The sequence below is a fragment of the Vanellus vanellus genome, assembly GCF_965231255.1.
Source record: "Vanellus vanellus genome assembly, chromosome: 1".
NCBI classification, from domain to species: Eukaryota; Metazoa; Chordata; class Aves; order Charadriiformes; family Charadriidae; genus Vanellus; species Vanellus vanellus.
In genome coordinates this window covers 59,949,058-60,237,415 of record NC_138905.1, presented here as the reverse complement: position 1 = coordinate 60,237,415, position 288,358 = coordinate 59,949,058, and the positions used below count along the sequence as shown (strand labels likewise).

At 40.5% G+C, this 288,358-nt stretch overlaps 1 protein-coding gene across 3 annotated transcripts; it reads right to left on the bottom strand.

The window, feature by feature from the left end:
- Window positions 1–49,436: 49,436 nt before the first annotated feature.
- Window positions 49,437–250,729, bottom strand: LARGE1 (LARGE xylosyl- and glucuronyltransferase 1; the record flags this gene model as incomplete). Of its 3 annotated transcripts, XM_082495721.1 has the most annotated exons (14): window positions 49,437–49,851; window positions 54,130–54,325; window positions 59,495–59,641; window positions 66,748–67,026; window positions 71,477–71,640; window positions 82,938–83,093; window positions 92,958–93,083; window positions 94,599–94,711; window positions 111,879–111,983; window positions 155,832–156,003; window positions 178,099–178,222; window positions 189,033–189,115; window positions 195,261–195,562; window positions 250,624–250,729. In XM_082495721.1, the coding sequence occupies 14 exons, from the start codon at window positions 250,727–250,729 to the stop codon at window positions 49,654–49,656; spliced, it is 2,271 nt and encodes a 756-aa protein (XP_082351847.1). In that variant the 3' UTR covers window positions 49,437–49,653. The 3 variants fall into 3 exon arrangements, with proteins under 3 accessions (XP_082351847.1, XP_082351849.1, XP_082351848.1); XM_082495723.1 differs by lacking the exon at window positions 59,495–59,641; XM_082495722.1 differs by lacking the exon at window positions 82,938–83,093.
- Window positions 250,730–288,358: the final 37,629 nt, after the last annotated feature.

Below are 288,358 nucleotides of genomic sequence, written 5' to 3'. Positions count from 1 at the left end.
TAGCCCTGAAGGAAGCTCATGTTACAGAAAACTGCAATTTTCCCAAGATCTTTGATATTATTCTTTCAACACCTTAAATACCCATGGATAATGATAAGCCAGAGTAAAGCAGAGGACTCCCAGACCCAAAGGAAACAGAATGAGGATTTGGCTTCATTTCAGGTAACGACCCATAAAGCAGCTCCTGACTCAGCACCTTGGACAGGGGAACAAAGGTGAGTCCGTGGTCCTCGGAGAGCAGCCTCCTTCCCAGGTATGAGCACACACATGAAGCGAATGGTGCTTCTTCCCAAGAGTGAGCAACCCACGAGGCTTGTCTTGGTCAAGAAGACTCCAAGAAGTCCAAGAGTCTCGACGCTAGCAATAGGGACGGCAGGGAATAAGTATAGAGGGAAAAAAGTGGATGAAATATGAACACGATCTCCAAATTATCTACATTACTGACAGGTTTAGTAAGACCCTGCAGTAGCTGCAATGTAAAGGCAGTGAGGTGAGGAATGCTTCTTAACCACCAAAGCTGTGTACTGTTCACAGCATTCCAAGTCCACTCAAAGATATGCAATATGAAAAAAAAAAAAAAAGGAAATAGAAAATTAAGGCATGTATAATCATAGAGTTACTACTTCTGCAACTCATGATAGCACAGCGTAATAGGACATGGTGACAACATGTGAGTTTTTAAAAAAAAGAAAGGAAAGCAACTAATATGATAAATTCAGTGGATAGGAGATATCTAAGTCATAAAAGGGCTTAAGACTCAGTGAATTCTCAGGAGAACAGAAAGAACACACTAAATGCTCTAGAATTTCCTTAGGCTCTCAATCTCTTTCTTTTTTGACAACGTCCTTCAAGAAAACCAAAGCCCCAGTTGTTTGGACAGTCTTGCCTTTATTTATAAACCTCAGCTTATTCACTAGAGAGGAACAATTAACCTTCCAGCAAATGTACTAATTTATTTACTTAAGAAATGGCATGGAATGAGTGATGTGCAGCCTGAAATTAAACCACACAAATGTTTTAAGCTTTTGAACAGACTAATGAAGATAACTATTAAAACAGAAAGATATATTTATTGAGGATGCCTGCTGAACTGATCACACCAGTCTAGCCACAAGAATAGCCTCCTCATCATGCGTTGCAACATATCACAATAAGCTGCCATCTACTGAAGCACAGAACTTCAGTCCAAAATACTTTTAAAAGATGTAACTTTTCTGAAGAACTACTTTCAGACTACATACATTTCTATTAACCTGTAAAGCAATATGGTCAAATAATGTAGTTAAGCAAATGGGAATCGGAGATCTGACAAATGCCTTCAGTGCCATGGCAGTTTACTGTAACTTAATTGGCAAGAAATACTGACAGCTTAGCTAATATCTAGAGTGCAGGTTTGAGTTTCATCAGCACAGCTAATCTGGGCATTCTCCAAAAGGACTTCACCACACTTGAGAAGAGCTATATTGACTGCAGGGACCACCATCAGTGAAGGCATTTATGTTGTTCAGGAAATCAGTCCATGTTGCTGATGTACATGTCTTTAAGGAGGCCCAGAATGTTGAGGTATTTTATCTAGTCTTGGAGCAGCATTTGCCAACAGTGTTATGCCACAATCAGGGGGAGTTTGAAAAAAATTTCCATATTTGTTTATTTGCAAGACCTTTACAGAAGATTAACAACAGCTGCATATAAAACCTTGAGGAATTTTGTGTCAGAAGGAGATCCAATAAAATACACATTGAATTTTTAATTCAGGCAAATGCATTTTTACCTTCCCTAGGAGCAGAATGTGTTAGTGTTTCGTTTCAGAGCTCTAAACAGAGAGACTAATATTATCTTTGCAGAAACGTCAATAGTAAGCTGTCCAGAAGACAGAAAAATAGAGCTCATGTGGGGGCGCACACACAGAGACATATATATAAATTTAAATTGCAAAGACCCAGAAGGAAGTTGGCTACATTTCAATTTTAGGTAGAAAAACCAGTTCCACAGACTAGACAATTATTCCCGCTGGGTGAAGGCCGGAATATTTTCTGTATTTTCACTAAACATTTTCTAAACTTCTGTTATCATTCTGAAATACGATACAGGGCAGAAATGTTTCAGCATATGTTTGATATTGTTACTAATGAGGAAGAAAGTGAAGAAAATACTGTATTAGTTCATTCTGAGGGACTCAGTGGGCATGGATTGGGTACCAGTTTGATTAAAAGACTGAATCCCGGCTTAATTCAATTTCTATGAGGAATTTAATTACTTTCTCTTGTTAAAGGGGGTGTGCAAAAGTGTTCAACAGACAGATCTGCTTACTCAACTCCCATGGCTAGGTGAGGAAATATCACCTAAAGCATGCTCTCTCTGAAATAATGTGTATTAATCAAAAATTAAAAATCTAGAGCAAGGACTAACAAAGAGATCTTCAAATGAATGCCCGAAGGTTTAGATCAGTCAGATCATCTAGATCATCCACATCAGTTTAACTTTAAGGTACAACAGCTAGGTGTGAACTATACCCAGATTAATTAACATGAGTGAAAAATTTGCTGTAATGAAACAAAGTAGAATATTTTTGAGGGCAGTAGAAGGTTTTAAGACTATGGTTAACTTTTCTCTACTGCTATTTCTATGACTCTCAATAATGCGCTATACTTTTTCCTGAAACTAAAGCTCCTCCAGAAGATGTGGTTTAGTAACTCCCTTTTCAGAGGGAGCTACAGACCTTATCAGCTCCAGGTACCTCCTCTGCTTTGAGCTTTACAAACTTCTTATAAAGCTGCTGATCAAGTACAGAGTAACAGACTCTGGGATACAACTTTGGCTTTGGGAAATTGGCTTCTGGAGCCATGTAAGCTTCACCCTTAGAGGCAGAAGCACATCAACTTCTCTCCTCAGCTTTCACTGTCCTGTCGCATTGACTGCATGTTTACAGTTCTGGGTGGTGTTTGGTACTACAAGATGACAGGGATGAACATTCCATGTCACACAATACCACAGTTTTCTAAACACTATTTGCAGGATATGTGCATTTTGTTTACTTCTGGTGGGACAGCTGAGGACGGGACAGGCCAGCAAATATGCCAGGGTAGCAGAATGGACGCAGAGCTGCTGCCCACTTCACGTATACCAGAGCCAAGATAGCCAGGGAGGAGTTGGGTACGTGAAGCACTAGGTCTTGCTGGGAAGGGGAAGAAAAGAGCATGCCTACATCCAGGGATGCTCTAGACCAAAGAGAGTGGAAGAGATTACTGTTCTACAGATGCACCCAGACAGAGCAGCTACAAATGGACAACCTACACACTTTAACCAAAGCAACTGTTTAAATATCACTATCAGGATGAATTCTAATCTTCTTCCCTACCTGACTTTTTTTTTAAAAAAAAAAAAAAAAAAGACAAGAAGGAAATCAATAACTCCTCTCTTCCCACCCTGGACAAGCTACTTTGGCACCACTAAGTACTGTCAGACAGGAAAACGGGAGCAAGGTGGAAGACAGGTTTCTAGCCTTTCTCTCATTGGGTTTGCAATGGAAATCACAACTATTGATAAATGTGTTGTCAACCAGGCAATATATGTTTACTCATTTTGGTTCATTTGTCTCCATGGAACCCATCAGAGAAAATTAATCTCCTAGCTGGAAGTAAGCCGTTGTCAGAGCCAAACTCTTCCAGCTTGCCTGCAGGGTATTCCTCGCCTTTCACTATGATTGAAGGCCTGTACCACACTACTGAGCTACACCTCATTAAATTAGCGCTGAGCAGACTTCACAGAGCTGCTTCCTTCCTACCAACGCCATGACAGTCAGAGCTTGCTGCTGCCAACAGGAATGAGCTGCTGCGTGTCACAAAAAGACAGACGTTTTCTGCAGCCAGATGTAGCTGTCATTAGGAGCCACACAGGTTAATAATAATTTCAGTACCAAATTTCTCTGCCTCCCCTGCTTATGAATAAGAAACAGATAACATGTTATATTTTGGTTTCAGCCGCCTGATTTGCTTCTGCTGTTTTTAGACGACTTCCATCAACTTTGAGAAAAATTGTGCATATGGCAAACTCTTTGACTCAGACTTGGGTCAGTGCGAAAGACTTCATTAGCAAAGCCTCTGATTTTGCCACACAGTGCTCATGCACTTTATTAAAGTGTTTAAACACAACTGCAGACTTTGTTCCACCAATTTGCAGAGGAGGGTGGGAGGGGAAAAATGAAAGACTGGAGGCACAGCCTTCAAAAAGATGCTCCTCTTTGCAGGCCAGCCTGTCCAGATAAAAGGAAAACAGCCTCATGGAACGGCTACTGAGAGCAAGGATAAGGCAAAGCAGTTCCCTGGTAATCCTGTCCCCAAATCAAAAATAAAACCTATGCTTTATGCAGCTGAGTAGCTCAAAGTGACTAAAAAGTGGTTTCAGTAGTTACCATGATCATTCAATAGGTAGTCTGAGATTAGAGTGGCAAAGCTGGACAGCCTGTAAGGAATAGTATTTCAGACTAAGTGATGCGAGAATTCTGTCTGGCCTTAAGAGCTTAAGCTGAGCTCTTATCAAACCCTTCCTGGACAAGTGTCCACACTTCAAGTGGTGGTCCAGGCAGGATCAGGGTAGAGGGGCTGATTAGCATCATCATCCACATGGACAGCCTGCCATGGGAAAGCGTTGTCAGATCAGTATGTGGGAGCTCTGCAGATGATATCAAGCAGCTCATTGCAGCTCTCAGTGCAGCAGATCTGGAGGCCCTGCTGTTCACTTTGTGTCCCCTTTCAAGTATACCAGAAAGTGCTTTAAGAGGCAGCTCTGCAGATAGAAAGCCTGTTCATGCCATATCCCATGTTAGTGGCCAATTTGCTTTCTACTTTGCCTCTCAGAGCCCCCCATGTGTCTGAGAGGCCTGTGAAGTTATAGACTCTGTTACTGCACTCATGAGTCTTGATAGGGCTTTCTTTTGAAGGAATAAACTCAGCTGCAAACATATGATTTCACTTGGCTAACAAGCATAGCATTAGTGTGTTTCACTGCACACTGCCACCTCCCTGCTGGAGCACAGCTCAACCTAGGAGGATGCAAAAGAAAAGAACCAAGGCTTGCCATAAGAAATACTGACGTTTTCTTGCTGTTAAACATTGTTCTCATCCAATTAGAAAGATTAGAGGAGACTCGAACACCTTCAGAATATCACTGGAGGTTTATCCTTACAAGTTGTGACCTCTCCTTCCAGCAATTGTAGCTACCACACATTGGCATTGGTCACATCTTCCAATGTGTATGGCCAAGGACAGGCAACCAAACACTAAGGCACATGCAGGCTGTGCAAAATGAACGTGCCATTTTTACTACTACTTTGTCTGAAAGACCACATTCAAAACTCAAGAATTTATGTCCCTGAACAGCCTCACTGTTACCTCTGATCCTTTAATCAGATCAGACCTTCTAAGATTTCACCATCTACTGGAAAAGAGCACTGAACTGTGAAGGGAATCCAAAGTTATCCAACCTGCAGCAACAGCAATGCCTTCAGATGGCTTCCCCCCAGCTGAACTGAATTTAGTCTGTTAAACACAAACCAAAGCTGAAGAGTAGAAACAGATATGAGACATCAAAAACAGCGTAACCTCGTATTAAAGAGAGAGCAAGGAAACAGCCATGGGAAGAACTCTCCTCATATCCTGCCTTGTAGCAATTACTGCATCTCTTGTGCTTTGGGAGTCCACATTTTATATTTTGAAAGGACTTCTGCTGCTTCTTTCACTTCCAACTTACTGAGTAGAAAGTAACAACATGAGCAGTTCCTGAAGGCCAGAAAAAAATGCATTTCCACATTGCTAACTACCACTTTAAAAAAAAAAAAAAAAAAAAAAAGAAGAGGGACCTTTCAGCAAGAGTTGAAGAGACAGCTCAGCCTGTGTGGGCTGCAAATCACTTTTGGACCTGCAACATGCCCAGCTAAATTACACTTATCTCTCCGCATCACTGGCATGGCTGCTGAAGAGACAGATTGCCCTGGTCTCTTCGGGGTTGTTTACTATTCAGAGGTTAGGACCAAAGTGCTTATGTTTAAGTTTTATTTCTCTCACTAACTTCCTAAGTGTGTTTTGCTCAGCTGGTTTACTGCTTCCAGTAAATGGGCTGCTTGAAACCAGCTGAAATTTCTAAGTCAGGATAAGGCTAAGACAGAAAAGGCTTTGGGCAGATGTCTTAAAAAAAAAAAAGTTTTAAACCAGTATGTTTAATTAATGTTTCAATCAGATTTCAAGGTTTGTGCAATGTTTCCTCATTGGGGGTGTGTGTGCGTGCGTGGGGGAATAAATAATTTCTGCGGCAAGAGTGCTGGGAAAGCGAGTCTTTTCCAGATTCCTCTCAAAAATGTTATGGTAGGAGCCCCAGTCCTTTGGAGCCTCCTGAGAAGGAAGCTGTGAGCTTGGCCCTTCTCACCAGAGCCCTGCTCAGCATAAAGTGAACAGACCATGCAGGGTTTTTCCTGCATGGTTGTAGCCAACCTCAGCAACTCAACCACGTAACTCAGCAGTACCCCTCCCCCATTCACCCTGGCCAGGCCACCAGCAAGACACAGGTCAAATGCCAAATATTCAATCCACAGCTATTTTGGTGCAGTAACAGTGACTGGGTCTCAGATCATCCCAGGTCCCCTGCTCCTGTCTCCTAGTTCTTATCCTGAAGTACATTTGTTCAGCAGCTCACTTAAAAAAACCAAACAAACAGAAATCTCATGCTATACTACTAATTTCACAGGGTCAAAGCCCTGACACCACTAAAACACATCCAATCCAATCTGTAAGTTGGAAGGTGACAGCCAACTTTACAGCTGCAGGGAAAGGAAGTTTTGGCAAAAGACTCCGCAATTCTGAAGAGTACCATAATACACATGGATCACGCAGGTTGTGAGTCACATTACAGCTTTCCTCCAACAGCCACCATACAGCCAGTTGCACAGAACTCTGTTTTTCTGCTTCCAATAACACCGCGAACAGTCTACCCCCCACCATGACATAAGCCAGCACTTTCACAGAATCCATGCAATTTCATCATGGTACCAAAAATACGAAACATGTTATTTCTGTATATTTCTGAAAGGATGAAGACCCTCCCACACCCAGCTTCCCTTGCTCCCTCAAGAAAACTATTTTCAGAGACGGCGTAAATATCTGTAATAACTACTTAAGTATCAAACTCCATTGCTTTAAGCATGTGAAAAATAAAGTATAATTCAGTCAGCACATACAACATGCAGAACAGCTCCATCGCTAACACGAAGCACAACTTCTATTGTTCAAATCGTACTTGTTTTATGAAGTTACTTACCCACTCGCTAACAATGTAGTGCATTTCTTGCTGGACAAAGCCTCTACCATGGAGGGAAATGTCCTGGAAGTAGGAAACATCAGTGCTGGCAACTTAAAAAAAACTGAGAGAATGTCCTGAGTAATGTGCTCTAGGCAATCCTGCTTTAGCAGGGGAGTTGGACTAGATGATCTCTAGAGGTCCCTTCCAACTCTGAAAATTCTGTGATTCTGTAATTTACGCTCACATGCTTCAAAAACAGCATGTAAAGAAGGACTTACTAACCAAGAAGGAACAAGATTTCTGAGGAAACACCTATGAACACAACTTAAGATATGCTCATTATAATGCGTAGTACACTCCCAAGGTTACAGACACTTGTAATATATAATGACTGCAAGTATATAGATGGAATGACTATATCAAAAGGAATATAATTGGGCAATTACAAGTAAGAGCATTTTGAAGAAGTCAAGTTTATTATACAGTCACTGTAAATGGTCTGACGCTGTTCTTAGAATGAACATTCTACAGGAGCTTTCCATGATTTCCTAACACTCCTGTATCAGGCTTCAGAAAAAAAAATAAATCCTTCCTCCCTTCAGTTTTCCCCATCATGGACCTCACATCTAATTAGTGTATCTGCTACGCATGCTCTCCCTGCATAACCAATTTCATTTAAGGATAGATAATTATAAACACTGAATTTCTCAATGAACAGACAAGTTCAGTTTGGCAGGCCAGCTCCCATGATTTCAAAGCGATGTGTTCCACTAAAAAAAAACCCCACAGGAAATTGAAATCACACGTTTCCTTCCCTCACTTAATGGGACTAATGGTGCCCACGCTCCATGGGGAAGTCAGTTATAGCTTTGAAGGCTTAACTGACAGGCTATTAATTCCATAGTTTCCACACCAACTGCTTAAATAGTTAATCTTTTGACATGTCTTAATGATATTCCTCACTGCTGAAGGTTTAGCTTTGTGAAGGCACTTACGAGCTGCCCAGCACCCTGCTGTTGAAGTCCCACCAGAGTCCTGCAGGGAACCAGCAACCAAAGAGTTAAAGCTGGAGACAAATGGTGTACACACAATAATTGTAACTAGCCCTCGTTTAGACCTGCTTAATGAGCATAGTAGATTATTTGTGACACAACCTGGAGCAAGTGAAAAACCCTAAATCAATTTGATGCATTCCTGTATGGCATGGCTGAGAATAGGGGCTTTAGCAAGTTTAAGGAGAAATGTGAGAAGGCAAATGGGGTTAAACAGCTTAGATGGCAGCTGTTCTTGTCCCTGAAAAGAAAATGTGTTCAATTATTCATGTTCAGCTTAAACTGACAATGAAGCCAGCTCCAACAGAGCAATTCTTCTGCATTATTCATACCATGGAGCAAGCAGAGTCTCCGCAATGAGATGTTTTTGCAGATGGATGAAGCCTACAAATGGTTCAGAAGCTGGGCTTCTTCATAAACTCAATGAAGAGAGAGTGTGTGTGAGAGAGATTCAAATATGAAAATCCATTGAGTGTTCCTGTGAGCGAATAGATAAGGCTTACAGCATCTAAAAACTACAGAGGCTTGGAAACATCATTGAGGTACATCTTCAATCATCAGCAGAAGGAAGCAGTGAAGTTTCCATCTCAGGTGTCTGGTCATTGTATCTGTTATCCTGCAGGACACAGCAGTACCGAGAAAATGCATTTAACATAGTGTTACTGCATCACAACAGGCCTTTTGTGCCCACTTCTGCTTAACCGGAGGGCCAGGGAATCTCAGTTTCTCTGAAGACCCCAGCTAGTCTTCAGAGCAACTTCAGCAGACAGCTGCATCTCTTCGCCCTGTCTCTCGAGGAACACTAACAGCTGTGCTCCTCTGGCCATCAACAGCTGGAGGAGCTGCTCAGGTTTCTGAAAAATCACACAGAGGGCAACCAAGGTAGTACACCTGCAAATGAAATATCTCAGAGGCTATTTTGTGAGTACAAGTTTTAAAGCAGTCAGGAAGCACGCTTTGGCATTATGTCTCTCGCTTATGACCACAGAGCAGAGCTCTCCTGCAAGAATTATAGGGCCCTGTTCAGTGGAAGCACCATGCAATCACAAGTTCACCGAAAGTAGGATCTGCACCTTTCAAAGCCACCCCTTCCATTCTTCTCTGAACTTGGCGTTCTTCAGAGAAACATCCTACATGGATGCATTCACAGACCCCAAATTTTCCTACAACAGTTGTCTGGTTTAGTCACAGAGAGTGCAACAGAGATGGGCTGGAGAGACAGAGTAAGTCTCTCTGAGCAAGCCAGACTGAGCCCCGTTCTGCAGGCAGAGAAGAGATGCCCTGAAGTGCTATCAGCACAGCTGAAGAGTCACTTGTTCAGGGAGCCTCAGAAGATGTCCCTCAAAGTGGCATAGACTGAGATGGTTGCCTCTCGCTCCGGCTGATTTTTCCAGTCACCACAACAGCTCTGCATGAGAAACACTGCCTCCATCTCTAATCTGAGGGAAGCAGCTATACAACAGAGACCAATCAGTAAATCCCACCATTATTTGCAAGCCAATACTGCCTCTCTGAGCTATGCCACTACATTTATTTATAGCCACAGGTACGCAAACTCAGCTACAAATATGTACCCGAGGCAAGCAAGGGGGTCTGAACTCCAAAAAGGAAGGAAATGTAGAAGAAAAGAAACCACCGACTACAGTCATATAGGACTGAGCATCAACACAGCCCTCGAGGTGCAGGGAGAAAGGTGTTCTACCATAGAGAGGTATCCAAACCAGTGAGCTTACAAGATCACATTTGCCATCACAATGGAGAGAGAATAGTACCAAGCTGTACGTTAAGACCACAGACGACAGCAGCTCCTTTTAGTACTTCATGTTTCACGAAAGACCAGAGCCAGAGGTGGCGCAGCCGTGTAACCCACACTGGGGATCTCAGGCTGACCTCTCGCAGCAAGTGCACGCTAGTGTAAAACCAACACGGCACAGCAGAAACCTCACGCTCCCTCCTCTGCAGTACTGACCTCCAGTGAACACCCACGTGCACATGCTTTCTGGTGACTGGTGTCTCTGTGCAAATCTCATTTATCTAATCTCAGCCTCACCCGTGTTACATTACAAAATCCCTTATTCCTACTAAGTGGTCTACACAACCATAATTCTTACCGACTCAGTTGTTCTTCTATAATTGTTTTATTTCAGAGACTGGAGTTCACCCTCTACAGAGCAGACCTAAAACTTCTGTTGAAATTTCTGCATCAAGCCCAGAACCCATCTTTGGGATATAAAGCATTTTGAGAATGAGCACCAGGTTTTAAATCAAGATTTAAGTCACAGAGTCCTCATGTCCTCCCTGCAATTAGTCATCCCATTAACCAATTATCCTCACTGTTGGGAGCTGGAACTCAATTTTTAGTGAGACTTTGTCTCACTTCATGTGCCAACCACGGCGTATGAGAATTTTCTCCTAGGTTAGAGAGCCATCTAGCAGTAGACTCAGCACTTTGTAGACTCCCATAGCACATTAGTCATCTTTCACATAAGCAAACTAGGCATGAATTTTGCTACATGCATTTTCCTGAATTAGCCTCATAAACATTTTCTAAACTTTTCCAGACCTCTCCCACCACCAATTATCCTTTTTGAAGTGTAGGCACCATAGACTGATGAAATAAAAGTACTCAGAGACTTAATAATGGGTGACAGCATTACTATTTTACAGGTTATCATTTTACTGACTTGTTAATTGCAGGGTTGCCTCTTACAATCCAAACCAATTAATTTTCAGAGCTTTATGTATTTTCACATCATATGTTCTTAATGTGCTACACAGCATCTTGATTTTTCACTGTGCTTTTTTATTGAAATCATATTATTCTGGATAGGATTTCAAAGACCCACCTGGAGTTTATGGAAGATATTTTATGGAAAATGCTTTATTGCCAAGAGGAACCTAAGCTAAACATAGCAACATCCTGTCTTTGCACATGTACCACAGGAAAGCGCACACCCTTCCCTCGAGGACCTCTAGACCTGGCTTCTCCTCCCCACCAGCCTTGGCATAAACCACAGCACTGAAACACGGTGGCAGAGAATGACATGCCTTGGAACAGAGGCTTTCATTCCCGAGCAGAAAGCACGCTTATTTTAGCGGTATGATTACAATAGCAGAAGAATAAGCACTGGAGTAAGAGGAAAAGGTGGAGGAAAAAATAAGTCAAGATCAAGAATAAAGCTGAACCCTGGTGCAGTGAGAACATAGTCGAATATTTATCTGTTTTGCAGATGTATTCGTCATTCAGACAAGTGACGGACACCGGTCTGACTTTATTCATAGTCCTTGAATAAACTCATTGATGTAGGTAGCCCCTGACTGACACAAGCCAGAATCTGGCCCTGAGCATTTCAGCAGAACCCTCTCCGAGAGAGGGATTTCTGACAATACACCAATCCTCAGGCAGACACAGACCTGATGTGAACGGCAGAGCAGAGGGCAATGCAGCTCTTCCCCTCCCGTGCCCTCATCCACCCCCTGGTTCCTCCACTACCAAATACAACATGAGCTGGCAATGCTGCAACAAAGGAGAACCAGGGGACAGGGACAGTAGAAAAGTGAACTCACGATGGCCCTTCTAGTAAATCTACGTGTGAGTCAGTCTCCTGGCTCTGTATCATTCAATATTGTTGCCTTCGGTAGTACCCACTCTGCATACTCGAAAGCAGCCAGGCGGCCAGACTCATAACAGGCACCTAAGCCACAAGTCTGGGCTACTCTGACCTCTTTTTTATTATTTATTTTAACAAAGGAAGATTCTAGGCCTTATTTTTTTTTTAAGGAAAAACTAAAAATATGACAGAAGTGAATTTCTGGGTGCAGGAAATAAAAATATTATTTTAAAATTTAAACATATGTATGATGATGTTTAAGATGCTCAGAAGTAAAAAACTATTTTTTTTCCTTTTTAGGAAGTAGTCCTAATTTTTTACTTGCTTCATTTTAGCTAATATTGCTACTTTAAACGCATTTGAACCCCAGCCCCTTTGGATATTTTTCTTCCACACTTGGCTTACTAATTGAAGTCCTTCGGATCACTAACAGGCTGCAGGATCACGGGATCGCTTCCCCCACCTGCGATTCATCTAATTACGTGGACTTACTGCAAGTATAAGCTACTGAATTGCCTCCTATGCTGAAAGAAAACAAACAAACAAACCCAACTCTCAATCTATGCAGAGTCAAGAGTTATGTGTTCCCTCCTTGGGGAAGGGATGGGGGGGTGTCACATGTAATAAGTAATTTGGCAAAAATTTTGTTTCAGCTAAAATGAATGTGTGCTCGGTATGGCTTCAGCTAAGATGGGTGTGTGCTTGCTATACGTTTGGAAAAGGGATAGTGTTAAATAAGATGTCAGACAAAAGCAACAGTTAGAGCTACCGAAACTTGCAGAACAAAGGGTGGTGTCGTTAGCTAAGGTAACCACAGGAGTGTAAAGAATGAAGAAGCCACAAGAAGGACATGGTGATAAAGACTTCAAGCCTCCCTCCAACAACTACCAGGAAGACCCCTGAAGAAGCATATCGCCTGCGCCGCTAGAAGGGAGGGGGTATGCTCGGGGGTGGGTTGCATTCCAAGAACTTATTGATTATGTAAATTGGGGGGGGTGGGGGGTGGGTTGCATTCCAAGAACTCATTGACTATGTAATTGAGAGTGGGTTGTGTTCGAAAACTCATTGATTATGCAAATTATGTTCCAAGAAGAAACATGAATAAGTATAAGGAATACAAAATAAAAACAAGCGTTTGTAAAGGAAAAATGAACCACAGGAGGAGAAATCCCCTGTGTAACTCCCAGCGCTGTAATAAATATTCTTTGCTCCACCGAATTTGCCCCGAACTAAAATTCAATACCGTGAGCGCGTTTCTCACACACATAACACAGACGTTAACGCTTCCATAGCTTTGTGTCTTTTTTTTTTTTTTTAAAAAAAAAAAAAAAAGAAAACTAACCGCCTTTCACTTGCCGACTCGGTGCTGGTGTGCTTGCAGAGGTTTTCTGTCAGGGATTTCGGGGGACAGCCCTTGCCCGCCCCCGCGTCCCCCCCCAGGCGGGGCCGGGGCTGTGCCGCTCCGCCGGCGGCTGCGCCATCCATCCCCCGCGCCCCCCTCTCCCCCCCCCCCTTCCCTGCGCTTTGTTTTCCTGGATGAGCATCGCTATTTTCCCAGCAAGAGCGATCAGGAGGCACCATCTAGCGGTGCATAGAAACCCCACTTTTTTCCATTTAGCTACAGTTTCTGAGACTTACAGGAACAGTTTTTATTATTCCCTTCTAGGGAACAGGATAGGGAAGGAAGGAAACCTAATATAGGGAAGACAAGACAGCCCTGCAGAAACAGGTATGACAAGCAATTGCTCACTGGAGTCCTGGACAGGCTCCAGACTCAATTAAGCTTCGTAAAAAGACTGAACACCCTGTTAGTGCACAATACCCACTGAGGAGAGGAGAGCAGAGCAGAGGGGTGTTACCCCTGGACCCTGACCCGGAACATTTAGGCTTCCAGACCCACAAAGTGGTGCTCCCAGACCTAAGATTTCCCTTGTCAAAACAAGGGCTTGCAAAAAAAAAAATTAGGGTCCTTATACCAAAGCCTGACCCTGAAAAACCAAATAGCTTTTTCAAAGGGAGCAACTCCATTGTGGTGATGTGGCTGTCTAATGCAAAACTCAGTACGAGGACAATAAGACTCCTAGAGTTTTATAAAGCCTACCCTTCCCTCAGCTTTCCCCTTTGAGAGCTACCTGTATTCCTTTTTCTGTCCTTCTTCAGGAAAGCCAAAAAAGCAGACACTGATACCAGCTAAGAAACAGACCTTGCCTAGGACTTAGCATTTGCAGTCTTTGTCTTCTGTTACATGCACAAACCCAAGTTATTAGGAGATAAGTATGCTGTGAACTTAATGACCTTCAATTATTCCACGATAACACACATAGATTCTTGTCCCATGGTGAATACAGGATTTTTTGATTTTCAGGAAAAGGCTAATGAGGTACCTTCCTATGTTTTTGGCTAGCAGTCCATGCACAGCGTTTGCTATAGTTATATGGCACAGCGTAAGTTTTCAGCTTAAGTTTTCAGCCTTTCTTACCTTCCAGAAGCATATCATGGTGTCCATCCTTTATGTTCACTTCAGCTCTCCCATCTCCAAGAGGACACCCAACAAGGCAGCTTCCCTAGAAACTTCTGTTAGGTCAAAGCCCCTCAGTAGGCACTTGCTCAGTTTTTGACATACCTCTCCAAACACCAAGTCAGCCCTCTCCTAACAGCCTCATAACTTCTCACAACATCGTAAGCTCCTTCAACGCTTTTGCTAAACCAACATAACCTCTAACCAAAGAGAGGTAGGAGGTCCCTCCTGAACTTTTAGAGACATCCACCACACCCACCAGTGTGAGCCAGCTGATTGATTGCCCAGGTGATACAACACAGGCAAGGCTGGGCTCAATGCCCATCAGGGAAGCTGGGCAGCAATTGGTTTTCAAGTGGAGAAAATCCCATTGTGAGAACTACATTGAGGGCTGGTTCTCCCGGGGTGTGTTTCAAAAGCAAAGGAATCAGTAGCTCAGAATTTGGACATGAATGAGGTTAATTCTTTGGTCACAGGCCTGTAATCACTCACCCTATTGCGAAAAAAAAAAAATATTGCAGGTTCCAATATTTTAAATAAAAAAAACATATTTCAGATTTGCAGAATCCAAATAGTTTTATATCCTTCAAGCGCTTTGCAATACAAATTACTTCTCACCCGGCCTAAGCAATATGGCTAATCAAGTGAGGACTTGCGACACAACAGGTAGCTCTTGCCCATGAACTCAGAAGGCTTTTTAAAGGAGTAGGAAACCCTCAGCTTTTGGAAATAGAGTATTTCAAGGTGCATTACCAAACCCTAACTGAAAACAGATCTGCTGCTGGGCTGCAGCTGCCAACAGGTCAGCCAAGGGGGGCATGAAGTTGTGGGTAGTCTCCAAAGCAGGAATGTTTTTATAACTTGACTGTTCTCTCTCACATAGTTGCCCTCACCCTCTATCCAAACATCGTAACAGCTATAAATGAAAAAGCCTATGAGAGAGCTGTGAATAACAGTAGCGGCAACATTATTAACTGGTGCTTTCTCTGGGGTCTGGTTATGACATAGATGGAGTATCTCTTAGAATTAATAAAAGGCAAACACCACAAAGGGCCTCAGTGCAAAATGATGGAATAAGGGTTCATTAACTGCTTTTCTTGTATTTCACTTTTGTGGTGGTTTTTGGTTTAGTTTAGTTTTTTTTTGAAGAAAGCTCAGAGATCAAACAGGACTATGCATTGAAGTAAAATGTTTAGATGTACATAGGTCTTTGCATTCCCAAACAATAAACCCATTCCTCAGATGATGAAATCACTTTGTTTTTTCCTGATACCCTTTTGTTTCACCTTCCACGTACCAAAGCTTATTAAACAATGGTTGCTGGCAGAGCCATGAAGGAAAAGGAACAAATGCACCTGCAATTAATTTCAATACAAGTTTGCCAGGGCTGCATTTGGACTAGTATCCGTATACAGCAATTCCAGCAAGCTTTTTGTCGGAGCCATTATTAGATAAAGAGTGTTATTATCCTTAAGAGGCAGGGCAAGCAATGGAGAGAAAAAAAGATGTTTTGGGACAATCCACTGGGCTGTAATGAGACGGTAGGGAGCTGGCAAACTGGTTTGTTGGTTAGAGAAAGGTGGTGGATCCTGGGAAAGGCAGGATTGCGTTAGTCAGCTTGGCAAGAAGCACTGATTAGCAAAGGCCACTCAGCCACCTCTGTGGCCGTGGGGCTCCTGCAGTGTGGCAGAGCAGTGGGGAGAAGCCATGGCACCGGCAGAGAGGTTGCTGAAGGGGCTTCTTCCTGCCTCCTGGGACAGCAGGAGAAAGCCGGAAAACTCATCCTGTGTCACATCACTGTTAGTGAGCCGGGGCGCTCCGACCTGGTTGGGGGTCCCCACTCACACTGGAAATCTGGAGCAAACTTGTGTTGTCAGCAGAATCCCACTGCTGTAAAACTAGCAAAAGAGGAGTATCGGCCCTGAAAACAGGTGGCACAGTGGACTTAACTTTTTGTACCCCCAGATGAAACCATGACATGTGGAAGGGTCTCTCTGTGCCCAGTACTGGGGGATGGGTAATCCAAAAGTGCTTTGAATGTATATATTAAGATAATTCAGCCCTGGCCAGAAAAATAGGCCCTCCAGGAAAACAGGTTTCAACAGTAAAGAGGGATTATTAAATCCTCCAGGATGAAAAGGGAACCCAGGTGAAATTTTATCCTGTCAGAAGTTTGCATTTGTGGGGAAACCAGTAAAAAAATTTTGCCTCTTTTTCTATATGTGCCAGAGAATGATATCTGTGCTTTGAAGCTCTGCAATGCAGCCTTAAGCTCCATAGCCAGAAAAAAAAAATCCACCCCAAACCAAACTGAAACCCAAACACTGCATCCTCATGGATGAAAACTCAGCACCCAAACAAATAGACCTTTATGATCAGAAATTGCCTGTGCCTCAGTTTCCTGTGGAAGAGCCGGGCCGATGCCACCCTCTCACCTTGCAGGACTTGGTGGGTACCAGGTAGTGCCAGCTGAAGTCTCAGGTGCTTTGGTCAAAAGATGCCATTGTCATGTCACCACAGCCAGTTTTGTGTGTGTAAAACATTGGCCGCACACTGACTGCTCAGGATTGAACAGCTTACTCAGGAGTGAGCCGCTTGTGCTCAGTTAGACAAAGATCACGGGCATTTTGTGAGGCTCTGGTTATTGTAAGGGGAAAACCAGCTCCATCAGGCTGTTATCCAGCCAAGATAAAGCGGACCGTATCCTAAATTTTACCAGGGAAAAGAAAATGCTTTAAAAATGGCAGTTATTTTTCTCTCTTTCTTCACTAAGTTTTTTTTTTTTTTCTACTGTTCAGAGCACTCCACACAACAGTCTTGTTAGTTCCCCTTGCATTTGCCCTTATAGCTTGGGTTATTTTACATATACGCCTTCTTAAACAGAAGAAAACATATTGCTCTATAACTACGTAACCCCGCACAATGCTGGAAACAATAAAGTTTTCACACTATTTGTTCACCTGTGGTGTTTTCACATCATCCGAGGACAGTAATGTCCAGCTTCTTTCAGCAATGCTTGAGCCTGAAAAAGGGCCAAGAGTTTTCTTATAGGTGTTGGCCTCACTTTGCCTCCCAGCACAGGGCTGAGCTGGTTTTGCGTATGTCTCTGAGTGTTCTCTGTCACTTTTCCCTTATTCAGGGGTTTACCCTTTTGTGGCACTGCTATTTTTGTTTATTTAGCTACCAAGCACGGTTACTCTGGCCCTTACTCTCCTCACAAAGAAGAAAGCAGCTCTTTTACTCTTTATACTGTCTCTCCAAAGACCGTTTTCATCCTGTAGACATATTTATTTAAGGAATATGAAAATAAATGGAATTTCCTCACCTGTAACTATGAATATAACTTCTTTTCTTTTCAGCGTCCTCTCCAGAAGGACTAGCGCGCTCTCTCAGGTTAATCAGGTTTTTGCCGAGAAACCTTCCAAAACCAATAAAATCTCAGACTAACACTGCAGCTCCACTTTGCTGCGCTCCGAGTCAGACTGGCCCCCATACTACAGCCTGTAAAGGAGCACTGCGGCGAAAGCCATTTTGGTCAGCAAGCGCGGGATCCCAGTGCGGTCAGAGCGGGAGGAGGACGGAGATGCCGGGTGGTGCCAGGGTGAGAGCTGATCCCAGTGACTGGGTCCAGCCTCAAGACAGGAGGAAGCCCAACTGTGGGGTGGGAGCCTACGGCTCTGTCCCTGCCTTGTTGGCAGGCACTAATACGGGTTAGCGCCGAGGTGAGACCCATATTAGTGGACCCACTATCAAGTGTCTGAACCACGGTTATGCTGGGAGCTCTCTTCTAGTATTAAACTGTGGTCAAAATCAGGGCAGTTTCAGTAACTGTGGGTGTCAACAATAATATAAAGCTTTACAGGGGTATATCTTTAAATGTGGATTGCGAGAAAAAAAAAAAAAAAAAAAAAAGAGAAAAAAGCTGCAAATGTTTCTTGAGGATGGGTAAAGTTCCAGGATTGCCTCCCCTACTCTTTTCCTGCCAAACGGTTGAAATATTTGGGCTGATCCTGTCTGGAGTATGTTCAGCCAGAGGCAGATACCCACCATGGAAATCAGCAGCTTAAACGATTTGTTGCCATTGAAAGCAACAGAAGACATGCAGATAATGGCAAGAAACCTTAACTATAGCTGCTACTTCCTGTGCAGCCTATAATTAGATACCAGGGTAGTACCTTACACGTACTTAAGATACAAGCCAGAATACTTTTTGCTTATTTTTTCCGTCTCTGCATTCCCATCTGCACTCTTTGTGCTGTCGCTTACCAGCTTTCTGATAAAGCAGTATATCTGTGGCTGATATTTGCTAGGAACCATTGTGAAAAATGTTTGCTACAAAACAAAATGCTATTAATTTTTTTTCTCTGAATAAGTGCTGAGAACGGTAAGGTTTAATTTCCTGCCTCTCCACTATCCTGACTTCTCTTGTTAACCTCAATTTATTTTTTCACCTCAGCCTGTAAGAGAGCTTTACAAACCACGGTGTCATTTCAACACTTATTTTTCATTCTGATGCCTGGTTTGTGAAAACATCAAGTTAGATATTCTACTTTTTTTTTTTTTTTTTTTTAAATACACTTTTTTAGATCCCTAAGCACACTCTGAGAAACTTGACTTGAGGCAGCCATTTTTGCACACCGTGGCCCCAGCAAAGTGCTCTTCAAACTCGTGTGTCTGAGTGATGCTCGTGGTCTTTTTGCAAGTCAAGAAACACAACCAGTGTTTCAGGGCATGTTTTCAGCCCCGCTCTTTAAACCCTCAATAGGGAAGACCCAGAAAGTGTGTGCTGGCAAAGGTGGCTCCCGTGCGCACCCCACGTTGCCCTTGGCGCTGCATTTACAGGTGAGGGCAACGGGAGAGTCGGGCTGAAACATCCTCGTACCTGCCTCTCCCCCGCTGGGATGCTGGCCTGAAAGTGCTTTGAGGAGTTGAGACACGAAGCGACACGTTACCAAGCTGGTGAGAGTAAAACGGCATCGAGACTCACCGAGCATCGCTGTGGTGGCCAGGTGGCCTTGGGCACATTTCAGTCTTTGCTCTACACCTACACCAGCTTGGCCAAGTCCACTCCTGGGACTTATTTAATGTAATCTGAGGCACAGAGTTATGGTGCCATTCCCAAATGCAAAGTTTTGCCCAGCTCCAGCGCTAAACCGGCTTTTGGTACCATGATCAAGGACACTCGAATTGCAGCACAAGCATGTGCCTCCTGCTACGCCTGGTGACAGGGCGCTAAGCCACACTCCTTGACTTTTCTTGTGTGTGTGAAGTACTGGGTCCACACTACCAAATAAACCAGGGATGGATTTGATCTGTCATTCAAAGACTCTGATAAAAGATGAGTTCATCAGCCCCAGGTACACTTAACAGAGAGCAGACAAGAGGCAAAGTCTGGAGCTATTTATTTCATCTCCCTGTTAAACTCCCTAGCAAAAACTGTGTTGTTCATCTAGATGACTTAAGTTTCTAGAGACACCAAAAAAAATCCCTTCTGTGAATTACCAGAAGTTCCCTACCAGCCACATACATCTAACAAATTACTGAGTGTGACCATATACGTAACTTTAATTTCTCTAACTACTGGCCAAAGCTAAAATAAGCGTGCAATTTAACGCAGGTTCTCATGAAGTATCTCGGAAAGGAAAAATACTGGAGTTCATACTCATTTGAAAGAAAAAAAGAACTTCTCTCAGTGTCTACTACAGGTTTTGGTTGAACAGGGAACAATAGCGTTAGAAAAGCCTGAAACATTGGCCCGTTATTTCCTGCTGTCTCATGTTATTGAACTTTTTGTATGTGTTAATAAAAGTTACTCATTTCTCCTCACATAAAATCCTTAATGTATTTGCAATTGTGTTTTCTCTAGCCATTTCTTTATTATATCAGTTTCTCTTTCCCAGGATTAGGTTGGGTGAAGGATGTGAAATATTGTTAATTATCAGCTTTTAGTGCTGCGACTGTAGTGAGCCCCTTCTTGGGAACATTTCCAACTGAAGGCCAACATCCTGCGTGCGTTAATGCTGAGGAGAGATTATAGGCATGTAAGTAAGTAACTGCGTTGCCCTCTTTGGTCGTAACTGAGGGCTACCCCCGTGCAAGCGCCTAAGGCACATCCACCAGGCACAGGGTGACCCTGGGCTGCCCACCTGCCCCTGCAGCAATCCCACAAAGATGCTCTAGAGCTTGTCCTGTGTCTCACCGCTCTGCCACATTCACAGCCCCAGTTACTACCCCGCTGTCTTGCGTTAGGAAACCTACCCACGTTTTGCCATACACACAGCTCGCTCTGCTTCAGCATACCACCCCAGGCAACTATTCACCAGGGCAGAAGGCAAGGCTCATACCCACGAAGGGAGCCCATCTTTAGCTGTAACTGGTAAGAGTGTTGCTTCATGGGATGCTCTGGTGATGTGCAGGGTTCTTACCTCCTTAAGACATCTACTGTAAACTCCATGCAGGACAAGAGAGTTTTGTCTTCTTGCCATATGACACTGGGGCCAAGGGTGCCTACTTACATCCCATGCTGTCTACCTTCCATTGCCAAACACAAGATCTTTCCTCTTTCAGGTAATTTTCCCTTTGTGTCCCCACTTTCCCACTCTCTGCAGATAGGTAACTGCTCCATATTGCCATAACAACAAGCAGCAGTTTAGCCATGCTGAACAGCCTGTGCTGGAGGTCACCATCCTCCATTTGAGAGGGGAAAAAACCAAACCCAAACACTTGCTTTTTTATGGGCGCTTCATTATCTTCTACAATAGGAGAGAAGATCAGTGTTAGCAAACTTCCTCCACACCGCTACCATCACTTGGAAAACTCGTTATCAAATACAGCTTCCAAGGACACATGCATGCCCTTAGCTGTATGGTGATGGGACAAATAAGGGTCTCTGCTAGGAGGAACAGGATCCTCTGCAAGTTCCTGCCATAGATCTGCATACACATTGGCTTGCCATCCCTGCCTAGGCTTCTTCCAGTCATCATGCTGCAGCCATCTTTTACAACCAGAAGGGGGTAGATTAGGAGGTAGTAGAAAATTGCAGGTGTGTCAAGTACCTTGCAGAAAGTGAAGCAGGGAGATGGGTAGGGAAACATCTCAAAACCCAAGATTTGCCCTAAGAATGACTTCCCAGCTGACCTCTTCTTTCTGTTCATCACAACCCTGACCAAGGAACCACGTCCCATTACCTTGCTCTCTGTTCTGCCTGTGTCCCCGACCAGAAAGCTGATAGGGTTGCTCGTATGCTCTCTTTCTGTCTTTCATAAAAGATTGGTCCAAACTGAGTAGAAGTGCACCCACCCAAAGAAAGGGCACGGGTAAATGGTACTGTGCCTTCTAAGATGTCCATAATACAATAAAGAATTCTCACCCCATATATGCCAAAACTGGAAAAGGAAAAAATATCCAAAAAGAGAACTCTGCGATGCCCAACTGTCCTGCAAAGGGTGAGCCTTTTGCTGGCTTGCCCTCCTCCTCCTCAGGGCTGCAGGAACCAGCAGTGATGAGTCTGCAGAGTAAGCGTGGGACAGGGTTGATCCTGAGATGGGCTGTGGGTGGTGGCCAGGCTGAGGGGAAAGGCCACCACCAACCTCAATACACAGGCATCAAACTCTTTCTTCTGAAAGGCTTTGGTCTTTTAACAACTCACTTTGGGTAGTGTAGGCTTGGTAAAGAGCATTTAACCAGCTGATCAAGTGGTACTACTTGTCGGCTGAAGGCTATCAGATGAGCCAATATGATACAGTCCTATGGTAATGTGAGCGCTTCTTTTTCAGTGTCAGAGTCATAAAGCCATTTCACCTCTGTGTCAGGTCTCTCGGAGAGCTGGTACAGGGGAAAAATGCTAAAAGGCATCTGAAAAAGTCATTGAACCTAGTAAAGACTGTGATGGTGTTTCGGGATGATAGCAGAGAGCACAGCAGGAACTAGCTTAATATTCAGTTCACAACCTGCTAAAAAGACAGTGAACATGTAGGAGACCTGACTGAGCATTCTCCCTCTTTGTGTGACCTAGTGTCATGCACAAAGCTCACAGAAGTGCCAGTGATGATGGGTATTTCCCCACCAGCCATAACAGTACAGAAAAACCCACCAGCAACCTTACTAAAAATCACTAGATGTGTGCATACACTGGGCCATAAGCTTTCATCTAACACTAAACCCAAAAAATATCTAAAGCAAGCAAAGTCCGTGCTGAGGGACAACACTGCTGCCTCCCATTTCTAAGAAAATGAAAGCGGGTTTAAGGCTACTTCACCACTAACACCTGGTGGTAGAAATGTGCAGCCAGGCCCCAGCCCAAGAGCTCTGCATGACCCACAAAGACACAGAATGGCAGAGCCATTGAGTTTGGAAGGCGCCTCTGGAGACTTCTCTGCTCGGACTGGGGTCGCCTAGAGCAGAAAAGTTGCTCAGGGCCGTGCTTGGTTGGATTTCAACTATCTCAAAGGGTAGTGACTCTACAACTTCTCTGGGCAATATGTTTCAGTAGTCAACCACCTTCACAATGAAAAAATAGAATAGAATAGAATAGAATAGAATAGAATAGAATAGAATAGAATAGAATAGAATAGAATAGAATAGAATAGAATAGGTTTCAGTTGCAAGGGACCTACAATGGTCATCTATGCCAACTGCCTGATCACTTCAGGGTTGATCAAAAGTTAAAGTATGTTATTAAGGGCATTGTCAAAATGTATCTTAAACACTGACAGGCATGGGGCATCGGTCACCCCTCCAGGAAGCTTGTTTCGATGTTTGCCTACTCTCTTGGTAAAGAAATGTTTCCTAATATCACTATTGCCACAGTCATCCAACTCAGAGGACCAGGAAGCCAAAGATCTATCAGTATTATCAAAGACTGAGGCAACAAATAAAAGCATTGAATACCTCCACTTTTCCTTCATCCTTATTTGTTAGGTGGATCCCTTCACTTCCTCATTAGCCTTAATCCTCAAAATGAGCCCCCTGGTAAGTGAATTAGCCTGGTGGTATCCCAGTTCTCCCACCACAAAATACAGGTGGGAATGTTTTTCTTCTTCCCAGTGTGGCTATAAGGGAAGTGGCATGCTGTGAAGCACCTAGACACAGGGGCAATGGCAGGGTGCGGGCCATTCGTCTAACACGACAGAGGCTGATGTGTCTGATGTGGCGAAGCAGTCACAGTGCTGTCCTTCAGCAGCCACTGGGTACAACCAGAATAAGTTCTGATGCCACCTCCTGGGATGCTGTATCTGTGATATGGCTTGTGTTGGAGCACCAATCATCAGGCTCTGGGCATGATTATTTTGATGAAATACATTCATATATCACCTCCCGGCTGGAATTTAATTGACATAAGGAAACAGAACAGAACACGGAAGAAATCTGTGCTGCAGAGTGAGCCAAAGATATACGGAGCCTACTTACAAGCTGAGGTGAAAAATGGGAGAATAATGGCACCCGTTCTGCAAGGTATTTGACTTATGGGCCTCTAACTCTTAAAATCTTGGTAAACGTGTTCCAGAAAGAGTTGGAAATATGAGGAATTTACTGCATGCTAAGCATTCTCCCCCTAACGAAAGCAGGGGGGCTTCTCACATCTCCTTTCCCCCCTTCCTGCCACTCATAACCAAGTGGAGAAAAGTCAGAAGCTCCAAAGCACACAGGTAGAAATATGATCCTGACACCAGGTTTTACACCTCAATCTGCCTCTTATTTCAGCAAAGGCTGCTTTACACTATCGGCCTATCCATCAGTCCAATTCGCATGATGGAGGAGGCAAAGAGGAGGCAAGAGACGGGATGTCAAGAAAGGTCTGTTTCAGACGAGGTGTCAGGGAGGAGTGATTTTTATAAAGTCATTTGTAACTGTGGAGCAGGGCTACTGCTGGTTGAGGACTGAGGTGACAAACACTCCTATTATTCATGCTAGACAAAACCATAGGATATGCAGCCCTGCTCCTTTTGCTGCGGCTGCTACTGTCACTGGCTCCTCAGAGTGGCTTCAAACACTGTCCTGTGTTCCAGGCCAACCAAGCTGGCTGTGTCTAGAGAGGAGAGAGATCTGTTCTGGGAGACAGCCAAGGAAAACGGTCTGGAAAAGCTCTGTGAAGGCATTTAGAGATGGCAACACTATAGATACCTCTTAGGAAATGGGAACCAGTAAAAGTAAGTTGTGAGGCGATAGGGAGAGGAACGGAATGAAAAGGTGAGCGAGCGCAGGCAGAGTGAAGATTTGTTTGCTCTGAATTAATGAAGAGTTTTGCCAGTACAGAGCCAAAGGACTATAAAGTTTCAGTCTGGACCTGTTTTTAACGCTTATTATTTCTTGCCTTGGAAGAAGAGGCCTTTATAGCTTGACAGAAGAAATAAAGCAGTCTACCAGAAAACAAGTGAGGTGTGAACTGCGAAAAGAACAAGGGGAGATCTGTTTACCAGGCGGAATGAAAACATAAATAATTAGCTTACCAACAGGCAGAGATTGCTCTGTCAAAAGGCAACATGATGCACATAAGACCTTTGCTGATGGACACATAAGAAACTGTTTCCAGGAGATCAAATTTAAACTCAGCTAACAACAACTTAATGGCGCTCTGTCATTAGTAATTCAGATAGCTCTTACAGAAGACCTCACCTACATTATCCAAACTTTTCCAGTCCATTTTAGTATTCATAAAATATTCATGTGGCCCTTTGCAGTGAACCCCAGGCTGACTGGGGGATGCTACTGGTTAATGAGCATCCCATTCAGACTTACTGTGGATGAGAGGTGGCCTTAGGCAGAGTCACAAATGCAATTCTGTGATCTTAAAAAGGACTTTTTTATCTGAAAAAGAAGTGTGGATGAAGGTCAAAACACAGGTCAGGATGTAGAAGTTAGAGACTGCCACTTCTGATCCACCGACATCCTGTGTGACTCTCAGGAAAGCGTGATCTCTGCATGTGTTCATTTCAAAAGCTGAAATAATGGTAATAGTTACTTACTTCAAAAGGCCGCTGTCATGACTAATCGCAACAATGTTTATAGAACACTATCAAAGTCTCGGGCAGAATACATCAGAGAAATGCAAAATATTGTTTATAATTGCAGAGAAAAAAAATGTTAAAAACATCAAGGTTGCAAACTCAAGCATTTCAAAGCTGGGAAATGCCAAAATTAAGGTTGTCAGTGAAATCTTTGTTTGGCTTCTCTGTTTGCATGCATTACAAGGTACATTGCAATTACGACATGTCATATTAGGAGATTATATTGCAGCTGCAGAGCAAATGCTCTTCCTCTGTCAACATATACATAGAAGGCAACATATACATACAAAGGCAACAGACTCCCTTGTGGGGATGTGAGTGGAGTCAGCCAAAAGCCTAAATAGCCATGTATCCAAAGGTTTCCTATTGACAAAGAATTAAGTATTTAAAGGTGTATGATAAAACATGATGCTGGAAGTATCCATCATGTATGTTATGCTAATGAAAATCAACACAACATACAGCAGTGTTATTGACAGCGTTTGGTAGCTCTTTGTCATTCAACTTCTTGTTAGAATTTGTATTTAATTAACTCATTCTGGTGTTGCTTTTCCTTCTATTCCATCGCCTTTTTTGTCATGTCTGTGGCATCCCATACTGCTGCTTTTCAGTTATATCTTCTTTTGTTCCTCTCCCTTCATCCCTTCTGAATGCCCTTCCTCCTTTTCCTCTTTGCTTTTTCCTTACACGCACTTCCAGTTCTTCCTCAAATCCCAATCTTTCTCCTCCCTTTTCCTCACTTGCATTTAATCTTACTACATTATCTTGCTGTCCGCTCTGCTAGAGCCCCATTTATGCCCTTCCTCTTCCCCAATGCCTTCAGATAAAAAAACAATTTCTCTGGCAAGAGCTGTGGCAACAGATTAGCATCACTTTGATTACAAATTGCACTGTGGAATTGAGAAGAGAACCAAAGCAAGAGAGAGAAAAATCCCCAAACAGGTAGCAGAGGGCAGGAGAGTTTGCAAATGCCACAGAGCTCCATGAAGCATCTCCCTTCAACCCTGGCGGTTGTGCAGCCTGAATGGCTGGGTGGCAGCCTGTGCAGACTGGAAGGAGACTGCCCAAAGCTCTGCCTTTTCTTCCTCCTCAGTAGGATTTCCGTATGGAATCACCCAGGAGAAAGTTAGGTTCTTAGAGAAGAAATACAATTCAAAGTCAAATGTCTAGTGAGCAAACTTGCTAAGAAATATTGCAGGGGAAATGAAATCTCAAACAGAGAAATGGGTTGGTGATAAGCCTGTCACACCTGGGCAAGTTTTTCATGTCAATTAAGCCTGGGATAGGTCTATTAGGTTTCACTGGAGTTAAAACACTGTACATGACACCAGAATTGTCCTATGGTATTTTAAATATTTTCCTCCCTTCCCTGCGCCAGTCACCCTACAGCCTGAAAGTGTCTGTCTAAAGGACAGGAGCCACATTTGCACGACCCAAATAACAGAATTCAAAGTGTGTTAATGATCCAAGCTGTTGCATTTGGCATTTTGAAAGGGCAATGCTGGGATCTGAGATTATCGGCACAAAGACAGATTTAAGCAAATCAAATTCTCAGAAATATTCCCATCTAGCTCACTAACTTGAATTACAATGTTTCTAGAGGTGACATTTAGCTAACTATAGAATTTGGAGCAAAAGGACATGGCTTCCTAAGACAGCTTTTTCTTCGGCTTTGTGAAATGACATGCATTCCAAGGACAGAGGGGTAGGGCCCAGTGTGATAAATGAAGTGGAAGCCTGAGTTAAAGACATCCGGTTGTTTCACATAGGATTAAACATTAATTTTATTTGTCTCATTCAAGAGTATTGGGGGGGTTTTTTGTAGGCTGAGAAGTCAGACTGGGTCTGAGATAAAACATCGATTACATTGGGTCACCCACAGAATTATCCAGGAACAACAACTGCAGTTTAGATTCACATCCTGTCTTACATCAACTCACTCAGGGCATGCAAGTCACTAGAGAGCATCACAAAACTTACTTGCACTTGCCAGCTTATATGCCCTTCAGCCAGGCCCATTGCAGAACTCTTCTCTTTTATTCCAAAAACGAGTGAAATGTCTGTCAAATTGTACCAGATAACCCAGCTGTGCTACAATACTGTTTTCTTTAGGTTGGCTGTACAGACAGGAATTAGTTCATTTGGCTCATTGAGAATCCCGACTGAGTCAGACCTCCCCGGAGCGTTACCACAATAACCTGCGTAAAAGGTCTCGCAGTCACTGCTTAAAGTATCTGCGGCTTTATGGTGTCTGCGGATAATCCGGTCACCCTAGATGTAAATGATATAAAGCGCTTGGGTCACCCTGATGTGAAGAGGTGTGCTGTCCCTGTGCCACAATGCATGTAAGAGAGACCGACGGGCAGAGGGACTGAGCCTGATCCCCTTTTCTTTCATAGAGGGAGGAAACCGAGACAAGGCCCAACAAAGACTTCTCTGGAATTTGTATCTTGACACATGTCAGCACATCCTGAACCCCGTTTGTCCCTAAGTGCTCCCTTATTCCCACAAAAAAAGGCTCCGGGCTAGCTGTTCTCAAAGGACTTGGCTGACAAAACTTGGCCTTCTCTCTTTGCTTCCACCACAAGCAGCAGCAGTGCGAACTCCCCTGGGCACCTTGTCCCAGAAACATCCTCCTCATCCTGGCGCAGAACTCTCCAAAGGTGACAGGTATGGGACTGCCATCCCGTAGCGGGCACAACTCTCAGAAAGGGCTTAACATCAGTAGAACTTGTATCCTCCGGCCTGAGTATAAAGGAAGTGGATGAAATATTATTCTCTATGTACTGTGGGGCATAAGCATACAAGTTCTGAAGTTCATTTGGCCATCTCCATGCTCCAGACTGGGCTTCCTAATTTACCAGTCACTTGAGAGAAAGCAGGCCCACGCTCCCAGGGGAACAGCTGTTCAGTCCTTGGGTCCTTTGCTAAGAATGCCTCCTGCTTAACCTTATCCCAGACCATAATGTCAGTCTGACATATTACTTGCCCTCCTTCAAGTGTTTCCAATGCATCCTCAGAGATTTCTCTCTACCCAATACAGACTTTCACCTTGTTTGGATTGTTAAACTTGTCGTAGCTGCTATGAGGTACTCAGGAAGGTGACTGATATTTTCCAGGAGTCTCTAGTGGCAGAACGGTTGCTATAATTAACCATAACTCATTTTTCCTCCTTCTCCCCCTCACTGTCACTCACAGAGTGCAGGCAACAATGCACATCGTAAGTGGGTGGCCCTCTGCATGAAACTGTTGTCTTTGCTGAAACCAAAACCAAAAAAAACCAACCCAAAATGCAGCAAGAGACAGGCAGATAAAGTTTCAGATAAAACCAAAAAATCATTATATTCATGATTTCCCCAGCTGAATTACTTTCTGCTCCCCAAGGAACAGCTGTTTTCAGACTAGATTAGCATCACTCTACTGCTGACCCTTCAGAGTAAAGTTTCAGGGCAGCAGCTTCTCAAGTTCTACATGATTTACCATCTGTATTTTCGTTGTTGTTGCCAATCATCTAGAGTGCAAAATAACACTGAGCAAACCACTGACTCCTGTTCAATGTTAGTCATGAGAGGGTTCTTCCACCTGATTCTCCAGGCATCCATGGCACGCAGGGAACCATCAGAGAGAGATGCTGAGCTGAGAGCAGTGCATCTTGGGAAATTCGAGACTATGGGCCATGATCTTTGTTGCTGCTATGTCTCCAAAGACCATCTGCTTATCAGCAGGGGATGATGTCCCAAATACTTGGGGAAAGAGATCAACTGATCCTGTCTCTCCTGCTCAGCTGGCAGGAGCAGGATCCGAGCCACTGAGAAGAAATATTGTGTGAAAAATTGTGTGAAAAATTGTGTGAAATAAAGGCCCAGTGTAGGTTCTACTCCATTACACTAGTTTGGAAGTTTGCTCCACCACAGGAATACCATCATCATTCACAACAAGAATATATCACTGTAACAGAGAACTTGTTATCAGATTATAAAACAATCATCTCAAGTGTCTTGATTTTCTGTATAGCTAAGCACAGACACAAAGGGATGTAGGAGATTATCTAAGGTTACTGCAATGCCCTATATGGAAGCCGGGTGGTTTCATGCCCAGGTTAGGGGTTTCTGCCTCCCTTTGCAGGATTTTCCTTACAACTGGAGAATGCAGGGGGCATCTCCTCCCAGCTCATTTAAGGTGACTGACCTGTGGCTCACTTCAGTGCTTCATGATAAGCCTCTGAGCATGAGGTACTTAACAGTGACTTTGTCCCCATATCTGTCCAACTCCATTATCCTGGACTGTGCTGATACAGCTCACCTGTCAGTGGCCTCCATCTGCATTAGATCTTGGTCCTCAGCCCCAGACAGCAAGGACCTTCACCTACAGTGGTTATTTTCCTGTTGAGCATCCTTCACAGTCTTTTGCCAGTAGTGTTTTGAGACCTTTTTCAGCTGCTTCTTCTAGGTTTTTGCTTCTTGGCCCTGTTTTGCAGGCTGCCACCACTGAGTGAGTTTAATTTGGTGCTAATTGCTACACCTATTACACCAGTGCCACTGGGAGCTGAGCACTGTTAAGTATCAACAATGTCTATTAGTTGCATTTGATGAGAGATGCCCACTCTGTTTTCATGGCTGCTCTTGCCTTCTGCCAATGGTTGTTCTACCAGCCAGAGGTGTCCACAATGTTTCACTGGGGAGACTCCAGAAGTCAAATTGAAGAAGGAACACCGTAGCCAGTAATGCTATCTGGCTCTGAGCGTGAGTTGCTTGTATGACAGGAAATAATTTACAACCAGCCTTTCCTCCATGCTCTTTCTTAACTTCATTAGTGAAGCAATGTAGGGAAAAAATCAGAAGGGCCAAAGCTCAGCTAGAACTAAACCTGGCTTCTGTTGTCAAGGACAACAAAAAAAGTTTATATAAATATATTAGCCTGGAGAAGAGGAGGCTGAGGGGAGACCTTATCACCCTCTACAACTACCTGAAAGGAGGTTTTAGAGAGATGGGAGCTGACCTCTTCTCCCTGGTGACAAGTGATAGGGCAAGAGGAAACGGGTTCAAGTTATGTCAGGGCAGGTTTAGATTGGATGTTAGGAAGCATTTTTTCACTGAAAGGGTTATTAAACATTGGAATAGGCTGCCCAGAGAGGTGGTGGATTCACCATCCCTGGAGGTGTTTAAGAAAAGGGTAGATGAGGTGCCTAGGGACATGGTTTAGAAGTGGTGGTGTTTTTATCAGGGTAGGTTAATGGTTGGACTTGATGATCTTAAAGGCCCCTTCCAACCTCACTAATTCTATGATTCTATGATTCTATGATTCATTAGCTCCAGAGAAAAATCTTGTGCAACCCATCAGCCAGCAGCATAAGCCCTTCTGGTGGAGGGACACAGTGCCGGGTGAGGGTAAAAGAAAAACTGGGATTAGTTTGGCTGCTGTTGCTCTGTGAGATGGGAACAACTCATAAAAAAGCCTCTCCATTTCCATTCTCCACCCCTGAAATTTGGCTTACACTTCCCTTCTCTCCTGTATCTTGTTTGAGAGATCCATATTCTCCTGGGAAGATACCAGCTCTCCAAGGGCAACATTGCGGAACGCAATGTATGTAATGCAGTATGGGGAGAGCAGTAAAATATCTTCTTAGGGCTGTTTGGGCTGTGAGCTTTGTTCTTTTTTAATGCAACACCACTACATGCAATGGGTCTGTGCCCATCAGGGAATAGTGCCCCAGAAACGTAGGCATTAACCAGTACGCTGAAAGAAAATGAAATGGAGAGAATGTTCTTTCAGCTTCCTGACTCCCTCCAAAGGGATCCTGCCCTGTTTATTCAGCATTTTACAATGCAGTAGTTAAAATTTGCTAGCTGACGTGTTAAAAACGCTAGCTAGCATCTCCACACAGTGGGCAACGACATCCCTTATGCAGAGGGGCAATAACTTTTGTACTGAGACAGAGAAGAGGAAGACACGGCCAAAACTACACTCATAGGAGAAAAATCAGTGGAACCAAGTGTCGAATACAGAAGGGTGAAGTAGTTGGACCCTGCCCAGCCGCCACCGAAGAAGCAGGAGAGCAGACCCACCATCAGGCTACGTGTCGTATGGAGGGAGGGAAGGAGAAACTGCGATGAGTGCAGCAAGAAACCCGGCCAAGTCCCGAAAAGTGTGCCCAGCATCCCCACCCGTGGCGCCAGCCAGCAGAGGGCAATGCCAATCCACGTACACACCGCTTGGCTCGCAAAAGCAATCGGAGGTGACCCTGCTTGCCAGCCGGGGGTCCCCACACGGTCTGAAAACTGTGAATTAAATAGGATGTTTCCCATTTGCAGACTTGCGAGACTCTAGTCCTGATTGTTCTCTTTCTTTCACTGGTACAGCCCTGAACAGCTCTATGTGCCGTGGGGTGGAGAGACTGGGACCTGTAAGGCGCCTTTCCGACCCATTCAATACAGACGCTTTTTTTTCTTATCAGTCTTGCAGCTCGTGCAATTGACTTTCCTGAATCACTTGCTATGCAAAATGGCCTGAGATATTATCCCCCGGCTTTCAGCTGTGAGGCAGGTAAACGATAAGCAGTTCTGTGCTGCATGATTTCCCAGTATTTTTAGAGTATGCCTGGTTAAGCCTTTGGCACTGGGCTGTGCAGCTTGACATCATTAGTGCCTTCAGAGAGATGCCAAGCAGAACTGCAGTCTAGACTAACAGGGTGCAGGACAGAGGTGGATGCTAACTTATCCACCTGCCAGCTACAGTCCTGGGTCGTTCTTTCAGGCTATTGCCTCTCCCATCGCTTGTTTCCAAGAGTAAATCAGTCAAGTTGAACTGTTGCAAGAGTTTTCATTCATTCAATGATAATAAAAAAAAATGCCTGCCTATGACCATGAACCTCAGGTCATGGAAATACAGACTGGTTTATGTAGTGACAGGAGCAGAGCACAGCTACGAGAGACGAGGGCAGGAGGGCTGGTGTGCAGGGAGAGCACATGGAAGAGCAGGAGAGTGCCTGGGCCTGCTGGGCTCCTAGAAATGATTGGGACTGAGGTGCCAGTAGGGAAGCAATTCGGGCAGGTGCTTGGGCAGAGCAGTGCTGTGCCAGGTGGGTGGTTGCAGGAATTTCTCTATGGGTTGGATGAGTTTGCACAGCCTTGGTAGAGGCTATGCACTACTGGGAAGAGCCTGGCTCTACCTTCTTTATAACCTCCTCCGAAGCCCAGCTTCCTCATCTGCTCCTCACAGAGCATGAGCTCCAGTCCCTAATCAGTTTGAAGGCCCTTCCCTGAACTTAATCTATTTTATCAATGTCTGGGCCCAAAACTGGATGCAGTTGTGGCTTCGTAAGTCCTGTGCAGACTGGGATGATCCCCTCCCTTGACCTTGTTGGCTGTGCGGCTGTTGATTCAGCCTAGGAAGCTGGTGGCCCTCCCTGCTGCCAGGGTCACTGCTGGTTCATGCTCAGCTCACTGCTCACCAGGGCTCCCAGGGTCTTTTCGGCAGAACTGCCCCCCCCCCCCCCAGGCAGTCCCATCCTGGGTTGTTGCACCAGGCTGTTCCTTCCCAGCTGCAGCACTTGTTCTTGATGGATTTCATAAGGTTCCTGTTAGCCCATGCCCTCAGGCTATCCAGGTCCTGCTGGACAGCCACCCTACCCACCATTGTATTGACCAGCACCAGCTTTGTGTCACCTGTGAACATGACGAATGTGCACCTTGTCACCCCCTCCAAGTCACTGCTAAAGGTGTTAAACAGGGAAGTGCCAGGAAAGACCCCTGCATTACTCCACTTGTTTCTGGCCTCCAGGTGAAGGAGGCCATTAACCAATCCATTAACCACTGCATTGCAGCAGCCTCTCAGCACCAGCCTCTCAGTAGAGGCTGGTACACAGGAACAGGGACTTCCCACCCCCAGGTGTCTGGTGAGGATGTGGTACAAGCCCCTTACCAGTCTCCTTCCTGCCATTTCCTTACCTTTCTCCCCAGTCTCTCCTGTACAGCAAAGAGAAAGCAACCAGGCTGCAGGAACTTAATAATCAATTGGTAAAGCCTGTTGTTTTTTTTTTTTCTGTAGAACAGCCTGGAGATTATAACGTTTAGGAACCCTTCACCCATGTCAAATATGGATTTTAGTATAACTGAGACATTTCAGCTAGCTGTTTTTTCTTGGTTGGTTTTTCTTTGGCTTTTGTTTTTGGTTGTTTTTTTGGGTTTTTGGTTTGTTTTTTTTTTTTTTTTTTTGAGTTACTGACATATTTACAAGCCAGTTAACCTCAACCTACTTCAGATAACTCAGTTCCAAAATGGGCTAAGCCTCCTTTCCTACATCACAGGGCTTGATGCACATGGAGGATGGATGTTCAGGGGAAACTAAGTATTACAGTCTTTGGTGTAGGGCTTCAGTATTTGCTTCTCATCTCAATCCCATCTCCTCAACTCCACAGTCAGGATAGATACAGGGATGAAAGTACCAACAATGGCCTCATAGTACTGCCATGGTGGCAGCCAGCAGACCACTGGCTTCCTCATTTGCCCTCAGTCAAAGAGAACCAGAAAATTTGGCATGTCCCAAAAGGAGGGATCCAGTCACACATTCCTCACCTGGTCCCAATACGTGCACACATATAGCCCTGCACCTTTCTCTTCTAGTCAAAGTCAAGCAGAGGTGCGGCACATGCTGAAATATTTTCCTCTTCAATAACCAAATGCTCTAGCTTCTGTGCCTTCAGCTTTGCAGCAGCTTGTAAAGAGAACTGCAGAGTGCTGGAATCAGCAGTAAAATCCCATCTGATATATATATTTTTTTTTCCACAGGAACAGCTGGGTTAAAAATCTTTGACTAACAAGTTTTCACTGCCATACTAATCACTTTTCTTAATCAAATCAATGAACCATCCAATTTAAATCTGTTTCTCATGAAACAAACATTTCACAAAGCTTCAGGTGCGATAAATAACCTCCAAACTCGAGACACCGAGCGGCAAGGGTCCCCCCGGTTCATGGTTCCTGCCTGTGCTGGCAGCCAGAGAGGTGAAAGGAGCTGTGACCCAGCTCAGGGCTGGGGCTGTGACTGCCCCTCACCGTGTCGGAAAGGGCAGATGAACTGCCAGGTCCCTCATGTGTTTTTTTGTAGCTGAGGGGAGTAGGTGTAGCACTGCGGCAGAAGGACTTTTACAGGCTCCAGCTGAAAATTAAACATCCTGTTGTTATTTTAAGGGACATTTAAAGTTAAGGTCCTACGCCTCACATTTAACTGGAATGAGTAGAGCTGGTGGATTGTTTCTGTTGCTCAGAACAAACTTATCCTCTCTGCATGGGGAGCACGACAAAATTAAGCCAGACCATGCATAGGCAGCTGTTCCCCCAACAAGGTGATTTCCCATCAGAGAAGAAAACTGATCCATGAACTGCTTCAACGTACGGTACCAAACACCCCTGCTGTACTGGAAAGCAAAAGCATGATGATGCCGTGTTAATGGGTTCACCGCATGGGGACACAGTGACACAGATTTGTGCCTCTGCTCCCTCCCTCCCGAGTAACCCTAAGGAAACCACCGAGCCTCACTGAAACAGCCCGAGATTCCCCACGCTCTCTGCCAGCCTGCAGCTCCTCAGAGGGACATTGTGCAAAAAATCATCTCTGTGAGGGCAGTAGCACATAGAGAACATGAAGGAATTTGCCATGGCAGTTCTTCCCACCCTTGAAGCGTCCTGTGGTTTGCAGGCTTCCAGCCTGCCCGTATGACAGCACACAGCCTCGCTACCTGAAGAGCCACTGCATAGTGGAAAAATACAAAGAGAAGTGAAGAAAGGCTGAAGACAGTGTGACTAAACCAGGAACTGAGCTCCAAGGGGGAATGTTACTTAAGGCTTGAAAATGGGCGGTGTTGTTTTGGGTTTGGTTTTTTTTTTTGTTTTTTTTTTTTAAATCTTAATAGATAAATAAATAAATGCTGTTATTATGAAGTGACATTTCTGGTCCTTGAAAGCTGTCTCTGCTGTTTGATGGAGGAGTGTGGCAGCCTTCTGAGCCGAGATGTTTATTCCCCTATTAAAGTCATTTTGGAACTGAGCTGAGTGATATATGTTAGTGGAGCATCTCATGTTTGCTTTCCTTTAGCTGAGCCTTTGAGGATTGAGTTTCCTTGCAGAAGCCTCTGAAGACATCTATATAGGACCATCTGGGTAATGCCCAAACAGACAAAAAAAGAAAAACTTCTTGAGCTGCATAGGATTTCTCAGCAGGAGATTGCTGGCAAGACTGAAGCATAAAGGATCCCCCTGAGCCTCGGGCCAAAAGAAAACAAGCATGTAATTTCTGGGTATCTTGCGACCCAGCTAACATACAACATGCTGTGACTGTGTGCTCTTACAGGAGACCACCACACATCCCCATCCGCACTCCCCAAGATACAGCAACGCTGAGCAACCTGCCAAGTGCTGCTAAAAATCCCTAATTGCCTTAACACGGACAACTCTTAAAAGTCCCTGCAACTATTGTTTCATCATGCCAGGAGTCAAGTACCCTATTTGGGGAAACAGGACATTAATCAAAGAATTAGTTACAGGATATTAAACTTGCCAAGGTGCCGTTATCAAATATGTAAGACAAACAACATCCCGGGTAATTAGCAGACACGTATGATCAGCCTGCAATCTGAATAAGGGGTGTGCCTGTGAGTGTCTGGATGTTGCTTTGTTCCTTAAAGCTTCCTAATGGTTTGTCCAGGTAACCATGATGGACAAGCCTGTCTTTACAAACTTCCCCTGGATTATTCCAAAACAACACATCAGGAAGATGTAGCAGCAGTACAGACGTCCTGATTTCTTTACCACAAACCTAAGTAAAGGTTTCCCTCTTGCCGCAAACTTTACTCAAGCTGAGCTGGTAATGAACAGGTATGTGGGTGTGCACTTGTTTAATCAGCTGAAGAAGGGACAAGGACTTGGGTGTCTCTAGGAGCGGTGCTGAGACTGGCAGGGTGGTAATGGGTGGGCTGCTCCCTGAAAACAACATGCAAGAGCTACTCTCAGCAAGAAATACATGGAAGTCCTCAAGTGAAAGAAAAATCCAAGGGCATGATAAAAGAAAGGCAACTGTATATGGACGCCTCACACTTGCCTGTGCAGTTCAGGAAAGAGGAACAATTGCTTGTAAGAACTGTTGTTATGCCCTGAAGCAGAGGATAAATTGAACCTATTAGAGTTGTTCATCCTTATCCCTGGTGGCCACTTCAAAATACTGGCTTTTGTTTTTTAAAAAAAAATGTGCACAGCACTTATAATTGCAAAATTAACCTTCAAAATCAGAACCCAACATTAATGAAGATGCTGTATCAGCAAAAGGCTGAAACGAGAGCTCTGAGAGGTTGCTGCCATTTACCATCTGAAATTGCCAACTCTGGAGCCAAACTGGGGGGTGAATGTCAGCAAAATGCTATTTGTCTCCCAGTATACAAAGGCTGTTTAGCCACCAGCTGATGCTACAGGTTTCACCACAGGCAGTATTTGGGTTAGTACAACTGCCACCCCCTTTTTGGCTTTGCTATGAATATGCTATGCTTTTATTTATGTTCAAATACAACAATACAAAGACTAAAGTTTTCAGAATCTCCCAGTGCCTGGGCTATGAAATCCAAATTTTGACATGCAAATTAGATTTTGATTTTTCTTTTCCCCACAGACACTGGATATCTTACAGCTACATTGACCATACAGGGCATGTGATTCATAGTACCGTCACGCAAGAGGTATTCTTGAGGTATAATTTGGGCGGGGGGAGAAGGGAGGGAAATTGTAGGCTGTGCTTTTGTGTGTCACATAGGGAAGAGAAGAAACGGTAGCCAGATTTGGTCTGTGGAAACCTGAGACAGAAACTCAAGTGGCAAACTAGGGAGATAGGTAACCCTCTTCTATGTCATTTTAATGGCTAAATCTGTGTCAGAACTCTCATCAACATCCCCAGCCTGACTAACACCTGGCCCTTGAGCTGCATAACATACCCCGAGGCAGCAAACACACAAATATCTGTCCCTACAAGCTGGTCACTAACTCTTAAAGCAGCTGGAAGGTGAATGTGGTTACACAAAGACCACTGGGAATCACTCAGAGAGCCTGGAGGAGAGTTGGTACAGAACTGGGTAATGCCCCATCACTACTTCAGTCTTGGGAACTCAACTTGCCCCCTTTTGATGAAACGTAACTTCTGATCCCAGGGTAAACATATTGTAATCTGCCCTACTGCATCTGTCCTGGAGCGTTAATATTTGACATAAATCCTAAAGGAAGCTCTGTTCTTTATTACTCATTTGTCAGAGGTGGATGGATAGGAAAGGTTGTGGGCAATATGGCAATGGGATAGGCAAAGGGTCCCTTCTGGGAGCCTGATTATTGGAAATCAGCTGCTATTTACACAGTTAATGCCATTCAATCTTGCACCTGCTCAATCATTCATTTCCCAGTGCAAGCCAGCTTTGCCCTGCTGCAAAGTCCGGGAATTTAAGGGAGTTACACCTGGTTTTTTTTTTGTTTTTTTTTTTTTTTTTTTTTTTTTATCTCCAATGATTGCAAAGTTCAGCTTACAAAACTCCCACTTGTACGTTTCCAGCCCTTCATCTTCCTTTTCTGTGAATCCTTTTTCTACGTATTTATATGTATATATACTTTTCCAAGAATTTATGTTTTGGATAATGAATCCAAAGCTCTCTTTTGCTAACTCTTGTTGGACTCCCAGCCTGTTCCTGCACGGCACAAAATCCATTTGATTCTCTAATTATCTGAAAAACAAGAAATTCTGCTAGCATCCCAACTAACACTAGCTTTTGTTCATATTCTAGTCAATCTTTGAGAGAGGCTCCATACCCTACGTCCCGGGACATTTTATTCTTTATGATGTCCCTACAAATGTAAATTCTGTGCTGTCATCACCAGCAAACACACTTTTATTGTAGGCTCAACTTTAAATTTTGGTTAAAAAAAAAACCACAAGAAACCCCAAAAGATTATGCAGCTGATCTGTCTTCCCACTCGTGCCCCCATCTCCTTTCTCGATAATGAAGTTCTGCATAGAAGCCTGAGGCCACCATGTAGGAAGGAAGGAGGAAGGGAGAGAGCTGTAGTCCTATGGTTCTCCTTACAAGTGCTAAGGGATGTACCAGCTGTAAGTGAGATTATGGGAGGTGCAACTGCAGCTCTGAGCACCAGAAAAACTCATCAACAAGGGTTAATTAATGCAAAAGCGAAGGCTTCTGGGTTTTGCCTATGCCTTTTTTTCTATTATCAAGAGAAGGACTCCTGTACAATGGAAACTCCGTGCTTCTGCCTAGCAGATAAAGCATTTGCAATACTAACCTGTGAGCTGGGTTTGCTTCCATGGTGGTGTTGAGATGTCATTCATTGTAGAGTATCCATCTGCTTCTTGTCTTACTTAAATATGAACTGAATGAACTCCCCCCATCTGCTGAAGTCTTGTCTTTGATTATGGAAAGACAACAGCAGGAAGAAGGTCAAGGTCAAGTAAAGCAGATTAACTCTGAGCAGATAAGGACTCACCTGTCTTAAGTGGGAAGAGCCTTGTACTAATGTGTCTGATTGAACCAGGGTTGGAGGAATAAACCACATTAAAGGGAACGACAATGTAAAATTAAAAAGTAATAAAAAGCTTAAAGATGAAAACAAAACAGCCCATGACCTCTCTTTTTTTTTGTTTCCACCTGAAGAAACAACAGCTGGCATGCTCCCCAAACCAGCACGTCAAGTCAGACCCTGGAAAGGAACTGAGAGGATTATTTCACAATTTTACTGCACAACTGAAAATTAACTTTTTTTTTTTAAAGTATTTCCAAGCCATTTACTTTGCACACACAATCTAAACAGCATTTTCCCTGATAAAATTGTCACCCAGAAAACTTATACACGGACTGAAGCATACAAGTAAACTAAATGGTTTGTGTTAAATGCAAGTTGCCTCAGTCTAACCCTAGAGGGGGAGACGCTTGGGAGATGGGGCAGCAGAAGGAAAGAAGACGCGTATTTATTTTTTCTTTCCTGAAATGTTACTTAAGGATCTTTCCCCAACCTGGGGAGAAAAACAAGAGTTCAGTATTAGTTCCAGCCAGTCGGGTAATGTACTGACAGGGGGGTTAGTCAAAGATTCAAAACCCTTCAGCGTCACAAGCCTTGCAAGAAGCTTTGTTTCATGCGTGGTTCACCCTAAAGGTCGCGATATCCCAATTTTCCCCTGGAGAATGTAGAATCACCTTGGTCATGACAGAAAAGGAATGAGGTTTGACTCAAAAGAAGAAAGACACATGAAAGGCTGCTGTTGTTTGGTGGTTTGGTTTTTTTTTTTTCCTTCTTTCTCACAGATTTCTTACTTGCACTTCTGGAAAAGTGGTGGCTGACACACTTCAAATGCCACCACTGCTCTCGGCAGAACTGCACAGTGATAATACAGTGCAACAAACGTTGCACATCCTGACCAGCAATGCCGGGGTAATATTTTAACCTACATTATGAAGCTCACAGTTTTGTGCTGCAAACGAGTCCTTTCCTGCCTGCTAGCACAAGCTGTCTGTCACAACATGTATCACGGTCTCTGGAGTCCACAAATCACTCCCCTCCCATGGCTGATCCGCCCACGCGTTTTCCATCATATAGATTGTTGTTTTCAAGTTTGTCAGCTAATCTTGAGTATATGGCCTTGTAGCACTTACTGCTTAGTTTCCAGGGGATTTTGACACCTGCAATCTTAAATGAGTAGGTGGTAGCTCTAAAACTGGTGTTCAGTGGCCCAGATTTGTCCCATGTTACTTTGGACAGGTGTACACCTGAAGCACCTGTGTGGGGACCATTAGCACTGTAACCTTTCCTGCCAGTCAGAGAGGAAAGGGTGATGTAGGCCTTCGGTGAACAGAAATGCTCTCTGCAGAAGTCCCGCTTACTCCATTGACTATTAAAGGAAACTAAAGGGAGCAGCTCCACCATAAAGGGTCTCAGACAGCTGCCAGGTTGCATGGGATGAATCTAGGCCTGAATGCTTCCAGCTGGGCACCTGAAACCCCAGGGATTCTGGCACTGCAAGGTACCTTTGGTATTTAGGTCAGTTTGGCGCCATCTTTCTTCAGGTTTTGGACCCTCTGCTGTACGGTAGAGAAACAGAGTAAGTGATGCCAACATGATCTCCAGTGAGTTTGAAAGGAAAGGGACTTGTTACATTAGTTAGTGCTTGTCCATTGGGAACCATGCTACTGGGAGATGGCTTTGTGAAAGACAATTCAAATGCATAGGAAAAATGAAACCTACGTCTTCAAACCAAATGATCTTTGTCAAGTCTTCTAAAGTAACTGTGTCTTCCAGAGCTGCACAGAGTCACCATCACCATCTTACGCATGGCTACCAACTTGTAGTAATGTGTCAGGTCCTAAGCAACCTCCTCTTGTTTTGGCATTAACAGTGTTAAAGGCTGAAGTCTCTCACTCTCCTCTCCCCCAGCAGCCCAAGTATTTGTTTTTCTCTTATTTTTTTAAATGAGTTTTGGTTGGTTTAAGGGAGCCAGCAATTAAGTTTTCTATGTAATAGTTATAACCAGGCCTCAACACTGCAGAAACTGTCTATGCTGCCTTTAAAATACCTGCCAACACCTACCTAAGGCTGGTATAAACATGGATTTAGGAGTGCAGCAGATTAGGAATGTGGAGAAAAAGTGGGAAAAAATGGGCTGGCTGAGGAAGGATCCTGAAATTGAGCCCTACAGAAATAGTAGCTAATTTGTAAATTGTAGAAGCTTGTGCTAAAACTTATGGCTTGAATAGGATACTCCTCTTCATAAATGCTGCTGATTTCAGCCCCATTGGATTACTTGCAATGACTCGCTTCCTATCAAAATAGTTTTTTTTTCTGGAAGATATATGGGTGTAGTGGACAGAGAAGTTTGAACAATATGAATATGTTAAAAATAAAACAAAGCATACCGATCCCATTCTTACAGCTTCAAATTGCTGAATTTTCTCTCAGGTGTAGGCTTGAAGATTAAAATTGGAAAAAAAACCCTGCAGAATAAATTTGTGTGGAGCCCCAGGTGCCATGCCAGAAACAGTGTGTTGATATTGCTTTAGTAATGAACTCATGCAGTGGTATAGCATAAGCCAATGATCTTTCATACTTACTGGAACAGACATTGCTAAGATAGAAACAAAACCTGTGATAGCACAAAGCAAAGAAAATCCCCCAGGCTCTGTACTGAAGGGGTGCTGAGGACACCTCAACGACCTCCCAGTTCTGTTCTTCACCCCAGACAATGCTGCAAGATTTGCAAGTCTGACTGACGCAGAAGAAAGCTGTATCAGCTTAAGAAAATAAAAAGTTTTGCAAACTGTTAGTTTCACATATGAAAATGGAAATGAAAGCAACAAAAATTATAACATATTTGGGTCAGAGAGTTGTTCACATTACACACATTTGTTTTGCTCTGTGAAGTGTAATCAGAAAAAAGATGACAGTGCCTGTATTCTCTGCGTTCATGATGAAAGCTGGCAGGTTAACCTGGTGGATGTTTTGCATTGGATTGCCTTTGCTGTTCTTTGAATATACTCTAACAGTGAAAAGTAAAAGATGTAAACTCTCCATGAGCCATGTAAACCAGTATGGCAATATTCACTGATGTTACGGACAGAAAGCATCACTGTGTTCATCTGCCTGTTCTCTTATCAACACAGACAGAAGTTTACTGCCCAGCCAGAACACCGAGTCTCAAGCCAGCTGGATTAATTGCTGCCAGTAAAATTAGTAAACACTGGGCAAGATGTTGAGGGAAAATACACACATCTCTTGTTCTCATTCTGAACCAGCGAACTGCTGATTCCCATCTCTTCCTACCCCCGAGAGGCCTCTGTCACTCGCGGTGAATATACATCTGAAATGCAGAAAAGCTCAGCAAAGTCTATCATCAAAATAATAGATTTCATACTGAACTCACTATTGCCATCTAAAAAACCTCAAAGCAGACAGTGGTGCAGCTTCCTTCCTGCTGCTGGTGGTTGGTTCCGACTGGACGAAGAATTCATGGATCAATCAGCACTGGATGGCTTTTCCTTTCCTTAAAGCATTGCTGCAGAGCACCGCTGGAACAACAGATCCACAGGCAGATCAAAAGAAGAAATTCTGTAAAGCTCGCTAACTCCAGCTTTCCCCAACCATTGACCCCAGTGCCAGCAATTTAAAAAGGCTGGATAGTCAGACTCCTACTATTATCAAGCTCCTATTACCTTTTTTTTTTTTCTTTTCTTTTTCTAATGAGCACCAAAGGAACAATGTGGGAATCCAAAGAATTTAAACAAATTAAACATCTTTGAGCTGAGAATGGTTTCATGCCAGTGCTGACTTTCAGGAATTTTACAACCCATAGAGCTTACTATAGGTGGGCCACATTGGCCAGTATTGGATAAGAAAGGACACAGATCCAGAATGAGCTTAGTCCAACCCACATATCCTACAAACAGATCTTCTGAGGGACCTCAGAATGCCTTTGCCTTCCTCATTCCTCTGGAAATTTGGCTACTTAGAACAAACCCCTCACGCCCCCCAATTATTTACTCCATCTTTTCACTGCTTACCTGACAAGCTGTGCCGGTAGCCTTTAGAGTGCTCCCAAAGGGGGAGAAGACATGCTTGGACAGAGCTGGGATTCATCACTCTTGCATGTTCAGCTGTTAGCATTCACAGGTTGGGGGTGAGTGCTACAAGGCCTCCGAGTGTGTAATTTCCATCAGCTCCATAGGATCCCTCCATGCTAGAAAAGCCTGTAGAAGAGAACTGCAGGCATTCTGCTTGGAAAGCCTGAGAGCACAGGGGATAATTGATTTTCCTAAACCACAGTTTAAACCTATCCTTTGGAAAAAAAAGAAAAAAAAAAAAAAGTCTGGTTTTGCTTAGAATCAAGGCAGCTATCACATTATGAAAAGCTCAGCGAGAGCAAAAGTAAAAAGCAGCATCACCCACCTGCTTCATTCCCTGAGTACCATCCACTCTGCGCATAGAGTGAAAGAGGAGTTCTCTAAAAAAATCCCAGCAAATGATTGTGTAGAGACTATGTCCCATTACACATGTGCCAGGGGACAGACAGAAGTTGCATGAGCAACTCCACCAGCAACTTGAAATTTCAGATCCTGTAACTTTCACATGACTGATTTTGCAGCCTTAGCAGGAGTCTTGAGATATAATGGTTAATGTTGAAAATTCACACGTCCATTGTCTGAGAATTATGTTGCCATAATACTGAGGAATAGGCTTAGCTTGGCTTGAATTACTTGGCCTCGTGTGTTCTCGAATACATTTGGTGAGAGTGGTGTTTACACGCCTGATCGGAGAATTACCCCCAGGTCAGAACTATTTCGCTTGGATTGAAAACTTGTATCTCACGGCAATGGACCATGGAGCTCAAATGCAGCCTTTGTCACCTGCACAGCGGCATCCTGTGAATCCATATTGCAGGGGTTTAGGACATTTTAACCCTACAGAAACAGTAATTAGCTGAGCGACAGGAAGCGGTTCTCATCTTATGAGGGGAAACTGTAGCACAGAATGACTGAAAAGATACTAAGCTCTTAGCCCGGCTTTCAGATCTGTTGCATCCTGACAGCCTCAATGAACTAACACTTCCATTGCAGTACCCATTAACATGTCTGAGACAAAAACATTCATACGATCCATCACACAAATAAACATTTGGCTGGCTTTCTAATTCCCAGATTATTTTTTCGACTGACCGTGACAATTCTACTCTGCAGAGCAAACAATCTCCAAATCCCAAGTACTCGTAAGAGGAAAATGTCCCAGCCAACTGACATGTACAAAGCTCCTTTTGAAATTCTGAAGGACTCTGTGTCTTGTTTTGGGAATACTGATGAAAACAAATTCCTATAAAAGCGAGGCCTTTCTAAATCCAGGTTTGTAAGCATTTCCCGAGCCATAATTTGCTGTGCACAGCCAGACGCTTTTCCAAACTTAATTTTACTTTGTGAACCAAAGTAACAATCTTCAAACAATCCCCTATTCACTTAAGTGCCTGGATATAAACACACCATCTAAATACACATGATGAATTGCTACTGTAAAAATGACTTCATTTAGCTATCAATGCTTCTGCATATTCAGTACTAGAGTGGAAATACCAGGTTATTAGCTGTCATTGTCTGCTAGTGACCTATTTGTTCTAGTCTCACTTACTGGAGTTGCAAAAGCTTAGCTGCTTTCTTTTCCTAAAACTGAAATATTTTTTCGAGCTAACAACGATACATCCTTTTGTTTGCACTCCCACCATCTAATGTATTAGACCTTGTTGAAGTCCATAAATAATGATGCTCACCCCACTTGCTGAGCTTGCTGCGTTCTTCTGTTGCTGCACCGAAACCTGAGGAACAGGTATCCGGCAGAGCAGGAAGGAATGTCCTGTGCAATGCCTAAGAGTAATATCTCTGCTGATTTGCCAGGACTCCCAGTGCCGCTGGTCATTAATCTTTCTCAGCCAAAAACAGATGGGGCTATTAGGCAGGCTGGAGTAATGGGGGAAACTGGCACGATACAGAAGGAAATGCATTATCTCCCGGATAGAATTGCATGTAAAAATGAGAACATTAAAAATGTATTTTTCATATTTAATTGGACGATATACGATTATACCTACCAGAAAATAATGTGCAATGTGTTTTGCGCAGGGCATTTATAAAACTGTTCAGCTGTGCTAGGGCCTTATTTTCCCCTGTGGAGAGGAACGGCAGCTACAATTCTGACAAGGTTTTTTGCTTTTCCCTCCAACACAGGGCTTACTCTGCTACTGCAAATAACACTACAAAGTGCCTCCACTTGTCACAGTAAAAGGAAAATGCAGTTTATGATTTACATACAAACCACATGAAGCCTAGCAGGTAAAAAAAATCAGTACTTTAGGAATAATGTGAGCATATCTGATATTTAGTCTAACAAAAAAAATAGAACTGCAGGTACAGCTGCTAATTCCTTTATGTCACTGAGTCCAAGATAGTGATTACAAACAGAATAAAAATTGCAAATTACGAAGTGGAAACAGGAAACTGACACAGGAAACTAGCAAGGCTGGAAGGAATTACTGAAAGTAGGACTCGGAAAAAAATCTCATAGATACTAAGGACTATTCAAGATAAACAAAGACGTTTTCTAGGTCTGCCAGGTAGGCAAATGGTAGATGACTCTTAGCCAGAAAATGATAGGATGGAAACTACAGCCAAACATTTGAAGGTATATACTATGACAACAGAGAGAAATCATGGAAACATATTAGAGGGTTACAATAAGGCATTAAATAAAGGCAAGTGCTTTGCCCAAAACTTAAACTTGCAAAGCCTGTTATATCAAAGGGAGACGCATGAAAACAAAAATAGGACCGGGTGCCAGCCAGCAGATTATCATTTGGAATAATAATTATGTCTGTAATGTGGTGGGATGCCAGAAAGTGCTGGGAAATACAGTGGGATGTCAGAAGGTGCCGGGAAATACACGGTTCAGGCTCTGGTGCTGGAAGGGGCTTATGGGGCTGAAAAGTTTGTAGTGACTCCCATGTGTCAATGTTTTGGAATGGAGGGGAAAATGGAGACACAGAACAAAATGTGTGAAGATAAGAGCCTGAATTAGAAGAACAAAAGAACTTGGTAGGATTTTATTTCTGATTCCTTGACTGGGGAAAGGTTAGCATTTAAAAATGTTAAAGAGGAAACCACAAACTCCTGAAACCTAACAGGGTGATAATTGATATAAAAAATCAAAAACAACAAAACCCTTTTTGCTTTTAAAGAAAGAATCAGAGGCCCTAAATAAAAAGAAAAGAAAACCTGAAATCCTCAGATTAAAAATGAAAAGAGCTTATAAATAGCCATGAAGTATGGTATCCCCTTAGATAAATGGAAGATGAGGACAAGGAAATGCTGGTATGACTAAATTGGAAATTTTAGAAGTTATTCAGGCCCAATAGAAAACCATCAGAGAATGGAAAACAAAACTTTGTAAAGCTGAAAGGAAGGTATGTAATGGTTAAGATGAAGTTTGAGCAAGCTAAGAGGGAATTTGAAGAGCAAATAGTAGGAAGTTAAAACTGAAAATACACATTTGCTCAGTACACCAAAAGCAGAAAACCGGAGATAACTGGTAGGCCACCCCAAACAGTAAGTAGAAGAAACAATTAAAGACAATAAGGACATTGCCAAGAATCTAAATGATTTATTTGCATCAGTCTTCACCAGAGAGGGTGCTGGAGTGGTATCTAAATGAGAGACTCACACTTTCCAAATATCAAAGATAAGGAGAGGTCATAGACTGAAGACTCAAGAGAGAAGTTGGTGGAACAAATCAATAAATCAAAGGCATTAAGTCACCAGGTTTATCTGATATTTCTTGAAGACTTCAGGAGAGAACTGAGAATTAAGTAACAAAGTTGCTAGAAAATAGCTACTACAGCAGAGGACTGGAAGACAGTGTTATAACTGAGTTGGGGATTTTTGTCGTTGTCGGTGGTGGTTTTTTCACGGTGTTGGAAGAGCCCTGGCGGTTACAGGCAGATATGTAATCCTAATTTGCTATCACGTAAATTGGCTGAAATGTGTTAAAAAAACCCAAGCCCCACACCTCCCAAATTATGAAGCACATAGACAAACATGACATGACAGATACAAGTCAGTAGTGTCTATAAGGGAAAAAAAAGGGGCTCTTTGAACCTACTACCATCTTTGAGCTGGTTAGACCAGCCAGCACACCTACACCTACCCAGGAGGTCCCACGACTCCCTGTACAGACAGGCAAGTAGCAAATGATTACCCCCCTTCTCCCCCATCCGCATCTCACGACCAGCGAGGAGAGAACAATGTTCATGTCGATAATGGCACATCCAAACAATGTACAGGTCCGTGCTTCAGGTTATGCTGCTGCCGGGCAATCCACTCCATCCTTGGGCAGCAACGTGAGGCCCAAGGAGAAATTTACATCTGGAAATAAAAGTTTTTAATATATATGAAACGTAACGGTGGCCACACTGAAGATCTGACTGGAGATTTTATGTAGGTACAACCAGTGTTAGCCTCTCTTAGGATCAGCTTTTGATATCTTTCTGCACATTACCTAATCAACAGGACTTGTGCTGCAGGGTTTTTCTCATTCTCAATACGCACAGTGACCTGGGCCCTGAACGGTGAGTAATATGGGACTTGGGGAGTTCAGATTTGGTTGTGGTTTGTTACTTTTTTTTAATATATCTCAGCTAGGACTGAGCACTCATTTCACTTCTTCCCAGCTCTTCCTTTTATGTAAATCTTTACATAAAACCATCAAGAACAGAAGAAAAAGCACTTTGGAAAATTATGCAGTGATGTATTCTTATGCAGCAAACACTCCCAGGGGAAAAAGTAGAAATTACACATAGCCTCCCACCCCTTTTTATTTCTTGTCAAAGATGTTGCCTTTTTTGGCTTTTCTTATATATACACAGCACAATGAACTGATATTTGTAGTTTAAATGTCTGGTTTAACCGCGTGGTTTCCACCGTAACAGAAAGCTCTCACGAAATGTCAGGTTAGAAATAAAACCAAGCTCTAGAGGGATGAGGTGGGGAGAAAAGTAGAAGGTCCAGTGGCTGAAAAACAAGATGGAAAAAAAGTGAGCAGAACACAATGGGGATCCATTTTCCAACTCAGGCAGTGGTATTGGTACGTGTGGTTGTACGGAGATTTGGGGTAGGGAGACAGACGCATTTCTCACTGAGTTTTTTCTGCTTTCTCTATTAACATTGCAACAGAAATTACAAATAGCCCTGCAAGGGGTAGTGCATTAAATCTCATCTCTTCATCCCATGTAAACACAACATTAATACTGAAGAATAAAGAAAATGGTAAAAAGTCCAGTGTCTTGTTTTCTGCATTTTGCTTGTTAGGTTTCCTGTCCGCCCTCCAGCATACTCCCGTGTGTACCGAAGCTGTGAACTTGACCAGCCCACGTTCAAGCAAACACTCACACTCAGATTCCCAAGACATTCTTTTCTCCCCCTCGAATGAGGAGTTTATTCCTAACAGTTCTGCTCCTTTTAATTATAAACTCCTTTAACGAAGTAGTTCTGAGACCTTGCAGCAGGCAGCAGGAGAGCACCAAGGCTACTAGTTGCCATGTTTATATTCCCTGTTCAGCAAAGAAGTCCACTTAACGCCCAAGGCCCAATGCCTTCACAGATGGGCATGCACTAAAATGAGCCTACAGATCAATATCCCCCCGCACAACGTGCCTTATAGGCCAAATCCAATTCTTGCCTGAAAAAGATACAGTTACAGCCAGGCCCTTTATTTTACGAGACACACACGAACAAGTTGCTCTGGTGAAAACAGACCTTACACTGACAAGTTTTGTTCACTTTCTGGCAGAGCTACTGATCTTCTTTACTGGACCACCAGAACTGAAGATGGGAAAGAAACACAAGGGAGACATTTCCTTACCAAGGAAAGGAGCAGCATTTAGGACTGGGGAAAAGGCAGGGTGGGGTATAGGGGATTTTCCTGATAAAACAACTATTTTGAGAATAAAAGACCAACCGATATCATGTATACACCTAAACCAGTAACACACCTTCTCTGGAGTGCAGTATTGTATAAGCGTCCCCTTCATTTTCAAGGCTAATTCAGACCTTTGGCTCATCCTGCATTAACAAGGTCATCCATGTTAACAGGGCCCCTGTGAAAGTTCACAGGCAAAAGTTCCCTCTTAGAGTAGTGCAGATTTGAAATTCACAGGACAGCGACCCGAAGATCTTCCTTTACAGATAAAAAGCATGTCAAATTATTAAATAGCAACATGAAATCCTATATTCTGAAGGTCTGTCTTTGCTCTGCAGTTAGGAGAGCAGAGTGCATTCCCAGCCCCTGCCCAGTCCCCCCCCTCCGGCGGCTCAGCGGGCGCGCGGCCGACCCCTTCTCCCTGGCACCTCACGAACGCTAAAGCTGAAAGGCCGGGGATAATCAGGGAAGGGGTGAATGAGCACAGTCCGAAGACATGTCACTTCAAATTTCTACTGTTAGAACTGCCGGGTATGATATAAAAACCGAAAGTGTTTCTCAGTTTGAAGTCTGAAGACCGGGCCCCAAACGCTGAGTGGCTCCTCCCTCCGGTGTCCCTGTTTCCCGCACACGGGCTCCGTTGTGCTAGCTGTTGTTCTCTGCCGTGAGATATTTGAGGGCTGCAAAGCCATAGTGGCGCGACATATCCTGCTGGAACTCCTCCTTCAGGGTCTTGAGACAGATGCGGTATTGCTTGTTGGAGCGAAACTTGGTGATGTCGAAGCTGGGGGCGTGCGGCATGTGGATCATGTAGGCGTTGGGCAGCACCGTGAACTCATACTCCTGAGGGAGAGAGACACCGGCTGTGAGGGTGATCCTGAGCCCTCTTGCAATGCACCTCTCCCGTACCTCCACAATCAAACATGCTCCATCATGTGACAGTGCAGTGGGGGTCTCACAAAAAACAAACCCACAGAGATATGCCAAATAAGCCTTCTTTTTTTTTTAAAGTTGCTTTTTCTTGGTTTTATGACAGATCGACTTTCCCTTTTGAAATGTTTTACTCCATATAAGCCAAATGATGGGGCAAGAGTACAAAAGGCACGCCTGAAGCCATGTCTGCAGCACAGATTTGGTAGCAGTGTGCTTGCAACCAACTCATGCACACAGCATGAGTCTCAAGTGTCCATGCAAAAGCATGCTTTTGCCCCTACAATTTATCTTGCTTGGGATGCTATATTTACAAAGGCATCCACTGCACTACATATGTTGCTTTGCCTGTATGCGAAGATACTTACAGCAACAAAACTGTCCAAAAGTATTTATAAAGCCGAAATGAGGTGAGAATATATCTTTTATAGGCGAAGTGTGAAAATGGACCTGCTAGTTCCATATGTTTTGAGAAGGTTTTAAGCAAATTAAGTTCTCCTTCTCAAAGTATGATAGCGTGCTAATTCCCCCTCTTCTCTAAAACTACTTCACTCATTCTCTTTATTTATATCTGACCAAATTCTTTGACAATTTTTGTTGTTATAAAGTGATGGTTCATTTAAGTCCCAATTATTCTTTTTAGATTTGTTCCATTTTTATAATTAAATATATGATCATGAGAGCAAAGCTCAGCAAATTCCGATTCTCTGACTAGCTGGAAGGTCACTAGTACAAGATGTGCAAGAACCAGATATCTGCTCCTGCAAGGAAATGGGCAGAAAAGGGAGGTGAACCTCAGTATTCTATGGCCAGGTGAAGTACCCTAACTACTAGAACACTAAGTACCCCAACTACTAGAACACTACTTCTGTTTTCATATGAAATTTCAAAAAAACATGACTCGTAAGGGAAGCAAATGACAAAGAAACTTCAAAGACTCCCCAGGCAAATTTCCTACTGTCCTCACACAGTTTCTGTTTACAGCTGTTGCTGTACTGACTCATTGACCATCTCTGCAGAAGACAGTGGGCAGAGAAGTGATAGCCACAGAGCGTGCTGGCTTTAAAAGAAACAGTGCACAACTTTCCCTGGTTTGCAAAGTCCTGTCACTTGTAGATGTAGTAGTCTGTGCAGAGACACAGAGTTATCTGCAGCACAGAGCCAGGGTATTCCAAAAACATTCTGTTAGGGAAAGAGATTTATGGGAGAGAACGCACTTGTGCTAATAAACATCAGGGTTGCGCTTATAAAAAAAATCTTTCCTCACCTAGCAAAATTTGATCAGCCTGGAAAAGACTGAAAACTGCTGGGTTATGATATTACCAGAAACTAAGTGTTTGAGCAACACAGCCCAAAATGATGCCCAAATAAAATGGAAAGAAGTGAGCAGAACGTGATGTGGATCCATTTCCCAACTCAGGCAGTGGTATCAGTCAGCCCAAAGCGTTGCCCAAGAGACACCTATGAAACAGTAGTATGTGTTGGGCAGCTAGGGGCAGATGCTACGGCTGCTCTTTTCTCATTATGGGAATGCCTGTTCCCTGCCAGTGTTAAAGTGGTAAATCTTTTTGCCAAATTACAGTGCTGTCATATATGGGAATGGGCCCCTCTGAGCTTCTGTTTGGGGTGAAAAACGTACAGCCAGAACAAAGTAATCTGATACTCACAGGCAGAACTCATTTAGCTGGAAGAGACTTAGAACTAATGGGGAACCAAATGCAAAAACAAAGGCTGGCACGATGGAGTGAGGAGAGCTGATAAACTACAAACTACAAAATATGTCTCTGTGGGACCCTAAAACTAAAGGCTGAAGCTGCAGAGGAAGATACATCCCCCTCATACAATCTTTTCTTTGTTCTCTGTTTGCATCTCAAGTCTGTAATCCTGCAGGTCAGGGACCGTCTATGCTCTGCAGTGTAAACTGTTCAACACAGCGGTGCTCCCAGCCCTCTGAAAGGCCTTCAGGCACATAAAGCCTTCCAAAAACTTACTAGGCTGCTGCTAATAAGCCCCTTTGAAAGATGCTGGGCTGGGGTCCTGGAAAACGGATTGCTGACAGTCTAGTTCCACAGTCACTGGAAGAGCAGGGAAAGGCTTCTTAATGGCCCGGCTCTACTACAAGGAAACGTCTGTTGAGAAAGCAACGCGCTTGCAGGAACCTCTGTCCCTGCCTCACAGGTTATAAATTCTTTAGACGGAGACTGTCATTATCTATGTATTTGTACAGCATCCAGCTCAGTGGACATCTGCATGCCCCCAGAATAACAATGACGATTATCTCCACACAGTGTGCTGCTCTGAAGGACGGTAGTGGCAGAGGCCCTGGGTAAGGGGTCTGAAACAGTTCTCTTGACAGACACCGCAGTTGTGAGGAGCAGTGAAATAATTCAATTGAGAAGCTCTTCTGCCTGCTGGTAATGAAGCCAGACAAGCAGCTGGCAGCAACCTGATCTGTGGACACCCCAAAGCAGAGGAATGCCACGGTGGGAGGATGATTTTGTGGGAACACAGGCCAATACCCATGTTGCTACAGATGAAAATGAAACTTCTTTTCAATGTGAGAATGTTTTTAAGGGTGGAAGCGTGATAAAAACAATTCCCCAGAGTTATCTCCAACACAATGGCCATTTAAAATATCTGCACTATTATCAAATTTGAAAAATGTTCCCATTTCCCATGTGTGAATCTCTATGCTGGACAAATGTCTCTCAACAGAAGAGTTAAATCGTGAGTGCTAGATGAGAGCTGCCAGTGGGAACATAAGCCTTGTTACCCAGATTAACAAATAATAAATCATTACACTGGCACTCTCCGCAACTGATGGTTAATTGATTAGTGTCTGGAAAGTGCACTGGAAAATTAAAGTGCTATAGCAGAGCCAAGTGTTATTATTAACAATAATATAAGGGACAATTTTTTTTTTCTAGTCTGTAATAATTTTTTCTCAATGTAAGAAGGTGCCAATTTGTTGGGAATGCCCTTTTGCAAACAGAGGGCAAGCGGCTGTCAGCCCACGGTGACCATGTGGTTTTGTAAGCAGAAGGTAGAATATATCCCTCCCCAATATGTGCCTCCATACAAATACACTGTAGCCGACACAATCTCCCAATAACTTGCTGCATGCCCTGTACCACTCTGTTTCACATAAACTGGTAAGACGTGGGCAGAGAAGGATCAGCTATATTCCAGATCCACAGCAGAAGCTAGCATAGGAGGATACAGATGGCCAAAAAGCATGGGTTTTGGTCAGCATGAAATGCTACTAGATCAGAAACTGGGACTGAAACCAAACTAAAAAAAAAAAAAAACAAACAAACCCAAACTAAAAAGAAATGCCATGACCCAGACCCTGCTGATTAGCACAGTGGTTAGCTTGACATCCAAAAACAGCAGGGAGATACAAACCCTGCCATTTCAGTAAGCAGAAGCACCGGGCTCCCACAGAGCCATAGTCACTGCCAGTCTCTAAGATCTAGGTCGGTGGCAGGGATCTTGGCAGCTCTGAGAGCTCTAGTGCCAGTCTGGGACTCTCGAGCTTTCTCTGCACCCCTATTCTTATATGTTCTGCTCAGAAGCTCCATCCCAAGTCACAGATCCAAGGGGCAGGTAGCCCAAGGATCCTCTAGAGTCTGCTCCTGGTAACCTGGATCCTCTAGAGTCTGCTCCACAGCCAGAGACCTTGGAAAGCTCTACAGCCAGAGACCTTGGAAATGCAAAGTCCTTGGCTTTGCAGAGGTGCACTGTAAATCCAGGCCAGAAATTGAAGATGCTTGCCTTGGATTCAACTTAAGATTGCTTTTTGAATTCTAAATTAGCATTTGGGACTCACCAACCTCTGTTTAACTGAAAAACTTCCAGCTAGGTCTACAGATCCCCTAGTAGGTGATGAGACTGGCAACAAATGCTGCAACGCTCAGGCGCGCTGTTGGGCAGGAGGTGGGCACCGTGGGGACTGTGTCACTGCGAGGCAACAACTGACAAATAAACTAACTCAGACTCAGTTCTCCTTTTAATTCCCGACAAGGACTAAACTGAGTGTTCCTAACTCAAGAAGCACTCATTTGGGAGCCCAGTAAGGCCAAATGAGCACTTCGGTGATGCAAAGCCTGAAGCCTTTCTACAGAACCCAGGTTTCATTTAACAACTCCGCTGCCCAGCCCTGGGTGAGATATGCAGGTGTCGTCTCCTCACCTGTGCATCCAGTTCCATGATGTGAGCTACTTTGTTCCAGCCAAATCCAACAAACCGCCTGTCATACTCCGGGCAGTCCTTCCTCACAACAACGTATGGCTCAAAGTCTGCTTCCCACTCAACGCGGTAAGGGGTGGTGGCTGTTCGCCACTTGGCAAAGTTCGTTGGCGCATGCCCTTTCGTCCAGACGTGATACCTTAAACAGACATAAATGGCAGGGACGTGGGGAGGCAATTAGATAGAACGCGTCTTGGCGAGGCAACAAAATGTTACTTGTTAGATGAAATGCTCAAAAATGAGGCCATTAGCTTACAGTTCACATCACCATTTTCAGGACATATCGGAGGCAATTTCTAGGACTATTTCCAGCATGCTTCCCAAAGCCTCTATGTGCTCAGTGCTTAAACACATCGAGCTGGTGAAGGATAGTGTGAAAACACTACCTAATGCTAATGTGAGAAACAATTACAAAGCACACAGACAGTTCATCTGCACTACAAAGTGCTGTGTCTCGTTCCTAGCAACCGAGCGGCTGTATCAGTGCTCTAAAATCGGTGTGAAATTCTGTAGCTCAGATAAGGTCCCTAAAATTAGCTATTTCTACACCACGGTGACATTCACGATCTGTTTTATATGCAATTTTATAATTTGTGTGAGAGACACCTGCAGCTCTGGATAGATGTTCCGTTTTATTAATTACTGTTATTACTATGGTAGGAGCCAAAGTGCATAATTAAATTATTAAGTAAAATATTACATAAAGGCTTTCTGCTGTACTCTCTACATTGTGGGGAGCACCCATGTGATCCTCAGTAAGGTAATCAATTTGATTTACAGGAAAAGATCCTTTTATACTTCGTTAATCTTGTTTAGGTCACAGCAGGTCTCTTCCAAGCACAGCTTGAATCCACCCCATTAGTGCCAGGGTCAATGACTTTCTCGCCCCCTTATTCTTCTTACACCTTTCCAAAAATCAATGAGACAGGCTCCTTCTGCAGACTCATAGATTAAATAATGAAACAAAGGCATAGCAGGCCATCTGTATTACAGCGCTCTGAGATGTGTAACAGAAGGGACAAAACAAACATCCTGCCAGTCTGTAATGTAAGGTACATTGAATTCACGGGGATGACTCACGTGCTAAAAGTGAAGGGGTTTGAGCATTCAATATTTGCAGAATTAGGACCTGAGGTAATGTTTCAAACCCAGAACTTCTCATAACATTGCGAGCCATTGCTAAAAACAGGGACGTAAAATCACAACCTAGGCGTTTTCACTTGGACTGTATATTTGCATGGCTTGTAACAGGAACAAGGGAGAGGTGTTCAGCTTCGCTGACTCTCCTTGTTCAGGGGTGGTGCAGGAGGACAGAATTATTAGGATAGCACTGGGGTCCCAAGTAATGCACGGTCCTTTGAAGGCTGCATTTCTAAACTGCAAACAGGTTGCATCATTTTCAGATATCTGGCTTGGGGACGTGCAAAGACAAAGCCCTTCTGAATTAAAAAAGCTGACAGTCAATTAATTCTCTAGAGATTATGGGAAACCAGTGCCAGATTCACAAAGATGCTTACAACCCTCAATGCCCTTTGGAATCATCTCCAAAAAGCCTATCCCTTTCCTTGGTGTCTTTGGGAAATGAGCGGGTAACCTACCCAGTCACTAATGGGCAGCTATCTATGGTGAAAAAAAATACAATCACAACGTGGAGTTTAAAATGATATGAGATTGTGGAGGATGCTGTATCTTCTAAAATCCTACCTCCGGCATTTTGAAATTAATTACGATAATAATAATAATAATAATGACTACTAAACACTTATGAAGTGATTTGTATCTTCAAAGCCCCATACAAACTTTGGTTAATTGAGAGATTCCTGCAGAGAAGCAGTCAAATGGTGCTGCTGTTCTAGTTACACTCTCCCACTGCTTTAAACAGGGGGGGAACAGGCCACTAACCATAAAACCCACCAATACCTTTCCACCCTTTTGGGGGATATCTGTGTAAGCAGTTACAGCAGCTCAAGCAACTCAACCTCTGTGAGTCAAGAGAGCGGACCAGCGGGGGAAAAATAATAATTGGGAAGAGAAAACGAAGGGAAAATATGGAAGTGAGACTGGAGAGGCAAAACAAAGCAGAAAGGAAGGAACAGACCTGAATGTACCACACAAAATAATACCAGAGATGATCTACTTGCCTCTTCAGAGTGACTGATGTGAGTGGAGGTAAAGAGGAAGACAAAAGGATGGTTAAGGTCAGGACAAAGAGGAAAAGATCAGGACAAAGAGGAAAATGAGTACAGGATGCTCAAATGAGGTGTCCACATACTAATTATAAAGGAATAATTAGACTGCAAACAAGAATTGTGAGAGTTCAGGATTACATACATATCTGTACATACAATATGTATGGTTCTACATATATATATACATACGCACATATAATCTGCTGGAGCTAGGTCGTGGCCAATGGCTGATAACTGCATGAAATGTATTGCCAAGTAAGATATGCAGACACCATTACATGGACGTCCATATAGAGGAAGCTACCATAAAAGAGTGAGTCATTTCCAACAGACTTTACTCTTGGTGGCGCAGTTGTGAGAAGTGATTCACAGTCTGTATTGGTTTTGCATCTCACAGGACAAATGAATAAATCTAATTTTCCTGCTCAGGCCCTTCTTGCTCAAGATTTAAATACACACTGAATTTTAAGGCCACACTCAATCTCACTGACTCCCCAGGAGAACTTTGTGAAACCTGTGAACAACATATTTTTCACTGCGCTAGCAATTTTGACAAATCCAAACCAACTCATTCAATCTCCGTAAAATGATGATGAGTTTCCCACGGTTCATGGAAAACAACTGGAAAACACCCTCCCCCCGGCTCCTGCTTTGTATCAAATGGTTTGTCTTACTTTCATTATTGATTGATTTTACTGAAAATAAAATTTCAAAACTATAGTAAACTTTGCTAAAGTTAGCAAAATGAAAGCATTATTCTTGTCAGAATGTTCTTCCTCCCTGCCTTGTCCCTCAAAGCTTCCTGTTTCAGTGAGAAAGAAAAACTTTCCCAGCTCTGTGCTCAGATGCTTAAACATTTTGCCGGATTGTGGATGCAATCAGTTAATTAGTTAATCAGTTGTTGCTGGTTATGTTTTCTCAATACGATGCGTCTTCTACCAGCTGTGGTATTTCTTGTGCCTGAAAGCTGTGTTGGCAGCACATTTGCGGTTCATCAGCTCTTACCCAGGCACTGAGGGGACACATCCTCGCGAGGCACAGTCGCAGGCACAGTCGCAGGCACAGCCGGCACCTGCAAACAAAGCCAGCAAGCTGGCACAGAGCAACCCACTGCTGCGGAGGGTTTCCACGCAGCACACCTTGCCAGCCGTTGATGCTCACACGTCTTCCCTTTTCTTCTGGTGGTGACTGGGGGATGTAATTGAGAGCTGTTTTGTACTTCTTAGCTGCCCAGAGGTAGAAAAGGTCACCATTTGGAAAAGAGGTGACAAAAGCAATTTCAGTGAGGGAAAAGATTGTAATCTACCATGTGGTGTGAGGGACTGGGATGCTGCAGGCACTCTCAGCAATCACTGTCACAGCAGTCCTCCCCAGCTCACTCCCACCTGCTCAGCCTCGAATTGCAGCGTTATTAAAGCACCTTGAAGGTGGAGGTGGAAACTCTCAGCCCAGATCACAACTGCTTTGTGCTGTTGATAGATTTGAGCAACGAAATGAGCCAAAGCAAACTAAGGAAGCATTTGTAAAATGTGTCCTACATTAATATGTACACCCGTGACAGACCGCATGTCCTTCAATTCTTATTTAACCTTGCTCTGGCAAAACTCTCACTGATGTTAAAGAGATTTTTGCCTGAGCGAGACTTGAGAAAGGATCTGCAAATCTAGCTGTGTACGTAACAAGCCAACATGCTGTACAGCTTGAAGATGAAATCTGTAGTGGAAGGCCACTGCTGTGCAAGCTGAAAATTTGATTGTTGGTGGAATATAACATCTGAAAACTCTGAGGGTGTTATTTTCCACTGGAAGGATTTTTTCTTTCAACTATGGGACGAACCATTATTTTCTCTCAACAAATCTCTTGTTAATTTGTATGTCTTTGTTAAAGAATGAAGGCAGAGTGAAAGGCACTTGCTCCATCCGAATCCTTAAGTAATTTTCCAGAGAGGCACACCTCTCTCAGTTGCCTCAAGTTTCTATTTCAAGGGAGTCACTACTAGAGGTAGTGTCACAATTATATTTTCCAGGCTCACACAGGCTGTCTGCTATGACACGTGCACGCAGCCAGATGAGGGAAGGGTGGCTGCTGCAACGAGAAAGGTGTGTAATACAGGTAATGGGAGAAGTGTGAGGAAAGCTCTAAAGGAAGGGTAGGATGGGAGAGGTGATACAGAGCTCCACCGGCCACAGATAATACCCAGCTTTTTCATAGTTTTTATCTCTAGATCTCAAAATACCGTAAAAAGGAGAGGTGAACATTGTTACCTGCATTTCAGAGATGGAGAACAGAGATGTAAGAAAGCGAACTGATTCACGTACCACCTCCCAGCAGGGCAGTGGTGGAGCTCAGAAGAGATCGCAGGTCTCCTAAGCCCCCTCTCTGTGCAATATCATAAGGACATATTGTGCTCTTCCCATCACTGCTATGCTTCACAAATGTCTGCAAATCAGACCTTGCCACACACACCCAAGAGACAGTTAACCCCTGGTAGTTGCATTTTAAAACCGAAAAGTCTGGCAGATAATAGAAGTAACTCGTTCACAGCCACAAAAGGAGTCTGCTTCAGAGAGGAGCTCCAAATTTAGGTGTTCGCTTCTCAGCTTCTAGTCAGAGTACACTATTACCTCTGCATTGAGAAACTCTAGCTATTTAAGAAGCTTTTTCACACTTTAAAAGAGCACATGACAAGCCTGCATTTGTTTTTCCAGTAAGTCAGTAAGGAAGCGAAGCAATGAGCAGAGAGAAATTATTTTTGGTCACATGAGGGACACAGCTATCTGGATAGTATTTGGCAGCCAAAAAGCAAATTACACGCACATGAGTGTAATGGTTGCGCTTGATTTTGTAGCGCAATAAAAAAATGATGAAAATAAACCAAATTCAATTTAACAACCGAAGTCCTTCGGTAGAGGACTATAATACTAGATAAAATGCTGAGCTTACAGATGGAATATATCCACATATGATTCTGTTCACTATGAAAAGGGAAAAAAATTCCAATAGGTTTCTTAATGGAGCTAGCTAGCTGACAGCGAGAGAGAAAAATCAAATATTCACAGAACATCAAAAAAGTCTTCAGCGATAATGACCACAGGTTCAACAAAAGTACTTTCCATTACCTGAATGTGAAGAGGGTTCCCATGTCCAACATAGATAGCAGCTCTGCTTTTGACTTGGGGAAGGAGAGGCGGTAGCGTAGGGTCTCAAAAGCAGGTACAATCAGAGCTTTCTTGGTGTTAGCCAGGTCTAGCTGGATGACGGACTTCCTGGCAAAGAGGAACAACAAATACAAGCAGGAAAACTTTAAACTGAGCGAATCACTTGGCTTTTCAAAGTGAAGAGCAGAGAATGGACAGTTTGATACTGTAAATGTAACTATGGCCCACATTTTTTCCCAGGGGTGTTTCATATTTTCCTATCCTTTTGAAGCTGCTGCTCTAAGAGCAGGGAGAACAACCACAGTTCAAAAAGAGCTTGCATGTTTGATGGATCAATGCTGCCCTGCATGTCCAGGGGTGCACAGAGCTGAACTAGCACTCTGAGCACGGCAAATTGACCACCTCTCTACAAGAAACGTAGTTGAATGTTACTACATATGTGGTAAAGAGCTGCCCAGTCAATGGCAATTCTAAAAAAATGGGATTTATCCAGGACTCAATGGGACTTTAGAAGGTGAGGAGTCAGAAAGTTTGGTTGCATTTTAGGCTAGCTATTCTCTGTGCTATGCTGCGCCATCATACTTGCTTTCTGCCTCTGCTTTAGAGCTCTGTGTGTCCTGCAAGGTGCGCGTTACCTTAACACCACTATGGGCCAGATATTTGCCCTCGAGAACAGTTGCCACAATGGTCGGTCTTTGTTCAAGTCAAGGCACAGATCTACCACAACAGGACATGGTGCAAATCAGCAAAACTGTAAATGAGCAGTATTTTTTTGACTATTGTTAGTCACATGCATGGTAGTTCCCTGAGATCAAAGCTCATTTGGGGTTGGCTGTATACGTAGGGCAAAGAGGCTGTTTCTGACAGAGAAGAGCTGTGCACTGGATGCACTGAGATACCTCGTTTTCCCCCTTCTTTCACTGCAAGTTGTTCAGTGCAAAGGCTGTTTGGGGGTGTGAGAGTGTGTGTGTGCACATACCGCATTTTGCACAGCAGGACCCACCTCCAGAGAGGGGCCTTAGGACAGTGTGCAGCAGGAAAGCACCAGCTTGGCAACCTTACGCCCTGCCTGCCAGAGGTATTCAGTCTATTCTTTCCTAACAAACTAAAACCTGAAGAAAAAGAAAAAGAAGTTACTTTTCCATCCCCAAACTGAATCTCACTATGCTTGTCATTAGAAATAACTCTGTCTCTATTTTCCTTTCATTATTTTCATATCTCGTATGAGAAATATGCCTCTCTCTCCCTGTCAAAGTCAGTTCCCCTTAACAGGATTCACTGTCCTGACTTTTACGTTACTGCAACAAGCAATCAAGGACAATGTTGACAAGCAGCAAAGTCTACAGTCTTATAAGATGAAGGAATTGGGATCACTGTCATAATAACAGAAGGACCAAACAAACCACTTTTCTAGGCCCAGAATACCTAGAATTCATTTATATTGCCACCAGAGAAAAAGAAGAAGAGCTGGACTATTTAATAAAATCTGAATTTTAGAGAATTCACACCACCCTATAGGCCTGTTCTATAAAAAGAAATCTGTTCTCAGCGCCTTACTGCAAAGTTTGCATTGTTTAAAGAACCCCTGCCACATTCCGGTGAACTTTACACAACTGAAGGATTTTAACAGCATCTTAGTATAACTTTTTTGTACTTTCTTCACTAGCTTCTCCCTCACCATCACTAATGGCCAAGATATCTGCATGTAAATAGATGACTCCTTCACAATCAGCCACCACAACCTTCCAGAATCATTGAGCAGTGCCAGCATCCAGTCTTTATGGCATTCTTAATGTTTCTTCCCCTTCACACCTCCTCTGAGAGCAGGGAACACTAACACAGCCTCTCTTCCAGCTTCCCAGACTTTCTGGACTCTATGCAATCTATCAGCCTTGAGCGGTACTGCTTTGGGTATTCAGTTCTAGGAAGGAGCAGGTAACGTTTGCAGTGATGCTCACCCTTTGGGCTCTGCAAGGAAACAGCAGCTCCCATTTATGGCTGTTACCATCTCTTTCTTTGATGAAGAGCTCAAAAGTCCCAGGCAAAAACGAAGGCCTTGCTGTGCTTGGCGCTATCAAAGAGTGGGGGACGATCCTGCCCACCAAAGTTCACAGTTTGAAGCTGTACAAAGCTGAAGTAGGGATAGGTATCAAGCAAGGGTAACAGCAGAGACTGTCAGACAGAGCAAGTTGTGTTGAAACTAGTGTTGAACGTGACCTGTTTTGTAGGGTACGGGATACAGGCACAAAAATGATGTGGATATCAGTAATCCTTTCTGCACACTCCCTCCTCTTGTCATCATAGAATCATAGAATCATAGAATTAGTGAGGTTGGAAGGGACCTTTAAGATCATCAAGTCCAACCATTAACCTACCCTGATAAAAACACCACCACTTCTAAACCATGTCCCTAAGCACCTCATCTACCCTTTTCTTAAACACCTCCAGGGATGGTGAATCCACCACCTCTCTGGGCAGCCTATTCCAATGTTTAATAACCCTTTCAGTGAAAAAATGCTTCCTAACATCCAATCTAAACCTGCCCTGACATAACTTGAACCCGTTTCCTCTTGTCCTATCACTTGTCACCAGGGAGAAGAGGTCAGCTCCCATCTCTCTAAAACCTCCTTTCAGGTAGTTGTAGAGGGTGATAAGGTCTCCCCTCAGCCTCCTCTTCTCCAGGCTAAACAACCCCAGATCCCTCAGTCGTTCCTCATAAGGTTTGTCCTCCAGACCCTTCACCAGCTTTGTAGCCCTTCTCTGGACACGCTCCAACACCTCAATGTCCTTCTTGTAGTGAGGGGCCCAAAACTGAACACAGTACTCGAGGTGAGGCCTCACCAGTGCCAAGTACAGGGGGGTGATTACTTCCCTAGTCCGGCTCACCACACTATTCCTGATGCAGGCCAGGATGGTGTTGGCCTTCTTGGCTGCCTGGGCACACTGCTGGCTCATGCTCAGCCAGCTGTCCACCAACACCCCCAGGTCCTTTTCTGCCAGGCAGCTTTCGAGCCACTCCGCCCCCAGTCTGTAGCGCTGCATGGGGTTGTTGTGACCCAAGTGCAGGACCCGACACTTGGCCTTGTTGAACCTCATACCATTGGCCTCAGCCCATCTGTCCAGCCTGTCCAGATCCCTCTGCAAATTTAATATAGGTATCAATGGCAGAACTGTTAGAAAGGATAGATGACAGTACCTTCATGAAGACAACCAAAAGGCAGAGGGAACAAACTGATACAAGAGGCTGAAATCACTTGCACTGTCAAAGGTCAACATGAAAAGTTAGGTAAATTGAGAGAAGCAGAAGTCTGAAAAGAAGACGCTTGTAGTGGATACAGTCAAACACAGAGAACTGGTGGGAAGTACTTCAAGAGCAAAATAAAACAGTGGGATAATCTCTGCAGAAATATTTTCAAGAGATAGGTGAGCATCTGAGGTGCACGTTGGTAAGGTCAAAGTGGAGGGGTTCACCAACACTGAGCTGGGAGTTGAAACATGCTCAGTCAAGAAGTCCAGCAGCAGTGACCTCTGAGTAGAATAGCTTGCCTTTGATGTGGACTAGATCACATAAAGGACTAATCTAAGGGAAGAAGGAATCAGTGCTGACATCCAGGTGGTGAACCTGAAGGACAAAAGACAACAAAGGCTATGTAAATTGTGATAAAAACAGGGAGGATTCAGTAGAGGAAAAAACTCCTTCCATTTTCTTCTGATAACGTGGCTGGTGGTCTGCTCCTTGGACAACCAACTGAAAATCTAATCTCTTCCTGTTAGAAGCAAACCTACGTTTCCTTTCTGTGGGGTGACTTTTTTTTCCTGTTTTTAGTGGAGGTGCCATTTGCTGGTTGACTGGTTCTGTGATACTTGGATACAAAATTTCCACTGTTGGTCTTGCAAGATGTGGAATATAATGTAGGGAATACATTTCATTATTTTGCAAACTAGCACTGGGTAAATTGTTTAATTCCTTCATTATCCTTATGAAGGCTGTTGTTTGGATTTGGTAATATCGATTCAGTATCCATTTTCCTTTATCTGTCCTTTTCCCCCAAGCCCCCAAATAAGGATTTTTTGAAGAGCTTTCTCTTTCCTAGTGTTGTCCAGGAAACCGTTTCCCAGGCATCTTTGTGTTCAGACCTGATGTATGTCATTCTGACACAGTGAAGGTTGGGTTAAATTTCTAAATCTACTAATCAACCCTATTTTTAGCAAAGCACGGAAGAAATGAATCTTAAATCACAAGAGTCTCCTCACAGGTTGAATGAACTCCAGCATGTTGATATCAAAATTTTCCTCTCCATAGTCCTTTCCAAAAATTAACACAGAATTCTCATCTTCATGGAGGCATATAGTAGAATCATTCCCATTTCTGAAGGACAGAGCAGCTCAGACACAGAAAGGTTAGCAACCTAATCCTAAAGCACTAAATTCAGAAAAAAGAAGAAAAGAGTCCATTAATTCAAATTAATTTCCACCATCAGGACTTGGTAAGTGGTTGTTTCGAGATCCACAAATAAATCAGTCATAGAGTTTGTGCTAAGAACTGGAGAGTTGTCAGTCCACTGTTAAATTCATTTGAATGTTCTTCCTCTCTGCAAAAGCAATGAAAGCATAGCCTACAAAGGCATCCAACAAATAAAAAACAACAGGCACAACATGAAGTGTGTCTCTTACCGAGATGCTGAAGAACAACCAGAACTACTTCACAACTCATGTCGCAGGGGACAGGTATAAAACCTGCGGATAGAGCTTGGATGCCAGCTCCCAATTCATGCTAAATGTGTCACCAGAAGCGAAGGGCTTATTTTACGCAAATGTGTCAGGAAAGAACTTTAATGCTAGCTGTGACAACTGTAGATACCCTGTCTAGTTATTTTATGTTAGAAGAACTTTTAGGATGACCCACACACCTTCCTTGTAGCAACCAGAAAGAGCCTTTACCTCTGGGGCAATGACAAGATGACCTCAGTAACTAATGAAGGAAGGTGACTTTGACTCAGCACAGACTGTGAAAGTGTCTGAGTTTTGTAAACAGGAAATCTTTAAATGACACATTTCTTTTCCTTTGTACTTCACAGAACAGTAAGATAGGACAAAAAGGGGGTTTGATGGAGATTAAAAGCATTGAAATGGTCTTACGTGGCAGCTGTGAAAAAGCTCAATTAGCACAAATTTAAGTGCTAGCAACAGATACCTAGAGGGACAGGTAACCATCAGCTTCTCATTCAAAACTGGCCATAAACTTTCATATACAACGCTATCCAAACATGTTGAAAATGTTTTTCAAAACTCATTTCTTTCTGAGCATATATTGTCTGTAGAGAGACAATATACAATATATGTAAATCAGCAAGCTCGCAGTGAGAGGGACTTGCCTGGCTCATCCTGTACAAAGGGATGCCTGAAACACCACACTATTTCATTTGCTTATGGTTGCTGTATCTGAGGAAATGAAGATGAAAATGTTTGTAACGTCTCTCTAACAAACAATCGCTGCCATTCAGATAGATAGCACTAATCAGCTACTGGCAGAGGCTGTGGGAACAGTCAATGCAGAAAGATACAGGGTATCCGTATTTAAAATAATCTCACTGCACCTCCTGCTATTTGCTTAGAAAAGTCATTATTGAAAAAGCAACAAAAGCCTCTAGTCCACAGGCAAAAGAATCCAATCCCTTTTTAAAGGGCTGGTATTAGCAGATTAGCAATTTCGTTATTCCCAGGCAATGGCTGGCCGCGCTGCGCATTTAGTCCTATAATATGTTATCACCATTCGAGAATTATTTCTATGGTTGCAATATCTTAAGTATATGGTAGTACATCATTCTGTCTTCTCTCCTCTCTTCTTCCTTTCAGTGCCGGCTCCCATCAATGCACTGCGAAGCAGCATGGAGGAACAAGTTGCTTTTTTAGTACTACATGCCAGTATCAACAGCTGCTATCCTTACTGTGTCCAGCATCAATCTGAAGAAATGTAACAGTGTGCAACACTAACATCAAAGAACAGAAAAGCTAACAACAACTGTCCCTGCATGTATCTTGAGATAGTTCATGTGTGCAAGGGACAGAAGTATTTTGGAATCCTCGTAGCACAAGTCAAAAAGAAATATCCCTAAAATAGGTGGGAAACAAGCTGACACAGTGCGATAAAACTTCCACGATATTGAAATCCAGCGTCTTAAAAGCCATAGGGAATTTGACCCCATACATGCGTGCAGAAATTGAAAAAGGCAATTAATTCTCCACATGAGGGAGAAGTGAGAACATGCTTACTGAGTTGTTAAACCTGAAACAAAGGAATTCTTCTGTAAGTTTACGATACTGGAAGGTGTATTTCCCTTTACACTCCAAAACCCCGGGCCTATGGACTGAAAGGAATCACCTACAGGCGGACCCTCACTAGTATACTTTGATCAACTTTTGCCAAATTAGAAGGGAGATGAAAACCAAAACTGGTCAGGACTAAGGAATTGAAATCCTCCTGTCTGGCCACAGGGTGTCCTCCTTGCTCTATGCTTTGGTCTCAGATGACCAGCCTCTGTAAGGGAAAAAGGTCTTAATTAAAAAAAGCTCAGTTAATGGATCAGAGGTCTGTAGTTTGCTCAGCCCAACCTGCTCGTATTCATTATGATACAATACACACTGAGGTTACTCTTCCCAGTTTCCCTATACTAATTATTTCGTCTTGACAGGTGCTGGCGTTGCAGTCATATTTTTGAGCTGGTCAGACTATCACCCTCTTTTCAAGATGGGGATCCAGATTAAGAGTGTGTCGCAGGGACAACAAGTTCAGTAATGCTTTGCGTGTTTTTTCTGTCACTGACATTAAGAACCAGGAATGTTTAAGGAAATCGCCCGGTTCACATCTCTGCTAATACAGGATGCTCTTGCACGTTTAATAATACTTAGTCCAGTTCACTTTTCAAGTTGATTCTTCTGCTGCTCTGAGGGAATTATTCTGATGGCTAACAGGGCTCACATTTAGACCTGAGTTTTTTCTTTCATAACCGTATTGTTTTACTTCCAGTTACATTCCCTTTCTCTACCCTAAAAATTCTTGTGCCTTGCTGGGCACTGTCACACTTTAAGCACCTCTTAAGCTGCCTCTTTCAGATCTGCTCAAACTGCATTGTTTTGGGAATATGTGAGAAGGGTGAGGTGTGGAGGGGCTGAAAACAGGAGTGACAGTGGGAATCCCTCCACTGTCCACTTACCTGAGGTACTCGTAGAGTCCATACATGGGCAAGAAGTCAATGTCGGACAGAAACATGTATGGTGTGCTGATATGCTTCATGGCCACATTCCTTAGCAGATTCACAGGGTAGAACTGGCCCTCCTTGTACACGATATGGTAGCCGACATTGTGGCGGCTCATAAGTACTTCTGAGCCCTGGGCGTAGCGCAGAAATTGCTGGGCTTCTGCATCCGAAAGATAGAGTGCCAGGCTGATCGGACCTTCCCAGTGTTTGCAGATGGCTTCAAGCATCTGGAGCCTGAAAGAGGAAGGGTGAGAATAAGAAAAGACTGTTTCTCCATGTGGGACTCTTTGTCTGGGTTCATCTCATCAAATGCAGATATCTATCTCTAAGTGAGACAGACTGGGGTCACTTCATATGCTGTAGAAAGCAATAAATATTTCTACAGCACAATTCATCTCATCTAAGTTGATGTCTCCTTCTGGACAGATGGACTGCCCCCCAGACATGCCTACTTCTCTCCACTGAATACAAGGGAGCCTAAAATGGTCCTAGCTCAGATACACGCATCCACAACTGAGACAGGTAAAGCCACGTGAAATCAACGCCATCCTTTCTGCCTAACGCATTGATGCTGCAGGAAAACCCACGTGGACGATGGGACTTCATCTGATGGGAGCTCTGAGCAGTTGCAGGGATCTGTCCATGTGGATCTACTTACAGGGTAGGGGTCTTGTAACCTTAAATAGCATCTACTGCCCAGTTCGCACTTCAGGTCAAGCTGTTCTCACACACTAACATACTACGGTGCTCTTCAACAGGCTTGGGGAGGAGAACAGTGTACAGACCAACAGATCATTTTACCTCCTGTTTAGAAAAACCTTCCCCAATTTTTTGCAAGGCAGTTAGTCAGATCTTAAAAGCTGTTAAAAGTGATAGGTCCAGGGAATACTGACTTATATGAACATTTGCATTGACTAGAAGAAGACGCGGTGTCAGAGAAAGGGCAAAAGGATGCCAAATCGATAGAAATGGGATTTACTATGTGTAGGGAGTAAGGAGAGAAGGAGGGAGAGACATAGCATTGCTGTGGAATATCAAAATAACATTTCAGACAAAACCATCATTTAAAGCACTTATTTGTGTATGTTTTAGCAGTATTTCAAATTTCATTAAATCATTTTTAAAACGGGTTATATCAATGTGTATTTTTTAAAACTTCCAGCAGTTATCAACACTGCAGATGAAAATGACAACAGAAGATCTCACACACAAACATAAATCAAACCGAGCCTGGTCAAAATCATTTAAGCACTTTGGGTAATTTATAGATTAGAGATTAAGATATGCCACCCAAAAATACATCAAGGACTGATTACAAAGCCTCTTGAGTTAATACAAAAGGAAATGAACCTATGCAGCCTAGCCAGATATTCTATTAAAAATTAAGAAGAGTAGACTATGCAACATGATTATCTTCTCTCCCTTCCAAATCCACATTACTAGATTTTCCCTATTAATATTTATACAGAAGAAAAGTTTTCTGCATCGTCGTAATCAGAGAAAATAATTTCCCCCTCCTACCATCTCCCTAAGCTTTGCAGCAGAAAGGAATGACATACTCATACCAGCAAACACACATTCTGATTTAACATTAATAGCTTTTCCCTGCATTTCTGAATGATCGTGATGACATCCAAGACGATATAATCATTTTTTCTTAGGTATGAGATATTACCTTTACTCATCTACACCTGGTACATTATTTTCTTTTTATCTATTATTGAAACAAAGGTTATTATCAGCCTGAAACATACAGCTGAATTAGAAACACAAATCGATAAAAAGGATCGAAAAAGTATGTGACGGCTTTAGGTTTTTGATTTAACAAATAATAAACAAAGAAAAATACTTTTTTTTTTGCTTTTTTCCAACATAGTGAAAACCTACTAATCAGGAGACTCCAATTCATCAGCACTCAGATTTAGTTCGGCCTTTTAAAAATGGAGTACTTGCCTAGCAAGAAATGAAGCAAAATGCCTTTCAAGGACTCAAAGCAGCGGACAAACAACATACATAACTTATTTAAATTGCACACCTGATAACGCCTGCAAAGCTTTTCACTATAGTGAAGTGAGAACTAGGTTCTGTTGGTATAAATTTCCAGCTGGACAGCTTAGAGCCCTTCAGAATACTCCATTTTGCTGCATCGTTCTCATTGACAGGTTCCACTTCCACGAGTTTGATACAGGGACTGCTGTATCCTACTCTCTGTAGGTTGTTACAATGGCCTTGTTTGACCTTACAACTTAGAATTACGAGTTTCTAAGCACAACATGACGAAGTGATTTTGGTTTTGTTAGCGGTCTTGAGGAATGCATTCTCTTAAAGACTCTAAAGAAAATAAATATACTCCTGTACTGCATAATAATGAGGTCATCACAGCATTTTTTTTTTTAAAGGTCAAGAGAATTCTGCTGGAATTCAATAGTTTTGTGAGATTATTTGTTTTCACTTTTCTTCTTAAGACTACTCAACCAATTTACAACTCATTCTCACCCAGATTTTAGTCAGTGTAATGCCTATCCTGTCTTTCCTTGTCCACATCCTGATCTCACATTTTTGAACTCCCACTCTGATTTCTGAGCCCCAGGAACATACTATGGCTGGGGACATATGGCTACGGAACATAAAGGCTGCCTAGCCAAAACATGCATGAAAACCAGAGTGATGCAACCAAACCATTACCCAAGAAAATTTCACATCGCTATAAAAGGTGACAATTAACCAATAATGAAGAACACCGAACAAAGTCTGTCTCAAAGCTTCTATCTAAAGACGTTAATGTTAGCTCCTAAACTGCATCCCTCTCTTCCATTCCCCAAGCCTACAGCACAGGCAAACATAAGCCTGTCACGACAGTCATGTCGGTCTCACTTTTAATAGGACTATAAGTGGAGACACCGGGAGTTTCTTTTTTGCCTTTCCTCATCTAGGATGATCACTTGAAAGAACGATGCAGGAATATAGTGCATAACACATTGTTTATGTACATGTCATCTTACATCTGAGATGCTATTCTTAAATGTCTCCAGCTACGCTAGAGGAGTTTAATAAAAGTGGTTTAAAGAAGATACAAAAAAAATAAGGCAGTAACTGAAAGATGTGCAAGAAAACAAAGCAGCTAAACAGTTCTTTGGTATGATATTATTTATTGATTTTAGCTGAAAGAAAGTATTTCCAACTTAAATCAATAATTTATAGCAACACACCAACGAAGTAGGGAAGATTTTTCCTGCACAGTATCAGGAGGGCTTTTCTTCCTGAATAAAAATGTGTGGTTCTGTCTATCAATAAAAACATGTGCCCCAGTGAGGATCCAGAAAGGGAAACAGCTGCTCAGACTTTGCATCAGTGCCAGTGAATCAGCACTGAGCATCAGCTCATTCTTTTGAATTAAATTCTGGGGGGAAAATACCATGTGCTTTACACCAGCTTTACTAATTTACTGTGGCACTCGCTCAGGGTCTGGCTTAATTTATTTCTTTAGTTTTTGACTCAAAGGTTTGTGAACACTTAAGAAATGTTTCCTCAATTAAAAATCAATAGAACAGACACTGATGTGCACAGCAAATCATAACACAACGTGCAGGATGCAGTGCTGAGGCACTGGCGAAACAGAATAGACCTCCTTCGTTAGTGTTTATTTTTAAAGCAGGCTGTAAATGTTTTGTTCATCTGAATTCCTCTGACCCTCCTGGAACACTGCTGACCTTCCACTGGTGTAGCAGTGGTGGTATTCACAGGTCACGTTGTATTATGTATGGGCTCCACTAAATGAAATACCAGTTTCTGGCTAATATTCAAGGAGTTCTGACCTGTTTTGTAACCCACTCTGACAACAGTAACTACAAAGTCTGGACTAGATTCGAACTGAGAAACAGGAGGAAAAAGGAGACTGACAACTCAAAATTTCACAAAGGTGGCTGATCCGCACTGCACTTTCAGAGCTTCTGAAAAATGACAACTAATTGCAATGGTGGGAATCAGAAAGGTGCAGGTGGAACTTGTCACAAAATGGATTTTTCTTCCCAATTGAAATACCAGTTAAATTCCACTTTATATCAGAACTGAAAGTTGAAAAGAGTTAAACTAGAAATGGTATTCTGAAAATCAACATTTGTATGAAAATGCAACGAATCCTCTCAAAAAGATTTTTTGTTTCACACTAGCACATTACAAAAAGTTTTATTTTCAACTTCCCAATTTGAAACTAAAATGTTTAGTTTTGATTTTTACTACAAGAAAAATCACTAATTGAAATTTTCTGCAAGGAAAATGCCAATGAAAGCAAAACTAACGCTGTCTAATGAGGAAATACTGTGTGTAAAGACTTGGTCAGCTTGCCTAAGTCTATTACAAACACCTTCTGTTTTTTCCAAGGTTCCGCAAAACTCCATGAACTAACAATGCCCGACAATCCTGACAAGTAACAACCCCTGCACTTCCAGTATTCAGCCTCTCATGAACCATACCCACACTTGTGTGTGCACTGCAGAGCTGAAGTCCGGACGCATGTGAGTTATCTATATGTGCTACTCCTAAGTCAAGAAAGGTCTTACAGTATGACACCCAAGTTTCTAGGAAAGTGAGTTTTTTCTCTCCTCGAAGTATTACCTAGTTGGATTTCTCTGTAAGAAAATATTCATTGTCCCACACTTCCAGATGAACAAGAGATTTTCCCTACCTGTCCATTGAAAGCTGAGCCACCAGCGTTACATCGGTATTGTCTGAAGCAGGCTCGTATTCGTAATGTAGAAAATACAAATGAGTGCGATGGACGGTGAAACGTTCTCGTCGAAATTCATAGCATAAGTCATCCTCGTCCAGCTCAGACAGCTGTTTCTGGAGCTGTAAAGAAACAGTGGACATAAAGATAAGTTCTTTTTAATTATTTTAGCAAATCAGGAAGAACGAGGAGGTTGGGACCTTGCAGCACGATGCGATGGGGAGTAGAAGTGGAACACACAGAGTAGCAGGATTTTCCCAAGCCTCACTCCTCAAAGTCACTGGACAAGAGATTGGAAGAAAGCCCTTGTAAGCAAATTGATAAGTCAGACAGACCATTGTATTATGGTCTCTCTATATTGTATATATTATCTGTATTACATACTTTCGTCATCCAGACTAGCAATGAAACGTGAACAATCACAATTTTAATAATTGCCAAGTTTCAGAGTTAATGCTCCAGCATGATGCATAATGTCATTCCTTATTAGCAGCTGTATTTCAAACTACTCGTAGACATACAGCTTCAGCAGACAAGACTCAGCAGCAGATTAAGCTCGTGCGCTGGGCTGAGCAATTCCCGTTCTGTGGCTTCTATTGGAGAATAATAACTGCTGCTAGCAGCATGGACAGACAGCTGCAAAAGTAACATCTCTAACTGATCATTACTCTGTCTCTTGAGACTTATGTATCTGAACCAGTTCAATTTTGCAATGAAAACAGTCTTTCAACTGCAGTGGTGCCAGAACTAAGCCTACACTTTTAGCGGGATTTGTGCTCCTGGATACCTAGTTTGAGAAAGCCAAAGGATGGCAGATTAGCAAAGAACAGGTATTTTTTTGGCTCCCTTGGAAACCAAGCCCCATCAAAGTCAAAATGGGCACCTCAAAGCAATCCAATCCCGAGTCACTTAGACATGTAGCTTTAAGAGAGTAAAAGTTTGGCTCTGGGGAAAGGAGGAAGAGAAAAATTGACCAAACGTCTGTGCAGCTGACCCAATTCCAACCCCGAACTATATTATTTTAAAGCCAAACATCTGGCTAGGTTATTTAAGATGCGTTCATTTAAAAGGAAGAATCAGTCATACATGCTGTAAAACGTACTACAAAATGTAACAAATACGAAGTTATATGTAGCCTTAACATGTCAAGTAGAGTTCTGTCTGTGTTGCTCTAAAACGTAGGTTATTAATAAAGGTATTGTTTTTATATTTTATTTCTTAAAAGCATCCTATAAGAAGAATACAATTGTATATTTATCAGTAAATAAGAAAAATATTCACTTCATAGGAATTTTGCAAGTTTTGATAAAAACCACAGTGCACAGTTTCACGCAACAAACAGATTATTGAATTATAGACATTTATTTAGATTTAACAACCTCTTTTTTTTGTCCTGTTTGGAATGATTTAAAGTAATAGTTTATAATACCATCTCTAAGAAAAAAAAAAAAGGAAAATGTAGGTGTTTCTTGTTCTAATACTGTGTTAAGAAGAAGAGCTGTTGTTCTTGGAACTATAAGCATAATGGTTGCCATCAACAATAATGCTTACAGCTGAATGTTTTCCTGTGAAGGCTGATGGAATAATTCCTGATATTTTCCTGTACATCACTCTATAATCTTCTTTTGAATAATGGAAATACCTCCTTTGATTTCAGTGAGTTTTGGATCAGGCACTCATTCTTCTGTGCTATTGTTCTGCACAGATCTCAAAACATCTCTTAAGAGAGACTGCTTTTAGAAAGATGAGAGTCCGAATCTTGACAAATCTTTACTCAGGCAAAACTTCTATTGAAATCAACATCTCTTTTGGTGGAATAGAAATCAGGCGTTCTTTTACGTATTCTTGGAGTTTCATTTATTCTGCCTTACAAATCATCATTCAGCTGAGCCTGTACATTATTTTCCAAATCACAAACAATATTTGAATAAACCCAATATTTACAACAATGACTAGAAAGAATATTGTATCTTTCTGTTTCTTCCTTGAAAAGAGACATTAGTATGCCTTTAACAGAATTATCAAGCAGATGATTGAAATTTAAATGGTTAAAACAATAGCAAAGCACATTTCAGGAATACCTTACTATCCTGCTGGATGTACAAATGACCAGGCTAGAAGTTGATAATTGCACAGCAGCTATTAACCATGCAGTCAACAAATGATTATCAGATTACATTCGAGTTGCAAGCTAAGAGGATATACTTAATTATGAGTTACAGAGTAACGTTTTGGGCTAAATTATGGCTTTATGTACTATTTTTATGTACTACTTTATGTACTACAGAGGCCTGGGTGAGGGAAGAGGAGAAGTCACAGCTTCTTACAGGCCCCAGTATTTTGATGATGAAACTCACCGAGTCACGAAGTTGGTGACGGAGGTGAAGGAGAGCAGCAAACAGCAGAAGATTCCTTCTGCTACAGGGAAAGGGCAACCTTGTTCTTTCCACTGTATTTCTTAGGGTCAGAATTTTCTCTGTCCTGTCAGACTTTTTCTAAGCCTGAAGCTATGCTGATAGTCCGTGAGGTTCTCCCTGGCACTTCCCACGACTCGCGCTCAGTACTGTACGTGGTGTTGGGACCCAAGAGAAGAGATGAGATGGCTGTGTGCACCCCAGCACCCTCCACCCGAGCGCAGGCAGGCTGCCAGGGGGAAGCCCAAGCACAGGCTGTCCGAGAGCCCGGGCTAATGTGTGGGCATCACTTGACAGGATCAGACACGCGGCTCCATCAGCGCTTTGCAGGAATACTTGCCCAGTCCTTGCCTGCTCATACCGTGAGCCCGAACTGCTAGGCAGCCTTAGGAGCCATGCTCTAGAGGCTGGGCAAACACAGGTTACTTAAGGTGTGCTCCTTCGGGTAGCACAAGCAGCACAGGACAGGCTGCGATTTGGCCTGTAGTATTGTCAGTGTGTATGTGGGCAAGCCGTCTGCATTAAGGATGGGCCTATCCTGCAATGGCGAGGCAACAGGCACTGGAAAGCAATAGCACGTGATTATCCATACGAAAACTCCTCTCTACTGGAAACAGTGCCAGACACACCAGGCACTCTGGATTTGGTCCAGCAAACCCCATCAGCTCACACACTGTGTCACTGAAGTCTAGTGTGGACAAATTATCAGGATCAAGAGCTGGGTGATGCATAGCTTTGTGCAGTTTAAGAGCCCTTTTCCGCTCTCACATTCTTTGTTCCCCCCATTCATATATACATTCAGATACCCCAGATACCCATGCCCCAGTATCACATACACATACAAAGGCTGCTTCCTCTTTACTATGAAAAGCCACAGAATCTACAAATGCATATTGCATGCAGTCATATGCCATTTTTACACACATATTTAAAATGAAGGTTAAGGATGCACAACATTCAAAAGACAGGGAACTGACTAAGACAGACCTACATATATCCTTAAATTTATCTCTTTCTGAGTTACCTCATATTATTTTTCACTGACATGATCACATGAAATTTCTCCAATCCAATTATCTACAGCATGCATATTGCGTGGATCCAATATTACAGACAAAGAACATATATCTTCGTTTAAGGTTTGCTCCCACATGATGTCTTCTTGAAAAGATGGGTTTATAATGGCAATCCTGACATATCTATGCAAACAGATGCTTCCTTAAACACAGTACACCATCCAAATGAGGACCTTAATATCAGCTGGATTTGATAAAAAGATGGCATCCCCATTATGGACTCCTCCATTACACTTATAACAGTATGCCCAATACAGCAAAGACTTCTCAGCCTTAGAGTAACAGCATGTATTCTGGTAAGCGAGTACCTGCTTAGCATAAGATTCACTGTTTCTACAAGATTTTCAATGCTAAGGCTACTTGCCACTGAGCATGTGGGAAATGTCACCTCTAGGAAACACTCTCACAGCTGAAAAATGTATTCTTTTCAGACTATGTATGGTAATGTTCTCTTAGGAAACACTGTAGTGGGAAACAAATGCTTTCATTAGTATCATGATGTTACTTGTTTCAGGAGTAAAAATGGCAGCCATGACATGCATAATGCCAAAACAAAGAGAAAAATACATAAAAAAATATATGCTAACTTACTTCTCTGGACAACCCGCTGTGGCAAGTGATCAGACTTCATCTCAGGAAAAGCAATCTTTGAAGCTAGGCTGGCCAGAGAGGCACAGGCAGGGCAGAAGGTATTCAACTCTATCATAAATCGTCATGATTTACCAGGTCTACTTGTCTGACTAATACATTTGTATGAGATGAGGTGGTGTTTTCTACCCATGTGATAGATGGCAGACCCATATGATACACGGCACACAACGTGTACCTTTCACCAGCGAACTGGTTAGTCTGCTCATAAATCTCAGCCTTCCTAAGGCTGTTCCTAGTGTAAGCAAATTTGTGATTGGCTTTTTTTTTTTTTTTTAACTGCTGTGTGAGACAAAACCAATTTTCTTCCCACCAAAATCTACAGGATTTCATCTCAGATGAGATCAATCCAAAATCCAGGATCAGAAGTATTTTCTTAGGGATTAGCAATATTTAAAAAAAACACCAACCAACAGTGTTTTGTGTCTAGAGACTATTTAGATCCTGGGGAAGGGGATGAAAACCCTAATGCAGGCATTTGTCTCTCATCAAGTGTTTAAGGAGAGATGAGATGACACTAGGCTTAAGTCACTCACTGACTACCATGCTAACACAAGAGGAACTGAGCAGCTCAGATGAAAACATTTAACTTTCAGATCATCTTTCCTTCTCCCAAGTGTGCACAGTTAAGATTCATAGCACACAATCAACTCAGCTTAGCCACTGAGATGAAAACCAACACCAGCCCAGGATGAAACTATAATCTGGTTATAAACTGCAGCAGTTTCATTTCCTCCTGCGTAGCTGTCCCAGTTCCCACCAGTAGGCAATTTGGATTGCAACATTTAGCACTTTCAAAGTGCGTGAATCAACTGTTGCCTTTAGCATGGCATAAACAAAGCAGATGATGATGTAGGGAGGAAAAAGCATTCACTAAGTCTTGTTTGGGATGACCTACATAAAGCACTTCTGGCTTCTCCAATGATTAGTAATAAAAGCCAGACTAATCCCACGTCAATTAAACCTTTATTCCTCCCACGCCATAAAATTTTGTACATTTGCTATGGGTCAAATTGAGCCTTCTGTGAAACAAAGCTGTGCTAAGGACAAAGAGGATGATAGTGTCTAAGCAAGCCTACCTAGCAAGAGGCATTTTGCTGCTAGTAGCTAAAAGTAGCCAATACTCTTGCTAAATGGAAGTAATGGCTTATCTTGACTGCAAATAATCAACACAATTAAGAACCGAATTTTTAGGCATGCATAACAGATAGTTCTGTCTGGACATATGGAGTACAACTTCCTTTGATCTCAGCTGCGGATGTCAGACCTTGGTAGTCCTCTGCATCTCCTTTCCCCAGGTCCCTGCCACACCTTCTTGGCTGAGCTGTTCCCAGACCTCTCTTGCAGCACAGTGCCTTGACAGGTTGGTCTCCTTGCTCTTGTTTCCCCAGATTGTTTCTAGCCCTGTTCCTTCTTATGTGGCAAATTCCACAGTCTAAGTCAGTCCCAGCCTTGTTTCTACTCCCATGGTCCCTATTCAAATAGTCTGCCAACTCCCTATACCTACAGGCACCCATCAGTCCTTTCCTCTTCCTGCTCCAAACACTCTCTCCAAAACCTATGTCTCAATTAACACTTTCCTTTCTGCCTTTGATCTATCTTTCATCCCTTTTATATGTGAATCTAGATTTTTTTTCCTTCTCCATACTGTCTGGACATCAGTGAGGGCAATGGATGTCGCCCAGAACAGACACCAAATTGGTTCCTGCTTGCAGCTCTACTGTCCAGTCAGAACCTGGCACGGAGCATTCAGAAGAAAGAGTCACAGAAAATGCCAGTCTTTGTCCAGGTCCCCCGCCTGCAGCATGCTCAACTCTGCTGTGTCACCGGGATACAGATAATCTGGTCAAACGTATCCATGCACGCTCCTAAGAAAGAGTCTCCAGAGATCTAAGCCTCTTTAAAATCAAAGAAAATACCACTGACAATGTGTAAACCGTGATCTTTCAGCATTAAAATTTGCCTAGGTTTTCACTAGGTAGGCAAAAGACATGTTCCTGGCCCAAGAGTCAGTTCTTTCTCTGAGGTATGGAGTATTGCCACAAAGAGACCATCAGGACTTGTGGTGTGGGAAACCCCCCCAAGCTTTTCCCCGTGTTTCACTTCAAAAAATGAGAGAAAAGAAAAAAAAAAGAGGCATATCAGCACGACAAAAAAAATATCCAGTCCACACGATCCCCCATCTAGCAATATTATAAGCAATTGAAAGCAGTATAACGGCAACTTTCAGGCAACTAACAGGATGGGCTACCAGCTCAGCATTTAATAACAATAACAGTTATAATAATAGAAACAACACAGCTGGGGAAGTCAGGATTTCACCTCAAAACTGCCATATACCATCTGTTATTACTAGAGAAAGACTACGTCACGACAAAACAGTAACTTTAAATCCCAGTTCTACAAATGATGCAGTATTCTGAAATTCTGCAGGAGAAAGGGTACTCAAAGCATCAGTCTGACTGCAAGTTCAGCGCCTTGATACTGACTTGAAAGCTTCCTTTGCATGCTATTTTCAAACATTCAAGAATTGCTAAATTTGTTAGTAGAGTTTATACTATGTGGTACATTGCTAAAATCTCCTGCTTTTCTGGTGGACGTTACAAGATGGCATGCACAGCTATTTGCTAGTATTAAGAATCTCTGGGTTTGCACAAAACAGTAAATAAGTAAAAACACGTTTAGTAAGTCAGTATACACCTAAGCAAATGTTTTCAGGGAGAACTAGATTTTTTACGCTGTTTCGTTGTATTGTTGATTTGAAAATCTGAAAATAAAAATCTGCAGGTAATTTTTTCCTGTGTTTTCTGTCAGTCTTCTCTAATGGGAATCTACCGTCCTTTTCTTAAACTGAGTGAAATCGGTGATAAACTTCGCACTGATCTTGCTCTGGGCTTTGGATCAGGACGCAGGCTTCGCTAATAGGGGACACCCCATTCAACCTTCAGATTTAGTGCTTTGGCAGAAGCAGCTGGTGAGAAGCTGTCTGCAGGAAAGAAGTTTTTATGAGAATGCTGAAAGGTTGAGTGTGTGCCTGTGTGCTAAAATCAGGCTTAAAAAATCTATCTCATAGCATAACTATAGAGGTAGACTGGTACACAGAAGATCCTGTTGAAATATTTTAGGCTTTACCGTAGGTCCTTTAGAATGAAACTCGGGACATTAGCATTAAAAGCCAAGAGGAAACGTTAAAATTCAAGATTCTTGTGAACTTCACCTTTGTGGGTTTCCCTAAAATCTTCTGCATGGCATCAAAATAAGAAAGGAGAGATACGGGAGAAACAGCACGGAATAAGTAGGACGGAGTGACTAAGGACGTGCTCCAAAGGCCACTTGGCTGTGTTTACCAGAGGATTTGGTTCATATTCTGAATTTCGTATCCAGTATCTGCAGAAAAGGCAAAGGGGTGATTGTAATACCAATTTGCAGAGAAGAGTCTGCTCTGTGTAATCTCATTTTAGTACATATGGAGTGAAGGGGACTTACAGGACTGCTCTAAGGCAAGGAGCATGTGGCAGGACCCTGTCCACAGCCCATCCCTGCAACACACAGGGTCTTTCAGCTTGAATATTTCAAGGAAAGGATGAAACATATGGGTACACACAGACATACCATACATATAAGCATTTTTACATAAACAGAAAAATTACCTCAGCCTGTATTTCTTTGCCTCCAGTATTTCAGTTTCAGAGTCCTATCTGTTCTGTTCATCCCCATTTGTAAAGTTTTGGAACCTAGTAAAAGTGCTGTTTGGTGCAGCTGAAGACCAACAAATGACTAGCCCAGGACTAGGCAGTGTGAGATCCAAAGAGCGCCTCTAGACCTCTTACAATTCAGTCTGTGGTATTATACTTCCTTAGCAAACATTAAAAAAGCAAAGCACTAATCCTTCCACATGCGGATAGACATACATATTTAAGCACACGTGCATGTGCACACACACAGGGGAAGAGTGAGACAGATCAATGTAAGGTCTGGTTACCTTTTAACCTAATGCCCCTTTACATCTCTCTGGCACTGTAAAGAGTCCTTAAAAAGGGAAGATACACAATTCACATTCATTTTACGGCCATCTCAGTACTGATGAGAAGCGTATAGGGGCCCTAGAGTAACAGAACCAGCCCAACGGTACACACTGCCACGCTTCCCTGTCACTTTTTACAGATATCTGCATTACAAATGAGATTCCTTAATTACAGGTTGCATTCTAAATAAAACCTCGTTACAAATATTAAACTGTAGGGAAGCAATGGCTGGCATATTGGAAGAAGAGCTTGTAGGCAGATTCTGATACAGCCAGACTGTGAGTGACAGACTCACACTAAGCCGCTGCTTCTTCCACAACAGGTCTCAGGGCCTTCAGCGCTTAAGTAATTCTCTCTGATTATAAAACCAGCGGAGCTATTCTAACATTTTGTCCACTGATGCACAGTGCAGAGAAGCACAGGCAGCTGAAGAAGCACTTTTTACGCGTCTACAATACCCAGCGTAAAAAGAGCCCAAATGTGTTTTGGGGCTGCTAGTCTCAATTCAGAGAAGAAAGGAAAAATAATAGCTATTAAGATAAATCAAACAGCAATTCCTACATTATACATACTTGACTTTGCAGAAATTATAGCCTTTTACGTAACATATATGCTTAGGCATCCTAACGGAAATGTGCAGCTGCATCTTGTCAGACTAAAGGTCCATCCAGCATCCCGTTCCAGCCGTGAGCCGGCTGCCTAGAGAGGAGTGTAAAAGCAGGGCCAGTGTACAGCAACGCTTCCTCAGAATGCTCATCTAGTCCTCAACTTGTGGTCCAAGGACTTTCTGCACCAAAGCTTATCAGCTCCTGATTGATCTTCTTTCCACAAAGAGTCAGTTTTTTGAGCATATGTATATTTTTAGCAACATTACCTCCTGCTCAAAGCTTCATTACATCGTGGGTGAAATGTCTATCTTTGTTTTGAACCTGCTACTTGCCATTTCCACTTCACGCTGCTTAGTTCTTTTACTGGGAAGAATGACAAACAGTGGCTCCCCGCTCACCTTACAAGATGCTCTGCTTCTGAAGATTATCCTGCGATAGATCATGGGAATGTACTGTATTTTAATAGGACACCTGTGACACTGTATGTACTACAGCAGACAGAGTGACAGAAAGAGTGGTTTTCATGATAATCCTATTCTTAGGGTCTCATAACTTCAAAGTAGAAACTTGCTTTTCGTATTTTACAATAAAAAGGACATAGTAAAGTTTAGAGTGGGGCTTACATCATGGGTAACTAATAATGTCTTCTCCTAAGTGGCTACTCTTAAGATATCTAAAGTTAGATATTTTTCCTATATCTGATTGTTCTGATAAAAGGCTGTTAACTTTTTGGTGTCTCTTGGCAAGTTAGGACTCATGTATTTTTGTATGTCTAGCTCATTCTTTTCCAGTATCTCTTTTTTTTTTTTTTTTTTAATTTATAAATGGAAGAATGAGTTACATTTCTTTTTCAGACACAAGCCATACCATATACCATATTGCGTTCTACTTGTCTTGAATAAGAAACAGGCTTGAGCAGTTAGTCATTTCCAGTGTCTGTCAACTAGATACAAGTTCAGTAAAATGAACCATTTTAAACTTTCAGGGCTGCCATTTTCGGCAGCAAGAACTTGCATTCACTGTGCACTGCTCCCCAGCAACTTGTCATCTAGAATAAATCTGTTTATTAAGGATTTATAGAGCTCTGGAAAATATAGCAACAAGTCTGTTACTGCATTCATGCTCTTCGAACCCACACAACATACTGTGAATTCAGTATAATTTTAACCTGCATTCCTAAAGTGTGATGAAGGTGTGTTTTGTTCTGTTACCTTTTTTTTTTAATGTCTCACTCCCCTTTTCTCTTCCTATCCTATCCTCTACTCCACCTATTGTACCTTAATCTCTCTGACTGTCAGACTCTTAGTGGTCTTTTATCACATTCAGTTCACTTGATTATCTAAGAGTCTCTCTCTTGCAGAGGATTTTCTTTCTCCATGTGCTTTTGCTCTCACTGTGCACTCGCTTTCTCTCTCTCTCATTCCTGCTTCAGTATCCCCCAGTTAATGTTTACCTCCAGTTTCTCATTGTTCCCCACTCCTTTCAGAAGACAGTGAGATGGTCAAATAAGTACCTGGAAAGCCATGCCTTGGGCTAAAATATATCTATCCAATCTCTGAGTGCTATAGTTAAAAAATTGGGAATGGCATCTCCTGTGGTCATTTTACCTGCAGACTAAATGAAAACACTACAAGCCTCAACCATGCTATTGATTGCCAATTACCTCTTAACTGCTAATGTGTACATGATACTGGCTTTGCTTTATTGATTTTTATATAGAGAATGTTGTATATTTCAGAATTACTGTTTTTGTCTTGAAGATAACATAAAATGTTACAGATTCGTTTTTATTCCTTTTGGATGAAGTAGCCAAAATTCATACTTGGTCTAGAAATCTCCAGAGACCATATTATACACAAGGAGTTCATATACATCTGTGTATAAATGTTTCAGTTAACAGTTTTTTACATTGGAACTATATGTACTAAGGCACACACACACATAAGAACTTCTGTATGTAAACATCCTTGATTTCAACCATTTTCAAAGGATTTGCTTTGTCTGAAAGGTTCTGATTGCAAATTTTATGCAGATACACATAAATGCTGCTGTGTTTGTGTAGGGGCGGTGCAGAAAAAAAAAAATTTGCACAGTCTCACAGCCTATGCATACCGTGAAGTATTAACTCATTCAATAGTTTGCAGCCTGGCAAAAACTCATAGACTCAAATCCATCAGTCCTGATATTCTCATTTCTTCTTCGTTATTTGAACACTAGTATCTACTAGTCAAAATTGACATCAGTGTATGCTGAACAAACACACAGTAAGAAACAAGCCCTTCCCCCCGAAAGTTTCAGGAGTAAGGGTGATATTTGCAAAATTGCCTAATGGAATTAAGAGCCTAAATCCCCATTTTCAGCTTGTGAGCTCATCTTTATTGGGGATTTTGAAAAGCCAAGGCAGCGAAAACAAAAGCAACAAAGCAGGGGAAAGGCAGGATTAATACGAATTTTACAGGCAAGGAACTGAGGCACAGAGAGATTAAATGATTTCCACAGCGTCACTCTTGGAATCCGAGCGCTGACCTCAATTCTCCTGCGTCCTTCTGCACCGCACTACCCACACCACCAACTCTCCAAGTCTTCATGTAGCCTGTGCCTTGTATGAAGCACCCTTTAAATCTTCAAGCCCCAGACATCCCACTTACATTTTCACTGTTAACATCTGCCTCGCTGGGGCAACCGAAGAGTTCCCGCCTCAGCAAATTCCCATCATATTCCAGGAATGTCAGGTAGAGGTTGCGGAAAAACTCCACGTGCTTGTTTTTCACTCGCAGCTTCTTTGGTGAGTTCCAGTGAATCACCTCAGAGGGGAAAAAAGAGAAAACACATCCTGCTGTTAGAATAGAGATTTGCTTTATTTGCTGTTTTTATGTGTGTTCATTTTGCTGCCCTCTTAAAAAACCAAAAAATAGAAACCCAAACATCCCAAAACTACACAGACTTCCTTCTGTCTTTTTATCAGGAAGACTTCGCCGTGTCTTTCACAAGTAACTCCATACTCTACAGGCAATGTGCTTTGAAACTCCTCCATAGGATAACCTGCACATTTGAGTTGGTGTGCTGTTCTAGTTTGTGATGCAGCACCTCATAAATGCTGCCACAACTCTAATCCCAAACCTGACAGGTGACGGACTCTGTTGAAGAAGGTGGCAGGACAAGAGAAACAGGGATGTAGGTATTAAACATTAATGTCAGATTTCCACATGACTGTTTCAGCTAATGAAATTGATTCACTGTTTCAGGCCAGACAGACTCTTCTCTGGTTGGGTATTGAGAAGAAAGAGCTGGAAATTAATTCCTATACCCATTTACACCCTTCAAAAAGGACTGAATTTAATCTGACTTCTTTTTCGCCATCGCTTCATTTAAACAAGACTGATCTCAGTTGCATTACACAACGCTGAGATGCAGCACAATGCTTCACACTTTGAATTCCAATTTCTAGCAGGTATTTAGCCTCTGCTAATGGGAGATGACTCTCACGCTGGCCTAGATTTAAATGTAATGCTGACATAAAGGGCCTGATTCTCGTTTACATCAAGGTAACTTTGCACTGCTGCCAGTGTGAACGAGAACGGGGCCCTAAGGAAAAACTAAGAGGGAGCCAAAAGTGGCTTGCAGGAACGATTTCATTTTATAGAGGCTATATTTTAGGCATAAGGAAAACAAAACCACCAAATGCTTTGTATTCAGTTTTATTCCCGTGGCTTCTAAAGAGATTAAAAAAAAAAAAAAAAGTCTCCCTCGGGAATATTTCCAAGCTAGGAGTTCTGGAGGTTCTCTGAATCCATTAAGTTAATTGCGTGAAGGCACCGTGTCACTCACACACAGCCAGAGAGCTGCAACGCCAGCTGCCGAGCCAGTCGCACGGCAAGCTTTGCTCCGAACATTGCATTTGCGGGAGGGAACGCCCAGAGCTGAAGCGCAGCACGTGGAACAGAAGCAGCCCAGAGCGGATGAACGAGGTTCCCTTGGTGTCAGCGACACAACTCCGCAGGAACAGGGAGCCCCCTGAAATCACGCTAACTGCTGCCGTATGAGTGGACTGGCGGAGGAAAGAGGAGGACGCAGCCTGAATTCTTCCTGTACTAACTTCAGCGAACAACGCAGTCTCTCCACTGAGTACTTATACTGCCATAAAAACTATGGCAGTCTCTTCTACATACCCAAACACCTACGAAAATATCTCCTGATAGGGAAAGCTTTATCCTTCCCTGGGATCACTGCTGAGGCAACTAGGTTGTCAGAAAACCATACGTGTAGTTACAGAAAAGCAACTATAGGGAAAAAGGATCATTTCAGAAATTGGTAAATCACTTTTTCCCGTTATAGGAACACTTTAAATCAAGATCATGATGCATCTACACACTGTATGAATCTGGGAAATTATTTGGACAAAAATACTTGGTGTAGAGATTTTTCCCAGGTAATGCTGCATTCTTTGCTGGTTTTACATTTGTCCATATGTTTGGAAGTGTAGATTAACTGTACAATAACACGTTGCTGCAACGCGTGCTGAAAATATAGAATGTGTGCTCAAAATACCATACATCACATAAACAAAAGGAGCTTTAGGTAGTTTAGGACATAAACTTCAGATGACAGATTTCCTCCACCGAAAAACGGATCTTCAGAATCTCCTTTCTTTGAAAAGAACCTGACATATTTCATGAAGCAAAAGGCATTAAATGCATGCAAAAAAATCTCGATGATTGAATTCTACCTCAGGGAAACAGGCACATGTAACAGAAGCATAGGGCTGAAGGAACCTAAAGGGCTGCTTAACAGTTTTACAGGGTACTAGTATGCACTTTTACAAGCTGGCATAGAATGGCAACTGTCTGCTGGTAACTTGCACACACTTAAGAGTGGATCAAAGGAAGCCGAGAAGCTGGCAAACGGGACAAAAAATACACGCTGAGAAAAATCTTCTGTGTGTTCTCCCTGCTACTCCTACACTTCATGGGAGTTTCCTTCTGGATGTCTTCACGAGCATCCTATCCCCTGGCTGAGCAGTCCAACCACTCACCCTGGGGACCATAAGCACAGAAATGGCTAATGATGATAACCTCAGAACCTGTTACGGGACAGGCTCCCCGGTGCTGCAGGAATTTCCCGTCAGCACACACTACGTCACATCACAGCCAAGTATGGGTGTCGATGCCTCTACCCAGTTTTGTGGGGGACGATGTCAAAGCCAGACAACTGCAGTTGTCACTGTAGAGGCTCTTTGCTGCTGTGCTTCAAAATCTGGTGTGTGGGTAAAAGCTGGTAAGTGTCAAGGGCTTAGCTGGTGGTTCAGATCTGATCAGATTTGAAACGTGTCAGGATGCTGCATGTGTACAGATGTCAGGGGAGCCTGGAGTGAACTGAAGAAAGCTGAATGGAGCTGATGACTGTACAGAAAAGCTCTTTTTTTAATCAAGAAAGACAGCACATGCCAATGCAGCTAAAGAACATCAAGGAACCATGCAAACATCTGGATGACCTGAGGTAGGAAAACTACTAAACGGGTCTAGTGAAAAAGCAGGCTGCTTTTCAAACGTAACATGATTAGATAAGTATTATGTGATATATGAAAGCATAAAAAAGAAAAGATTTCCCAAACCAGCAAAACCCTTTACCATTGACATACATCACTACATCCACAGACTGTATTCTTTTTTTACTGTCAGCCCACAAATTCACCTTCAGTTCTGACTGTAGCTGCCTGATTTGGTCTACTGCACCATCAGTCACAGCAGAAGTTGTAGAGGCCAAGGCATCCTTGCATAGGCTGTCACAGGCATCAGTGAGGTACACAATGAAGACAATGGGCTGCACAGATAAAGCTATGGCCATTACGTTAGAAACTTTATTGTGGGTAACAGTGAACTGATTGGAGAACAAAAAAATCAGTTGGAAAGAGACTACAGGGAAATCAGAAGGAAAACAAAGTCAAACTCAGATTCCACTCTATTTGCAGACTAAGCAAGTGTTATCTCAACATTAAGGAGAGAAAGTGAATCTAGAAACTAAAAGTCTCATTACTACAACATCCCCTTTCCAAGACTGAATAGCACCATAATACTGTGTTTATTTCTTCTTCTATTTTCTCTCCTAGTTTCTAAGCTATTCCAAAGCTCTGTTGGCATCGAGAGGAAACTGCAGCTACAACATATAAAATTCCTTTGCCATTATCTGGGTGGACACCTGAGGAACAGTGCTAGCCTTCAGGCTGTCCCACGGATCCTTCCCAATCTTGATCAAGGCCTCCTGAGAACTAAGAAAAATACGCTCCTTAATCTTCATTTAGCAATTTAGGTACTAAAAGATCAGAACTTAAAATTCCACATCTATTTAACACTTGGTTAGTCGTCATTAAGCAACTTGGCGCTATCTACATTTCTGTTAATACCTTCCTAGTTAATCAGCAACCGTTACCACTCACTGATTACGCTCAGCCAGCCTCCTGGAATACTTCCATACACTTTTGACCTAGTGAAACACGTTAAATGCACCGAGAGTTCCCATTTATTCACCAGGTTCTGACCCAAAGCACTCAAACGATGGCACAGTTGGAGCCTCGTTAGACTGGCAATAGGATCTGAGACGGAAGGTAACAGAGGATGTTATATGCTAGTGGAGTGTAGGAGAGGGCTCTAAGGTCAGTTACCTGCACGGAAACACACTGAAAACAAAAATCCCAGCAAACCTCCTTACATTTCCAGCTGCATTGTTCTTTCTGGGGAGATGAATATTTTGAATCTGATGTTCAAACGGCTGAACAATAAACTTATTTCTATAGGTGCCTTTAGCCATTTTTTCCCTGAAGCATCTTCTCTCTCCAAAAGAAGTATTTGGCCAAATGTTTCCTTAGCCATAATCCCTTCCTTTTTTACCCAAAGACACGATGATTTGACTTTTTTTTTTCCTTTTTTTTTTTGACTTTTTACCCAAAGACTTGATGATTTGCCACTCTGCTTCAGCCCTTATAACATCACACAATACAGGGTATCCTGTATACCTATATACCTACTTTTCAGGCTGAAGGGGTAAAAAGGCAAGAATAAATTAAGCCCAGATTTAAGCCTAAAGAAGTTTAATTCCACAAAGCACTGAACAGATATTCTTAATTAAGCCCATAAGCACTTCACAATTTAGGTAAATAAGTAAAAGTGGTATTTTGTAGATGGGGAGCTTTCCTGCTTAAAAACTAGACTCCTTGTTTAGGCAACCAGATAGTTCCCACTAAAATCAACAGGAGTTAAATGTTCAGCAAATCTGCATAGTAAAGCCAGCTATATATGCCACTTTAATGCCATCTCAATAGACTTTTTGTCAGGCACAGGTTATTGAAAAGTTTAAATATGCCCCAAGTCACACTGCAAGCAAGCACCGCATGTGTAACTTATGCCTTGATTAGAGATGTCTGGAAACTTTATTTTTAAACTGTGTTTCATCAGAAACAAATGGTTTAATAAAAGAACCAATTTCACCAGAAAGGATCAAATACTTCACAGAAATGTCACCAGGCAGGTTTCAGAGTGGTATTTCTGAACTACATAAGTGGAAGAGACTCACTTTGGAGTTCCCAGCAGCCCAGAGGTCCAGGCACTGCTTCTGGATGTGGGATTCAAATCTTTGCCCAGCCTAATCCGATGCCCATGGTCCCAGGGATTACTTTACCCCTGAGCTTACTGCTTACGCTGTAAGGCATTAAGCTGACAGATTGTCCCTGTCTTGTATTTTTCACCAAAGTTCTCAGTTTTTCCGCCAAAGGATTTGCAGCTTTTCCTTCAAACCCTGTTTAACGAGAGGCCTCCTGACTGAAAAAAACCACCCCTAAAACCACCTCTGTAATACCACAGTGCTCCCTTTTGGAGAGAGTGGAAGCACCTTACTGACAGCCATGTTCATCCAAGGGAGGGGTCTCTGTTTAACTCTTTTGAGCCCTTACTCCTCTCAGTGTAGCTCTTGCTTGGGTGGCATCAAAAGGTGCAAGGCAGCAGTATGCCAGAGCTGCTGCAGATCAGCGCTGAGGCGCTTGGAGAGCATGGGGTGGCTCAGGGACAGAAATAGAAAGAGGTGCAACAGGTCATGTTCGAGGCAGATCTGAAATGATGTATTCGGGTTATGGACAAGAAGCCGTTTAGACTTCTGTAAGCAATGTCACAAAGTCATTCTAGTGTGGAGGACATTCCCAAGGAGGACACAGTGAATCACAAAACACAATTTCAGAATGGGGAATTTATGAGGTTAATTATTTATCTACTTGCTAATTTAGTATCAGCTGTGTTCAAAACCAGTTTGAAAAGCCATCAACAGGATTGGAAGCATTTTCCTATTTTGGGGTGGGGGGGAAATTCTAATAATTTGATACATTCCCATTGAAGAGTCCAGTATCTGATTTTTGTGATTGTGAGTTACCAGATTCTCTGTGTGTAAATAGGATCTGTATCCTTGACAACCAGACTTCTCTTCATGACTGACTCATTCAGTGAGGTCATGATTCATTGTCAGAGGCATCACAATTCATTACCTTCCTTCATAGGATTTTTCTTGCCATTTGGTTTGTGCCAAATCATAGTAATTGAGATTTCCTTACAGACAGGAACAAACCATTAACCAAAAAGGAAAGCAAACACGGGGCCCAACCTAGCAGAAGCAATGCATAAATGAACCTCAGTTCCAGGCAGACCCCCATAGGCTTCGAAGCTCACCAAGGCACAGTCCTACAGCACACATTCTTGCCCACTGACATTACAGGCTACTGGGGACCGTGTGAGGAGTTGAGATACGCAAGATAGACAGTGGATGCCTACACAGAATGACTATTAGCACTTCCACATCTTTTGCCCAGTCTTCAATAACAAGTCCTGAGAGTTTCTCCAAGGTGTAACAAATGCCATGCGAAAATAAACACCTCTGGCCTTTAGAGACGGCAAGTTGGCTCACTTGGCAAAAAGAATTAAAGGGCATCTGCTTCCTCTTAGCTCACTCTTGTTTTCTATTAAAACAAGTACCCTCGGGGTGGGGAAAGGAAGATTTCTGTAAGTGTAATTGTTTACGTAAGTTTTGGTTCCATACGCCACGGACAGCAGAACAAAGCCTATAGATGTCAGTCTGGTTGCGTACAGTGTGGCCTCTAGCACTATGTAGTATGACACAGGAGGTTAAGTAAGCATTTAGACAAATAAAAGTAATAAAGTAGTCTTATTTTGATGTTGCTTTAGATGGATATAAAATTAGTGGTCTCTAAGAATGCAGACTTTGGTTATAAATATTTCTGTTCTTCTTATGCTTTTTCTGAAAGATTCCCATATCCAAGTCCTTCCCAATTTGTACATGCTGCTCAGCTGTAGCAAGAAAGGAGTCAAATATCTGACCTTCTCTAATATAAGACAGTAGCAAAAAATTTTTTTCAATGAAATGGATAGAGATGCAACTTAACGAGGACTATAAAGAGAAAAAAGTGATTAGAATCCTCTTCAGGCAATACAAAAATATTCAAGCACTCCACAGGCCTGCAAAAAGTATGCTGGTCATCCTATGTTTGCATGAATGTGAACAAAGCAGCAAAGAGGTGCGTATATATATACATACACACACACTCACACCTGAACAGCAGCCAGCCCTGGGGTCTAAGTTTATTTAACACGATGTTGTGTGTAAGAGATGACAAATCCTGAAGTCCCACGGACTTTGAGGCCAGATGGAATTAAATCAGTGCCTTTTCAGCCTGACATGAGGAATGTAGTTTGATTTGACTGAGGAATACTTGACTGGGCCACCTTTAACCTGGAATTTAGATCTCCCCCTGCACTTCCTTCTTTCCTATGCTATCCTTCTTAATCCTCCAGTACAAACTTCACAGTCTGTCTTTCTTTCCCTCTTACCCTGGCGGTTTCTCTTGCCTCGTTTCTTATTCCAGTCTTACCATGAAATACAGGATGTGCCAAATATGTTGTGTCATACCATTTATATTAAATGCCACGGAATTGACTAACTTTGGTGATTTTAAGAGCATATTTTCTAACTTGAGCTAATGACATTTGTTGCTTTTGTGAGAGGACCACATACCAAACCAGCTGGTTTCTTTTCAGAACAAGAATTTTGCTAATTTTCATAATGCAAATTCACAACTTTAATTGGTTTATGCTTTTTTTTTAAATTGTTTGAAGAATTTTAAACAGTGCTGCCTGAGGGCCAGTTCTTTAACTGCTGAATATGGGAAGAGCTTTATTGAAACCCGGGGGCTTATGTGCACTAGATAAGGCTCTGGCTTCTCTTTCAAAGCTAAGAATTTCAGCCCCGATTCAGTATTTAGGGGATAATTTTAGCAGTGTGAATAAGTCCAGTTCAGCTGAAGAAATTACTTATCTGTCTGCACCCCTTGTTGAATGAAATACCTCAGACCAGAAAGCCAGTGGAGGATACTATGGATCGTAGACTTCATTGCCTACGCTGTAATGGAGGTGACTGTGATACAATATACAGTAACGAACAACCAAGCCTAAGCTATCCTTGTAAACATAAAGCTGTTAATCGACAATGACGAAAGGATTCAATTTATTTTTAAGTTTCTTCTACTAAATGCTTACTTGTAGGTGTTACATATGAGCTAGATGTCCCACACCTGATGGGGATTAGCCAATACAGTCACTGGAGCCTAAAGAGTGATTTGCCTGATTAGTTGTCAGATGACGACTCTGAGGTGAGCTTAACCAGTCTCCAAAGCCACTCCTGGGGAGCACAATTCAGTTGCCTAAATACAGATGTGTAGTAACACTTAAAGCACCTTAGGGTTACCCTGTCTGCCCATCAGCTGCCTTATCAAAAGAGTATTGTCTCCTGTAGGTCTGTGTTGTATCTGCCAGTCCAATCCGGATATCTATCTGTGGTGACTCAAACTGTGTTTAGGCAATTGAACCAAGCCCTAGATCCTCAGATATCCTTCAGGATCCTTTTCTCACGCAAATGTTAACCAATCTGACTGTCTCAGTGGATTCTATCATCAGCCTCTAATTCACAGAAAAATACTGTGATATATCCCAGGTAGGAGGTGTATTTTTTAAAAATTCATCTTTTAGAAAATATTTTCCCTTCTATGACATCTCTCCTTTTGTCTCAGGCCTTGCAATTGCTGTCATACATGAGTCTCAACATGAGCACAGAACTAAAATCTCTACCAGCACTTTGTTATAAGGCATAAAACCACGATGGTTTTGAATTCTTGCGTTGATCCTGCCCTACAAACTTCTATCATAAAACATTTAGCGATCAGTGTACTGACCAGTATACTGATCTAATTTTAAAAGCTGTCGTCTACGGACCATACCTGAACAGTTGCTTGTGAATACTTTATGTATGAAATTCAAGCAATACTGGCCAGCTTTGACAGGTCAGGTAACCCATGTGGTAGATCTGTCTTTTGGGAAGTGCAGCTTCTGAAATCAGCGTGTCGAGGATAATTTATTTTCTATATTCATCCAGTATCTAGTGTTCATATTGAACACTCTTGCTGTTACTCTACAAATTGTTACAAGGGAAAATTTGGTTAGATTTAGGAAATATATTGCACCACGAAGGCGGTCAAACTCTGGAACAGGAGGCCAGGGAGGTTGTGGAATCTCAGTCTTTGGAAACTTGACACTCAACTGTGCAAGGCGCTGAGCAACCCAATCTAAGTTGGTCCTGCTTTGAGTGGGGTTTGGATGGTCTCGAGAGGTCCCTTACAACCTCTTCTATGGTTCTGTGTTTTTCTTTTTTTTTTTTTCTAAACCTCATTTACTAAAGCATTCTCAAAACATAAATTATGTATATGAAACAACTGAATTTTAAAATGAGTTGCCAAAACCTACCTAATATTTACTGTGTTCTGATGCCACTAGTTTGCTCTGACGGAATATACTGCCAGCCAGTTTTATTCTACATTGGGTAGTAGCTCAATCAGCTTCAATGCTGAATTCTCTGCATGCTACAATTGAGTCTGGCCTTTCAAAATGACCACAGCACAATTGATGTTAATTTACCCATATCTGTTCAAATCCATCCTGCTTTTATATTCTACTTGACAATAGAGAAAAATGTGCTATTAAACTGATACTATAGCTTTATTTTATTAAATTAATAGGTTTCTACTCGGCCTTTTTTTCCAGGGCAAATCCTGGAAAAATGAGTGGCAGTGTGGCTGGGTTAAGTGTATGCAAAGGCTAAATATGAAGTGTGCAAGGTCTTTAAATTTTGGCTAATGTATTTCGAGCAAGAGTCCACAAAACCCTCTTTGTGAATTTCACTCCATTAAATGATGTCGACTAAAGAGTTTCAAACTCGTCCAGTACAAAAGAAAAAGGTTTTGTATTCTTTGGCTAGGAAGAGCTAAGAACGAGGACAGCAACAGGAACTCAGCAGTAAGGTGCAGTGACATAGGTGAGAGGTACAGAATATAAGAAGGTGAAGTACTTCTCTAGCACCTTGCCACACCACAAAGCAGCATCTTTGACATTTCTAGCAGTCAAAATGTACAAAGCCGAAGTCATATTTGCTTCTTCAGCCTGGGTGTCCTCGTAAACGGTATGTTTTAGTTTCCTCCCTACTTAAGCCACTTCATCTTTCTTTCACAGTGGAGTTCTGTATTCTCTGGCACAAAGGACACCACCCATCCAACCTCCTGTAAAACATACCTTCAGGTCAGACACATCTCTGTAGCATTGCTCGGAACGGGTGTGATCAGACAGCTGCACATTCCAGAAACACGGGAGCTGGTAGACAAGGAAGGGATTTTGTTTGATGACTGCATTGAAGATATCCTAGCAGACAAAACCAGAGAAACGGTTGGGTATGTTGTTTCTACAGTGAGGTGATCCCAACCCCTCCCCAAGCTGACCGTGCTTCTCCCCCTCAAAGGTAGAAATGTAAATGGTTATGTGAGCTGAACTCTGCAAACCTGGCTTCGTAATTCTGTTTCCATAGACGATGCTCCCAATCTAAGGGGTGATGCGTAGATCTGAACAAGAGGAGCAGGCTCTCTTGACACACAGAGCCAATGGACTCCAGCAAAGTTTTCAAAATACGGATCTTGTACTGCTGGCAAGAGATGTGGTTCCACTTCTAGTCACCAGGGAGTGTAATATGCGGTAAATGACAAACTGCCTGCTGTTTTCAAGTACTGCATCCCTTTTCAATAAAGGGGATGAAAGTGATCCTGGCAGTTGTGCTGCTTCAAGGTAAATTACTATGTGGGACTGTAGCTAGGACTTTATTGTTGCAACAAGTATTCTAGGTATTTTGTGGAAAGCGCACGTAGGACAGGTCTGCAGAACAGCCCGCACCATGAGGGACAGAATGTGTTCTGCCTCTATGCAGCCATCCGCTTGGAGAAGTAAGTTACAAGGACAGTCTTGTGGTTAAGGTATTAGGGTAAGACATAAGCAACCTCGGTCCACTCTGCAAAATTCTGCCCCATTAGACAGCAACTCAGGACATGACTGAAAACATGGTGAAGTTGCAAGAATCATTTTAATGAACTTCAGTAGCTTTTGGATTAACCTGCAAGGATATTCTACACGAGTGCACGCATGTATGTGCACAATAAGCGGCATGCTTCCTTAATGGTGACTGGTCATAAGCCAGATGTAGCTCAGAAGCAGTAGAAATATCTAAATATGATGCTCTATTGAGTTAATATACTCAAGCTGTTGAGCAAAACTTAGTGGTTCAGGTCCAGTACTACATGAACAGGGTTTCTGGATTTAAAACTGAGAGCTGGCAGGCAGCACAAAGACAGTAAATATGCGTTTTTGTGTATAGGCACAGTATTTCTTCTCTTAGCCTCAGTTTCCCATCTGGGGCAGGGAGACAATAGCGCTTTTGTCTTCACAGGGGTGTTGTGGCAACGAATACATTAAAAGACTGCGGGGACTCATCTGCCAGAAACAGTAAAGAAATATCTGAAGGCTCTTCAAACTAAAGTCTGCTTAGACAATAACCAGTAGGAAAAGACACAGTATATTTGGACTTCTAGTGCCTGGGGAGTTTTATGCTAAAGAAAGGAGGACAGAAAATTAAAGGACAGAAGCTCCCTTTTGTCTATCTTATGAATCATCTGTGCAGAGGAGGTAAAAACGTCAGCGCAGTAAGAGAAACCTCATGAGTAAATCTCCATTCCTCTCTTCCACATTTTCCCCAGAACAATTCAACAAATGGTGACTACAGGCACAATATCTTTCCCCCGCCTTTTCCCACATCTCATCCCCTTTCCCTTTCTTACCTTCTTCAACCCACTGAGTAGTGGTTGTACCACTTGTCTGTAATGTTCTACTCACCTGGTCAGCCAGTGAAGTGGATAGCATGCTCATTAACTCCCGCTCTGCCGTGAGTCTCCACATCTGCTCCCATTTCATCTTCCGTAACTTATCGAGAAGCAGCAAGATAACACCTGAAGGAAAACACAGTGCAGAGAACAAGAGAAGCCATGAAATCACATCCCAGTCAAGGCCCATCCTGTCTATGTGCTAACTCACCAATTAAAACAAGGATATGAGCCGAGATCTATCAGTGGAAACTACAGTCCTTACCCTGTGCTACCAACAAGAGGTTAACTAAAAAAAGGTTCAAGTTTCAAGATGTCGCTAAGAGAAAGATTTCGGGAACTCCTGAGGCTGCAGAGAAGATGCAATGGCAGGAATGTTAGGTTATACAGGCTTCCAAGAAGGCTAAAGTAGCCGAAGAGATGTGAAACTGGGAAGGAGAGAAGCAAGAGAAGGATGTTGTATTTCTAGTAGGCTCCTTAACTGATAAAGCTTGATTTCATTATGACATGATTAGCACTGGGATAATTTCTTACAAAATGCACCAATACAGGTGATTCATATGATGGAGGTGAACTCCATCCAAAGGCCATTATCATTCCAAACAGAATGAGTATCCTATGAGAAAGAAAGAGGGAACCTCCTAACACTCAGAAGTGACCCCCCCACACTCCCTATTCTGAAAAGCTACAGGCTCCAAGAGGACATTCTGTCATCACTGTCTACTAGGAAAAGGGTAGAGACAATCCTGATCTAGTATGACTCCATTTCTGCCATCTTCACACTGAGCAGAGATCTGCTTCTGCCAAAATCCCACTGTTAAAATGCATTCCTATCTGGCCTGAAATCAAGATTATGCTGAGACAAAGAATTTTGTCACTCATATAAAAAAACATTTTACTCAATGTGTGTGGGGTGAAATCTGGCCCTTAATACTTACTGCACAGGATGCAAAACATACACTGCATAAGATGAAATTGCAGCCCTTACTCCGCCTAGGAAGAAGTTAATCACCTGACACACCTGATTGCAATCCCTGAAATTTCTCTGAATAACAGATTATCAGTGCTCGGTACAACCCAGCCTTTGAGAGTGCCCACCATTAAGGCAGCAGGTGTTCACAGAGCAAGAGCCTCAGATCAGAAAGTTACAGTCGAAGGAAGAAAAGAGATATCCCACCCTGAATTGTTATTCCTCAGTTGCTTTTTGCCTGGACAAAATCCCTAGTGTAGAAGAAGGGAAAACAGCAGAAGCAACGAAGCTGGATTGAAGCATCAGCAAAACCCTTCCTACAGGGTCTTAAAAATTTTACTTGAAAAATTAATTTGGAAAGACTTAGATAAGAGCACTGTCGTGGGGAATGAATGCAAACTGAAGGACCATGAAGGAAGAGCACCGATAAAGAGCAGCCTAGCGGGTTGACAGGAAGTACCTGGTAAGAACAATGGTAGGTTCTGTGTTGTTTCACATCTTCATTAGTGGAAGGGGGAATTGAACAGAATAGTAATGACATCTGCAAGTGACATTAAACTTTAAGAGGTCTTACAAAAAAAATATCATGGGAACTGTAGAGAAACGTAACGGCTACACAGAAGAATATGAAATGGCAGAAAGAAGGCACGGGGAAAAGCTGCCTGAGGGAGTCCAAGATGATAAAACTATAAGTGGTGAGAATAAGAAAGGAAATGTAGTCTGAATACTTAAGAAAAATTCTCCTAAAACTGTTGCGGTGAAACAACCTAAAAATGGCAGATAAAATGCTTTATTTCATGAGTCTTTAAAAATCAGACTACACAAAGATTACAAAATATACCTGGACCAATCCTGCACTGGTTGGGAGAGAACAAAGGTGGTTCCAGTTCATTCCTCTCTTCAGTTTCTACGACATGTTAAATTTCTTTCTAGTAAAACCTGTCACTGCCATGAATAAAAAGAAAACCTCTTCTGGCAGTGAATTTTGTGGCCTGTTTTAGTTCTGTTTTCCATTTCAGTCCACCTGGTTCCCAAGGATGCTGGAACCTGTACTTGGAGGGATCCCCTTTCATCTTCAGTCAACCTTTCTGCTTCCAGCTGTTGGATTGGAAAGGGACGTATAGTCACAACATGCTACAACGTATTTCTGCCAGTATGTTTGTCTTCTCTCCAGCATAACCAAAGCCTATTTGGCGTGTGTAGGGTGAGTGCATGCGCTTCTAAGTGAGCCATTGTGCATTGTCTGAAATTCTAGATCAATGTGAAGCAGGTTCCTTGTGCTGCAGCAATAAACTGGGTGGGATAAACCCCTCTCTGGCAGTGGATTTATTCCAGCTGGCAAGAACTGTCAGCTTTGCCTCAATAGTGAAATACAACTGAGAAGATTCTTTATTAAGAAAAATAAAGATTCAGTTAACTGTAATGTAATAGTTTTTATAATTTATAGGAAATAAAACATTTTTTTCTTAATTTCTTTAAGCCTCCAGTCTGAGGAGGAAAAGGGGAAATGTTTTAATATGTGTGGTATTCTCCATTTTTTTTTTTGTCTTCCACCCTTATGCTAGTAGCAGATTATGGCATCACAGCTAAAGAGATTATGATGTCCTGAGGGGCTATCTTGGTAGCAGCTGAGAGTAAAAGAGGCAGACAGGGTGGAAAAACTGGAATATATGTGAGAAAGGAAGTATTAAATTATGATGCAATCATGGCTATTGAAAATATTCACATGCTTTTAACGTTCCATTGTCCAGACTAATTTCAATGTGATTTCTATTTTAATTCACCTACAGGCTTGCATTTAACACCTTTGTATGGCCTCTGTTCAGGGCTTCTTGCACTGTGGAATTCTAATTTACTGCTGCCATAAAAATAACTACTGGAGAATATTTATAGCCAGTTTAAATATTTACTCATTAGTATTAGTGAGAATAAGAGATTTCTACTAAGAGGAGAATTTGATACTATTCATCTAATTAGTGTTATTTAGTGCAAAAGCAAAGCAAAAAGCATGTGTGTTGGGAACTTTTAAATAGTTCACGCAGAGGAAAAATTACCTTTTCCTCAGAACGAAGCACTCCAGTTTTACTTCCGTATTGTTCTGTTGCCAAAAGCAAACACAACAAATGAACTAACTCCAATCTGCGCAATTAGTTTGCAGGCAAAGTGTCTGAAATAAGGAAAGGGGAATATTTGCCTCAGGAGCCCCTTCTCTCAGAGTCAAATTGACTGAAATCTCAGACTAAATACAAGATGACATACAGCTGAACATAAGGGGAAAAAGGACTTACTCTCAGCTGCTGTGCTGGGGGAGGAAGAGACTGGAGGAAAAAAAAAAAATCAAAGGAATATTTTATGAACATCTGGCCGCAGGCAGTGGGACTTCGCATCTTTTGATGAGTGCAGCATTTTCCTGCCCTAACCTACGTGAGAAAAACAAAGGGAAGCTTGGCAGCAAATAAACAAAAAGAGGAAAGTGGCAACCCAAATGTCTCCCGAGTATTAAACAAATTATGATCGGCCACAGAACATCCTATTTTGCTTATCCCGAGGAATAGTTCAGGCATATACAGAGATGCAAACATCTCAAAGTGCTCTTGGAAAAATAGTGTTTCATTACTAAGCCTGTGGAAGACATCTTAGTCTAGTTTTCACTGGAATGGCATTTTCTCCCCCTGCTTGATGAGACTTTGCTTGAACTATCAAAATCTGACAGATTCTGAATTACTCAAACAAACAAACAAACAAAGGAATTTCTAACAAATGTAATTTCAGGACACACACACAAAACCCCACCCCCAAAAGCAAAACAAAACAAACAAAAAGGAATTTGGTGTATAGATTGGAGAAAAAGGGGCAAAAAATTCTGAATTAATATATTTGGATTAAAACATTTCATTTGGGAAATACTGCAAGTTTTTTTTGGCACATTTTAAAAATGAACTTGTTCTAAAATAGTATTTTCATTAAAAATCTTACTGGAAAGGGTTACATGCCCTGAAAAGGAAAATAAATGTTTCATTTTGGGTCTAATAAAACTCGGGGGGTCACCTGAATTTTTTGTTCTTTTCCCGTTGTTTTTATTCAATCCGAATCAATTTTTTGTCTTTCCAATGTTTTGACTAAGCAATGGTTTCAGTAGATGCTTCACGTCATCTCAGCAAAATAGTCGGGGTTTTTTGTTAATCCATTCCAAAACAAAATATTTCATTTCATTTTTCTGAATAGTAAATTGAAAGTTTGCAGAAACATCAGCAATTTCCCTTGGAATGCTACCAAGCACTCCCCCCCTCTTGCTTCAGGAACACAGACTATGGCTTTTCCCAAAATTCAGAGAGGAATATACAATAGAGCTGGAAGTAATAAACAACACTTTAAGAATCACTTACAGAAGTTATAGTGAAATTGGACAAGCTTTCAAACTCAATCAATTTATTACAATGGCCCTTTTAAGTTGGCTGAAAAAATACTCAGTGCTGTGGGGGGAAAAAAATGTAGCTACTAAGGGATCATTTTCTGTAAGCGCTACTTTGCCTGCTCCTTTCAGGTGGAACAGGATGCTTTTGTTGAGGCAATGCCATATTATGTGAGCAGCATCTCAGAGCCTCTCCTTGTCAGGTTTTAAAAAATTCTTCTTGTAACTAAGCCTAGAACAGTGAACCATGTAGACAGAGAGCAAGTAGATACCATTACAGTAGCTGAGAAGGGCAAGCAAGACACACTTGAAAAGATATTATGAAACAATAGTGAGTTTTGAAAAAATTACGGGGATTTTACAATATCCAACCAGCGTACCAAAGATCATGCACCAAACCACCAAGTCTTAGATGCTGTAAGAAATAATCTTAAATAGGGCTGACATGAAGGAGATTTGCTACAATAAATAACTGACCCAGAGATTTAAGGCAGTACAAACAACAGTAAGATACCATGTTTTGTGAAATAGATTTGGCACCAAAAAGTTGAGTTCAGTTTTAGGTGCTATGGAAGGGGCTTGGAACTCTGCTCTCCCAGGAGAAGCACTGTGATAGTGCTGACTGCTTAGTACCTTAGCAAACGCTTCCATGTGTTCTTTTAATTCCAGTTTATTGTACCTGAAATCAATGGAAGTGGATACAGTATGTAATGCTAGGAATGCGACTATGCCTTTGCTAGATCAGGACCCAAATGACCAACTAGTTTTGCTAAGGACTGCATTTGGAATCTACTGCACCACGCCTCCACGCCAGATTGTGGCCTCTGCTCTCCACCCATAGTATCAAGAGCAAACAGAAAAACACAGGTATATGGCTGATAGGGATCAAAACATTGGATTAAAGCTTCAATTCCACTACAAGCCACTGCATGCATTCTTAAATCTTCATTTTAAGTCGTTGTGTGGATGAAAATCACTGCATTTATTTCACTTCATTTATAGACCATCTATCTAACTGCTGCTCAAAATTTGACTAGCTGTATCGTTAGTATAAGAAAACCATAGTTTATGTCTATAGCTTTTAACAGTATGACCAAAGGGCTGTCATTCTAACACATTTTTGGAGTATCTTGATACATTATTTAACTATGAACTCACATGCACCAGCCTTTTTCTCCAAAAAAACCCTTTCGCAATGTAAAAAACCCTAATAAAAACTTGCAGGGATGCACAATGTGTTAATTGAGAATAAACGATGACTCCACATTTGAACTTTTCTCTGAGAAAACAGAACAAGGCTGAGAATCTGTTTTGAAATGGAAAGTGGGTGTCCCTCCGGGCACAGTGACAGAACGCAATAGACCTTGTTTTCGCAGCACATGTATTGAGAGTGAAGCTGTGATAGAGTGGATTTTGAAATGTAGTGCGCTCACTCTGTTGGGAGCCTGGTTCCTCTTGGAGCATTATAAACATTTTGTTTACACTTCCTGATGACCATTTAATGAAATGGAACATTTTATTTTCTTTGTTCTCCTCTGCCAAAGTATGCTGTTTCCCCTTAGGCAGAGTTAAGATGAAGGATATACTCAAGCACGATTCTAACTTCTTACAGAGCTACTGACTGTACCTCAGAATTTCCCGATTTTCTAATTGTTCCTGTATTGTTTAGATTGCTATTCTTCCTGAGCAATTTGAAAAAGATAAATAGGCTTTGTATCTTCTCTTTAATGACTTCCATTTCTGGGGGAATTTCTCCAACTTTCTTAAAGCCTCAAAAGCTGCTACAGAAAAATTTTCTTGATTCAGTAGTCTAAAAGGTCTAGAGGAGAGGGGTCATGAGCCATACGACTTTTAGGAAGTCTACGGAGGAAAACCTCTGCTACTTAAAGACCTTAAAGTAATGCCCTCCCCTCCTATCTTCCAGAGTCTTGTGAAGAGAAGTAACAATTCTACAGGTCTCTTGGAGGTCAGCAAAGAAGAACCATTTCTAGCCCTTGAGGAGTTGGCCTTCTCTTACATAGATCCCAAGCAGCGCAAAGTCATACACTTTCCTGCTCAAATTGCTGATAAAGTACTCCTAATTCCTATAATAGAAGACAACATGGCTGGCAAAAAGACAAATATTAGCAAAATCAGAGAGGGCTAGAGTTCTTCCCAGCTTCTCTACTTGCCTTGGGCGTCAAGGAAGACAGTAGGGATAGCAATCTTTCCTGAATCCCTGTGTTTCCTGAACCCTGTGCAAAGAGTTGTAGAAGATGAAAACCATCTGTGAAGAAGCTCCTTACATGGGTTTTAAAAAGCTCCTCAGTTTTCTGAGGAGTGCCTTTGCACTCCGTGACTCTTGTGAGCATATAGAGTATACAGATCACATTTTAAAGGCAGTGGAAAGCAAATATTCCAGGGACTTCTCGATGAATGAGGGAGACGATGGCTCCCAAGAGGGCAAAAAAAGCCAAACCCACAAGAGGCAAATCATTAGATTATCTTGAAATTTAAAAGATTAGGAAAGCTTTTTCTCAGAAAAATCCAGAAGTTTTAAACCTCAGATAACACATGCTAACTGCACACCAACAAAGGGAGAGAGGAGGGAGGTTTCAGCTTCTATATGCTGTAGCACAATGGCAACGACCAATCTAAATTAAGCAGAGGAGAGCTGTCTCAAAGATGTGTCTCACATCACTGCCATGCACAAGTATCACCCAACAGCTACCCAGTATGCATCTCTTCACATGTCTGGAAGTCATGATGGAGGCACCAAAAGTTGGCACTAATGAAAAGATGGTCAGGTACACATCAGGTCAGATATGCTTTATTTTAAAGCGCTTTGATACGCGAGACCAAAAAAAAAAGGTGACATGGGGGAAATGTGGAAATCTTAGACAAAGTTTTAAAGAACTTTTCCTCTCTTCAACACTAAAAATGCTGTAAGTTCTTACACGGCAGGTTATCTGTGATTTCATTTGCCTGGGTGCTTAGGGGACCTCAGTTGAGACAAAAACAAAGTCTCAGTTAAATACGTATTTAAGTGATAAAGTCAGAAAGGATAATTTTTAGCTCTTGCATAACAGAGGCCATAGGATTTTTCAAAATCAATTTGTGCTTTAACTAGAGCATAACTTCTAGAAAAACATTCAGTCTTGATTTAAAAATTTACAATAATGGATAATCTATCACAGACTTTGGTAAGTTATTCCAATGTATAATTATCCTGATGAAGGATACTTCCCTTATTTCTAATTTGAACATGTCTTTGAACTTGCAGTCATTTGATCTTTCTGAACCTTTGCTAAATTGGCAAGCCCTCTATTAAGAAATGTTTTTTCTCCTGCAGATATTAATAAGTTATGATCAAACTATCCCTTGACTTCTTCCCAGATAAGCTCCTGGAGCCATTTTTCCCAACTTTATGGGAAATTTTCCAGTATTTTCTTTGAACTTTGTTAGTTTGTAAGTACTCGTCTTTGACCTGTGGAGATTAGACCTGGACAAGTAGCTAAATCTACATTTTAAAATATATCCGCTACAAGACGTGATCACTAGCACCAGATCAAGAACTATGGAGCAGTTGTACACACTTTCATCAGGGTCTAGCTCTTTACTGAACAGGCTGGCCACATTTATACTACATAGTGCTTGTCTTTGAGGGCCTAGTTTGTCTTCCTTCAGTTTTTAGACATAAAAATTACTTTGTTTGCATTTCTCAGTGTCCAACATTATGAGACAGCTGTGTTACAATTTTCTAATTGGAGAGTTTTTAGCATGGAACTGAGGGGCTATGCTGTGTGCACTGGAGAACGTCAGCAGGGCATGTGGGAATATTAGAGAGTGCGAAGTCTTCTGATGCAGTGTTGAAGGACTGGAAAGAGGTGCCAAACAGTCTAGTCCTATCCATACTACCTTCCAGAAATACCTCCTGGAGTGAACTATCAACAATTTAAACTCTTTTTTTTTTTTTTTCTTGACAAAAGACAGGTTACTTCCTGAGAAATACAGGGTACCAACTCATTTCTGTGCCCTGTGGATGATCAAGGAGCCAAGAGCAAAGAATGAATTAGGCAGCTAAGTCACCTGACAGTGTAGACTTCCAGTATGTCAGGAGTAAAAAGTCTACACCCAATACAAAAGAAATGTATCTCCCGTTCTGATACTTGAAATCTCCCTGTTCATATATTCAATGATCACAGGCAGTATTTTGACACCTGTATTAAATTTGGAGTTCATGTTCATCTGATTACCCATCCTGGACTGACTCTCATGCATCTCGTCATTCTTTCTGAGAGTACAATTTTACATGTCAGTGCCTGAAAACATAGAAGTGCAAGTAAGTGTCACAACTCTACATCCAGCCAGAGTAATTGGACTTTGGGTGAGATGTCCTGAAGAGGAATCACAGAATACTACAGACTCTAAAGGGTTACTGTGCAGGAGGTGCGGTCATTGAATCTCCCCTTGCAGGCATGTTTGGAAAAAGGGATCACACAAAGCTTGTTTCCATGGATAAAAACAGAGGAGGTTTGCTGGAATTCGCTGAATATTCGCCCTGATGAAAGCAAGTATGTCTTCCAAAACTAATCTATCTTAGACTTTCCACCAAAGAATCACCCACCATTAAGAGGAAAAAGTCTGTTTCTTGATCCTCAGCTCCTGTAAATCAGCTTAGGTCTATTTAACACAAGAGTCAGGCATTTATATCAGATCTGGACCTTATCCATGATGCTTATCTATGTTTTGGTTTGTTGGTTTGTTTTTTTTTTTTTCCCTCAGAAAGCAGCAAAAAGTGAAAGGTAACAGAGACCACTGCTTTAAATTGTGTGGGGTTTTTTTGGTTTTGATACATCTCAAAAGCAAGGAGTCGAAATGTCAACAATTTTACCAGGTTTCCACTTTGGACTATGTGAAGAAGAAAAATGCACCCTGCACAGGTGATAATTATTTTGGCTGGCTTCTAATATTAACAGTAGTCCACAAGGCTAATTGTAGGGACTGGGACAATGAGTAAGAGCCAGTCATAGCTTTTTTTGGTCTAGTGTTCAGTCAATACCTTAGCAACAGAGGAAGAAATGTAGCTCATGGGCTGAACAGCCTCTCAGGTATTTCTTTATAGTTGGATGACAAAGAGATTTGGGGTTTTGCATTCAGAAGCAACCAGACAACTTCCCCCACCCCCCTTAATGGGCAGTTTATTGACTGGAGATTCAGGAGGAATAGAACGTTCTAAGAAATGGATTAGGGGAAAGAAAGCAGCAGCACAGAATGAACAAGCCTAAAAATTAACTATAACATTTTAAAAAAACCCTGGAAGCATAATGTACTTTAATGCAATGATTTCACCCAAAGGTCAGCTGCAGGTCAATCCTTCCTCCACGACCATTTCTCTTCTAGTAACAGAGAGACAGGATTAGGTTCACAACAGAAATACAGGGATGCATTTGTGTAAGGAGAAAATGTGTGTGGAGCCGTTTAGCATTCTCATATAGCTAAACTGAGGTACAGTTTGGATAACTGGACTACAAGGGTGCCTGCAAAGTAAGTTGGACTGCCAAGCTCAAAGGGTTGTGTTCAGCAATAAAACGTTCAGATGGCAGCCAGTTACAAGTTGTATTCCACAAGAGTTGACACTGGGGCTGATACTGTTTAGCATCTTCATTAATGAGCTGGAGATGAGATACAATGCGTCCTCAGCAACGTCACACATGACACCAAATTGGGGTCTGTGGCCAATACCCTGGGGATATGGCTGCTATTCAGAGGGACCTTGACAGGCTGGACAAGTGAGCTAAGAGAAAGCTCATAAAGTTCAATGAAAAGTCCTCCACGGGACTATTCCTGAATGGACATTACAGGCTGGAGGAAAAGTGGATAGAAGGGAGCTTTTCAGGAGAAGTCCTAGTCAGCTTGGTGGACAGCAAGATGAACATGAGCCAGCAGTGCTACCTTGTGGCAAAGGCGGCCAACCACATCCTGGGCTAATATAGCCCCTTGGATCAAAGGAAGTGATTACCACTCTTTACTCAGCACTTGTAAGACCACATCTGAACTACTGTTTTGGATTCCTCAGTCTAACAAAGACACTGACATGCTGGAGTAAGTCCAGCAGAGAGCAATCAAAATGGTTAGAGGCTTGGAGAACATGTATGAGGAGAAGCTAAGAGAAGGGGGCTTGTTCAGCCTGGAGAAGAAAAGGCTATGGGGATCTCTTATGGCTGTCTACAACTACTTGATGGAGCCAAATTCTTCTAAGAGATGCACAGAAACAGAATGAGACTTAACAGACACAAATTGCAGCAAATAGAATTCTAATTACAAATGAGGAATTTTTTACTTTTATATTTTACTTTTCTCACCAAGACAGTGGCCAAACACAGGAACAAGCTGCCTTGAGAGGTATCCTTGTAGATAGCAAAAACTCAATTGGAAAAGGCCCTGAGCAACCTGAGTTGGCTTTCAGTGGGAAGAGGACTAGAAGACCTCCTTTCTGATCTGAGTTGCCTATAATTCTATGATGCTATTCGGCAAAGCTTCTCTTTTCACCATCTCGGCTAAGGCCTTGAGATCAACAGTGTAGGAACTATCTGTATATACAGGGTATTGCAGTGCTCCCACCCTCCCCTGAACTCAGTTCAATACAGACAGGTGGAGGAGGGAAGGTTCAGGAGCTACAGCAGGAATAATTAAAGTCAAGATGTAGCTCAACATAAGGGTCAGAAGAAAGACAACGGGGAAAGGAAAGAATTGAGCTGCTGCTTGTGGGATCTCTGTGTCCAGTCAATTTTGCAGATTCTTTCTCATAACATCTCCAACTCAAGGAGTATAAAGTATCTTGATAATTTTTTTAAAGGAGGAAGGTTTGTCCTGAATCTAAATTGCCCTGTCACTAAAATGATTAAAGCATAGTGATTTCTGTAGCCAATGGCACCTAAGAGAGTGATCTATGACCAAATTCAACTGTGTTTTGTTGGCACTCTCTTAGAGGCAACAGCTTTGAGACAAGGGCGTAGAAAGACATCTTAGGTACTCTGCTACTTTCTGTGACAGGCACCAAGCTACCCATTAGAGTCCAAAGATGGAGTCCAACCGTGATGCCTCTTTCTTTGCTTTGGGACTACGGCTAAAAACTCTGTTTCTGTATCTACAAAAAAGAACTCTTTAGACGATCACTTTTATGAGCGCAATGAGAAACTGGAAAGTGAACTTGCACTTCAGAAGAAAATATACTGGGTTTACTATTACTGTGCATTTGTCTGGGGTTCTCTGGCCATATAATAGAAGGTTTTGTTCTCAGTTTAGGCACCTGGATGCCTCTACTAAGCTTTTATGTGCAAGTCATTCATCTAAATTTAACCTGCTAATGATGGTCCCTCTACAATAAAGAGAGGGCATTTCAGAGCGCTGGACAACATAATGACTCATCAAGCTACGTATGTTCACTTAAAGAACTGTCTCAATCAAGCAAAAAATACCGCGCTTCAGAATGATTTTTTAAATCATTAGATTGGAATAGTGTATGCATATGTCCTATTCATGCACATTCCATGGAGATCGACAATATGAACTTAGGTCAGACCAGTAAAAAAACCCGAAGTAGGACAATTTAATCAAGTAAACAAATATACTTTTTATTTACGCCAATAAAATAGAAACTAGCATCTCGTATAGACTGTCTGTTTTTTTATGACAGAGTTCTTAGGAGATGAAGGTTTTCAGTGTTTCAAAGGAAGTCAGGTATTATTTTAAAAAGAGAGAGTTACTGCAAGGTCTGATAGATTCAATTGCCAAGGAGCAGAGGCTGTATCTCAGAGAATGCAATGAACAGTAGACTAATGCAGTTGCAGCAATGCCATTATTATGTGGATAGGCCTCTCAAACTAGAGGCACCATTTTCAAAATCAAATACATATTGACCCGCATTTCAGAAATGTCAAGCGTGCTGAAAACGAGTTCCCAGTACATCACATGCTTTAGAAACTGCACGAGAAAGACTGGAAAGGAAGCTATTCTTTGAGGGTAGTCAGCTTTAAGATAGCTTATTTTTAAGTGCAAGCTACAGATTATAGACAACAATGATAGGGATGTGGTCATCAAATGCAGATTTATCATTTTAGCTTCCCACCAGTGACACGAACAGACTGACATTTCCTGTTGAGCCTAAAAGCAACGTATTGGCTCTTCCTAAACTACTACCTGTACAATGTGCATGCTACCTGTACTTCAAATGAATCTTTGTGTGTTATAAGGCACGTGTGGGTCAGTATGATTTGCACTGACAACAATATTTTCTGAATGAGTTCACGGTATCTTAAAGAAGGAATAATCTGTTCCAAAAAAATGGTACAGTGTGAATCTGAGTAGGTGAAGAAAGTGCTACTTTTTGCCTTGACATTGGTGTTGGACTTTCCTTTTTTCTATTTTTTTTTTTAATCACTAAAATGTATTTTTCCTCTGTTTGCAAGTGCTCTTGTACTTACAACCAAACCTAACAATACCAGTTCCTATATGAAACTTGACTACTGTTTTACGTAATGAGCAGTAGGAATATTGCAGTGCATTTTAGAGAGGGCATGGCTAAATTGAGTCACGTCCCAGTGGTGGGTCTTTAAAGATTCTATAAACCATGAGTTCTCCGACTTCTTCATTGATTGAGACAATTCAAAAAAATCTCCTCTCTCACACAACCACTATATTCCTTTCTTTACACCATGGAGAAAAGAACTAGTTCAGTCAGAATCTATGGAATGTAATTTGTAAATTAGTGCTGTATTTAGACGGCTGTCATGGAATTCTGACTCTTCTGAGGTGGGAAAAAGGCATTTTGGTACCAGATCTACCCAGAATTATGCAACAATATCTATTTAAAGCACTAATTGTGAGGATTTCTGAAGAAAAGAAATGTCTGGTTAAACTACAAGTGCTCAGCACTTCTTAACATCAGATCCATTATCACAATATTGCAAGCAGAAGCCGTGGAGCTTGGATGAAAGCGGTTATCATGTTTGCTGAGTAGGACCACAGGCAGTTCCATGACCACCCCACTCTCTCATTTTGGATTGCTTTACTAGTCATTTGGTTTCTGCACTGAAGCTGTACACTTTCATCACGAAGAAGCACGAGATGTGATCCAGTCTAATTTTGTACAGTCTGCCCTATGCTTGTCTTTATTATTCCCAATTGTTAAATATTATGCAAAAAATGACACAACATATGCTTCCCACTTCCAACTCATCTTCTATACGTCTCTTTTTTTCAGGGAAACAATAAAGGAAAGCATTCTTCTAGCGTTCTTCCCATCATTACAAACACAGGAGCAATAATGCACGGTGCACACGTAGCCTGGTAATTGTTAGGCGCTAGCCATTCCCTTCTGTTCTCAATCCGCAAATCTGGTAATGTGACATCTCTCGGTGTGGGAGTATGAATCTGCAGCTCAAGCTGTTGAGACACCTCCTTACAGTATCTAGTAGTTGCACCGAGACAGTGTATTTCAGATGTGCCTCAAATCCTCAGGAGTCTGAAATCCCCTGGGCCAAAGTTTGTGTGCCCCTCCCCGGCACACAAATTACAGGCACAGATCCATCCTAAAGCTCCATTTGAAAGGTGTGGAGGCCATTCTCAGCTGAGGTAAGCTGGCCCTGCTGCACTAAAGCCAGAGAAGCCAGGGGTGATTCACACCAGCTAAGGAAGTGGCCTGAAATCATGGTAACCGTCACCAGAAACTGCTTTTAAAAGCTATTCTCCACCGTGACGGAAAGTATAAGGCAGACAAAGTACTAAAAGCTTTTATGTTTAGAATTTCTTTGACAAGACACTTTTCTGAGGACTAAGATGACCGTTACTCCAGAAATGAACATCAAACCGTACAGTGCAATTCTGCAGCTGTCAGTTTAACATCTGTAAAGAGAAAAATCATCATGTGGCTCAGGCAATACTTTCAAAAGCACAGTTTAGTCAGTGAAAGACAATACAGATTATACAGAGAGAAAAGTATGCTTTCACTAACGTATGAGGAGTCTGTAAGAGTTAATCTCAGTATAGACAAGCAAAATGGAGTGGATAATATATTAAAAAAAAAGTATTTGATTAAGCAGCTTACTGAGTTTCGGCCAATGAGGTACAGAAAAAAACTGGGTACCTTTGTGGTGCAGGAGGAACTGTGTTTAAAATGGCTTGAAGAAGGGAACGTTATCTCAAATAAAGAATGGTTCTAACTAAGAGCATTTTAAACACCAGTTAAATTGTCCCTGAACCGACTTTTGAGTTTGGTCTGGTTTTCCTCAGATGATATTATTTGCCTGTGCAAATGAGGACGAAGGATGAAAACCAAGCAAATAAAATCTTTCCTTGAAAATCCGTACTGGCTGTCAGGAGATTTGGCCTCCTGAGCACACAGGAATAGGAGAATGCGCATGCTTACTGGTTTTAAAGAGCTAGTGGAGAAGGAACAAATACACCTTTGGCTTTAATGTATCTGCCTTCTGGGATCGCCTCAACTTGTATGTTGTCCAGGGTGGCTCAGACACAGAAAGGTAGGAGTGAAAGGGAAATTATTTGCTTCCGAAATTGGGAGGAAGCAGTGGAAGAATTTTGACTTTGAGGGGTGCTTCTGCATAATATCTGCCAGGCTTGGGTCTGTCTGAAGAGGCGCAAATAAAAATCTCTTTTTTTAGGATTGTATCCTAGGACTGTAGCAAACACTCTCCCAAGAGCAAAAGCAAAGTCTGCCTGAAAGCATCTCCTTATCCAGCTTTGTTTAGCTCATAAAGTTTCAGGGTTTTGGGGGCCCTTTTACATTTCCTAAGTACAACTCTTAAGCACCTGAATTTCTGAGTCCTCCCTTTTCTGGCCCACTGTCTTTCATGACTGTTTTGCTTAGAGTTATTGCCTCTTTTTCCTGTCCTGTCCCCGTCCCTTCCTCCCCCCCCCCACCGCCCGCTTTAGTTTTCCAAATCCTCCTTGGCCACAGTGTTGCATTCAGTGTCGATTATTTTAATTTACTGAACATATCAAACAAGCTCCGGTTTCACTTGGTATTTCATCTTCCTTTAGAGATTTATGCCTCCAATCTCTGCTAGATTACTGAGGCAAACAATGAATTAAATTAAGAAAATTATAGTAAATGACGCTGATTCTGTCAATAACATCGTTTGCTACTTCTCAGAGGTTGCACTGTTCACTCAGTGACCTCTTGTTCCATGTACTCGAAAAAACATCAATCCACTTCTTATGATCACTTGTCAATCTGCCATTCATTATGTACCTCCTGGTTCTCTTTCTACAAAAAAGAAAGTTTTTATAACCACAGGTGAGTTGTCTGAAGAAAGAAACTGTGAGCAGACTAAAACCATGGGCAGGATTCTGCATGGCCTGTAGGTATGTATTAACACATACCGAGACTTAACACGTGCAATGTATGTGAAGGACTGGAGACACTCAATTATTTTTGCTTTCAGTGGAAGAATTTTGTGATATACTGACATTTGGTATCCCTATAAAACATTTGGAACAGTAAGTTAATATAAATTAAAGCTTTACAGCATTTTTATTTACATAATTGCATTTTAGATGCTACCCACCCGTACATTCCTGGGTTATTCTAATGTTATGTGGTTGTGACACATTTCTCTCTGCCAGCATTAAAATGGAAGAAAGGAAAAAGCAAAAATGCTGCAGAAAGAAAGTAACTATGAAAGGTAGTCATCTCTCAGTAGAACAAAAGATACTGCTTTGTGGGGTAACACGGAACAGAATTGACATCAAGTTTAGTTGTGTATAATATAAGCTTTCAGGTTTCAGGACAAATACATGAAACTTAGCTCTGCCTTTGGGGAGGTGAGGTGGGGAGACAGGCAGCCTAAGCCTTTATATATACAATTCTGCTCTGGCAAGTATAGAACGGGGAAACAAACCTCTTTTGGCAAAATCCTCTATCCAGATCTATCTGTGTTCTGTTAGGCTATTCTTATGAACATTTTCGCTGAACAGAACTGCTTTGCAGAGGCTGAAATACAAATTCACAAAAACTGGCATGATTTCCCCAAATATACAAAGGCATATCGACATAGAGATGACCCAACCACAGCTTGTGCAATCCTTTTTCTAGTTACTCCTTTTAATTCAATCCAACATATTTCCGAGAAGCAAACCCACTATTATGGCGAATAATTTTCTGATAGCGCAGGGATATTTAAATGGACTCATCTTTTCTAAATGGAGGCTTCACCATCTGTTCTGCTCTTTTATTACAAATAGAGAGGGAACCTAACTCACTGCATCAGCATGTAAAGCCTAGCTTCAAAATGATTTAGATGTACCTGTGTGTTCTTTATGCATCTGGTATGTTTTCTCACACACCAAACACAAATCAGTGGGAAGACCTGTCTCTTGTAACCTAATAAATTCTCTCTCTGATCTAGTGCCTTTATTTCCTTCTCACGGCAGCAGAAATTGATGGCCAGTAGTTTGCATTTTATTAGGACAATTATGACCCTGTTGCTGTCCTGCAGGAGTTAGATCTTTATTGGGCTGACATTCTGTGACACCGTTTACCTCTTTACAGAAAATGAGCCTTGATTCCTATTCTTTCCCTCTTGCTGGGCCTACATACGCTTCATCATGGACAGAAATCTTGTAGGAAATGTGCTGAGGATGTGCCAGACTGCTGAAAAGCTCTGTCCTTCCCCAAAGGATGCCACGCAATCTCCTTGAGACCATTTAGAGAAGGAACATATTCTCAGAGTAGCACAGAACCAGAAACTCCAAAATGCATCACACTGCATCAGTTTTACTGCTTTAAACGACAAGTTTTGCAGTAGGTTAGGAAGGGAGGTACAAGTTACCACATCTCGTACTCTCTATACAAGGAGACTGACTGCATGCTCAGTACAAGCATTAATTCAAAGAAAACCATCAGGGCCTACCTGTGTTGTAGCCCCTCCCAAGCGCTGGCCAGGGCCGATGATTCTTCCAAAGGTTGCCCAAATACCAATCACTCTGGTTCTCCACCAAGCCAAGAACCTGCTGCCCTGGAAATGAGCAAATTGCAAAAAGATCATGACACAAAAGACGGCCAATCAATGGAAAACACAAATGAAACCTGGAGAGGGACAGCCAGTGGAAAGAGAAGACAGAAGTTCGGGTGCTGCCTTCCTTTCACGCATTCGGAAGATGCCTGCGTATGTAGCAGAGAGCAAGCCTGGCGCAGCACACTCAGCACGGCTCATTTCTTTCCTTCTCCCCTGGCTAGTCTGAGTAATTAAACACTGTGGGAACCTTTGTCATGCTGACAAAAATATATCACCCAGACAAATCCAAATGCTGCTTGATTTTGGAATACAATGATGAAGAATCCTCCTAGTGAGAAGTAAGTGTTGGTAAAATCATCATCTAATATGAAGATCTGTTTATACTCTGGTGGAGATAATATAATTGAAGAACAAGGCTCAGTATAACAAATTATCCTCTTCCCATGCTCCCCCCCACTAATTTCAGGGACTTTTTTCTCAGTCACAAAGGAAATCCCTTTTGCTCAGGAAAATATTGGATTCTACGTGTTTCCCTACATAAGAAAGTTGCACTGCTTTAATTTAAGAGAGTAATTTAAAAGACATTTAGGTAAGTCTGTGTGGAACGCTGCATAGAAATTATGATTTCAGTTTTAGATGGGCTTATTTTGGTTTAGCTTACATTGATTAGCAGCTGGCTTCAGCTAGAGTAAAACGTGTTTTAAATCAAATGTGTCTAGAAGGTTTGCACTGCTTAAAAATCAACTGAAAAATGAATGTTTGTATAGATAAGGACTTAATTATCTATCCTGAAATGTGCTGTATAAAATGTAAATAAGAGAAGTGATTGAAATGATGCTCTGGTGAGAGAGGATGGAGGGAAGGGGAAAACTCTATTTGGATCTCGTCAAACTAAGGAAGAGGAATGGTGTTTTGACAGAGGAACCTACCCAGTGAGGACACGAAGACTGGGACTGGAAATTATTTTGCAACCTTTTGAGAAAGCAATTAAGCATTATCCTCTGAAGGCACATTTTCAAATCCCAGCTATGTTCATAAAACTGGGTGTATGGTCACAACAGTGCGCTGAAAGCATTAAATGATCATTATAGGTTGCTTATGTAGGACCATAGCTGTATCACTAAAATTTTGGTATGGCCCAAGACAAGATCGGACTGAGAATTAAGACATAAAGACAGAAGGGATTAATTCAATTTTATAATCAGCTAGGAAGACGTTACGATAGGTCAGGGGATTGCAATACTCTCCTGCGGTATCTCTAATTCAGTGGAATGTCAGTAACCCCCACACGTGTCTCAAATGCTGTTTTAAAGACTGTGGGCAGCAGTGAGTGGCCAATGCATATAACATATAAATCAGAAGAATACAAAAGCATTCAAGGAGTGAACACAAATCAATCTAGAAATAACCTTGAGAGGTTACCAAGTCCACTTCACACCACTGTTCAGGATCACCCTACCCTATCCTAATCACAACATGCCAAACTTCACCAGACCTCATTGTCTAATGATGTCTTTCCTTTTCCATTATATGTTATATATAATATATATTTAACTTTTCACATTATACTCCATACCTCATTTAATACCTCATACCTCATTCACATTATACTCCATACATCATGGAAAATCCGGGGGAGGGCAGAAACGATCATATAAAAGACCTCCACACATTTATCACCTCATCGGTGCTACTCAAAACTGGTAATATTAACAGAGTGCAATGCACAAGAGAATGAAGATGGCGTACAAGTATCTAAAGGGTGGGCTGAAGGAGGATAGAGTCAGGCTCTTTTCAATGGTTCCCAGTAACAGGACGAGGGGTAATGGGCACAAGTTAGAACACAGGAAGTTCCGTTCAAATACACGGAAACACTTCTTTACAGTGAGGGTGACAGAGCACTGGCACAGGCTGCCCAGGAAGGTCGTGGAGTCCCCTTCTCTGGAGATTTTCAAGACCCGCCTGGATGCAGTCCTGAGTAATGTGCTCTAGGCAATCCTGCTTTAGCAGGGTGTTGGACTAGATGATCTCTAGAGGTCCCTTCCAACTCTGAAAATTCCGTGATCCCGTGATTCCGTGAAGGAAATGACAGATTAGAGGCAGATGCATCCTAAGCAGCTGATGATTTGTTCGTACAGATAAAACTGTAGCATCTCTCAACCTGTGAGCCATATGAAACCCACTAGACAGCACATGAGGCGCCATGAGCCTTATATTGTGACGAAATATGAAAGGGCTCTCAACTGGCTGAAACAAGTCTCAGCCAAAAAAGGTTGAGGGGAACAATTTAAACCAACACTTGCTGCTTCTGTGTTGGAAGATTGCCTGTTCTTTAAAACCACTCCCTTACAGATGAGATAGAATAAATCAAAATAAGAAGCTACCATGGCTAGTAAAGGATGAGAAAAAAAAAAAAAAACAACAACAAAAAACCCACAATAAAAAATGCAGGTGCAGCTGGGCTGGAATGGATTGGCACAGCTGGTAGGAAGTGAGTGACCCTGCCCATATTCTAACAGCGCATTTCACAACTCAGCAGTCCACAGATCCTTCTCAGGATAGTACTGCTAACATCAAAAGAAATGTTAGAATTCCATTTGCAAGAAGCAGATACTGAAGTTCCTTACCATGGAGCATCAATCTGCTTTCATTATTTTAGCCCCATGCATTTCCCAACAAGCCACAGAGTTCAGCCTTCAAACTGATGAATAATAAAAAATGAACAAACCTTGCTTCTTGTTAATGGTTTTCCTTTCCCACCTACCAGTCCAAAAATCTCAGTTCTGACAATGTACCCCTGAAGCACTTATTTCTTAGTTATTATTTCTCATGCTAAGATAAACTGAAAAGACTCAGGAAATTATGTTCACACATATTTATTGTAGCTGTATCATTTCCTTCCTCTTTTTCCCTTTATTTTTGAAGACACCCAAACAAATCCTGCTCTCACCACTATTTCTTGAGGTTTGATACGGCACATAGGACAAGAGGAAATGGGTTTAAGTTATGTCAGGGGAGGTTTAGATTGAATATTAGGAAACACTTTTTCACTGAAAGGGTTATTAAACATTGGAATAGGCTGCCCAGGGAGGTGGTGGATTCACCATCCCTGGAGGTGTTTAAAAAAAGGGTAGATGTGGTACTTAGGGACACGGTTTAGCAGTGGTTTTTGTCAGGGTAGGTTAATGGTTGGACTTGATGATCTTAAAGGTCCCTTCCAACCTCAGCAATTCTATGATTCTATGATTCTACATGGATGAAGGCAGAAACTAACATCATGTAAGCTTTAGGGCTTAGATACACAGATCAGATAATGCAACTTACTGTGTATCAACTGAGCTGGAATAACTGCCTGTACACGTCCTTTTAGCTTGTCATAAATAGTAAAATGTGTTAGCTAACACACTTTAGTTTGCTTTTGCAATGGCCTGGGAATGTGCACGTGTTCATGTACTGTCCTAGAGTAGAGCATTATGCAACTTGTCAGCCTGTTGTAACCCTTGCTGGTGTCCAAAACCTACTAGGCAGATGTGAATGCCTGTCTCCCAAGCCACCTTGCAGAAAGTTATGAAGAGATGTTTTGTATCTCTACTCTAGTTATATTTCTGTTTTCTCTAGGCTGGAATAGTGTTGCTGTCTCTGCCAAAGAAGAATGTATTTTTATTTCCTTTTACATTGTCTCTATGATCTTGACTTAGAGCAGAAGTGATTAGGAAACCAGAACTTCAGCTGCATAGGAAATATTAATGGTTACAAAAAAAGTTTTCATTCTGAATCAGTACAGAAAAAAAGAAATTCAGAAATATTCTCTGGAAAAAATTCCCCAAATATTTTGATCCGAAGACACCAAAATAACCACATCTAAATGTACAACCCTCCTCATTTTAAATAATATCAAACAATGTGACACGTAATACAGATGCATAATATATGCCATATACACCACAGTATTCTATGTATCTAAAAGTTCAAACAAAATAAAATCGTAAGTTTTGCCCTTCCAATTTTGAACTAAAAATGTTTCACTTAAAGCTTTCATCAATTTTTTTTTTTTATACTAATGATCTGTCCAGTGTATCTGAGCATTACCAGTTATTTCATTTAGTTATTTACTTTTTCAAATGAATAATGAAGTTATAGAACTGAGGCACTGGCCAAAGCAATGCACGGTGTTGAGCAGACACAGTGAATGCTCCTCTTGTCCACAGTTCTCTGACCATCCATCAGCCCCAACAAGTCCCTGCGCCACTCTTCACGCCTTCCCCGCAAGGTGCCTGCTGTTCTGCAGAAACTTTCACCAGCTTTATTTCACCTCTGATCATACCACAGTCTGAATCCAGATTTTCTGAAGAGAAGGGCTAGAGTTCCTTCCCACCAGGGCCTTTTGTAAAAGGCAAGCATAAGAGAGTTATGCGAGTTATTCTTCCAGCAGATGAGAACACGGTGGCTGCCATAATGAATTTGAATCGTTCAGCATTCTGAGTTGCCTGTTTCTTCTTCCTAAGAGTTATTATAATAAAATACCATCACTAACAGCAAAAGCTCTGTCACTGTTTTCTGCTCTGGCCCTGCAGTTACGACTAAGTGCACTCCTCTCACTCTCTGTTACTCCAGGCACAAGTTAGCTTATGAAAATGAAGCTCTTTCTTACTTATTCATACATCACCACTAACGGCCGGACAACAAAAAACAAGGCTATGATTCTGGCATGACCATGGTGAAAAATTATCGAGCAGGCAGAATTACAGGTGGATTGTTGGAAACGGGGCTGTATGCTGCCTGGCTGCGGGACGAGACTTCTCCAGAAGGCAGCTGCACAGCTACAGCGTTTTGCACGGTACAGCTCCCTGACAGCTCTCACATGATGAGAAGTGCTTCTCTTCTTGCAAAAGCTTAGCTGTCGCTGGGAAGAGGTTTCCATGGAAAAAGAGATACTTCCGAGCCTGACAACTCAATGCCTTCGATTCCGCTTTCACTTCATAGATTTTTGGTGGCTAATGGATGGGAAAGCATGATCCTCTAATTCAGGCACTAGAGGGGATTCCAGATCTCATCTCAGCTCCTAGCTCAGATACTGATTTCTTGGATGACACAGGACAGGTCACGTAACAGCCTCTTGCTCGATTTTCCCTTAATAAAAATGGAGATAACACTAACTTTTTTACCCCTTTCCCATTTTGCCTGCCTCACATATTGTAAATGAGGTAATAATTAGGTAAACTGAGGTAATAACTGTGTGCTAGTTTCTACTGAAAGAATAGCAGCAGCTGCATGTGGCCAGGCTGAAGACCAATCCAGCACAGAATTGTGTCTCCAGCAGCAGGGAACACAACAGGGCAGCTGTATGGTGGCACTTCTTAATAGTGGTCCTCTGGCTTCCAGTGACTTGTGCCACATGATACATCTGAAGAAGTATCAGCTTTTATTTATGAGTCTGGTATCTGTTAGCTTCATTTGATGCCCAGTACAATCTTGGTGCCTGTGAACAATATTTTCCTATTCTGCCCTGATTTTTCCCAGTTTTAGATAATTCTATCTTCTCTAGAGTCTTTGGTACAAAGGACCTAGCCTCAGCTCTTGCCTTGAGGTATTTTGCTATTACAAACAATAATAAGTAGTAAAAAAATATAGTTATTACAGCTACTTGCAACATCTTCTTTAGTGGAAGACTTCTTTGTTCCTTTTTTTGTCTTAGAGACCACAGTGGCTTTCACATGACTCCACTGCAATCACAGTAAGGGCAAGGGACCCACCGCAAATCCTTTGGGTGAGTTGCACTTTCTGTGGTCCTCAGGACATCAGGCTGTTTCCAGAAAGGGAAATTAAAAGGCATGTTAAGAGTGGTGGGAAGGGGGGGTGGGGTGGGGTGCCACCTTTTGACTGCCCACGGCCAAAGGATGAGCTGATATCAGAGGAGACATCTGTTTCAGCACAGCTCTCCTGGTTGTTACATCCACAAGGTTTAGGTATATTTGGTACAGGCCTCCAAAATGAAAAGCGAGTGCAAAGGATTTTTCAGCCTTTAAAAACATAAGAAGTAAGCAATTTCTACACTGCGGAGGTTATTAAAGGAGAACAGAGCAGAACTCTGTCTTGCTACTTCTAACTACTTTAACAGCTGTGGTTTAAATCATTAGGAATTTAATATAGACACGAATGCAGGAGCCACAGCCAAGTACTGCCAGCGCGATGCACGTCTTCAGTGTAAGCTGTAAGAACAGGAGAAGAACTCAACAAGAATTTCAGATTCAAGCTTGGCAGGAATCAGGAGAACTGCAGAGTTCTGCTACCAAAATGGGACACAGATAGAGAATAAAAAGGTGACAGTAGGAAAGAGGGGAAAAGGTACATATTCTGAATGCCGGAACATTTCTAAATTGGCCAGTTCCAAGCCTGACGAACATAGGACTAGCTGAATCTATAATGGTACAATGAAGCTGGGTTATTTTCTGCACGACTTGGAGTTAAAATCTTTCATTAATGTCCTTTTCCTCTTCTCCCCTTCTCCCTTCCTTTCTGAAATGTGTGAGGCCACATCCTTAGCTGGTATAAATGCATGACTTCAATGAAATCAGTGTACTTAAGCTGATTGATACTGACTGAATGTGTTACACTTCCTGTTAAGTCCTGCCTGAGTGACTGACCTCGTCTCTATGGCCTTCCAGTCCCTGATCTTGCACTGGTTCATACAAAATACGTGGTTTCTAAAATTTTCCACTTCTCCTGTCACATCTCTCATCCACCTCTTCAGATCACTGTCAAGTTCAAGCTTTTCATCCTCACTATCGATGCCCTGTGCAATTCTTGCACTGTCTATATCAATTCGTGTTTCTTCCTGCTCCCAAACTTACTCCTCTCTTCTACTGCCATGTCCTCTCTCATCCCGGAAAAAGATTCTGCCTTCTCATGCAACAAATGCCCTGAATTATCTCTGAAAATATATTTCAAGCACAAAAACTCTCGGCATTTTCCTCTATAAAGCTTTTAGAAATTTTTCCATGAATCCGGTGTAAAATACGCACATGAAATCTTGTATGTGAACTGTAACACAAGTCTGTGTGCCCCCAGAAACACAGAAATGACATTTTCTCATATGCCCGTACAGTGCATGATACACCAGGTTCAACAGAATCGAATACTTTAACCTCTACTGTGCATTAATTTCAGAGGTGTGCATACACATAACAGATGTATGCATTATACGTGTATGCACACATACACATGTATACACATACACACACACACACACATATGCATGCATAAAAATATACAGATATGTGTGTGTATATGTTGCGGTTTGGGCTGGGCTGGCCACTAAAATGAATGACAGATGCTTTCCCCAACCTCTCCCTTCAGGTAGAGAAGGATGAGAGAGAGAGACTTATGAGTTGAAAATAAACTAAACTACTTCAATGAAATATTATTTAAAAAAAGATAATATTATAAAAATAATTAAATATATACAATACATAAAATGCATATTGAGCCCCCAAGACAATGATCATGTCACCAGCAGGCACTGGGAAAGCCCCAGACTGGACACAGTGATAGATGGGAACTGGATCTGGATTCCGGAATGCACGGATTGGGATCAAAGGCAGAGGAACAGACAGAGTCCTCCTTGGATGCCGGCCATTGAAGAAAGAGACTGACCCCTTTGATCCCTCAGCTCTTATGCTGAGCATGAGGCAGATGGGATGGCATACCCTGTTGGTCAGTTTTGGGTCACCTGTCCTGTCTGCTCCTCCCTGCAGGTGGGACCCCACTACGCTTTTCTGCTTCCGACCCTCCAACGGGGCACACAACAAAGTTCTCTGGCCTTGGGTGTTACAGCAATAAGCATAAGCAAGAGCCTCTCTGCATAGCATTCCTTGGTATTAATTATAAACATCAGGACATATCTCTGCTAGAAGCCGATACTGTCTGAAGAATACGATGTTAATTTCAGAGGCATAGTTAGAAGAGACTTAACTGAAAAGTAAAATTACTGAACAGAAAATTGTTTCTGTTTTACCTCAAACCAAGACAGTATATTTACAGGCAAGTATAGGAAAAGACAGTCTCTACCCCGAAGAACTTCTCTTTCACATGGGGAAAAGTCAAGTTTCGGGGAAAAATGCCTCCTACACAAGCTTATCTTTTTTATTTGATATCTCATTTGCATCAAATACGTTGCTGTTTCCCAGCAGCCATTAGCCCTTCTTAGCGGACTAACTGCTCATAGAGAGAAACTGCACGGACAGTTATTAAGGAGTAACTTGGATGAGAAGGAGGCTGAAGAGTAGCTCACTGAAGGTACTGCAGGACTGTCCCAGGAGGGAGCATCACATTGGAGAGCACACTGGTGCCAGGAGAGGAAGAAAGGAGACAGGCAGTGAATACCTGATAAGAAAGGAGGGTAGACAAGTGAAACAGAAGTAGAGACAGTACATCAAGGGCAGGGGAAGACAAGATGGGCCACGCTGAGTCAGTGAAGGAGAAAGAAGCTAGTGAAAGGAATAAAGGAAGGCACTGGCAATGCTGGAATAAGGATCTAAAGCAATGGTACCAGCCGACTTTTGGATGTACTCAGGGGCGGTGATGCGGCCAGGGTAAAAGAAGTTACAGCAACTTGGGCCAGAGAAGAAGAATAACTCAGCAAGAGTCTGTACAGAAACGTGACAAGCGTTTTGTAGGTGGTAGGAGGGAGGACTCAAAAAGCACAATCATACACAAAAGTTGATCAAGAGGATGAAGTATACAGAATTGGACTGAGAAAAGGTTGGGCTAAAGAGCTAAATCTGCGGTTCATCTTCATAAGGAAAGATGAAAGAATTAAATCAATCAAAAGAGAAGAATATATTTCGTTTCCACGCATCTTCTCCTCTCCTCCAAGGAGCTTGTTAGAAAAATGAAGAGGACAGTGAGGAGTCCAGCAAACCACAGTAAAGCTAGCAAATCTATCATTAATGTTTGTAGCACTTTCATCTGCAGAATTTCAGGGAAGTGGACTCTCAGCAGCTGAGCAGAAGAGAGTAAGTGTAGAAAAAAACCTTTAACAAAACTTTTTGAGGTTTTCTGTGACAATGGCTTCACGCACCCACGACAACAGGGCTCCCGTGTTGTCAGCAACTTAAGAAGAATTCGAAGATGTTATGATTTGGACACACACAAAAGTTTTTGCTTGTTTTCTGCCTGGCAGGAAAGGATATGCCTGACACTTTGTCAGGAAATGTGCTCCAGCATGGAGTTTGAGGAAGAATGAACCTGGCCACAGAAACTCTTGTGAAATTGTAAGCCAGACCAGAAGGGATGCCCATACCAGCTTCAAGTGCTGCTAAGCCTGTCCTTCCTCACCTCAGTTTTTATGTCACTGTTTATAGCACAAAATGTCCCGGCAGCAGAATTGACATCTGATTAACAGCAATAGGAGACTTGAAATGAACCCTCTCTGAGGTGATGGGCATTCTCTCCTAACCAGGCTGCAGGAGGTCAGCAAGATGTACTCGTTGCTCTGACTACACACCTCACTTTTTTATTCACACCAATAGCAGCTTAAAGGTTGTGTGCCCCGATACTGCTTTTTCCCCGTCATGGTCTCCCTTTTAATTTTTAATTTATTCAATATAAAAACTCACACTCTTACAAAATTGAAAAGTTCTTGCTCTGAAAGCAGCAAAAAGTCCTTGTGAACACAGCGAATTCCAATCCACTAGTTCTAATATTCAGGCATTGGTCTGAGAGAAAAGATATTTTTAAATGACTGTGCTCAGTGTTTCAGGAACATACAAGCTATTAAAACCATGACTTGAATTTGTGCTATGCAGAAATACGTGATCACTGAACAAAAAATGCCTTCTTTTTTTCTGCCAAAGATAATGCAATAAAACTGTCTTGGAGGAGTGTGTGAAGAGCATGAAAGTAACCGTTTGTGCGCCATGACTCTGTCTGTCGCAACTGTCCTAATTTTAGAAAGGGGATAAGGTCTCGATACGCACATTTTTGCTGGCACAAACCCCATCTGTGAAATGCGTCTCAGTAATGGGGAGCTGAGCAGCAGGCTGCAATGTGTAATCGATAATCTAACTCTTATGCAACGCCTGTCATTAGTAAGGCTTCACAAAGGAAAGGAGAAGCCGAGGCACATGGTGATGGAGTGACATTTCCAAGGTCACCAGGGAGGCGAGTCGTAATCTACGAAGAAATGCCAGGACTTGTGAGACCCAGAGCACTGCTCTTAGATACTGAGAGAAACCATCCTTTTTAGTAGGCTAGTGCCTAAACTGTCACTGCCAGCAACCATTTAGAAATTCCCACTCAGCTAGTCTTTTGCTGTGGTTTGAGCAGCTGTCAGCTTACTGGGTCCACTGATGGCCGAGTTTTTCTTGCCACATCCCTGAATGCTATGTCCTGCTCTGCCATAGACTTACTTTGGGTACATCCCTTGGGATTCCAGGCATCACTTTCCTCTTGATTTTCAGGCAGCTGCTCATTTCAGCTGTAGCGATGTGAACCTTAAGCTGCCTCCATTAACTGAACAAACTTAAGTCAGCTTCACTTCTGGGTAACAGGTTAGCAGCTGGCTGTTTGTTCCTCACTTTTGTTCTGTACAATGAGGATAACACCACTGCTTCACTACACTTCATCAGGTTTCAGTAATCGGTGTTTGAGGTTGTTGGAATAGTAAACTGTTGTTTATTAGCAATCAATCAGAGACAGAGGGTAAGAGCTTTGTAATATTCCAGAGACTGTTCATGGAAACTGTGCACAGCTTCCTACTTCATAACCTTTTTGGCAGTTATCGTATACAAACAGCAAGATATTAAACCCCCTTTCTTTTTATTTAAAAGGAACAAATCTTCCAAATCGAGAGACACACCAGGATTGTTTGTAAGCAAGAAATCAGTAGGTGTGTACCATAAGTACTTGCTCTGAGCATCAAAGAAGTCAAAGAATGTAGAAGCAGTGGCAGAAAAAAACCCACGATGAAAAAAATGAAAAGGATTGGTTTTCTGGTGACAAGTAAAAAAGCCAAATCATACCAAACCAAAACAGAAAAAAACAATGTCATATTTAGTAGAAAAGGGCTGTAGTTGCCCACTGAACATGAAAAAGGTCAGCAAGTTATTGTATGTGGTGTTGAAATCCAACTATGTTGACATTATTTTTCCCCTTTCTTGGGTTCAGTTCTGTTAAAAAATAAACAAGCTCTGCATTTCTGTTTGGCTATGTGTCTTTACCAGCCTATTCAAATTTTTCAGGATGAAAATTCAGGAGTCGTTCCTTCAGTAGATGCAAATCGCAGTAAGAGGCTGCTACCTGCCTAGCACTTCTTGCCAATGCTATTAATGGCATTTACTATAGTGACAATTGGTTTATGTAAACAGCTCACCTTATCCTTTTAATTATAGCCTTCAAGTCAGGTTGGAGCTCACAAACACTACAGCTAAGAATTATTTATGCATCAGGAGTATCAGATGGTAAGATGACACAGCAAACATTTGTTCACATCTAATGACCAAGCACAATTAGTCCTATAATGGGAAATATGATAGAGCTCTAATACCAAACAACAACCTGCTGGTTTGCATCTTGAGCCTACAGAATAAGAGATGCTTCTGCCTGATACGACAAAACAGTGGCTGTACCAGAAACTTCACGCTTTAGTGATGAGCTCAAGAGTCTCGGGATCTGTTCCTCATTCTAATGTTGACCGGCTGTGCAATCACAGATGGGTCACCTCTCTGTCGAGCTTCAGCCTCTCTAAGTAGGGCATGATTCTGCAGTCAGGCTAAATAGTGGATGTGCACATAAGAAGAAAAGAACAACCTGGAGAACAGAATGGAAAATTTTATCCTGACACAGTGTTCCAAGTTATTGTGTCAGCAAGAGATGGAGCACTGCAAATACCTAATAAATGTGCAGAGAATTATTCTTAAATTTGAACACAACCATTCTTTCTCTATGTCCTTCTCTGTCTTTTAATCTGTACCCTGGAGACATCTAGATTTACAGGGCAAAGTGGTGGATGGTTGAGATGTTCTCTTGCTGAAAATGCGTCTACTCATAAACTCAACTTGAAATCATACATAGCATTGACTCAGTTTTGCCAGCATGTAATAACCCTGTCCAATACTACAGAGTGAAAATTGGCACAAAGATAAAATTATGAAGCCATCACTCTCACAATACCTCGAGCTCCAAGGTTGAATAGTATGGTATGTTTCATGGATTGCTAGTAAGCATTAGTTACTGTTTGCTTTCTTAATTTACAGCTGTTACTACACGTATGACATGTTTTGCTAGCACGACAATGAAGTGGTTAATATTCCTGACCGAGAATGCGTTAAGGCTTGGAAAAAGCAATAAAAAACCCCCATTCTTCAGTCTTTTGCAGATCAATCTTTGCAGATAGTTCCAGAGGTTTTAGGATGTTTAACTAAAGTCCACCTCAGCACAGACATTTCCTTTTTTTTCCTGTTTATTGACTTAGCACTGAGTGATTCCTGTTGTTCTGAAGAACCTCAGAACAAAGAGGAAGAAGGCTGTCTCAACTGAGCAAAGGGATAAAAACAAGTGTTATGAAAATCAAGTCAAGCTCCTTCTCCCTCTCTGTTGTTTAATTATTTAGTTAGCGCAGGTCTGGCTTTGACTGAGACAAATATGAAAAATGGGAGCCCAATAGTACACAGAGAGTGCAGAATTTTATTACACAGCCCTGACTCAGAGAGACTTTAAAGTGTTACAAAAGAGTTAAAGTCTAAAAGCAAAGAGGTGAGAGATGAGCAGAAGGTGCCAGTTTCATTAAGTAGATATGCTGATGATAACGGGAAGAAAGGGCAAGACTCGCTGTCCACTGAAACACAACAACTCCCATAATGTATTCTGCACATCATATCGTTCGAGCCTCTAATATTTCATTCATTGATTTTATTGTCAAATGAAAAGGCGCTTGCTCCAAGTGGCATTTAGTGAGACAGATGGGGAGAGACCCAGACTTCATTACTGGGATTTTGCTCTCCGGATAACGTTGACATTATATGGGTAAAAAGCAGAAAGAGTGCAAAAGTCTACCAGTCCTAATGTTTAGAAAAGTCTCTTTGGTTCTCTTCCTGGAAGCTGAAGGGCTTTTCACCTGGTCAGACGGCAGCCTGCCTCACGTCAACTGCATCTGTGAAAAGGCATCACTCAAACTTCTCACGCAGGTGCTTTGAGACAAGCTCTGTTAGTCTAGGATTCAACTTTTGTGTTGATTGCTGTTTTCTGCTATAGGAAGACAGAAGATCAGAAGAGAAGTCTATGAACTATTAAACTTTCTGGCATCCAGTTTAAGGAAATACTCTGCATTGTGCTTACAAAACAGAGAGGACATACATATATGTATTCAACCGAGGCTGTTCTCTTTAGCCTCCACAGCAAATATCATCAGAGAAACCTTGGAATTGTGTTCACTGGCACTCAATAGTTACAAGTGGTTGCACAAATTGAGAGGCAAAGAAGAACTCAGAGTTCCTTTTAGCCAAAGGAATAAATGTATGGAAAAGCCAAACACCAGAAAGAAGGAAACACACATCTGCCTGGGAGTTCAAAAAGCACCCCAAAACAACCTGCCTGTTCCCAAATCCACCTAGTAGAGGCTAAGAGAATACTGAAACAGTGTCGGTGAGAAAAAGCACTCCAAACTTTGCTGTCTTCGGGAAGAACTAGAGGAGGAAAATGCACAAAGTAAAAGCAGTTTCTGGAAAAAAATCCAGAACTTTCCCTCTCAGAGAAGTATCATCAGTGAATGACTGGGTTATGATCATTCCTGTTTATTGTCCCTCCCTTTCCAGCCTCATTAATTTTGCTTTCCTCGTGCACAGCAGCATGGCCTCACCAAGAAGCTGCCTGCAGCCAGATGTTACGGACACTTTTTCAAGAGATAGGAGAAGTTGGTTCAAACCCTTACAGGCTAAAGAAGAGCCTGCAAGCAGGCCCTCCTTCTTCTGGCCATCTGCTCCTTCCCCTACATTAATATGTAAAATGTAGCACTAGCACCCCACAAACTCTCCTTCGTACTCTTCCCCTGTAATGAAGTCAACTTGTTTGGACCTTCTGAAAGGTCAGGTGCAGGAGAGTCAAGATGCAAAATGGATTTATGCTGAAAACAGCTGGCAGTTGTCTGGCTTGACCAAAATGACAGCGTCGGTAGGCAGGGACAGCAGCAGATCTTAAAAGTGCTTGTGTGTTGTGGTTAAAAGCAAGGTGCCTATCAGCAGCTTGGAAAAACTTTTGTTAACTGCTTTGTTAGTTACGTCTATAAACTCCATCTAGATTTAAATTTAAACAACAGTGTCCCTTTGTTAACCCGAGCCTAGTTTAACTGCTTTATTTTAGTGATTTTTATAGCAAGGTTTAGGGTGCAAGCTTTCCTTCAAAAATGCTAAAGAGAAGAACCAAAAAAAAAAGAACAAAACTCAGATACTGAAAATGTCTAGATAAAAACAAACCATACTTCCACAATAAAATGAGAGGGAGGCATGAAAGTACTAAGAAATCTGAGGCCGTCAAAATGCAGTAAGCCAGCTGTGCAACCACTGCAGGAAAGCGTGCAAAGGGCAGGAAGTTATGATAACAGTTAATCCCCTTAATCTCTACTAATGCATGAAGGGTAAGCAACATTTCTTTTATGAAGCGGTAAAACGCTGTTATGAGTTTTGAATCTATCTTGCATCTCAATGAATTCTTTAATCAAAAGAAAATCTAATATGGGTAAATTTCCCTTTACTTGATTCTCCTCTTCACCTGTCTAGGGACAAGATGGAAAACAATATAAAAATTGAAAGCTATAAAATGGACTTGGCTAACTCACTCCCTCATAACCGCAGATGTTAGATGACACACTGTACTTGCTCTTAAAAAGGGAACAAATGTATGAGATAAATAAGATAAAGAAAATTATCCGCAACCTATCCGTACGATAAGCCTCTTCTGCGTAAAAAAAGGTATTTCAAAACAAAGGGCTTCACTCTCTGTCTTCCTTGGCGAGAAAAAAAAGAAATCCCTCACCCACCAGATGATCACAAGACAGACCCTTTATCGGCGTGTAGTGCCATGTAGTGCAAGCTGATGTCACCTTTTTGTCAGTCACGCTGCAGATCTATTAAGCACCATAATAAATACAAATTACAATAGAAACACATTTAATACTTTAGCAAATTAAAAATGGATTGCCTTTCAAGTACTGAAAAATAGCAACAAATTAATATGCATTTGCAGATCAGAAAGGCAGTAAGTCAAAAAAGGGATGATGTAGATGACAATTTTGGCTGTGTATTGGGAAGATCAGTAAGACCCAGTTAAATCTAGAAATGAAATCTCAGCTTCCATTGGATTTAACACTGAAGGAATTAATTCAGACCTCAGCCACATAAATGCTGTAGAAGCAAGCACACTAATTTGAGAAATTATCACCCCATAGCAGGAGTTACTGCCTACCTAGTTCACCTCAGCGTTCAGCCATCTGGATTAGCTGCAGCCCTCTTCACTGGCCCTTTATAATGGCTGTACGGAGAGTGAGAGGGACTATGAGTCCCCATAAAATCTGTTAATGCAGCTCATGGAACAGTAATGAAGAGATGATGGCAATAATTTCTCAAATCACTCCAAGCAAAATTGTCAGGATATCACTTTATGCCTCCAAAAGCATCCAGTAAATGGGACATTTACATTAATCTGTTCTAATCTCTAGAAAAGGCACTGAGGACAGATTCTATAACCTGGTAGATTTGTGAGAGTTTCCCTTCAGTGTCTCACTTTAGCTTCCACGTCTGCCCTTTTAAAAGACAAAACTGATCTTCTTTCTCTAGGATTCTCTCCTGGACGTGCACAAATACTGTACTCACTCATACTATACAACTGTGTAGTCCCAAACAGACAGACCTGTCTAGGATTTACTCTTCACAATGAAAAGACAATGTAGGTGGCTCCAAATAACTCCTGTGAAATCATCTGTGCACAATTTTTTTTTTTCAAATGCCCCTTAACTAACTCTTATTTTAGTCCATCCAGTTCCAGCCGCCTTCTGGAGGTGACTTAAGCGTCCCTCTGCAGCATTTCTTAACTCCCCTCTTCATTTGTGCTACTTTTAGCTTGGACCTAGGCTTGTTCCCTATCATGCCCTAAGCGTTTTCAGAAAGGAACCTCTTTTTCACAAGATTGTTTTACTTCTAATTTGTATGATTTTCTCTCCGTGTTCAATGCTGTGAAATATGGATTGTCAACAGTGCTTTGTAATTTGGCACAAGAAATGTAGGGATCATTTTCAATGGTACGTACATGCTCAAACCAAACCAAACCAAACCAAACGAGTAAAAGAATACAACACTCGCTCTACAATACATGAAATGCCAGTTTCTTTCCTTCTAGAATAAGATGTGACCTTCTGACTGAATTTGAAGCTCTTACTGTCACTTAGGCTCAGCCCATTAATTGCATGAGGAAAAAAACTCCAAGGCATAGATCAAATTCTGGGACAGCCTTCCATTTGTTATCACCACATGAAGAGGAACTCGGCTCCTGCCTTCCCACGAAAGGAAATTTCCCATTTAAGCTTATAAGATCAATGCCGCAAAAAAAGAAATGCGTGAGCACGCATGCACTGAAGGAAAGGAAGATTTATGTTAAGATGTGACTTAAGACACTAAGGCATTAAAAAGAGATCGTTATCTGTTTTGGAGGTGGAGAGAAGATCTTCTATACATCATTACCAGATTCTGATCAGCTAGAAACTGTAAAGTACTAATGTTATTTCATTTCACAACAGATGGGAAGGTTCACCCCTCAGAAGGACTGAATGAGGGCTGAACAGCAATCATAAATTATTAACTAATTTGAAGGATTTTTTCTCTCGTCTTTTCCTCCAAGTCCTCTGAGCTAATTTCGTAGCTAATGCAAGGACAGATCTGAGGGAGTAATTATCAAGCAGGTACGACAGGATTAAGTAAATGCTCTATGACAAGACAATGCTGGGCTTCTCTCACTGAACCACTACATAAATTATTTGTGGCCAGGATTAAAGTATTTAATTAAATCATCCTTGCACAGATGAAACACGAAAATTATTTTTTAAATTGCTGCAAGAGAGAAAAAAACTTCCCTTCGTTTGCTTCTTACAATCTATTATTGAGTTTGTAGTTCAAAAAACAAAATGATCAAACCAGCGGTGACTCACTGGCAAGAGCATTAGGATAAATCAAAGTACCTTGAAAGTTATCTCCTTGCATACTCTTCTCCCCCAACCACGATGATTGCAATGTTATGCAAATGTGTTACTGGAACAAGGACAGCTTCCAGACCAGAAAGGTAGCGTCGCTCCGTGGCCTGAGTGGTTTACACACAGGAATTCTCCTGAATGTAAAGTTGTCTGTCACTTCAGTGAGCTCTTACTAAACACCAGCAGTCTGCTAGCAGACTTTGAAACAGAAAAGGGATTATCAATTTTTTGTTTTACACAAACAATAGTGGGAAGTAAGGAAAGGCTTGCTATTTAAGAAAAGAAGCGTGTGTAGTACAAAGGATCTTTTGACCTCTGAGAACAACAAAGGGGAAAAAATGAAATTATGACATAGCTCTTCCTCTTGAGGTATATTTTCTGCAGCACCAGAAGGGAGAACCAATGTTGCGGATAGAGTCGCTCAGGTAAGGTTAGCAGATCTGAAACGTCCTCTGCCTCTCCTATTGTCCACATCGGCAACTGTGAGACACAGCTAGCCTAGGAGAGGAAAATAGAGAGACGTACCTCGAGTTTTACGGACTGTACTGAAGAATATCTGAAGTTGTGGCTGAGCTGGGGAAGAGAGAAATTTCTTTGCTTCCATGAAAATGTTGTTTTGAAGTCACATTTAGTAAACTGTTCTAGCAAATGAACATCTGAGCTTGGTTTGCCTCCATTTGGCTGCAGAATTGAATGAAATAATCTGGTTGGTGGAAAAAATGCAAGGATTTGGACTTAATTCTCTAGCCACTGTCAACTAGGATGAAAGGACTTCGAGATATTTCTTGTTACTTGGACTAGTATCTTGGCTGGAAGAAAACCCAGTGGGGAAGAACTGAGTTGGTTATTAATGCAAATCCTTAATATCTCCCTTCAGTAGATAAAGGTGCTGCCACTTTTCGTACTGGATGTCTACTTCTTATTGCAGAAAGCAAATCAATCCTTTTAGGTTTTTTCTTTTAATTTCAAGCCATAACAAAAAGTAGAAAAAATAATAATTTGTACAAAATCATTACAGATGCATCAAATAACAAAGTACTGTGAATTGATTTTTAGGTCTAACAAACCTTGTCAGGGTCCCTTCAAATGACAGCTAAGGGGGAAAATCTACCTCCAGTTAAACGTTATCATTCCCTCTGCTATATGGAAGGTGAAATAAATAATTTTCTGAAAGGGAAAGGAAAGAAAGATAGATAAAACAAATATTATACATTTTTATTATTATTATTTCTTCCCAACTCTACTGTTTGGGAAACAGCATATGTATTCTTTGTTCTCAAGAACAGCAAAAACATGTAACAAATGTTCTATGTAGATAGTCGTTAAATGGAAAGTCTGTGTGAATAAACATGCAATAAAAACCAGGACCTAACATCCAGTAGTTTCAGCGCGCTTTGGATCACACCACTATACACATACACTTGTGCATATGTAGCAGAAGCTAGATGAACACTGCTGAGCAATGTAACAAAGAAAGAGCTTCTTTTAATAATTCTAATAATTTCTGGATATACTCTCTCAGTAATTCACTGTGAAGGAGAGAGAAACTAACAAGATACTTACGCCTGCAACTGTGTCATGTACCAACGTGGGAAAAAAAATGGAAGCGATCATATGGAACCCCACCCGGAGTACTGCATCCAAATCCAGCCCCCAACATAAGAAGGACATCGACCTGTTGGAGTGAGTCCAGAGGAGGGCCATGAAGATGATCAGAGGGCTGGAGTACCCCTCCTTTGAAGACAGGCTGAGAGAGTTGGGGTTGTTCAGCCTGGAGAAGAGAAGGCTCCAGGGAGACCTTACTGCAGTCTTGAGGTACCTAAAGGGGGGCTAAAGGAAAGATGGGGAGGGACTCTTTATCAGGAGGGGTAATGGCTTTAAACTGAAAGATGGGAGATTTAGATTAGATATTAGGGAGAAATTCTTTACCCTGAGGCTGGTGAGGCACTGGAACGGGTTGCCCAGAGATGTTGTGGATGCCCCATCCCTGGAAGTGTTTAAGGCCAGGCTGGATGGGGCTTTGAGCAACCAGGTCTAGTGGGAGGTGTCCTTGCCCATGGCAGGGGGGTTGGAACAAGATGATCTTTAAGGTCTCTTCCAACCAAAACCATTCTATGATCCTATGATGATTCTTTGATTACAGAGCTTAGGTCTGATGTAAGCTATAAGGCACCTGATAATACACATACAAACGTGTTTCCATAGTATAAGCCAAAAACCTACAGTAGCTTTCATAAGAAGTTTGATGTACTTCTGGACCACTTAACAATCATGAGCTGCTGCTTAATTTCCTTTCCCAGTTACTTACTGTCAATAAATGTGTGTGTTAAATTTAATTTTTCTCCTTTGTAATTAGTCTGGATCTACCTGCCTGACATACTAACTGATTCTACAATCTCACATTTGTGACATCAAACAATTTCCATGGTGACAGGTTAAGATACATTCCTGAATGAGACTGGTAAGTGGGTCATATTTGACTGGAAAGGGGAGAAAAAACCCAACCATCCTTCATACATACTGGCTTTGTTTAGGCTAATCAGTAATTAAGGGAAGACAGTGTCTAAGACAAAAGTACAAAATGGTACAGTTAAATTTGCTTAAGAGCTGATAATCACAGAGGCTTGTGAAAAAGTTTTTAAGATTATTGCGGGTAATGGAGATGTTCAGAATATGTCCATCACTTTTTTGAAGACTGACTAATTTGCTTCATAACTTTGCACTTAGTTCTATGATTTTTTAATTTTGTTTATAGTGGACTGTTTTGTAGAATATGCCACTTTATAAGCATGTTGCAGCAGCTTTGATCATTAAGTTCAGTCTAGACTTGACACTACAAAACCCCTGGTCCTTGTCCCTTCGCAGAAGGAATTTGCTCTTCTCTCAGGTTTATTTCTGTTTATCAACTTCAATTTTTACTGTGGACCATACTTGAGCAACGAAACCGTATCACATGTATCTAGGTCTAGACTAAAGTTTGATGTGTTCTTCTGCATGGGCACCTGTGTCCTTGGATGCTGTCTGTCAAAGGTGCTCCAGTGAACACCAGCACTGTCAAGCCAGTGAACACCAGCACTGCTGGCTTTGAAGGGCAGCTGAATAAAATATACTCAACAGGGTGGTCTTAGATGTCACCAATAGCAGCTGCTGTGGTTCCTGATAAAATGGATTCAGTGGTGTGAGACAGTGTAACAGGGAATGAAGACCCTCCATTTACACACATTGACTCGAAGGAGCCAATATAGAGATACGGTAAGCAGGTATGACTCTTTTTATATCAAATGGAGCCATTCCAACTTGCCGCAGGTCAGAATTTGGCTCGCTAAATTTATACTATAGAAGAACGAAGCATTTTTCATATATTTTCTCGTAAAAACACCAGCTGTTGGCTTTGCTGCTGATTAACAACCTCCCACTTTCCCATTCTGGGCAAGTTGGTGAGGAAAGCTGTCAGACCAAGAACAGGATTGCTGGCAAGCCATCCTCTGGCCAAGGCACGCTCCATAGAGCACGCGGCTGTGTAGGAGAGGCTTTGCCATTTGGGAAACTGGGCTTCATGAATTCTAATCCATAGCAGCCCAAGTTTAGCTCCTTAGAAGAGCAAGCTAAATTAAAACTAACAACTTTCCCAAATGCAAAGGGATCCAACCACTATTTTTTAAATGATACCAGGATGGCATAGCAGGATGTGTAAATTGCTGCTTGATCGCTGTGAAAGTACATCTAATTTGATGCTTTCACGGGAAGAAACTCTGTGAGAAGAAAGTACCAGAATCATGTGTGGCACTAAATGTTAAAATTCACAGAAGACAATATTTGCCCTCTAAAGTGTCTGACAGTTATCGTTCAAGGAGCGCACACAATAGCATTTGAGCAACCACAATGAAATCACAGACAGCTATAGCTTCACATATCCACAGTAAATCTTGCACAATTATTCCACTGACACTAAATGTGAGATAAATCAGAGGGAACTGTGAATTCCCAGTGTCCAAAGGGCTCAGTGTGGAAAATATTTATTCCTACGGACAATTAATTTGTGCAGGGGTAGCTTATCCCGCGCTCTGCAGTGCTAGGTGCTGTACAAATACACAGCTTGTAATGACTAGGCAAGACAGACAACGGGGAGGAGAAGGGAAACCACAAACAGGACCAGCACTGCAGAAGCAGTAAGGTGCTCATGTACCACTGCGGCAGAGCTGGGTAGCAGAGCCCAGATCCCTCCTGTTCCACCTGGTGGAACTGCTCTTCTTCTCAATCCCGCTATGGATTTTTAACAACTTATTTCACGAGCAACAAAGTTTGCCAATACGCTGACAACGCTAATGTGCATAATTCACTAACCTTTTTTCTTGTTTCCACAGAAGAGTCTAAACAGTTGTTAAAATTGCAAATTAGTTCAGCTCTGCTTAAAGGATTAATTTTTTAGATCTTTTGCAAATCAGAGAATTTGGGGGGAGAAAAAAAAAAAAGAAAAGACAGATATATAACTTTTTCCCGTAGGGTCTGAAGTAACTCCCCCAGCTATGCTGCTTTCAACTCCACTTCTGCTAACCAAGTGGCAAAGGAAAAGCTCGCTACACCAACTTACTAATGTCAGACACGACCTTGGGAAATGTTTTGTAACACGTCAGGACACAAAGAATATGTAATTCAGCAATTAGCAAGCATGCAGAAAGATTATATTCATGTTTTATATGTATAGGTGGGTAGACAAACGACGGAGGGACAGCAAACAGGAGTACTGAAACCATAGCAGGCTGGACAGTCAGTTTGATGAGAGTAGTTAAGAAGATTAATGTATACTCTAAACTGAACTCCCCCGGTCAGCCAGCGCTCAATAATTTAAAAGACAATGCCAGAGCCTTCATTTCAAGGTGACAGAAAATTCTGATGATGAAAGAGGTAGCTGAAAACTTACTTTTAATTAAAAAGCAAACAGGCTGAAGCTCCCATGTGCCTAACAGGAAGCAATACCATTTAGAAAGCAGTGGGGAGGGATTATTATTTAGATAGTTCATTTTATTAAATAAAAGAACTGAAAGAGAACCAGTAACAACTTTTCTGCCCTAGTATCCTTAATAATATAAGATGATTACTCATCGACTTAATGAGAAAAAGTTTGAGGCTAAAGAGAAAGCAATTAAATTGACAGATTTATTGCTACCAAGAACAGATACTCACAAAATGCAGAGCTAGGATCCATTAAATGACCAGAATAATTCACGAACATTCCCAGGAAGATGAATAAATGGATGATAAAGCTCACATCTTTTACACAATACAAATAGGTAGCCAGGTGACAAGCAAATTGATATGTGCATGTTCAGATGGACACAGAGCTGACATATTCCTAACATGCATAAAAAATGGATGAAAATGATTATACTAACAGTTTATGGCACATGATAGCTCAGAAATTGGGCAAAAGAGGCCAGACTAAAACTCATTTTCTACAGAAGCTGGAGGTTTCCAGTTAGCTCCACTCTCTTGCCACAAACACTTTTAACCTGATGAAGTTTAGTTACAAAACTATTTTAGTGTTACGAATTTATGAGTTGTGGGCAAGAGTGTTTTTTTTCTAGGGATCATTGAGCTCTGCAGCGTCAGGCATGCATCATCTGCCATAGCACATGCCAGTGGGGAGCAGCAGTTCATCACGGTCACCTGTGACATTTTACTGACTGCTCCATCTTTTTCCCAATGCTAAACTCAACGATCTTAAACTTCAGCTTAAATTTCAGCATCAAAGGGCTAATAGGAAATTAGTACGTCACATCTTCTCCTCTGCACTTGGACAGACCACATTTGGCAGACGCTGTTCAGTGAGGGGGATAAGAGAGGATGCTGGTGGAGAGCAACGCTTGGCCCTGAATCTATTAGCCAGGACAGGTTCAGACGTTATCAGCCCAAACTCAATGCTGTATCTCAGTGCATCATCATTTTCAACCTTGGTGAAGTCAATGAGAGTACTCATGAGCTTTTACACTTCAGCCTATGATTAAGTACTTCACTAAATAAGGTCATTAAATTTAAATTGTAGATGCTTGCTGGGTACTCCTGAAGGTTGTTCTCTCACCTGCAACATATTCCCTCCAGGCTCAAGGCTGGCAAAACAAGTGGCAAAATAACATCCCAATCTGCATGTCAGCAATCCTCCCACTAAACTTAAGACATGGGAAATTGATTGATTCAGGAGGGAGCTGTGTTTACCCTGCTGATGTAGGGAAGAACAGTATCATGTTGCAGCTCCCAGAAAAGGATGAGATACACAGAAAAGAAAAGGTGTATGAACCTGGCATACCGCAGCATCTTGCAGAGATAGCTCAGTTTGTTTGAGCAGCAGAAGCCATGCAACTGTGTTAATGCAGTGTTTTGCCACTGTGTAGTTTTGCCACTTCTCAGTAGGAATAATCAGCCCAACACACTACTTCGCTAGTGCAGTTAACTACCTTGGGTACACGCACATGTGTTGGCCCCCATAGAGACCTATCCTAAAGGATTCCCATAGCACTTCCAGAAGCTATCGAGCTATTTTCACTTCTCTCTCCGTTCAGCTTGTACACCTCAAAGCAGCCCTTTACCTTGCTTCCTACTCCCAAACAGGCTATCCATCACGAAGTGTATGCTAAAGCCATAATGCAGATAACAGACCATTAAAAGCTCAAATGAGACTGCTCAACACATTTCATTAATCATAACACAATCTAGTCTTGAACCAGGAGCTACAGCTTTGGCAGACTGGTAATGGAAGACTTCTTTCTACCCATTTCTAGTGACTGGGAAAGAGAGAATGACTCCTGAGCTGGTTACCTTAAACCTTTCGCCCTTCCTCCTCTTCCTCAGGTGCACGTGGCTTGTGAGGGCTACATTGCTGGGGAAGGAGAGTGAATAGAGGATAAAGAAGAAAAATAAGAGAGCTCCTAAGAAGAAAGAATGTGAATACTGTTCAGAGAGCCTGGATTCTCAAAGGAGCCAGAACACCTGCAACTCACACCAATTTAATAACAGGGCTTCTGAAAAACTGGCCAAACTGGCTCCCTCACCCTGGAAAAAGGTCTTTATTTAGGGATTTGACAGGGTACCAGATAAAGGAATTTTCTTCCTAGGGGTCCAGACCCAGTACTGAATCTACCAGTATAAAAGCATAGCAGGTAAAAGCTAAAGGAAACATTGTAAAAAAAGAGATGCTCCCTTTGCACCATTTCTTATTGTTATATCTCTGGCTTTTCTCAGTAGCTTCCCAAGCCCTTTCCAGGGAAAGTCAGCAGGTTACTCCTTTCCTGCTAGGCAACTGGCAGGTTAACAGGAGTTACCTGCCAAGCACATCTGGCTGTTTAACCCCCCCTGATGCCACATGCCTCTACATACCAGCTTAAAGGGGGGGTACACTTTTCTTTTGTCTTGGGCAGCAGGCTGGAGAAGGTGCTTTCAGACGAGATAAGTAGTTTCCTTGAACAGCAGACACAGAAGACACTATCGATAAAAGACCCGACTTTAATAATTAATTGGAAGAGTGAACATGCTTATCAGCACGGGGTTCAAGTTTAATCCTAGTGGAGGATTTGAATCAACAAACTTCTTGCAAGGAGGCAAGGTTTTTTACTTTAGCTTCACCTCATTGTGGTCATGCTGAACTGCCCGGTTTAGATTTATAAAAGACACTTTGAAAGGAGTAGGGGAAATCAGTTGTTGACATCATTGGATGGAGTATACTATGCAATGTTAAAAAAAGGGAAAGAAGTGTTGAATGCAGAATAAGAGCTTTCAAAAACAGGGTAGCAGAGGCTTGATTATGCCAGACATCAGCTACTCTATTTCTGAGCTCATTCTGTTCACGGAGGTATGTATTTGATATGTTATCACATAATTCCCATATACTAAAATGATTCTATTCCAATGAGGTGTGTCCCAGGTAGGATTCTAGAGCACTACCAATTAAAAGGCAAAACTAATATCCTATGTTAATAATCTCCTGATTCCTGTTATTTTGGCGGGAAAGAGTGGTATTATAACCTTGCTATCACTTTTGTTACTTAATGCTGCCTGATATTTTAAGATCTGCAGTACCTACTGCTCTTTCTTGTGCCCTGCTGAATGGAGTTGGATTTAGAGGATGAAAATGTCCCTGCAATACCGGGAAGGGAAGGGAAGGGAAGGGAAGGGAAGGGAAGGGAAGGGAAGGGAAGGGAAGGGAAGGGAAGGGAAGGGAAGGGAAGGGAAGGGAAGGGAAGGGAAGGGAAGGGAAGGGAAGGGAAGGGAAGGGAAGGGAAGGGAAGAGAAGGGAAGGGAAGGGAAGGGAAGGGAAGGGAAGGGAAGGGAAGGGAAGGGAAGGGAAGGGAAGGGAAGGGAAGGGAAGGGAAGGGAAGGGATGCCAAGGCCCCGCCTGTGGGTAGACTGTTGCTCAGACAGTTCCAGTTCCTAAACCCCAGCACCATATGAGCTGCTATGAAGAAAATTAACTCTATTCTAGCCAGGCCCAGTACAACCTGACACATAAAAAACAAAACCCAAACCCCATACAAATCAAACCCACTCAACATTGAACAAAACAAAGAGAGCAACTAACCTTGCTTGCTTGCTACTAGAATGTTGTTTCTGTCAACTGGGTAACTTAACCAATTCCTCTTACCTTCTGTCTAAGAAAAGGGAAAATATCAAATGCTGCAAGAAGGTAAAATAACTACCTGTAAATACCATTTTTGTTTTCCCCATTAAAAGTACTTGCAAGCTGTAAAGACTTCCCCAAATTCCAGCCACCAGTAGCTGTACCAATGCAAAACGCTGCACTACACAAAGCTAGCCTGGCATTGTGTGAAACAACTCTTTGGTTTCAAGCAAATGCAAGTTGCAGTTCACCTTATTTAGACTACAGGCAGGTAACATCAAGTATTGATGACCAGACTTCCCAGTGTGAGCAAGGTGAAATACTTGCATATGCAGATCAGACTAAATGATGCTGGTATACAAAGGGATCCAAGTCACGGTGAACACTTTAGATGGGAGACTATCCAAAAGGAAAACAGTTGAGAGCATTGGAGCTACCCTGTCTTGGACATCTTGTTTTTATTTGGGTTTCGCTGCAGTACGGCTTCTTCAGAGACCTGCCAGTGTTACATGGATATGACATCTCCCCACTGGCAGCTGTCCATCTTTGGAGCTACATCACTTTTCTCTTTCTGTGAGATCTACTTGAGCAAAGGAAAGATCACTGCCTTGTTCAGCCATTGCAAACTACTGCACGTGGGTTTCTTTTGCTATGGTCTTTTGCCAGACATTTCACAGACCCTCATGTAAATGTGATCCAAGCTTTGAGTGAGGGAGTGAAAATGTTAAGGGGGGTTGGGAAAATGCAGGAAAAATCTTACCACTGTAAGACTGCATGAGTCAGGTAAGGTGTATCAATAATTAAACATAAAAAAGAAAGAAGCAGAACGAGTGCGGATTAGAGGTGCAACCCAAATATGGGCTGGAACTAATGAAGCTTTTCTTTATACCATCAGACAAAGTTTGTTACATGTACTTCAAAGGCAGTTGACTTAGTGAGCAGTGGAGGTGGGTCAGAGATACATCCTTTCCAGTGACGCTCAGCATAAAAGCAGAAGCATTCATAACGCAACGGCTGAACTGGCTATGAAAATAATAACCCATGACTTGGGAAGATTTTAAGGAGAGGATTAAACCTTAAAATAAAAAGAGAGAGAAGGGAGGAATGGCACATATAAAATAAAAACAGTATCCTGCAGTTATTTCACAGCTACAAAAGGTGCGTGCTGACGCTGTACATGCTTCTCATTTGGAGCTCTGGCCAGGTACATAAATCCTGACCTGTGATACACCAGGCTGTTAAAATTCCTCTACTCTCTTCAGCTGAGACTGTCCAACTGAATGCTAACAGTACCTTGATTACCAGTGTAAGTGTAATTAAATTGAGACCTATTGCAGACACCACCAGACCAGAAATGTTACAGGGAGACCTAGAGGGATAACAGCAGGAGTGGGGAAATAAGAAAAAATCACCCTGGAAAAAGTACAAGCCGGTAAACTTCAGGAATAGAAACCAAACTAGAGAGAAATGCTGAATGGGGTGGAAACTGGGGGAAAGCAGTGTATTAGAAAATAAAGAGGGAGAGCTATGATCTTTTGTGCTTTTCACAGGAACTGAGAGACACAAACTGCTTGGCTCTTGTCTCACTTGTGAGGCTCCCTGGCACTGAGCCCCTGCTTGAGTTAGACCTTCCTTCCTCTAATGCTGAGTCTTCCCTGAACTTTAAGTAATGTGGAAAGAAAAAGCTCCGGTCACTGCTGACAGTAGCCAGGCACAACACAGCATCTGTATAGTACTGAGTATCTAAAATGCCCTCGTAACAGTGCTGTAGCGCCAGACAAACCTAGCTGTTTCTCTTGCCACCCTGTAGCTAAATCTCCTTGTGATTCACAAGAAATCACATCAGTTTGGCAAGTAAGTAATTATTAACAGCCATTGATAACGCAATGGCATTTCAGGAACAGGACTGTGCCACTATAACATGGGCTATAGTCTGTGGAATAAATAAAGGAGACCCTTAAACTACAGCTTGGCATAAGCACACAAATCCCACACTATTCCGAGCTAAATGAAAGCTACCACATCTTTTCTTTCACGATCACCAAATTTATCTACATTTCACAGTTTCCAAAAGTTTGGTTCCTAAATTTTTTCATGAATTTTAACAGAGTTTCATGGGGTTTTACTTTTCAGAAAAAAACCACCCATATCTGGATCAACTGTTTTCCTGGTTTTATGTTGAGCATAGATGGTAAGACTACTTCTGGAGACCTCTGATGCTCATTGAAGTCTGCTCTCTTAGGAAAAAAAAACAACACAGTACGTCTCATATATGCACTGTTTTCTAATTAAAAGCTGAATTCTCATCTCATTTTCACCAATATAAATCCAAGGATAATTTAAATGAAAGTAATGGAATTACTCTGGATTCAGTCTATGGTAAATGAGACCAGGATCTTCGTGGCCTAATCTCATAAATGTCTCCCTTAAGATCTCCATTAGTAACACTGGCTTTTTAGTGAAAAATGCACCACATTCTTGCAAGATCCCCTGGTGGGGAAAAATGGTATTTTTTAGTACATTAATTCTACACAATTAGATTAAAACTTTTGGTGAGATCTCAGGGGAAATGGTTACAACGTCCTATTATCTCAATATACTTTCTCACCAACAGCACTAGAAATACATAAAGAAACTCTGCAACAACCCTAACATATAATTAAATAACTGGTTTCAGTTTGTGTATATTCTAAATCTATAAGGGGGAAGCGTAATTCAACCACACCTGTTTTCCCTCATAAGTATCATTAGTACTAATTACTTACAACTTCACTCATGGCAATCGCTGGATGATATTCAATTGCTTTCAATATATTGCTGAGAGATCCTAATTCCACTTGCAAGGCAGGAAATGGGTATCGGTAATTGGTAAAGGTGCTTCAAGCTTTTGGGCTAATAATACAATTGTGATAGTACTTTATCCTGATTCATCTGGAAGAGTTTGCCTCCTCTTTGCCCTTTGACAATGGCCCACTATGAACAAGGCATCAGAGCTACAAAGCTCCTAGAAGCAAGCTCATGTTTTGCCTGACAGCTAGGCCAGACAGAGGCAGTCTTTGGAGAGTAGAACAAAAAGTACTAGCTATTTTGGATGTATTAAGAAGCATATCCTCAGTGCATTTTTGCAGAGATGGACATGTAAGCATGACTCCTTTCTCTTTTCCCCCCAAAGCGCTCAGCCTTAAATCACAGATCTCCTGTCTCTGCTTTGAACTCTAGTTGTAACTTCTTTCAAAGTTTATCATTGCTTTTTCAAGCACTGGTCACAAGGGGACGAAAATAATGAAAGGTGCTCTCCAGGTCTCAACACACTTTCCAGAGATTTCTAACCCAGTCTTCAGTTCTTAATTTTGACAACCTGGAGACCTTACATATTGTTAGAGAAATGATTAAACATCTTCCTCTTCTACCAAGGGATAAATTAAGACTAATCATAGCTTGGGATCACTAAAATCAAATTTCTTCTACTTTAGATTCTGCTTTCCAAGCTTCTTCCCAAGAAATTAGCATTCCCATCTGCCTTCAACGTGAAAGTCAGGGCTACATAGCAAGGTACCCTAGAGCAATATATTTCAATGAAGTTAGTCCAACCCTCACTCCAGCGATGGCTCTATGTTCATTAGTATACAGGCTCTGTTCATGACTGAGTCATCCAGCAGAGCAAATCTGATACATAATCAAATGTGGGCACAGAATGACATTTCTATTGCATTAGCCAGAACACATGATCTGGAGTTTAGGCTGACTTTAAGCTTACTATGGAAAGACAGATGGTATGTGATCCAGGGCAAGGTTTCTCAGAATAGTTAATCCATTAATATTTGGAACAGAAATGAATCAGTGAATTTATACCAGATTACCACTTAGTGCTAGGTATCTGTGATATTTTGATCCAGTACCAAGATCTCTAGTTTTTTAATGAGTCTATCACTAAATATCAGCTGTCATCAATAAGCCTCTGCACCTCCTAATTTTGTGCCTTTTAGAGAAAAGTTAAGAATAGACCTGGCTGTCTGGTGAAGTGTGCCTTTCCAGTTCAGAAAGAGTGTGTTCCAGCAAGGAACTGCAGGTGGACCTCAGGTGTGGGCTGCTAATGCCTTCCTTGTACTATACAAAACACATGGTGATGGGATGATAGGAAAAGGGTTGTAAACCATAAGAAAGGTGAAAAACAAGGCAGCTCAAATAATGGTGTCACATCTGCAATGACAAACCCTGAAGCACACGAAGAACTATCGTTACTGAAACACACTGATATTCAAGTGTAGTGTTTGCTGCCCACGTCTGAATGGTAGTGACTGTACTGACTAGGTCAGGCTAATGCTGATTAGCCAATATACTGTACTGCCAATATACTCAGAATCCTAGGGGAATACAGTGGGTGAGGATAACTTCTTTACTGTTACAGGGCTGGCAAAGAGCGTATCGCAACACGAAGCTCTTCCTTACCTTTTATTCACCTAAAGAGGAGATCACAAATTCTCCCTCTACACAGGTGTGTATTCCAGAGCTAGATCCATCCCTGACACGCTCCCAGGGACTGCAATCTTTCTTCTTTACCTGAGCTCACCTCATACAGCAATCTCAGCCAAGTGAGATGGGAGAGAAAATAATCAGTCATGAAATCAAAGGAAGGATTGTTTGTTGATATAGAGGGCTCCATTAAAAAGGAAGCTCATGTAATGGGTAACAGCTGCCTTAGCATTAGTACTGGGTAAGGTAGTAGCAATTTTAAAAAGCTTAGGGTATGTCTATTATTAGGGTATGTCTATTATTGCTCTTTAAGAACCCACACATGCATATATCCTACTCAACAATGAGTTTTCTAATTATTAAACAAGTGGAAAAGATGGCAGCTTTGAGCATCTGTCCATAGTCCAGCTCTTAAGAAAATTAAGATCTCCTAATCCAGCTATAAAACTCAATCATGAACCACAGAGTTTACAGCAAGACTGGCAAAAAGAAGAGGCTATGGCAGCCTGTTCTGCATTAGAGAAGGAAAAACTGTTCAAAGAATGGATTTGTACTGAATGTAGCTAGTTAGTAAGATTAATGAGTAGAAATCACATTGCATGGTGGTCAGTCTTCAGTAATTTAATTGAAATAGGAACTAATTTCAAGGTGATAGAAAAGTCGCTTGGAAGTTTGGCTACATTTTTTTCTTCATGGAGTGGAAGTCAACATGTCATCAGCATGTAAAGGAAAAGGAGAGGCAAGTATTTACAACGTTTAACATTTGACTTATTCATTTGAAACTTCTTGACTAGAGAAAGGAGTTGTAGAAGACCAAGGAGGGAATCGTGTCCAGAAAATTTTTATTAGATTAGGTGGAACAGGTCTCATCTGGAAACTTCAAGATCATGAAGGGGATTTCCAATACCATAAAAATGAAGGATAAGGAGGATCCTTATCCTTATCCTTATCCTTATCCTTATCCTTATCCTTATCCTTATCCTTATCCTTATCCTTATCTTGTTCACCTCTCTGAATAGGTTAGAGGTAGGCATTCAGAAAGCAGGAAGGAAATCCTATTGCCCACTAATCATCACTCCCAGGTAGGGCTGAGAAATCCAGAGTAGAGCCTGGAGAACTGAGGGTCAAATGAGAGGAAGTGATAGCAGACCTGTCTAGGCTTGCAAAGGGGTTGGTAACCATGAAGCATGCCTGAACTATACGGCATTCCCTGCTGCCTGATTGACCTGGGCAAGGGGAACTCTTGCAAGATCCTAGCTGGAAGCTTTTATGTTCTTTAAAACACACATATCAGGAAGAAAAAGTTTTTTCATCATTGACGCAACTGATTACAGGAAACTGATAGACTTGTGCCTCCCCATAAGAATACTGATCAATAACAATCTCCACAGCTGTCTGGCTATGCTTGTCTATCCTCTTTCCAAATAAGTTGTGTGGCTTGTCATAAAATTATGAACCCGTAACAGTATACTCTGTACTACAATGGTTTGCTGGGACAGAGTAAATGGTCTACATCTCGTCCATAACTTCAATTTGAAGTTTGATAGTAAAGATGCTCAGTAATCTATCAGAAGTTAAGAGAGCTGATATGCTCCAGTGGTTCACTGCTCCGGGAGAGCCAAGTAACAAGTAAATGGTGATACAACTTTGTAAAAGGAAAAGCTCTATTACCATTCTTCATGAACCCAAGAGACTTTGCAGCGCACAGCTGTTAAAGGTATCACACAGGGAGAGGGAAAGCCCTCAATACAGACAAATCCCAAACAATTTAGGGCTTGCCAGGTCACAACCACCACCCTGAAGCTTGCAGGCTATCTGTATGCAGCTGGAAGAGGGCTGTCTCATTCGGCAGTTCTCATTTCAGCCTCTAAATAGTCTCAAGGAGCAGCCCCACGCAGAGAACATTAAAGTAGTCCCGTCTTTTGATAACTACAACTATGATGACAAGTTGTTTTCATAGTAACTCTCTGGTACACAATCTAAACCCTAACTCCTGTTTTGCAGTGTTTTTGCTTGAGTATTTACACATATGGACTGGTTAGCCAGCCCTGCCCTAAGCTCAATACTTCTGACCTCCAAGCTAAGCAACAGGAATTTACTTTTACTCTTTCTCTGTTCTAAGTCAACCATGCCTCTAAATTTTCAGCCCGGATTTAAGTATATTCTTCATTTTTGCTGTTTATTACATCATCCTGACACTCTATGGAATCCCTGTAGTGTACTGTGATACACCTGCAAAAAGGCCAGAGTTAAAGACACTACGTGAAGAGGAGAGAAAAAAAAAGATTCTCATAAAAACTGTCACCCACAACAGCACGTTTCTATGGTAATACAGGACTGCTTTGGGTTGTTATGGCAACTAAACCTTTAAAAGCAATAGCATAAAACCAAAGCCAAAAAAAAAAAATCGCAAAAATGGAGCTTCATCACTGCTCTTCTCAATTTTACAAATCATTCTCAGCCTTCCTACCCCATACAAAGACTAGACTGGGTGTTACAGGGATCAAAACTCTTTAGGAAGAAAACCACTTGGCTTCATGGCAATGGGTGTGCAGAGCATTCTTACCCGTCTCTTAGAAACAAGGACTAGAAAAGCTGGTCCACAAGCAGAGCTCTTGCACCATAAAGCAGAACAAATAAAAAAGTGATAACAATGACAGCAGGACTAATTCCTGACTGCAGCCAAGTGCCGATGATATCTGCACCACGCGCCTCGCAGTAGGGACAGGCCAAAATCACACTGAATTAAATTCTGGGTTAGCTCCTTAATGTTACTGTGTACTTCATTACTTCATTGGCAAGTTTTCTCTTATAGTCAGGTGCCGCTGCCAAGAAAATGCGGAAAATTTCTAGATACATACACTTGCTTGTATATAGCTTCACAGAAACTCACTGTGATATATGACGTTTTTAGCTAATCTCAGATAGGTTTCAAGATAAATAATCTTGACTAACTTGGGATGTTGCCACTTCTCCCTTTTCCTATTCTTTCTTTCCTGTATATTCACTCCTGCTTTCCTTCTCTATGCTGTTTCCTCATTTACCTACCAGTTATGTCCACTTCCTATTATTATGTTTGAAAGAATTATAAGATCGTGAGAATGGAACCGACAACGTGCAAATATCCTCTTCTAATTCTGCCGAGGTGCCTCGAAACTCGTACCCCAGCAGTGTGTCCCTTTGCTGCCCTGCTTATGCACTTCAGCCTTCAAGCACGTCAGACCTGGCCGAGGTCATCCAACTCTTTTTTACTTGTGACCCATATCAGGGGTCTAGAGTTGAAAGGATAGCATATTTAAAGATTGCTCCTCCAACTATTCACATCTTTTTTTAGTTAGCCTATAAAAGAAGTTGTAAGTTCAAAGCAGGAATGTTTATGTAAATCAGGGAATATAGGAGCTAGGCTTCTTTACTGATGTAAGTCAGCATCATCCTGTTTATACCAGCCGAGATGTGCTCTCTCAGGAATTTAGGACACCAGTGTAATAATATTCAGATCATCATTTCTTAGTAGTATGGGAAAGTGCCTGAATGTCCAAATACTATAAAAATTGGTGCCAATATGACTCTGAAGCAGGTTGGCAAAAAGCCTATAGACAGCCCTACAGAATGCCACTTGGCACCTGCAATAATCATATCCTGAAGCGTGCAGGAAGGAAATATTATTACTCTCTATAAACATAACATGTGCAGGAAGACATGGTAATGCCATGAATTAATGAAGTTCAGGAGATCCTGAGCCAGTTTCAGAGGCGATGTGCATTTCAGTAAGTTGCTGTGAGCATCAACTGGCAGACTTTTTGCATTGGTGACAGAAGAGTGGTAGCGTCGAGTGAGCCAAGAACAACTTTGTACGAGAAAAAAGTATGATGGCTCACTTCATTGTAGGGCTTCGGTCCTGCTCAAAGTTAACTGTCTCAGAAGAGCAGAAGCAGTAAGCATGTGTAAGTCCTCAGCCCTGGGAAGGTTCACGGTCTGGCCTATTTGTCAACAGCACCACTGACTGCTGTAACACCTTCTTGGCTATACACCTTCACCTCTGTTCCCATCAGACAAATTCTCTTGGTATGTCACAATAGCACTTATTTGACAGCTCTCCTGGTCCCTAAGCAGATAAAAAGCCCCACATCCCCGAACATGGACGTAAGTAGCTTCAGGGTTTCACTTAGTTACGCCAGTAGTTAATGGCTCTCAAGAAGCTGTTCTGCTGGCATATTCAGTCCCAGCTCCACAAAGAATCCCAGAACCATGAGGACCAGAAGCAGCTGACACGGGGCTCATCTTACACTCAAGCAGGAAAAGCATCAGCTTAGATCTTGAGACTCTTTTAAGTGTTCAAGCAGTGCAAAGGAAACATAAATTGGCCTGGGTCTTCACCAGAAAATGTCGAGGGTGCATCTCTCTTAGTGACATGAACTTGCACACCATTTACTGCAGCTATGGATTTTGCACTTCAGGTCCAAATTCTTTTCAGGACTAGCCCATGTGCAATGGAGGGTGTTACAGATCACCATACTTGACACTTAAGCCCAAACTATGAATCCCAGTTTGGCTAAATGCAGGAAATAAATTAAAACTACAGAAAAGTGGTGGACACACGTGGTCCCTGAGTTTTACTGTATGTTTATCAATCACCTTTTTGTATGTATCTGGAAGGGTTAGGACAAAAATCTTTTTGTTGTTAGCAGTGTCTCAAAGCACCAAAAAGATATACCTTGAGGAAAGAGTCAGAGGGAGAAAAGCTCCTTGGTTTAATTGAACTGCTTGGCCCATGCTGAATGCAAGCTGGAGATTACTGCAAAGAACGTGGAGGAGAGCAAGCTTGAGATTTAAGTAAACTAAAGACACTTGGGAGATGCAGAGTGAAGTGGGCCGTTATAGACATACCGAATTCTTTCTTTTAGCTTGAGGGTTAAAATAAGGGGTTCAAACATCCCCAATTCTCTAGATTGCTTGGAAAAATGAAAACTGTGAGGTTTCTATTTCCCCCAAATTGGACCAATTATTGATTTCGTTTACAGGTCTAACTTTTAGTTCTTGTAATCGTCCCCAGTTTTTGCTCATGGTGCATTTGTACACAGCCTTAGTGCTGTTCTGTAATAAATTGGTTTAATTTTGTACGCTCTTTTCCCTCTTCCCTGGTTGTGCAGAGAGCAATACCATGCACTCATCCTGCTGATGGGACAATCATACCATTGACCTCTGGGCAATACATTCTACCTTCCAGCTTAAGCCTGTGAGACAGATATTCCCTATGCCACCCTACCCTATGCAAATGCATGTGCTGCCAAGGACAGTATTACAGACATAATTTGTGGCGTGAAACCAAAAAGGTGAAACCTCGGATGAGAGCTTTGTAATTGGAAAATGGGGCCTTAGGTCCTCAAAAATATGGATTGCTAATGCAGAACCAGGTAGGCTCAGAGAATATGCCTGGTTCAGAGAGGGAGAAAACAGAATATCAAGTTATTACAATGCACGACAGAGAACTGTGAAAAGCATATGTGCTTGATAGATTGCATGTGATTAAAATGAGGGCCTTAGGCACGGAAACCTAGCTATTAAATATCATTCTTTCTTTAGTCCTAGTAATATAACTATCAAACCTTAAAGTAAACTTCATTTGTTAGGTGAATGACCCATGTGTCTCATCTGCTTGGCTTTTTCACACACGCAGAGGTGTGTGGACCGTCATTACGCATGATTAACTGGAATGATGGACAGCTTGCCACTCCCTCCATATTCACTGCCTGCTGATGCACTTGCTTTGCTTTACTGTCACCTACAGAATGCACACTGACTGGCCAGAGTGATTAGTACATGGACTTAATTTGGGTGCTCCACCCCAGAAGACTGCCAGACATCTGGGTTTGTTTTTTTTTTTAATATCCCTCTAAAAAAAGTCCAATTAAACAAGTTGATGGGACACGGGTACTGAATGTATCTGAGGGGAAGCATGTCTGTAATTGCACAAGAAAGGGAACAGATTGCAGGAGAAAACGATCAACCCAAAACTTCTACCAGTGGACAGCAACTCCTGATTGATTTCCCCTTTTTAGTTGGGATGGGGGGTTATTATTATTTTCCTCCTCAGTTTGTTCCCACCCTCTGCTCTCATAGGTTTTCATTTCAGCACAGCCTACTGGCATCCTGTTCCCAGAAATGCACTTTTCCTCTGCCAAGAACAAACATGCAAAGCAGAAATGCTCCTTCTCCCAGCGTGTACCCTCTAGGAGCTGGATTTTCTAGCTTCTGGAAAGTCACAGCTCCTGCCAGTCAAGGGAGATGGGGATAGGCACTTTGCTCCTCTGATGCCACGCTCTGCCCAGATTTCTCTCAATAAATATTTGCAGGGCAATTCAAAAAGCTCTAGGTCCATTCTCCACAGTTGGAGTACTTGAGATTAATAGAATTAAAGTCTCTTTAAATCCCGAAGAAAGAGCTCAGAGGAGACAAAACCTGTTTTTTTCTTTAACACTGTGTGAGTCACAGAATGTTTAGTTTGGGTGTTTGATACATCACAGCATCTAAGCCAAAAAGACAGCTGTAGAATGAGTGGCAGGTTAACAAAGACTGAAGATAAATAATGCAGAAAAAGCATTAGATTCACGTTGAGAAGGTGGAAAGAAGTCCTCAAAATTACAGTGTTGCCAACAAGATTTTATTACAAATCTTGTAGTATGTGGTGCGATTTTATTCTGAAAACGCCAGTTGTGGAATCAAAAGATGACAAAAGAATATCAGCTTTCATTTTTAATTAAAACATTCCTAGCCCCCATGGGAAAAAGTTTGAAAACATGACCAAAGGGTATCCCTTGGAAATCAAAATGGAAAAATAAAGAACCCAAATCTTTTATTTTATTTTATTTTAGAATTTCCCCCACCATGAGTTATACCCAATTTCTATGCACTGTTGGCCTTTCACCTCCAAATATTTCTGCCTGGTGGCAGAAACAGACAAAGAACCATTCAGCTAAAAAAGAACTATAGATGTTTCAGAAACTGCAGCCTTCTATTTTGGCAGCAATTCATAATCAGAATTTTCTGATTATGTCCCTTGTCACATTAAAACCCATAAACTAGAATGTGCACATGCTGATCCATATAATAAACTCTCTCCCCTCATTTACTGAGGTCAACTTCCTTACATACTGCCTCCTCAATAAAGGAATACCGTAGCCAAGCAAACTGCAATTAGGGGGAGGAAAAAAAAAAAAAAAGAAAGAACTTCCAGCCAGTCAGCTTATGTGACAAGTGTGGACAGACAGAAGTGTTTTTCCTTAGACCCACAGAATCAGTAAGTGCCATCTCTTTGCTTGATCCCCTCCTAATTAAAATCAGCAAAACTAACCTCCAATCATAGTTACAAACTTGTCTTTTTTCCAAATATCCTAAATTCTTCCTTTCTTTGGCTCTTCGCCAAGATAAACTGCAATTCAGTGTTCACTCCTGTAGTCTCACACACAGGTGATAACAACAGCATCGTGAGACAGAGGAACATGACACACCCCAGGATTTCTATCACCTATAGCTAACCAACAGGGTTCTTTATCAATGAAGCTGCCAAGCTCCTGCAACAGAAAAGAAGAAAACACTGCGATACAACAATCAGGAATAGAAAATCTTAAGCAGATGGAGTCTCCATAGGGACTTTTTCAAGAGAAAATGTATTTCATTTGTGAAATAACCCTAGGATGAGCTATGTACTGTAGCCCAACCATTAAACACTTATACAAGTCTTTCAGAAACTAACAGATGTTCCTTTTATGAGCAAAGACAAGTGCCATTCGGCCTTTTTAGACACCTATAAAAATTCAGATAATTTTAACCTATTTTAATAGCTGCCTGACAATTTTATTAATGCACCATGCTACAATGTGATCCTGTTCCCTTCACAAAAAGACTGACTCATATCATGGATTTTTACACACTAAGGTGCACGTTGCTAATGCCTTCCTCTTGATTAGTAAAAAAAAGACAACCTATTGTACTGACCAGAAGGAACAGAAAAATCTCTGCAGGATTTAACACAGCGTGTCAGCCTGCAGAGATCCTGTCTCAAAATGATCTGTGGAAGCTTTAATGATTTACTCAGTGTAAACTGACAGACTGAACTACAGAACATGCCCAGAATCAATTCTGTGGCTCAAACCCTGGCTTCAGCCATAGGTGACAATCAATTTTAAATTTTAATCTTGGCAACAACTGAATATTTTACATCATCACACGAAGAGCATACCTATAAAAAGTACAATCTTTGCAGAAGAAGAGCCTAGGTCGATGACAGGTATAGTTTATTAAAACGGGGCTTCACTGATAGAGCCAAATTCAGGGAAATTTATACAGCGCCTGCTGACTCCGCCTGACTTTCACCGGTGCCATCAGCACCTCACTTTCTGGCACACTAAATTCACACACAAATGAAAAGTTATGCGTGCATTTGATATTACAGTCTTATACATAATAGTTCTTGTGGGAATATCATTACTAAACCACCTACACAAGATGTTGAATCTTGTGATGGTTGGGATTTTTTTTGTTTTGTTTGCTCTTTTTCCTGAAGATAGCAAAAATGATAGCATGAACCTAGACCGTTACCTCAGGCATTCTGCAGAGCAATATTCCAAAGCACCCACATACTGAGTGTTTGCAAATTTTAAGTTTGGGATTGACTATGTGCCAATCTCGCTTCAGCTGTGGGCACTTGAGCCTGCACCAAAATCGCTGCTGACCTTTTCTGGTATTTATGATGTCGGTATGGATTTTTATCATTGTTTGAGCTCCTGACACAAAGCAAACAGCTTCTATAGCATGTTTTTATTCATGCAAAGTATGAATATGGGAATCTCAGTCTTCCTATCAAGCTTGCCATTTCTCCTTCTTGGATGCCTGGTTAAGGGAGGTAGGTGAAACTGCCTGCCTGCCTTCATCAGCTTTCTAGAGAAGACTCACTTGCACAGATGAACACTAATTGTAGCTTGTATTCTCTGGATGACTTAATCTACAAGTAGAGTTATTTGAAATACACTAGTTACGTACTATCCAGCTTCTATCGTTTACAAGTACTTAAAATATTCATCATACCAGCTAGCTGGACTGTGAGACTAACATGTAGTAGTAGGACATCACTGGTCAATATAGCCTCTGAGTTAGGATATGTACTTAGAAATGCCATAATGCCCTTAACTGTAGCATTCAACTTAATACAGAGTCCCCCAACACTGATCTCTACAGGGATTACTCAGGTCTCATTTGTGAGTCTCAGCTGTGACTCACACATAGCAACAGCCTAAAGGAACCAGGCAGCCCCAAGAATTGTCACCTGACACTAGGTAAAGCACAAAGACTGCCTCTTTCTATGTATAGGTACAGCACCCAGCACAAAGAGGCTGTGATCCTGACTGGAACTGCCACCTGTAAGACAAATAATTATGATGACTGTTATTGTCAGGTCCCAAATACCATTTACAATGAATGCTCTTGAGAATCCATATTTAACAAACAGTTAAAGTAAAAATCAGAAGTTTGGCAAAAAGAACCCACTTTTCAATACCAAGAGTTTGGGTGAGCAAGGGTACTAAAACAATTAGCTGACGTGGCCTTTAAAGAACTTTAAGATTGATGGCAGAGCGCATAGCTTTGGACTGGTTCTTTTCTCAGAAGAATTCACATAGTTTCTGCAATAAAAGCATATTGGTTACACTAATCCTTGCTGTCTGAAACACTTTGCAGCACTTCATCCAAGAACGCATATGATCTACAGTCCCACTCTTCTGCCCTTAGGCTAGATTGCTTTCTCAAGTTTAGAACTGTCAAAATCTAGTGAAAGATGAATAGAAAACATAATCAGTGTCAACTAAGTCACAGAAAACATCTATGACAGGTTATCTTCACCAGACTGGCTGCAGACTCATACCTTTGAAGTCAATATTTTGGAGGTATATATCTGTCCTAGAGAAACAGACTGCTTATCTTTGGGAAAGCAAGAGGGAATGAGGCTAAAGCAGAAATGTCCGAATCCTAGCTGAAAAGGAAAATGTTGAAATTTAAGTTACTGGTTCCCGAAGACATATTTATGCATAGAGATTGAAGCTTGCATGTAAAAAGAATAATAATTATACAACCCACAGTAACTGCTAAGAGAAATTTTTAAATGCTACGTAGCTTGAGAGACACTGTTTCAGGCTACTGAAAAGAGGTGTGAATTTCTCCCAAAGCCTAAGGTTGCCACTTCAAAGAAGAGATTTTCAAATAAAATCACGTATGTACAGCCCTAATTTGTGCACTCAGTTACAGAATAGTTGGATCATTTATTGTAAGGGCGTATGCAAAGAGCTTATCAGAAAAGGGCAGAAGAGCAATAATTTACAAAGGAATCCTACTCCCTTTTTTCCATCTACAGAGCGAACGTAATAGTAGCTTTACCACCTAAAATATTAAGTCGCTATGTAAGGGTCTGATCTTTTCAGCAACTCTTAAGATGAGAGGAAGAAGAACCTTTGCAGAACAAGGATGCTGGCTATTGCAGGTGCTATTTAAAACATACTGTGGCCTTTCTACACAGCCAATTGGACCTGGTTAAATTGCAAGACAATCCTAAATCTGAGTGTCTTCCAAGCGTGGTGTTCTAGTAAAAAGGAATCTGAGCTACTGGTCTCTCTTTGTCACTATTTTTGCTGCGAAGAAAAGTCTTCCTGGGCACAGAAAGAATCGCAGACTCTAGGACCTTCTCTCTCTTTATCTGTGTGGCTGTAAATTGGAAGAGGCTGTGCTGGACTGTCTTATCGGTTATCCTGCAGCAACCCGCAGAAGGAAGTTCTTGCCTTTTCTGCACTGATGTGAAAAATTCTTCTATTTGCTCAAACAACATCCTGGTGCAAGCAGGTTTATAATGGCTACTTCTAGCCAATAATTGGGTGTTTGAACATTTCTAAGAGGAGAGCCTGTGGTTCTAAAGCTGCCCTCCAAGCTGGGGTTGGGTATAGTGCCAGCTTCCTTAGGAGAGCAGAACTTCCTTTCATACGAGTTTTATTTCTCTTCTGTTTAAGTAATATTTCAACAAACACACTAGATTGTTCCAAAGAAATCTTCATAAACTTACTTGGGACTTCTGAGGGACAAAAAAGGAGGGGATCAAAACATTAGTTCAAAACCAGATCCTTTGGAGGAGTATTTGGGGCTAAGAACAAGAGACATTCTTTGAATCTTTTGTAACGCTGGCAGGAGAAATAAAAAGACACTGAGGACAAATTGAGAATCATTATATGATTTAAACCAATCTTTTACAAAGCAGCAAAAGAGCAACAGTATCTTTCCAGCTTACTTGCCCTCGCTTCCCAGGATGATCCATTTCTGTTGAGTCTTTGTCTAATGGGACTGCACCCTATGATACATGCTGGAGAACACGCTTGTGCTCAGAAACTTAATTCTCTCTCCTCCCCAACATTTAGGATCACTATTTTGGGCGTATATGCCTTCTAAAGTCCTCTCCCACCCTGCTTAACTCCTGGGGTTATGGGATTGTGTCATTAATTCTTTCTTTGTGCATGACCATCTGGGAGATGAGCAGATGTAGACACTGACCAATTTATTGTCAGGATTTAAAAATTGTGGAGAAGCAGGTGGTCAGCTGGAATTAAAAAGACAGACCGGACAACTTCCAAAATCATACATTTGGGAGTTGTGATACATACCTTATGAAAGCTGGCAGTAGCACAGGAATTCTGTCTGCATGTATAAGTTAGAGCTTTTCACAGCTATAATCAGCTGAAAATCTTGCCTAGCTGTCTGGAGACTAACTTACACCAACTATTTTACTTCCAGGAATTATCCTTCTCCTTATTTCTGTCTGTACTTTTTTTTCAATCTTAGGCCTGCCTCTGCTCCATATTCCTTTTTTTTTACAAGCAGCCTTTATGCTTGGTTTCTTTCCCTAGTAAAAAGCAAGGGACCTTCATTGAAGCTATAGCAGAAAACATAAGCAAGGAGATGATCCCCCTCATCGCCTCAATTCAGATTTTGCCATCTTTGACCCTGTAGTGCTCTATGCCCACAATCAGTCTATACACATTTCTTTACCTGTTTCATCATGCTAATTAGCACCTGTTTCACATGCTAATACATCAGTAAAATATTACTATTAATGGGACAGTAGCACACAGCGAGACAGTACGATAGCACAGCATTACTCCCTATGCATACATTTGTGTAAATTATGGTTGTCAAGGTATACGCTCATATGAAACTCAAGGTTCAGCGTAGGGAAAGGCTTGGTGAAGAGGTTTGAACGATACCTGAAGAGGAGGAAAACCTTCATATGCCTTAATGAAGCAAGTGGTGAATAGTTCAGTTAAGTAAGTGGGTGATCGCATCTGGCCTGCTGAAGGGACATCCATGTATCCAGAGAAGGGAAAGGAAACAACTGCACTGAGAAGCAAGTACTAGCACCCAGTCCTTGACCGTAGAGCTGAAGATAACAGCTCCTGCCGGTTTGCTGGGTACTGGGAAAGGCAAAGAGGCCTTGTGGATTTCAGCACGGGTAAGTAAAGAAAATGTGCTCTTTTTTCTGTCACCTTTCTGAGAGAGTGGTTTATTTTGGCTTCTGTAAATAAATGGACCCATTTGCTTAGGCTGACTTTGCTTGAGGTGATTTTAAGGGAGCTGATGATATCCATCAATGCTACACTTTTACAGGGCTGTAAACCTTCAAACCAAGAGACTGCTGTGCCTCTGCACTTACCACCGCTCCAATATGTATTCTGAGGGCAAGAGGAGAACAATAGGTCACATCTCTGACTCTGGAAAGCTGGTAACACCAGAGCCTGGGACAATTAAATGGTTTTAGCAGTGTGTTAGCCAGTAAAGTGCTCTCATCTGTGACAGGATAGTGGGGAACTTTTTTGTGATCATCTCCTTACACAGTAACTCTGAAAATGTCCTTTCTTGGTCAGACCATCACAGAGTTTTTCAAGGAGCTGTGGGAAACACATACAGGTAGACAAAACTACTTTAGGTGGGTACTTCAAATTCAGAACCCTTTATCAACTCATTGTGAGGAGCAAGCAGTATCTCATTTCTATTCACGTGTATGAATCTGCCCCCTTCATCCTCCTCCTCAGTTCAAGTATGAGCCTAACTTCATTTATTTTCAGTGGAAAAATTATACTGAAAACTATAATATAATATAATAAAAACTAATATAAAACAAGTTCTTCCAAGTACTGAATACCAACAGGTGTTTGAATGGTAGGTCACTACAGCATCCCCATAATTCTTTACCATCTACTGTATTGTTAAGTTCTCGCCTTTCCCAAATAATTCAACCAATAAAACAAACTACATAGATAATCAGTGCTGTCAATCATTCAATATGGAACATTGTTGAGGAAAGAGCTCACAAATAGAACAATTATATTCAAACACCAAAGAGCAAGAGAGTGAAAATATTTAACAAATCTCAGATAGCCATTTTACCCCCATTGTACTGTTCTTCCTCCCCCACAAATACAGACAGTAAAAAAAGTCATTAGAATACCTTTGAACTTGTGAAAGACGGCCCAGAGCTCAGCAATGTCAGTGGCAAATGTTATGTCTGTGTCGAGGACAATGACTCGCTCAAGATTGGAAGGTAGAGTCTTAGTCAGAACCAACTTCATCAGCCCGTAAATCCCAGAGTAGTGTTTGTTGGGGATCCAAGACACTTCCGACTGACAGGAGATGGGAAGTGGGAAAGAGGAAGAAAAAATAATCTTCATTAGAGAGAGAAACTCTTCCTGACACTAGTTTCTTGCAATAGTCAAAGATCTCTGTGTACCAACAATACAACACCATAAAATGCCAGGTGGAAACAGTCATCTAAAATCCTGCATTTAAATTAACTTCAGAAGCTCTGAAATTTGCAAAGTTTCTGAAAGCTTGGAAAAAAAAGTTCTTTGAGGAAACTCCTTAACACAATGTAATTAAAACTAGTTGAGCCTTTCCAACCTGGTACAATCCCTTCTGAGACATCCATGTATCCTGATGAAATTGAAATATAATTTTAATGCAAAACTTCAGGCATATTGTACATTGTTTTCATTTTCAAATGAAATAAACTTTTGTGTTTGCCATGCCCAGAATTTTCTGACTCTGAAGTAGAAGTAACATAATTTTTTTCCTTTTATTTCTTACAGATTTGAAGGTCAGAATTGCAAAAGGCCAGTCATTTGGAACAATGGGCCAAAAAATTGTAAAAAAATTGTTTCTTACAAACTCAGATTTTCCTTATGCCTCACATCTTTAACTTATCACACAGACATGCCCCGAAGGGGAGAAAGTGGGAGAACATTCTTAGCCACAATTTTTTGTTTGTTATATATTGAAGAGGCAAACCCAACATTTACATTTCTTCAGCAAGGGTGAAACAGAACATTTCTACAGCTTCTAAAATAAGTTGGGAAACTAAACTCAATCTTTCATTGTGCTACTGGCACTAGGATGCTCCATGAGCAACTTTTCATTTTCTTTCTGTGAGACTCAAGTTCTCAAATATCAAAAGTCACTGCTGAAAGTGGGATATAGAAGTTTTTGAAAAGTTCCTATTTCCCCCTGTTTGAAACTCCTCTTGTTTAATGTTTTAAAGGGCATTCACTACGATTCTCAGATTTTAAGTTTTCCCTTAAGTTACGCTCCCATTAACTTCAATTAGTATTTTGTCTATAGGGTATCTGAGTGAGACAGATTTCAGGATTTGCCATGGCATGTTATACTTCAGAGAAAGTAGGCAGAAACTAAATGCATTCATAAAACTGAGAATATTTATTCTGTTGTTTAACCGTCTCATATCTATTCACTGGCATTGTAAAGTTTATTGTGTGAAACAGCTTTTGCACAGAAGAGCTCATTTCCTCCAAAATCCTTCAAGAAAACCTTCCCATAATAGAATGAGTTCCTAAACTTCATTTGGAAGTTGGAAGAGCGGTTGAAGAAAGGTTAATAATAGCTGCTTAGAGTGCGTGTCTTTTTGAATTTAAAGTAACAAGGCCTCTGCCGATGTAAGCTGACCTGCTCTTTTCCCTTTACAAGTGACATACAACTTTCTTGTGTATTCTCAGGCTTCCTGTACAAAGCTTTCCCCCACTGCTAAGTTCATTAAAAAGACAGAGGGTACTAGAGCAAACCTTTAAGGAGAAAGGCAAAATTTTAAGGGGAAAAGCAGGAAAAGTAGGTTAGCTTAAAACAAACCCAAACCAGAAAGGGCAAACAGAAGTGTGAAGGGGTTTTTTTGTTTGTTTGCTTGTTTTTTTAAAAGGTATCTCACCCTGGCAATCCATTTGTATGTTCCCTTGTCTGTACATATAATTCATATGTAATCACTTGCACATACAATCTGGCTGGCATGGTCACCTACACACATCCGTATTACGTACTTGTGCTCTCTATAGGATTTGCACTGTAGAATGGCAGAAGTAGCACAAGCAAGGAATCCCAGGACACTGGTATAAATACTATGAAAGAAATTAGAGTGACGTAATACACAGTGTAGCTTAATTTATGGGTCTTAAGAGCCATCATTCTTATTTCATTCTTTCTTGCTTGCTCTCTTTGTAATTTGTATGGTGCTTAGAAGAGAAATCTAGTTTGTCTCCCAGATATATGCCAATATTAAGTCCCTAGTTATATAAAAATGAACCTCAATGCTCCCCAGAAATGTCTTCCACGCATGTGAGAGAGAATTTCAAATCCACACCCTCAAAGCTCTAGTTACTTATCACAGAATCATAGAATTGCTGAGGTTGGAAGGGACCTTTAAGATCATCAAGTCCAACCATTAACCTGCCCTGACAAAAACCCCTTCTAAACCATGTCTCTAAGTACCACATCTAGCCTTTTTTTAAACACCTCCAGGGATGGTGAATCCACCACCTCCCTGGACAGCCTATTCCAACATGTAATAAACCTTTCAGTGAATAAATGTTTCCTAATATCAATCTAAACCTCCCCTGACATAACTTAAACCCATTTCCTCTCATCCTATCACTTGTCACCAGGGAGAAGAGGTCAGCCCCCACCTCTCTACAACCTCCTTATCGTCCTAGCTCTCTCCACATGACGGCCCTAAGAAGGGACCATCACATCAAGGTGTCAGCAAAGCAGTATTTACCCTGCTTCCCCAAACTCTGCTTATCATTCTGAATCTGCCACTTGCCATCCTTGTGCTAGACCAGCCATGGAGTTCAGCTCTCTAGTCATACAGACATGGTAAAAGAGTTAAAGTAATTTTACAGATTTAAGCTTGCTTTTATTATTACCCATCCCTGTGTTATTAATTTTGGATGGCATATCCTTCATTTAATTAGTTGAAATGCAATATTGCTCCAGAATATCTCCTAATATGCTTATGCAAATAAGCATAATAAGGCAAGGGTTCAGATGTTGCATGGATAGCCTGAGACAAGCAGGGAAGGTAAAAGGCAGCTGGAAAAGGAAGAGTCACCTTCAAGGAGACATTACTTTCTTTGCTCTCAGGATCCCCAATATCGAACACCACTGCCATGTATCACTGTAGGGAGGAGATCCTTGCCTGGCTGTTCCTTCCAATCTGGCACACAGAGGCGAAAAGCCCGCCATCCTGAAGCCTAATGTCTGAAAGGATTGCTTTCGAAAATTAAAGTAGTAGTCCCTACTCCAAATGGTCCACCACAGCTGGGCGGCATGTGTTTGATTTGAGCGTATGTTGAAGCTGGAACTGTCAATCGGTTCAACGTATCAGAAGTTTTCTCTCCTCTGATGCAGAGTTGACCAAGACATAAACAAGGGTCCTAATTAGACCCCAGTATAATTTCTTCACGGCTCTGCTGTTCATGAATAATGTAACCGTTCCAAATTCATGCCAAAGAAAACTACTTACACTACACAACAGCATCGTGAAGACTCACTCTCTCTGGGTATTACATATAGTCTTACTAAAAGAAATACAAGAACGCTATGGTTGAATAGGTGCTTAGTAGTTAGGAAGTGGCAGTTTACAATAATTAAGATGGCCTCAGCACAAACTCTTGCAAAATTCTGCAACCTCCAAGCTGTCCACTTTCATATAACTGGTAACTTTTAGCCATTTCATTTATCTAAATATTGTCTAAATATTTTCTGTAAGTCTTAATACTTTTTTTTCTGCAGCATAGTTAAAACGGCCCATATATGGAATATTTGTGAATCATTAGCTTTACAAGCTAGAGAAGAGTTGCCTTCAGAGAGCAAATATTCCTAGAAGATAGGGCAAGAACAAAAAAAAAGTAGTTAGTGGAAGAGGAAACTGAAACAAAATAGTGTGACATGCTTTGCCATTTGTATAATACTTAGTTCAGCAGAAACAGCGCACCTCGGATCTCTAGCTCTCAAGGTCTGGGGTTTTGTTCATGAGAGCAAGGAAAGGCATTTAGCTGTTGCTGACAGTGATTCTTTAAACAAGCTCAGTGAAGTAGTATCTTCTCACTAAAGATCTAAAGATCTTTCAACAGAACATTCTTTATTCTTTCCATAATTGAACTAATACACCAAATTACCTAAATTATTTGGTGCTTCTGGCTAGGAACATAGAAATTACATGCCCATGAGTCCGCCTGCTGTACACAACGGATCACTCTGGTAAATGCCAGAGAAGTGGGAGCAACTGTCTTCATGTCCAGTGATACTTCACCAGCAAGTTGTCTTCCCTAACTATGCTCCGGCTATCTCCGGGAAAAGCTGGCTAAAACACAGAGGCTGCACACAGTTGCTACCTCCGTACAAATATTCATCGGAGTTAGCAGAAGTGCCCTTTTTAAGGAGAGAGAAGTCTAATATAGACATACAGCTTAAAATCAAGTTTCCCTGTTTCTATGACGGAGAGAGGGGAAAACAGTGGCTCCTTCTCTGTTTGTGAATGAACTGTATAGTGACTACATTCCCAAGTACTTACGTATTTTTATTCTTAAAAACACTTGAGTCTGGTTGCCCATACATTGAGATCAAAGAGGAGGCTTCCCAGGGGAATACTGATTGGTCTGTAGCTGTAAGTGAAATCTCTACAGGGACAGGTATCTTGAGCCTCTTTGAAAGGGATGGAGACTGGGTCTTACAGACTTAGCAGAGAACAAATTTGGAAAACACTACCAACGTGACAGAATGACCAGCAGAAAAGGAAAACAACTTATGAGTGCCTGTATCATGTCAGATCAAAAGTCCACCAAGCCAGCATCTGATAGTGGATGGTGGCAGCTGCCTACTGAAGAATATAAAACCAGGGAAATTCTACAGCAATACTGTCCCCATAGATACTCCTATCCTCTAGCAATTTTCCCCAAATTTTGGAGCTAGAGGTGGTATTTTTTTTTGTTAACAGCTTTTGATGGATTTTTCATCTGTGAATTTTGTTGATTTTTGAATTGTAAGTTTTTAGCAACCACAACATCCCGCAGCAAAGAGTGCCACAGCTTATTTACAACTCCTGTTTGTTTGGACCTGGCTAGCTACCAATTTAATTTGGGTCACATTTGTTTTCACAAAACTACCAGAACAGCAAAGCTGTTTCCCAGAGTAGCTGTGGCTAATTCAGAGACCATCACTGTACACATAAAGTTAGGATCCTTTTTTCTCATGTGTCTTACACCGCATTTACTAACAGCTGCCACCTGATCCTCATTGGGATAAAGATGAAGAAAACAGCTCTTAGAAAGATGAATGTAGGAAGTAGGGTGCAGGGATGGGTGACAGTGATGAGCATGAGTGTGGAAAAGAACAGGGCAAGTGCTCTGGTTGAGCGAGAAGAAAAATGCACGTTGAAGTTACGTGCCAGGATGAGATAGTTTCATATTTGCTAAAAGCCCAATTAATTAAATACAATTATTATTACATTTCTATTTAAACCTCGTGCTCTTAGAGGTCATCAGTCTTACAGGCTAAGCTTCTTTATTTGCAAATATGGTTTTGCTGTACTCACTGCTGCTACATTACCAAAATTATGATAAACAGAGCAGTAAGGTGAAGCACAAGAAAAGAGATAATGTATTTACTGTCTTACCTTAGTGCTGGTTTATGTACACAGAGACTGGAGCACAAAAACAGTAGCAAGCATAGAAGCAGAGGAAAGCCAAACTAAGACTCTGTGGGACTGCACGTTTCTCTCATTACTTACCATCTTCCCTTAAGTATCGGAGGTCAACAGAAAACTTAACAACCTGGCTTGCTATATGCTTCTTGGATTGGGAGGGGTATACAGCAGTACCATTAAACAAAGCACTCAAATGTTTTAGCTAGACAATTACATAAATCTGAGACTGCATTTCCCTTCTAATTGCAGCCCAGTTAACCACATCTGATTACCTCCCTACCAGAAGAAGATCTATACTGACTTTTCCTGATGAATAGGTTGCAGTCCATACAGCATCACAGAATGGTTGAGGTTGGAAGGGACCTCTGGAGGTCACCTGGTCCAACCTCCCTACTCAAGCAAGGCCACCTACACCAGGTCACCCAGGACCATGTCCAGATGATTTTTGAGTACCTCCAAGGATGGAGACTCCACAATCTCATGGACAACCTGTGCCAGTGCTCAGTCACCCTCACAGTAAAAAGCTTCAGAGGAATCTCCTGTGTTTCAGTTTGTGCTCATTGACCCTTGTCCTGTCACTGGGAACAAACTGAAAAAAGCCTGGCTCTTTCTTCTTTGCACCCTCCCTTCAGGTGTTTATATACCTTGATGAGATCCAACTGAGCCTTCTCTCCTCCAGGCTAAACAGTCCCAGCACTTTCAGCCTTTCCTCATATGTGACATGCTCCAGTCCCTTCATCATCTTAGTGGCCCTTGGCTGGACTCTCTCCAGTATGTCCCTGTCTCTCCTGTACTGAGGAGCCCAGAACTGGACCAAGCACTCCAGGTGTGGTCTCACCAGTGCTGAGTAGAGGCGAAGGATCACCTCCCTCAACCTGCTGGCAATACTGGTGAACGCAGCCAAGGTTACCATTAGCCTTCTTTGTCTCAAGGGCACATTGCTGGCTCATGTTCAACCTGGTGTCCACCAGGACTCCCATGTCCTTTCCTGCCAAGCTGCTTTCTGGCTGTGTGGCCCCCAGCATGTACTGGTGCATGGGTTAGTTCCCAGGTGCAAGACTTTGTACTTCTCCTCGTTGAACTTCCTGAGGTTCCTGTCAGACCCTCTTATCAATTAAATAATACTTTTTTCCATTTTCTTAACATAATTACTCACTGTCCCATAGACTATATAGCACCGTAGCACCCTCTGAGCTACAGAAAGTGCTTTCTGTTCAGTGTGGTAAGATGAGGGAAGTTTGGCTGCTGAAATGTTTTCCCTGGCAACAAGTCCTTAAACACTTTACACTGCAAAAATGCAACCTTCAATACTGTATTGATTTTCTCACTACATTCACTGCATCTTTCTAGATATGCTTGGGAAAAAAAAAAATCAATCAAAATAATCCCCAGCTATGACATAATATCCCTATCCCCACTCCAAATAGGAGACACCCTTTCTGCTCAGCTGACTTCACAAAATCACCACTAAAACCAGTATCTTGCAAGAGCCTGAAGCTCAGACTGGCTGGGTTGATGACCAGGCTGAGAAACAGCAAGCCTGGAGGCAGAAGGTGCCACTTGCGTGCACCTCTCTCAGAGGTGGGCTCATAAATGGGATCAGATAAACCCAAATCCCATCGCTGCCCAGACTTAATGGCTGTAGGTTCACTCTGGTGGGAAAACAGCCAGCAGCAAACAGGAGTCAGAAAACAGAAAAGGCTGGGGGAAGTTGAAAAAGCAGTCTGTAGGTAATTCTGCCTCCCTAAAGCTTGCACGCCCAGGTTTTGCTATAAAAAATATCTGGCATCTAGAATATACTGGTTGAAATAAAGAGAAATGTGAATTGGGCTTCGTAAAGAATCACTTGATGGAAACCTGGATTTCCAAATGTATTCAGCATCTACTTGCAACTCTGTTGCGAACTTCAATATAAGCATCACCTTCCTGAAGACTGTATCAGTCAGGGGATAAACCAACTTCAGGATCTTAAAAAAGAAAACAAAAATACAACCAAACCAAACCAAAACTTCCAGGCCACAGTACAATCATAAAGAGTGTTGTAGATCTGCAAAAATTTTATCGGAATTGTTCTGAATTGTATCTGACAGTGATCTGAAAACCAATGGAATCTACATGGTGCAAGAACTTGGAGCTGAAGGGGTCTCTGTGAAGGAAGACCATCCAAATACTTTGGTAGCTGCTGGCTTCAGGCAGCCTTACAAATGGCCCAGGCATGGGAAATAGCCCTGGAAATTCTGATGGGTGCATCAGATAACAATAAAAATTGTTATTTCCTCAGATTGGATAAATAACTTCCTAGACACAGCTGATAACTTGTTTTCACAGCTTTTTCATTACCTGTTTAGTGCTTTGCTGCTTCTATGAAGACTATAAGTAGCAAGATATATTTTTTTAAAATCATGTGACCTTTACTTAAGACAAAGCTAATAGAAACCGGGACTTTCATGTCACTTCTAAACTGGACGAAAATCACCATTCTAATAACAATCATATTACTAAGTTTTTCTGCACCACAAAGCATAAAAAGAGGGGAAACCCAAACCATATTGTATTGCTAGCACAGGACAGGAACTTGTCTCGATGCACAGTTTTTCTCATCACTGTTTTTGAATTTCACACAAGGAGAACTTCATCCTCCTGTGAATTTTTGCCAAACCTCTTCTCACATTCATGAAAATTGAGTCACAGTTCCAGCAGCACTAGCACAGATCAGGGTTAGTCTCAGGGTAATCTTTCCCATTCCACGTTGACCACACCTCACAGTATCTAAATTCTCTGCAGGGACATCTGCCTGATCCCCTTTCTCACTCTCTTGCTGACAAGAGAGAAATAGCAACATCTTGTTTCTGAGACTGAGTTAACTGAATCATTGAGAAAGGAGGGGAACAGCAGGTTAACATTTAAATATGCATAAAATTCATGCCTATCTTCAGCATGCTGTATTTCTTTTTTACAGGTAATAATAATAATAATAAAAAGAATCAAAAGAGAGAGAGAACAATTCTGAGTGACCAAAGAGTCTGGGAGGAAGAAGGTGACTGTCACCTGTAATAGTTTCTTGAGAAGGAGTGCCAAAAGGAATCTCCTTGCATCTCACCTTCGGAAAATCACTGCCTTTGCTCCATCCTTGTCAGGTATCCAGCAAACATTAATGGAAGAGCCTTATTTAAACAAAAACAGACTCTTCTGCTACTGTTTGCTGGATACTTTGTAACTTCAACCTTGAATTTAATTTTTTCCCGGGTGATTCACAGGTTTCAATTATATTGATATCCCCCCCCCCCCCTCCCCAACAGGTCCTTACTATATATGTGAATGGTTGTCAAGGAAACCAGGAATCCAGCAAAGCTGGGGAACTTTTCTAGATTCAGAATTTCTGGTGCCTGAGTACTTAAAAAAAATTCATACTGAGAAACAACTGTAAAGAGATGGGAATTTATACATTTTTGCTAAAATTATTTTTCTATTTCTGCTGGCCTTTGCTGCTGTTGTTCTTACTCATCACAGAAGCACTGGTGACTTTAATAGAATTCTGCCTCATCTCTTGCTTTATGAACAGATGATATCTTCCACACATACATGCAACAAGTCTGGATACAAATAGCGGTGAGCAAAAAGGTTGAGATAGAAATGGATGATTATCTGAACCTCTGGGTCCTGGATAATGTAGAGCAAATGCAGAAACCGTGGAGCAAGCCACAACTGGAAAGGAAGATTAGATATTAAAAAGGCAGAACAAACAAAACCTCCCAAATCAGCATCAGCATACAGCAAAGGAGAATAACTGCAAATTAATTCGCATCTCTGTAGCAAAGTCTGTAACGTAGTCTGACTGATGCTGACGCTTATTTTTCTTTTTTCTTTCCCTTCTTTCTTTCGAAATCTCTCACCAATACACACATATACACAAAGGGAAGACAAGTGGGAAAAACCTGATTTAAGAACGCTTCTTCAAAACAACTTCCTTAATAACGAAATTAACTGAGGGTGCCAAGAGTTAATCCATGCTCTGTGTTTGGAACCAACATGCTTTATATGGATGAAACTGCAGACTGTTATATAAAGTAAAATGTGGTTTTTCGTTTGTTTTTTTTTGTTTTTTTTTTTTTTGTCTCTGCCATTTAGGTAACAGGATATTCAGCTATACGGCTTCTTCAGAAAGGAATTGACCAAATAGTAATTTACCTCCTGAGATCTTTGAGGATTATCTCCCTCCCTTTAGGTCTTTGGCTGGCTTTCCTCCACAAGGTTTCCATTCCTCCCTCCTTGCTTAGCCCCACTAAACGCAAATGGCCAGTTTCCATTTGAGTCTGAGTCCTTTTCTTTACTCTCATCTGAGACATTCTTAATTTTCTCCACTATTTCTTGCTATCTCCAAAATGCTGAACGCCCTCTTTGTTTTTCTCTATCCAATTCTGCAAGGTGAGACTGCAGAAGCTAAAAGAAAAGTCTGTCCAGTCTCAGTTAGTGCTGTTTCTTGTTCCTTTGGCATCTTTGGCCTCAACATCAGCTGTTTTTCAGTGTGGCAGTCAAAGGTGGAGGACCTACAAGAGTCAGAGCATCCTGAGAGAGGTCATTGAGAATAAACCAAACACCAGCCTCCCAGTCCTACCTCTCCAGCAGAAGCAAAAGTGCAAGTCTTCCCTAGAAGATAAGATAAAGCCTTTTTCTTTCTCTTCCTGTTAGTGAATAAGTGAAAAGAGACACACAAGCTGGACTAGATAAAATGGCAGGAAGCCAGAGCTTTCTGCTGAAAGCTGACTGACAGGTAGATCTGGCTAGAATTTGGCCAGTGGTCAAAAGCAACTCATGGCTGCCCTTCTCACTTCATCTGTATGGAAAGATAAGAAAGATCAATTGCATGCTTTAATTGCTTGTGAACTCAATCAACAAGCTCTTTGTACTAATCCATAAGGGAAGATAAAAATCCATGAAAATATTATCATTGCCAGCTTTTTAATTTTAGTAACTATGCAAATACATGCACATTAGCTGCAACCATTATATGTTCTGGCAAATTTCCACGCAGCTCTTGGGGTCAAAGTCCACAGGCATGCAATCTGTATTTTGCACAATGTCAGGACATTAAACAGGTGTCATCAAGACGCACTGTCCAGAATAAAAAGCAACACCATCTCCTGCACAAACACATGTTATGTTGGATATGCAATAGCCTCAGCTCAGTGACAAAAATCTATCTGAAGTGGGATTTTTTTCCTTACTGGATTTTGTGCAAGAGTCCTTTTTTTGAAGATGATGAAAAAAGGTAGCAGAACAGTTACTATGATTATTATTAACCAAGTAATGCCTGGCAGAAGACTGCAGGTCTAAAATATTAGTTGTCATGTGAAAAAAAAAATAAATCCCCAACCAAAACCCAAAAATGTTGAGGGAAGGACTTCTCACCCTTTTAAGACTGAAAGATCGAGCCCTATTTGTATCCAATACAAACCAGAATAAAAAGTACTTCAGTGCAACAGCCGGAGTTGCAGAAGATGATGATGTGTGGAAAGGATGTGGGAATGCCACTTCATCTTAATATGAAGTCAAAACATAGCAAATACATACAAGAAAAAAGGATTCATTCTTCTATTCAGAAGGAAATCACTAGCTACTAACTGGCATCTCACCAGTAAAATCACCTCTCTCTAGACCTAAACATTTACTGTTTCTGCCTTCAGAGCAAGAATAGTGAAACTTCAACAGCTGAAAATGCTGCATTGAGAAAGGGGCCACTAGTGGGTGGAACACACATCCAGCTGGTGGAATAAATGCCATACCCCATAACTATTAGTTCTGTTATTTTCAGCATAAGCAAAGAATTTGCAGGGAAACAAATCATCGTCCATCCTGCAGGGTTGAAGGTCAGGTGAGTGGGAACTTCTTATATTCCAATTATTGCTTCGAGAGAACAAAAATTACGTGAAGCAGCGTTCCTTTCTCCAATGCTAAGTATTATAATAGATCAAAACTCCTGGAGACAAACAAGCTCCAGGAATACATCTGGGATAAAAAGGATAATAAAGGATAAAACATGTTACAATTATGAACCAGCAATAATGACAATAACCTAGTAAAAGAAGCACTGAATGCAACGGGGGGGGAGTATCAGTTTTCTTTGTTACTAGAAAGAGATAAGATGTCTCTCAAACAATGCAGCACTAACTAGAGAAACAATCTGAAGAAAATAAAGACGTTATTGGGAAAGCTGGGCTCCTCCAAAGCAAGAAATATTGAGCTTGATGTTCATGACACCTGTCTAGCTTCTTGCCTAGATTCTGGTTAAATATTGGTCAAATACTTCAGATAACAGTGAATTTGCATGAGTGGTGTTTAAAGGAAGTGTCCGTGTAGCAGGCATGTATCTCTTACACTTCTTGAAACTTTTGGCGTGAGGGCTAAGGCCACTGGTGTCACCCTAATTCCACATAATCTTGTAGTTTCACCCTAGGGACCATCAGACAAAAATGCAGTCAGACAGACAGGTGAACACAGATCCTAAATGGCTGATTAATACAGCTGGAACTATTTTATAAAGGCTTTCAGCCGTATCAGCTAAAAACTGTGGAATCCATTCAACTGTGAAAGGGGTCAAACCTGAAGTAATGGAACAGTATATGGGAAAATTATCAGGGGATTGGAACGCTGCTGAGTTTTCATCTTCGCTGCTGAAAGGTGAGACATAGACAGCATCACCTTACCCCCCAAAAATGAAACTTTTGCAGGATTAAGTCAGTTTGATCTGAAAAGTGGTATCTCCCCTGACAGAAATGAAATTTCACATTTTAGAAATTCAAATGTTCTCATATTAAGTTGAGAGGTACCATCACTGGCATCTAATTAATAACTTTATTATATATCTCCCCTTTGAAGCGGGTACTCAAACTCCAAATCAGCCTGAATGCCCTCACCAAGGCTGAGACGCTTTCAGAAGACCTATGAGAAGTGTGACTTGACTTCACTGTGTGCTCGTGCTACGTCAGATGCACAGCATGGCTTGCGAAAAGTGCGGCGAAAAAGTGTCATACAAAGAGGTGTGCCCAGCTAAGATGAACATCATTTTTCACCACAAGAATGACCATTTCAGCCCTAGTCCTTCAGAATACTTTCTGCCCACGCTGCCTGCTGGACTGCTCTGTGGGAAGGAGCTCATATCTGAACTATGGTGCAACACTTACCGGAATTACAGTTGTTTTACAGAAACAAGCCAACACCAAGTACTTCACAAATGATGAATTCTAACAATTCCAGTTCCCCGGTCATGAATCAAGGATATTTTTGGAGTCCTTCCAGCCTGCTATCATTTTTCAGCTTATCAATCAGACATGAAAATATACACACTTCATTGCTTTGTAAATCTAGAAGCAAGGATCACTAAACATTTTTTAAGGTGCTCACATCAATACTAATCCTGAATAGGAATGACTTGAACAGTCACTGCTGTTTTTTGATCCGTAATCGAATGCTCTATGACACGGAGGTATCCTTATGAGCAAGTGAAAACCCATTAAGGTCTAAGACCATAGTGATTATATGTCTTCCCAGCTTTTCATCTGTTAGTGCCAAGGAAAGAAATTGTGCTGGAACACAGGATGACCGTTAACTCTTCCCAGTAAGTAAAGGAGATATACAACCTTATGCTGATCAAAGATTTCCGTATGTCCAAGGTTAGGACCACAAAATGCTTTAATTTCTCGCTGGTGGATGATAAAGTTCGGAGAAAGCAGTTGCTGTAATGGGGACACATAGCACAAACAATAGTTGCAGCAGCCAGTTAGAGGCACTGCGTGTTTTTAACTTCTTTTTTTCCAGGGCATATTGGATAATTTTTGTCAAACGGAATGATTTTTGGAAAATCTCATGTCCAGTAATTCATCTTTTTCTCATTCTCCGCTAAAATAGCCTTCCCTGGAGGTGCAGCACATGTTGCTGCCATAAGAGTGACGTTTAAGAAGCTAAATGCCAAACAGGAATCCTTGCTGTTGAAATGTCACAGTCAGCTACTATGATACAAATGTGGGTGATGGCAGTGAAAGAGAGTTGGCTCCGTATTCTTCACTTCACATATGTTACAAAGAAGAGCTACCCTGGCTTCCTGGTGGAGGTAGCACATAGTGACTGTACTGCTTTTCCCCAGAATCAAGAAAAAGGTGGAGCTACAGAGAAAGCCACAATAGTTAGAGATAAGTTATAAAATGAACAAAGAACTCCAAAGTTTCTAAAACACCAGCGATAGTGGGAAAGTATAAGGGGTTTATAAAGGCAGGCATGAGGCTTTATTTTGGAATAGCGAGTTGTGCAGTAGAAGCACTGCACAATATAACACAGTAGGCAGACTGGGACCTTTGAAACAGGCCCAGGAAATGCTGCAACTTCTTACATCACACTGGGCTTCATCCCAGTATACAAAATTCTTACTGTTCCCAATCTTAAATTAACTGACAACATTCGTAAAACCAAGCAGAAATTACACAAAAAAATCTGCAAAATGGTGTTGCACTTTTGGTATCTTGCCTCTCTCCACAGACAAAGTCAGAGATGAGGCTGCTCATGAAAGCTAGATATCACTAAGCAGATGACAACAGCTGGATGTCAGTAATGGCACCATGTCTCCCATTCTCAGGACCAATTTCTGATCTGCCTCCCTGATTTCCACAGCACTTCTTTCATCACCGCCTGTTTTGAATAGGCAGAAATTTAAGACACAGTCTAATTTTACATAAAATTACTTTTTTCATATTCTGGGCCTGAATAATAATGGAAGCTACATCTATTTTTAATTTTTAATGTTGCATGGCTTTTTTTGTGCAGAAGAGGGACCAGGAGGGCAGAGGAAGTACTACTTAGGCTACTCAGTCTGCACGGATAGATTCTGACCACTTCACAAAGGTTCCACTGTGCTGGGGAGTTTGAATTGCTATCTGTTTCTTGGTGGATAGTGATTTCCTCCCAAGCAGTCTGAAGGAAAATATCTGTGCTTACAAAACCTGGTCTGTTAATGTCCAGTTATCTGTACTGAAAACTATGGATAAAAGACCCTGTTCTTAGCATCGTAGCGTCGTGACACAACCACAAGCATATTTTATCACCCGAGACTTCACGTCTCTAGTATTCAGTATGTTCATTAGCAACTACACAAAATCTCAATTATAATGTGGAAATTCAAGTCTAAAACCAAGCCATGCAAGTTATGAAAATCTGCACAATGTTTTGATTATAGACTTCGGTTTTCAAAATCTTAAATTTCCATAAAAAATAAATAAATCATTCTTTACAAGAGAAAGGGAAAGGGCAGGAAGAAACAGCAGTCTATGCTTATTACTCCACTGACATGTGCAGTAGACCAGTTTACAGAAAGACAAAAGGTTGGTGAAATGCAGGAGCATCGCAAACCCGCCATAACATGTGACAGTATTTGACCAAAACCACAGTACTGTAGAAACATTTTAATCAAATACCTACCACTGTGTAAATGAATGTAAACTTAAACAGATGCTGTGTTTCACATCCTGTATCGCATTAATAGCAATTAGATCTTGCATATGAAGTGGACAAGAAAGGAAGTAAAGTAATGTATGTCTGCTTCTGAGGCATACAGCGAACTACTTAACAAATAAATAATCATGCTCTGCCCTTGAACGCCATATAATCTGCATGCAGTGCAATGCAAATATAGTCTAACTGTTATAATCCATGATAGTTGGTAGCCAGTCATTAGTCCTGGGAAGATAAATTGTTCTGGGTGGCTGCTTCTGCAATATCCAGTGGAACTGCTTGACCAGGACGGTGGTGGAACACAGGAGAATACTGGCCAGTTTTGCTGTTCAAGGATTTGTCAACACTGCTGTCATTGTCACCCTCTGTAGTTGATGTGACTAACACTAAGTTAATAATCTGTTCATCAAATATCATCTCACGCCTTCCCCATTGTCAATCAGCTCCCTGCCTCCCATATTTGGCAGGTGATATCTGCACTTCTGTTGGAAGTATTTGCTTGAACATGGTTCCAAAATTGATATACGGCAATGTATGATACATACAGCTCCATCAATGCTATCATTCATTGGAAAAGCTTACGCTGGTAGCAAAAAAAATTCAAGGCATTTGATTTGCTTTTGCTGTCATTTGCTGCACAGAGAGTTACAAACAGAGCACATGTTAAAAAAGCTAAAATGATTGGGATATTGTCTTAGGGTAACTCTTGCATCGACAGTACAATTTGTCAAACAGGACACTTGGTCGCTGTCTGGATGGTGAAGGGAGTCTCCATGATAAGGGCTGGTCACTCAGGATAGAGCCAAAGCCAAGGCACTCAATGACTTTTTTGCCTCAGTCTTCGCTGGCAAAGACTGCAGCCACACTGCCCGTGATGCAGAAGGCAAAGGCGAGGACTGGGAAAATGAAGAACCGCCCACTGTAGGTGAAGATCAAGTATGAGACCACCTGAGGAACCTGAAGGTGCACAGGTCCATGGGACCTGATGAGATACATCCCCAGGTCCTGCGGGAACTGGTAAACAAAGTTGCTAAGCCGCTAGCCGTAACATCTGAGAAGTCATGGCAGTCTGGTGAGGTTGCTGCCGACTGGAAAAGGGGAAACATAACCCGTATTTCCAAAAAGGTAAAAAAGGAAGACCCAGGGAACTACAGGCCAGTCAGTCTCACCTCTCTGCCTGACAAGATCATGGAGCAGATCCTCCTGGAAACTCTGCTGAGGCACATGGGAAAAGAGGAGGGGATTGGTTGCAGCCAACATGGCTTCACCAAGGGTAAGTCATGCCTGACAAATTTGGTGGCCTTCTACGAGGGGGTTACAGAAGTAGCGGACAAGGGAAGAGCAACTGATGTCATCATCTACCTGGACTTGTGCAAAGCGTTTGACACTGTCCCACACAATATCCTGGTCTCTAAATTGGAGAGACATGGGTTCAACAGATGGACCACTCGGTGGTTAAGGAACTGGCTGGACAGTTGCACTCAAAGAGTTGCCATCAACGGCTTGACGTCCAAGTGGAGACCAGTGACAAGTGGTGTTCCTCAGGGGTCAGTACTGGGCCTGGTGCTGTTCAACATCTCTGTTGGTGACATGGACAGTGGGATTGAGTGCACCCACAGTAAGTTTACCAATGATACCAAGCTGTGTGGTGAGGTAGACACGCTGGAGGGGAGGGATGCCATCCAGAGGGACCTGGACAGGCTGCAGAGGTGGCCCCGTGCAAACCTCATGAAGTTCAACAAGGCAAAGTGCAAGGTCCTACATCTGGGTTGGGGCAATCCCAAGCACAAATACAGGCTAGGCAGAGAATGGATCAAAAGCAGCCCTGAGGCGAAGGACCTGGCAGAGGTGATTGTTGAGAAGCTCAACATGAGCCAGCAACGCGGAATTGCAGCCCAGAAAGCCAACTGTATGCTGGGCTGCATCAAAAGAAGCGTGGCCAGCAGGTCGAGGGAGGTGATTCTGCCCCTCTACTCTGCTCTGGTGAGACCCCACCTGGAGTACTGTGTCCAGCTCTGGAGCCCACAACATAGGAAAGACATGGACCTGTTGGAGCGGGTCCAGAGGAGGGCCACAAAGGTGATCCAAGGGCTGGAGCACCTCTCCTATGAGGAGAGGCTGAGAGAGTTGGGGTTGTTCAGCCTGGAGAAGAGAAGGCTCTGGGGAGACCTTATTGTGGCTTTCCAGTACCTAAATGGGGCCTACAGAAGAGCTGGGGAGGAACTTTTTACTAGGGCATGTAGTGACAGGACGAGGGGGAATGGCTTCAAACTAGAAGAGGGTAGATTTAGATTAGATATTAGGAAGAAATTTTTCACTCTGAGGGTGGTAAGGCACTGGATCAAATTGCCCAGGGAAATTGTGGATGCCCTATCCCTGAAGGTATTTAAGGGCAGGCTAGATGGGACTTTGAGCAACCTGGTCTAGCGGAGGGTGTCCCTACCTATGGCAGGGAAGTTGGAACTAGATGATCTTCAAGGTCCCTTCCAACCTAAACAATTCTATGATTCTATGATCATTTCTACACATGTAGGAAACATTTGTATTGATTGTCTTACCCTTGTGCAACTGATCAATTTTGCAGCAGGAACTGTCTGGGAATCTCTGGGACAACCAAATTCTCCACCCAGGATGTTAGTCAACACATTTAATCATACAAATTGCTGTAGGCACAGCAGGGGCTGCCTAGGAAATCTTAAGAACTGTCTGAAATTCCCACTGTGAGAGCTCGTGTAACAATCTGTCAAATACTTCTTGTGCAGATGGCCAGCAGTTCACTCAATCACCTAGTTTCAACTTGGTCTGCTGTCTCAAACCAGCCCTTTTTCTCATCTGTGCAGATGACTAGCCTGGTTGTTCCTGGACCACCCTGGGAATTAGTAACTTAAGTGCATGGGGAGTGCACACAGGCACAGCCCTGAGACCCAGCTACAATACAATTATAATTAAAGAATTAAACTTGATTTTCCTGGTTAAATCTCATAGCCCTCGCCCATCTATCTGACCAAATGATGTCAATGTCTGACCTAGTGAACTGCCTTCACAGTTCAGATGGAAGCGGTTAAGGAGTGACTCATCTCCTGCTTAAGTAAATGCCTAAAGTTAAGTGATATTTATGCCATGCATTATACTAGCTTGGGTTTGCCCTCTGGATCACACCACTGATTTTGACTGAGTGTACAGACTACATCAACATTTTGGATATGAAATCACCTAAGGCAGCACTGGCAGTGAGATTTGTGTTCTATTGTTTCTGGGAACAGTAAAAGCTGGAATATTGTCCATATATACAGCAAAGTATGGCACTTTTCACACTTCACTTTCAGGTCAAACGCTCATCTATTGCAAAAACCTATTCACTATCCCTACCTTCAAGTTCACAGAAAAATTGCAGTACGTTTGCCGGCTGAACTATTTAAAGGACACGGCTTTTCTGCGTTACCAGTGATGATGAGACTTCGTTTAACTGAGCCATCAGGACTCACACACAGCAGAGCAGGCAACTGCTCATTCTGCCTTCTGCTTCCCTCAGTTCACCTGATGTTGTCAGCAGTCTGTCAGGCAACATCTGGGAAAACAAGCTCGCTTCATCTGTATTCCACACTTCACACATACAGTACTGCTTTATCAGCCGCTCCTTCTGCTCTGGGCCAATGCAGATCACAATGGGTTTAATGCCTATACTTCCTTGTGAGTGAACTGACATGAGATTCCATGCTGAATAATGAAGTGTAGAAGCTAAGTGCTCGTGTTGCACATCTTCAATAGTTAGCTCTGGAGTTTCTTCATGTAAGACTGAACTGAAAAAAACACAATATCATGCAGCCTGATATTTGCAAGCCACAGCTGTAATGGGTCTTTAGATCAATGTTTCATACGTATGTTTTTTTCTTATATTTGGTGTTCAAAGAAGACAATTTTCAGTTTCCAGCTCTTTTGTGGGATGCACTGTTGTAATAGCTACATCTACTGCAGTAGGACCAAAGCTGAATAACACGGCTAACGTGATCATATAAAGTGAATCTACACTGCCAAGTGACTTTCCAGTTTGTAGTCACAGCCATATGTGACCACATAAATTTGGAAGAGTTATGTGTAGGCCATACTGAGTAGAACAGGAATGAAGTCTGCAGCTATGGAATGGCTCAATTACTGGCACCGTTATCAGCTGCCCACACTTCAAGGATGCTTATTGCTGATTACTAACTGCACGTAGCAAGTTCAGTTAATGGGAGAGAGTGGCATGGGCGGTACAGTTCACAATCTGAACAGCTTCTAAGTTAGAGGGAGAGCTTTTAAGCACAGATCTCCCTTGTGCTTATTGGCAAGGCAATGAGGATACAAGCCAAGTTATGCTGGGGGAGGTTACAAGCATCTTAGTAGAACTGGCTGTCACAATCATCAAACTAGCTGTTTAAAAGAAATATATCCTGCAAGCTCCAATCTCAACTGTGTCTGACCCTTCACCTCGAAATGCTGCTATCTTGGCTCAGCTCCACAGCCAAGTCTCCTCCTCTTCTGCCTCATCCCCTATCACGTGCCTCAAGCAAAGATAGACCTCTCCATGGCCATCCTTTCCTGCACTCTACCTTTCTTCCAAGCAGGCTGGTGTTAGTTTGGCAGTGCCCACGACTGGGAAGAGAACGAATGGAGGCTCTTTTTGCTGCAGGATGAACATGAACAGTTGTGCCACCTTGCAAAAGTAGAAGTAAGCCTTCTCTAAAATTTAAACAGAATATCCCAGCAAGTAGATATGTTGGTTTGCTGGCCTCAGAAATTCTGATAATCAGTAGTACCTTGTCTGCCTTTTCTGCAATGAAGTATCCAGTTCTCCTCTAAAACCTGAGAGAAAACAACACCTACTTATTTTTACACCTTCCTTCAGGACACTGGTTGCTCTAACTCTAAGCTAAAGAGCATGCTTTTTAAGAACTGCAGGATATATTAAGAAACGTTCCCAAATACTTTAGTCTTGAAATTCTGCCTTTTAAAAAATTAATACTCCAGTGGAAATTGCTGCCTGAATTCTAAATAGCTACTTGAAAACAAAAAAGCATCCGTACTATTTATAGAGGATCTAACATTACGTGCTCCCTTCCACTGTTTGAGCAGGAACAGGAGCAAGACTTTTCCCAGGACTTAAGGGATTAAGCTAACACACCAGGTCCTGCTGCATTAGAAGTAAGAGGCTGGAAGCTCATACTTATCCAAAGGGAAAAAAACAAACATGAAATTAAATGTTTTCTGTAGCAGCTAAAATATGTTCCAAAACAATGAAACATTGGTGAATGGAAGCTAAGCAGAAAATTCTCAAGCTACTGTTCAGTCTAAACCCTTTTAAATGTCAGCAATTGGTATTGATTACAGGTTTAAAAAAGAGCTATGTATGGTCATTAAAACTGAAACATAGTATATACTGTAACACTAGAGTCATAGATCACTTTAGAGAAAGGCAGACCTTCTAGTAAACATTTCAGCATCAGATGTATGTTCTCCTAAGACTGGACAGCATAATATAGCTCCCAAGATTACAGGTGAAATACATGAACCCCAAATGATCATTAAATTCTCTCTAGAGGCTGTGTAGGAAACAAATGAGATGAGCTCCTACAGCTGTCTGTAGACAGCTCCTCGGTCCTCTTTGCTAAAGCTTGCAGGACGATCTGAATATGAGCCAGCATCATACCCAGCTTTTTAAAACAGCATTTATATTTACAACTCTTTGCTGTCCTTTGGCAGTGTCTGTCACATTCACCTATGCTGAGTACTACTTTGTACTGTGTTTTTTGGCTACTGAAATCAGGGAAATTGCTTGGTATGCAGTATGATGAGCTCTGAGCAAGAGTGCCAGACCTGGAAAGTTGTATTTATTCATCAATACCTGCATCCAGTAAGAAAGTGGTTCCACAACCTAAAGCCTGTGTGTTACATGCAAGACAGTACAGTGTTGCTTTAGGTCATCAGCCATATAAAAATTAAAGTTGAGTGAAGATGGAGGGACAAAACAAGACTTTTCTCTGTAGCCTCATATCTGCAGTGTTTTGCCTATAAATCAGCAAGTTGGCGATCACTGAAGTAATCTCTCTTCGTTATTATTTACTTAACTAGATTGGACCATACCCCAGTGACCAGAAGGAAAACACTAAGAGGTCTGTCTTTCCCAGCTGAGAGGCTAATTAAGCACTGTAAACCCCTACAATTTGCAGAAAAGCACATGCAATATAGACACGTACAAGATTTACAGGAACAAACCTCCTCCTTGCTATAAAGCTATGAAGAACAGAAGGGAGATCTCTAACTAATTAGGGTAATATCAGCTTATGGCTTCATGAAGAAGGACCAATAAAACAATAAAAACAGCTAGAAACAAAATATTTTTCTCAAGGATAATTTTTTCCCTTTTCCATCTCTTTCTACAACTTTTTGTACTCAAGATTCTACAACATGGTGTGCTTTGAATTTACCCCTTAACTAGCATAGCAATTTGCTAAATTTTGTTTTTTCCTTGTTTCAGGGTGCTGTTCAGAACAGTCTGGTAAGTCATACAAATTATTGCCACCAACTCCAAATGCTAAAATCTGAATACTTCATTCTACCTCCACAGCTAAAAAAGTGCAGCTCAAACTCAATGTTGTGCCTCTGTGACCTAATTTAAACTTTCTAACTATGAAAAGATAATTACTTTATGCTTCAACTAAGTGATTTCCCCCTCGCCTTCAAACTCTCCTTTCTCATAGTCAGTCCTTTTGAAAGGGCATCCAGATCAAAAAGGTAGCTATTTCAAAATATAATATTAATACCTCATCAGAGTGTGTGTACTTATGGTGTTACACACCCATGCTTGAGGAATGCAGGGAAGTTGAGTGTTTCCAGTAACAGACTTGGGCTTATTGAACAAGATACTTAAGATTCCACCATTGCTACTAGAAAGCATCCTTAGCAAAACATAATGCAATTCAACCTGGGCAACCAGAATCCTCTTTATAGCAGGTAAAATTCTAAGCTGCTAAACAACATATTCCATTAGTGGAGAAACTGCACTGATTTTAGCCATTTATTATCTTCTAGTTAAGTGTAACGGGGGTTACAATCACGTGAGCTAGAATTAGTTTTAGCCAGGGAGAAGAATATTTTAGCCAGAAGTTCTCCCGCAAATCACCAATCCAGAGAGATGAGTGAAAAAGGGATGACGTGAAATCAGAAGTGTATGAGTAACATTTGTGTTTGTCTTTACCTTGAGCTCATCTGCATCATAGAAGTCTATGCGCACAGCAGGGACCATCCAAGTCTGGAACAGAGTCGCCAGGATCTGTTTGGCAATTGCATCTGCGATGAGGTGGAAGTGGAGTGGGTTTCGCCTGATAAGAGAAAAGGGAAAAAATGCATTAGCTCACAGGTTTCTAATTCCTATTGTAAAAGGACAACATCAGAACTTATAGAGCTTTATCTATGTCTAAGGTCTCAAGGTAAAGCGTACAGCATATTCAGCGGAGTCCTGCTCTGTGGCCAAAATGCTGAGACACTTACAATTTGAATAAACATCACAATAATAGAAATACTGGATCACTTTCTGGGTGGTTGTAAATAAATATAGTTCCTTTCATTTCAGTGGAATGTGATGATTTACAACAGCCAAGGATCTGGTCCCTTCTACCAGCTCCTTAAAAGAAGGCCAAGTTAATCCCCCTTTGGGGACTTGAGCTGCAAAAGTGATTGCTTTTAGTTTCTAGGTCAACCTGGTAATTTATCTTTGCGGTAAGAACAGTTGCCTGTGGAGAAGTGGGAGTGGAAGAGAAGGTTAAAGAATAATCATCTGAACGAGGAGAAACTCCAGGACCATTAAGTTTACATGCATCTTTTTGGCAAATCAAGCTTGGGTTATCAACTGCTGTCCTACAGGAACCCAAAATTAGATGTTTCAGGTGAGTGCCTTCTAGCTACTGGCATAGTGAACAGAATGGAGACTGTAAATCTCCCCACCCTTGTTCCTAAGAAGGAAGGAGGGTTGAAGAAAAGGAGGAATTAAGAAAATATTTTACTTTAAAACACCAGATTTGTGTTCACCTCTGTAGTTATAGGACTTGGGCTAGGTGAAAAGCTTCAAAACAAGATGAGTGAAGCCAGTATCACCAAGAGTGGCAGGGTTGGACAAAGTGTATGGATTTTTCTGTAGTAATGCGAACTTGGACATTGCAAACACCATGTTTAAATCCCTTAACCTTGCTTCTCTCTTGCAGGGACAGTAAGCAACAAAGTCTGATCTTTACTCAACTTCTGTGGGAGAAGCATGAAAACCTGTCAGTGGAAGTTAGTCATGATTTTCAGTCTTCCATGTTTAACCCTAGCTTAGCAGCTCTCCCTGTCAGCAGAGAAGGACAGAGTTTGCAAAAGCCACTAAGAAGACAGATGGTTCATTTAGACTTCAGCATTGGCTCAACCTTTCTTTGATCCCTTGGGTGGAATAGTGGAGTCTCAGTTCTGTGAAATTTATAAAGGTAAATGGGTATACTTGTTAACGGATATTTTTCATCTAAAAAGAGGAGAATTTAGTTTCACATGCTGGTTAAAGTGGAAGGTGACTGATGCTACTATTCTGCTGTGTGAACAAGAAGTGAGGAAATCTATGTTAGTTCAGGTCAATTTACTTCCATTACACTTTTGGGCTTAAACCAAAAGATGAAGGTTATTTCTTTCTCCATTTCCTGCATTAATGAACAATACGTGCCTTTCTCCGTAATACTACTCTTCTTGCTTTGATGAGTAATACTGTTTCTCATTGCACAAAGTCCACAAAAACATGTAAAAATACATATAATGGTTCACAGCATCATAACACACCTCTCAGCAGAAACAGGAGATTGTTGTGAGAAGCAATGTACGGCTGGATTTTGCAGTGTTAGAAATACTGTCCCTAAAATCCAATCCAATACCCAAGGATGTGAGTGAAGCTGTTGTATTGGCTTCAAGGGCGCTGTGGATCAAAACCCGTGCTCACAGGAAAAGTAGAAAAGGGCCAGCTAGAAGCCTTATATATGAGATAATCGTGATGGCAGCAGAAACCCGCAGCTGATCTGCCTTTAACAATATCCAAAACACTAAGCCACGACACGTTTTCCAAAAAGACAAAGGTCTTTCAATCTCCAGCTTGCCCTGGAGTGAGGAGAGGAGAGGGAAAGGCGTAGGCTGCCAGCTGCTGAGTGTCCCATTACCAAGCTAAAGGGATCACAGCAGTTATATCTGCTTCACCAGCCCAGCAGGAGAGAAGAAGAAGGCATCCTGGCTCATGCAGATTCCGCAGTAACCAGGCACCTTGCCAAGAAAAAATTGAGAAATAGCAGTGATCAGGAAATACATTTCATTAGGAGAGAAAAGGCCAAGAGAAACAAAGTACAACACCAGTGGCTTTGGGTACAGGGAAATAGGTGTTAAATGTCAACATATACATTCCACATAGGTCCCTCTGCTTAGCAGGGGCTGAGTCTGGTATCTGGTAGGACTATTTCCCAGCTGGTGTTCTTTAGTAATGTCTTTTCCTTTTTTTTCAGGGTCATTTATCTATATATTGCAAAGTAGAATAAGAAGAGTAAAAAATCAGTTAAAACCAAGAAAGCTACATCTTCTTTCAAACCATCATTTAGTTAAATGGAATTGATACACAATATTTGAAGATGAAACACACTAGTTGAAATAAAAAAAACCAACACAAAGACACTCAGATGTTCAGTAGCAGTTTATACTTATCTGAATGACCCAGAGTGTATGAAACTTAAATGGGAACAAGTGGGTGACATTTTCTTTAGTTCAGCTCCTACTGGGAAAAAGAAAAAAGGAGTAGTTGTACTCCTTCACAGAAATGTCTTTCAAGTTGTTCGCCTCATGGTAAAGATTCAGCTGGAAGGAAAGTACGTGTCAGAGGCAAAGCAGAAGATTATCACTTACAAAAATATATACCCAAAACAGAATAGTGACCCGCTGACATCTACAACTAAATGTGCATCAGTCACAGAAAATTTTACTCCAGATGAGATTTTAGTTATGTGAAGTGTGAGGTTTAGCACGGTGCTAGAAGCCAACAGAGCACAGACTCAAACCTGGAAGACCTTCTGAGGGTAACAGTAGTAGCATACACAAAGATGACATCTTTTACCTCTTCTGGTGTCTGCAACATGCAAAGCCTAAAAGGTATGAATTGCTTCAAAGTGTTTATGAAACAAGTTCAGAAGCTTAAAGATCAACTAACATCCATTGTAAAAGACACTGAACAGATTCTGTAAGATGAGAAACCTTTCTTAAGAGATATGAGAAAGGGATGTCATCATTATTTGCCAACATGACTGAATCACCGGCTGTAAGAATTAGGCGTGATAATCAGGATATTGTGAAGGATTCCACTGAAAGCTACATGTCATTAGACTCTGATGTTTTGCTGTACCATTTGGTGTCAGTGAAAGCTATTCCATTCTTCAGACTTGTGCCAGGATAGAGACATTCAGAGACATGAGGTTTACAAAACTGAAATCAAACTATTGCTCCCATGAAAAGTTAAGGGATAGCCATGTGGGGAGCTATCCTTCACAGGCATTTAGCAGCTGCAGTTTAAAAAGTTTGGGAAAGGTGTGGGGAGGCACCCGAGTCTTCCAAAAGAAGGCTTGAGAGTCCCTCACGTGGGCAACAAGGAAGGGTGGCATGGCCTTTGAAGAAGTTTAACGAGGAGCTGAAGACACTGAAGTTTGCTAGTGGAAGTTGAGTGGCGTGAAACTGGAAAAATATGCTTTGGTTAAAGAAAAACGCGCTTTCTGTTGTGAAGGCAGATCAAGTTATGAAAAGGATTTCAATGCTGTGGTTTCCTGCAATAGCAGGGGAATTAATGAGATGACCCAACAGGTTCTTTCCAATTTCCTGAGCCTCAGGACTTCAGTGCAAGCCATCTTTCTTGGGTTGAAGAGAAGCTGGAATCAAGTCTCAGGGAAAGTGATGACCAACACAAACCTCCTCTTCTCTCACTCCAAATGTGAGGTCAACTTCGTTTGACTTCAACTTCTTTAACCAACTCAAAGCACAGCTGTGTGTTGTGTTTATTTTTATTGTATACGGTATCCCATATAACTCATTTTCCACTAGGCACGTCAACAGAGCAAAAAAACCACACATGGTTATATCTCGTACTTCTAGAAAGCACTATACTGTAAAGGGCAACAGTATATGCAACTATGGAATAATACAGGTCCACATATGACAATTTTGATAAACTTCTCTTACAAAATAAAGATGTTTTGGAAAATTCCCAGTATTCATGTGAATTTGTATTTTATGAAGTCAAGGTTTCTAGTATCCCTGGTTTTGGAACAGACGGCCGTTGAACTCTGAGCCCCAGGTCTTCCAGATTCCTTACTGTAGAAGCAGGTATTGAAACAGCCAGAGAATTTCTCCCAAGGTGCAGAAATATTTAAACTTGTTTACCTCAAAGATTTTGAACATCTGAATTTTTACCAACTACAACTTTTCACAGTTTCTGCTACATGGAAAATGCTGATGTGCTAATGTCTTAATGCAGAAAAACACCATGTCAAAATATGGGTATTTCCCATCAAGTGGAAACTCAAGGTTTTAACGACTCTATTTAGAAAACTGCAAATCCTCATATAGTAAATTATTTCCACTTATCTTGAGATCAGAACACTATCTGACAAAGTAAACCATACGTAAAGAGCACACATTTAATTTCCTAATATGCTTTCCTCAAAAGTGAATGAAAAGAGATTCTGGCCAAGATTTTCAAGCATGGGTGCTTAAATATAGGCTCTTAGGCCTAAATATAGGAGCTTAAATGAATGCTCTCATTTTAAGAATTGCTGAGGTCCTACAAAGTTAGTAAAATGAAATGAAGTCAGTAATTGTAAAATTCAAGCTATGAATTTAGGAGCCTATTCCGAGGTACCCTTTTCTATACTTTTTTTTATCATGATGTCTTATTTTTTCTGTTTCAAAACTTCTTATTCTTCATCAGAGTTTTGATCTGCTTGCTTAAGCATTTGTGGCCCATTCTTTTCAAATAGCCACTGCCAAAGAGTCAAATACAAAAGTCTACAATTGAAAAAGGGAGTAGTGAACCAAGACTCACTCTTCCCTTCTGTATTATTCCATAGCTCAATTGTTAGCAATTCAAAAAGCAGCTGCTTGGTTGCACAGTTCTCTCTCTGCAACAGAGGAATTTTATTTTCTAAGAATATAAAAAGGTCAGTAGCCCAGGGGGTTTATTTCCAAAACCTATACTTTATTAAGGGAAGCACAACAAGGTAATACCTTTTATATCTGTAACAAATGGTTACAAGAACTTCAAACAGAAATTATAAAAGGTAGCTTGGGAATTTTTTTTTTTCCTAATGTCCATATGACAATCCCTCTCTCATACAGGGAGAATTTTAATGTGAAAATCATTGCAGATTTTTCATACCCCTTCACATCCAGTATTGATTAAAATGCTACCCAAACCATTGGAGAGATTTTAAAGATGCACTAGCTGCCTCATTCATGGATCTTTTTGTTTTGTGTTAATTTATAGAATCACTTGGGGAAATAATAAGAGATTTCATGGGCAGATTTTTTTTTAAACATTGCTTCCTCCAGTATGCCTCCATTGTAAGGACATCCAGAAAATACAAGAAGTGTGTATTATCGATGCGTCTATATGGATCAGAGAAACCAGTTCATGCTTTTATAGTTTTTGCCAGAAGAATCTCCCACAAAATAGACTGACATGTTAGAAAAGTTGGAAACAATGACAGAGGTTTAAATTCTCAAATTAACTCCATTAAGGCAAAGTGGTCTCCATGGAATACAGCCATTAGATTACATAAGCTTTAATTACCAGACAGTGTTGACTTGTGACTCTTACTTGGAAATTACATGTCATCCTTTTTATTTCATTTAGATTTTCATTTGGTTTGCCTTATTCTACTTGTTGTAAGAAAAAAAAAAAAGTTTATTATGCATACAGCAATCTATAATACAGTTTCATATTCCAATCTTAATGCTTAGACATATGCTTAACTTTAAGGTTATAAACAGCCTTCTTAAAGCAAAGAGGCTACTCCGTATTAGAAAGCATTTGTCTAGTTGACTGGATTTATTTACACTACAAAACCCCACCACCATTACTCTGCCACTATTGCTGTAGGATAGATCGAGCGTGCAGATAAAGAAGTAATCACAACGACTTCTCCAAAGAAGAGGGACTAACATGGCAGGGGGGGTGGGGGGTGGGGAATGCAAGTATTAGCTGGGACAAAAGAGAAGTTAATTCTTCACAGATTCTCAGGTTGACCTTACTGCCAGCAACACGCTGTAATTCTGTAATTTTGTCCTTTCTTTGTTCCCAAATGAAACACGGTGTTTAGCATGTCTTTGGAAAAGGTAAGAGTACATTAAAAATCATTTTAGCTCTTACTCAAGTTAAGACTTACCTTAGCAGAGACAGAAACGATCTTCGCAATATGAAACTATAACTCGTGGGCTGTTTCTGTGGCACTCTAAGCTTTACAATTTTCAGAAATGGAGTAAAACATTGAAAATGATCAATGTAACTTGGACCAGTAGTTCCAAAAGTTTCAAGGAGAGTTATTAGCCACAGGACACTGCTTCAGTTTAGAAAAAGAAATGCAGATGCTTTTTGCATACTACTATATGCACTGTTTCCAAAAACACTTGCATTTCGTTTTGCCCGTTTGTCCCAATATCTTTAATTTGTAGTGTTTAGTCTTTTGCTTTGGAAAAACTAAAGTTAAGTTGCACTTAAAACACAGTGATAGGAGCTTGGCTGTGTTTAACTGGCTCAGAGAGAAATTTTTTTACCCCTGCAACAGGTTTATGAAATCTGTCATAATTAGGAACTAGATGCCCAAGAGAGGAAAGCAGGAAAGTTGCAGACTAGGACTAAGTACTCATTCTACAAGCCTCTCTCCATGCAGCACTGCCAATGCATATTTATTAGATTTTGCAAACCCTGCACTGTCTCAGCTCTGCTGAGTCTCCTCCTGAGAACAGACTGCCAGTTATGTCAAACTGGGTGTTAAAAGCTGCTGGGATTTTGTGGCTTGAGCATACGTTTTCTAAAGACAAAAGTGGAATCAAGCTCCTTTTCCATTGGGAATGAAACGCATCTCTGAACTGTGGTGTTCTTGTAAGGAATCAACCACACCACCTCTTTCCCATCCTCTTACCACTCTCTGGAACCTGAAGACAGATATAGTTTCTCAAATGGTTTGAACAAGCAGCTTGCCTACGTCGCACAATATATATAGTATGACTAGAATCAGAAATTTGCTTTTTTAGACCTGGGGAGAGCTGAAATGTTCAATATGCAGGATTTGCTGTACATTCATGGAAGGGAGAAGAGACAGCGCGCTCCATCTGTAGAAACTCCTGTAGTTTTTATTCTTAATGACCCAGCACCCCTGCTGGTTTGTGTCTCTCTACGTAGCACTCTAGCTCAAAGTTGGGAGTGTAAGAAATATGTTAATGCATGAAGGGAAGACAATTAGACTGACATGGCCTCCTTTTCTCTGAATTTTTTGATTAGAGAAGTAAAGAATTCCCTACAGAACTAGGGAATTTTGGTACCTCTTTTTGTATCAAAATGCACAGCTAAACATGCTTTAATTACTAAACTAGACAGAAATGCTAATAAAAGCACATGACATCTCCATGAATTCCAGACAGATTCACTGAAATCTGTGCTCTTTCCACAAACACCAAGTGCAGCAGGAACAGGCGAGGATATTAAGTGTGGTTGCTTTGAGGGGCCAGTTGTTTGATCAGGGGATTGTACTCATCAGGGCGTTGCAGGGCAGCATTGAGGTGCAACGCTGCAGCTGCCCAAGGAGAACCCCGGCTATGCCCAGCTACACAATAACCGCTGTGATTTCTACACAAACACCTTTCAATTATACAACAGGCTCTCCTACACGCTTGTTACAGGCAAATTCTGCACCTGCTGTGTCAGGTTTCATAGAATCACAGAATTGTCTAGGTTGGAAGAGACCCTTGGGATCATCGAGTCCAACCATCTACCCTACTCTACAAAGTTCTCCCCTACACCACATCCCCCAACACCACATCTAAACATCTCTTAAACACATCCAGGGATGGTGACTCAACCACCTCCCTGGGCAGTCTATTCCAATGCCCGACCACCCTTTCTGTGAAAAATTCTTTCCTAATGTTCAGTCTAAACCTACCCTGTTGGAGCTTGAAGCCATTCCCTCTTGTTCTGTCATTAATTACCTGTGAGAAGAGACCAGCACCAACCTCTCTACAGTGTCCTTTCAAATAGTTGTAGAGAGTGATGAGGTCTCCCCTCAGTCTCCTCCTCCTCAAACTAAACAGTCCCAGTTTCGTTGAACATTCATCACAAGAAACTTCAAAAAAGGAAAAAAAATCATCTCTCTGACAGTATGTTTGGAGGCATGGTTGTTCTGTTCTTGTAAAACTATGTTTGAGGTTGAATGTGGTGATCCTACAAACGAAGGACCAGTACCCTAACTTCAGAGGTTAGGGTAGAACAAGCAAACTTCATCTCCACTGGAAACATACAGTCCTTTCAGATGTCTGTTTTGCGTGGCTTATTGGACAGTGCCAACTAGGATGCATTCCCTGGTGAACATTTAGGCATTAGAAGAAGAGACATCTCCATGCCTGTTTCCTGTCATGAAGCATCCACTATCTGAACCAACCACCTCCAATTCTCTGACCTCATTCCTCCTAATGCAGTATCACGACCTGTCTCCATCCTTCACTCCTACAATTAAATAGATCCTAGCAACTAAAAGCAGCCTTATTTCCAAACATCACAATTTTTCAAGTGCAAACTAGTCTCCAAGATAACCTTGTTCGCACATGGCAACCAGTGCAAGGAATCTTGGTTCTAAATCAATTTTCAGCTTTGTTGTTTGTTTGTTGTTTATTCTCCAGCCTTCTTCACCATTGCCACTCCAAAGAAAAAGATCCAAGAAAGGAGTGTTTCTGAGGCACGGCCCTCTGCACATGTAGCCATAGCATCAACATATGCTGAAGAAGCCCGTGTTTTATAGAAAATAAGGAAGAAAAGTCTGTTAGAAGCTCTGTCTCTTCTTTGAGAACATCTTCCCTTTCTAGCGAACAATTTAATGCCTTGTGAGAAAAGCTAATTCTAGGCAGGAACGGACTTCGATTTGCGTTTAAGTATGTTTTGAGCAAACAAGTGAGATACATTATCTTGAAGGTAAATAGCTGTACTAAAGTTTCATTAGCTATACTGGACTTTATCTTGATCACCTCTGCTGAGCTAGACAAATCTTTTGAGATGAGCAGTACTGCTAGCCTAACAGCAAATATGTTCTTGACAAGGGCAAAATCCACCAGACGTGCAAATACCAATGTCAATTCCCTTTGTTTTGGTTTCATATTCTTATTTAGATATATTTCCAAATTACATAATTCCATCACTATATGGCAGAGTTGTTTATGTTTGCTAATTGCTCAGATGAGTGCCTTATGTAAAACAGGGACATTTCCTTTAAGTAACTCAGAAAGAGACTGTTTAAACCTTTGAGCTGAGATTCCTATTATTTACAGAACATTTGGAAACATACAGATTAGAGTCTTCTCAAAATGGATGCAAGTACTAGGAGAGAAAAATGGTGAGAAGCTAACCACTAGGATAACTCATGTCACCATAAAAATGCGCATTTGCAAGAAACCCTGTAGAAGCAACAATCAAAATAGACCACATCCTTGCAATATAAAGCCAGTTTATACTGAATAATTCAGAATTCTAATTGGAAATAGATACAGTTTTAAAATTTAACAAGATTTTAACATTCAGAAAAATTCTGCACAGAGCATGATACACGTTTTTACTGTTATTTTGGTTTTGTTATGTTTATTTTAGTATTGTTTTTCTGCTCCTAGCCTTCGTCTAATGTGAACATGCTACTTCTGGAAAGAGTTGCAACAGCTATGTGTTGACAGTGAAAGTTGCTCACGTATTTTGGAGAATTTCCCCTCTCCACCTGCACCCTAGCCAACCTCTTAAATAATATTTATTGAGTCTTTTTTTCACATCGTACAAGGCAAGCATTTACGTTCTTTTACAAAGCTTACTAAAAACAGGTAAAAGTTAAAATGGTGTACTAAAACCATTGTAAGGGAGTGATTACTAAGGGCATTCCAACACAGGACTGGAGGCAAACGTAAGGAGCAAGGTGGGGGACTGGAATGCCCCACTGCAGCTAGCTATAACAAGATATTAGCACACGACATGAACAACAGTCATCCCCCTGGTATAAAATTATCATTCAATAAAAAGCAGCGTATTGAAACTACCTCCTTAGTAAACTCTTTACACTCTATGCATGTTTTATTAGCCTGTTTTGTCCTCTTTGAGTCAAACAGTCTGATCACTTCCCTGTTTTAATCCACTTTCTGCAACACTGTTGAAAAGCATCGCTGAGAGATATTACTAAACTGGACAAGGGATATACGCATATGCCCACACACAGTTTAACACCATTTCTCTTTTTCTGGAGTTGCTGTTTAAGTGAATTGGTCATTTATGCCTCTCAATTTTGGGATCTAACTGTACTCCATGTGCTAAAACCAGGTTGCAAAGCCTTCTGAGGGGCTACAAGTAGCCCTTCCAAAGCCATAATAAATAATCTGATTTTAATGAACTAATACTGACTATAGTAACAGGTTGACTTTGAAAAATAAATGTCTAAATGGGAAGCTGGGACAGTCAACTAACCAGTGTGTATTTATGTGTATAGCTTTCAAATTACCATCTACACCTGTGCCATAAACTGATACAAGAAATACGCTAAATGAATACAATGCTGTTATTACGATTATTATTATTATTATTTTACAACATCCAGGAGTGTGCAGATGCTTTACAGTATAGATAGACACTACCCCTATTCCCACAACGCAACAGGGGTGGCAGGAGGATCTCTGATCTCTCTAATTCACTGTAGAAATCTTTACACGGGTGAATCTATTTGTGGTGGTCATAAATTTCATGCTTCCTTCCTTCCAAAGAAAAAGCAACAGGACTAGCTTATGAAGTAAGTAAAAAGAGCTTACTTAGCCATAATCAGATATACAATATACAAGAAAAGAAAGTACCTTTACCTGTGAAATAAGACAGACTTGACAAGTGTGACAACATCCCGACTGGCGTTGTACCCTGCACAAACAATGGCAACGTGGATGGTCTGTGGGAGAAAAGGAACAAAAAGAATAAAAATTAAAGCCTGCTCCTGTGTTCTATCATTCATTAAGGAGAGCACATACATGACAGTGCTATTATTTAGTGCGGTGATTGTTAAAGATTTGAGTGGGCGTTTTGCAGCTGTTTGCAGCCCACTTGAGGCAGTTTGTTAAAAACATCTTAATTGAGTTATAACACCATCATCATTCCAAAGTCATTACTATCCCTAAATTACATCAGCTGTCTGAACAGAATTGCATTTATTAGCTAAGAGCATATGTGTGCGCATGTGTCCAAACGCACATACCCATTTAGCAGCACACAAAATTCTGAGTATGCAAATATGCAGACCTTTCAACCTTCTGAAATGAAGTTTAAAATTATGTTGGATAATTTGAAGGAGATAGGCTCTTAGAAATTTTGCATTATTTCCATCTGAAGGACAGCTACTAAGGAGAGGGAAAGTAAGCTCTGATGGATGAGCATGAGTGGTACAATTGGTTTGCCAGGGGCTGGGTGTATCCCAGGACACGAGACAGTGAAGGGCAGGTGGCCGCTTCCCTGCTTGTGACTACCAGTAAGGGCTGCACTGAGCAGTGTTAATGTGAAGTTAAATACAACCCCACACACACGTTCTCCCCACCCCAGCACCCTTGGTAAATTACCACTTATTTGGTGCCTTCTTACCTCCCTTTTAATATGAGGCAGAGGTTTACTCATCTTTTCAAGAGGAAAGGGAAAATTGAAAAGGCGCTACTAGTCATTATTATTAAGGTAGTAAGTAATAATTTGAAAAATGCTGTGAAGTTACTCTTCCCTGGTTTTAAAATTAGCCACTGCTATTCCCTGGGGAGAAAAGAAAATTATTCTTAGCCAATTTTGACTCCAGCTTCTGTATTTTTCTGTTTCTTACTGGTCACAAAAATGAAGGAGTTTACCATGCTGGCAGCACAAAGCTGTGACTGGGGCCACAGCTGTGAAACTGCAGGGAAGCCTTATTTGGCTCCCATTTGAAGCTTGGTTAGCTGGTTTCTCGCACACACAGCTCTCATTTTCCACAGAAAGCCCACCACGCAGAGAACAAATGAGGAATTCTGCCTCCTCAGATAGTCATAGATGCCCAAAGTCTGGCTTGTAACAGAAGCAGATTGGCACAAGAGGTGGCATGTGTTGGCCCTGTCTGAAGAGTCCATAGCCCCATCCATTAACATCGCCTGGTACAGGGCACAATTTGAATGATATGACTGCCAAGTGGCTGTGCCATTGTGCAAGCCCAACATGAACATCGCAGCTGCCTCAAGCCCTAGTGTGCCTCACAAGCTGAGGCACATTGAAGATCTGAGGTTTTAAGAGGACTTGAATTAATAAGGCAACTGTCTGTCCAGAGAGGTGTGAGAAAGAAGACTGCAGTACATTTTGGCAACAGGTCTGTGAGGTATTCAGCACTTTAAATTTATGTTAAAGTCAATGGGAGTTAAGCATGCTCAGCACTTCACAAAAATTGATTGTGTTCCTCTCTTGTGATAACAATATAGTGATAACAATAGGGGAGAACAGAGGCCGCTTATTGACAACTTTTATTGCAGTAGTGGTTTGTACCATACTTACGGGCGTGGGTTCCTGTGGGTGCACAGATTCCCAACATTGCACACACTGCCTCCTCTCTGGTTGCCACACGGTCTTTCTCAGGCTTTTGGAAGACCTAAGATCTTTCCCTTCAATGCCAATTAAAATCATATTAACTGAGAATGGTTTCGTGCCTGCTTTAAACACTTCGACACTGGACCAGAAACAAACATTTTATAGGTTTTGACACAATAGCACTGTCATATCACTGTCGACATCATTTTATACTACCTCTACTTGTCAGAAAAGCTCTCCTACAGCCTCTCCTTCCACCTTTCAAATCTCCACAAAATCAGAGTTTATTCTGTCAAGGACTTCCCGCATCTGTTCCCCTTTTCCCCTGCTCTTCTGAATGTCCGTCTCTGGTTTAGAGACACAGGCATCCATATACCTTCTGCTCAGCCTCTCTGTGGTGTTTGATACTATTTATCACTTCTATTCCTGACTGCAATCACCTATAGGAAAGAGCAATAATCCTCAAAGAGCACAGAAACCTAGTCCTTTTATTCCAAAGTTTTTGCCCACAGCATGCCTCAAGATTCAGTCTGTTCCTCCTTTTCTTGATTCACTTTCCTCTCTCTCATTGTTTAACTGTTAAACAAAACAGTGGGAAAACGGGTAAGTCAACATGAGCTCAACAACCTGAACTGTCTACAGATGTCTGCATCCTAATGAAAAAAGTTTTATTTCCAGTTTTCTCCACGTTTGTTCCAAATACATGTTTGGATAGAGAGCAGCTGGCTGTAGCCACATCCTGATAAGACAGTGCAATAGTGGCTGGAAGAAGGAAGCACTTCAAAGAACTTACGTCCTCCTGAGTATACTACTTTAAGCATCAGATCCCAGATTATTAAACTGGTCAGCAGCATCACAGCTCTCTCAAACTCCTTGTTTTCTATCTGCAGATGGCTAGAAGACTGTATCCCCATCCCACCAGAACTGGCCACTGTGATTCTTGCAACCTCTGGACTCGATGACTGAAGCTAACACATAGAAGTGGAGCCAGGTAAGCCAAGAATGTTCCAACTTCCAAAACATGCAGCAGCCTGTCTGCTTGGTCCAATATGTCCCTCCAAACATCTCACACCAAGGCTCTGCCTGCTACGCTTGCTCCTCACTGTTTGCAATCCATAATAATTCTAGTTGTCAAAATCTAACCTGGATATTCAGAAGTCACTAAACTGAGCTCCTTGAAAGTGTCCATCCTCCTACAATGCTCTTTTTCAATTTAGTGAGAGGCATGTTCATCACTAGTAGATGTTGCAAGAAGTCTGGACACAGTCTGTTCACTGGAGCTGCTTTTAGACAATGGAACTCACTGCAGCAACAGATTAAATGATGATAGATCTTGCTTTCAAGACTATGAATTTTTCTGCTGCTTATACATACAGATATGAACACTTAATAAAAAAACTCCATGGAAGATAATCAAGCTGTTCTACATATAGACCGGGGATCAGGGACACAAAGAGAACTTTTTTTTTATTTAAAATAGTTTAGAGAGCACTCAGGCCCAGGTACTGGAAAGGCGTTTAAGGAAGTTAAGCTTCTTTAGGAAAGGGAGTTTAAATAATCCAAGGTTTGTGCTAACATGGTTAAAAAACTATCACTTTAGCCACTACAGACCAGGAAAAACTGCTTTTGAAAGCAGTATTTCATATAAATCCACGCTGGGGTAATATTAATGGGAAGAAAATATTCAAAACCACATGAAGAACTGGGCCTCAGATCCCACTCTGACGAGGAGTCTACGATGCCTAGAAAAACAGATGTTATTTTTTTTCCTCTTCAGGCTACTTTTTGGAATGGTGAAATAGTGATCTTAACAATCTCTAATTAGTTCTTATAGCTAAAAATAATCTTTAGTAAAGCATTTCATACTTCAGTAATTTTCCAATAGTATTTGCCAGGCGTTCCATTGCAGTTACTTAATCCTTCATAAATAACTGTTGAATGTGGTTAAGAGATACTAAATGCATGTTAAAAAAATGTAAATATGCTAGAAATGTTTTCCAGAGGCAGGTAACATCTGCTTTTCCTGTGTTTTACAGTGCTTAAGTTGGTGGGGGGTTGTTCTTTGTGGCTCTGGATCACTACACAGTTAACCCTATTGAGCAACACTGTTTTGAACAGTAATACAAATATGACTCTGAAAATGCTTCCAATGTTAAGTATTCTGCTAACCTACTAAATGCTATACTGCTAATTAACCATTTTCTAATATATAATCGCTTTTCTGAAATATATAAATGAACTTAATTCAAACTAAACGCCCAGTTTATGGAGGCACAAGCTGGAAAGATACTGGAATAACATCATAAGAAAGAGTCATATAATTCTGTTCGCTTCCATCAGCATTACGCTCTTCTTCTGAAGCCTGTCGTTTGTGCCTACGTCTCTGTAAGGACTACTCTTATTATATTTCCAAGGTTTGTGTTAAAATTGTCTCCTATTGGGAAGGCATGACAGGGATCTGCTCCCTCCAGGGATGAGGCCCTTGTTTGGAACTCTGACTTTTTCTTGCAATATAATGCTGGTCCGTTTTATAATATCAGAAGAGCTCTCCTGTGATGCAACACAGTAGGAAGCTGTGGCTGGAATACAACAAACCCACTATTTTTTGATACAGATCACAATTATTATCATACAGATTATGCTTTATCAGGTATTTAATGTTCAATCACTGTAAGCGCACTTTCAAATGTTTTAATCATCACTAAAGACCATCCCAAATTAGATTCGGAAAATGTCAGTTTCAGTAAATCTCAAAGAACTGCCTCACTGGAAAAATCAACCTGTTCCTAGCTCTCTTGGTCTCTCCCAGGGCCCCAGTCTTCTTCTCAGGACCCTTGCCTCTTTCTGCCCAAGTTGCTGACTCTTGCTGTGATATATTCCAGGGTCAGAGGCTAAAAAAGATTCCATTTACACTGCTGAAACACTGAAAGCAGAGGGTGAGTGCAGTCAAGATACCACTCACTCAAACATGGAACCAGAATCTACAGTAATAGGATAAACGATGAGACCTCTGGCAAATCTGATAATAAGGAAGTTTAATTTTAACTTCCATTGCTGTTACTGAATTACTGAGTGAATTCCTTCAGAAAAAGAAGAAAAAGTTATTTTGTTATCAAAATAGTGTGCAGTGAGATAGGGGGTTGGCAAATAAAGTGAGGTTTCGCATTTTATATAACCATTGCCTCCAGCACAATGCTAAACCCCACTGAGCAAGTAAATTTATTGGCAAAACACATTATAAACTGAAAGGCCACTTAAACTATTCCTCCTTTAAGCTGCTATTTTTGTGTCCCAAATTGGTTGGCACATTGAACAACCAAGAACTAAGATTCAGCTCATCACTGCTTGGCATGATAATAAGGAAGAAGCGAGTTTTGCTTATTGATGGCCTGAACCTTCCTTTATTAAAAGAAATGCCAAATGCTTACGAGGAGGAAAATCAGACCCTCATTATTGGGAGGAGGGAAAATGACAAACAGACTCCTCCTTTTCCCTCTCCTTAAAATAATGGTGGTTCCTTTTTACACACTGACAGACAAAGATGTCCAACTGGAAAGCAATAATTCATTTTTAAATTATATTTGATATTTGCCCATTAAATAGACTTAATCTGAAGAGATAATTAGGACTTCTTTTTCTCTCCCACTTATTCTCTTTCAACTTCTATCTTCCCAGTGGCAGAAAGCAAGATAAAAGGTGATACAGCATTACCCTCTTTGCAGAAATAAATGGAGGAATTATTTTTGATATCTGCACCAGCTGGGATTGGCACAAGGCCTTTAAGCAAGACTTTTTGGTTTGGATCTATCCATATTCGGAACTGTCATCATTCAGCTCTCTGACAACTACATAGCTGGATGACACCCACAAAACTACTGGCATAAAATGGGGAAAGCCAAACCAAAACAACCCCCCGAAACCTTCTTAGAAAGAGATCTGTTCCCTGCAGCTAACCTCACCTCTGGTGCACGGCTCACGCAAAGCAGGTAGTTCCACAACAGCCTCCAGATACACTCCTGAAAGTGACTCAAAAGCTCAAAAGCACAGGCTGGCTCCGTAAGCCACAATTTAATTAATGGTAAACCCTGAACTGTTCTAGTACCGATGCACAAACAAAGGACTAAGGCTTTTCAAAGCACTGTGGTGCTTTCGTTCAATTTAGAAACACACAGGGTCAGTTTGCCAGAGGCCTTTATCAGCACAGCTGTATTGAAGTCAGCTTGGAACAAGGCTTTGATTTTCACACTAGGTTTGGGGACACAAGAATGAAAAAGACAAAAAACTTTGATCAAAAAATAACTCAAAAGATATTCAGATGAGTAAATGTTTTAAAGTTTTTTTAAAAAAAGAATAATTAAAAATTATCTAAAATGTTGCACCCAGTAGTCCTTTAAGAGGCTGGTTTCTGAGCAGAAAGCTTCCAGGGGAAGGAGATAGGGATCTGCAATGTCCTTAAAGGATCAAATCTATCATGCTTTGTTTCTGGCAGGTTCTTTTTATTTCTTTACCTCGCATTTTTCCACTGCTGGTTGCTGCCCACACTCGGAGCTGTTCCCCGCCACGATGCCAGCCCGCAGGCTCTCGCTGTCGCCTGTCCCCTCTTCCATGGAGTAGGTTTTGGAGTGGTTGCCGCGGTGGTGCGAGGGGCCGCGACTCTGTGCCAGGCTGAGCTGCTTGCGAAGCACGCGGTTCTCCTCCTCCACCTCCCGCATGCGGACTTCCAAGCTCTCGCGCTCCCGCTGGCTTGACGCCGTGTACCGAGGACTGTGGGGCTGGGATTCAAGTGGAGACAGAGACACTGGCTTCCCATCTGCAAGAGAAAGAAACAAAACACTTCTGTCAGAATACACTTGAAGTTGCGTTTTCCTTTGACGTCAGCCTCGTGAGGCAGGGATGTGTTTCAAATACAGCCATGTTTTACGCAGACTTGGCACTTCAAGGCAACGCTTAAGTGCATAGTAAACTCGGACAAATGCTGAAGCTATGGGCTACTATGAGCTACAGGTCCTACTAATTTGAAAACCGCGCTAAAAGATAAGCATGTGTTTCTTCTGTTCCTGATAGGGCTGCCTGCCAGTCTCTGGTCTGGGAAGACAGTCAAGAACAGAAGGATTTAATTCAAAGACCATTAATATATAGTTAAATATATTTTAGAAATGCATGCAAAGCAAAATGAATTTCCTATTCCCCATTTCCTCCACAGTCAAACTATAGCATTTTGGTTACCATTTTGTGCCAAACAGTAGCCCCAGCTGATTCACATGTGAGGAGCAGATGTTTTATATTCAGCAACACGGTATTATGTGCTTGCTGAGAAATAAGAGGTTCAGGACAGAAACAGTCAATACACATGTGGGTCAAATTCTGGAGAGTATTTTGGCTGAAAAAAACAAGGGAATTTTCAAAAAAGCAAAATGGTTCAACTCAACACCTTTAACTGAAAAGTTATATTCCAGAAATATGAAACACTTCATTTTCACATTTTCAAAAAGTATCTTCTTTGTTGAAAACAGCATTAAAAAATGAGTTAGAGTATAAAAAAAATATAAATTAACCTGAAACAAAGGTCCATAACCAAAGACAAGAATTGCGACATGTTCTACCATCACTTCCCAGAACATTATTGCTACCAAATTTTAGGGGAGCACATAGGGATGCAGCTGATGTGTTTTCAAAGGAGACATATTTTCACATAACTTTATAATAAAGTTATATATATATACACAGAGAGTACAAATGCTTGAAAGGTGGCAAAAAGACCTCAAACTAAACTACTGTTTACAAATGTTCGATTCAAATCAAATTGAAACAAAGGAAAAGACAGTGAGTGTTATCCACAGTGTCATAATTACCAACACATTCCTTTACAGTGAAAATATGTATCTTACACTAAGGTATTTCTCTGAAATAACTTTCTACCTTCATGCATTGAAAAAAAATAAAAAAAGCTATTTAATAATTTTTCCAATGCAGAGAGTCCCTTTGGCTTTAACAAACAAACAACAGCTTGAGTGGTTTAGAAATGGAAATCATGCAGTTATTGTTCAGCAGTTCTCCTTAACAAGTACATTTCTTACCTTCTGACTCAAAACTATCTCCCTGCTATACAGGCTCATTGCTTGTTCTTTTCCACTATTTCATATTTACATGAATGGTGAGCAGTCCTCTAAACTGAGTTGATGAAAAAACAGCTATAGAAATCAAAACCTCAATTCTAATTTCCATTGTTGAGTTATACAAGTGTACACACTTCCTGTTATCTATATAAATAGCTATCCTGGTTTTAGAACACAATTTGGATTGAATATCTTGCATTTGCTCGCAGATTTCTCCTGCAAAAAAAATTCTAATTTATTATCTTTACCATTAACAAAGCTTATGGATAAATCTGAGCTTGGAAAATGTCTCAAGACAGATTCTAAAGTTTGGCCGCTCATATTTTGGAACTTGAACACTCAAGCAAATAGTTACTAAAAATTAAAGGACAGATTTCATAAGCCTGAAAATCCTGGGTGCAACAATAGAGAAATGTCAACATTAAGGACAGAGCCATGCTACAATTAGAAGTGCAATAAAATAGAGTTATCTTTCTCCATCCAGCTTGGAAGGCACGGAACTGAAATTCTCCTATTTCTCAGCTGCTCGTACCCAAGCTAGGAAGACTAAAACTCATTTGGATGTGATTATATTGCATTGCTATTACTGGACAGCAAGAATGTATTGTGTAGCTATTCGGATGAAAAACAGCACCCAAACAACCGATCTGGGTTACCATCAGACATACAATTACAATGCAAATCTAGCCAAAGACTTCACTGGCAATCACAACTCCCTAGTTGGTGAATACCCAGTATGACATAGACATTACTTATCTCTTCCTATTCTTGTCACTGGATCCTGCTAGCTTCTCAAATAATTACCAAAAAAGGTACTGAGCAATTCGTAAAAGTTGCAAGATATGGAAGTAAATCTCAGAACAACATCCACCAAAATTTCAAAATATGGAAAAAATTTGGACGTGTCTTTAGCTATTCTACAAACGCTAATCAATAGATCATAAATGTTGCTTTGCTGAAATTCAAAATTAACAAAAAAAAATACCATTTTGTGCATGTGAACTATCGTAACTATAATAATGAGAACAGTTGAACTGTTTCTACACAATATTTAGAAGAAATAGCACAGTTTGAGAAAGGAGCTGAAAGAAAATATCATCTGACTGCCTCAGACTGGAAGTTGCAGCAACTAATGAGACCAGCTCAGTGTTCATGCAGCCTTAGCTTTAAATTCCAGTAAACTCCACTACTGTCTTCTCAGTAGTGCATATTCCTGATGGTATGTAACAGGCAGCAAGGAAATCATGTCAGGAATTTTACAACCAGCTAGCTTCTTGATCTGAAATATATCACTACTCGAAATGTATTGTTTTATGATAAAAATTATCCATGTTATGTTATGAAGTGCTAAGTCCAAGACATTTCTAGGATTATGTCCTCAGCGTTCATACAGCTGGACAAGTCATATTTTGTTACTAACACTGTGGATTATTCTCAGATGTACCTTGATGTATTTAGTATATTCATAACACCCCAACTCCATACTGCAAATGATAATGTAATAATTCCAGGATCCATTTGAAATACAAGTGAAAAATCAAAAGCGAACTGAGTTTGATCTTAAGACTCAGAAATCAAATGATTTTTGTCATAAATGTTGAGATGGTCTAGCTCGTAATTTTTGCACATCTGAGGTTGGCAAGGCTGGTGGCAAGGTACTATTTGATCTAGTTCGATTACCAGACTGGACACGTGAAAGACACTTTGACTTCAGTGAACATACAGACATGGCAAAATGCCTCTTGGAAGCTACTGCCTAGTACGTAAACACCAGCACATGCCACCCTGAGCTGCTTCTGATCAGTTTTCAAGGCAACGCAAGGACTGCATGTTTCACCTCATCTTTGAAGAAGGAGCAAGTGGACTAATGTAAGGGACCACTAATATTTGATTGACTGTGTGTGCTGCTTGGTACAAGAGTTAAACTGATTGCACCGCATTTGAGTTTTATAGTTTTAAGTAACTGGCAGACTGCTCTGAGCTGATGTCAGGCACTTTTTATCTAATCTAAATCAAAATAAAATAACATAACGAGGTCTGTGTGACTTTGGGACAAAAGATCTCCCAGTGAACACTGCAAGGAACATTGCTGTGCTCTGAAGCAAGAAGTACACTTTTGAATGGTGCAATAAATAATAATAAAGCTATTATTTTTTATTCTTCATTTGGGGTTATTGCTCTATTTTTGGGCCCTGGCAGTCTCAGATTTAATTTTTTTTTTTTCCTACCTGTGTCAGGCCTTTTACTTCAGACTTTCGGTGTTAATACAAGTGTACCAAAGAAATAAAAACAACCTACAAAATTCCACTGTCCACAACACAAAACCCAAACCTGAATAATTATTTCATGGCTGACCACAGTCAATGACTTATCATCACAGTAGGTCCATCAATTCAGAAAACTTGACAACATGCAAGTTATGAATTCTATGGATTATTGAATGCTTCTGCATATGTGGAGTCACCTGTATTTAAGGCAAGAGATTTCATTAAACCATACTTAAGTAGAGCTCCTTCAGACAGTAGAAGAAATAAAGCCTAATGAAAGCAATGCAGCATAGTTTATTTGAAAGGAGAGGGACTGAAGGAGTGGAATCTCCTTACATACAAAATCTAAAGGATAAGCATTAACACATACAAAGTTCCTAATTTTGTAGTTATCAGAACTGGAGAGGTGATCGTCCTGAAGAGGACCCAGCGGTATTGGAAGGTTGCTGGGGAAAGAGCCACAGAGGAAAATAAAGTTTAGCCAAAGGTTAACTGCAGGGCTGGGTAAGGGAGAAAGATGCAGTGTAGGAAAGAAAAATTCACCCTGATTCAGAGGAGAAGACAAGTGCAGAAGCAGGGATCCTGACTTTCTCAGATGACCCTGATCTGAACTCAAACGCTTAAACTAACTGAGGCAGGAAAATTTATGTCGCGTGTTGAGGGATTTTATTCCTTAATTTTTTTTACATTTCTTTTGCTATCTTAAGTGCAAACTACTTGTTTTTTGGCATCTTTACAAGGTCTAGAGGTTTCTCTGTATTTTAGCTATTATTCATCCCCTGCCTAATAGCGTGTAATGCCTTTATAATGAATTAACTGATGACAGTGAACTCTAGGCTGCCTCTAAGATAAGAGGAAGCTATGCTGCTCACAGATAATGTTTCAGTCTGTCTGACTACAGATACAAGAAAACACCACTCCTCCACTTCACATTTGTTCAAAGTTGAAAATTCATATTATCAGGGCACCCTTTGAGGACTAGCAGTATAACAATTTTAACCAAAAGCCAACATTCTGCAGAAAGAACTGGGATAGCAGGCAACCACCCTCATGAATTTCCCCCTGTTAAGGCCAGGAGCACATCATTTGAAGTTCATTCCACAATTATTTTTTTTCCCCCATAAAGACCATTGTAGAGAACTCCATGAATCCTAAAGGAAAAGAAAAATAAGACTGCAGTCAGGACTATGGAGACATAAAAGCTCTGTGTAAGCAGATAAACTATCCCTTTTCTTTTGGAGCTCTAGCTCAGCTTTAATCATCTAACACCTTAGTACTCTATGCACTTCTGCTCAGCTGGATGCTCTGGTAGGTATTGGTTATACAGGCAACTATGAATGAAGTCTTTTTTGTTAACAGTTTGGTACTTCAAGATATATGTCTCCATGAGTAGGTGCTAAGGCATCCCAAGGTGCCTATTCTCACACTCACCAAGGCATTTTTTCCTCCTATGCCTTTTTGTAAATCTCTGCAGTGTGATCTCAGCTGGAAGTAGAAAACCTTGCCCAAATAACCATCTTAATAGTGGAATATAGTCTAAGCAATTTACTCCAGATCTGTGAACACAGAACTTCTTCATTCTAACGTGACACGAGGCAATTATGAGCTTATGCTTCCGAGTTTCAGTGGTAGAGAGTTGTGCCACTGGAAGATGTAACTGTAAGAACACTGAAGCTTGATGTCCACTAGACAGAGACAGCACAATAAATGACAATGAAACATTTCCACAGTGCCCAAATAAGTTTCCAAATAAGTAATAACAGCTCTGACAGAAAAGCTGCTCCCGTCAATATTAAGCACAAACCCTTCTCAGGATTTGGAACAGACAACATATGTGCTAAATTACATGTTCATTTGTAAGAATTGACCATTTCCACATAAGACACCAATCAACCATCAGCCTCGGCAACAGTAATCGCACTCAGGCCCTGCAGCTTGTCCTTTATGTGCTAAGTCAGCGTTCACTTCCGCTGCTTTGAATTGTACTTAAGACCATGCTAACATGTTTTATTGAACCCAAACCTGAACCATTAAATTCCACTGTAGACCACCCTGACTTAAAGCATCACATTATTGCCTGCTGCTTGTTACACATGGAGACGCCCTCCCACTGTCCCTTCCTTGAACAAAACAGCCCTCTACAATCAGTGGCTTCCAAAATTAAATGTATCACACACAAAACCCCTATACCCACAGAACATCAGGTTTGCAAAGTGTATTGGGTCTGTGTGGCAAGGTTTTGGTAGCGGGCGGGGCTACAGGGGTGATTTCTGTGAGAAGCTGCTAGAAGCTTCCCCCATGTCAGACAGAGCCAATGCCAACTGGCTCCAACTCGGACCCACCACTGGCCAAGACCAAGAGCATCAGCGAGGGCAGTAGTGCTTCTGGGATAACATAGTTAAGGGGAAAAAAACGTGTGGTGAACAACAGCTGAAAAGAGGAGTGAGAACATGTGAGAGGAACAACTCTGCAGAGACCAAGGTCAGTGAAGAAGGAGGGGGAGGAGCTGCTCCAGGTGCTGGAGCAGAGATTCCCCTGCAGTCCTTGGTGAAGACCATGGTGAGGCAGGCTGTCCCCCTGCAGCCCATGAAGGTTAACGGCGGAGCAGACATCCACCTGCAGCCCGTGGAGGACCCCATGCTGGAACAGGTGGATGCCTGAAGGAGACTGTGACCCTGTGGAAAGTCTGTGCTAGAGCAGGCTTCTGGCAGGACCTGTGACCCTGTGGGGAGCCACGCTGGAGCCTTCTGTTCCTGAAGGAATGCACCCCATGGAAGGGACCCACGCTGGAGCAGTTTGTGAAGAGCGGCAGCCTGTGGGAAGGACCTACATTTGAGAAGTTCATGGAGGACTCTGTCTCATGGGAATGACCACATGCTGGCGCAGGGGAAGAGTGTGAGGAGGAAGGAGCAGCAGACACAATGTGTGATGAACTGACCACAACCCCCATTCACCATCCCGCTGTGCTGCTGGTGGGGAGGAGGTAGAGAAATTGGGAGTGAAGTTGAGCCTGGGAAGAAGGGAGGGGTGGGGGGAAGGTGCTTTTTTAAGATTTGGTTTTATTTCTCATTACCCTACCCTGATTTGGTTAGCAATAAATTAAATTAATTTCCTCAAGTCAAATCTGTTTTGCCCATGATGGTAATTTCTGAGTTATCTCCCTGTCCTTATCTCGACCCACCAGCCTTTCGTTGCATTTTCTCTCCCCTGTCCAGCAAAGGAGGGGGAGTGTTAGAGTACCTTTGGTGGGCACCTGGTGTCTAGTCAGGGTCAACCCACCTACAAGAGTCAAATACTCAGAAGTTTGGAAATGTGAGAATGACAGTCTTCTGACCAATTTTTCTGTCATTTCCTTGTGCTTGATGACAGGATAATTAATTGCATGATCACCACTTTATTTCCAAAGAACCTTGGCATCACTGTGTGCACAGGATGGATGGTGCTCACAGCTGTTCAGTAGCTTGTTTCAGCTCATCATTCAGCTTGTGACCACTCATACACTGCTCTGAAAAAAAGACTTATTTATTCCCTCATTGAGCTATGGTACTCATCACTATAATACTTGGATGGAGCATGGGGATTGGTGACTTATTTTTGGAAGTTATTTGAGGGAGAGGTGGTACTATCAGTCCCTTTTTACAGGCAGGGCAGAGAAGTTTGGAGTCATTAATGACAAAATAAAATACCAGCTTTGGATCACAAATGAGATGGTTCTGATATAGTCTTTCAACAAATAAGCACTTTTTCTGCACTTCATTTGTTCAGAGGACAGATCTCATCACCTGCATATGCAACAGTATACGCTTAACATTTCTGTAATGCAAGAGCCTGCAAGCTGGAAACCCAGAAAATGGGAAAAAAAATACAGTTAGCAGTCACTTGTAATAGCTTTGTTTTATGAACATCGTGTAATGAACTCAGTGGTAGAGACAGAAACACTTTTCCAGGGCAGATTCAACTTCATAAACCAGAAAGCTGTCCGTTATCTTCCTACACTCCCATGCCTTGTTCATGACACACCCTCCCATCTCTTTAATTAACTAAATGGAGTTTCCAAAAACCACCCATCGGATTGCTGCATTTGCTCTGCACACAAAATAAGGAAGGGGTTGTGTCTCGGAAAGAGTTAGCAACTGTACTGTCAATGATGGCATTATGTTGCATACCTGCAGAGAGCTGTTTATATGTTGGCTGAGTGAATGTAATTTCGGCACTTCTAACAGGGCTAATAGGGATGGTAAACAGCAAAAAAAACTCAATGAAAAAGCATGTAGCAACAGAATGGAGGAAGAAAGAGGGAAAGAAAATCTAAACATATCATACAACTTGCCTGAAAATGGATGTGGCTCTTTTTAATAGTTTGTTTTTCCAAATGAAATATTAGCTTATTAGCTAATGTTATGACTCTTAGCTTATTCACAAATTTAAAACAAGAGCCCATAAGTCTTAAAATGATTTGTTCATTTCCTTGTCTAGAATACAATAACCTCTTTTTCCTTTCTTCTGTCTTCTCATTCTTTCTTTCCCTGTTTTGCATTGCCTTGGCAAAATATATGCCTCTCCAGAAAAGGACTAAAAATAATGTTTTCCCGCCTTCCACTGGGAGTAGAGATGTAAGAAAATAATGTCTTATCAGAGTAAGCACTGAGTGAAAATAAGATTTTATCAGGGACTTGGCTTGACGAAGATAACATGTTATCAAGAGGGGAACTTGGCAAAGATAACACGTTATCAATATCAGGAGTAAAGCTTGGGGAAAATAATGTTTTAATACCTATTAGATTCTAAATAAGCCATCTGTGCTCCTGATGAATTGTTATTTTCTCCAAGCCCCATTCCTGCAAAGATGCTGAATTTCTGGCAAACCACTTCTGTAGCAGTTGGGGAAGGGGGGGAGAAAGAGAAGGAAAGGAAGTTCTTTCTCCACCAAGCTAGAGGGATATCCTCTTTCTTTTCAAAAGATTTGCGTGCAGGTAAAGACTGCCAATGTGACAGCTTGGAAGACTCAAATGTTCAGACACCAAATGGGTATTGCAGGGAAAACTCTTACAACAAAGGTATACTGCAGAGAATCCCGTAACAGGAGAGGGTCAATGTACCCCTTCTGTCCTTGACTTCCCTGTATAGGCTCAGAGGTGTGCCTATAGTATTTTTGGCAGAAGCGCTTCTCTACAGAGCCAATGACCAGCCATCACTTAGCAATGACTTTTTGTCATAAACAACCACATCACAATTAGCAGTGGTCACTTGGGGGCACAAATAAATGACCCCTTTTTGATCAGTTGCAGACATTATCACTGTTCAGCTAGAGGTCACTATTCCCACAGCTTAGCTGACCTAAAGGGTCACGCAACACTTCTTACCTCCTGCAGTGCAAAGCATCCAACTCAGTTTAAGCGGTTTGAGCCAGCCTGATTGCCTCTGCCCTGGAGCATTCCCCTCTACCACCTCCACTATGGGGGTACAGTCTAGTGGGTGTTTTGAGCCCTGAAGCTGAAACTTTCTGCAACTCAATTATAAATCTTCAGAGTTACAATCTGGATGAATTTAAAAAAATTGAGGCACCTCCTGGAAAACAAGAAATCCAATTCATAGTAGGATGGACTACTTACTGCCTTAAATGTGGGTGAATGCCACTGGTTATTCACGAGAATGGGCAAGCAGGGAATAATTAGAAGGGAAGCTGTGGAGGGACTGTAGGAGTGTGATGTGAATAATAAAGCACACTTAGGAAAAGGCATATGAATGATATCTGCAGGGTAAGTATTTGTCGCCAGCTGAATTTCCCTGGTGTACAGTAGGAGTGGGAGGGAAGACAATGGAATCTGTTAATCTGAAGATTTCCTATGGAGGAGCTGCATCTTTTTTTCATTAACCATTTGGATATCTTATGCCCAGATTTCTCTATGTTCAGGTGTGAGCTTAGTGCTAAGGTAACTTCTGAGGCCTTGATATAGCCGAATACATAATCAACAGCAGGCAGCCATTACAGCTCCCTAAGGTAAACCACGTGCCCAAAAGCATCCCTGCAGCTGTACGCAATACTGTGACTATCATTCATGGCACTGGGACGTAAAAGGCTGAAACTCTTCTTGGCTCCTGTTCAGTAAAACACTGTGGAAAAGATAGGAAGGGGGAAAAGTCTAAAATACAGCATTTTACAGTGTTTTTTAAGAGTACAGAAAGTACAAGAAATAAATACCTATGAGCTTAGAAAAGATTATAAAAATACCTATAGGTTTCTACAATTGCCACAGTAACCACAAGCATGAGACAAGTATGCTCAATCAAAGCCTAGTAGTAGTTAATTCCGATTCTGTTGCTGATGATTAGCCTCAGCTGCTCATCAATAGAGACTCCAGCTGATAATTATTAAGTTAAACTTCTGAGCAGTATTTGCATATGTAAAGCACGCTTTCCCTGCTGAAGCAACAATGGATGCTATAATGCATTTCCTGATTGTACAGCACTTGGATTTGGGGAACCTGGGCAAGAGAGTCTGCTTTGCATATCCTTCCTTACCCTCATCAGGCCAACTATTCGGAAGACATGCACTTACACATACTGACATCTACAAGCTAGAGCAAAAAACAGTCCTAACCCTGAATAACAGGAAAAAATGCAACCATTCATTTCAACTAGAACATCTCTAATAAGAATAATGTGAGACAGAGTTTTGCATATTCCTCAAAACATTTACCTAAGTTTCCTTACAACCTGAAAAATGTGTAACAACTGCTCTACGACAAGACAACCTGGTCACCTTAAAAGACATGCAGAAACTCCAGTGGACAGATTCAGCCCATTAATTCCTAGTGTCCTCCAGCTGTGGCCCTCTCCTCCAAAGGAATATTGAGTATCCTGGTTCTCTGTTTAGCCTTTTCTCATCTCACTTCCTCCAGATCAGAACTTCATTTCCTGAGTGTGATTCCTGGTCATCAGTCATAGCCATGCCCCTCTGGTTAACCGTAGTATCAAGAATACGGATAAACATACACAATGTGTAGATTACATTTATGCGTGCAATTCTCCATGTTTTCATAATGATATGACAGACAAGGCATGCCCAGTTCTGTTTAATACCAGAGGAGTTCATAGGTGCATTTGTTTTAGGGATAAGGAAACGTGGAAAAGAATTAGGAAGATCTTTATGGAATCTGTAACACAACTACCTGTCCCAATGTAGCTACCGCACCACTTTGGTTTAAGAGTCCATCATAGGCTTACTATTACCAGACCTGAATGTTCTTTTATCAGACAGCAACAAATAGTAAAGCAAAAGATGTGTGAGTCTGGCTTTGGTTAAACATGGGGGATGGGTAGAAAAAAGGAGGTCTAAGAGAACACAGGTGGTCAGCCTCTCTAAAAGCCAGCATTTACGCTCTTAAGTGGTAGTTTAAAATCTAGCTATAGCGAAATTTATGCGTATTGCTAGAAGTCACCTGGTAGCACTGTTACACATAATCTCAAAAGCTGATTTTCAACACATCTACAGAAATGCTGTAGTATTAGTTCAGGCTGGTTGGTGCTGCTGAAACCTGCTGGAAAGCTTGTTCTATCCCTTAATCTCCCTTGGCACAGAGATGCCATCAGAGAACCATACGCTGGTATTTTGATTGAGGCTGCTAGAAAAGGAGATTGTCTGAGTACCGACTGACCATCAAGGATCGTTCAAGGATAAACAAGTAAGTAAATGAAAAAATCCAAAGTCTGCACCACACCCTTTCTTCCTTAGCAAGAACCAGATTTGTAAGAACCTTCAAATCTTATAGAGCTCTAGCCATCAACAACAGATATGAGCACATATATATAAAAGCAAGTAGCAAAGAACAAATTTTCAAAACAGTGACTTCTCTTCTTTGTAAATGTATCTGAAGATTATACATGCAGACAGAAATATTGCAAGTTTATATTTCTAGTTTAATATGATGTTAGGAAATAACATCAGTGTTATTTCACTGATGACATAGCAGTGCCTAAGTTATTAATATCTTTCAGTAGCAAGTCTTCTATTTTCCCCACACATTCTCAGCACTTTTCATTTGCTGCACCTGTCATTTCAGCCACTTTGGTCCTGAAGAACAGTGAGGGGAAAATGCAAATAACTGCACATTCAGAACACATGAAGACTGATCAGTGTTATGACATTTATCTTCACTTATGACAAGAGATAAAGTAACTCATGATTTAGTTTCCCATCTTCCTCATGAAGAAAAATGTCACAACAGATCGTCACGTACTATATACAGCAAAATTTCTAACACACCTTGAAGACAAAAAAAGGTCACAGCAGTGATGCAGATGGTATGTTACATGTCATGGCTATGACATCAGAAATGAAATACTTAGCATTTGAAAATAGTAGATATAAACATAAGTCATAATATTAAAAAAAAACCCTAGAACAACAGTTCACAAATTAGCTAAAGGCAACTAGTTAGATTATTTGCAAAATTTATATTTGCATTAAACAGCAATGAGTTTTCCATATAGTCCAACGGAATCCTAAATACATTTTCACATTTTCTAACTTTCCCCACATTTTCCAAATATAAAGCCACAGCTGGCCAACATAACGTGTTTGATAAAATAATACATTTTAACTTAAAATTTTATAACCCTATAGTATACACAAAGGGGAGTAATGAAATTAAAATAAACAAAGAAACTAGAACATATACTCTTAATTCTCATGACAAAGGTAGTACCTTTATCCCATGGAAATCAACAGTGGTTTCAGAATTAGCTTCAGTGCAGCCAGATATCTACCCCAGGACTACAATGTCGTTTTGGTGACCAGACTCGATTAACATGTAACATGGAACCTCTTTTTCGCATTAACTTACTTAACATTTACCCTTTAAAAAAATATTTAGCTTTAATATATTAGAGATGCTCTTTCTACAAAGAGTAAGTATATACAGAACTGATTTTATATCAGATATATCATATCGGGTAGATACAGATTTTATTTTGATCGCTGACCTAGGTTTCCTATAAAACACGAGGAAATTACTCTTCTTTATGATATTCTTGTTTTGTTATGGAAGTGAAAAAAGCATATCAGAAACATAATCCTATTTCAAGTGACTCAAAGGCAAAACTCAGTGACTTTGATGAAAGCAAGCAAAGGTCTAATATTTCACTATATTCTGCATGCATACAGCATGGTGGCGTTAGTCATTTTTATGTCGTACCATAAATGTACACAGTGCTGTACTGTGGTAGGTCAGAATGTGGGCCATATCCCCTGTGCCCCATCACAAACCTGCTGAGCTACCTATGCAGCAGGCAAATGAAAATTTTCATTTCTGAGCAGCCACAAGTTTATTAAGGTTAAATAATATCAACTGACAGCAAGATGTCACCGAAACATCTTAATGTATGTTTAGGATCCCAAACAAGGGTCCTAAAAAATATACCTCTTCTTGTGTATGACTACACCGAGGTTCAGCCCCACGGACATGCTTACTTACTATTCTAAAATAAAGTTGTTTTACTCAAGCAAGGCAGCACTGCTCACTATTCATGGGATCAGCATGTATTTAAACAAACACTTTCTCTTTTTCTTTCTCAGGTAGATCTCTTGTATTCTAAGTTTTCATTATCTCCAGGACTTTCTCTCAAAAGTTGAATATACTGGGGGAGACCTCTTTAATAAGTACAAATGAAATACTACAGTGTGACATTTTTAATGATGCTTTCGTTAGGTAGCCTGTGATCAGGGCTGATGGCCATAGGCTTTCTACAGTGACGTAGACTATGAACTAATTGATGCCTACTGCAAGTTTTTGCGTTGGGGTAAAAGGAAGATGAAGGTGGAGGCATTTACAAAAATTCTTGTTTGTGTTTAGGAGAAAATGCGTTGTGTGTAGTGGTCAGTTACAGCCTTGCAATTGCCTTTTATTTCTGTTGACATTCTTTCATGAAAATATCTATTCATCTTCCTTCGTTAGTGTAATTATAGATTTATTCATTTCTATCTTTTGAAATAATTTTTGCTATCTTAAAGTCTAAGCAGAATAGATGGAGACTTCACCAAAATTGTTTCATATTAAAAAAAACCCAAATCAACACACCTTATGCCTAAAGAACAACCAGACATGGAAAAAACCAATAGGTCAGCTACATAAAAAATGCTGCAACTGTAAAAGTCCTTTAAAGGTCAAGCTAAAGAAGAAACAACAGAAAAAAAAAAGAGAGAGGGAGAAAAAAGTAGCTTCCCTTCCCATCTATTTCCATCTTGTTCTAGGAAAAAGGAAGGGTCTTAATCATTATTTTTAGTTACATATTCCGCATTAATTTGAACAAACCTAAACACAGGAATCAGCTGTTAAGAACTGACGCATGAATGATAAGGCTGAGGAGTGAATGCTAGAGGGACATTGCTTACTTCATCCTTCTTTTCCCTCTAAGAACAGGCTGCTGCAATATATACCCTTACAGAAAGGAAACATAGCCTTCTCCCTTCTAAATTATGACCATCTGCCCAGGAAAAGCTGAGGCAGACAACAGAATAAGAATACTTTATTGTGGCATTACTATCAGGTTTACTTTTTAAATTATACCTTCTTCTGGTCCTAACTATCACTAAAATAGCACAGATACTGAGTTATACCAGATCTGACTTCAAGTCCTCCTCTGAAGAAAATCCTACATTTCTATCAATATATAGTATGTATTTTGTCCCTTACAGTCAAATTCCACCTGGCAGGACTTTTGAATATAATTTCTTGTGCTTTGAGAGACAGCCTTTCCTCTTTTGAGAAATGTAACTTCAGCAGGTATGTATTTAAAATTCATAGTAGCACCTTCTATGGAAACGATTTAGTTTCTTATTTGATGAATACAAATTTTTATTGTAAATTCCATCAGACAATGCTGTTCTTTCTTTCCCTGAATAATCTGACTGAATCCAACCAACAAGGAAAGTAAAATTCCAGACTTGCCTAAAGACCACAGAGTTCTATTCTACTCTACTATGATGTGACAGTCATTAAATCTTGTTCCAACTTGGAACATTAAGAAGCACACTCAGAGGTAAGAGTGAGCAAAGAATTTGCTGCCCGTGCTCAGTATTTCCAGTTCTAAAAATTATATTTAAAGTCTTGCAATATTTTATATTTATTGGAAAGTCAAATCTTGGAGTTACATGAAAAAATATCAGTGTTGTTTGCTTGTTTCCTTCCTTTGCAGTAAGATCTCATTTTCATCTCTGCAGGAGAACGCTGAAAGAAACTATGACCCGTCACGATGAAAGAAATCAGGAGACAAAGCCCTTAAAAACTTATAATTTTAGATATAGTGAATTATGACTTTGAACTAGTAATGCCAGTTTTTTATTACGACTGTTCAAATGACTTGTGCTTTACTATAATGGGTACATTCTGTAACAGCACACACGTCAGCGAGGGTGGGTAAATTGAAGGGCCAGCACTTGTGACATGCTTGTGATAGCTATGGTACAACCATCAATTCAGCCTGAAGAGCACTTATTAAGACAATCATTAAGTGCTGTTGGGCATTTAAAGGAGCACTAAATATCCTGTGGTAATCTTCAGCAGAACTTTCAAGACAACAGCATTATACTAGATAAATAAATGCACAAGATTAACAAGTATTTATCATCAATCATTTGAATTATTGCTTTTTTGTTTATTTTTGTTGGAATTATGCTTGAGAGGGCTCTGCAGGCAAAATTTTGTACTGAAAAAACATGTTATTTTCACTGATATCTCCCCAGTACACACAACAGGTTTTCTCCTTCTCCATACTGGGCACTCAAAAGGTATCCAGATCCCAGGAAAAAATGCTCAGATAAATGTAAAGTGATACAAATTCCACCCTGTCACATTATCGTACTTAGAAAGTAAAAGTTTAACTCTGCCAAGAATACAAGCTTCCAAATCTGTTAGATATCAATTACTACGTATTTAATTTCACAGCTGTGCCTTTTGCCTTTTTTATTCCACCCCCCTCCTCGCCCCCCCCCCCCCTTTGATGCTTCTCTTGTTCAAGCATTTTGGATCTGGTTCTTAATCTGGTCCTGATGATCCTTAATGCCTTAATTTCAGAGCCCCGCATTCCCCAATTCCCTTCTTCATTTTGAAATTTCTGCAAGTTCTATATTCATCCTCTGTGTGGCTGTGCAGACTGTAATCCCTCATAATAGGCTGCTGCTGATCCTGCTCTATGGATTAACCAGTCTAAAATGCTTATGCAATGAATTTTCATCAAGTCATGCCTTCCAAACTCAACTCCGAGCAGCCCAGGTATATCTAATCTAACCGATTGGCTTTTATCAGCTGCACACAAGAGATGTGAAAATAAGCCTCATTTCAAACCTCAATGGCATAGCTACTACCATATTATTATTTATTTTATTTAACGGGATGAGTATATGTCAGGAATTCTAAAGTATACTCTGTAGCTATACATCACTGGATTTGGTATGGTGCATGTTTCTTTGAAAATTGTGAAATGACAGTATTTTCATGCCTGTTTTTGATTATTTTTCTTAAAAAGAGAGAGGAAAAAAATATAGCTGAACTTCAAGTGTAATTCTGCTGCTTTCTTCTTGTGAAATCTATATTCCCATGCCAGATGGTGTCTGAGTTATCGAAGTTATTACACTAAACTCAATTAGGGAAGAATGAAAGTAATTAAGTAGGGGATGAAGTGACATAAGTATTCAAGATAGAAGGCATCTAACATAGGTGAGGATTCTCTAAATTAGATAGAAATTCATCTATAAATTCAGCCTAAAACATAGCAGCTTGAGCCTTCACTTTCAAATATTCTAAGACACTGTGCAAAATTCAGTACTTGCTCAAACGGGCACAATTCCCAGTGAAACAGCAGTCTATAGAAGGTGGGAGTTGTTTTTGTATTCTGGAGGGCCTATTACTTGCAATCACCAAATGCGCTCTGAGACAGTTATTGTTCACATGTTCCTGTATCTGTTGTGGGATGTTTTTTCAGGCTGTTGTGTGACCTCAGGAATGTTTGTTTCTTTTCTTAATCCTGGCTGTTTCATACCCACCACAGCAAAAAACAATTACAGTAAATACTTTTTACCATAAAACCTGTGAAGTAGACACCACAGAGGTGCTGTTAACACTCAGTTTATTTTACATTTCTTTTTTCTTTCTCTATTTGCTTTTCCTTTGGTGAAGCAAATCTAAACAAGTTGGCACTGAGCTACAGGCATGACCGAGAGCTACAGCTATAGGTTTTAAATGAAGTGGCAAAGCAGCCAAAAATTATTTTTTAATCTACTAATGACAGTCTACTTATAGGAGAAATATGTAAGAAAACCTAGTGAAAACGATCTCTTTTACTTATTAAAACTCATTTCTGCATAGCTACTGTTGACAAGAATCGTGCATTTATGGATAAAACTAATTAGGATAATTTAGTTGGTGCTCTGCAGGCTGTTCACTCATTTTCTCTCTAAGAGAAATATATATATCCAAATTCTCACAGTGTGTGTAGGTGAAGAAGGATGGTAAGGAAAATATATGTTCTGAAATGCTCAGAATTGGTGCTGCGTGGATGAAAGAAAAGAAACATCTACCGCTTTGGAGAACAGGGATGTAGCTTGTGCTACTGCTACAGGCAAAATCTCCGGCCAGCAAGGGATCAAATTAAATCCTAAGAATGCATGCATCTCTTGCTCCCGCACTGGGGACAGAAGTGCTGGGAGGGAAAGGGCCTTTAGGAACATATGACAATTAGACCATACCTTGCCGTACTGCACCATACCATACCATACCATACCATACCATACCATACCATACCATACCATACGTAACAGTAATGTGTTTGTAGAATGCAAGGATTTGAAGTGTAAGCACTGAAAAGTTAGGAGATACCAAAAGCACTTCTGCCTTCGTTTGCCTCACACATGTACAGGACAGAACAAAGCCAAAACCCCTCCTGCGTGTACTAGCAGCTGAGATGCAAACACTAGCAATGGTTCCAGTCTACAGAGGTGATGGCCTGACAAACTGCTGCACCGTCACACGCCCGCTTAAAGAATCCCCAGGCTCTTTTCCCCTCCACCATAAAGAATGGACTATTTTTAATGCAGACGACTTAAATCTTAGTTTTAGCACAGCCTCACAAAGATTACAAACTCATGCAAGAAGGGAACAGTGGGAATGAGTGGTTGCTTAAGAGGAAGTGTAGAAGCACAGGCAGGGAGTATGAACTTCCTAACCCAGCTGGGCCCAGGCCCTCAGAGAAATCCGCCGTCAGTTACATTCTTTCAGCACCAATGGCACACACCTCTCCTGAGCAGGGCTGCTCTGGATGGCTTTACCGGAACCAAAAGCAGATACATTCCAAAGACTCAAATTTCTGCAGCTCAAGAAAGAGAAGGGAGGGTTGGAGTATGGCCACAGCACAGCCACCACTCAGAAGTCTTAGAAAACACAATTCATGAGGAGAAGCAAAGCTAATTTATGCCACCAGGAACCACAAATCCTTGCTGACAATAGTAGGTTTTCAATTGTATTCTGAAACTCAAGGTTTGAATTGTATTCTGAAGCACATGGGTTTTGATTCGTTACTGAAGAACTTTTAGGGGAGATCAAAAAGAAGCTATTGAGATGAGTTGGCGACAAAACAAGAACCAAAAAGAACTCACACGGATCCATGTGGACAGGTAAGTTCAAAAGAAAGATGGTTGCAAGGGCGACAGTTCTGCTTGCCTAGGTAATATAATTTCCCATCCTTCATTACTCATATGGAGCACTGTTGTCTCACCTGGAAATGGAAAGATCTGCTCAGGGGACTAAAACTTGCAGGCTCTCTGAAGGATTATAGTCAGTGATCTCAATTAAAATGGATCATGAAAAAATTTAGAAAAATTGACTACTGGAGACACAGATACCTCCGGGGAACTGATCGATTACAGTCACATACGGGATGTTATGGTACATATGGGACTGGCACATGCACATTATATGCATGTCTATTAAAGGCTTCTAGAGAAAAAAAGTCCCATCTGGAATTATTATTGGTTCAGCTGCAACATTACTGAAAATACAGTAACGATCCATGATACTTTCATGACCGTTGCAGGTCAGGACGGGTGAGGGAACGGCACTTTCAAGTGGTGTATGAACACTTTCATCCTGTGCCACACGGGTAGCATAAAGGGCAGACTGCAAATTGTTCCTTTTTTGACCACTCCTACCATATCAATTAAAGCTACCAATAAATCACAACAAGCGTATCTTGCTGATTGAGTTTCAATGCATGGAGAATTTTGAACCTAGGGTACTGTAGAATGACGGGCTTATATATGTCTTCAGGAAAAAGAGCTTAAACTATTAGGGCAATGGAGTATGCAGAAAGCAGTGAAGCGCTGCTTCAAGAAACATGAAAATCAGTACCTTGAGGTCACATTTCATATATTGCTTCGCGAAATGAAAATAGCAAAAGAGAGAGAGGCACAAAGCCAATTTAGAATAGAGAACACATGAACCAGAAAAAAAGCATAATGAAATTCCAGAAATGGAGGTGTTAAGGTGAAGATGTCAAAAATATCTATCCAGTTTTAAGACAACCATAGCAGACGCTGACCTTAATTTAAATTTTACTAAGGAAAAATGTATCTGGTAGACTTTTGGTTAATTTGTTGAAGCAAAAGAGATCACATACTCTTAAGACGACTCAATTTTTGGGAAATCTAAAAAGCACATGTATTACTATTACTTGTTTCAGGGGACAATGAAATCCTAGGGAATTAGTAAACCAGTTCCTAGTACCTAAAATTTTTGTAATGCTGACTTACTCAGAGGTATGAAAAATAAATCTAAACCAATGGATATATCCATAGAAGAGCAATTCTCCACTAGCAGCGACATATCCACCAACACGTTCTTCGAAAGCAAAAGAAAATTAATAACTTCAGTAAAAGAAGCAGTGGTGATTCCCTTTATAATTCAGATGGGGGTGAATCCTACCACTCATCTAGCAGGCCAAAATTATTAAGACAGTTGATTGAGAACTCTTTCCCAGAACAGCTTGCTCTACCAAACCTATCTTTTTTATCTTAATTTGAAATGAATTTATTCCCCAGCTGTCAAGAAAAGTCTAGCAATCAAAAAAATTTTAATTTTCATTTTTCCCTGTTTCTCATTCCTATTTCCAGTGTAGACTGTGGGATGGAATAATAATGAGATAGAAAAGCACCCATAATTATTGTTTTCGTTTAGGTGATGAAGATTAGTATTATTTAATTAAAAAAACCACCTATATTGATACTTTCCAATGAAATTCTATTCTCTGGATTTTTTGTATGTCTTTCTACCATTTTGACAAAAACAAGGTCTTAAAGATCACTCGGATGATTTAGAAGCACATTCCATTAAAAGACGTAGCCCCTGAGGAGTCTGAGAGGCTTGAGAGGAGCAGATTTTCAAAGAAAAGCAGGTGTCTACAATGCAGGTAGGTGCCCCTTTGGGCGTCTATTCTTACTCAAATTGCTTAAATGACTTAAAAAGAAAGTCCTAACTGATTAACTTTGCTCTTGAATATGAGACTTAATATTCTTTTGAAAATGTTATCCCAAGACTGCTATCCCAAATCCATTCTGACAGCCAGGTACCTGCCAATGCTCAAGAAATGCAAGGGATCTTTAAAGGAGGAGAATAGAGCCCACAAACCTGGAACATGCTCTATATGTCTATGGCTGCTGCTAAAGGGTTTCACCATGTCCAGTTCTCATTTCTGTGTCGTACTGCAACAATTTGGCTTTGAAGATGTTGTTGACCTCTGCTTTACATTTATTATATTGATAATGAAAATGCTGCCAAAATGGAAATTTGAACTCTTTCCTATTTTAATAAATGAGAGACGATACTGCCTTGTTCTACATAGCGATGATTGGCTTTGTGCAGGTAACAGAAGAAAGCATTTCAGTCAGCTCTTAGGAATGAGTTTTGATAAATGTAGCCTAGTTTTAGGCTGCTCAGTTCATCACAATGACTCTAAGGCTGTCCGTGCTCAGAAATTTCAGAATCAGAACAGAACTTCTTGTGCTACTGATTCAAAGCCACCATGCAGCAGTTAAGCCAAATTTGAGAGAAGAATACCAAGCAGCCTCACAAAATTGTATACATCAAACATCTTTATGTGGATGTGTACCATGGATATCGAAGACTAACAAAAAGATTTTTGGAAGAACAGCTCATTAATTTCTTCTTAAGTAAGACCATATTGGTTAAAATTAAAATATGCCCCATTTGCTTCACCAACTCCAAATACAATAGGAGGTCCTAAAAGGAAAAAAAAAAAAAAAAAGAAAGAGGTAAAACCAAACAACAATCTCTAATGATTTTATATTATTATATTAAAAGTCCTGTTACTTTGGTAACAAACAACCAAATAGTTTTTCAGTGGATTTTTCAGACTTTCAGGCAGTACACCTAAGCTTCCGAGGAGACTCCTTGAGCCATGAAATGGGGTATGAAAATGTTTAATCCCTGACTGAACTGTTATCCTTGTGGAAGCACTGTGAGTACATACAATTACACCAGAAAAAAATCATGTTCACCAGCAGTACACTTCATTGTTGGGAAGCAGCTTATTATATTGATACAGGGGATTTTTTTACTGGTACAGTTGTCTCCATGCTAGAAATGCTTTACCAGCATAACACACAAATAATCGCATACTGGTGAAGCGCTCTTAGAAAAGACACTGGTTAGGCCGCTGCAGTATTTTGCAATTCTTTTATCACTTTCCTTCCTTTACAACTCTATGAATAGCATTTTTTAACTGCCAAAAATTTAAGATATACATAAAATTTGGGAGTTGGAGTGGGATTTTTAGAATGGCATTTATTTGTTAGAAGAACAAATAGGCTGTGCTCGTCTTCCTAAATATCTTGGAAACTTTTGAGGCTATTTCCCTAGCTCTTGAATCATTTAGGTACAACTGAAAAACATATTCCTAGTCAAAATAAGTTGTCTCCAAGACTCTCAAAATGGGACGGCCAAGATTCATCTTTTAAGTTAACATTTAAATTCTGAGATGAATTAAAAAATCATTCAAAATTGTTTAGCTTTCTAAACATTTCAAAACATAATAAATTTACTTTTGGTATTAACAGCATTCAGTCCAAGCACTTACAAAAATTTTTAGATACACAAAATCATGGATTTGCTTTTTTATTCAAATTATATATTTTGCAAAATATTTTTTGAGTTTTTAGAAAATTGTTTTCAAGCTTTCTTTTGGAAGTGTGAGGACTACATTTTTTTACTTCAGTTAAAAAGAGATTGGCCAACAATCATATTAATCTGGGAAGGTATTTTTTTTTTTAAAAAAAAGCAAATACCAGAAAAAAATGGGTATACACTGATAGTCTGCCTGGCTTCAGGCAGTCGCATGAATGGTAGAGAAGATTGTTCTTGCCAGAAAAATAGCATGGCTTTCTGGCATTTCTTGTTATTACTTAAAAGAACCTATTTTATAAACAAAACTACAAACTGTATAGAGATACCAGACTCTGTAAGGCTCAGGTTAGCATTAAAACAGTATAAATTGCACATCTTCTATACTGTCCTCCTTTTATTGTTTTTTCTCAAGAAGTTCCAAGACAACCAGCAGTTAAAACTCATATGAGAATTCTGGTTACTGTATAGAAGAAAAGCTGGAAGATAGACTACATTAAGCACTGTCCTGGTTTGAAGAACGTGCTATTTTACAGCAAAAATTATATTTAAAAAGTTACCACAGATGTAATATACTTTTACTCAGATATTGTAACGTAATATTGTTTTGATGATGGGGTCAGCTTCCAAAATAAAGATTTGGACAAGTAATTGGACAAAAAATCACATCAAGAAGTGCGGGTCCAAAACTTGCTTGGTTGCAATTCACTTTAAAAAGTTCTCTTAGCAGCTGTAGTAAATGTAGAAAGTCTTCCTTTGATATCACTGAAAAAAACAACCAAACTTTTCTCACTTTTGCATGGTCATAGTGGTGGGCTGGGTGGGGATACCCAATATTTGGATTCTCAGCTGTAATTGTGAAATTCATTACTTATAAAATCAGAATACAAGAAGTCTCATTTTCTTGTAATGAATCAGCTACAAGCACAATACTGCATCTTTTAAGTTTAAATGAATTTCATGGCAAAATTGGACAAAGCCATCTGCTGCCAATTGTCTTGGCAACTAATAGCATTGCTGCTGGCAGGTGCCAAAGAAGAGCACATTGCCATACAGCTGTTAACAGTTGCTATAAAACCGACAGCTAGCTTCATTGCTCCTCTCCATTGCTTCTTCCTCTCAAATTCCTGAGGGCTAGATCATGGCCAAAGTACCACCGGCGTGTCAGAGGAGAAAAGAAGAGGCCACATAGAGGCAGAAGACCTCATCCAGAATTCTTCCTATACTGGCAAGCCTGCAGCATCTCTCTCCTAGCTTTCTCCATCCTTCTTGGCCGCTGTGAAGGCAGAGAAAAACTGTGCTAGTACGCCCAGTAGGCACAGCCTCCCTTCCCATACTTATAATTTGTTGATGTGCTAAAGAGACTACTGGTAGTCATAGGCTGTTTGAGATTGCCAACTATAGTCTGCTGAATTTAGGTAGTGCGTCTTCCTACTTGTAGCAGCTATACAGGAAACTGGGGTCAGGCTGCCCAGACAGAAGATGATCTGAGCTGTTCATCTCTCTCTTAGGTGTTGCAATTTAGGCACCTAGGCAGCTAATGTGAATTTAGCTCATGTTTTTAGTGACAATTTTGATCAGTACCTTTGGAAGCATGCTGAGAAGACCCTTGAAAGCTTCTTCAGGAACAAATCCATGAAATTTTAATCAAGAGTGGGAAGATACATACCCAGTCCATGTGTCAACCACTGTCAATCATTCAGGAGAACCAGATTATAATGAACTGTCCAAACAGGACACAATGGCAAAGCATCTAGACATTATAAGCATTCACATGAAACTCATATGATGAGTTTCAAAATACTTGGTGATGTTCTCCAGTCTCTCATAACTGCCATAATGAAGTTATATAGGATCTCAGGTTCTAAATGAGTGCAAAAATACACTTAGTCCTGCTAAAGGTAGAGAAAGACTGAAAAGTAGTTCCCTAAAGTTTTAAAACTAAAAGAGTAAATAAACCTTCCCCCTCACCACCCACTAAAATTTTTTGAAAGATGTCCTAACCCACTGATACCAATAATAAAACTTCTGATTTTCTGATCCTCTGTCTTTTGGTCTTTGCTAGATCACAAAAATAGATATGAAAAAAAAAAAAAAGAAAAGCAACATGCAGTCACAGCTGCTTCTTAAATCACCATGTTTACTAAATATAGGCAAAGAGGCCAAACTAAGTTCCCTATATTTCGCTACTCTGGTGTGTTCTTAGAGGTTTCACAACAAAATATGCATCAGCAGAAAAGTCACAAAAGACATAAGGAAATACCAATCTGTTCTCAGACCATACATGTTTTTAAAAGGAGAAATAATTTCTTACTGGTTAGGCTGATTTGACGGATTACAAGAAAATGGAAGTCAATTCAGTGTATTTATAAACTGGCACACTGAACATGTCAGAAATGAACAACACAATATGTAGACCTGATGCTTAACAGACAATAAATCAATCAAGCGGACACAGATTATTTTACAATACACACACTCTGAGCAACAAAGAGATGAATGGTGGGTTAAGGAGAGAGTAAAAACCACAAAACCTATTACCTTTTATTACAGACTACTCTGACTAGAGCCAACAACCACTTTGCACACGTAATAGTAGGGACATCGGCCCTAGATGATCTACAGGCCATAAAGACTCCTGGACAGCATTAAGTGAATTAACTTAACTTTGCCAGTATAAACCATTAGCTAAAAGCAAAAATATCGAGTCAGAGAGAATCCTTGATCTCTTCTGCTGCTCAAGATAGAGAGTTCAGGAAGCTGAAGCCAAACTGACGAACCAGCAAAGAGTCTTAACCTAGCTGCCTTCAGACAGAAAATGTGCATTGAGAAGCAGGGGCAGAGGGAAGGAGGTAAGGATACTGTCTTTCGAGAAAACGTACAGTGCCTTTCAAAGTCACTGGGAAGACAGCGTATATCTTTGCACCTTGCAGCACAAACAGCGCTTGCTGATGACCACAGAGGTCTTTAATCCCATGGGATCTTCACACCTTCCACCCACACATTAGGTGACATGTACGGCTATCCTGCTATAATCCAGCGGTCCTTCCCTCACCGTGCCGCAGACCAAGGACTTGAGCTCTTTGCCTCGCAGTTTCACATCTAAGGGTGACTATCAGAGCTACTCAAATTAGTTATCCTGGGAACACAGACTGCTCAAGACACATTTACCCAGTTCCAGACAAAATACCGGTGTTGCAACTTGTGTGTGCACCAGAATTTCAAATCTTCAAAGTTAGGCCATTCTGCTCTACTTAGGGTCGACAGGGCTGTCAGATGCAAAGTCAGCTGAATCTGAAAACATACCACCTTCCACTTGGCATAACATGTTCATTTTCATTTCTTGGTTTACATTGTTCCTATGATGCCAGTAACTAAGCCCAGTAAAAACTTATATGCACGTTAACCTCATGAGGAAGAAGTTATAGCAGGCAGCGTGGTTACTTAGATGCTTGAATCTATGTAAGCACTTAAGTTTATGCAGAATCAGGGCCTTGTATTTCAGAACAGGACTTAATGCATTCCATACCTTACATATTCAGTGGGAAAACAGCTGTGAGTGCAGTCTTGGGGTTCTGAATTTAAAGTTCAGAAATTCAGTCATACATGGTTCCCACAGCATCCATTATTCTCTCCACTGGCACATACGTAGTGTTTTGCATTGCTGTTTATGCTAAGAAATTTATGCCCTGAAGTGTATGTAAAACATTACCAACTTATGTTTCCCACAGCTGCTGTAACTCTAAAGTTTCTGGCTTCTGTGCATTTAAATTAACAGTCATAACAATACACCAAAGCCTTTTCTTACACTGAAATTCAATTCTAGATTTTTTTTTAACAGTATATAACCAAAACGCTTATATTGATCTCCTGCTGAAATAGCTCGCCTTCTCAGTACGTTCTGAAACAACAGTGGCAGGTCATTTACTGCTGCTCCTGCACAACATTTGATTTTCATACCTAGCGTTTTCTCAAATGTGTGCCTTTTTTTCCAATGTCATGGTCACTTGCCCTTGTGAAAGGTCGTATTTATAGCTCATGTGAAGTTTTCCAGTTAAGCTTTTTTGAAATCACCCACTCACAGAAAATAACATCAGAACAAGGCAGTTAACATTATTGTTTTATCCCCTATCTGTGTCAATCTGCACAGCATTTTAGTGAGCTCCTTTGTACCTGTCCCCTCCCCACCATGAAATAAATAAAATTCTAAGCAAAGAAGCACTAGAAACCCCAATTCAATAGGTAACTTCCTTAAAGTCAGAACTGGAAAAATAGGGACGAAGAAGGAAAGTACTTCCTGTTACAGTTAAACAGTGATTGAATAATATTTGCAAGGTAAATTATCTTCTGAAAAATAAGCAATTTTCTCAAATAATCAAAAAAATAGGGTCTACATCAAAAATGTAAAATTTTAGCTTGTCAGTCAGTCTTTGAAAAACAATGAGCCTCTTAAAAAGGGCATTTAGAATGGAAACATTTTAACAATCTTTACTCTTAACACTTCAATATTTTCCTATGTGTATTTACACAATATACATACACAAAGAATATAGAAGACTGTTCTCTTCTTGTGATCCTTATTAAAGAAGGAACTTGATAAGAAGGATTATGCGAAGAGCTGCAGAAAGGCCCAAGTGCTAGAAAAAGTATTTCAGAATGAACGGCTGAAGGACAGAAATCTATTCAGATAAACAAAAGTATGGATAATAGGCAATTTTCTCACATCCCTAAGTATGTATGAGAAATATTAAAATTAAGTCCAAGAAGACTCTTCCAATTGTAAGAGAATGGTACAAGAACCAGTGGCTGATACCTGAATTTTCAAAAACGCAAGACAGGTATGAACTGTACAAGGTACAAATTTTGAGCAGAGAAAGTAATTAAGCATTGAAATAACTAGCAAGAATCACCACTAACTTTCCGTCTCTGTATGTTTTAAAATCAAGAACCAGGTTTTGTAAACGGTGATAAAAAAAAAAATCCTGTGCTCTGTGTGATTCAGAAGACTACAACTGTGTCTTTTTGCTTGGTAGAATTTTCCTTTATATCAGTGATTTTGCTGAAAGACTGAGAGCGCCATCAGAGCTAAAGAACGTGCACCTCAAGCTCAGTCACCTCCACGGTGCCTTAGCCCCTGCCTGGAGGACCACACTTGTGAAATTTTCAAGGAGGAATCTGGAAGCGTGAGAATTCAGAGGTTTAGGGCATGTGAACTAATGCAGTTCTACTGCACTTCCATTGTGAAGCCAGCCAAAGCCAAACTCTGCATTAATCTGCTGCCATATCCCATGGCACTAAAATGGCCAGGTTTTGTTTCAAAAATCTACTAAATCATACAAACCTTATGCTTTAATATTATTGGCTGCAACCAAAGAAAGAAAGAAGCAATATAAATGTTAATGAGAAGATGTCTGTTTCGCTTTATTTAAAAGCCAGTCTAATCCCATAATCCTAACAAACAAAAATACTAGGCTCTCCACAATTACAACATAACAATGTCCAGATGGTGTCCGTCTGTGGGGAACAAGAAGAACAAGGGACTTTACAAGCTAAACTCCAGTGAAAAAATCTGAGTCCCAAGCAAAACTAGCATAGGTGTTGAAAGAGTGACTTGACTGGAATAAGTAGCGCCTATTGCTTATAAAGGTATTACATTTCATTTTTAAGAGGAATACTCATAACACAGCGAGCAGAGGAGTCAGGTGTATATACTCCAACATTGCAGAAGGAAGAACAGCTGAAGTTCTTGAAGTTCTAACATAGCTTGAAGATTTTTCAGTTCTCCGTTCTAAATTTCTGTGGTTTATTTATTTTAAGAGGTATAAAAATTATAAAATCAGCCACTGAGTTCTCAATGAAAGCTGCAAGATTTAAAGGTACACATTAACAACATATGGAAAGCTAGAAAGACAAAGAAGAGAAGATTAGAAAGGGCTCATAATTTTTCCCTTGTGAAGCCTCATCGTGGTGCATAGTTGGAAGTGCCATTTTAGTCATACTAAAATATAATTATTGTGCAAAGATATGCTCATTCAGTTCTTTGTAATGCAATACCCCTTTGTGTAAACTCAGCGAATGATGCTCTAATGCGGGCTTAAAGGGGGGCTTCAGCAAAATTTCAAAAGGGGTCCTGAAGCTGGACGATTCAAGCTAGAAGGATATTCCCTCAAGCAAAGCTTTTGAAACTCAAATGAAAAATGAAGGAAGCTAATATGATAATGGGAGAAGAGGAGCAATGTATCTACTCATCCCACACTGAAGTCTTGGAAAGCATTGCATGCTTGGAAAACTCAACATACCTGAAGTCAAACTGAATGTGACCTTTTTCTTTATTTAGAGATTTTAGAAAATCTGTAATTTTTTAACGTAATAAGAACTGTGACTTTACATAATATAAATAGTTGCATTGCAGACAATTTTAAGACTTGACTTTTGTTAACAGAATGTAATCCAGGGTATCTTCTATCCAGTGGTCCATACTAAATAACTAGGGGAAGACAGTGTGCTCAAGAATAAAGGAGGGAATTTGTCCAGGGAACAGCCAAGAACACTAGATAATATGTATCAGAAAGGAGAGGCTGTTTTATTGACTTGAGTATTTATTCTGTGCCAGTACTCAAAAAGGGGAAACAAAATGATCATGACGACTCTTGGGCCTGTTACAGTGATGCCAAATGCACTCAGTGCACTTAAAGTAATGAAAAAGTTAATCCAGAAATGAGTAGACGGAAAATTAATTGATAGGAATATAATTAAAGATACACAGCTTTTTCTTTTTTTTTTTTACTATTGATCTTCTCTGATCAGACTGATTTTATCTTTTGATCAGATTTAAAGTTGGCAAATAAAGATTATGCACAGATGTAACATATTAAGGCAACTGCACGGCATCTGATCTAGTAATAAATTTTTGTGTTGAAAAGACAGAATACCAGGGCATTCTATTTTATGAACTAAAAATTGGCTAGGTAAACAGATTGCAAGCAACAGGTGTCAATTACCGAAACAGGAATATCTGCTGGGACCTCAAAGGAATCAGTACTCTGCTGGTTCCTATTTAGTATTTGATCGATGCTTTGGAAATAAAAAAAGAACTTTACATATGACACAAAGTTAATAGTGTAAATTATGCTAAAGACAGGGTAATCCTGTCGCACTCAAACCAAAATGCAGTTCAGTACGTCCAACTGCAAAGTATATTTTTGAGAACAAACAATGCAGACCATATCTATAAAACAGAATGGTATATTTTGGAAAACAGGGATCATGGAAGGGACTCAAAAGTCAGTAGATAAGCAAGCAATTGAAAAAAAAAAAAGCTTCAAGAGCTGAAGCTATAAAAGAAAGGGGGAGTGTAAGCAATTAGGTCTTTGGAAGTATAATTGGGGGAGTAAAGAGTAGGAGGAGATAAATATATGTAGTACCTCTGTATGTAGTACTGACAAGAATGATACTTCATACCACTATGACTTCTGTCATGTGCATTTTTAAAAGCGTGTTGAAAATCTGGAGACGGTTCAGAAGAGAACCAGAAAATGAGTTGAAGACTAGAGATAATGCCCCACAATTGAAAGAGATCAATCTGTTTAGCTTATAGAAAAGAAAGCTGAGAAGTGAGTTGATTAAACTGTATAAGCTCCCTCACGGGGAGAAAATAGCAGGTACTGAAGAGCTCTTTAATCTAGTGGAGAACGATACAGCAAGAACCAGCGACTGGAAGCTGTAGTCAGACAATTTCAAGTTATAAATAGGGTACGCATTTTTGTCATTGAACATGACTAATCAATGCACAAGCTTCCTATGGGGAGTGATAATTTTCTATGTTTTGAATCGTTACTACATTTCTGAAGGATAGGCTTTAGCCTCACAGAAGTAACACTGCAGCAAAACCTAAGTAGTCTGCCTCACTACAATAAACTTGGGGTAAAATACAATGATGTGATACAAAGACCAGCTCAGACAACTGGGAGGTCCTTAACAACCTTGAACTCTATGAACATATGACTTCCATCAAGGTTTATAATTTGTCCTGGGAAGTGCATGCTGACAAACCTCATTGACGTTTTTGCTGCTGTGAGGATCAGGCCTTACGCTACGTACTCCACCATTGCATAGAAGGTCTAACCTAAGATACTCCCTGCTGTCCAACCCCAGGTGTCTCTCTTGACACATTTGAATTGGAAGACAACCTATCAAGGGAGGAAGCAGATATTTCTCAATGTTTTCGCTAAGCAAACAAGAAGGCAATTGCCACAAACATCTGTGGCCAATTTCTGTACAGCCTACCAAGCTGCCAGAGCTCAGTGTGACCATTGGTAGCTGCACGTTGCTGTGCAAATTGGCATGGATTATCACAGAATTTCCTAAGAGCTAATATCCTGGTTTGAGGTAAAACAGAACCAATTTTTTTCAGTAACTTTGCTTCTTAGCTGGGCCTCTTCTACCTACTGAAATTAACTGCATATTGTGCAGACAACGTTCACTCTCTCAGAGTGATAAGACCAATTGTTTATAGCTGATGCCCAGGCATGGTATGCAGAGAGGCTCTTGCTTATACTTATTGCTGTAATACCCAAGGCCAACCAACTCTGTTATTTGCCCCGTTGGAGGGTCGGAAGCGGAAAAGCATAGTGGGGTCCCATCTGCGGTGAGGAGCGGACAGAACAGGTGACCCAAAACTGACCAATAGGGTATTCCATCCCATCTGCCTCATGCTCAGTATAAAAGCTGAGGGATCAAAGGCGTCAGCCTCTTTCTTCAATGGCCGATGTCTGAGGAGGACTCTGTTCGTCTGCCTTTGATCCCGATCCTGAAAACAGATCTGGAATCCAGTTCCCATCCGTCACTGAGTCCAGCCTGGGACTACCCCAGTGCCAGCCAGTGTCGTGACTGTCATCCCGGGAGCTCGATATGGTTTTGTATATATTTCATTGTTTCTTTTTATTTTATTATTATATTTCATTAAAGCAGTTTAGTTTCTTCTAAACTCATAAGTCTCTTTTTCCCTCCTCTGCCTCTCTCTTTGAAGAGGGGTAGAGGGGAGCATCTGTTGGTCCCATCTGGGGTCCCCCAGGTCCCCAGTAGCGGATTTGGCCTAAACCACGACAGCTGCCATTCCCTGGAAACTGAAACTGAATGAAACATCTAAAAACTAATGATTCCTAAGTCTATTCTGGAATTAGAGAGATATGCAGCACTGGGCACTCTCATGCTGTAGGTAGTAAGGATAGTGAGCAGGAAAAAAAAGATACACATCCCAAGTACTACTTGAGATGTCATAATTCTTCAACAAATCTTCCTTAGGACTGTATGACAGATAAAAGAAGAAAATTCAGCAGTCATTTAGATGACAAGCCCATGTACCTGCCTTACAAGTACTGCTTAGATTATACAATCTTCATTAATGCAAATGCAAATATGGACTGTTACTCAAAGAGTCTTGGTTTTCTTTTTTATAGCAAGTAGATTTCTTGTTCCACAGAATGCCAAAGCAAAGCTTGAAATTGTTATCTAGTTATGAATTCTGATCTAATAATTCATAACCCAAATGGCAACTAATGAGGACTTTTATTTTTAGGAGAACAGATGCAGAGTTGCTTTAGAAACAAAACTAAAAATTCAATGTCATGATTTTTGTGATCCAGAACTCATGATATTAGGACATTTGGGATTGGCAATACTGTAAATGATATTTTTTCTAGCCAAAGAGACATCATCAGTCAAATTAAATTCTATTAAATCTTTAAAAATGGAGAGTGTTTAAAATATTTTAAAGTTTGAGAAATTACATCCATTCTTTTCTCTTTCTGCCTATTTTTGTGATTTTACGATTAGATTTTCTTGTTTTACAGACCAAGAGAAGGGTTTTCTGTTCACACAGAGAAAGACAGATATAATCTTTATTTATTTTTCTGATATTGAAAATGGATATGTAATGAAGCTTTCCTACGGGTGAGTTTAATTCATTCATGACAGTTATGTATCACCTTGTCTTTCAAATTTTTTAACATATACCCATTTTTTAAAAACTCAATTAAAAAAAAAAACCTCTTTAAATTGCCAGAGATAACATTTATCAGCTTCAGGCTGGGATTCAGCAAGAAGCCTGAAGCTCAGTTAAGTATCCATCTTCTCATAATTAATCAGGTTTTTTCTTTTTTTAAAGGCAAAAAAAATAACCAGAAAATGGAAAGAATGGATAAGACTTAGAGAATAATTACCCTTGAAGGTTACAGATTTTCAAATACTCATTAAAAAAATGAATGGAACTGTTAAAAAAAAAAAAAAAGAGTACTGAATTTTCTTTTCTGATAAAATTCAAGAAAATTGAAAGGTCAACTTTGATTTATGTGGTAAAATGTATCCCAGTGTTCTCCCTTTCTTGCCTCCAGTGAGCTGATAACTCATTCCCTTCCAGAAGTTTTACGCTCATTTGATGCTACAGACTCAGAAATAAACAACAAACAGTTACATTTTTGCAGATATTGACTTGTGAAAACCTTAGTTCCAAATACACTGATATCAGTCATCTCTCTCTACAACCTGGTGTCTCACCACATGTCTATTTTTGGCTTCAACATCTGGGAAAGAGACCCATAAGAAATCCGTCAGGGTTCTGCTGGAAGAAGGGGGATCCTATGTCAGGCAGTAAAGTAGCTGCATTTCACACCCCGCTGTGCAGCTGGCAGGGAGAATTCCCACTATAACAAAACCAGATCTCAAGCTAGGAGTAGACTACGTCTTTCTGCCATTTCATATACAGCACATTTAGGGTTGTTTCCTACGTGCACATAGTATCTCCCCGTTTTTAGCTGTGGCATAATATGCGCACACTTTTGCTTGCTGTTTATCAAGCCCAAATTGCTCATTACTCCTCGGGTAACACGCACTTCTGCTCTGGATAAACATTTGCCACATAGGCCTTATCTGCAATTCAAACAACCCAAGACTCAAATGAAAGCATTAGAGGCAGGGAATAACATTTTTTACCCTCTCAACCCCTGCTCCCAAAGTAAAATGCGCTCCAAACTCTGATGATCTATTTAAACCTCCGCCATTCAAAAAGATACTCTTTTTTTTTTCACTTTAGAAAAATGGACACATCAGTAGGTACTCCATTGATAACAGTTCTTTAAGTATCTTCTAAATAAAATTGCCTTTCAGACTTTCAAAGTTCTACTTTGACTGAAAACAGATACCAAAATGATGCCCCATAATTACTGACAGTCATTACCCCAATAATTACAAATTAATTATTTGGGAGGTCTGTTGAATCTTTTGCCCCAAGGCTTTGCAAATTTCTGACAGCTGGAACTGTAGGTAGGAGATAAATTGCCCTCTATGTGCTTAGCAGCAGCAGATCCAAACCTCCCTGAAAGCAAGCAGGCGCTGGCTGAGAGACAGGACATAATTGGATGGATCAGTGGCTCGGATCTCTTGGAAAGCCCTCTGTTCTCCTCCACTGTTTTTTTCAGGCCCTCTACTCTTCGGCTGCCTTCTTGCCCCTACTCCTCTCACATAACCATTATGTCTGTAACTTGGTGACGGGTCATGGCAGCTCTGAAGTGCAGACACACCAGAAATGTTTCATTAACTAGTTCAGACACTGACAACAGCGAGGCTGTATCGGCTCAGGCTGCACTCGGAATCCCAAAATAACCATGCTGCCACGGTACCAGTAGCAATGAACATGCTGGATACGCAACAGCAGCGCTCCAACTGTGCTTTTAAAGGCAATGTAGATGTACTTTGAGTTTTGCTACCCTGTCAGAATGAATGAATTGCTTTACTTATTTCTACGCAACATGTAAACATCTCTTCTCCCTCCTAGCACCTCTTCTCCCCAGCCCTTCCCAAGTCTGGGAGGCTATCATAAATGAATAAGAAACAGAGCTTTTTGCCTCTTATTTCATTTCTTGCCAGTTATTTCTTCCTAGTTGCATTAGTCACAGTGAAATAATGCTAAAACCATCTAGCGACTAGCTAACTGTAAATACAAACACCCTCCAACACCACCATCATTTCTGGGAGGCATTAGCCCAACATACTAAATTATGAACACTATCCAGAGAACAGCAGGGCATGGATTTGTGAAGAAATTTTCAACTATCTGAAAATCTTGTACTTTTCTAGTTACTCTTGGCTGGCTGTATGATTTCAAATCACATTTTCTTCAGTGGAAGCCCCAAATATAAATCCTCCGAAAAAGCATTCAAGTCAGTGCAAATAAACCAGATGCAAGAAAACTATACAGCCGAAGAGTATGTTACAAAAAAAGAACAGAAAGCTAAGTTGGTTAGGTGAAATATACTTTTAAAGAGAATAATTAATTATCATATAAGAAGGAGTCCCGATATAGTAACAGAAACTGCAGTCGGTGAGTTTTTTATGTTAAGCAAAGCTAAGCAGGTATTTAGACAGAAGGCTACACATCATCAGAAAGCAATAGACGGGTGAACTGTGCACAACAGATTTGCATGACTTCTCCACTCTGAAATGTCACTGTTGTATAGAAAGGAACATCTAAGCCGTATTGGATCTTGTCTGGTATAACTGGGAGGATGCAACACTCTTCCCTTTTACCTCCATTTTCAGGTTTCTAGGGGCTTTTGCACAGTACACATTATAACTTTGCTGAACAGTGTTGCTTGGTTTTGTATCTCCAAAATAAAACTGGTTTTCTGGTGAAAACCAATTTAAAAAAAGAGAAAACAAATGGGATTAAGTTGTTTTTGTTTTGTTTTGTTTTTTAAGAGAGAAAGAAAATTAATGATGTACATGTGGAGGGAAATTCACAGTGGTTAATATTTTCTGATCACATCATCACTGGTGCTGAACAAGGAACATAAAGACTATTAGAGAAATACTAGAATAGCAGCTCCTATTCCTGCTAGGCAGCACTGCAAATATACCCCCAGGAATTCAGTGATAAAATAGAGAACGTTGAACATGTGTGACAGAGAGCCAAAGTGAAATGAAGCACAAAAACGAAGTGCAACACGAAAGGCTTAAAAGGGCTCAAGGTGTGAAAACACTGAGGAAAGAGTAAGACTGTGAGGTATGTGTGAACCAGCGCAAGTGCAAGAGGAAAACAGAAACAGGATTTCGAGTGAGTAAGGCTGAAAGTGATAGAGGGTAACCAAGCATAAACGTGAAAGAAAAAACAGGGGTACCAATGAGCATACAAGTGAGCAATAGAGCATGGCACAGTGACATGCTGAGATGCAGTAAGAGATGGCACAATTAGGAAAACCAGATGGAAAAGAGTTTTAATGATGAATTTCTTTTTTTGGGGGGGTTGCTTTGATTTTCATCGTTTATCAGGAGAGAGACTGTTACATGAAAACAGACCAGCAAGTAATGTAAGAAACAATAACCATAGTAAGTACTAAGAATTCTCGATAAACAAGCCGATTGGAAATTGCTTTCAATTTTGTCCTCCAAGCTGAGGTAGTCAGGATGACCATGCAGCACATCATTTGGAAAACAGCACACTGAAAGAAAGGGGAACCAATAACTTCAAAAGCACAGCAAAGCATTTAAACGTTTTCTCCCTTATGTGATGAAATGTTCTTGTCACAGTCTACTGGCACGCCAAAACATATGTATAGTGTCACAATAAAAAGTCTTCAGCAAGGAATTAAGGGCAGAGAAATTAGGGGCTACAGACATTAGGCACAACTACCTGTAAAAGATGGCTAACTAAAAGTTCTACTGCACAGTTGTGGTTACACAAAAATACGAAAACAGGAAATATTTCTCCATTCACATAACTGAAACTGGAAAGAAACACAGGTATCCAAATACTTTTCTGCATAACACCAGTTATGGTGCTTAAATTACTTTGCTTATCCTAGTAACAGCTTTGATGGATCTCCTGCACTTTTTCTTTTATATCTAAGCTACCGGACACCTTTTTTTCATCTAGTACACTTTCCAAGAGTTTCAAGACAATCTCCACCTATGTAAAAGTCAAGTAGAAGAAAGAGTGAACTATTTCATTTTGTGTGGTTAATGACAGAGAAACTGCTTGTTTTGTTTTTTTTGAAGAATGCCTCAAGTTTGTTAGAGTGTAAGAATATCAAAGCCAAAAGGTTGGGTGGCTTCCCTGTGAACATTCAAACTCTCAAAAATAGTGATTTCATTTAACCTTTCTACAGTCATATTTATTTTAGAAAAGATTCAATTTGTCATATTCATGTCATAATCTTGAAAAACTGTAATAAAAGATTCCTATACGTTCATTTGTATCTTGAAAGTTATTGAAGGTCTACATGGTGAATAAATACCTTATTTATGTTTATCCATTCTCAAATTTGGATGTCATGGACTAGATTTCATCAATAGCTATCTAAAAAACTACATAAAGAGCATATTATAAATAATAATGAAATAGATGATTAAAATAAAATTTTCTTGACCCTAGTTTTAAATGGGAGTGAACTTTTCTTTCAAAGACAACTGGGCAAGCAGGAACACGTCTTCATATTTTACACATACATACTTACACATACTTTTATAGATGCTTTTTGATCTTCAATTATTGTTTCAGCAATTTGGTTTACATACTAACTAGTTTCAGCAACTAGAAATGCCCAAAACTCAACCTGCATGACAAAAGTAAAAGAATCCTTTTTCGGCCAGCAACAATAAAAAGAGTTGCTCATCAGAACGCTGCTAGGAATTCTGTAGATATTCAATTCAGAATAGTTTCCAACTCATTCTCCTATACATGGAATAGCTTTGCAGTGCTAAAAAAAAAAATCATTTGATGAGCAACAGAAAAAGCATATGAAAAGGGAGGTGAGTCCTAAAGAAAGTTGATTCCTCCTGATCACGTTCATACATAAATTACATTTCAAGAGACTGCCTTCTCTTTCTGTTAAAAATCTATAGACTTGGACAACATAAATTTAGTATCATGAGTGCAAAAGACATGCAAGAAGGGCATGGGTCTAGGCTTTAGGGCCACCTGACTTGAATAAGCACCAAAACATATGGAAACTCCATCAGTGGGCAGGTGGCCTATATCTCATAAATGCAAGTTGAGACAAACAGCACACAATGCAATTCCACTTAAGAAAGCCGTATGCACTATGTGAGACTCAGCCACAGTATGTTCAGTTACTATGACTGAACAGGGTTTGGGCATGCTATGAAGAGAGATTATAGCCAATTATTAACAATCTCGCTGCATTTTTTTTTGCAGGACTGGGGCTGTTTGCCCCTGCATTTTTGACAAATATTAAGGTAATAATTATACTTGTCTTTAAAATTCCTCCTCCTGTGTCAGTGTGTTATAGTGTTACTCCTCACATCCTAACCTTTCCTCTTGTGCAATGCTTCCAAGGGGCTTTTTATGTTTGATAATAACGGGCACTAACTCCCCACAAATAAAATCTAAGTCATCGGGAGCTACAGGTTCTCAGCATCTCTCAGGATGAAGTCTGTATTTTGCTGAACATTTCTGTATCCTTCAGGACAGGAAGTATAGTAGGAGGAAAATCAATGTGCCAGGCAAAGAAATAACAGGTGGATCAGAGCTTTTTCAATACATGCTGTGTGTTTCTTTACAAATTGCATTCCCTGAACCACCCACTTTGAAAGAAATCCACTTTCCCACACAAGTGCTTTCAGTAGTTCAGGTTACAGAGACAGACTGTCACTCAAAAGACGACTTACAAGCAGCATTTCCGAAGCTTAACAGAATTCCTTTTTCTCCATCAACACTTCTTTTCCTTTGCCTAAAAAGGTTGGTGTGACTAATTAGTCCCCAACACTCCATTATAATAACAATAATATTACCTAGCCTTATAGTGTTTTCCATCAGTAGATCAAAAAGTACTTAGTAAAGAAAGTGTCATTACCTCATCATGTAATACCCACTAAATAATCAGCTCTGCTGTTGCTTTAATCCTTAAAATGGTGTTTTAAAACCATAAAGAAGCCAAAACATAATCTCCAAATAATACACCTTCTCTAGCAAAGGAGATTATTGCCTGTTCAGTGGAACCAAAGAGGGTTCCATGAAGCAAAAAGGAATATATTTGCAAAGATACCACATCGGATTAGAAGGGACCTTTTCAGTTATTGAGCTAAGGCCCGGTTGTCCCATGCTGATATATCATATAAGCCCTTTCTTAAACAGCTCGAATTTTGCCTTCGAACTAGTGAGAGCTTTTTGCCTTTCATTAATCCCACTGAGAGGCTGTGCCAGAAGCGTACCGATCTGATGAACAGATATTTTCCTTCCATTTCCATCCTAAATGTATTGTTGATCTGATAAAAAACATTTGTCTTGGTATTAACAGTATCTGTTCATCTGAAAAGCTCTGCCCTGCCTTGTGTATTTAGAAAGCTCTCAATTTGGTAATGGAATGGAAAAATACAATTAAGTTTCCCATTCTAATAACAAGCAAGGCCTATCAAATTTTGCCTGTGGCTACCGACATATACATTACCTACTACCTTCCGGTGTCAAATTCAGCTTTCCTAGGAATATTTACTAAAAGTCCAAGATCTAGCTCCAGAGCAGTGACAATCACCTAAGAGTCCACTATGGTGGATTATTCTTTCCCAAGGTGCCTTACTTTACACTTACAAACAATGAACTTAATTTGCCATTGTATTGTCCTGCTTTAAAAAATCTCATGGTGGAGATTCCACAACTTCTGTTTATGTTCTATCAGGATACTTCACACTCCTTATGTTTTGAGTTGCTTTTCCTCCTATCAAACTCTACCTAAATCTCCCATTGCTGCAATTGAAGGCTGTAGCTTGTTATGTTCAGATCAAATCCACTTCTGTATGCAATGAAAAGTCTAGTCGGCGTGCAGCATTGAATACAAATGTGCAGTCTTCATCTTCCTGAGAATTTCACTATTTATCAACCTTTCTCTCTTTAAACAGCTGGGGAAGAGGTTTGACCTTCCACCATATGCTTTAGGACAGTACTAAGATACACTTCTTTCTCAACAAACAACTTCAGAAATGATACTTCAAACATCTCACATTACTGCATTTGTGAAGTTCTGATCTTTCTTACCCTACTTTTGCTATCTGAAGAAGCAAAGACCTCCTCATATACTTTTTTCTCCTGCATTCTTGGCTGACATCTCCATCAACTTGGTAACAACATTCTGCTGTTCTCTTTAGATAGAAATAATCAATACTATTAAGTAGGAATGTGGTTTTGCCTGCATTCTGGATTCTCATAGCCATTATCTCATGTTCATGTTCAACCAAGCACCTTGAAATAATGACAATGTTGACTCTTTCAGTTCAGTCTCTTAACTTTTCTCCCTTTTCTTCAGTTTCAGCATCCAGAAATGTTCATTCAATGTTGTATTTGCTCTTGAGAGGACCAAATAGGCAGGTTTTCTGCATTCCTTGTAACAGCAAATTCTCTCTTACCCTTTCTTAACACTTTCCTTCAACTTCACAATATCAATTCAATTAAATCCACAAACAAATGCTTGATGACTACCAAATATCACAGAATCACGGAATCACAGAATTTTCAGAGTTGGAAGGGACCTCGAGAGATCATCTAGTCCAATTCCCCTGCTAAAGCAGGATTGCCCAGAGCACATTACTCAGGACTGCATCCAGGCGCGTCTTGAAAATCTCCAGAGAAGGGGACTCCACAACCTCCCTGGGCAGCCTGTTCCAGTGCTCTGTCACCCTCACCGTAAAGAACTGTTTCCGTGTATTTGAACGGAACATCCTATGTTCTAACGTGTGCCCATTACCCCTCGTCCTGTCACTGGGAACCATTGAAAAGAGCCTGGCTCCGTCCTCCTTCAACCCACCCTTTAGACACTTGTATGCCATAATAAGGTCTCCCCTCAGCCTTCTCTTCTCCAGGCTAAAGAGTCCCAGCTCTCTCAGCCTTTCCTCATAAGGCAGATGCTCCAAGCCTTTAATCATCTTAGTTGCCCTTCGCTGGACTCGCTCCAGCAGTTCCCTGTCTCTCTTGAACTGGGGAGCCCAAAACTGGACACAGTATTCCAGTTGTGGCCTCACCAGTGCAGAGCAGAGGGGAAGAATGACCTCCTTCGACCTACTGGCCACACTCTTCCCTATGCAGCCCAGGATTCCATTGGTCTTTTTGGCAACAAGGGCACATTGCTTGCTCATGGACAATTTACTGTCCACTAGGACCCCCAGATCCTTCTCCTCTGAGCTGCTTCCCAGCAGGTCCACCCCTAACCTGTACTGGTGCCTAGCATTCTTCCTCCCCAGGTGCAGGACCTTGCACTTGCTTTTGTTGAACCTCATTAGGTTCTTCTCTGCCCAGCTCTCCAGCCTGCCCAGGTCACGCTGGATGGCAGCACAGCCCTCTGGGGTGTTAGCCACCCCACCCAGTACGGTATCATCAGCAAACTTGCTGAGGATACACTCTGCCTCCTCATCCAGGTCATTAATGAACGTATTAAACAAAAATGGACCAAGTATTGACCCCTGTGGGACACCGCTGGTTACAGGCCTTCAACTAGACTCTGTGCCGCTGATCACAACCCTCTGAGTTCTGTCACACAGCCAGCTCTCAATCCACCTCGCTGTCGCCTCATCTAGCCCATACTTCCTTAGCTTCCTAATGAGGATGTTATGGGAGACAGTGTCAAAAGCCTTGCTAAAGTCAAGGTAGATGACATCTACGACTTTCCCCTCATCCAACCAACCAGTTAAAACATCATAGAAAGCTATCAGATTGGTCAAGCACGATTTACCCTTGGTAAATCCATGTTGACCACTTCCAATAACTTCCTGTTCCTCAGCGTGTTTGGAGATGACATCCAGAATGAGTCGCTCCATTACTTTCCCAGGGACAGAGGTGAGACTAACTGGTCTGTAGTTCCCTGGGTCAATTATCCATTTGCAAGTTCGACTGGTAGCTTTCATGTTTAGAATGAATTTCAGATACAAACATTCCCTGTAATTTCAAAAGACTGAAACCTAAAAGAGTAATTTGGACTGGATGATAACATACATGTTTCCATGATGATGAGTACTTTCACACATACATGATGCTCAAATACAACAATGAAGTTAGTGTCAGGCACAGTGAGGCTGCTTTTAGTAATACCACAAATGATGCTCTCATAATGGAACTCAGTGTCTTCCTGACTCCAAGATAATACCCTTTCTTTTCCATATGAATCCACTTTTTACTACATCCTTGCAATGCCTGCACATCTTTTCCTTTGTCTTCTCTCCTTGCCTAGATTATTACAAAAAGCCAGCTCTCGGTACTCCGTTCAGCTTCCTACCAAGAAATTGTGTATGACAAGTGACAATACACAAGCACGGTTCTTTCCTTGCTCTCATTCATTAGCTCCTCTGTATTTAGTTAAACCTGCACATCCTTAGTTTTCACCACACCATTAGAACACCTCTTCTGTGAGACCCACTAAAAACACAGCGCCCAACCTTCACCAATTTTTCTTGTGATTCCTACTCTCAGTCACTGAAAATCTGGTTCTTTCAACAAACACCACCTAAAATTACAATGGATCATCTCTCCACTAGTAGAAGCTTTTCGTGTCCTGTCTGCCTCTAAACAGAGTCTCTATTCCACCACAACTCTTAAATCAAGTATATTACTTTTGTGTAACCAAACTGTAATAAGCACAAAACATCCCCTGTTCAGAAATGTCTCGGATTTTTCTATCACTTCTGTGCAAACTATGACAAAAGCGCCAGGATCTTAGTGGAATATTTTTAAGTAATATCCAAGTAATATAATATCTTCCTACTCCTTGTAGTAGTTTACTGCTGGATATGTAAGGTAAACAATCATTTAGTTATTAAAAATATAACAGTTTGTTTAAATATGCAAATATTTTCCCAAACAATTTGTTTCCAAGGGCAATACCTTACCCTTATAAAAAATAAAGGAAATCACATCTCATCCTCCTCTGTACATCAGACATGTCCATAGATTGCAGTCCAGCATGCTGTAAACATTTTTTTTCCCCAAAAAAATAACATTATTTTCTACTTCAGGTTGACAATATTATTCTAGATCTGGTTCCCCTGAGTCAACCTGGAAAATCATGCCAATTAAAGGAAAAACAGTACTAACTGTTGTAGATTTGTTGCCCTTTCTTTAGTGGTAGCAACTGCAATGGGTAATAGCAATTTTTTCTAAATTGATGTCATTTTGTCTTGATTTACTGGCCTATTGTGTTTTCAGTCCCCCAGGTGGAAAAGCGGCTACTGATAGCAAAAAAGTTCTTTTTAAAAGGCCATCTTTAATAAAGCTCAGGAAGGTTCCGTGACTAGAAAACTTAAGAGGCTTGCTGCAGTTACAAGGCTCATCCCAGGTGAGCAGTGTAGATAGAAGCCTTTTTGGAAGCTAAAAAACCCGCAGTTATACAAGAGTCTTCCTGGCAAGAGGGAATAAATCAATTCCCCCAATACAGCAAAGTATCAGGCTGGGGAGCCATGTTTTCTGCAGAGATTTTAAAAAGTAATGCCTGATTCTGGGTTAAGGTTCTCGGGTGCTCAACTTGAGCTTCTTCAAATTTGAAAGGGTCTGTTCTTTAAACAGGAGAAACACGGACTCAAAATCAGGCATCCAGAGCCAGTAAAGCAAGCACGGTAGCATCCACAATTATGAACTGCTTAAAATTGTACTTAAGTGCTTTCACAGCATGCGCTGTACAAATTAATCAGCTACCTCACAGTTAAACCAACAAATCCACTACCTAATAAATGAGGTCTATCTGATGCATACAGAAGACTTTGCTTTTGAGCTCCCTGTGTTGCTTTGTTATAGTCTGATCTGTTCTTCTTTGGCTTACAAAACAGTAACCTGCTGCTCCTAATGGAGAGCTTCTGCTTTTAAAACTACTTAGAAGCTGGTAAAACACCACCCCAAATAGGTGGGATATGCAAATTGCACATTAACACTTATACAGACAGTACTTCACTGTCTCATTGTAGTTAACAGGTGATAGTAGTAGCATCATCTCAGAAAAGAATTTTGTCACCCTTAGGGCTTCTCTATAAGCTAAGCTTGTGCCAGTCTAAGATGACATGCCATTTTAAACAGCTATTGCTATGTCAACTAGCATAATATCCCACATGATTGCTTTTATTGGTACATATGTCATTTTGGAAGCTGTTTTAACTGAGCTGGCAAAAGCCATTCTTACACTGCAATAATGCTATCCACAATAATGACATAGACCAGTATAATTGTAGTGGTGTAATTTATGAAGTTTTCTACGTGGATTCTCTCTTGCCATCCTCTCACTCAGTGTCCTCCACATCTGTATTGCACCACAAATCTAACCACACTTCTGAGGCACACAAATAAATGTGTACAAACGGGAGCCGGAGACAGGGAGGATATGACATTTTTGCAGGGAACAGGTAACGAGTCACATACAATTCCCATCGTTTTCAATATCCTGATTTAATCCATCTTCCTCCTGAATACAATAAAAATCATGAGCCCCTGAACTAGCTTTGTTCAAGGAATAATTTTCTTCTCCCCATCTCCTGACAGTGGTCTTCAATTAAAGCCTGCAATGATGAAACTCACTGAGATTGACAGAGGAAATAAAAGGAGAGAAACCACTGAAATGCATCTTCAGAAGCAGATTAGTAAATGTCCCGCAGACATCGGTGCGAGTGACAGCCGCCAGAGCTTAGTGAAAAAAGAGAAGCGGAAAATTAAACTTCTTATTGGGCCTGATGATGATTAATATCTCTTCTCTGATGAGCTGAAACTGCTTAATCTTTGCTATTAATATCAAATCACTGAGGTGCAAGTATGGTAGCTAAAGAGAAAGGGGGCATATAAGAATGTTTAAAATTGGGGAGAGGAAAAAAAGACAAAAGTAACAGAGGTACATTTTGCTCTTAAATCTTCTAAAGCAAGAAACTCAGAATGAAGCTGAGAGTCACCATCAGCGGCTCTGAAGTGGTTACTATAAGGCAGCTCTTGGGCAAAGTCACACAATTTAAAGGAGATAAATAGTCGATTTCAATCGTTTGGTTACAGGCGTTTGCATTCTACAGGAAGACTACTTAATTCATCACATCTCCATATAAGTGTATGTGAACAAGCGAGTAATATCCAACTCAAATATGTTAGATAATTGTTATTTTCAGATTTACTTACCTCTGTGTATATTGGCAAAGCTTTAAAGAGAGTTAGTTGGAGTTCCTTGGAAACCTATAATTACGTGTAGCTGTGCAGACAGATTTTTATACTTGGTTCCTATAAGAATATTCTACAAAATGTAACCTCTCTGTTGAGTTTTTTACCTCAAACCCTTGGGTCTGTAATGCAGTGAAGCAAGAGGTGAAATAGCTACATCCATTATAGTTAATACTCCCAGAAAACATTCTGTGTGTATTACATTTTCAGACCAAAAGAAACCTCTGTTAAAGTCAGTGTAGATCACTTGAGATACACATTATAATAGTTTGATTAGTAGAGAATAAAAAGCAGACTTTTATAGCACCCATTCATCTGAAAACATTATTCCTGCTAAAGTTAACAAGCAAAATCACGGAGTTAGGTTAAATTAAATCCAGTGACAGGCAGGAAATTTACTGATTGTGAAATATTAACGCTGTGGTATTAGTTCAATACGATTCTAGAATACTGAGTGCCTTAATGCTGTGAAAAAAAATGGAAGAGAAATCTTCCATTTCTTAACGCTGTAAACATAACTTGTAAACACTGTACAGTGACTTTATGTTTTATTTGGAGAATCAAGACTACAAGATTGATAAAATATAAGTTTATGAGCCTTGATCTTATGAGTAATTGGTTACCAAAGGGTTACTTTCCACAACTCACAAGGAACAGTAAGCTGGAGCCCAAACCAAAGAATCCGCTTGGGAAAGTTTTTCTGGCCTGGCCTGGCAACTGATCCCCGTGATAACCAGTTTCTATTAGCTATGGTAAGGTTAGTAATTTTCTATACATGTATCTCTCTTTTTAAAACAGTTATATGTTTTGGCAACTGTAGCTCTCTCATCTGTAGTTCTCAAGGTGATATTTCTTGTAGTGCACTTTATGTACTGCAATATCTCACAGTTATCCTCACTTATTTTATATGAAACTGAAACTGTTAAAACGATCTTTTTTTAATTATTTTTTTCCTCATCTACTTCTTATCGTTCACTTCCTACCTTGAAGCCAGAAATATCTGGACAAGGATTAAAGCATGTATTTTAGAGTGAGGTGGAATAATTTATTCAGAGAGGTGCTAGAATCCTCCACCAGCGTTAAAATCAAGTTCAGAAATCTGGCTAGAAGAAAAGCTTTGGTGTTTCTAGAAGGCATGGGTCAGATGCAGAAATTACCGGACAGCATTATTCTATCAACTCTACAATATAATACAGCCCACACTATGCAAGATACTAGAGACGTTGATTGTTAACAGTCCCTCTTATGGTAAAACTCTACAAATCTTCACAAGCCAGCAACCATCAGTAACCATTCTGTGTGATTTTGGGGAGAACCTACAAATTTTTCTGCCAGTGCTGTTTGTTGAAACGCAAATTAAACAAAAGACTGCTGCAGCTACTCTAGGAGAGATGTACTGACAGGTAAAGAAGGAAAGATGAATCATAAAATAGGAAAAGTAGGAAAGGAAGAAAATGGTGGGGAGGAATACAAGTACTTTTGGATATATTTTTTTTCTTTTTACTCTACTTAATCAGGTAATAAACAGATATCTCTTCCATGTTTTTTATTCCAGCAATTTCTTCAAGCCCTTTCCAGCATATAAGAATATTTCTACCTTACTAGCTATGGCTTTATTTCAGCTCCAGAAATAATCCTCTATATACTACACGAATGCTATGCAACATTCTTTGATATTAAACTACACCATGACAACCTCAGTCCTGTGTCTAGAGAGCTAAAAGAAGATGCTACTGTAGCAGCAACAGCCATAGATGCACTGGCTTTAATCTACTTAGGAAGAACAATAATCACTTTGAAGAGGGAGAAACCCAGGCTTCCCTGCCTAGAAAACGGCGCGCTTCTGCTTCTCATAGTGGCCTGTCTCTACCCCTAACAATACTGGTGCTTGCTCAGTTACAGCCAACACAAGCAGGTCTGACTGTACTACAATCACACTTTCAGTTTGTTTTGTAGATAACCATTTTGGGGTTTCCAATTCAGGACCTCAATGTGATAAATCCAATCCTGTAAGCTACTGCAGGTGTCTGAAAGTATACGCTGGTGATGGTGATTTCATTGGGCATCTACAGAAGTTCAGGAACCAGTATGCAGAAAGCAGATCATGCATCGCTTCTTTAGAATATGTAATAGACCTGTTATTACAAGCTCACTGGAAAAGTATCTCATTATGAAACACTTTATTTAGAGAGTAAAATATTTTAACTAGGCCCATAAGTTGTTATCTTTTTCTTTTTCTTTTTTTTTTTTAAGTAAATGTACCAAACAGAAGCACATTCTATTATGGATTGTGAATTTAACTTGGGAAAATCTGATTAATCCAATATTATTTGTAATTTTAACTTCACTACTTTCAATTCTCCCTCCTAATTACTGATCTCTGCAAACTCTGACATTTAGCAATTTAAGAGCTAAACAGAATTATAAAGAAAAAAAAAGGAGATTTAAAACCTTGATGTTTACATCATGGACTTTGACTCATGTTTCACAGAACTATGGAGAAAGACAGTCACATTAAAGGTTAGAAAAAAACATTACAGCAGGATAGCTCAAATGGCTTGAACATTGTTAAACTGGAAGAGAATCTCAGGCTAAAAACATATCATTCTCTAGGTCATCAACTTTTCCTCCTATTGTTGGTATCTACAAAGTTGAGTGAACCAAGATGACTGCTGTCAGCCCATGTTTTTGAAGTTAGCTATGAATTTCACTCGATTCTCCAAGGATATCTAGATACATTTAAAAAAATCTTAGATTCAAGCCTCTAAACAAGAATTGCAGAAGGCAAAGCAACACAAGAAAGGTAGAACTTCAAGCAAGGGAAATAACTACTCAACTGAACAATTCAATGGCTGACACGACTGAAAAATTTTTGAAAAGGGTAAAGAGGGAGTAAAGAGATGTGTTGGTGTATTCTTAAGCTAAGCATACCGAAAACACGTCCATCCAGTATCAGGATATTAACCTTCACACTCAGTTACTTTTCCTAAACCACTCCAGAGCATTATCTGCAGAACATCAGAAAGACCACACATGATGTGTGAAGTACTTCTTTGAATTTATTTTTAACCTGACTTCTTCTCCTTCTGGTATTATACACATTTAAATAAATATTCAAAATATAAGTTTAAAAAGTATGGGAAGACACTGCAGATGCAATTTACTGTCTAACAAGAAAGTTTCTGATTTCAAACTTTTTCCTGGTCTGAAAAAAAAAAACCACAAATTTGAAACACAAACACTCCAACAAGTTAAAAACAAGTTAATTGTTCTGAGTTAACAGAAACATTCATCAGAATCAAAATCTTACATTTTCATTTCAATCTTTTAAAACATTTATATTTCAGGCATTTTCTTCATGCTGCATGTATACATTGGTTGACCTGTTTGCCCTCAAAGCTCATTGGTTAATTTCAAATTTCTTTGTTAGAGGGAAAGAAGTCAGAGGTAATGAAGCTTCTACAATTGTCAGGAACACACAGGGAGAGATGAGAGATGCTATACATTTTACCATTGAGAAGTACACTGCAGCATAAGCTCAAGATTTATTTAGATACCAGGAGACCCATATGGGAGCTAGATTTTATAAATGCCGTAATTGTAGGAAAAGCAACTTCAACATCAATCAGCTGCACGACATCAGTCACAGCAAGTCAGGCTACATTAGTTCCAGCACTCAAAGAAGGTCTGGTGTACTTATAAACTGCACGTTGTGTGTCAAAAAGCCAAGCACTATTTCTTAGGAATTTGGCTTTTTTTAAAAAAACAAGATATTTAGTCTCTTCTTGCTTTTCTGTTTTCCTGCAGAAAAACATGTTTTGACTATGAAGTTAGTAAGTACCTATTGTTGAAACACAGAAAGAGGAATAATCAGGAAATAGCTCTCCTACTGCTCGTCTTCCATGCAGCCCTAACAGAATTTAGGCATCCAGATGTCCCTTCTTGGAAGGAATTTGCTCACCTTTGCGTAATGCAACTATCATAGACTGCATTTTCCCAAAAGTTTACTCAAAGAATGAAGAAGAAAAAGATGAAACTAAAACCTTAAGAAAGAAGAAAAAGCTGAAACAAAAACCTGGAGAAATCCCACAGATTATATTCAGAGTAAGCTGCTGTTCCAAAGAAGCTGGCAACTTATTCCTGCTCAAAGAATTTCTTTTCATTCTGACCATTATGTTTCTCCCAGAACTGACAAACTAACAGCCGACTAGAAAAAGAAAGCCAAGACAAAACCGGTAGACATGTGTTTAGAAACAAAGAAACATTGATTAAATAATCAAGAGATGCATAGAGATGAAAGAAGGTAAGCTTACAGCTTACTTTACTTTTACGAAAGAATAAGCATGTACTTAAAAAAATGAGTGTCAAAAGAGAATGCGTGTGTCCTGTATTGGAATTCAAAAGAGCAATGTGTACTTGCTTTTATTTGAGGCAACACAGTGAGAAAAGAAGTGGCGGTTGCAACATTCACGGCATTTCCTGAGATGGTATTATATTGGTTTAAGGATGTGAATTCCTGGCAAGCTAAGGAAGAAACAGCACTGACATCAGCATTTAGGTGTTGAGCTTTTCAGTGGACCTTACAAGTTAAGGATAAAATTGCATTGCAGGATTGTAAGTATTTAATTTAATTGAAAGAGTGATTGAGAAGAAAAAAAACAACATGGTCCTCACTAACGCCACAGTTTGACCTCCAAAAGCTTCTCATGACCATGTTGTATTTTGGCTCACATTCTTTGTCTAAGGCTATTCTCATTTTGCGACAGAAACACTTCAAATTTCCAGTCACTGCTCACAGACAGACTGTTTCTTTACATGATGGGGAGTATTTTTTCATATTCACTTGTTAATTTTATTTTCTTAGATGACAGATAGATAAAGGTTCTCATGTCTGCAAAGCAAAATCCAATTGTGGGGATACTGACTTGCAAGCTAAAGATGATGACCAGAGAACGAGAATCAGCGTTCACAGCTGGGACCTTCTGGTGAGCAGCATACTTCAACCAAACTTTGTCCATACTCCATATATCCAAATCACAAGGGTTTCATAGAAAGACAACTTTTCCAGGATAAACCAACAAAACTTGGTGTAAACCTGAGGTCTCTACTGATTTTATTCTTGTAGGATCTCCAAGTAAAAACTGCAGACGTACTTAAGAAGGTATTTCATTGCAGCTGAGATAGAGGAGCTCAAGAGACAATTCTCAGCATATCTCCTGAAAAAAATAACAAGACAGGAGTAAACCACCACCATTTACTCCAGAATGGAAATGTAGACAGAAGCAGCTTTTATGAAGGGGTTGCTATGAAACCAATTTTAACTAAAACACACCTCCTGTAAACTTCTTCAGGCACCCATCACAGTAACATCCTTATTATATGCAGAGGCAACCTTTCAGGACCTCTTTTCTCAGAGATTTATTAAAAGGACAGGATCAATACAGAAGTTGAAACTTCTATTTTCAATGGACACTGGATTAAGTTTTCTCGTTTAATCCTGTTGAGACACACAGTAGATAAAATTCAGGCAAAGTGAGCGAATGAAAAAAGCAATTTCAGATTTTGCCCTTTTCTGATTACATTGTCTGTGAAGGGATTATTTTCTTATGTTTGTTCATCAGTTGCAAGTGTCTGAAGACATTTTAGCAATTAATTATTTGTTTGCCTCTTCCTATGAGTAACTTATTGCAAGCATTAAAAATTCAGGCAGTTTTCATCACACACATAGATCATGTGATAAACTTTTGGCACTTAACTGGATAAAGCTCAACTCCCAGAATCAGTTTTCTCATTCAAGTATTCACAAATATGATTTCAAAATCTGCTTCCCATGAATATTAAAACTGGATATACATTGTTTCTGTAGACAGTCTTCCCAATTAACATATTCACTAGAATATTTATGGAAAGCATACACAAAAAGAGTGTGAACAGCAAAGTGAATCCATTTAAATACTAAGATGAATATTTGCAGCCTTCCTTCATTTCACTTTATTGTATTTTATGAGGTGTTTGCCCAACTCTGGCTTTAGTCATGGCTCTACAGATTACTTGGACTAAAATGTACTGTCAGAGAATGATAGTTGCCCAACACTGGAGTGAAAGAGGACAATCAAGGAAAGCAAGTTCCAGGAAAGAAGGCAGGCTCTGTTTTTAAAATGTTAACCTGGCATTTAGGAAAAACGTCAGCTTCCTGCTCTCTCACGAACTCCCTGCGTGATCTCCCACAACTTCTCAAGTTTTCATCTTAAGGTTGCATTACTGACTCTTCTTTTCCTATGAAATATGTTCTACACAGGAGCCCTATACAGACACTTTAGGACGTTCAACCCGAACTGGATCCACCATGTAGAAACTGATAACTCAGGTGTATTTCCTCCTGTCAAAATGGAGGCGACTCTGAATCTGCTGAGGCCACATAGAAACAGTGGACAATTTTTCGAGGAATCGGTAATCTGGAGACCATGTGTCAAATTAAAGTTCCAAGTCTCCATTTTACGTGACCTTCATGGTAAGGGCGATAGGAAACTGCTGCATATAGCTTGGAAAATGATGCTATTTCTGGAGCTACTATTGGTTACTGAAATTGCTATTTTCTTTCTAATGAAAATTCATCATATGTTATTTGATTATTTCCTCTACCCTGTTTTAAATGCACTCCACCCTTCCCACTCCATTACCTTGCCTTTTGAATGTAATTTAAGAATGTTGGAACAATTAGCTTTTTCATTCAAAGTAACTGATAACTGAAATTATGCTGTCCTTGTGCATTATTAAAAACAACAACAGTAACCAGGTACGTTCAAAGGCTACACAATATTCAAAATCCTCTTTAATACTCTAGTTCATAACCTTAATAGACATTTATACATGATTAATGAGGCTTTTAGTAGCTGTTGCTGTCACAGCTTGGGTAATGCCACCTCCAATGAATATTCCAAGGGAAGGGTCTTACTGGCAGTGTATGAGTGACAACTGTGAAGCAGCAGGCTGCAATGTACTTTCTGACACGAGAAACAAAACCCAAAATGAAAGGAAGTTCTGACCTAAAGAACTGCAAACTATTTAAAAAGTGGAATATGGGAATTGACTACATTAGGGCATATTTTATATTACAGACTCACTAACAAAGAGCTCATAAAGGGTTTCTAAATGTGATCCCACTGCCATGCTATGGCAAACGAATAACTTAAGTTCTTAGATATCAACACATGGATGTGTATTGTAATTCCTAGTTACATCAAGAACACGTAATTTTCAGGCACAGCACTGCAGATATCAGTACCGAAGAGAAATATTTGATTCTAGAGCCCTGAAATATAAACAAACAAAAACCTGCAAAAGAATACAAAAAAAGAGCACAACATTTTTTGCTATGACAACTCAGCTAGCTCAACCATTTTAGCTTAGTGAAAAAGAGACTGAGAAGTGATTTGACTAGTATATGTAAGTATCTTCAAACGGAAACATGCCCAGGCCTGATGGGAATATTTAGCATGGATTCACCAAGGATAAATCACGCCTGACCGACCTGACTACCTTCTGTGATGAAACTACTAGATCTGTAAATAAGAGATGACCAGTAGATGCAATCTCACTTGAATTTAGCACAGCTTTCAGTATGGTCTCCCACAACATCCCTGTATCCAAGTTGGGATTTTACAGTCTCTATGGGTGGACTACTATACGGCTGAACAACTACCTGGAATGTTGGGTTTAAAGGGTGACAGTTGCTCATTCATACTCTACCTGGAAATCAATTACATGTGGACTTCCTCAGCGACCAGTCCTTTTCAATATTTTTATCAGTGCCTCAAAGGAGACATCAGAATTCACTCATATCAAGATTGCAAATGATACTAAGCCTGGGGGTTGCAGTCAATAAACTCACAGACCCCACACTGGACACAGTGTTCCAGATGTAGTCTAATGAGTACCTCGGAAGGACTAACCCTCTTATAATGGCACGGGCTGTGGACTAGTCCTGCTGGGAAGAACCCGTAGTCCTGGTGGACATAACATTTGAACACGAGCCAGCAGCATGCCTGAACAGTGATGAAGGCCAATGGTATCCTGGGCTCTATCAACAGTAGCATAGCAACTAGACTGAGGGAAGTGACAATTCCCTTTTAATTGGTACTCTTTAGACCACATCTGGAACACTGTGTCCAGTTTGGGGTCTCAAATACAGGAATGACATTGATGAAGTTCAGCTATCAAGTTGTTCAGAGGCTGAAGTGCTTGCCCTGGGCTTGTTCAGCCCAGAGAAAAGAAGGCTCCGTGGGACTTACCAGCAGCCCCCCCAGTACCTAGAAGTAAGTTGCAAGAAGACAGAGCCAAGCTCTTCACAGCGATACATGGTGAGGGGATGAGTGACATCAGGCATAAATTGAAGAAATGGAGATTCAGACTAGATATAAGGAGAAACTCTTCCGCCTGAGGACAGTCAAGCAGTGGCACAAGTTGCTCAGGGAGGCCACGTAGACTCTATCCTTGGAGGATTTCATGACGCAACTGGATAAAGCCTAAGAAATCTTGCCTGACCCCAAAGCCCACCCTGATTTGAATAGGAGTTTAACCAGAGAGCTCCTGAGGTCCCTTCCACCCTGAATAATTAAGTCAGTCTATGAAGATACCACATACTGATAATTTCTTTAACATAGTGGAGAAAAGTATAACAAGAACTGTTTATTTGAATCTAAAACCAGATGAACTGAAAACTTCTGCCACTGCCTGTGATTAACCAAAGAAACTAGTGCCAGAAGACAAAGAGGACTCTCCGCTCCTGCTGGTTTCAAATCAAAGCACAATGCTGTTGTGGGACATTTTTTACTCAGGTATAAAAACGTATGTAAATTGTATGAAACATGGTGGAATACAAAACAAGAACTCAAATAAAATGACAAAGTGGCTTTAACTCTCTGCCCATAATACTTACAAGTTAAGGAAAATGCTAGCTATTATCTGATTAAATATTTTAACTGATCTTAGTATTCAACCAACAAAGGTTAAATCATGCCCCAATCAAAAATTAAAAGAAAAAGAAAACAGACTCAGAAAAATAACAGAAAGACTTAATAACTTTATATAATTTCCAGTGCTTTTCCAGTGTAAGGCTTCTTAATAGGAAATGGGCTTTTCTCCCTGGTTTGCATTTAAGATTAATTCACACTGAGAGCTTTAAGTCACTTCAAATACCATGTAGCAGCAAATTTCAAGATTTGTATTGAGCTCTCTGTAAAAACAAAGGATTCTACATGCACAGGAATTTAAAGCAGCATGCCATTATCAATTGTGGACACAATTAAAACAGTCATTACAACAAGGCAGCATAATATTCTTCTAAAAGCAAAAAGGTGAGGCCTGCATTTGCTCAGCTTTTAAAAATCAAACAAAATCAGTACTGTTCTGCCTGCCAGATCATTAGTTTTCAAGTATACAGTCAGTACCCCTTATATTTCCAATTTAACATGAATCACATAGTTTCATTCTAGAATAAGCTCATGGAGTTACTGCCCGTTAAAACAGAATTTTAAGTAACCAAATAAATTTGCATAAGCAAATATTTGTATCAGGCATGTAACTAATTCAGAAATGTATGTAATAACACACTCAAAATCTTTACATGTTCTTGTTTGTAATGTAACTTGGAATCCAATTTTGTTCTGAAACAAAGCACAAATTTGTCAGCCAAGGTTACATGAAAGAAGCTTGACATTTTAAACAATGCCTTTTTAAAATTATCTGACTGTAAAATAGTGTTTGAACAGTTTTTAAAAGGCTGAAACACCTTTCCTTGTGTAAGGTAACTACAAAGGCTGAACAGCTTTTTTTACTCTTGCCAAAAGAACACACCTATTGCCAAATATAAAATGCTCCATCTCAAAAAAAAAAAGCAAGCTACAAAGTAACAAAAAAATAGGAGAACCAGCATCTTCTAACCTCACTTAACTGAAGTATCAGTGCTGAACTCCTTTAAGGCCAGAAAAAAATTCATCATCAGACAGACAATGTAAAAGGCAAAGTAGTGGTTATCCCAAGACTCATTATGAAAAGTGCTAGTTATATAGCTGCAAGTCAATGCACCTACAAACTTGAGGATGACCACCTGAAGAAAGGACAGAAAGATATTCCAGCTATAGCAACCCACCGCCACCCAGTGGGATATGGATTCAAACTGATTTTATATACAGAGATTCTATATAGGTATTCACCGATTTTCTATGCTCAGTCTTCTAGCACAATAAGCATAGAGGCAGTGGCCAGAACCAGAACTAATCATCTTCACACAAAGGCAAGAAAAAAGCCTCATGATTGCAAGTTTTTGTCTTGTAGGCATTTATATACCTAAATCAGGAGCCCATAAACCATTTCACAGAAGTCTTTGCTGCTACGTTTACACCTCCTAGAGCAGTGTTCCACCACTGTCTGACATTCCACAAACGATGTGTTCTCTGATCCAGTGAGCAGCAGCACGCTGGACCACTGGACAAGAGGAAGCCTGCAGCTGAGTGACCATGACCTAGCAGAACCCACTACGCAAAGAACCACGCCAGGCACACATTTCCCTGACTTGTATGTTAGGCCATCCACGATCTCGTAGCTAGATACACTTCCTGCTTTGTGTCCCAAAACCAGACTCAGTGGCCCACGTCATCCATACCTATAAGGTCTAACGCACAGGTCCACATAAACAAGAGCTATGTAAAGAGCGCCCAGAATACCTCTGGATGCTTTTTTAAACACTTTTAAAGAATATTAAGGGAAGATCTGAAATAAGATGTTAATTTTCATTAAAAGTAAATTCTTACAGGGCATAGGATAGATCAACTTTTAAAAATTAGGAAATGCAGAGAAGAAATGAGCAAGGTGGTTTTTTTTTTGTTCACTTTTTAAAAGTTCAAAGACGAAAGGAAAATCAAATAACCAGGGCCAGCAATTACCTCCTCCTCAGCAGTGAGAACATGGTAATGAAGGCCGTTTGTTGAAATCTGCGCCTTGGGAACTATTTCCTATGGAAGCCAAACCAGATTTATTTAAATAAAATCAATGATGTCTGATCTGCATTTGTCTGCCCCGATACAAATCATTCAACAACCCACCCCCAGCCATTACTCCCCTCCTACCTTCAAAACTCCCAGCAAACAGATAAATCCATGTAATGGCTGGGACAAAAAGGACGGTCAGAGAAGCAGCCAGGAATTTCCGTCGCCCTCTGCAGATTCCCAGCATTCTCTCAGGAGTGCAGAGTCCCAACCCGGTGCTGTTCCTATGTCGGAAGCAAATAGTCCACAGCCTCCCACATATTACTCCCTGAAAAGGAAAGGAAAAATTATTTTAACAGCTTTCCTCTCTACTGAAAGGTAGACTCCTAAAGAGTTAAAAGAACAAGGCTAAAAGTAGGGTTACTGAGATTGCAAAGCAGTACCTATTTCAAAATTATCCACGACTACTTAATAATAAAACAAGTTTTCGAAGCCAGACTAAGGCAGTCATATCACCTAAATACACACTAAGCTAATCTTACATAGAGATAATACCTTTAATTTGTTTTTTTGCTACCCTTTTACTCGACAGAAACTGTGGGTTCTTTGATGCCTATGTGTGCTGGTGCCCCTGGGCAGATAAGAGAAAGCCACCTGCATTTCTTCACCTGCTCCCAAAGAGCAAAAGTCACACCAGTGAATCGATGAGCTGGCTGCAGGTGGTCATGAACTCCAGAGGGTGAACTGAAAAATGAAAGGTAAAGTTTGGGGGCAGAGGCATGTTATTAAAATGACCCACTTTGCTAATCAAAAAGCACTGCTACATAAAAGGGGAGAAGAGAAAGAGGAAAATGGGCAAGGAAGCTTCCTTAGGCAGAAAAGGGAGTATCAGGAGCTTTAGACTCTCGTATGCTACGAGAAAAGAAAAGGATTCTGAAGAAAAACAGTGTTTTTATGAGGAAAAAAAAAATAGAATCTTTGTTTGTTTAAATTATTGTTCTGCATTTCACAGAGGCCAAGATGGCAGAATAATCTGATTATTTTTATTCACAGGAAAATGAATAATCCCACACTAATGCAGACATGCAGGGCATAAAGATAATGTTTCACATCTTTTGCCGATTTTTTTAAAAGGGAGGAAAGGGTAGTGTTAGACTAGAGAAGTTGGAGAAGGAAAAGGAGGTATTAAGACCATGCATACCTAGTTCAAGCTTTGTGTGAAAGGGCTTATGTTTTCTAATTTAAAAAAAAAAAAGCATTGGTCTACAAGAATGACAGGGAAAGAAACACAGACTATGGCAGTACAAGGTGTTTAATAACAATGCTCTTTGGCTTGTGCTTAAACTAGTACTAGAGCTGAAATCAGCAATTAAAGCATTTCTACGCTGACATGTTAACAATGGCTACTGTGTGCCTTGAAAATATGTCTGAGCTCTACAACTCAACGTATACTGCAGTGAAAGTCAATTCTGAAATCAAATTACAGCAAAAATGAGAATTATAGACAAGAGAAATGGGTTCAGACAAAGAACTCTGCTGCTAGAGATACCTGCCTGCAGTAATCAGGCAAACTTACAGCTGTTCCTCGAACGTTCAATAGAGCCCACTTCACTACAGTTTAAGAGCCGCGATAGTACTCCTGACCTTGGAACTGATAAAATGAACTATAATTTGTCCAGAGCCAGCTCAAAAAGCATTCCATTGTGTCAGCTTTTCAACGCAATGAATGCCTCACCACAGAGATTTTGCACAAAATATGTGGACAGACTTAATATTAAGAACTGTGGTATTAGAATCAATGTGTTAGACAGAGACCCACATTTGGTAGATAAATTGTGGAGAACTCTTATCTTCATTCTCTGTATTTGGATAACGATTACATTTCATTTCTTTTTCTTACATCACATAGCTTGTACAACTACTCTGGGCAGAGTCCTTTACATCCCTACTTGAGAACCACAGATAATTCTCCTATATGTGTGTATATTGTAAAGTGCACGGAATCACTTACTTTAAGTAGTAATTATTTTTTTTTTTTCCCTGTAGCATCATGGCATGCACCACTGACATAAATCTGTGCATGGAAAAATGAATGTTTGAAAAAACAAACTCACAAGCAAGGTCATTCTCCAATACCAACATCTTGTAATGCAAGACCCATTTGGGTACATACTGCTCCTACCAATGATATCTGTAAAACCCACTGGCAGTGAATTAAGAGTCAACATTACATGTTTCTGAAATCAATGCTGTTACAAGTACACTGATACAAGTTTTTGGTGTAATGACACCCAGACTCTGAAGTTTGGGGTTATAGTGCTGGTGGTGGATTAATTCATGCTGGGGCTGCATCTTTAAGAAAGAATTCATTTTTTCCAATATATTCTTCTAAATATCCATGCAAGTTAAGTTTCTGAACAGGTCGACATGGAGAATGAAATCCAGCTTTTCTGCCCCATGAATGTAAAGTACCCTAACAATTAAGAAAGTATAAGAAACAACATTGAACTCCCAATTCAGCTACAAAAGTAAGCTAGAAATGTGGCAAATTCAGTTTTCTACAAATTGTCATCATTCAGACAAAACAGCCATTCTGCGCGTTCATGCACATCTTTTATCTAACTAGGAAGACATTTGGGAAAATCCTAGACAGACTAGTCAGTTTGTGATGGATGACCCTGGGAAATGTTGAGATATTTCTTTTAATGGTGCTTTAAAAGAGAAAAGAGACATTAACTATTTTAAAGGAAGATTCTACTATCTCCCCACCTTCCCAAAGTATTAAATATTCATTTTCAGTGCATAAAATCACCACACCGGCTGAATATTTTTTTCCAAACTAGACAATGCACCCTGTGCAAACCCTGCACAAGCAATGGTATAAAAGGTCCATGAACGGTTATGAAGATGCGTAGCTTAAAGGACAAATTTTGGACTCAATCATGCATTCATTATTGGTCTTGACTGCAAAGAATTTTACCTAATATTCAATTAAATTGAAAGAAGATATTGGAGTTCTTTGACTTGGTTTTCCTTTCAATTCAAGAGGTGCCAGATTGATATCCGTCATGAAAGCGACTAACAACACTGGCTGGAGCAAGGGCTGAGCACAGAACAGGGGAGCACTGTGCACATTTCTGCCATACGAGCTTGCCACTGCCTTTCAGACTTCTCCTACAGCATCCACTGTAGCATCCTCAAGCCATAGTCCTGCTGAATCAGACTGTCACCTGCCTAAAGGGTCTTAGAAAGCAGTTTCATGGTACAAGCTAAAAATGAGGCTACTTCAGATGTGACACAGCTAGCTATATTCACCTTTTCAATAACAAACACTCTAAGATGGTTCGCTTAATTTACACAAACCCATGAGTGTTCCTCCTGATAGCCCCCAGTCTTAATAATGCTGCTAACTAAACACCTGTACCCAGAAATACATAATATGAAACATGTTGGAAGGAAAAAAAAAAATGATGAGGAAGTAACCGGCCAGTTTATGCGCAGGATCTAGGTGAGATACTCCCATCAAAAAATAGCCAAGGGCTCCTCTTAATCTGTTGCCCAATGTTAGTATTTTCAGATACACCTAACTGAGACACAAAGAACATCTGCAACTTTAGCCACCTTTATTTGGTTTATCTCAAAGCAGGGGAGATCAAAATTAGCCCTGGAGTGAAAGGGAACAGCTGGGAGAGCTTCTGGTGAGGGGTTTGCAGTTTGAAACATGGTCTCAGCTTCACTCCCCCAGACACAATCAGATTTTCTGCCCGTGCCACAGACACAGAGAAGGTGCATGCATTTCAGGATATTCTTGTACCTTGGTCTTCAATTTTTAATGTATTGAATGTGCTCCAAGAGCATCATATATTTTAGAAATCTGATTAAATAAGAAATAGCCACGAAAGTTACCTGTATGTACACCATGCACGTACGCCTTGCTGTCAGTAAGTCAGACGCTCTACACTTCTACAGTAAATCCGGTTCAGGATTTATAAAACCTACTGCACATGTACAGACCGACAGACATTAATGCAGCAACTTCAGGCCAGCTCATCCTTGATTACTGCTAATGGTGCTATAAAAGGCTACTAGCTTGGACAATGCCTGTGTGAGGGGTCACAGTGGCAATTAAAATAAATTGGGTTTCTCATTACAAAGACTTACTCATGACCTTCTTACCACGCAGCAACAGTGAATGGAATGACTTCACATACAGTCAAATGCTTCCCTTAACTACACTACCTTATCAGAGTGCTTGCTTTGTTTTAAATCAAGGATTATCTCTTCAGCTAAGCGTGAAGCGGCTCTCAACCAGTACGAGCAGCACGTATATTAAAGCATGTAACACAACACTAATCACATTGGTATTCAGTTTCTCTTCGCTTATTTTTTTAATTATGGCATGACAGCTCGACTATGTCGGACATTCAGCAGGAGTTCAGTGGAACAATGGAAGTAATTATGAAAACAAAAATCAAACGCAATTAACTAGATTTAACTGCTCTACTATAAAAAGCTTTTCCAACTGCTTCATACATTTCCTTGCATTCGTTACAGTTAATCTTATCCCCGTAATCTTCCATTTGTTTTCAGAGCCACTGAAATGAATATATACAGTTAAAGCTGTTTATACACCAATCCCGTGCCTTGGCTTTGCTGTTTTTCTTGAATTAACGTTATCTAATTCTTTCTGCTTTTCCACACTTGCAGTCAGAGTCAATGAACAATTTCTACTGTAAAGCTTGTCCCTTGGCTCTGTGTCAATGTAGCATCCATCCCTTACAAGAGATTTTTCACAGTTTTTTGCCAGACTCAAAATATAAACAACCTAAAAAAAAGCAGTATCTTAGCCAGCATTTTTCTGGTTTTCTTTAAAATGTTGCTAATGTGGGGTTATAATGAGTTTACTCCTTGATAGTCAGCTTTTCATCTTGCAGCTCTGCAGTGTTCCAATTATGGAAGTTGGTTGTCATGTGACAGATTTTTTGTCATATTAGGGAAAAGTTTGGTACCATAAAGGCAGGGTGTGGAATAAACCCAACATTATGAAATAAAAGATGAAATAATTAAATGGTAAATCTTTATATAAATAAACTCCCCTTTGCTAACATACTCTACTTCTCAAGTTCTTAGAACAGAAATAGCATTTTGAAGGGAAATGCCACCTTTTCTCTCATCAATATCTTCCTCTTCAACATGGAAGAATGTCCTACAGAAACAAATCTAAGGCTCCCTTTGCTCCCAAACTCTGAATTTTCTTGGCATTGGAGATCTTCCCCCCACATCAGACTTCCTAATCCGATGGTATCATGACTTTACAGAAGGATTTGGAGTGAACTCAGACTCAGCAACCACCTCAGAAGTTCTGTGAAGCCACTTTAAAGGACCAGATTATAGCAGAGTTTCCAAATGCTACCAAATTTACTCTTTCTCAACTCGTTACAAGAAAATAGTCCTATCGATAAGAGAGAAAATAGCCAATAACTTGACAGCACAAATGAGTTCTGCCTTGGAACTGTGCTAACTGCTCCGAGGGCATACAGGATTGACACCTTCTTTTATATCTTCACTCAGTATGTGCTGTGGCTCAAGGAAAATTCTATTAGTGTCCTGTTAATCAAAGTTTTCTAGAAGGTTCCAGCTGTAAGCAACACCACCACAGGAATTAGGGTTCTATCCTTACAGTAGACTGTTTGCAGACGGGGAGAAGTAAATAAATAATATGCTTTCACGTTTTTCCTTTTTCATTTCTATGTATTCCTTTATATGTATGTACATGTATATATATTTATATATGCATCTTTAATGGAATTCCTTTTTCCTTTCAAGCCTAGACTGCTCAAAAGAAGGAAAGCCTGTAACTTTAAAAATTATTATCAAGGAATAACACAATTTAAGATCAACAGGATAAGAATCTCTTCTTAAGCCTCCACTAAAATGTCACTGTTAATATGAGGGGAAAAAAAACACCCTATCAGTTGAGAAGAGACAGCAGGAACAAAACGCAATCATCACAGAAAGATCAATCTTGCCCGCTATTCACATTTCATTTGCAACCCAAGAATGATAGTTTTTTTCAAAGCAGCTACTGACCTGTTTTTTCAATGAGTTCTCTGAACTCTGCTGTACTCTAGCCCCTCACCTGTATGGGCATATAGCACCAGTGTTTCCTGACTCCCCAGTTTATCTCAGGACTCTGCACTGTTCAAAGAAAGTGAAACAAGTCTGACTTGGTTTGTGTATGGCAGAAGTCTAACAAGATACTACATATACATACTAAGAATACCTTAGAATTTGAATGATAAACATACTAGAGACTATGGCCAACCAGCAGTAATAACTGAGAGAAAGAATCTTTCAACAGTAAAGCAATTCTGCTCCAGAATCACAGTTTACACCCAGACCACAGCATTATTACATATCTGAATTTCAGGCTTAAAAAAAGGACAAAGCTCCACATCTTTCCAAATTCAAGCCTCTCCATCCGATATAATGGCAGGAGGAAAAAGTAACATGCTACCTGTTCTTGGACGAAGGAAAACATCAGTATGTTGCTGCATCATTGCTCTCCCTGATGCTATACCAGGGCACCTTTCTCCTTCATAATCAAATCCTGAAGAGTCATGGGTTTGTCCATCCATTAATTCCCTTTCTTACGTACTGTGTGCATGCATCCACATAGAAAACAAAATGGTCTTTAAATCAGAAGTATGGTGCAACTCGCAACTTACATAACACCTCTCAAGAATTTTGATGCTAATACTTTGCTTCTCAGCTAAAGTTTTTGGATGTGTATTCAAAAGCAGTGTTTACCTTCAGTAGAATCCTCTACATACAAAGCTGCTCAAAGAAGGAAATTAATTAAAGATTCATAAGAAAATTTTGCTCAGGAGAAAACAATTATTGCTTGAAGTTTTCCTCCCTGACAAAAGAATCCATGTCCCTCTATGAAGCAAAGTCCCATTATCAAAAAAAAAAAAAAAAAAAAAGGAACCTTTTATTTTACTGCATAGATCTCAAACTACTAGTTAGTTTTACATGGGGATTTGTAACACGCTTATAGCAGCTACTTACTTGTCAGATGGAAACAGAAGTTGGCATTGTACTTGCAAATTGCTCTTTATGAAATACTCATATTAATTTAAAAAATAAAAAGTGCGAGAAACAGACCCAAGTGGCTCTCTCCTCAATCCTGACAGTGAGGTAGAAGGAGCTGAGGAGAACTGGATGGATCCTGTGGGTCAAAAACTGATTGCACAGCTGGTATTGACAAGAGAGATTTTGATTTTACAACCATAGGACCCTCTTTGAGAATGGAGGACTGCTTACAAAAGACAGGATCCACCTAGCCACATGGGGCAAAAGTGTCTATTCCAATAGGTTGGGGCCAAACTGGTGAGAAATTTAATTGTGAGTAATGAGGATTGACATGAAAACCCACCAACAAATGAGAAAGTAGTAGATTGGGTTGGCAAGCAAAGGATTTTGAGTGATGTGGACAGGAGATACCTGTCTGCAGTAATCACGTAATGGGTTGATATAGGCTTTTTTGGAAGGACCAGCCAAGAAGGCAAGGAGGAGGAATTGCCCTGTACGTGAGGGCAGCAGAAATGCATGGAACTCTCCTTGGGATCCTTCCTCTGCACTCATCACTGGTGAGAAACATCTGGAGTGCTGTGTCCAGGTCAGGACACAGCCAGAGAGGTTGTGGAGCCTTCATCCTTGGAGATATTCAAAACCCAGCTGGACATGGCCTTGAGCAACCTGCTTTAGTTGACCCTTCTCTGAGTAAGGGGTTGGACTAGACGATCTCCAGAGGTCCCTTCCAAACTCAATTCTATGATTCTACAATTTTGTACCCAGTCACAAAATACATAGTGGCCATTCAACTTAAATCTTTAAAAATTCCAACTACCATCAACTCCACTGTAGATTAATAATAATGTGCATAAGCAATTATACCAAAACACACAAAGACTCCCAGGTTAAACTTTTAGCTAGTATAAATCAATACAGCTTCACTAAGGTCAATTCAACCTACATCAATTCACTACAAATATGGACTGTCTCTCATAATTAATGGGCAAAAAGTTGAATTTCTTATAAGAGCACTAAAGTTCTCACCTTATTGCCTAAACCCACAAATATTTCTAACAAATTTATGTAAGAATAAAATAAATTATGTCATGAAAATTCCAAGAATTGCGGGGAATTTCATATTTAATCAAGGAATTAGCAAATAAAAAAATGTAATATATATATCTGGCTATGACTGAAAGCAGAAGACAGATTCTTTGTTATCATTACAGTGCTACTTTACTGAGCACATTATACAGTCTCAATAGTTCTTTGATGCTACTACAGAATGTAAAATAGTACCATGCGTTGTGAGCTACTTTTTTTAGTAAGTTTCCTGATGAAATCCTTGTGTGTCAAGGTCCTGTATTTATTTGTTCTTAAATGTTATACCATGCAGGCAGGCTACAAGGACTATCCATTTCCCTAGGCTTTCTCAGGGCTGAGTGAGTTCTATACAAGCTGATGGGAAAGGTGCTTCCTCCCCCATGCTCCTTCTTTTTACTGACATAGAAGCAAACCTCTTGCAGAATAGTTTGGTGTCAGGCACTTGTTTAAGCAGGGAAGGCAGCTGTGGATTTCGGTTATTTCACACAGGACTATCCTTGAACACTGGAACACTGGAAGAGGGCTTGATATACTGGAATTCATAAATACAGATTTCTCATGGCTTGTTACTTGGAACTACACAGATTAATGTGGGTATTAGACAAGAATGGCATGCAAGTTTAATGCAATTACAAAAGGACTATGAAAGGTGTTATCAAAGCTGAACAAAGCTGTAGAAACTAGCCTCAAGAGGAGACACTGACAAAAGCACTTACTAAAGAATCCAAATTTTCCATGTGTGGAGTTAGCATTTCAATAGAATCACAGAAGAGTTTAGGTTGGAAGGGACCTCTGGAGGTCATCTAGCCCAATCCTCTGCTTAGAGCAGGTTCAATGCTGTTCTTTCAAACCAAACTGTAATTTGGATAGCTCTTTGCTATATTTAAAAACTATCATCTGAGGGAGGGTTGTCTGCCTAGAGAAAAAGGGCAGTGGGCTAAGGGTTTCTATGTTCTCTCCCCACATTTCCTGGAATTGTAGTAGTATCACTTAACACGTCATTTTTCCTCTGCATGAGAACTTCAGTCTTTGTAATCTCTTACTGATCTCATTATCATCATCATTGTTCTCTGAAATTCCTATAACGCTGCAATTAGATGAAGGTGGAGAAATAATAAATATGAAACATTTAGCAAGTCCCTTGTAAAGAAAATGAATATACTAAAAAGAATGACCTTATTTAAATGCACATAATTAACACTTCCACTTTAAATTTGATTATAATTCATCATTTTGGGGGGGAAGGGGGTTGCCAGATCTTTTCTAACAAGAGGAAAAGAGGATAATGATGATGCTGAGGATCATCAAAGGACGTAGAGGACTGTGCAGTCATGGACATGTCATATAACAAGAGCAGGCTTTGAACTGGCTGGTGTTTGAGATGAGGGGAGAGATAGAGAGGAAGAACACCTCTTACTGTCTCTCCTAACTCTGCTTCTACATTCTAGTATCTTTTAAGACAATCTGACTCTTTCTATGTTGTACTGGCAATCGTTAATATAAATCCAGAGAAGTAAAGCTAACCTCTAGTAACTTCAACAGTGGGACTTCTGAGAGTAGGACAGAGGCTGGTTAAGAGTCTCAGAGAAGAATTGAGTTGAAGGAGTTCCTCACTCTCTAGTCTGAGACTGTTGCCGACTGGATGGAAGTACTTCACCAGAGTGAGACAATCAAGTAGGAACGACTGGAAGTCATATTATAAATATTCACACCTTTAAAGGGAATTCTGAAAGACACCTGAGCTTTCTATACTGAAGACTTATTTCTGCAACAATTCTGCATATTCGATCTTAATAATAGCTTAAAACCAAAAGATCCTTAAATATAGCATTATACAAACACATGTATACAAACACACACATATACATATAACTCACTTCAACTGTTACCAAAGCCAAAATAATACAGTTGAAATATATTTTAAAGCAAAGTTAGTCTAACCACCAGAGCTGTGGTTAAAATAACCCCATGTGTACCAACACTGTTTAATAACTTTGCCCCCTTGCTTGTTCCATATCTGCTATGGTTCTCAACACATCTCTTGGCTCCTGGGCTTGCTTTCAGAGTGAGCAAGCTGGGCCTTTCTGACACAAAATCGGTGGAAGTTTTGATGCACTATCAGAACCGTTCCCCACAGACAGCACAGATGAGATCGCTCCCCGAGCACTGTAACAATCCCCCAGCACTGCCTCCGCAGGTTTGCTGCCTTCAGGCACTGCTATCATGCAACGCCTCAAAAAATGCAACATACACCCTTTGCATCATGTCATGACTTAGGCAAACTGTGGCAGTTTTTCTGAAAAAAAGAAAAATAACAATGTCTCGGGACTCAAAGGAGACCTAAGCGAAGTGCGTTATGCACCATGGACGCAGGCAGTCCGCTCTACAGGAGCCGAGTGCCGTGAATGATGGCCGTTCTGCACCTCTCGGCCTGCAGCTCGGGATGTGCTCTCCGGAGGCAATGCCTTTGGCAGCATAAATGTCATTGCTATAATGTCTGTTTGTTTAATCTACAGATGGTCTATGCTGTTCTTGTATCACAAGCATTATCTTTTATCATAACCATATGGGGCGCAATATTTCGAATCTCTGGGCCATGTAAACTGCAGGAACACAGCACATATGATGATCATAAACTAAAGGGGGTCAGTTCAGTTATATCAGTACAGAGAATGGGATCGTGACACTGACCCCCAGGCCAATGTTTCACCAACAAGACAAGATATATTGTACTGCAACAGATAGCAATAATCATTATAGATCACTGCATTTTATGCAGAATTTTCTCAGTTGCTCATGGGGAACTGTCAGTAAGACAGCATGAAAATATAATGATTGTGAAAACAATCCTAGCACACTTCTAAAAATAAAACTTTTTAAAACTTTTTTTGTTGCTAGGAGATACAAAAATATAGGACATAACAATGCAGTTATTTGGAGGGCAACAAAAGTAGTCCATAGTATTATCAAAAATGTACCACATTATTATTAGCTGTAGTGATTCACACAGATTGGTTGATTTTGACAACAAATTACATAATATTGTTTTTCCAAGATTCACCCATAGCTATGAGGACACACGTTGGTAGGACAAGTTTTGTTTACTGCCAAGATTATATTAACTACTTTGTCAAGTGATGAAAAGATTAAAAGAAAAGGCTGAAATAGGCCCGGGTGACTTTTTTTTTTTTTTTGGCTGCTGAGGATTAGAACTACAGGTGTATAAAATATTTGCAGTGATTACATATTATTGCACAGCTGAAAGAGAAGGTAAATCCTTTATTTCCAATACAACAATGAAACTGTATTAAGAATATTTTAAAATTTAGAGAATATGCTCAAATCAAATGGTTTGAACTTTGATAGTATGTCATCATTTGCAGTTCATAGTACTTATGTTAACTTTGAGATACACAAGTTAATAGAAAATTAGCATAGTTTTTTCACCACTAATTCCTGGGAAATATATATATATTCCATATATTTTACAGGCAACTTATAATTTGGTCTTGAAAGTTCTGAAGTTAAGTTTTCAATTACTTTTCCTTATTTGTCAAAAAAGTTTCAAAATTATAAGACTTATTTTGGCTGCCTTCTTTTATGGAAATGTCAAGGCATACCTTGTAGTGACTATATTTTTCATACCGTGCTATTAAAAGAAACTTAAAATGTGTTCCACTTACTAGAAGTTGCTCTGGTACACCAGGTGAAGACAGTGCAAATGCCTGTTTTGAGCGTGTTAAGAATGACAAAGCTGCAGATGAGGGACAGACCTACTCAGTGAAGTAAGGCTATTTATATCTCTTCTAGAATACGCTAAAAATCTCTTGTACAGTCTTAAGAATAGCATGATCTTACATTTGCTGATGTATAGACATAATTTTGCAACTACAGGGTAAATTATGACCTAAATGGCTGATTCTTTGGGCTATAACTGTATTTCTTCTCTCTTACCCAATCTAAAACATATACTATGAAAGCACAAAAAAAATGTTAAGGGGTTTCTTTCAGTAATATGCATTAGCTCTGAAGTGCACACTATTGACTTTGTATTTTGGTGGCACCAAGCAAAATCATCTTTATTTAATTCAATTTCTCTAAAATGAGATAATTTTAAAAAGAAAGTACGTTTATTCCCAAAGGGTTTTGACTTGATAAAATGCTAAATACGTATGTTAATTGTTTTTATTTTGTAAAGTTATTGTACTCTTTTAGTATTATGTAAGAAAATGGACTGATGTTTCACATTTGAAAACTTGTGAAATGTTAGAAGAATATTTTGCTTTTTAAACAGACTTGAATAGATTAATGAAGCCTGTTAATATTTATTGTTACAGCTGACCTTAAAATTATATTTCATTTCTACTGGTAAAGACTTTTACATACTGATTTTGAAAGAAAGAGACGGAAACATATTGAAAGCGACAATAAGTGCCATTTTAAATAAGAAATTGAAGCTTTATATAATTGGACAGTAGGGCTGAAGACTATAAAAATGTATAGTTCAGTGAAAAATATGCTAGAGAAAATGGTGTTCCTCTACAATGCCCCTTAAACTATAGTAATATGTTTTATTTCTGCCTAAGTGGTCATTTTAACAACAAGCATAAGCAACCTGACAACCTCACGTGTTTCAGAATTGAAAAAAAAAGAGGCCCTGCCAGCTTGGGGCATGGGAAGAAGGGGCTGCTCTTCTCATTTTCCTAAATAGCACCTTCAGATCAGAAAGCTTTGAAAGTTCCTCTCTCAAATTATACTTCCAACTATGAAAACCAGGAATTATACTTTTTTTTTTTTTTTTAATGAAAGCTAAAGTTGTATTAGAACTTCAAGAACTGAACTTGACATAAAATGCTACCTCCTTATGGCTCCTGAGAAAATCACGGGGGTTAGCACTAACGTTGCAGGCATTACTGAAAATGAACGTATCTGTTGGAAGACAGTTCAAACCACTACTGGATACTGATCACAAATTTAGGCTGTTATCATGCAGCTCTTATCATGCAGCTCTTGAAATTTCTGAGCCTGATTCAGGCAGATAGATGTCAGCTGGGTCTGCTATGTTGCACTGTCTTCCAAACACCAACCACCAACTATTTCTAAACTTTAATAAGCAGATACCTGGAGCAGTTTGTATCTGATCAAGGCAGAGTTCCTTTAATATTTTAACTGTTGAGAATACCTTACCAAGTTTTCACATGGAAATAGGAATCCTCGTTAAGACCTTTTCAGATTAATGTTATAAACCAGCAGTATGAAGTAAAGCGGAACTTCATAGGTTGAATCATGTCTCTTTAGTGTCTAAAAACACTTCAGAAGAAGAAGTAATGTTGAATGTGCAATACATCTTGAGTTATTTTTTGTCATCTTAAAAGCTATATTCAACAATATGATCAAACACACTACGTGTCATCTTCTAATACTTAAAGTGCTGCTGGCAAATAATTACACAAAAGAGTTCAGGAGGAAAACTGGCTTTTGCACAGAAATGATAGCAGGATTTTATCAGGCTTGAAAAATTGTGAAACACTGAAAGAGTTCTTTGGGAGAATATAATTTTACTACTTGTGATACTAAAATACTTTAGCAGTATAACCAGGGGGGTTTAGCTATTCTCAGGCTTCATTTCAAGGTCTCAGCTTTTTCTTTTAGTATTTCTAACATTCCTGTAATGTGCCCTGATACTAAGATACCTGGGTCTCTAAATTAAATGTCATCATATTTGTATGTCTTCTGGATTCCATGGGTCTTTAAGTAAAACATTTAAGAATTTAAGGAAAATTGAGTTTACTGGTTACACAGCAAGCCCATGATAAAAGTTAGGAGAAGCATCCAAAAAGTCTAACTGCAGTGAAAATATCTCATCTAAGCAATACCTCAGTCCTCATTAATATTTTACCACAGCAGTTCAATAATATTGCCTAAGTGCCACTAACAAAGATTAATGGATCAGATCTACACAATTTACTTTTTTTCATAAGGACATGTTGGATTTTCTGTTTAGTTTTTAGTGCCATCTGTGAGGTTAAGAGATTTTGGATAAGAGCATCTAAAATTGTTTCACTGTGTGAGTAATGCGAAAGACTTAGAGGTATAAAAATTCAAAAGTTTATGGGGAAAAAAGTTAAATCAGCATGCTAATAGCAGTAACATTATCAATTGAAACCCTACAGCTAGCATGACATACGTCCCAGAAATTCAATCTCCATTCCTTTTGGTGAATTAATGCAGAAAAGAGCAGGGAAACAGGCACTTTCAGCTCCAACTGAGAAAGAAGTCAATGAGTGAGTTTACATCAGCATTTTAATTCAGAGGAGGAATACCTTCATCCTTTTTGATACAATCTCCCCAAGCATTCCTACTTACTCTAGGCTGAGCTACATGACTGAGGATTCTGAGAGGGCTCAAACTGGATACCCTTATGATGAAACAAAACCAGAAGATGCATTCCAGAGTGTATGCTAAAGGATGCTACGAATACTCAGCTGCTGGGACAAGACCGTAACTAGCCTACTGTAAAAACCTTGAATGAATGCAGCCTGTGTATCAGGTCCTCAGCACCAACAATTTCACTCCACAAATCTACTCCTGCTGGGCCTCAGTATTTGCCAACACGGACAAAGCTGTACGACATCACGCTGCAGAAAAAGCCGAAGCCACACAAAACGGGATGTGAACTGAAAAAAAACGGTTTCATATAGGTGTATTAATGAGGAATAATTCACAGGCTGTGACGCTGTCAGGAAAATCAACGTCTGTGATCAAATGCAAGTTTTTTTCCTTCATCTAAAAACTAGGCTATAAAAGAATGCCTTTTTTATCAACCCATTCATAACCTGTCTTATGTTGAAGCATAAGAGCTCAGCTAATTAGGTGCTTGATAAAGGTAGCTTATTTGGGGCATTTTCCTGCTTTTGCACTTACAGTAGGCAAAGGAGGTAAAGATAAATTACTTAACGTCAACACTTTTTTTTTTTCCTCAAATCTCCAATTCTAAGCAGTTATTTCCTCAAAGGTGACAATGAAAGGAATTAGATGTACTCTAACTTTCAGTGCTTCAGAGAAATTTTTTAACTAAGAGAGACTGAAATTACACATTCTGATGTTGTAGTTCTAAACGCTTCCAAGAAAATAAATGAGTTTCAACTAAAAGGGTGCTCCATTTGAAAGTCAGCTATACGATTCCATAAAGTGCTTGCATTTTTCAGCAACGCACACCGAAGCGTTGCAATGCCACAGTCAGACAGCAGATGTCACATTGTTTAGCGAGATGACTACATGAGAAGAATCGTCCCTGATGCCTCAAGGAAAGGGGAGAGGCCAGTGAGAATGAATTAATCTCTCTGACAACGGTAGGCAATAAAAAGCACGACACGCATTTTCTAGTTGCAGAAAAACATACAGTAGCCAGGCACTGGAAAAAAAAGTCCCACTGAAGCCTAGAAGTGAGTGGCTGGCTTACCCACAGAGTGCAAATAACAGTGATACTGTGCAAACAAACACTCACTTGCAGTCAAAATAGCAAGGTTTCTACATTTTTCTTCCTCACTGCGCAGAAACTTCTTCTTGCACAATTATGCCTACGGGCCTTACCACAGGAGGATCACGTCTGATAAGTGGTGTGTAAACGCAGGAAGTTCTTGCCCCTATAGACCTTGAGATGTAAAAGTATCCAGAAAGAAAATACTCTGACCTTCCATAGTACAGAGAGTATCAAGGCAGACTGATCACGTGCCTTGTCTATAATCAGACTAAGTCTGAAATGTGAGCCCAAAAATGGATTTCAAAGACCAAGTCCACCACCTTAACTGGAAGTTATTCCTATTTAAAAACATTGTTACCATTGAACCCTTCATGCAATGATCGGACCCTCTCTCCCAGTCCAACACCTGAGAGAATCTACAGGCTCAGGCTGTTTCTCTCAAATACTGACATATTCTTTAGCAGCACAGTTGAATACCATACAAAGTGAAAAATTAAAAATAGAGAAGACAACTTTTCTTACTTCTCCTTTGTTTTTTTGCATTTAAGTAACTTTTTGAAGAGATGACCATTTTGGGATGAATTTTTTAGGAAGTTCTCAGTGTCCACTTAAAGAGTTGCTACATTTTTTTTCCTCTCAAACATTTTAAAACACAGGAAGGTCTAAGGCTTTTTTCAAAAGTCTATTTTGCAGTCCTATAATCTGGCATGTGCCCAGTATTTAGTGCTGAATTACAGCTCTGGGAAATAAATGAAACATCATTTCCCAAAGAAATTACAATTTTCACAGCAGTTTACATATGTATTGAGGCATAAATCCCAACTTTAACGAGCTGGTCAAAGTCCATCCCAGACAGGAAACTCCAATGCTATCCTACACTGCACAGTCAAAAAGAAAAAAAAAGAAAAAAAAAAAAAGAGAGAAGAAAAAATTTTCTAGGATGGAAAACACTTGCAAAACATCTGTGCACAACGTTCTTCAAAAGGCAAAAGAAACATGTTCTTTCTGTGCTGGGGGACAGGCAGGGCTAACCCAAGGATCATGAAGGTCTGACCTTTCTTAGAATCACAGAAAGGTTGGAGTCAGAAAGGGCCCTGAAGATCATCTTGTTCCAACCCCCCTACCATGGGCAGGGAGACCTTCCACTAGACCAGGTTGCTCAAAGCCCCATCCAGCCTGGCCTTGAAGACTTACAGGGATGGGGCCTCCACAACTTCCCTATGAAACATGTTCTGGTCTCTCACCACCCTCAGGGTAAAGAATTTCTTCCTAATACCTAATCTAAATCTACCCTTGTTCAGTTTAAAGCCACTAACCTTCCCTAATAAAGAGTCCCTCCCCATCTTCCCTGTAGGCCCCCTTCAGATACTACAAGACTACAATAATGTCTCCCCAGAGCCTTCTCTTCTCCAGGCTGAACAACCCCAACTCTCTCAGCCTCTCCTCATAGGAGAGGTGCTACAGCCCTCTGACCATCTTCGTGGCCCTCCTCTGGACCCCCTCCAACAGGTCCGTGTCCTTCTTATGTTGGGGGCCCCAGAGCCGGATGCAGTACTCCAGGTGGGGTCTCACCAAAGCAGAGTAGAGGGGCAGAATCACCTCCCTCGACCTGCTGGCCACGCTTCTTTTGATGCAGCCCAGGATGTGGTTGGCTTTGTGGGCTGCGGGCTCACATTGACAGCTCACGTTGAGCTTCTCATCAACCAGCACCCCCAAGTCATTCTCCTCAGGGCCGTTCTCAATCCATTCTCTGCCCGGCCTTCTTGTCCATCCATACTCACTGTTACATAAGAAGCCAATGCTGACGTAGATTTTACCTGCCTACTCATATTCTTTCCACTGACAACGTACATTCTTACAATATTTCAAAATTGATTATTACAATAATAGTCTTGTTCTTTCCTTCCTATTTTATGTGGGTTGATTTAAGTTAGTCACATTATGCATATGAATAGGAACAGAAGCAGGTGTCTTGTTTATGTTCATGAAGAATTTACAGAACTAATACACAATTTTTTACATTTTTACTTTACAGACACTGAAGTAGATGATCCTTTTCATGAGTTATGGAGCTGACTTTCACAATCTAGGTCTTATGAAAACAGACATAAATTACCTTATTTGGTTAAAAGTCTCATGTGTTTAGGACACAGCAACAGAGCTGTAACGTGGGATTGTGGTCACAGAGGGAGAAAGAACTGAAGTGTCATACAGGAGCTATGTACAATCCTAAACACTCAAGGAAACATCACTTTTCCTGAGATAGCATCTGACTTTGCTCTGAAAAGAATTACAGAAAGGGACATTACAGCCTGAATAGGTGTTTTGAAAATAAAACACTGGAATAGGGTTAGCACTATCCTTCATTACCCAAATAGGGTGATGGAAAAAGGAACAAGGACACTAATGAAGCTGATAGTAATGACCTTACAAGCTGCTGCCAAGTCAAAAAGATCATCTCTGTAATGCCCACACATTGTTAAAAATCACTGCTTTCCTTGGTAATCGGTAATTGCAAATCAGAGAGACATCCTTACGTGCTAACTCAGTTCATACTTTTCCCCTACTCACACTTAAGTCTGACGCTATGATTATTAGTTATTAATTCTCACATTTAGGCAGCATGAAAATGTTATCTGACCCAGTGGATGCATCATTTACCCTCAAATCCTTCACAGATAGAAAGCAGTGGCTGAGAGATAACCCATTGCTTTTTAGGAAGGCAGCAGAAAAATCAAAATGCAAAATAAATAAGTAGAAAAAAGATGAAAACCTAGATTCAAATTATATAAGACAATTAGTTATTTATTAAACACAGTCTTCTCATTATCCTTTATCAAATCCCTAAAATATAATACTTGAAAAAAGGCCTATTAATTTTGTCATTCTTTGGTTTTGCAGAAATAGGAGGTGGTAACAACAGTTTAGGTGCAAAATGAACTATTTTTTCAAAGGTTGCAGTCTAGAGGCAAATACTGTCTGAAGAACAAAATTAAATACCATTTTTAAAAAATCTGCTTTGCTATTGTGGGATGTCTACCTTTTATTAAATCCACTTTTGTGAAGACTCAACAAAAAGCAACTGGACAGGATGCTAGATAATCTTATCTAGGGTCCCTTTTCCATGAAAGATTGGACCAGGTGACCTTTTGCGGTCTTTTCCAACGTGGGCTGTTCTATGATTCTACAAACAAAATGCCCATTTTGTATGAAATACCACAAGTTCTTGATTTGGAGACTTTCACAAAAGTTATGTATACTCAATACTTTTGTAAAATAAGGTCTTACAATGTCTCAAATTCAGAATTAAAATTAATATAGCTAGAATTAGTAACTAGCTTCAGATATGTAGGTTCTAAAAAGTTATGACCTAAATTATAATGCAAAAATAGGCCCCAGAAGGGAAAGGTCATACCAATGAGCTACCCCTTCTCTTGGTAAAAAGACAGGACTTGTTATAGCATTAAAAGTATCTTTTACTATTTTATTTTAATTTTAGGTTGTGGGGTTTCTTTGTGGTTTTTTTTTACACACCACTTTCAATCATCTCTGTATTGCTTGACAAATACCAAGAGTTTGGGAAAGGAAATGAAAGACCTTTCCCCTACCTGAGCTCCAATAAAAGAAAGGTTGCTTCATCGCTTGCTAGCTATGATCTTAGCCCTGAAAAAGCAAAGGCTAATCATAATATACAGGATTCTGTAAACAGAAAAGAAACATAATCTACTATCACTCACATATATTAACAAAAACCAAAAAATCCTCTATAAAAAGGAACATAACTTTAAATTCTTTCCCTCCCCACCCCCTTTTTTTTAATTTAAGCAGCAATTTGATTTATTTCACTGCATCATCACAAATTTCTTTAGGAGAACAATCAACCAGCCAACATAAACTGACCAAAGAAACAGAACATCCCACAACTCCAACAAAAAGCCAAAGCCAAAAAAATCACATCATTGTAGATGACTGAGCCAGCTAGTCTCAAAAGATTAGCTGTTATTGCGGAATAGGTATTACAACTCACATTTCTAGCACTGATAATGCCTCTTAGGAAAATAAATAAACATCCTCCAACCTCTTTACAAGAAAAAGTTATTTTTTCCATATAATACATTACCTATTCTGCTTATTATGCGTGTGGTATACACACACTTTTTCTCTGTCTCTTGGAGCATTTAATTACAGTATAAGCTAATGAAGTCAGTATCTTCTATTTTTTTCTTAATTCACAATGCTTTTACAAGGAGCATAAAGGTCCTATTTTTCAGGCAAAGATCCTGATTAATAAAGGGCCAGAAAAGATAAACATAGAAAGCATGGCACAGGAATTTCTTCAAGTTCAGTGCTTGTCATAAGGCAACATGGACTCATTGGTTCACTGGATGCTCCACACAACTAAAGTGGTATTTTCTAACAGGGAGGAGGACAGGGGAGAAAGGGAATGATGTAGTGACTCCTCAGGCTGAGACACAAGAAAACAGCATATACCTACAGCTTTTATGATCTATCTCTTCTTCTCAAGAACTTGAGAATTCAAAGGGATTGTGGAACTTGCTTGTACTTTGGCAAAGGATGTTGTTGTATCCCACCAATCAATTAAACGCATAGAGATCTGTAATAGGACTACTAAGAACAGTTTGAAGGAAGTATGAATGGAAATGTATGTATTGTGGAAGCACCAAAAGAAACAGTCAAAAAAGGAATAAGAGATGTCACGTGTTGATGGGCACCCCCAAACACACCAGTTATCAACTGCACTTCTGTATGCAGTTGCTCAAGAGGTCTGTTTTTGTAAAATAAAGGACAAAATCAAATCATTAAGAGAGGGTGACAGGAAGATAAAGAACAGGATTAGCGCTATAAGGTGGCAGAAGGACAGCAGGGAAATCAGCAATGTTGCCTACTGACTTACAGAGATGGTGCAGAATGAAAAGGCTAAGATTGCAATCACCGTCAACTCCTAAAGAGTACAAAAGTTACAGTCAAAAAACACCATGTGATCACCAATCAAGAAAAAAACAGTAGATATGATGAGGACTTAATAGCTGGCATCTTTTACCCTTCCTGTCACTCTAAGTAATTCTAGCCCCATCACTTGGCCACACGTCTTGGTGCTGCTGGATATGTCAGTAAGAGAGTGAAATCAGTGAAAGAATGAGTGTGAGAGAGAAAAATACATTTTGTGAAAGCAAAATCACCTTCCCCTTCTATAGGGTTTCCACATTATATTTTATTACACTAGTTGCAAAATTTATAATTAATTGTGGTCCCAGGCCAGGGCACTGAAAAAGTCATGTGATGCTTAGCTTACAGCAATAAGCTTAATACTGTCCCTTGCTGTACAAGCCGACGTGCTTGGGGATGCTGAATCATACGATCCCATTCACAAATGCATGCTTACTGCATAGTCTCAGGTGAAAAATTATGCCACATGATCAAATAACTATCCATAAGCATCTTACATGCTGGGATTTTAATAATTAGGGAAATCTGTTCATAAAAAGGGAAATAAAAAAGCTATGTGTCACTCAAGTATAAACACCTTTGTCATGCAAGTCTTTTCTTGCTGTCTCCTATAAAATAAAGCACTGGAAAAAGATAAAGCAACTTAAAGGCCTAAAGAAAATAAACGCCACCAGCTCTACTGTTATTACTGGTACTAATGCAATAATTAATTGCCTTTTCTCACACGTGGTAGTCTTCACTAGTAGAGCCCCATACATGAATACCAAAACCAGGCAGAGCCCTTCCTCCAGTGGCAACGGGCTGAGATTTGTGATGCATGCAGATCCAAGTCCTACCCTTGCTGTTGCTGTGAAATTCCATACGGTCATGGTGAACGACAGAGTGACAACCATGAAGCAGCCGCAGATTTGTTACAGTTCCGTCCCTGGTTAACAGCAATCTGAGAAACATTTCTGCTCACCATTTCCAGTCCATACTCTCTACAGAAGGAAACACGCTTACAAACATAACATCACACACGCACTGGGTGTTATTATTTAACTTTTTCCTGCTGTAAGCACCTACAGAGAATGGATGAATACTCCATTCCATTTGATGGAACAGTAACAACTTTTACGCAAACAATAATGGTGGCCCCAAAGAGCTTGAAAGCTGAAAGGCAAAACAAAGGGAGTCAATTTTCCATATCTGAAAAAGCAGTAGTATGCAAAATAGTGGAAGCATTGATAAATAAAGCACGTTATTATATAAGTAGCCTTATACACTGTAAATACTTGATGCGTGGTTAGTACTTTAACAGCATGCACATTAAATATGACTGTTTGAAGTTTTAACTCAATAAATTACAGCTCCACTAGCCTGCCTCTTTGAAGAGGGTTTTTTTCCTTTGAAAAGTATTACAATGTAGGATAAGGCAACATTTCATTAACATGCAAGTGTTGAAAATAATAATAATGAGCCAACACAGTCACAGTTTGCAACACAGACATTTTTATTTTATTTAAATAAAAAAAAAAAAGTTGGACAGGAAAAAAGAGCCTTAAGAGAAAAGCTGCAGACTATGTTTGCTCTAATGGGAGGTAAAGAAAGAACAAAGGAACTTCTGACCCCAGGCACAGCCAAAAATAAAAGGAGTAATGTGGCTTCTTTCCTCACACAATTGCTGACTCTGTATTCACTTATTCCCATTACATATCATTCAGATATGCAAAGGAGCTGGTAATTTCTTCAGGGGAGATTTTTGCCATGTTATTTATTAGCTAGGAACTATTTCCTGACACATGCTGAATTTTTGACAGACTTGCTCAGTTTTGACTCATCCTTTTGATAATTACACAGCAACAGTGCCTATGAATGCAAGTAATTTCTGTGTGCTTCTTATGCTGTGATTATTCCAGAGTCCTCCTGATAGCACTTATTGAGTCATTTCAAATACTATTCATTTTTTAAAACTTCTACCTATTCATACTACTTCGGGTTTTTTAGCCTCTTTGCTTGTTTTGTCTTAATCTCAAATAATGGTTAGATTTTTAACATCTATGAAAATGGCTGTGTAGTGATTAATGCTATTGCATAAATCCTCTGTAAGCAGGAATTGTATGTGTTTCTTAACACAGTATACCTCAACTAGCATACCTCTCTCTAACCTTCAGTATTCTCTGCTACTTTATTCCATAACAGAGAGATACACAGTTCCTAAGGTGACAAGGCTTTTTGAATCACTGCTTGTGAGCATCTAACTTGAGACATCCTAGTGGGAGGCCTCTTTCCTATAAAGTAGAATTCAATATTCCATGAAAATCAGGCCCCTTCCAGGTTCCCTAGCAGCAATGACTTTGGAGGGGGAAAAGGAAGCGCATACTGGATGAGAAATGGTCATTTAAGTATGTTGCTGTGCAGAATTAGTTCTTTTAAGAGTCAAAGACAGCTTTCTCTTTCCAAATTAGCTAGTTAAGGTCAACCTGGAAATGAGGTTGTCTTGACATGTTTTATACCTCTTCCAGACGTGCATATCTCAGACTTAAAAGCTAGACTGATAACATTAAATCGCATTTCACAATTATCCAAAGTTCTAGTAATACTTGGCATTTTTGTGGAATAGCAGCTTGCCTTTTCCCACTTGTGCCAGACGTCACCAGTTGGTGGGTCCTTTAGTTTGCTGTACTTAGTAAAGGAAACAATGTCCCTCCTTCCTTCTTCATCCCCCAGCTTTATATATTGAGCAAATCTCTGCGTCATCAAGCAGATGTGTTTCCAGCACAGATCCAAAGCGTAGTCCTGTACTAGCTACTATGAAGAAAATTAACTCTATCCCAGACAAAACCAGTACAACCAGACAGGCTGTCACCACACAGCTTGACACAACAGCCTGACACAGTGAAGGCAAAGACATATGAGATATTTGTTCTTAAGGATATAGCATAGGGACTTTAGTCCAAATCTGAAGATGCATGTACATGAAGCTTCCCAAGATAAACATAGGCTCATATGCAGCTGTTCAAAACCTAATCTGATTACGACTTCTTTTGTATGGGTGTAGAACATTAACTCCAAATTCTAACATTTCCATTGATCTTATCGATTCATTACCTAGCACAGCACCTGGTGTGTGGTAATGGTAAACTCTAGCAAAACACTATGGTATGCGGTCTAGGTCAGGCTTAGTTAAGCTCACATGACTGACAGAATAAAAAAAATGCAAGAAAATTCGAGCTCTGTAAAGCAAAACACTTGCATTGTTTAACGACAGAAGATGCCTGGCACCTGTAACATGCTATCCCACTAAACCTGAACTACGGTCATGAATGTTGAGCCTAAGCCCTATCCTTGATCACTTTGAGTCTGTACATTGTGTATCTTCTTTGACTTCTGCTTGCTTTTTTTTGGAAACTTTGCATCAAAATTTGATTTATTGGAAAGCATCGTGCATATAGGTATTAAAACACTACAGAAGAGTCCAAGTTTCTTTTCAAAGAGAAATCAGCATGAAAATTAGAAGGAAAATGAAGGACTCTAGCAAGCAGTTAGGTAATTTAAAGGTTAGAAAATAACTGGAAAAGCTGTAATTACCTGGTCATTTGCTTGAGAGTGACCTTATACACAATCTTTTAGAGTCTTCTAACTCCTGTGGTGCAATGGAAGGAAACAGGTGAGAGAAATAAGGGAAAGAGGAGAAGGAACTGAAGAGGAGTAGGATACTGAAAGGGGCTTGATAGAGGCTCTCAGCCTTTGCCAACACCCCCACTTAGGCACAGAGACTGAGGGGCAAAGACACCCTCGGCATGACACAAGCACTGCAGCTAGCCAGAGCACTGCCAGAGTGACTTTTCAAACAGTCTTCTATGATCTCCCAGCAAATAAGACATCGTTATCAAAGGCAGCTCAGCTCTCTGGGAAGGAAGAAGCACGGACAGACCAGAGCCATACTGACCCCATTCTAGCTGCCTCCATTGCGATAGGCAGAGCTGCACTGCACAGACCGGCGTATTTGTTGCTCTTATACAGTGAGTTAAAGGATTAACTATTCTTCATATCAATGGTGAAATCTTTGACAACAGTGGACTTCTCTAATGTTATAGAAATTACACAACAATATCTCCCAGTGTCTAGTGTTGGTAAGCTTCGATGAGTCTAAGAGTTTACTGTGTCCGCATGCAATCCATCCACATGGAACTCCTGCTTATTCAACCTTCAGTTCTGTCTAGCCTAAGCAAAGGAAGAAATTACATACTCACTATGCTCACGGTGATGTTCAGCATTTGTATGATGCTGATGCAAGACGGTTGTATGGTAACAATATCAAAGGGCAGGCTTAATTGTGTTGCAGTGGTGGCAAGAGCTTAACATTAAATTTTGGGAAGTCAGGAAATTCACATCTATTACTATCTATTGCAATTATGCATTACGGGGTTAACTGGCAAGATCCATATTTTAAAAAGCTGGCTGCATCACGTTTATCATGAACATTAAAACAGCCTCAGCTAGTATCACAGATTTCCAGACAGTTATTTTTAATTTATTCCAAATTCTTTTTTAAGTGGTGGGAAGAGAAATGGGTAATACAGGCATTTGTTTCAACTTGCAGTACTATGTCTCCTATTCAGTGGGACCAGCAGGCAGCTTTCTGCATTAAGCAGAAGACCTCTGCCATCCCTCTTCTTCTCTGCACAAGCTCTCTGTGCTGTGAAGAAGATGGTGCATTCTGCTACTGGCAGCTTCTGGGAGAAATTCTCTGCTGCTTTGTGCGGGATAGCAGACAATACAACCATCATAGAGATCCCAAAGCACAGATACCATGTCCATGGCTACTGAAGTTAGATCACTGTGATTAAAAAAAGGCTGGTAACTGCATACAAATATCTCTTTAGCTCAAATACTTGGCTCACTTCCAGCTCAGTTCAGTAACTGCTGGAAGGCCATGCTTCCAACAGCTGTTAAGATGATTTTTTTTTTTTTTCTTTTAACAATTGTTTCAAATAGCGTTACTACCTCACATCAGCATTTTGACTATGGTATGCCTATACATTCTGGGCAGCATCTTCCACTAACAAAAATCAGTGACTGCAGCTACACTAGCGTATGTCTAAAGAACTTCTTGTCCATCTTTACTGCACGCTTCCTATGCTTTATCCCTTTGCTCTTGCAAGTAGTGGTAATAAATGTTGTAGCCATAACTCTCCTTGACAGCACCATATTTAAGGTTGCACCCTTTCAAAATGTGTCTTGGAGAGGTGATATATTAAACAAAGCACTTCTGGCATGGATGGAGCTGTCTGTCCTTCTTACTCAAGGGAATAGAACAGCATCTGAAATATAAACCACTTTGAGCACAGGAAAACCCTGTTTTGGTATTCCATAATGAGACAGAGAGCATGAACCATAAAGTGCAAACTATAGGGCATGTTGTTAAATCATGGGTGTAAGCTGAATGGGATGATATCACAATATGCAAGAACACAGGCAACGTAGTGGAGATGTTTGTATTTAGAGTCTTTACCCTGGAGAAATACCACACCATTTTAATAAATGATGCATCTTCCATATGAGGTCCACAATCTTGCATTTTCAAATTGATCCAGTTTGTCTCCTATGGCAATTTCTACCAACTACTGTTCAAACTTTCAGTGGAAAAAATGACTACCTCACAAACGTGTCAATGCAGTTCAGAGTGTTGGCCTTGAACCTGCAAATAAAACTGTGCATGTGTTTTCTCCATCTCCTACCTAAAATAAAAGGGTCAGTATTACCTATTGTCAATATAGCCCTTTTCATCAGCTCTGAAAGAAGAGGAGAGCAGAACTCTCCATGGATCATAAAAACAAGCCTGCAAATACACTAGATCTGACTCTACACAGCTATACTTTCCAACAATGCAACTACAGTTTGAGACCAGTCATTGAGAAAATGCTATCCTACCACTGAGGCAATTCCACTGCTGTAGTAAAGTCAAGTTTAAGAGGAAAAAATAAAAGAGGGAGGGAGGAGGAGGGGGGGGATGGGGGGTAGATAACGACTTGGGGGAGAAGACATTGCCAAATTGAAATCATGTTGTGGTTTACCCCAAAACCACATGTGATGTTTTACGTGGTTTTCAGAACCATATTGTCATACAGTTTGAATTTCACATATTTTTTCGTATGGATTGCAAACCTCAATAAAAAACTAGACTACATCTTCCTCTGCTCTTAACAAGGTTGTCAATTCTAGAACAGGTGTTAGAAGCAGGTACACCCACCCCAATATCTGCAGTTAGGCAGAATGATAATGAGCAGGGTTCTTCCTTCAGAATCTTGGAATTGCAGCAGGTACCAGAATATATTTTTATTCATTTTCTACAACATCTTATCAGGTCTGATACTGTCCTGGTGTGAGCAACACAGATTTAATTTCCCCTTCAGTAATTTTACTTTACAGTAAGGTCTCTTCTAATGCTTCAGAAAACTGCATTTTTAGAAGACTGCGTTGCTTGAATTTGTGAAAATATTTACTTTATAGCCAGCTATGGTATGTGGGTTTCAAGGTCTCAGTGTTTTCAAGCTAGCCAGGTGTAGGGACAAGGTGGAGTGAGACCCAGGCACTTGACCAAAGCTGGCCAACAGGATTATTTCATACCATGAATGTTGCATGTAATACAAATTAAAAAGTTTGCTGAGGAGTTCTCTCTCTCCTATGATGGCTGCGACCCCGAGAACTTCTTGCCCTGGGGCCGGACTCCCAAGGTTTTCCCTTCCTCCCGAAGCTGTAGCACTGGCAGTGCCCGACATTTGCTGTCCACTGCTGGGAGTGCACAGTTTCCCACTGATAGAATTGGCTCAGTACAATCCTTCTATATTTTATATTGGCCTCAGGATCAATATTGGTTCTTTAGTATTATTAATGTTAATGATTTAATCTCATTCTATTAAATCTGTTTATATTTCAACCCCCGGGTTTCCCTGTTTTTTCCCCAATTCCCCTTCCCAGGTGGGGAGGGGTCATCAGGTGATAGAATAATTGTCTAAACGACAATAAATTGTTTTGGCTTCTTCAAACCTTAACAGATACTAATAAGCAACTTCTTTTAGAATAAAATTACAATGAAGCGGGTCCAAATCCCAGGACAGGACCACAGTTTTGATCAGCTGAAACTGAAAGAGACAAACTGCTGCTGCCTTCACCTGATTATGAGCATATATATAATCCACATAGAGTTCATGATATGTGTTTGATTCAGTCTTCAAGAAAGTAGAAATCATGCACTCTCCAAGATCAAATTGATTTACTGAAGAGAAATCATGGGTCATAACCATTGCTATGTGGTCACAAGAATGGCCAAGAGTCTATCTACATGAATTATTGCTGCAGTCAGCTCCCTGTCTAAAGAGCAGATCAAAGAGGATACAAGATATTGGCGATTATTTTTAAAAAATGTTTACATGGGTATTCAGCCCAGAAAGATTGAAAACCACAGCTTGCTTGGCAGAGGTTTCCATAAGGTCTCAAAAGCATGACATTAGTAAGGTACAACTGCGAGAGGTGGGAAAATGGAAGCCTCTCAGAGAAAAAGAATATTTTTCAGGTTTTCTTTTCATGAGTTTTTTTTTCAGTCAGAAAACATGAATTCATATCAATAAAATTATTTGCAAGGCAGGAAATTAATTCAGGACTGTGACTTACCTGGTTACAATTATTTCTACAAGACCTTCTAAAAATAAAAATAAATACGTGTAACATATACATGGAAGTATTTATTTTTAATGCATGTATTTTTGTCCACAATAGAACAGTTCCTTCTCCCACCCCAATTACAGGACACTCCTAGGCCTTATTTTTGAGGAGGTTGGGGTTAGGAGCCAGGTGAGAGCATCCTCCTTCAAAAGGATAATATCTAGAACAGAGGAAGAAAAAAAGACCAACTTCCCTAATTCAAATGATATCATTCCACTGCTTACCGAAGGAGGAGAGGTGTAAAACAGCCATCTTCAGCTCACTCCGGTGCTAGCACCTTTGTTGTGGTTTAACCCCAGCCGGCAACTAGGACCACGGAGCTGCTTGCTCACTTCTCCCCCTCCCCAGCAGGATGGGGAGGATAATCAGAAAAATAAGGAAAACTTATGGGTTGAGATGAAGACAGTTCAACAAGTAAAGCAAAAGCTGCGCAAAAAAGCAAAGCAAAACAAGGAATTCATTCACTGCTTCCCATTGGTAGTTGGGTGTTCAGCCATCTCCAGGAAAGCCGGGCTCCATCACGCATAACAGTTACTTGGCAAGACAAATGCCGTAACTCTGCACATCCCCCACTTCTTCCCCCAGCTTTATATTACTGAGCATGACATCGTATGGCACGGAATATCCCTTTGGTCAGTTGGGGTCAGCTGTCTGGGCTGTGTCCCCTCCCCACTTCTTGTGCACCCCCAACCTACTCACTGGTGGGGCGGTGTGAGGAGCAGAAATGGTCTTGACTGCTCAGCAACAACTAAAACCACCAGTGCACCATCAACACTATTCTCAACCCAAATCCACAGCACAGCACTATACCAGCTGCCAGCAAAAAAGTCAACTCCATCCCAGCCAAAACCACGACTCCCTTCCCCACCTTGTCCTAATTAAAGATAGCTTTAATTTTAACCTGTTCTGCACTGCTTTCAGATTTGGGGTATGCAAATACAAAGACAGAATTGACATACAGAGGCTATAACTTAAGCAGGAGGCACCTGGTGCCGCAGGTTAGAGCAACATTCCCTGAAAATCCCAGAGCTTCTCTTGCAGCAGCCAGATGAACAGCTGAAAGAGCAGCAGCTGCCCAAGAGTTATTTTGAGGGTTAACAGAGATTCTTCACCATGTGTGGAGACTAGATAAATGCCCATTTAGTCACCTGGTTACAAACCTGTCAATATTACTATGCCTCCTACAAATAGCTCATTACAGCAATTATCAGTTGCTACCACAGTAGCTTGAATATTAGTAAGTCAAAAAGCCCTAATAAAGTAAGGTTCAGCAAAGCTAATGCATGCATAAAGCGCATCTGGATTCCTTTGAGATGCTGCTGTACTTGAAAGATGCTACATTAAAAGGCTTAGAAGAATATCTGTGTAGTTACTTCCCTCCAAATGTATGACCAGTCATCTGCGCTTGTGACACAAATACTAAGGCTTAAGCAGAGAGTGAAAGGCCTGCATATTTAGCTCCCAAGCCATTTTTCCATGTATTTCAAACAATGGAATTACATATAAAAGGGGTAAAATCCTCTAAAGTCAATAATATAATTGCCAGTACAGGAGCTGGGAGGATCCAATCCATATTCTTATTACCTATTTCTTTTTTTTTTTTTTTAAAAAAAAAGGGAATCAAGTGGGCTATTTGCATTTATCTGATCATTACTGAATTATGTTCACATGCCTATGAAGTCTTAAGTTGCTGGGAAATCCAATAGTATTAATTACATCTAATCAAAGAGGAACGATCAATGCCTACTTAAAATCTCATGCTTCATGCAAAAGTACTCAACAGTTTGAAAAACAACCAAAAAACTAAAAAATCATACTGTTTTGCAAGAAAATTTATATACATGGTCTAGTGAGAGAATAGTTGACAATTTCTGAGGCAAAGTAATTTCATATCCACTGGATTTCCTCATTATGCTTCTAGTCTATCAGTCGATAAGAATTTTAACCGGTTTAAGAGCACAAAGAATACGCATCAATATTAACAAGGAAATACTTCGTATATACAATTACACATATGTAATTTTTGTATTAATCACTTCTCACATTATAACGTGAGCATGAGCTTGTCTCTGGCATCAGACTGTATATGGTGTGTTTTTTTAAATGTTCATTCCAAATGAGTGTCATGATTAAAAAGTCTAATTGCATAAACAATTAGGTCTCTGTGTAATCCAAAGGATTTACACGCTCAACACATATTGCAGCTCACAAAGACAATAAAAGATGAACTAACACAAATGAAGCCAATTTTAGATATTTATAAAAACAGTACAGAACTTAAAGTAATTCGGGGGGGGGGGGTGGGGGCACCAGGGAATTGTGGTGGTGGATTAAGGTTCAACAAAAATAGATAAAAAATACTTCCAGAACACAAAACAGAAAACAAAATCACTCTTAGGTATACATTACAATATTCTCATTCCTCTTAGAAAAAACATGCCATGAGCAAAATACACACTGCCACTTTGTTAAAACTGAACTTCACCTGTGTTTTTAATTAGCTTTCCCAAAGAAACAAAGCTTGTGCAATTACTATTTGTTGTCTCTAATAACTTCTGCATCTGTTAGGCAACTTCTACCAAATTTGAAAGAACATTCATTCTCATATAATTCAAAATCAAGAACTATCAAGACAAAGGAGCATCTTACGTATGTCCCTATGGGGGTGGGCCGGTCTTGCCTGCTTCTGAAACTGTCTGTTGAAAAGGTTCAGTTAGCCATTAATTTTTTAATTTTTGAACCATCTGCCCTATGATTTTAGCAAGATCATACTAGGAAAGGTTTTGCACTGCACCTCTGTAGTTTGCACACACTTCTCAGGGTACACATTAAATAGCACTGAGAAGCAGATGGTAAAGAACATTGAAAACAAAACGTGCATATCACTAATACACATTTTGTACAAATTCTTGCATACAGTGCACAAAAACTACAATGACTTTTCCAATTTTAGACATCTGCAGTCTTGCAAAAATTCATTTGAGGCTTTGTAAACTCATTCACTGGAGAACTGCTATCCAAAACAAGGTCCAAAGGATCAGCTAAGTGGGATGTGAGAAGCTTCATTGTATTTGGCCAGTTTCCCAAAGCATATGAAGAGAGGGCTTGTTTGTTTTGTCCTGGTGTGCAAATCTTCCATTTCCACCCTAATAGGTCTTAAGACAACTTATAAAAGTAAGATCTCCAGAAATGCCTAGTACCAGCCCAGCTTTCCTCTCACTGAAAAGGGTGACGGTTTTGTTATTGACTTCAAGGAAAAAGGAACAATAATAAGCGCTCTTAAAAATTATTATTCTGAAAACTGTAATTTGCTCTTCGGTTTATTCCAAAAGTGATATTTGATTTCCAATCTTAATTTTCAAGTTGAAGATTTCCATTAGAATCATGAAGTAAATACATAGTTCATTGACTATTTTAAGCATTCCTATAGAGCAAAATACCTTTACCATTTCATTGCCCTTCTTCATAGAATCATTCATATAGAGCTGTCCATTAAATCAAAGGAAAGGAAAAGTATGAAAAAGCACAGAAGATCCACAGCACAATGCGTGTATATACATTCTTTATATTTATAGTTATATATTGCTTAAGTTAATGCCTTCATAAAAAGTAAAGCCTCCCAAAGAAAAAGTGGCCTGAGCCAAAGTTTGTCTTTTCTCCATGTATCAGCAAAGTCCACAGAAGAAAAATCCTAAGTCTAGATTTTAACCAATACTACTGTTTTAGAGCTATCCCCATTCAAGACTGATTGCCTTGCCTGCTTCTTAAAAGCAAGCGAATTTTTGAAGATGGATTTTCTGCAACAGCTGTTCTATACTCACCTAAGACTACATAACATTGTTCCCTTCCCCTTGCAACATACACATTGCCTCAAAACTGAAACTTCAGTTCCTCTACTTACTCCCAAGCCCATCTCATTTACCCTCCCCTGACTGCTGCTCATTACATTTCCAAAGCAGTGTCATCCCCCATACAGAAGGGAAACCTAAGGCAGAGATCATTTAGGATCATCAGTGAATCTACAGCAGAGGTGGGATCAGAATTTAGGAGAACAACAACTGTGTCCTACAACCAGTGTACTATACCACACCTTTTTTCTTTACAACCAAAAAGACTGTAATTACCAGCAACATTAGTTATGTGAATTCTATAGGCAAGTATAGGAAGACTACCAGGAATTCTCCTGCTTGTTCAACTGTTTCACATCCAGCTCCCACCTAGTCAAAACGATGAGGCCTACATTTATTCACATTCTCTCTCTCCCCTTTCCTGTTTTCCTGACTCTGGCTGCAACCAGCATTTGAAAAAAAAAAAAAAAAAATTACTTGAACTGGCTACATCAGTACAAATCACTTGGTAATTTCAGTAAGTTCAAAACACGCAGGAAAAGAAAGATTTATTTGCTGTTATAATTGGTTTCTACCAAAACGGGAAATATTTCTGATCTGCATAACCTACAAAAATCAAGTAACCAAAATTTATCCTAAATCTTTTCATTTCCAAATATTACAGAATTTCAAAAATAGGAACATTTTCAATAGCATCCTATTATTTGGGAGTATAATGCAAATTAAAGTTTTGTTTGTGTCTTAGTGTCTCCAACAGCATCCATCCCACCTGAACCACAGAATTATGCACAGAGATGATACAGAAAAACATACACACTTGATATTCTGTATATACATAGTTTGCATTCATATTAAATAAAAAGTACACAACCTGTTTTAAGTCTTGTATTCACCCTTATGTCAATAAATGGCTTGACATTTTAAAATATACACACTGTGCATGGTGTACTTTTAGGAGCAGGAAATACAATTCCAAAAGACATTAGATATTCCATTTATCATAAGCACTTTTAAGAGAACACCAACAGCTTGTCCACTTTGGGGGGGAGGGAGGGGAGGGGAAGAAAGCAAGCCTCCTGAGCCCAATTAACTCAAAATTTGTCCTCTTTCATCCAATTGTATCATTCAGTTAGCTTAGAGAAAGATCGATCAGTTGGTTGAGATTCTGTTGACCAGAATGCTAAAACAGTACCTGATTCTTATCTTAGTTTTCACCAAATACAGATTAGATCCAGTGGAATCAGTCATATCAGTGTTATACAGTAAAAATATAAGTAAGAAAAGATTCAGATCCTGGCTATTTAATTCAGACTCAGGAAAAAAGCAAATCCTTTAAAGTCTCCAGAGTCTTTCTCATTTGTTTTTTTCCAATTGCCTGAGAATACTTACACGTCAGTCAGTCCTTTACTCCTATTGTTTGAAATAAGATTCGAAGAAGCTGGATAACTGAATGTCTCCAAAGAAATGCTTTTTGCCTGCAAATATGTAGCACGGACAAAAGGACTTCAATGCGGACTGAGATGGAGAGACATAATCAGAACTTGCCTCTCCTGCAACACAACACACAGCTTTCTGCATCACCTTTTTTCCTCATGAGACATTTCAAAGCTGTATTTTTTAACTCATTTGTGACGGAAAAAACACAGAGGCTTTCACCTTTTCTATTAGGTATGACTGAAACCTGAACTGACTGCAGATTTCTTTCCTCTGAAGGTCTTTCGCTTAATTTCTAGTGAAAAGGAATGTTTGTCTCTCTAGGTATTTCCCATTCATAACTTCTGGCTAATTTAATCTAAATTTGACAGAGCATCAGCAGTTTCAATAGACGAAATTCTTGCTAGTTTTGTGAAAATCAGCAACTAAGGAAGCATAAGAAGAGGCACAAAGAGTGTTCCCAGTGAAGGAAGGTAATTACACCTCAATCTTTATCCAACACTTTAGCATGTGAATGGGTTTGCACTAGCCACCCTGTCTGTTGTTAGTTCTCCAGCCAAGTAAGTAGGTGATACAAGAGCGATCTGAGAATGTTTTGCAGAGAGGTAAATTAGGATAGCAGGATACATTTCAATAGAAAATCAGTCCTCATTAGTTCAGCTGTTTATGAAACAACCTGTTTTACATTTAAATTCCATGCTCAGTGTGCTATTGAGCACTGTGGTTAGCAGAACAAACAGCGTTTTGACATTAGAAGAGATTGAAAACTGAACCATTGAAACAGAGAGAGAAATTTAGTCAGAATTATGACAACTCTTTACTGATATAAAATCCCAGAAGATTTGTAAAGAGGTATCAGACAGCAGTCTGAAAAGCAACTAGTTGAGGGGTGTTATTATGAAAGTGGAGATCTAAGCTTCCTCACTGTCCTGAATGAATGCCAAATCAGAATGTCAGGAAGAAGGGATTCAAGAACTCTTTCAGTTCTGTTTACAGTTCAGGGTTTAAAACAGATTTCCTCATAACTTCTCAGTAGATGACATTTTCCTTACAAAAACGAGCTTAATCACATCAGAGTAAATGATCCAACTATCCAGATGATGCCTTAAACATCTGCTTTTTACATCTCTAGCCAGGTAACCTTGTAACCTTGTAACTGTCATTTTTCCTGTTACCAGGTCAAATGGGGAAAAAAAAAAAAAAAAGATAGAAACCTCCTATTCTCCAAGAGCAGCAATCTTTGCCCATTCTAGGAAAAGGTGCAACCTTACCAGGGAGTTCCCCAAGGCAGCAGTCTTCATGACAGACCTGAAAAATATGACCTTGAATCTTTTAGAGAATAATTTGTTCATTTGATGGTAAGGATCAAATATTTAAATGCCTCATAGTGCAAGAAAGTATTTTGGGCAACATGTTTTAGACCTCAAGGATGGCACTGTACTTCCTTTCAATGTACATAGCTCTTCCCAGTGCTGCACCTTTTCTCTCCACAATACATTCACAGAGAGCACCAAACCACTCTTCTGCCTCTATTTCAATAACCAGACAAGCCAAAGCAGTAACTCACCTCTGCTTATTTTCCAAATTGCATTCACCTTTTCTAAACAGGTTATTTAAGAGTTCTGGATGTGCAGCATTGCACGTAAGTATCGCACTACAGAAGTGTAATAGTTTTGGTATTTCCCTATTTTGCAAAAACATCTTTCCTGATCCCTTTTTAAGATCACATTTGCTGTCCTTTAGGATTACATCACAGTCACAGTTCATAATCATCTTGCAGTTGATCGTCATACCTCATTGTTGCCGTTCCTCTGTCATTTTCAAGCAATAGCATTTCCAACATATAAAAGACAGTGTTACAATTGCATGTTATGGGCAAGATCTTTCTCTTCATACTATGCATCTTATTTTTCTGTGCAGCGCTCCTGTCCACTATTCCACTGCTCCATGTCATCAGCTTACTTATTTTTCATGTCAACTTCCTTAACAAGAAAGCAATACGATATTTTCCAATCGGATCGTTGAGGTATTCCAGCAGTATTCTCTCTCCTATCTAGCACTTTCTTCAGCTTTACTTACTGCTTCATTGCAGCCACTTCTCTTGCCCACTTTTCATTCCTTATTCTAAACTTCATTTTGTTTTATCTTGACTAGTATTTCCCTATGTAACAGTGCATCATATATTTTACTGAAATCCAGATAAATAAGGATTCTCACCCCTTTTTAAAAAAATTATTTGTAACATTGGATAGCAGGTTAGTGTAGTACAACCTCTTTCTGGTAAACTCATGATGTATTTAATCTCCTTTGCTGTTCACTCCATTCCTGTAAGCATTTCCCCCCTCCCCCCCCCAAATATTTTCTGAAGTAATGCACTGAGATCAAACTAACAAGTTTGTAGTCAGGCAGACGTCTCTGCCCCAGTTTAAAAAAAAAAAAAAAAAAAAGACATCACAGGTACCCCTTTTCCAGCCATATAAATCAACCTCTTATTTGATGAATTCTTAAAAAAAAAAAAAAAAAATATCCTAACCAGTGGATTTTCAATTTCATGTGCTGGTTACTTCAATATTCTGAGGTAGGGATTATCAAGTCCGTTCAGTTTCAACACATTAACTTCTTTGCAGTTCGCTTCCCCCTCAGAAATGGTAATTTCTATTTCTATATATACCCCTTCCCAAGAGCTATCCTGCCTTCCCTACACGCCCTACATTATCATCTTTACTGAAAACAACAGCAGAGCATTCATTTAGCTTTCAGGCCAGATGCAGATTACCTTTAATCACCACCCAATCATTTCTGGATGGTGTTTTCATTTTTCCTTTCTCATCCTCTCATTACATTCAGAGTTACAGAGCTGTTTACTATGTGTTTTGACTTTCTTTAAAAAGAGATCTACTCTTTTGGTAGTGGTGACAAACTTGAGCGCTGAATGTGTGTTGAAGGATATTCTATAAATAGGAACAATCTCATTCACCAGTGGGAATCACTGAATTAATCCCAAAAAAAGAAGAAAGTTTAAGAACTTGTGAAACTGGCACACCCTTCAACCTGAAAATTGGGCTATGGAGATCTAGCAAAAATATGTGTAAAGAAGTAACAGAGGAGGTCCATGCAGCAGCTGTGGAGCTTTTAAATCCACTGTATATTTTCATACATCAAACTGTACCTTCACATCACTGGCTTTTAACAGATTTTGTTCGTTCTTTCACAGCAGTGGATGCATGAGGAAAATCCTGACATGAACTTGAATGATTCAGAAAGCAGCTGTGTTGCTGCAAGGTACAACTAAATAGGTTAATTCTCCACTGTGATGTATGTGTAGGCTACCATGAAGCAGGTACTTAACCTGTACCAACTGCTGAGAAACAACCAGTATACATATTTGTACCCCATACTAAAATGAAGTAGAGGTATGAGGTATTTCACCCCTCAGACAAAAAAGGAATAAGCTATCACACAGATACTCTGTTACGGAGTCAGGGTAAGTGTGGACAATCAACACAGGCAGCTGGCATATGGTATCTTGTTATCCATATTAACCTGCTTAAGTATCAGAATCCTCTAAAACTACAACAAGGTTATTCCCCCCCCTCCCCCCATTTTGGTAGCCCTCCACTGAACACATGTAAGTATGGCCTTCTTGTGCTGGTGCACAGTACTGTACATGCTGTCTCATGAACACTGAATAGAGGGGAATAATCATCCACCTCACCCTGCTGCCTGCACTCTTGCTAATACAACCCAGTATGTAATTGGCCTTCTTTGCTTCAAGGGCAAACTGTTGACTGGCATTCAATTTGTGATCAACCAGGCCCCCCAGTTCTTTTCTGCAAAGCTACTTTTTACCCAGTCTGCCCCCAGCCTATACTTACTGCATGGGTTGAATTCCACCCCAGGTGGACTTTTTGTTTGCCTTTCGTTCTTCTCTTCTTGATTTCTTTCTTGGTTTGGGTTCCTTCTTATTTCCTGCTCCATATCCAGATTGTCAGCCACAGGTAAATACGGTAGAAATCCAGAATTTCCAAGACAGTGATTGAGGTGTGACCCTCTCTTCCTTTCTCAGCTTTGTCATCAAGGAATTCTTAGTCACAACATGACTGTTCTATCCAAAAAATGCATACAGCATAACACAACGTCTTGCAACCTCTTCAGCTATCAGCACACTACCTTGTAGACTACTTTTTACCAATCTTACTTTTCCCTTTCAGAAATATAGGTTTTATTGCAAGATCTTGAAATGCTGTTCAGAGAG